This window comes from Sturnus vulgaris, chromosome 3 (genome assembly GCF_052056855.1).
Source record: "Sturnus vulgaris isolate bStuVul1 chromosome 3, bStuVul1.hap1, whole genome shotgun sequence".
Taxonomy (NCBI): Eukaryota; Metazoa; Chordata; class Aves; order Passeriformes; family Sturnidae; genus Sturnus; species Sturnus vulgaris.
Window position 1 is genome coordinate 18,055,305 of NC_142245.1, and position 283,429 is coordinate 18,338,733.

At 43.6% G+C, this 283,429-nt stretch overlaps 10 protein-coding genes and 3 long non-coding RNA genes across 28 annotated transcripts; 5 read left to right on the forward strand and 8 right to left on the reverse strand.

Moving 5' to 3' along the window:
* The first annotated feature begins 2,858 nt into the window (after window positions 1-2,858).
* On the forward strand, window positions 2,859-35,985 carry PARP1 (poly(ADP-ribose) polymerase 1). The gene is made up of 23 exons (XM_014877453.2): window positions 2,859-3,012; window positions 6,817-6,979; window positions 7,490-7,608; window positions 8,360-8,574; window positions 14,321-14,417; window positions 15,811-15,927; window positions 17,356-17,532; window positions 17,956-18,097; window positions 19,564-19,704; window positions 20,417-20,659; window positions 21,619-21,687; window positions 22,432-22,564; window positions 23,726-23,921; window positions 25,198-25,326; window positions 28,620-28,703; window positions 29,519-29,641; window positions 30,087-30,215; window positions 30,915-31,013; window positions 31,538-31,690; window positions 31,972-32,099; window positions 32,463-32,524; window positions 33,599-33,713; window positions 35,145-35,985. Exons 1-23 carry the CDS (start codon window positions 2,893-2,895, stop codon window positions 35,224-35,226), a joined length of 3,036 nt encoding a protein of 1,011 aa, XP_014732939.1. The 5' UTR covers window positions 2,859-2,892; the 3' UTR covers window positions 35,227-35,985.
* Window positions 35,986-37,335: 1,350 nt separating this feature from the next.
* On the reverse strand, window positions 37,336-41,568 carry LOC148224201 (uncharacterized). 2 transcript variants are annotated; one of them, XR_015802170.1, is made up of 3 exons: window positions 41,429-41,568; window positions 41,135-41,224; window positions 37,336-39,076 (listed from the first exon to the last, which is right to left on the reverse strand). It is a non-coding gene; the product is annotated as an uncharacterized LOC148224201 (long non-coding RNA). The 2 variants fall into 2 exon arrangements; XR_015802171.1 differs by having other exon boundaries at window positions 38,943-39,076; window positions 41,343-41,472.
* A 118-nt stretch (window positions 41,569-41,686) lies between these two features.
* LIN9 (lin-9 DREAM MuvB core complex component) lies at window positions 41,687-77,923 on the forward strand. Its single transcript, XM_014877480.2, has 15 exons — window positions 41,687-41,774; window positions 51,437-51,469; window positions 52,484-52,578; window positions 54,965-55,069; window positions 56,911-57,044; window positions 61,033-61,158; window positions 63,578-63,735; window positions 64,840-64,973; window positions 65,940-66,059; window positions 66,232-66,333; window positions 71,096-71,176; window positions 74,429-74,554; window positions 74,862-75,044; window positions 75,148-75,245; window positions 76,555-77,923. Exons 1-15 carry the CDS (start codon window positions 41,696-41,698, stop codon window positions 76,658-76,660), a joined length of 1,680 nt encoding a protein of 559 aa, XP_014732966.1. The 5' UTR covers window positions 41,687-41,695; the 3' UTR covers window positions 76,661-77,923.
* A 1,621-nt stretch (window positions 77,924-79,544) lies between these two features.
* On the forward strand, window positions 79,545-120,684 carry ACBD3 (acyl-CoA binding domain containing 3). 2 transcript variants are annotated; one of them, XM_088161109.1, is made up of 9 exons: window positions 79,545-79,986; window positions 88,448-88,712; window positions 110,351-110,492; window positions 111,540-111,680; window positions 112,397-112,555; window positions 113,941-114,115; window positions 116,606-116,798; window positions 117,473-117,757; window positions 118,612-120,684. In XM_088161109.1, exons 2-9 carry the CDS (start codon window positions 88,679-88,681, stop codon window positions 118,821-118,823), a joined length of 1,341 nt encoding a protein of 446 aa, XP_088017235.1. In that variant the 5' UTR covers window positions 79,545-79,986; window positions 88,448-88,678; the 3' UTR covers window positions 118,824-120,684. The 2 variants fall into 2 exon arrangements, with proteins under 2 accessions (XP_088017235.1, XP_014732954.1); XM_014877468.2 differs by lacking the exons at window positions 79,545-79,986; window positions 88,448-88,712 and adding an exon at window positions 103,064-103,342.
* Window positions 80,447-81,227, reverse strand: MIXL1 (Mix paired-like homeobox). Its single transcript, XM_014877395.1, has 2 exons — window positions 80,940-81,227; window positions 80,447-80,863 (listed from the first exon to the last, which is right to left on the reverse strand). Exons 1-2 carry the CDS (start codon window positions 81,225-81,227, stop codon window positions 80,447-80,449), a joined length of 705 nt encoding a protein of 234 aa, XP_014732881.1.
* LOC148224202 (uncharacterized) lies at window positions 99,151-102,966 on the reverse strand. Its single transcript, XR_015802172.1, has 3 exons — window positions 101,354-102,966; window positions 100,264-100,324; window positions 99,151-99,216 (listed from the first exon to the last, which is right to left on the reverse strand). It is a non-coding gene; the product is annotated as an uncharacterized LOC148224202 (long non-coding RNA).
* Window positions 120,685-142,797: 22,113 nt separating the features above from the next.
* H3-3A (H3.3 histone A) lies at window positions 142,798-149,662 on the reverse strand. The gene is made up of 4 exons (XM_014877469.2): window positions 149,495-149,662; window positions 147,923-148,077; window positions 146,000-146,153; window positions 142,798-143,451 (listed from the first exon to the last, which is right to left on the reverse strand). Exons 2-4 carry the CDS (start codon window positions 148,048-148,050, stop codon window positions 143,323-143,325), a joined length of 411 nt encoding a protein of 136 aa, XP_014732955.1. The 5' UTR covers window positions 148,051-148,077; window positions 149,495-149,662; the 3' UTR covers window positions 142,798-143,322.
* Window positions 149,663-151,028: 1,366 nt separating this feature from the next.
* On the reverse strand, window positions 151,029-166,255 carry LOC148224203 (uncharacterized). 2 transcript variants are annotated; one of them, XR_015802174.1, is made up of 3 exons: window positions 164,600-166,255; window positions 161,639-161,673; window positions 151,029-155,920 (listed from the first exon to the last, which is right to left on the reverse strand). It is a non-coding gene; the product is annotated as an uncharacterized LOC148224203 (long non-coding RNA). The 2 variants fall into 2 exon arrangements; XR_015802173.1 differs by having other exon boundaries at window positions 161,639-166,255.
* Window positions 166,256-166,308: 53 nt separating this feature from the next.
* Window positions 166,309-172,119, forward strand: SDE2 (spliceosome associated SDE2). The gene is made up of 7 exons (XM_014877486.2): window positions 166,309-166,461; window positions 167,282-167,399; window positions 167,937-168,048; window positions 168,563-168,732; window positions 169,404-169,515; window positions 170,084-170,480; window positions 171,834-172,119. Exons 1-7 carry the CDS (start codon window positions 166,336-166,338, stop codon window positions 172,050-172,052), a joined length of 1,254 nt encoding a protein of 417 aa, XP_014732972.2. The 5' UTR covers window positions 166,309-166,335; the 3' UTR covers window positions 172,053-172,119.
* A 6,139-nt stretch (window positions 172,120-178,258) lies between these two features.
* LOC106853892 (left-right determination factor 2) lies at window positions 178,259-182,142 on the reverse strand. The gene is made up of 4 exons (XM_088161111.1): window positions 181,818-182,142; window positions 180,745-180,991; window positions 179,747-179,986; window positions 178,259-179,428 (listed from the first exon to the last, which is right to left on the reverse strand). Exons 1-4 carry the CDS (start codon window positions 182,080-182,082, stop codon window positions 179,089-179,091), a joined length of 1,092 nt encoding a protein of 363 aa, XP_088017237.1. The 5' UTR covers window positions 182,083-182,142; the 3' UTR covers window positions 178,259-179,088.
* A 14,601-nt stretch (window positions 182,143-196,743) lies between these two features.
* Window positions 196,744-226,989, forward strand: TMEM63A (transmembrane protein 63A). Of its 3 annotated transcripts, none has more exons than XM_088161113.1 (24): window positions 196,744-196,946; window positions 197,805-198,144; window positions 198,880-199,022; window positions 200,918-200,997; window positions 202,479-202,542; window positions 203,653-203,690; window positions 204,826-204,968; window positions 207,409-207,460; window positions 208,603-208,711; window positions 209,089-209,159; window positions 209,871-209,951; window positions 210,578-210,701; window positions 211,041-211,174; window positions 213,289-213,426; window positions 214,526-214,679; window positions 215,437-215,543; window positions 217,141-217,227; window positions 217,864-217,926; window positions 218,802-218,964; window positions 219,809-219,914; window positions 220,827-220,994; window positions 224,259-224,374; window positions 225,223-225,285; window positions 225,884-226,989. In XM_088161113.1, the coding sequence occupies exons 6-24, from the start codon at window positions 203,686-203,688 to the stop codon at window positions 226,052-226,054; spliced, it is 2,055 nt and encodes a 684-aa protein (XP_088017239.1). In that variant the 5' UTR covers window positions 196,744-196,946; window positions 197,805-198,144; window positions 198,880-199,022; window positions 200,918-200,997; window positions 202,479-202,542; window positions 203,653-203,685; the 3' UTR covers window positions 226,055-226,989. The 3 variants fall into 3 exon arrangements, with proteins under 3 accessions (XP_088017239.1, XP_014732924.1, XP_014732923.1); XM_014877438.2 differs by having other exon boundaries at window positions 196,895-196,997; window positions 198,826-199,022; XM_014877437.2 differs by lacking the exon at window positions 196,744-196,946 and having other exon boundaries at window positions 197,271-198,144; window positions 198,826-199,022.
* Window positions 226,990-234,553: 7,564 nt separating this feature from the next.
* Window positions 234,554-257,708, reverse strand: EPHX1 (epoxide hydrolase 1). Of its 10 annotated transcripts, none has more exons than XM_014877440.2 (9): window positions 257,275-257,708; window positions 246,033-246,217; window positions 244,444-244,624; window positions 242,052-242,279; window positions 241,111-241,240; window positions 240,265-240,479; window positions 238,137-238,245; window positions 237,050-237,175; window positions 234,554-235,569 (listed from the first exon to the last, which is right to left on the reverse strand). In XM_014877440.2, exons 2-9 carry the CDS (start codon window positions 246,210-246,212, stop codon window positions 235,344-235,346), a joined length of 1,395 nt encoding a protein of 464 aa, XP_014732926.1. In that variant the 5' UTR covers window positions 246,213-246,217; window positions 257,275-257,708; the 3' UTR covers window positions 234,554-235,343. The 10 variants fall into 10 exon arrangements, with proteins under 10 accessions (XP_014732926.1, XP_088017241.1, XP_088017240.1 ...); XM_088161115.1 differs by having other exon boundaries at window positions 257,110-257,377; XM_088161114.1 differs by having other exon boundaries at window positions 257,172-257,349.
* Window positions 257,709-265,268: 7,560 nt separating this feature from the next.
* Window positions 265,269-272,487, reverse strand: SRP9 (signal recognition particle 9). 2 transcript variants are annotated; one of them, XM_014877481.2, is made up of 3 exons: window positions 272,297-272,487; window positions 268,815-268,883; window positions 265,269-267,573 (listed from the first exon to the last, which is right to left on the reverse strand). In XM_014877481.2, the coding sequence occupies exons 1-3, from the start codon at window positions 272,366-272,368 to the stop codon at window positions 267,454-267,456; spliced, it is 261 nt and encodes an 86-aa protein (XP_014732967.1). In that variant the 5' UTR covers window positions 272,369-272,487; the 3' UTR covers window positions 265,269-267,453. The 2 variants fall into 2 exon arrangements, with proteins under 2 accessions (XP_014732967.1, XP_088017248.1); XM_088161122.1 differs by having other exon boundaries at window positions 265,269-267,648; window positions 272,297-272,437.
* Window positions 272,488-283,429: the final 10,942 nt, after the last annotated feature.

Here is a 283,429-nt window from a genome sequence, read left to right on the forward strand (position 1 = left end):
GGAGTCCATGGGCATGTGTGTGATATGGGTTGGTTCTCCTGGGAAGCACCACATTGTAAGGACCAGCAGCCAGTTTGGCATCTCAGTGTCAGTATATGGAGATAATCAAAACACCTCTAAGGATAGCCATGAGTTCTACTCTAGTAACAGAGAGGAAAAACAAACCATTGGTCACACTTGTTGGTGCAGCACTTGTCATCCAATAGGATCCCAGAAGACATCAGTCCCATAGAGATGGGAATGTTGTTAGAAAGGGATGTGAGGGATCATAAAGATCTTTCCCTCTTTAACTACCCTTGATCCTGCTGCATGCAGGCTCTGGTAAAACCCAGCAGCCAGATATGAGTGCTCTTGAAATACTGTATTTACTTAAAGGAATGGTTACCCAGAAAAGTGGCCTTGCAGATGCCACTTCTTTCAGCTCCTGCCAAAGCATTCCCTGTTTTGTAACAAAACTTGGTATTCTCAGTACTGTTTGTGTTAGCACTGGCTTGCTGCTCCCCCAGTGCCCGAGGAGAGAGGAAGGGATGTGCTGGGATCCACATGTCACACTTGGGAAGAGAGAGAGCAAGGCAGCTCTGTTGAGATCAACAGATTTGTGGAAGGGACTAACATGATTTGGCAACTCATAACACCACAAATCAGGATGACACTTTGCCAACAGAGGAAATTATACTGCAATAAGAAGAACAATAACTATGTAATTCCTGCTATTTAGACGTTCCTGTTTCAAAGCAACACACTGCTTATAGCCAAACTCCTGTAGAATTCTCAAAGTAAGGCTGAAAAGGTAAAGTGCCCAGAACTTTGAGCCTGATCCTTTCAAGCAGAACCACCTACCCCTTTTGAAAGAAAATCCACTAAACCCCATTTGGACTAGTATTAATGTAGTATGTGTTCGTAACTGAAAAAAGAGGTTAAGCTTAGAACAGACATCTGTTACAGTCACTTTCTTTGCTTGTGTTTATGCTTGCAAGCCTGTGAATGTGTGTACAGCTCTACAGAACATCTTACAGATCCTCTGCAAGTGTCCAGGCTGCAAGCTGAGGAGCAGCATTTTGATGTTTGGACAGGTCTGCCTTTCTTAGGAGTGAAAGTGGCCCCAGCCAGAGGAAACACCAACAAGCAGTCATTTCTCTTTTGCTCAAACACAATAAATAAATAACTTATAAACAAAAATGGTTTTTCAGAGAAACTGGACAAATCCTTGGAAGAAAAATTCCCCCAGGATGATGGCATGCAGGAAATCCCTGAGCCACAGATCTTGTGAGGCTGGGAAATATTTGGAAGACCAAGCAGTGCTTGTTTAGCCTTTCTTACATCAGCCTCCAGCAGAGGCAGAGTCAGGGTTAAACAGGCCATTGACTTCACTTAGGATAACTCTCCTGAGTCAACCCTTAATTGTTTGTTATTTGCTTTCCCCTTGGATGCCCTTGGATGGACCGGGGTGGCAGCAGTTCTGTTGAACTGGGTGAATGCCACTCCACACCTCTCTGCTGGTCATCTTCAAACAGGGCAAAGCCCTTGGCAAACATGCCAGGCAGCACCATGTCATCCAGATGAACTCTCCTGGGTTTTCTCCTCATTTTTCCCCAGGGTGGGCCAAATGCACTGATCTGCCTCTGAACCACTGATGTCTGGGCCAAGAATTCCTGGAAGGAGTAATCAACAGGAGCAAAGATTCCGCTGTGTGGAGCACCTGGGTGTCTGTGTGCTCGCAGCACCATCTAGTGCTTCGTAGAGATTTATCTTCCTCCTTTCCCGAATCCTCAGTGATGTCCCCGGGACCCATCCTTTCCTCCCGGGCACGCCGCTAGTCCCCAGGCTGTTGGGAGGCTCGCTGAGAAGGCAAACCCTGCGTTCGTGCACAGCACACGTGTGACAGCCTGGAGAGGGGCAGCACAGGATAAAAGGTGTGTCAGCATCTCAGGTTCGCTGGGATGCTGGTGTGCACCTCTCAGTGACACCTGCAAGCTGCCTGAAGCCCACCCGGGGCTGCACATCCTGCCTTAGTTGAACCCTGTTTTCAGAGTCTCTGTAAAATCAATGACAAATACTTGGCAACGGTTTGGAGTAATTTCAGTGCTCTCCTCTTCCTTCCTCCAGGAAAGCTGCAGAGCCAATGCCCTCTGCTGATATTAGAGGATAATTATCTACTGCGAGTGGGAGAAAAAATTCCAGATTTTTTATCGAAGTGTTCTTCTTTGGTTTTGTCAGCAGCCCCACTGTTATTTCCATGGGCTGGAGGAAACAGAATCCCAGAACTGTCAGGGTTGGCAGGGACCTCTGGAGATCACCGGTCCAACCCCCTGCCAAAGCAGGGTCACCTGGAGCAGGTGACACAGGAACGTGTCCAGGTGGGGTCTGAATGTCTCCAGAGAGGGACTCAACGACCTCCCCGAGCGGCTGTTCCAGTGCTCTGCCACCCTCAAATAGAGAAGTTCTTTCTCATGTTGGGGTGGAACTTCTCATGCTTTAGTTTATGGCCATCGCTCCTCGTCCTGGCGCTGGGTACCACCGGAACGCCCGCCTGGAAGTGGCATCACGCGGCCAGTGTTTGCCTGCGGGAGAGCTGCTGAGCTCAGGTTCTCCCAAGACGCGGGAGCCCGCTGTGTGCGGGGTACGGGACAGGGATGTGGAGAGATGCGGGGACCGCGGGGGTGATGGCGGGACCCGAACCCGTGGCCCCGCGGCACGAGACGCTGCCGCGCCCGCCTCCCATTGAGACACAGGAGGAGCCTCCAGGGTCTCGCAATCGACAGCCGAGCTGCAGATCGGCCCGGCCGGCCAGGCGGGGCTGCGCGCTCGGCGCTCGGCTGGCGCTGCCGTGGGCGGGGTCGCGGCGGGCGCGCGGTGCGGGGCGGGGGCGCGGCGGCGGCGGGAGCGGCGGCGATGGCGGAGGAGGCGGAGAAGCTGTACCGGGCCGAGTATGCCAAGAGCGGCCGCGCCTCCTGCAAGAAATGCGGCGAGAGCATCGCCAAGGACTCGCTGCGCCTGGCGCTCATGGTGCAGGTACCGCGTGGCGGGGCCGCCGCGGGCGGGGGGCGGGCTGATCCGGCCGCTCCGCTCGGTACCGCCGGCGGCGGGGCCAGCCCGGGGCTCCGCTCCCTCCGCCCGCCGCGGTGCTCCGGAGCCGCTCGGCCTCGCCTTTCGCTGCTGCGGGAGCGAGCGCAGTCTATTTTTAACAGAGACGCCTTCGCTCGCTGCCGTGTCCGCATTAGCGCCGGTGCCCGGGGCAGCCCTGTCCGCAGCGCTCCCGGGGCGGGGGGAGCCGCTTCCCCCGCTCGCCCGGGCTGCAGGGGCGGCTGGAGCCGAAGCGGTGCAAAGGTCACCGTTCGGGGCCGGGGGGCGGCCTGGGGGCGCGCACAGCGGCGCTTTGTTGCCGTCCGGCGGGCGAGGCGAGCTCCGTGGGTCGGCTTTTCCGTACCCTGGGAAGCATCTGCCGCTCGCAGCGCTCGGTGTCGGGGACGGAAAGTCTGCACTCGGTGCATGCTTTGCATACGAGACCGAGGAAGTGCGGCCCGAAAGCTGCGAGACGTCGGGGGCAGCCCCGGGGGCCGCGGGATGGTCCCGCAGAGCCGGCTGGCACATGGCAGGCGTGGAGCAGCTGAACCGCAGTCGGCGAGCGGGCTGCGAAGGCACGGCTCGCTCTCCGCCGCCCTCATGTTATTATTTGTCCTTTGGGGAAGAGACTGCTCGGCTTCCTTTTGGAAGGAAGGAAAGAGCCCCGTTCTGTGTTGGGGGCTGGGAGCTGTGCAGGGACCCGGCATCCCTCCCTGCTGCGGGAGGATGCGGGGGGAATCGCCGCTGGCAGGGGACGGGGTACTCTGACCCCGCTGGCTGCATCCGGGCAGAGGGGAGGGGGCACCTGCAGCGTGCTGGGGGCGGGCTGAGCTTGGGGGTGTTGCTGTGAAAGGTAAGCAAAGGCGTTTGCGTGTGTCTACGGAAGGAGAGCAAGGACGTGGCGGCGCAAAGCCCTGCGGATGGATGGATGGATGGATGGATGGATGGATGGATGGATGGATGGATGGATGGATGGATGGATGGGTGCTGTGGATCCCGGCCGCCCGAGGAGCCATGTCTGGAGGACGTAACTCGCTTGTCTCCCTGGGAGAGGCACCGTTTGCACGGTGCGGGGAGGAAGGGCCCGGTCCCCCCTCGCCCGGGCTGCGGGGGCTTGCTGGCTGCCGGGCGGGGCTAGCGGGTCTGCCGGGGTTGGAGGCAAAGCTGCTGCCCCGGAGGGGAAATACCTGCCTCTGCCTTTGTTCCCCAGAGCTTCCTTCCCCTGGGAAAGATGTGGGGCCGTGCTGTGCCAAGCCGCAGCGTTTGCTCGCACGTGTTTCTGCTGCCTCTCCTTTTGTCTCCCCGCTGGCTGGAGCTGCTCCTCCTCCCCTGCTCCGACTTCCTCACGTTTGTTACCCCTTCCTGTCGTGCCCAGCACTTGAGGCTGATACAAGGCAGGTTGTCCTTCATCAGCACGCGGGCTAGGGATTATGTTCTGGTTCTCTAGGGTTTGGTTTATGGAGTGAGCTCCTGGGGACCATGACATTCCTCACAGAGTCACTGTGTTTCATAGCCAGCCATCTCCCCAAAACTGCCAGTCCTACACCAAACACTTATACTTTATTTTCCCCACAGACTCTTGTGTTTGCTTGCTCTTTCCTCCGTCCTCTGCTACCTTTTTTAGCAGAGCACCCTGCTGCTGAGCATCGAACTATAAATGCTTGAATTTCAGCAGAGCACGAGGGTCCCTTGCTTTTTCCTGGGGAAATCCCCTGCAGAGCAGCCTCTGTGTCAGCATCAGTGCATCGAGCTCTTCTGCAAATTGTGCTGAAGAAATTAAAAGGGGACACAGACCAAGGCCTTAGTTGTCTCTGTTGTAACCTCCCTTTTGTTGTGAGTTTTTCCTCAAGTGAAGAGCTCTGAATGACAGTGGGATTCTGAGTGCTTGGTACAGAGCAGGTACCCAGGCCTTGTAGGACCAGCCCAGCTTTGCCTTTTGCTTCCAGCTGGAACTGAGTGGTTTCTGTTATCTGAACGTGCACTATGAAAGTAAATCAGTCTCTTTTTTTCCTTAGTTTGTTTAGGAAACTATGGTCTAGAGATAGGTGAGCTGAGAGAAGTTGTGTAAACAAGGCCCAGCTTGCCTAGAGGTTTCATTTTCCACTCAGAGAAGAGAGTCTGAAACTCCATATTGAGGAGGTTACTCACTGCTTGTATGGTTGTCTTAAAGACTGAGCCAGCTCTGCTCTCTTTGGTACACCTCAGTGCCTTGTCCCCTCAAAGCCTTTGTGTTGGGAGCAGCCCTGAGGAGTCCTACAGAACCCTAGACACAAGCCCAGAGGTATCCAAGTTGCAGTGCCAAAATTGCATGTGGCTTACAGACACACTGAGAGCAACTGCAGGATGGCTGCTGTGGTGCTGTGAGGGTAACTGGGTATCCAATCCTGGCTTGTGGGAAGAGTCCATCTGGAAATAAAAATGTCTTCTTACAGTCTGGGTAGATGGTTGGTTGTAGTTTGGGCTCCCTGCTCTCCTGATTCCATGCTGTGGTCTTCGAAGCCTTTTCCTTCCTGCTCATGCACAAAGCTCTGCTGTTGTTTTTGGCTTGGAGATCTCCCTCCTGTTAGTGGGTGACACATGGAAGGCTTTCCCAGGTTGTAAGTTCTGTATCATCAGTAATGATAGTTGTACAGCACTATTTATTAGTACAGCAGTTGTTTGTGTGTGTTATTTGGAGCCAAAACCACTGTGAGGTTATTTTGCCTGGTGGGTAACTGGAGCAATGCCAGGGTGGTATCTACTGTGTCTGAATTTTAAACAAGTGGAGCACTTGCAAAACAAGTGCTTGGTGTGGGGCAGGGCACTGCAGCTGCACTTCAAGGGGGACTGATGTTGGTGATGTTTCTGTCCTGATCACAGGGTCATGGAATAGTTTGGTCTGAAAGGGACCCTGAAGATCATCTCATTCCAACCCCCTGCCATAGACAGGGATGCTCCCCACTAGACAGGGTTGCTCAGAGCCCCATCCAACCTGTCCTTGAACACTTCCACAGCTTCTCTGGGCAACCTTTCCTAGTGCCTCACAACCCTGTCACTAGAAGCCCTTGTGGAAACTCCCTCTCCAGCTTTCTTGTAGGCCCATTTCAGGTATTGGAAAGTGCTATAAGGTATCCCTGGAGCCTTCTTCAGGCTGAACATCCCAAACTCTCTCAGCCTGTCTTCACAGGAGAGGTTCTTCAACCCTCTGATCATCTTGGTGGCCTGCTGTTGACCTCTGATGCAGAACTTTGATTGGGCTCTGGTGTTTCCCTTGAATTTTGTCTCTGTCTCCTGCGGGCCACTCAGGAATTTCCTCAGGCTACAATCCTTGGAGCTGCCCTTCTTATCTTGTGCCTGACATGGGTTCTCCAGGATATGGACAGTTTGCTTGAGAAGTGGCTTTCAAAGGGAGTGAGGCCAGCAGCCTCTTGTGTGTCACAGACTCACAGGGGCCATATTGAGGCTGTGACCTTTTTGTTTTTTCATTAAAACAGATGGGCTGAGCAGCAGGGTGATGAACTGGTTAAGCTAGCTAAATGCTCCTTCCATGTCTATCCCCTTTGGGAACATCTTCCCAGCAGCTTGTCTGTCTTATTAGATTTTCTTCTTAGACTTTGTCCTAAATAGTATTCATCTCTTGATTTTAAGAAAGTAAAAAGAAGGAATCACATGTGTTTACCGAGATACTCCTTTTTATCTTGGGCTTTGTTTTGTTTTTCCCCTTGATTCTGCTTGAATTGTTTCATCTTGGCCTAATGTGTTTTTTTTTGCTAGTCACCCATGTTTGATGGCAAAGTCCCTCACTGGCACCACTACAGCTGCTTCTGGAAGCGGGCTCGAATTTTGTCCCACACAGACATTGATGGCTTCCCGGAGCTTCGATGGGAAGATCAGGAGAAGATCAAGAAAGCCATTGAAACTGGAGGCGCTGGAGGAGGTAGGCAGAAGCCTCATGGTGTTTGGAGGTTCAGCTGGAACTGTGCTCTCTTGTTGTGCTGCTATTATGGTGATTTGATGTCCACGTCACTTCAGCAAGTGATGTCGGAAGAATTGTTGAGGTGTCTCCACACTCCATGGCTGGGATGCTGACAGTATCGTGCAGCGTCTTAAATCAGTGAGGGGGAAAAGCTGAATCAGCTGGCAGATACATTGAGAAATGTTTCTTGTTATCTTGACTGGAGTATTTAATTTTCAATTCTTTAATGTTAACAGTTGCTGTTGTACTATGTTTTTTTAATGGTACCTTCGGTTCAGTGCATGGTTATGGTGGCGTTTTGGTGCTTTTGAGCACGGACTGCTTGTCTTGCTCTGTGTTCAAATTATGGACAAATGAGTGGCTGGAACCCAAGAGATTTATTAATACAGACTGCTAACAATCTGGGACAGAGAATAAGAAAATAAGAGAATGTGTATTAAAGCTAAACTCTGTATTTGCTTTGTTCTCCAGGAAAAGGAGGGGAGCAGGAAGGAGGTGGTAAGGCTGAGAAGAGCCTACATGACTTTGCTGCAGAATATGCCAAGTCTAACAGAAGTACTTGCAAAGGCTGTGAGCAGAAAATAGAAAAGGTAAAAAAGTTCTCCATCTCATGTTTTTTCTCACCAGTTTTAATTCAAACAGTGGCTTTTATAATTGCTTCCTGTCTGTCCTGCATATGGAAAGCACTTACAGAACTGCATTTTTGTGTCTGAGGAGCAGCTGTGTCCTGGACAGCTGACAGTAAAGGCATCCCTCAGGCATGGTAGCCTGGGCTTCAAGCCTGGTGATCCCTCCTTTCACTTGGGTCTTGGAGCAGTCTGGGAATACTGCTCACCAGCATTTCTGTGGTAAGAGAGCCACCACTAACTGCAGCTTTTCCTGCTTGTTGCTGCACTACAAACCAACTACTTGTTGGATATCTGAAAAGTAATTTGCAGTAAGACATGGTAAGATTGTGTATTAGCATTGATGTGAGTGATATTGGTTTGAGTGGTAGGGACATAAAGTTAATTTCGAGATGTGTCTTTATGAGGCTTGTTGATTTGAGTTTTACTTGGTAAGCTTTCTGGAAGCTGGAATAAAGACAACAAGATTGCATGGTTTGAATGGATTTTGTACAGAAAACTACCTTAAAAGGTGATTTTTTTTTTACCTAGCAAGAGTAGATGAAAAAGTAGAGGAACTGTAGTGGAAGGGTTTGAACAAAAGTTGCAGACTTTGATAGAGGAACTGATACTATTTTACAGGTTTTTAGGAAGTATCATGTTGGTAACTTGATAGCATCCTCCTACTTCCAGATTGACCTAACTATTGCTCTTGTGTCACTTTAATCTACCTCAGGGCCAGATCCGGATTTCCAAGAAAATGGTGCATCCTGAAAAGCCACAGCTGGGAATGATTGATAACTGGTACCACCCAGACTGCTTCGTGAGCCGCCGAGCAGAGCTCGGCTTCCTCCCGGCCTACGGGGCCACCCAGCTCCTGGGCTTCAGCATCTTGAAAGCTGAAGATAAAGAAACTCTGAAGAAGCAGCTCCCAGCTACCAAAAGCGAAGGGTAGGTGGTTAGTGTAAGAAATTGTGTTGTCTGGAGGAGCCATTGCCTTTAAATATGTCCATGGGAAATGTTGTGAGATGTTGTTTTCTCTGTTGAAATAGTATTTTTAGGAAGATTTGGTCATTCCTGTGACCTCAGGCAGATGACGACATTCCCTGTCCCTAAGAACGTGCAGTCCAGTTGCCCCCTGTGACTGCCTTGAGGAAATGCAGAGACCAGCAGCTGTGACTTGGAGGGCTGATGTAGGGCTTTCAGCCATAAGATAATGCCTGCATAATACAAATGGATACTGGGCTCAGTGTCTCCTTATGTGATATTGTTATCAGCAATGGTTTCCCTGCTCAAACCATTTGTTAGAGAATTGATTTGACATGTTTTATCTATGAGCTGCTGATCTGTGACAGGCACTGAATCTGATAATGGTGTTTATTGGCCATGTAGTGCTTATACTTGGATGGTTTTGTTTGCTGAATCTTTTGTAGTATGTCTGAAATTTCACTGCCTTGCATTGAGATTTTCAGTGGATCTTGACAGAACTTGTTCTGACAGAGATGTGTTTCCAGGTGACTTGCTAGCTTTGTGAATTTTTCTTTGTTAATGAAGGCTTTTGTTACTTGTTCTTGAAATGACTTTGCCTGGAGTCATGCTTCATAACACAAGCCAGTGTTGCATTGTCTCTGTGGAGGAAGGAACATAAGGTATTCTGGATCCTACAAATAAGAAAGATCTTGTCATTGGAAAGCACTGGGCTTCTCTGTGTACATTTTACACTGAATTCAACTTTGCTTTTGCAAAGATTCACCATTAAAATGTCCAGTAAGGATGATGTCTGTTCTGAGAAGCTGTGGCCATGTCAAATCAGAGCAGTCTTTGTCAGTATTAGTCCTTCAGGTGTGCAGCTGATATGTGTGGTGTGCAGTTGCTTGGCAAGCCACTGCTCCCGAAGCATTAGGCAGTGGTGTGGGTGCTGTGGGGAAGAGTCCTGCAGCACCCCTGGATGGGGGCTTTGGCCAAATCCCTGTCAGGTTCTGTTCTGTTCACCTCACTCAGCTGAACTGGCAGAGACCAAGAGGAGATGTGTGCATCTGTTGTTCAGCCTGCTGTCTTTCCATGCAGGGATTTAACCTGTGTGTGCATTGCTTGGTGTAAGCAGAAGTGCAGTATTTTAATGCACTTACAGCTTTTCAAGTAGTCTTTTGCTTTTTGTGCTGAGATTGTGGGTTCTTCTTTGTCCTAGAACAGTGAGTGTTATTTGTAGTTTTCTCCCATGTCCTTAGCAAAGCTCTAGAGATTTGCCTGTGTAAGTGCTTCTCTTGTCTGCCCTGACTCTGCTTTTCTGGGCCACTTCCGGGATGCTATGCAAAATATGAAGGCTTTGTAAAGAAAGGCCGTGAAGTAGTTTGCCAAGTCACTGGGTAAATAAAAGCCTAGAATTGCAGTGGAAAAAAGCTTGCACTGGTGATGTAGGGTAATGCAAACCAGGATCTCACGCCAGAAAAGCAGCAGGATGTCTCATCTTTCCTGCTTTCCAAGTACTTCTTGAACAAGCCCCTCAGCAGTGAAGTTGCTGACTGGCTCTTATGCTCCACTACCTTTTGCTCTTTGGGCTGTGCTTGAGCCAAGAGTGGTAAGGGTCACTTGGAAAAATCGTTGCCTGTCAAACAAACTGAATGGGTGAGAGTGTAAATAAACAGCATCAGTGGAGGAGCGTGGTGTGCTGACTATCTGGTGGTTTTGCTGCCAAGAAAGCACAGGAGTTATGGAGAAGCCAAAGGAAGAGCACTGCAGAAACCTGAATGAGATGCAGTTACCTTGGATAATTCACTTTCTGCATTCAATCAGATTACCAAAATTAACAACAGAAATTACAGCCTCTTGCAGAAATTATGTTGAAGTGTCTTGCAACTGAGATTCTCAAAATGATCTTTAAAGATATTCCTAATTATGCTGTGTTCAAATTATATCTTAACTCAGAAGTCTGTGCAATTCAGATATGACACATCCAAATTCAGGTGCTGCTACTGCATGTCCAGTCCATACTTCAAGGAGAATCTCAGAGTTTAGGACTGCCCTGTTAGCCCATTGTGTAAGAGTGGCATTGAGACATGCCTTTTCCAGATGGGAGAGGTGAGGTGTGGAGCAGGGTTACCAAGAATAAGTTGGAAAATCCTTTCCTTGTGAAAGCCAAATATAGGAGGATTTACTTCAAGGATCCTGGCTCGTTTCCTCAGCCAGTTCTAGTTGAAACATGCCACCCTCCCTTTGGCTATGGGCTGTCCTGCCTAAGCACCAGCACTTTACAGACCTGGGAAGGGAGGATCTTGTCCTTGTCTGCAGCTTCTCTGTGGAAAGAATGCCTGTATGCTGGTGTAGGAAATGCAGTCGCAGCTTGTGAGCTCCTTTTGACAATATTTCTTTGGTAGTGTGTGTTTTTTCCTCCTGCTCTGAGCTGTAATACTTCCTGTATTTTCTGCCTCGCTTGTTTAAATGGAATTGCTGCCCAGGACAGGAGCAAAGTGTCACTCCAGAGATGTCATGCAGCACTGGATTAGCTGCAGAGGTGACCTGAGGCAAATGTTAAGTGCTCAGGTCACCAACAGTCTGGCAGTGCTTTACAGGGAGGAGGTGAAAAGGGGAGTTCTTGTTCCTCTCTGCATAGGCTACTTGCTTTATGCAGGGTTGCTGTTACTATCCTTTCCACCTTTTCACTGTAGGGAGGGGAAGAGGTGAACATGAAAAATAGAGTAGGTGGTTAGTAAGGGCCAGGCCACAGTGGGACAGTTCACTTCTCTCTTCATCTCTGAAGCTGGAATAAATCTTGTGTGTCCTCCATGAAGGTGAGAAATGGTTTGCATTGCCTGGGAAATACCAGCTCTTCCAGGCAAACTATTGGGCTGTACGTGTCAGAGGTGGAAGGCTGTCCGTTCCCCAGCAGGAGAAAGGGTGTACACAGTAGCACCTCACTGCCGTGGGCAACACACGGTTTTGTGGCCCAAGGATGGAAGATCCTTGTGTGTGTCAGTGAGGGTGTAGTTTACAGCCTCACTGTAGATTGTTCTAAAATGTGCTGCTTTGGGAAGATGCAAGATGAATTCAGCTTTGCCATTCTCTTCTCCAGACTATATAAAATGATTAGTGTTTGCTTTAGCCTTGGGCATGAAAGAGAAAGTGGTGACCAGTAGCTTTATGCCTCCCTGCAGTTGGGATGATCCCTCCCACTCCGTGGTTTGTTCCAGTGGCTGGAGCAGGTACAGTAATCACTCTGATTGGGAGAGCAACTGCTGTCCCCTTGATTGTGAGAAGCTGCCAAAAGTGTGAGTCGCCTCTGGAATTTGGATGCATTCCTGGGTCACAGGGTCTCTCAGGAGAGTGATCACCCTCTAGCATCTGCTGTGCTGGATTTGCTCCCTTTAGAGACTAGGAGATAAGTTACATTGTGGGAGTGAGTGCTGCCTTACTGGAGACAGCCTGACTGTCAGCAGACTCTGCAGATACACAGGGCTGGGCACCCTCCTAAGCACTGACATCATTAAACCCCGGTTTGGGAAGCTGCAGCAGAACACTTTGCACTCAGGCTGATAAGTTTTTCACAGATTCTGTTGTGTACTCCTGACTCTGTTGAAACTTAGGGAAGTCATTGTCCTCTTGGTGGGGCTCAGTGGATGTTCTGGTCTTGCTCCCTGCAGGGGCTGCAGCCAAGGAGGGGAGAGGACTTGCTTGGCCTGGGAGCTTTTGGAGGCACTGCTCTGTGTGTGATGGAGCCAGTCCTGCCACACTGGTTGCCCCTTGCCTGATATAGAACACAGGATGAAGTTTTTCTCAAGCAGTTGCTGGCAGGACAGTGTGGCTGTTTCCTTCTACCACGAGGCAGGGAGATGTACAGCATAGTCCCTGCTCGCTGATGGCACCTGGCAGGGGCACAGCTGGAAGATGAGATCTTCTGCAAAACCAGTCCCTCAAAGTGCTCTGAACTATGGTTTGGTCAGGGGTGCTAATGGTGAGCTGTTGTGGCCACTGCAAATAAAGTGAGCACTTAGCCCGATCTTAGGGCTAGGAGAGTAACTAGAATGCGCAGGTCTCATGCAGGAGTCTTTGTGAGGAGAGTACCTCCTGACATTCTCCTGCAGCAATATATATATTTATTTATTTATATATATATTTATAGCTGTCATACAGAGTCAGTCTTAATGGGAGCAAAGTCCTAGAAAGTGAACTGTTTAAAATTGTAAGTAGGAGAGCAATTAAGAATGTTAACTTCATGACTTAACCCTCAACCACAGCTTACAAAGTTGAGAGGGGCTTTCTTAAACAGAAGCCTGACTGATGTTTCATAACAGAACAGGGGGGAAATAATGCCTTGGGTTTTAGCTTTTATATTTTTCAGATTCTCTGCTGCTTATTGTATAACTCTGAAACTTCATATTAGGTGTTAGTAAGTTCTCTTCACAGCGTAGTTGGACCAAACAATCCCTTCCCATCTAGAGAACCAAGGACACCCATTACCCAAAAAGCAGAAACACTGGCGAGGGAAAGGAGACAAGCCAGGGGTTTAAGACTTTGTAGCCTGGGACTGTGGTTGGACAATTGACCCCGGTGTGTGCATGAACCAAAACTTATAAAGGTGTAAAACTTGTGACTGGGATCCATCTTGGATTTGATTTGGATGTAGCCCCAGCCAGACTCTTGCACTGCCCAAGGTGTATCCTTTCAACAAATACTTATTTTATTCCTTTTGCTTTGTCTAGTCTCTGTTCCAGGTCAGCCTTTCCTGGCATCAGCATCTCTGTCACAATGGAGTGTGAGATCCAAGCTGTGTTTATGCTTTGCCTCGAGTTGCAGGCCCATCCTATCTCAGCTGGGATAGAACTTCCCTGGGCATCCTCACAAGGAGAACACACACTCCAGGCAGACAGAGAGGATGACATGACTCTGGAAACATAAATGATTTTCTTCTGAGGTCCCTTGTCACTCTGAAGTCTGCAAAAATCCCCGGCTTTCATTTGGCTTTCTTTTTCTAGTCTTTCTTGAGCAGTGTTTTCTGTGACTTTTCCCTTCAGCTCTAAGGCCTAACAAATAGCAATAAATTTCCACACACACAACTCCCAACAGTACGTCACAAAACCACTGTGAGCCTGGAAGCTCATTTTCCAAGCAGAAATTTGCACCTGTTTGATTTCAGAGGCCTGACTTAATTCCAGTCTGAAGAGAAACTAGATGGGAAATAACCTAGTTTTCCAGTGTTAACTCATTAAAGTTACAATGTTTGCTGTCCTTTATTTCAGTATGGACTGTCTAAGCTGATCAAGCTGTTGATTCAGCTGAAAGACACTGTAATCTTTTAACCTGCATTGCTACTTCTCCCCAGATTTGGAGAGCTGTTCAATGATCTTTAGGTATGCCTTTGGTGTATAGATTAATAGATGATATGAATATAGATGAATATAGATATAGATGAATATGTCTGAGAATGTTGCAGTCCTTCACATGCTCTTCTACCACACCATACAGTTACTCTGTGCAAAACCTCCAAGTGTACCTGACCTGATTGAGGCAGCTCACATCACAGAGCCAAGTGCAGGTCTATAATCTAGCACTGAGGAATTTGAAAAATGCCTGCCAAAACTGAGGATATACAAGCCCCTGCAGATACTGGCAGTCAGTAATCTGAGCTCTGGTAACTGCTGGACAGCCATTTCAACAACTTCCTTTCATGTGGGTGTGGTTTTGTTTTGTTTTTCTCTATTAGAAAGAGAAAAGGAGAAGAGGTAGATGGAAATGCAACAGCGAAAAAGAAGCCAAAAAAAGAAAAGGAGAAAGAATCAAAGCAGCAAAAACAGCTGAAGGTGAGTTTTAGCTGCTCACAACCTAAGAGCTGCTTTCTTGGAAGAGTGCAGTGTCAGGCACTAACTGAAGGGCTGCAGCCTCTAGAGAAGGCAGTACCTTGTACCCAGACAGAGCAGTGGCAGCACAGATGGTCCTTGTGCCCTGTCACTGAGGATTTGCTGAACGCAATTCACCCTTTCTCTCAAAAGACAGGAAGGATGTTCTCTAGGACTTGGGTTTATTGGATTTAAAGAGATCAGGTTAAATGCCTTTTTTCTGAGAGGCTGGTTCCGTGCTCCTTCTTGTATCATCTCTCTGTGGTGGCTGAAGCTTGGAGCCCAAGCACTATTGCAGAAGAGCTTGGAAAACAATAAATAACTCATTGTAAAAATTAAACAGAGATAAAGTGTGCAACTCGATTAATGAAAAATCAAATATTTTTCACCCTCTGGGAGATGTGCTCAGTTCTTGGGTACAAATTGTGATAAACCACAGCTTTTACCTGTCTCTTTTTAGAATACTGTGGGAAGAAATCCCAGTAGAGCTTCAAGAATTTTTTATTTATTAAAAGTTCCCAAGGAAAAAAATTAACAACCTGTCTTTGCTGCAACTGTAATCTTAATGGAGCTGTGGAAAACACTGGCTCTGACTTTGTACAAAAGTTTTCTCCTTTGTTGTGTGGCCGCACCATAATTTAAAAAATATATATTTTTGAGGTTTTGCTGCTGCAATGCAGATGTTTATGACAAATGGAGGCACTTTGTGGATCAGGATTAACTTTGAGTTCACTTTTTTTAAACAACATTTCGTTAAGCCTGATCATTAACACTGAAAATTACACCACTTAGCCCAGTAAACCACTTCTTCCAGGGCACACTACATTTTTGACTGTAGCCGGTGGATAACATTCAGAAACTATCTCAGATATTTTAGGATGCTTCTTTGCTTCCCAACCCTTTCAAGTTCTGTCCCAAAAGAATATGCATGCTCCTCTACGCTGCTGCAGGTGTCTCATCTGGTAGAAATTCCTCTAATATGTACTTATCTTTAAAAAAGAAGAGTGACAATCAGCATTTCTGATTTATTTTTTTTTAATGGAAAGCTCAAATGCAGCTACATCCCCACTGTTCTCAGTGTCAGCTAGGTAGCTGAAATTTGCTAACAATGTTGAGAGCTTTCTACTAAGGGCACTGATGTTTGAAAGATGTGACTTTAAGGATGTGTTTTAGGTGTTTGGTAAAATGTGTGACTCTCCCTTTTGGTAAAGTTACTGGTTCTTGGAGCTCTTAATCTCATAATCTGTGTTTAAGATAACATGTACTTGCTAAAACCTTTTGCACATAGTGCAGTTTGAGGAATGTTCTTAGCTACTTGCAATCGATTGCTTTCTAAACTGCTGGGTTTTGTCAACAGGAGCAGACAGAGCTGATCTGGGGCATCAAGGATGAGCTGAGGAAGGTCTGCTCCACCAATGACCTGAAAGAGCTGCTGATTGCCAACAAGCAGGAGGTCCCCTCAGGGGAGAATGCCGTGAGTTGGTTGTAGTTGCTCTGTGTCTATACAGGGTCTTTAAATTAGTGAATTACCCAATATTGCTGCAAGGTCCACGAGTCTGAAGAATGCTCCTAACATAACACTTAAGAAAGAAATTTGGTGCAAAGCCTAGTCCTTCTCTCCCAGGACTCTGGTATTGCTGTTACAATTGCTTGTGAAGGGTGGTGTGGTGGTGAGTGATGCTGAATTCAGCACCTTAGTCGTGGTATAGTGCCTTTATTCTGCTATGCTCAAAGTGGTATGTATGTTGTGTTTTTTTTGGTGCTGGCTCTTCATGAGCAGGTTAGTTAAGGCACTTCACATTTCCTCCCTCAACTGTTAAATTATGCAAAATGAAGCAAAAATTGTACAAATTCTTTCCCAGTTTCTTTCCTAAAAACAGTCCATTTTGGTCTGTGTAACTTGTGAAAGTGTGCTCTCTTTCAGAGCCACATACTGCTTTAAGTATTTGTATTTATCAAGACTCTTTGTAAGGAGTGTGGGCTGGAGTGTGGGAAGTGTCTAGACTCAAAATGGTCATGGAATACTCTTAGGCAGGAAAACCTGGACTTGTCTGAGCCTACATTCCCACCTACCTACTCGTGTGCTCAGATCCAGTAGCTCGTCCCTGGCTGTTCTGGCATGGCTGGTCAGGTGCTGTGTGGTGGGTGTATTCTCCTGAAACACAGGATTACAGAATGGGTTGGATTGGAAGGGACTCTAAAGATCATCTCTTTCCAACCCCTCTGCCATGGGCAGGGATGCCACACCCCTCAAAGCCCCATCCAACCCAGTCTTGAACACTTCTAAGGATGGACAATCCACAGCCCCTCTGGACAACCTGTTCCAGTGCCTTACCACCCTCTTAGGGAAGAATTTTTTCCTAATATCCAATCCAAACATACCTTCTTTCAGTTTAAAGCCATTGTCCTGTCACTACAAGGCCTTGTAAAGTGCTCTCTTGTAGACCCCATTTAGGTTCTGGAAGGTGTTATAAGGAGACCTGGAGACCTTTTGTCCAGGCTGCACAATTCCGTATCTCTCAGCTTGTCTTCACAGGAGAGATGCTCAAACCCTCTTGTCATTTTTGTGGCCCTTCTCTGGCCTCACTCCTGCAGGTCCATGTCCTTGTTCTGGTGAGTTCCCCAGATCTGAACGCAGCTCTCCGGGAGGGGCCTCATGAGAGCGGAGCAGAGGTGGAGAATCACCTCCTCCTTCCTGGAGAGGAGAGACTGAGCCAGGGGTGTGAGCAGAAGGAGCCTTGTGCCATGCCTCTGAGGCATCATCTATCCATCAGTGTGGCTGAGAGGCTTGGTTTATGTTCAGAGTGTGTGTGTGCCTGGCAGTTGTGTTCTTGTGCAGCCCAGGGCAACACAGTGTGAGTGCTTCCAGCTATGACCTGCTCAGTGTTCTTTGTTGCTTTAGATCTTGGACCGAGTAGCAGATGGGATGGCATTTGGAGCTCTGCTGCCCTGCGAGGAGTGCAAGGGGCAGTTTGTGTTCAAGAGTGACGCTTACTACTGTTCAGGGGATATCACTGCCTGGACCAAGTGCGTGGCTAAAACACAGACTCCCAACAGGAAAGATTGGGTAATCCCAAAGGTGAGTGTTTGCTGTGTATTTGATGTTCTAAAGCACATTTCTAAACTGACTGAACAAGCAGCAGGCAGTGCAGAATGCCAGAGAGCAGTGTTCTGCAGTGCTGAGCAGCTGTGACAGCGGGCAAGTCCTGTCACAGCCACATCCCTCCAGGAGCAGGCAGCTAATGCATAAATAAATCATATTTTTTCCAGTAACACTAAATGGAAAGAGACATTGTTGATTTGATTTGAAACTCATCATTTACCATCTTCCAGCTTTGTTTTCTCAGTCAGTAAAGTGAGGTTTTGTCCACCTTAGTGTGAATGTCTCAAATAATTTCCAAGATGTGTAATAAATGCCAACATCTAGCTAGCGTTCCATTTAGCCTTTAAATCTTATAATAATATTTGTTAGTTTTAAATTGCTTATGCTTCCATCCCACAGGAGTTCCGGGAAATTCCTTACCTGAAGAAATTTAAATGTAAGAAGCAGGACAGAGTGTTCCCTCCAGAGGCTGCAAGTGTGAACTCGGCACCTCCTCCCTCTGCATCTGCTCCTTTGTCAGAGACTGTGTCTACACCCAGAGGTACGTGTCTGGCTGGGCATGGATTGGTGCAATTCAGGATATGTTCGGGCTGACATTCCCAGCCAGACAAACGAGCCACCCTGAACAGTCCCACTGTTGTTCTGCTCTCGAGCAGGCAGAGCTCTCCTGATAAAAAAAGTGTCTTGTACTTCATCTTCCCAGCACTGGTAGGCCCTGATCTGCTGAGTTGTCTGGGGTCATGGGCTTGAGGTTCTGTTGTTTATTCGCAGGTCATTTTGGGTGTTTCTTGATTGTGAGGAAATGATGTGTATGCATTGAATCAGAAATGTAAAAGGCTGATGTTGCAAATTATGTATCATTAGGTTTTGAGGGCAAGATGCTTTTCCAGGGGTTTGTTTTGTTTCTAAATGTTCTACTGAGATTTGGCTTTATTGATCACTGACTCCCCTTATGCAAAATAGATGTGCTGTCTCCAACTGACAAAAGGTTGGACTTAAGAAACTCCCTGTAGGTTGCTGGAATGAGTTGCATGCTTTGGTGGTAAAGCCTGTTTGTTAAGAGCTATGCTGACTTCTTTCTTATTCAGCCTTTCTAGTTCTGGCCATAATTTTGGGTGCAGGGCGTTATTGTTACTTGGTTAAAAAAACAGGAGTAATTCTGCACAGTTAACTTTAGCCTGATGATGTTATTTTAGCAATGAAGACAAAGGTCTTGTTTTTGATTAGCAAGTTGATTCCAGCCCCAGTATCCCCTGCAAGTAAACTCAATAGGTTGACCAGATTTAAAGCCAGGTTGCTTTGTTTGCTAACAACCAAACTAATCTGAGTTGAGGGGAGAAGAGGAAGCAGAACCCTCGGATGGTCAATCAAAGTTGATAGCATTTATCTTTTAGCAGTGTAAATATGCTCTTAGACACTTGCCATGTCCTGGACCAGCCTGCATTGTATTATTAACACAGTGTCCTGGAGCCTCAGATGGTTACCAGTTTGCTCCTGATTTCTTATGGGGTTTGCATGTTAGAACCTTGTACTGTCTATAAGATCAAGACTGGAACAATGTTGCTTGAGAAATATTTCTCTCTGCAGCTGCTAAAAAAGAGATTTCCTTTTGAAAAGGCAGGAGCTTTCATGTGACAGTGAATTTCTCCCATGCTATCCAGACATCAAAAGAAAAGGGAAGCAGAGCACAGTCCCTAGCAGCACAGTGCTGAAAGACTAATTCTTTTTACTTAACAGAACAAACCAAGAAAAGGGCAAATATGCCTACATACCATTTCCCTGTCTTCCATCCCTTCTGTTTGTTGTCAGCTGCTGGGCTTTGTTGCCTTTCCTCTGGGAAGGGGAACTCGCTCCTGCTTGCTTAGCACAGGTCAGACCTGCTTGGCCTCTCATCTCCTTGCCAGCTGAGCTGATTGTACAGAGAGCAGGGGAAGCTGTCACTTTGTGCTTGCTGTTTGTCTAGGGGACTCCGTGCCTGTGGCTAACGTGTCATTTCCAAACCTTTAGACAAACCACTGACCAACATGAAGATCCTGGTTGTCGGGAAGTTGTCAAAGAACAAAGAGGAGGTGAAAAGCATTGTGGAGGACCTGGGAGGAAAGATGACCACCACAGCTAACAAGGCCACCCTGTGCATCAGCACCCAGAGTGAGCAACTGTGCTATGGTTACTGGTAGCAGTGGTAACAGAGCTGAGCAGATTACAGAGGACACTTGTCCTCAGAGCTGTCTGAGGATCAGTGTTTGGATTAGGGGGAGTGTTTTGTGTGCACACATGGCCTGAGTGTGCTTGGAAAAGTAGACAGATGTGTGCTGTTTGAGTTTTGCTTACCCAGCAAGTTAACCCAGCAGGCTGTGCCTTAAGGCTCTCGTGGGTCAGTGGCAGCTGGGGTTTGTGTGTAGACCAGAGTGGTGTGCAGGCCACCTTTGTTGGGATGAGGAGTGCTGAGGGCTGTGTGCATGCTTGCCTTGGAGAATCCCCAGAGCTGGCTGTGGGTGCCTGAGGGCACTTGCTTGCTCTGCTGGCAGCTTGGAGTCTGCTCTTGCTCTGGGTTGTGCAAACTTCTGTTGCTGAGGTGGGAGATCTGCTCCCATTCCTCAGGAAGTCCAACTCCATCTGAGGTCTGGGAAAGGGGGAACTAGACCAGCCAGGTAGAACAGGAGTGTTCCTACTCTACCCCAAGCTGCATCTTTGAACCAAGGAGGAACTTGGCTCTCCAAAGAACATGGTGAATCCAAAATGTAGTGGAATTGTGTTTTCACAGTGTTACAGAGCCCTGAGTTGTGGCCAGAGGGAGAGCCTGAGGTCTAAAACCTCACAAATGCATTTTTTTCTGCCCCTTCCTATCCTGCCTCCACAGAGGATGTGGAGAAAATGAGCAAGAAGATGGAAGAAGTGAAGGAGGCCAAAGTCCGTGTGGTCTCAGAGGCATTTCTTCAGGATGTGAAATCTTCCAGCAAGGACTTCCAGGAGCTTGTATCTCTCCATGCCCTTTCACCTTGGGGTGCAGAGGTGAAAATGGAGCATGAGGAAATGGCTGTGGATGGGAAGAGCAGCAAGCCTCCAAGTACAAAAAGCACTGGGAAGGTCAAAGAAGAACAAGGTGAGGAACAGTGGTTGTTTCTCCATAGGCCTGTTCAGTACTGTGCATGCACAAAACAAACCTGGGTATAGCCTGTCCTTACCCTTTCCTTGAATTTTCTGCATTTTTTTTTCTCATGATAAGTTTATATAATGGACCTCAGGGCAAGACTAGCTTTAAGTAAACATGAAACTGTCTCCTGAGCTGGCACTTGTTTCCCCTACTTCAGTCTGCCCAGGCTTCCTGCCATCAGTCTAGTCTCTTCCTCATAAAACATCAGCTGCTCTGCCAGTTTGGGTTAGTGTTGCAGCTTCAGGGAGGTCCTGGGACACCAAAATGACAGATGCTACTCAGGGATTGTTGGCAAGTGAGAAAATACTGAGGTCCAGAGCACAGAGTCTCTGTGCTACTTGGTTTAGAACATAATATTTTTGTAAGAGAGGAGGAAAAATATTGGTGGCATTGCTTACAAATGCCATAGAGAGCGTGCATTATTAACCCTGGATGGTGAACAAAACCATCATATTTGCTCACTTCAGAGCCTGTTCTCTGTGTCCTCCAAGTGGAGGTTTCTGTCATACAGTTAGATGTGTTATTGCCAGACTGTGTCATCACAGCAGCATTCCCAGGGAATCCGTACATTTCCCATGCCCTGTTAGGTTTTTAACTCCCACTTTGACATTTGTGGTTGTGTTTATCTGCAGTGCAGGTGAAAAAATGACATGGTCCACCCCTTTGGGCCAGGAGAAAAGAAATAGATAGATAGAATCTGGGGAAATGTAATTTCTCGTTTACTTGGTGGGTTGGGGGCTGTGATTTGGCTGCTAGAGCTAGGTTAAAGCCACTGAAGTCGATGTGCTCATGTACTGGGAATCTGATTCACCTTAGGGTGATAATTATGCAAATTGAGAATTTTAAGGTTGATTCAAATCAGATTGTGTTACTCACCTAAGAAAAAAATTAACTGTCTTTCACTGCAGGACCTAGCAAGTCTGAAAAGAAAATGAAGTTAACAGTGAAGGGTGGAGCAGCAGTAGACCCTGATTCTGGTGAGTGATAACAGTGCCTGTGGCTGCACCACCCACAGTCTTCAGGATGCATGATGGTTTGCTAAAGGATTTTTCTGTGAAAGGATGAGGGTTCCATAAAGGAGCATGAATTTTTAAACCTTTAACATTGCTATCAAAGGAAGCATATTGTTTGACATCTAAGGCTGCATATTCCAGGATTTTCTAGTGCAGCTTTCTTCAGAAGGGCCACTTAGAAACTAAGGCGTGCACCTTGTTCAGCTTTAGGATCTCCTGTCAGTGGAGTAAGTAAAGGCTCAGCCAGCAGAGACCACAGGTTTGGCATAAGCATCTACTGATGCTACTCTCCAGACCTGTGGTGCGTGGATGTTCTGACAATTTGTACTGCATCCAAGGCCAGGCTTTGGTTTTCAGTCCATTTGGTAATGTGACACCTGCAGAGCTGCATCTCCTGAGGATTCCTTCAGCTGCTCATGCAGTATTACATCCTAGATTTTAGATCATCATCTATCGAAGGTTACAATTTTTTTTCCTCTAGTTATGATTGATGTTCACTCCAGTTTATCTGAAGGTGTGTGTTCACAATTCATTAAAAGGAAAATATGTTCCAAGTGGTTTTGAATGAGCTGCATGGTCACTGTTTCTGCACTTGTTATTTTTGTTAAATCACACTGCTGCATGAAACATTTGGATGAGTGCAAATGCAGGAAGGAGAGCTAAAACAGTAACCTCCTCCTATGTGTTCTAATTTTTTCTTCTCTGCAGGTTTGGAGGATTCTGCTCATGTCTTTGAAAAAGGTGGGAAAATTTTCAGTGCAACCCTGGGACTAGTAGATATTGTGAAAGGAACAAATTCCTATTATAAACTGCAGCTGCTAGAGGATGACAGAGAGAACAGGTGAGTTTAGTTTTCCCTTTAAATACTTTAATTCACTTTTTTTCTAGTAAATACTGGATTTTTGACACTCCAAAAGCCAAATGTGAGTAAAATGTCTTTGGGGAGATAATGGATTGGTGTAGTTACCTGAATTAAAAAAACACTCCAACACAAATGAAAAAAGCCAAATCAAAACTAAAAGAACTCCTCCAAACCTACCAAACAAGCCACCCAAGGAGAAATCTCTGCTCTGCATGGAGACATTCCCTTGTGGGTGTTAACAAAACCTAAGGTGGGTTTTTTTCTCCATATTCTCTAACTTAGTTTTGTCTTCTAATCGCAGAGCTGTAACTTTGGGAAACAAAACCAGATTCTGGCTGTTCTACCACAGTGTTAGCCTGAATTGTGTGCTCTGAAGCATAACAAAATGCATGAAATAGTCAGGAGCTGATAGTGTGTTTAGCTCTCCAGTCTCATTGGGTGCATGGCAGAGCTGTCCAGTGGTTGCACTGCTGATTAGATGAAGAGATTGAGAAAATTCTGTAAAATAAAACTGCCCCTGCCAAACACATAAGTGACACGGAAATCCAGAATAGCAACGACAGTGGTTCAGCTCCAGATTTATTGCACTTTACCGAGTTTTCAATAAGCTTTTGTTGCTGTCTCATTTGTGTGAGGTTGTATCAAGTCTGGGATTCAGTACATGGAGGGATTTCAGTGCCCGCATTTCATACCTGACATATTGAAAAGGTTGATTGATTGTATCCCCATAAATACTACAGAAGCTCACCCAAGGTGCTGTCAAGAAGTACAAACAAATACTTGATTTACTTCTGGTTTCTCTAAAATACTGAACTCTGGGGCCTGAGGCTTAAGGATGCCTTGTCTTTGTTTTTCAAAGTATTTTCAAAATATATGACTCCAATAGTCTGAAGATTTGTGTTTACAAAACATTAAGACTGAAGAGATGGTAACCTCTCTTTTCCTGCTGTGCACCTATTTATCCTCAGGGCTGTAGTTCTGGTGTGTTAACACTGGGTATTTTTCATGCCAGTTCTTGGACACAGGGTGATTCCTCTGTGAGGATTCACTGGTGAGAGACTGTGTTCCATAAAATTCATGGTGTGCAAATAGCACCGGAGTAGCTGATGCCTGTTCTTTTCTCCCATTCCATTTCTCCAGGTACTGGGTGTTCCGATCCTGGGGCCGTGTGGGCACGGTAATCGGCAGTAACAAGCTGGAGCAGATGCCATCAAAAGAAGATGCCATTGAACACTTCCTGAATTTGTATGAAGAGAAAACTGGCAATTCTTGGCATTCAAAGAACTTCACTAAATATCCCAAAAAATTTTACCCACTGGAAATAGATTACGGACAGGTAACTCTGAAATGCCCCTGTCCCAGGTGGAGCATTGCTGAGATTCCTTGCTGTCACTGTTCTGTTTTGTGCTTGCTCTTGGATCACTTGCACTTAACAAACCAGGGGAATTAAAATGCAGCTGTTGCTTCTTCTCTCTGCTATAGATGAAAGCTGTAGATCAAGGAGTACCATCCATTAAAATAGACTTGTTGGGAAACTAAGGAGTTTTCTGTTATCAAATCTGATGTCCCTTCAATGCTTGTTCCTGTTTACTCTGTAACTTTAAGGATATTAATTTGAACTTAATCCAGCAGTCAGTTCACGTGCATCCTGTCTGATAACTCCATTTTTAAAAATTTAAAATAGATGCTTCTCATCTGTCTGCTGCCTTCAAAGTCCTCCCAAATGCTGTGGCAACTCCAGTGCAGTCGTCCACTTAGTGCACATACTGAGCAGGCTGAGAAAGAAATTATTCACTGCCAGTAGGATTTGGCTATTTAGACAGCTAAGCTAAATAATAAGTCTCTTCTTTTCAGTGGGGGTTTGTGTGTTTATTTAAGGGCATACCTGTTACCTGAGCTATTTTCAGACTAAATAGTTGCATGCTGTTAATAGCTATAAAGTTGCCAGAGCACATACTTTCAAGACATTGTGTTTTTCTGTGGCCAAATTAATGGATGTAATCTTTCAGTGCAAAGCACTTGAAGCTTGGCTTTAATTCTGGAAATTTTAATATTGCAGTGGCAAAGTGTCTGTCTCAGTGTAATGTACAGTGTTACTTAAAGCACCTGGCTGATGATTAATTCATGTAATGCTCTCTCCATGAAGGCATCAAGATGGTATTATGGCTAATTGATGATTCCTGTAAACATCTATGGCAGATTTTATTACAGAAACTTGGTAAAACTAGTTATTACATCTGTTTTGTCATAAAAGCAGCAGTCACTTTTTCATATGAAAGTCTATGCAGCAGAAAGCTTGCCGAAAAAGTAATTAATGCTTGAGGTGAGGTAAAGCAGCGATGCAAAGAGAGTTCCTCTTCCCTTAATTCTACTTTCTGCTTATTTTTTACAGTGCCATCTCTTGAAATAATATCTGTCAAATTACTGAATAGGTGGTTTTTTAAACCTATTTTGTTCCAGAATGTCAGAGCAATGTCCCACGCTCCCTGTGAACTTCAGGCTAGTCATAGTATGCACAAACTAAATTGGTTTTGAGTTGTTGCCATGGCAGCCAGCCTGTTAGTTTTATCCTTTGTGATTTTGCTAATTCTGATACTATTTTTACCTTCCAGGATGAAGAAGCTGTCAGGAAACTGACAGTAGGTGCTGGGACAAAATCAAAACTCGCTAAGCCAATCCAAGATCTTATTAAGATGATCTTTGATGTGGAGAGCATGAAGAAAGCAATGGTGGAATTTGAGGTAACTACACACATTCATGTTTCTCCCTTCTAACCTACCATCGTGCTTGCACAAACAGAAGCAAGTTCTTTGCAATCCAGAGTGCTTCATACTTCCCAAAGCTAAGTGTGAGGTTTAGATCTGTCTAAAAATAAAGGCAAGAGTCCGACTGGGATTTGCCAAGCCCTGGAAGCAGTAACTTAGTTATGATACATGCAGTTCTTAAAACACAGGCACATTTTTTGTCTATCAATGTCTTCAATTTAACAAGCCTATGAGAGAATTGTCTGCCAGTCCTGGGAGCAGTAATCATTCTGTGGTTTTGTTTGTTTGTGGTTTTTTTCCAGTCTTGGATAGTGACTGCTGAATGCTCTTAAAGTATTAACACAGAAAACCGATGTGCTGTTCCATGTGACGCTGGTGACACTCCTTTTTTCTAAGCAGGGAACCACATTTGGGGGCTTGGAAGTGCAGGAGTACCATGGATTTAGGTAGCAAATGAGATGTGCCTCAGACTAGGGAAATGCTGCCAGTTGATACACTAGTGGAAGTGTCTTGTCAAAGTCCAGATCCTCTTCTGCACAGGGTGAACTTGAGATTGTTTTGGTTGTATTTCTCATTTGTTCTAATAAAACAATTTTCATCCATTCTTTTTTTCCTCCATACTTCTTGATCCATCCTTCTTGCAAGTTTTCAGAGAGTGGTTTGGTAGTATGATGTGTCTCTCCTTGCACTGTTCTACTGGTGTGCAGATACCCTGCTGTTTGTTTTAATGCAGCCATTCGAACTAATTCTAAATAACAAATTTCGGTTTTCTTCAGCCAGTTTAGTTATCCTGCCTAAGACTTGACATTCATGCAGCTGCTTTTTGCCCTCTGTATCATTATTTGGCATGCCTACCTTTCACAGAACATTTTCTGCAGCTTACCTGAAAGCTTTCAGATGGCTTGCCCAACATTTTGTAATACCTTGGGTTCATTATGTTCTCCTATATGTCCAGTGGTACTTTACATCAAAGTCTTATAAAATATGAATGATTTTTTTGTAACTGTAACTGGCTAAAGACTCTGAACTGATCATCATCTCATGTCATTTGATTTTGTAGAACTCTTGAAACTATGTTAATTCATATCATCTGCAGATCTATAGCAGAACTGAGATTCCAGATGGGCTAGTCTTCCTATTAAATTTATCTTCCTGTACTGATGCTGCTGAACAACAGTTTTCTTTTAGAGGAAATTTTTCCTGGTTAGAAGTTTCTATGTGTCCTCCAGAAACAGCCACTTAGTTCCTTTAAGTAGCCTGATCTTGAGTATTTTGTTCCATACAGGCATCTCTTGCTTTGCCAACAGTGTAGCAAATTCCTGGTCTTTCCATTGCATGACAGTGGATTTATCTGATGCATTTATCTTCTTGCTTCTAACTTTGCTTTCAAGAATTTCATCTCACCAAGCATACAGGAGTTTATTACCATTATCCGTGTCACTGCTTTATGTGAAGTCGCTTGTTAGAGGACTGAGTCGACTCCAGTGCTGTGTGAGGACACACTTCCCTTGCCTGGGTAGAAGGCAAACATCTTCCTTGCCTCTTGTGACAGTCATGGTGCACACGTCTGTGATGTGGAGCTAATTCTTCCCATGGCACTCAGTGCACCTGGTGGTGATTTCAGTGCTGTTGTTTTAGGCCCAGTTTGTTGGCTGCTGTGCTCTTTTGGCACATCTAATGATAAAGCGTTGGATGCAGTTTAGCTTTAAACCAGAGCTTAGCTCTGCAGGGTTCTGTCTACCTGCCATGGGTTGTAGGAGACACAAATTCCAGCCCTTCAGCTGTTTCTGGGCTTTATTGGAATTGTGCTCCTAAATCACATGATTGAGGGATGTTTTATTTTATAGGTGTTAATGTTTGTGTGTTAGTGATTATATGTGTTACTTTACATGTTTGTATAACTTACAGTTAGTATAGGTGTCTGTAGCTGTTCTGCACATCCAAGTTAAGTGGCCTATTTTACTTTTACGTGTCCTGCCTGATTTTTCAGTTAATAATGACATAATTCAGATTGGCACAGGTGGTACTCAGCAAGGCAGTATTGGCTCCAGAAGTTTGGGAGCTACAAATCTATTGCAGATTGATTAGATATATAGATATATCTAATATATATATATAGATAATAGATTATTAATATTGTCTTTGTGCCTCTTGTGTCCCCAAGACAACATATATTTTGAAGCCTCTCTTCCCTCTTGCAGCCCATCTTGGCTTTTCTTGGTATCCAGCTTTATCTACATTTAGCTGTCACTAATGGTGAAAGTTCTCCTAAGCCCAGTACAGGGCATGCGATCTCCATGCAAAATCACTTCAGGGCTTCCACTCCAGTCTTTGTGACTTGGAAGAGCCTTCTGAATTCATCTTGCAGAGGAGATTTGCATACAGCTGGGTTTCCTAGCTCCATGGTGGATAAATAATGTGGGACTTAGCCAGACATTATGTGGTAGTCATGGCTTCATAGGATCTTCTGTCCATGAGCTAAATCTTAAATTCTTCAACTTCAGTTTAAATCCATCAACTAGTTTAAAAACTAGTTTGCCCTGCAGAGTGTATGATAAGTACTGCCAAGAGTCTAGAGGGTGTATATATGATTTTTCTAAAAGACTCTACTGGCCTTGATTTTTGTTGAACCTTTTTGCATTCAGGTGGTTCTTTAACAATGTAATGATTTCCAATACTCTCCCAAGATCCTTCAATACACAAAGAAAATCAACCTTAAATTAAATCAGTGGATAAATGCAGGCAACCAAGATGTTGCTTTTAACTTGGTTGAGGGGTTTTGGCTCGTTTTTCATGAATATGAAGCACCTCACAGCATCTTTGCATTTGACCCTTGATAACTGTAGGGTAAAATTGGAAGAGGGTATATGGATTGTACCTAGAGACACAGATGATCTTATAAACAAGAATTACTTCATTCAATTTGCTTCTTTGCCAGCCTTAAGTGTATGGTTACTTAACTGGCTAAGGAATGCATCTGACACCAGGTTGATATTAAACTTGATGCCAGATACTTACCCTATTTTTTTGTGTTGCCCTAGCATGTATGCTTAGCTTCCTATTGCAGTGTTCCTTTGGTTATATAGGATGTCTTCTCAATGGTGTGTCCTTCTGACATAATTCCTCAATCCACAGAGTCTAAAATGTTTCCATTCTTTGTTGGTCAGTCCTATTAGCATAGAAAAATTAGTTCTCTAGAAACCAGAGAGGGAATGCTGCAGTGGTTTAAATATAGTGAAATTTGGGTTTAATACTTATATCTCTATCAGATTGACTTGCAGAAGATGCCATTGGGAAAACTGAGCAAGCGACAGATCCAGAGTGCATACTCCATCCTGAATGAGGTTCAGCAGGTGAGTATAAAAGAGATGTTAGAGTAAAAAGGGAATTCAGAACTTGTTTTGGGCTCAGTAGGGTGAATGCTGAGCTGTGCATATAAAGATCTGTGTTTTCTCTCTCTGGAGAAGAGGATGTGGCTTCCGTGGGTAATCAGTTAGTTCTCTTTATGGTTGTAGAAGTGTGGGCAGTACTTGTGTCTTCAGCATTTTTGTAGCACAAACTTTAGGCCGTGCCAAACGTAAAAGGCAGCTGAGCAAATGAAGCTGGTGCCTTGATCTAGTAGTGAGCTGGTGTTTCCACCCCAGAGAAGTCTGACAGAGGATGAGAGTAAAGGTTAATTTGACACAGGAAAGGTTCTGGTTTGATAATGTTATTGTATTTACACATTGTGATCTGAACCATTCCAGAATCACTACATAGTATTGCCTTTACTGATTGCAAAAACATACCAGCATAACCCTTTTTTTTCCCTGTCACAGGCTCCCTGGAAAAGCATAGATAGAGGAAGTTCTTCAATTGCTAGAATAGACCAGAACCTTGACAAGGATATGCACCACTTATATATCCTGAAGACTTTATTTTACCATCCAGAAACATAATCACCATTGAATTTTTCTCATACACAACTCTATGTATTTCTGTGCAAATACTGAGACTTACTACACACAAGACAATTAAATAGAATTGTTGTTTTTAGTCCTGTGAGAGTTTCAGCATAAGCACTATTTGCATTGCTGCTCCTGTGTTACTCATTAAGTATCTTGTGTGTTTTAATTGCAGTGGAGACTTAGTCTTAATAATTTTCTTTGGTGCTTGTTGTCTCGTCTAGGCAGTTTCTGACAGTGGTTCAGAATCTCAGATTTTGGACCTCTCCAACCGCTTTTACACACTGATTCCTCATGACTTTGGGATGAAGAAGCCACCTCTCCTAAATAACTTGGAATACATTCAGGTACTGACTTGAAACTGGTTTTTGCAAATAGTGGAAAATGTTGTTTGCAGGCAACAGGTCTTGATGTCAGACATCTAACAGAGAATATGTGAGGTTTAACACTTACTTAACCTCATAAAAACAGAGGTAAAGTAAGTGTTAAAACCTCACAAGCAAAAAGATGATTTGAAGAAAAACAAGTTTAACGTCATGAAAGCATGAGGTTAAACTTGTTTTTCTTCAGAATATCTTTTTGTTTATTTATGTGCATGTATCTGTGTAAATAATTATATGCATAAGGTATTAGAAGATAAAAATGTTATGTATAGATATATGTGTGGTGTTGTTGTGTTATGAGATGGCACCATGTGGCCAGTGATTGTCACACTTTTTAAATTTGGGGTATCTCAGACTTATTCTGAACATGTCAAAGGCCTAAGTAACATAACCTGTTTCAATTCTTCAGGCTAAAGTGCAGATGTTGGACAACTTGCTTGATATCGAGGTTGCTTACAGCCTTCTCAGAGGTGGAAATGAAGATGGAGATAAAGACCCAATTGACATCAACTATGAAAAACTCAAGACGGATATTAAGGTAAAGGAAGTAATGAGTGGCTGTGAATACAAGCTGATACCCTGTTAGTTTGAAGTAAAATAAATCACCCATACTGTACCTGCATACATGCCACTGAGATGGGCTAAGGAACTGGAGCATATGTTCAAGGAGATGCAGAAAGAGCTGAGCTGTTTTGACCTGGAGAAAGGAAAGCTCAAGGGATATTGTATCAATATCTAGGAACACCTGATGAGAGAAAGAAGGAAAGAAGACAGAGGCAGACTTTCCTCAGTGGTTTCCAGTGACAAGAGGCAATGGGCATAAACTGACATACAGGAATTTGTGTTTAAACAAAAGAAAAAGCTTTTGTTGTTGATGTTATTTGCTTTGGGTTTTCTAATTTGTTTACTCTGACAGTGGTCAAACGCTGGAAAAGGTTGCCCAGAGAGGCCATGGAGGCTCTGTTCTTGGAGGTGTTGAAAGCTGGACTGGACTCAGTCCTTGGCTGACCCTTCTTTGAGCAGTGGAATTGAAAATCATCTCAATTTCCAGCATTGTCTCGGACATTTCTGTGGCTGTCTGTATATCCATGCCTCTTCTCTAGCTAGGAATGTTTTTCCCCTTACACGGTTGAGGAGGTTTAAAGGGGACAGTTGCAGACATAGGGGGAATGTTGCCATGTTATAAGATGGCTGCTAATTTGTGTGCTGAGGAAATTTCTCATTTGCCTCTTTGCAGGTTGTTGACAAAGATTCAGAAGAAGCCAAGATTATCAAACAATATGTGAAGAACACTCACGCTGCTACGCACAACGCATATGACCTCAAAGTCGTGGATGTAAGCTGAGCAATACTGGGGCTTATCTTTGGGAAGATAAACTCTCCTAATATTTTTGAGTAGCCTACCCAGTTTTCTCTGTTGAAGGGATGATTTGATAGAACATTTTCTTTTAATTAGAATAGCAAAAGTCTAGGCAGAGATAAATCTAATGCGGTGTTTTTGCTTTGGTGTTTTTATTTTAATTTAATTTGCCTCAAAGGGAAGGTGGAGGAATAATCATCTGAAATTGAGCCTTAGTTCATTGAATGATTTTTTTCAGAAAAATAGAGCCTCATGAAAATGCAGAAGAAAAGGTGGAGAAGTAATCAATAATAAGTACTGCATGATTGCTGCTTCCTCTTTTTTGCTAGCATGGCACAGCCAATTACAAACACTAAAACCCATCCCAATCAATTTCCCTAGCAGATCAATGTGCATTTCAGATTGGATGATTTTTTTTTTCTCCCCTCTGATGAGTTGCATGAAGGTAATGGTTTATTTGCTTGGTTATTCTTCTCGTCCTGTCCTCTTCTAAACTGAAGATCTTTAGGATTGAGCGTGAAGGGGAGAGCCAGCGTTTCAAGCCCTTCAAGCAGCTCCACAACCGCCAGCTGCTGTGGCACGGCTCCCGCACCACCAACTTCGCCGGGATCCTCTCGCAGGGTCTGCGGATAGCTCCGCCTGAAGCTCCTGTGGTAGGTGAAATAGCTTCTCTGCCTGCCTGCATTCCTGTGCCCAGAGCTGGCCACAGTCGGGGACAATCTAAAGAAGGGAATTCTGTATGGGGAGGGCCCTGTGTTATCTGCCACCATTTAGACAATGTCGTGTCCCCTGAGTGGGTTGCTCATTGGTGTCTACAAGAGCTTGAGTTGCAGCTTTGCTCTCCTGGGAGCTCGGACAGGTGGATTTAATGCTGCCTTTGTGTTATTTTATTGCCCCAATTTTATTTATTTATTTATTTATTTCCTTCTTGCAGACCGGCTACATGTTCGGGAAGGGCATCTATTTTGCAGACATGGTATCCAAGAGTGCAAACTACTGTCACACATCTCAAGCTGATCCCATAGGTTTAGTACTACTGGGAGAAGTTGCCCTTGGAAATATGTACGTAACTTATGAAGAGTATCTGCCAAATGTGCTTAATACATCCTCATAGAAGGTGATACTAAGATTGCAGGCCTTCTCTTCAGTGTGAAGAAAAGGCATGTGTTTTTTTTCTTCAGAAACAAGATCTGTTTTTTCTTAAAATAAGAGCTTTTGCAGGTTTAGCTGAATCTTGTACGAAAAGCTATCATTAAATTAGTAGCCAAGACAAAGAAGGGCTGTGGAGTTCCAGAAGACTAGAATTTAGATTAATTTTACATTAACTCATCATAAACTAAAACCTGAAAAATTCGTGATTTTTTTTTCACTAAGATAGTTTAAGATGAATGTAAGGTGCTATTGTGTGCTCTTTGTGCTGTCCAGGTATGAACTAAAGAATGCTTCCCACATCACAAAATTGCCCAAGGGAAAACACAGTGTCAAAGGTAAGCATTAGTAGTTGTCATTGGTAATCTGTAATTGATGGCAGACTTAGTCGTGGTGCTCTGCTTAGCAAAGAGAGCTATAGTCACTTCTTAGCTGTACTTCTTTAAGAAGTTGCATGATGTTGCCTTTTAGTTGCATCAGGATGTGTATGTGGTGTTTTAAGATGCAAGTTAATACACTTGGAGTGTTAAGACTGAAGGTGCTGAAGTTCAGGAGGAAACTTCTATTTGATGTTACACTGGAGAAAATATAAAGTACATTCTCCAACTTCTTAGTTGCTTTCATTGTAACGATACTGTTTATTTTAGAAGAGAGATCAATAGATCAGAAGAGAAATTGTTTAGCTTTCAAAGTGGCTTAGAAGCTTGGACAGAAGGGAAAAGCTAGGAATAAAAGTTCAGATGGAACAGCTGCTCTCATTACACTTCTATCTGCAAAATGTGTCATATATTGAAAAATAAAGATGAGAGAAAAGACTTAGCTGTCTAATTCAAGCAAAAGAAATGGTAATCACAACTATTTTCTGTTCCAAGATGGGAGAGTGAAGAACAGTATCTTCAGTAATGAGTGGCTTATCTGAAACTCTTCATTTTGAGAGGCTTAAAAAATAGGTTGCTTAAAATAGAATAAAAAGTGATTTTGCACCTTTTTCTATACATACTACTCATGTTCTTATGGATATCAAATCAGATTTATATTGAACATTCTAACGAGAATAAGAATTGGTTTGTTATACTTGTCTGAAAATGCTGCGATGTGCATGTTTTCACTAATGGAGCTATGATATGAGAGCTACAAATCTGTTCTGGTTTAGCTTTGATCATACAGATTAGACAATTAACAGTTGAAAGTCTAAAATTCTCATTTTGAATGTAGCAGAGTACAACTGCCGTAAATACGGTGATGCTGAATTGAATAAACAGACTGTATTCTTCGTGTTCTGTTGAAGATACTTAGACACTTGATTTGAAAGTATATGTGAAGTAGTATTTGGCTGGCTGGATCATTTTCTTTTTGTTCAAAGTCTGTGTTTGCCTCCTAGATTTGTAACTAATGTTGTTTTCCCTTTCTAGGCTTGGGCAAAACGGCGCCTGATCCCACAGCCACTACCACCCTTGGTGATGTAGAGGTTCCCTTAGGGAATGGGATCTCCACAGGAATTAATGATACCTGTCTTCTGTATAATGAGTATCCTTTGCTGTTACATTGGCTGCACACGGTGTTTGAGTGTCGCTGCATTTGCAGGACCTCACTAAGGCCAGTTAGGAGCTTTGCTTCACTGTGTTTTGTTTGGTTTAGATCTGCTTTGGGGAGTATTTGCAGACAATCTCTTCTGCAAGGGGGATGATTTTACAGTTGTTGCACTTAAATGGTCATTCTGCAAAAAAAGGAAGCAATACACGTACCAATAGGTATTCCCCAACAGGAACCATACCAAAAGTTACTGGAGTGGTCACGCAAAGCTGCCCTGTAGTGTCTTGCCCAGAATGTGCCAGGACAAGGGGAGGGGAATGCAGCCTGTGGTTTCTCATCAATCCAGTCTGGTTTCTCCACCATGGTGCTATATAGGCCAGCTGGCAAGGAGGAGGTGGGGAAGGCAGCTCTGTGCTCTTGAGCTCTCTCAGCACATCTTTTGTGTTCCCCAGATCTCTGCAAGTGTTGAGGTAAGCCCCAAATGCCCATCAGAGATGTAGCCATTAAGTCTCTTTCTAGGCAGGAGTGCCTGCAAATCAATTAGTGCTTTAAATCCACAAGAGGTCATGAGAATACAAATAAGTGATGTCTAAGGTCCAGCTCACTCTCTTCACTGCCAGTGAAGCAGGTAACCCGGTAATGCAATCTTTGGGTTTGTAGAAACAGCCTTTGGCCTTGGAAAGCTATTTTCCTCCTACTAGGAGTCCAGGCAACACAACTCATGGCAATACTGGTTTTATCTTGAGTTTTCTTAAATACACCATCTCTCAGATGATGAGCTACAATACAGTTGATATTAGCTAGTTGAGGTAATATGATGTGTATTTATTTTTTTTCACACTTTGGGATTAGAGATAAGTTTGAGGCCTAAAGCACTGTGAAACAAATAGATGAGCTGGGACTGTCTCTGGAAAAATAAGAATGTGCAAACACTTACCATCACTGTAGAGCTCTTCTCTGTGATTCCAGTTTGGGTTTTTTTGTGGGAAATTAAGAGAGCATTAATGACTTTGTGCTGGAAGGTAGTAATAGAACTGCAATTATAATTGTAAATGCTGAAACTGTAGCTCTCAGTTTAAGCTACATGACTCCTCTGCTTAGATAACAAGAGAGATCTGTGTTACTCTGACAGAAAATAATTTTCAGGAGCCACAGCCCCATATCTAAGTCAGTTCACCTGCCTTTCACTCAAGATTCCAGCTGCACTATTCTCCACATGACTTAATTGCTTGTTCCTAACTATTGTATAAAACATTTTCAGGTTCATGGGAAAGTCAGATTTAAAGCTTTGTGCTTTGAGCTCTTAGAACTTGTTAATCACACAGGCATCTGTATGGTAACTTAAGTTCAAAGGTGAAGTTCACTGTGTTTTGAGGTTTTTCTGTGTCGTTTTTCTGTGTTATTATTCCTTAACATTCTTCCCAGATATATTGTGTATGACGTTGCTCAGGTAAATTTGAAGTACCTGTTGAAACTGAAATTCAACTACAAGACATCACTCTGGTGAACTGAGTATTTAGAAGCCCTGTTAGAGTTATACTGTAGTTACACTATAGCGTTGACTTCTGACATGCTTATGCATTGACTTCTCTTACCAAGATATCAAGAGCTAAACTGCAGAAAAAATTACTAAATCCTATTTAGTACAACACTTAGTGAAAGTTTTATATAAAAGTGTGGCAATACATGGACCTGAATTCTGATGAGAACGAGTACCTGATTTTGTTTTATACCACTTCTAATTCTGGTGCTTTTAAGTGTTTCTTTTCATTGACCAAACTGACAAGAAAGAAAAAACGAAATTAATCTGTGTTTTTAGACAAACAGAGCTGGACAAGAGCAGGAGAAGGAGCTTGAGCACGTTTGTGATACTTGCTCTGTTAAGGTTCCCCCTTGTTTAAGGTACTCTTTTTCAGTTTTCACTTGACTAGATTATAAATGTGCATTTATTTTGAGGTAAAAAAAATAAAAGCTAATTTCATACCAACAGCTTTATGTTTCAAAACTTCCAAATTGTTTTGGGTTTGAGTCATAATTTAAATGTATTTGGTAGAATGTTCTTAAACATGGTACCTCTCTCAAGGATCAAATGCCAAATATTGAAATCTGTAGTCATGTTTCAGGAAGTTATGGTGAAATTAAAATTTGGACTTTACACTGAGACTTCATCTGTCAACAGTTGGTGTGGTAAACATGGAAAATGAGCTTGTGGCTGTTTGAATTTAGTATTAGCCCAAATAAACCTCCTTTACATACCTACCTTCAACATGATGTAAGTTGGTTGTTGTAGACTCACATCCTAACAAAACTGTAAGTTGAGTTTGGGCTCAAGATTGGTTCATGAAGACCTGGAGTGAGGTCTCTTGCTACACCGTCGGTGGTCTTGAAATCCCTATCTCAGAACAGCAATACAAACTGATAATTTCAGTGTTTCATGATGTGTGTTACTTTCACTTTGTTAGTCACTGAGCAATATGGGAGCACTTAACCACAGAGCAACATTGGATAGTTCTCTTCAAAAATTACTGATTTCCCTGAGGCATTAGGGAAAGTGATGGCTAATTCCCAAGAAGGAGACAGTTCAAGCTCATTTTGACGGTTGTGGCTTCAGTCTTCAGTAACCTGTGTGGAAACTGCAGATCTATTTCCTAAAATGTTGTGTCCCAGGGCCTTTTGTAAAAGGAGATAAAGCCAAAGTGGTTGCTAATGGTGCAGGTCTTTCCAGGACCCCTCAAGGAGAGAAGGATAAAGAGTGATGGATGAAAAACAAAGCTACTGTCAGGGAGAGAATGAAATGTAAAAGGACTGCATAAGTTGTTTGGCTTGAGAACAGTTGAACAGGAAAAACTCATTGAGGTTGGTGATAATGGATTTTGAGAGAAAGTGAAGAGACTGTCTTCTCCCTCTTAAGTAGCTTAACCAGTGGCTAATCATTGTTTTGCTTCCAAAAAACCCTTTTGGTCAGTCCCTTAAGTATCATCTTGTCAGTCTCTGAAAGAGAACATGAGAACTTTTTCAATTCCAGCAGTTGAAGGCAGCTGCTTTTGGTGTTCCCTCTGTCACCTGTACTAGAGGTGGCTGAAAGTTCCCTGTTGCTCCAACCCAGCAGCACAAGGAGTGCCTTTGTGCTGTGTTTGTAGTGCTCAGTTATAATTGCAGCACAAGCAAGTACATCCCAAGCTGTCCCTAACCTCGCAAATACAGCAGAAAAAGATACAGGACTTTTAGAAGAGCAGCAGGTGCCCCTTGGGGCCTGTAGGAGAGCCCTGTGATTGTGACCTGCAGTGAAATTTGATGTCAATCCAGGCGCTGCTTTCATCCAAGCGCGGAGCAGATCCGCTCTCCTGGAAGCAGCGCTGGTGCTGCCAGAGCCAGCGGATGGACAGCCTCTCCCCGGGGCCAGGCTGGGAAGAGCAGCATGGTGACAATCACCGAAGGCACTGCTTCGGGAGTATGAGCACAGAGCAGAGCGGATGAATAGGTAGTCCCATTTCTGTCAAAAGTACTTGAACGAGTTTTCAAGACATGAGGTCCCATGACATCCTGTGCTTTTTTTCAGGGAAGGCATGTTGAGGAATGGTTTCTGATCTAAATGTTAAACTACCAAAAGCAGCAATTTATAAATATTTAACCATTTTATCTTTATTTGGCATGGCTGCAGGCTCTATTGTACAACGGCTCACAGACATTAAGATAGTCCGTGCAGTTAATTGAAGGAAGCCAGCCTAGGCTTAATGATTGGCAGGCAGTGTAAATGCTTTGTGACTTAGGCCTGAGTTCATGTGGGGAAAAAAAAGTCTGAGAAGAAAAATTAGAGCACAAGTTGCCCATCGTGGTACTTTAGCCATAAAACAATGACATTCTGCCCCTTCCCCCCTTCAGTTTCTAATCAGAGGAAAGCTGGGGGAAGACCTCCAAACAAATAATTTCTGTATGAAAAATACCTCTGGACACATGAAACTTTATCAATGCCATAAATATCTATATTCCTGTTCTTAAATAAGGCCTGCAGTGTTTGTAACTACTAGGTCTCTGCTTCAGCTTGCTTTCTGGGAGACTGTTAACAGGCCTCACTCTGTGAATTCTGGGGACATAATAACATAATTGTCTGCTGAAGTGTTATTGCAGCCAGTTTATATCCCACTCATGTTTTGCCTGAATTACTTTTATGTATGTGTTGAGGCCCCTAACTTAGTCCATTATACTCACGCTTCTGTTATGCCCATAAAAATAGTTTCCACTGTTGTGGAAAATACTCCACTGTTGTGGAGTACATGCATCTGAACAAGACCTTGTGTGTGCTTTCACTTTCAAATTAATGCCAGACTGCTTCTCCAGAAATGGTCATTTTGGAGATGAAGTGGCACCTGTGAGAAGAAATGCAGATGTAGGTCCCAGCCGAGATGAGTTGCTGCGATGATTTTCATTTTTTCTGGTGTGAAGGTAGCATGTGAGCCTGTCGTGGGCATTGCAGATCACTTCCACAGAAGTGAGATACACTGGGACAGGCAAGGTGAGAAGGAATGACTTCCCAACAACTCAAAGGGGAAAACTACTGCTTCCCTCACCCCCTTGTTAAAGAGTCTAATTTCATGTGATTAATGCAGCAGGACTCAGACTTCACAAGAAGGTGCTTCAGTAACTAAAGAGCACTCTCTTCTGCCAGCTGTCTATGCTTTTCTTCCTCCGGCCAGGGCCTGCCTAAGAGAAGATGAGAAAATGACAGCATGGCTGTCTCCTGTCTCCTGGACGCAGCACTACCTGCTCTGTGCTGACAGGAGCCTGAATGCACTGGTCAGTAGGTGGTGTAACCCATGTCTTAATGTCATCTGCAGCAGCTGAGCAGTGGGAGCGTGGCAGTGCTCTCTGCAGCATTTCAGCACACACCATTAGGAGCAGTTGCCTAACGTGACCCTGGGAGAGCGAATGGCAGCAGTGCAGCCAGTTTAGAGACCTCCCTCCAGCTGTGCCAAGCAGGTGAGTCAGCAGTACCTAAGGCAGGTTGTTGGCATGGAGTGCGGATGTTTTCAGTCACCCTGCCCGTCTGTCAGAAAAGTTGTGTCATTTCCACATTGCCCGAGTGCAAACTGCAAATTTGCCAGAATGGTAAAAGGATGCACTGAAAACGTCGTGTGTTTGTGTGCTCACTGACAAATAGCCCTGGCTGGGGCTTTGTCAAATGGGGTCGTGTTTATGTGACTTGGAAACAGTGAGCACAGGACAAAGGGAGATACTGCAGCATTCATTACATGCCAAGATGTAAAAGGTCCTTTATCCAGGAATCATAACAGTGTTGATTGTTGTCCTTTCAACATAGTGAATCGTAATGGCTTCTGTTAAATATTTTCCAAATGCAGCTGTTGGAATGAAATGAAGGAATGATCATCATTGTGCTGTTGGGAGCTGAATTCTACCTTCACACCTTTAATTTGTGAGATGATTGGCAGGAGATGTTTGGGGGAAAATCTCACCTTTTTCATCTAGTTTTTTTGCAGTCTACAAAGACTCCCTGAAAGACACTGAGGTTTTTTTATTCCTTTTTCCTCTTTCCCTTGTAGAAATTCACACTCTTGAGGACTGTTGCAAAATGATTGTGTTGTAAAACACTTTTCATCCCTCCCTTGCAAAGCCCTGACTCAGGGAATGCTGTAGCATCGGGGTGGCTCTGGGCAATGCCGCTTTCAGCGCAGCCAGGCCTGATGACAATGTTTACAAAGCACAGCAGTAAAAACCTCACTGGTGATCAGTGTCTCCTGTCAACTCTGGAAGTCTCAGTGTCACCAGTCTTAGCTGAGTGTTATCATACAGCCCTTGGAACAAGGAGGGCACAGCTGAAATACAGAGAAATATTGATGTCATTAACACGTTGTTTAACTGAGCCTGGAAGGTCTGGTCCATGTCAGGCATTTTGGGTGGTGGAAGTGTTTTATTAAAAGGGAAAAATTGTGCAGGGTTTAATGTTTTGGATGGGGTTGGTGCTTGAAATAGCACAGATTACTATTCAGTTGTGTTTTGTTACTAGTTTCTTTAGTTTTACGCTCTACAGTGCATTGCAACTGTCTGCTGTAGCAGCTTTCTGTGGAGCTGTGCAGTACGGAAAGCTCTGACTGAAGTGTCTTAGGCCCTTTGGGGGCTAAGGGGAGGGAAGGCTGTTTAAACAACCTTTCAAAATAACCTGAAAAGGGGGCTGGAAATGCAAGCTAGGCTTTGTATTTTCTTTTTTCTCTTTTTTTTTTTTTTTTTCTCTTTTTTTAGCTTTGCTACAATGTACCTAGAAAGCCCTGGGGGGGATTTCTAAAGCATTTCACTGAGTTTGTTTCTCTGCTTAAACGCTGGCTTTTTTCCTCTTGAGCACAAGGGCAGCATTGATTTTATTTATGTATTAAAATTGTTTAATAACATGACGTATATCCTGCCCCTCTCAACCTGCTAGAGTGCCTAGTCATCTGAGTTCATTAGAAAATTAAGAATACAAATTGAACTATTCCATGTCCCAGGATACACAGTTTCTGTATTTTGTAGTATCTTTGGTTTCACCTAGGTGCTTTCAAAGAGCTGCATACAACTAGGCATAGCATCCATTTTGCATTACACCACTGTGCTCTTGGCAATAATGACACAGGCTTAGCCTTGACTAAGATATACTGTGTATTTTGAGGCTCAATTCGCGTTTTCATATTTATTTTTATATATTAAAAAAAGGAATTGTGGTTGGTATAATAGCAGTAGATACTGTTATCAAAGCTAAACCTATGTAGAGTCTGGTCCATGAGCAATTAAGGTGCTTGTGGTTCATGATGGTATCTCCATGCTTATCTTTCTTGATGCAGAAGCTTTAAAATTCACTGTGGTGCAGAGATCTAAGAAAACTACTCAAAAAAACCCTGCTGCTGCTGCTTGAAGAAAGCTTTCAGGGGTGAGATGGTAGAGGGCAGACCAAGATAAGGTGCTTGTCAAGCAACAAGCACCCACTGTCTGGGGTTTGCTGGCTTTCCCTGGCACTGGATGAGAACAAGTGAGACCTTGAGACTCCCAAGAGGCAGAGTGCCACAGTGAGACCGCGACAGCAGGGCCAGGGCTGGCCGTGCTGGGATTGTTGTGATCCCTTATCCCTCCTGGAGCCTCACCTCTGCAGTCTTTTATGAAAAACAACAAGGAAAATAGGCACAGTTTAGCAAAAAGTTACTACTCAGTGACGGAGGATGGATATAATATAAAGGGATTGTTTCAAAGACTCAAAGCGAGCACAGTTACTTTTGGGTGACCCTTTGTGACAGCAAACACCTCCACCCCCTTCCCCCCATCCTGAACTGCCAATCACCCATTCCCCCTCATCCCGCACCGTAAGGACAGGGAACTGTTGGAGCAAGACCAGAGGAGGACCATGGCAGTGATGAGAGGACTGGAGCACCTACCCCATGACAGCAGGCTGAGAAAGCTGGGGCTCTTCAGGCCTGGAGAATGTGTGAAGACCTCATGGTAACCTTCCAGTATCTGAAGGGGAGCTGTAAGGAATCAGAAGAGGGACGCTGTCAGGAACTGTAGTAGTGATAGGACAAGGAATAATGGGTACAAACTGGAAGAAGGGAAAATTAGGTTAGCTATTAGGAACAAAGTCTTTACTGGGAGGGTGGTGAGACACTGGGACAGGTTGCCCAGAGAAGCTCTGGAGGTTGTTCAAAGTCAGTTTGCATGGGTCTCTGAGCAACCTGGTCTAGTGGAAGGTGGCCCAGCCAGCGGCAGGGAATTGGAGCTAGACTGGAAGTCATATAACGTCCACTCCGACTCCTGAACTATGGTAGTGTTGTCCCGCCAGGCTCCGGGACGGCGCTGTTCCCTTTCCTCCCTCCCGAGCCCGGCTCCTGTTCCCGGGAGCGGCGCGCGGGCCCCGCCGCCCGTCCCCTCACGGCTCGCGGGCGGAGGCCCCGCCCCGCGCGCGCGCCCGCCGCGCGCCCGGCCCCGTCTCCTCCCCCAGAATGCCCCGCGCCAGGCAGCCTTTGAAAAAGCGGCGCGGCTCGTTCAAGATGGCGGAGCTGGATCAGCTGCCTGACGAGAGTGAGTAGGGACCGGTGCCCCCGCTCCCGCCGCCCCCTCGTCCCGGCGGGACACCCGCGCCGCGCCCCGCCGCCCGCCCGCCTCCCTTCTTCGCTTCCTCCCTTCCGCCGTGGGTGCTGTGCGGGGCCGGCGCCCGAGCCTCCTCCCTGGCAACCGGGCCGGCCCGGCCCCCCCCACCCCCCCGCTGCCGCCGCCGCCGCCGCCCCTCTCGGGCGAGGCCCCGGCCCGAGCGGCGGGCGAGGAGCTCCGTCCCGAGGGTGCGACCCCCTCTGCCCTCGGGGGTGCCGGGGCTGGGCCCCCCGCCGCGCCCGGGCGGCACCTGCCGGGCGGGCGGGGCGGGAAGCGGGAGCCGGGCGGGGCGCAGTGACAGCCCGCCCTGCCCGCGGGGGTCGGGGCAGTGCGGGGGAAGGAGCGTCCTGTCCCCGGGAGGGGGTGAGCTGCCCGGCGCTCCCGACCTGGCTGTCGCCCAGGAGGGCAAGGAAGGCTCGTGAATTCATAGCCCGAGCCGTGCAAGGTGCGAGTAGGTCGGCAGGGCTGGGGGTCAGGGCGTGCACATGCTGTGTCTAGGGGGCACTGATGAATGCGCAGGGAAGGGCTCCGAGACCCCGTGTTGTGTGTCAGCAGCAGAAACCTGGCTGTACAGGAAGACAGCATGTAAACATGTTTTCATGCATGCGGTTCTGTATATCTGCACCTCGAGTGCTGTGTCTAGTTCTGGGCCCCTCACTGCTAGAAGGACATTAAGGTGCTGAAAAGAGTCTAGAGAAAGGCAGTGGAGCTGGGGAAGGGGCTGGAGCCTGAGTCTTTTGAAAAGCAGCTGAGGAGGCTGCTGGTGTTTAGCCTAGAGAAGAGGAGGCTCAGGAGTGGCCTTATCACACTCTACAACTCCTGAAAGGAGCGTGTAGCCAGGTGGGGATTGGCCTCTTCTCCCAGGCAACAAATGAGAGGGCATAATCTCGGACTTCAGCAGGGTAAGTTTAGATGGAGCATTAGGAGGCATTTCTTCACTGGAAGGGTGATTGGACATTGGAATGGACTCTCCAGGGAGGTGGTGGAGTCACTGTCCCTGGAGGTGTTGCAGGAAAGACTGGATATGGCAATTAGTGCCCTGGTCTAGTTGACATGATGGTGTTTGTTTAAAAGACTCGATGGTCTCAGAGGTCTTTTTTTAACCTCATTGATTCTGTGATCTCCATGGGATTTTTGTGGATGTTGTTTTCAAAGAGCACAAGGATTTGATAAATTCTTAGCATAGCTAAAATCCAGATGTGTTGCTGTGTATGTGGATTCACACACAAAGTATTTGAGTGTTACAGAAGAGGAAATTATTAAATGTAAAACAGTCTAGATGCCATTTTGATATGTCCTCTTAGAAATTGTGAACTCCTGCCAAGCTAAAACTAGGGCATTTACTAGTTTCAGTAGAAGTGCACAGAACGGGGCAGACATCTTTTGGTGACACTGTTTTGTTCAGCACCATGCAAGTTCTTCAAGATACCAACTCTTTCCATATCCAAAGATGTTCAGAAAGAGGTGACTTGGAGTGGAAATCTTGCTTCTGGCTGCTCAATGTGGGTCTTTGTTACAGCTCCAACAACTGTCAGGAGAAAAATTGGTTAATGTGACCACATGGCCGGTGTCATTGTGTTAACTGAACAGATTTATGGAGGATCATCATAAATTATGGATAGAGCTGACACTCTCAGCTTGGTGCAGCTCAGTCATGGATGCTGTGCTACATTTAGAAACTGATTAATACAAGTCATGGACCAATTGACATGACTGTAATTAATAATTAGCAGCAGTTTATTGCTTATTAAATGAACTTTCTCTATTCACTAGAATGGGCAATGTTTAAGTTACTGTTCCTCCATTTGCCTCACCCATTTTTCCAGAGAAAGCACTGTGTGTTTCAAGAAATTATTGTGAAGTATGAAAAATAACTTCTTCTCCTCTGTCACTTCTACATTGCCTGCAGTGACATCAGGAAGGTTTGACAGGTGTGTCACTTCACCTGTAGCAGATACCATAGTAGAGTGTGTGACTCAGTTTCCCTTAGGATTGGGCTATGCTGGTGACCCTCGTCAGCAGTGTCTCTGCTTGGCAGGTGAGGCAGACACCATGTGGTTGTTCGTGAAGGCAGTAAGCTTCTGCTGTGCTGACCTTGACCTTAAGGTTTGTATTTACCTAAGTTTGGTGCAAGGCGGAGGTGTTTTCCATCAGACAGGGAACTTCATGTTTTCTGTGGCATTGCTGAATTGCTAGAACTGTGTAAGGAGTGGCTGCCTTGTGCTTCCATTCCTATTCTATCCAGTTTTGGTGATCTGGATGTTTTCGAATTACACTAATTACTGCCACGTTTAGTTCTTTCATTTCCAGTCTTATACTTAACATGAAAATGTAAACTTAGTCCTTACTATTTTAACACTGACTTCATACAGCTCTCAGTCTGCAGCTTAATATATAAAGGATAATAACAGTAAGCATTGCAAAATTTGTTTTGGAATATTCTTATGGTATAAAAATAAGTTCCAAAAAAAGTTGGAATAGTTCATGACTAAGAGACTTTGAAATTTATGCATCACCCCTGTGAATTTTCTCCAACACAGTTTATAGTAAAGTAGCAGACCATACCTGAGTTTTCACATGAAAAAAATTGTAGGTAAACACAGCACATTTGGTGACAAGAAAGTGGACATTTTGCTGTGTGATAAGAACCACACAGTTTTACTTTCAGACTGGATGTCTGATGAAGTGGAATTTGTCCCAGAGTATTCTAATAGCACCTACTTGCCCTCTGGCAGGTTCTGTAATGCAGCTGGGCAGTGACTGTTCCTTAACCCAGGAGTGAGATGAATGTAATGTGCACAGTTGTCTCTCAGGATACGTGCTTGTTTTATCTACTAAAGTTATCTGTTAAAGTTTATCTCTAAAGCTGTTATTCTGTCCATATAAAACAGTAAGAGGGTTCACTCTGACAACCTGAAATGGTGCATAAGTTCATGTGCATTTCTAGTGTTTTGAGGCCTTTCCTGTGCTGCCAGGGGAGAGCCATATAGTAATTTGGGATGTGGGTGAAGAAAAAGCAGATCTGTGGCAAACCCTCTAGCTGAAAAAGTCCAGAATATTAAAGGTCCCAATTGCAGAAATACTTCAAATACTAATAATTTGGTTTATATTTTGAAGACAAGAATTTGTTTCTGCAGGCTGTTGGGTTGGTGCCCAATGAGTGACTAATTTTAGTCAATGCCTTTTTTTCCTTCTTATCTCCTGGTAACTTTGCAGTGGAGGTAAATGGTGGGAAGTCTTGGTGCTGCAGACCAGATGGCTTTTTCTCTGTGTCTCAGAAGAGGGAAACAGTGGATTGTATTGGAGCATACATAATGCTGCCCTGTCTCCTGCTACTGGTAATAGCAATCTGATTTGTGGGCTGCATGGTTCTAAAGCTTGTGCAGTGAAGCTGAGGGGAGGCTCTGATGTGAAATGAACTTTCTGCTGAGGTGAGGCTCTGCTAAAACAGGCAGCACGTGCAGATGTGACTAAAGATTGTCCTGGTCTCACTGGAGGCAGAGCTTTACTGAGAACAGCACAGGCAAAGCCACATCTTGGTGCATCCTTTGGCACAAGCAGGTCTGAGAGAGAAGGATGCCGGGACCGGCTCAGTACAAGGAGAGCGAGATGCCATTTCTCGAGGAGGAGGGTGATAACTCGGGGATCAGGGCCACCACTGCCAGCAGTGAAGCGCCCGAGTGCGCTGTTCCTGCGCTGCGTGTGGGCAAACTCCTACAAGCGGCAGGTGAATTGGAGAGAGAAGGCAGACTCCAGGGCAGTGGGTGTCAGGCTTCAACTTCTACTGTACAAATTCTGAAGTCTTGGTGTTTTGCCAAATATCATGTATTGGTAGACATGGTTCGTACTGTTCATAGGGGTTTGTGTTTTAGGACAGGCAGAAGGGAAGCGGGATAAGGATCTTTCTGCATGGGTTTTTATCACATGGGGAGAGGGTGCAGCATAAGGGCAGCAATTCAAGCAGAAGTTGTTGTCTTCAACTCTTTTGCTGTGGTTCATGGGTCCTCTGCTCTGCTGCTTTCCTAGACAGCTGCAGGAGGTTGTGGCACACCTCTGTCACTTCCGTTTCCCAGCCCCAAGGGGCGGTGAGCCCAGCACTGCTGTGGCCTGGATGTTTGAGACAAAAAATCAGCAGAACTGTATGAGATTGCAGTATTTGGAAGAAGGCTCAAGATTAGCTTTGTGGCTACTACACAGTACTCACAACTAACAATTTTTGGGATTATTTATTCTGCCTACCTTTAAAATTGTATGTTACCATGGTATCAGCATATTGTCCATTATGAGAACACAGTTTCAAAAAGAGGGCTTTGCTTTTGTGGTTATTGTCTACAAAAGTCCTGTAGAAGGGTTCACATGACTGGAAAACCTACTTCGTCATCCAGTAGTTAAAATAGGATTTGGAAATATGCATAAGTCAATTTATTAGTGGGCTCATAACATGAGGAGAATACTGACTCATACTTGAAGTGGAAAGTTAGTGTTTATTTATTTATTTATTTATTTATTTGCCTCTTCAATGAGCCCAAAGTTTGGGGGAAACTTTAAAAACTCCCCAAAGCCTCTGATGTGTTTTTTTTACTTTCAGAATTCTCCTGAATAAGCTTTCCTTGCAGTGGCCAATTGTTTGAGATGCTTCTTCTGCTGAAACAACTTGTGCCGTGCTTGTGTAGATGAATGATCTCTTGGAGGATTAATGACTCAGTCTATAATAAAGGCTCATGGTTTTTTTCCCTTCTCCACGAGTTTCTTCTGTCACACCATTTTTAGCGCCAGCAATGCAGATTAATTACACAGGTTTTTGAGGTAGTCATGCAACCAATGTTAAAATAACTGCTCACCTGTGCAAATTTAGACAAAATAGTGTAATGATCTGGAGAGGAAGGGCTTTACATCATGTAATTGCTGATCTGGATCCTAGAATTTTCTATATTGATTTTTGTCCCCACACATTAGTGAAATCAGTAGCTATAGAACATCCCTGTGGTTGCTTGGAACATTTATTTTCAAAATTATCAGCTGTTACAGATTCATTATTAAACTGAAAACACTTTCACAAACATAATATGCATATGTGTGTTCCTGTTTAGATTTTCAAATCAGCCGTTGAGAAGCCACATTTAAACTGCTTTACTTCATCTTAGTACTGACAATGTTCATCAGGGCATTCACATCTGCCCATATCGAATTGTGCTCAAACTTCTCCTCTTTTGTTCAGTTACAGTGTTTTCAAATGAGGAGAGGCAGTAGGTGCTTGGTTTTAAGATTAAACCTGCCTTTTATTTTTGAAAAGAGTAAAACCTTTTGCACTTTTCTCCCACACCTCAAAGCCTATCTCCACATCAGAAATACTCTTCTGAGAGTTCATATAGCCTCTAGAGGAGGTTTTTTTAAGTTCTCTTTCTTGCAATGCTCTGTGTGTCCTCCCCTGAGCTGGGGGCAGGAGGTTGGAGCTTGAGGAAGGATTCCTGGGGACTGTGTGCTCAGAGGGAGCAGCAGTTCAGGACTGGAGGAGCTGTCCATGCACAGGGACCCACACTGGCTACTGCTGCAGCCTGTGGGTTTCTAAGCCAGCCAGACATGAAAACATCAGGGCCTTTGTCATGCCAGGCTTGGCAGACCTGGGGTGATTTTAACTTTGGTGTCTTTTAATCAATTTGGTTTTATCTGACTTCCTGAAAATCATCCATTACAAGTGTTACAAAACACATAAATACACTTATTCCTGACTCTTACTTACGAGCTTCCTGTTATGACACTATTTAATACCTCATAATCTAGAACACAGTTATTTTTATTGCACATCTGTGGTGCACATATTTTACAGAATCATTGGGGTTTTTTTTTAGAACCAGGAAAGGCCATTATAATCATCCTAGGTACTTCATTAAATATGCTGGTATACTTGTATTTGGAATTTCTGTGCATCAGTTTCAAGCTTCCTTTTTAGTTTCAGTTTGCTCTTTAAAAATTGAACTTGGTTTAAGATTTTGAGTTACAGGGAGCTCAACATGCTCCAAAGTTATCCAATGTAATCTTTCACAAAATAGGTCTAGGTATGCCTTTCCTAAAAAAAAAAAAAAAAAACAAAAAAACCCCTGCAGAGCTATTTACCCATCTGAATTACCTTCCTTTGTAGATATTTGTGATCAGTGCAGATCTTGACCTTCTTTGGGAAGAACAAGGTTTTAAGGTTGGAGTGTCTTAACTTTCTCACAAAAAGACATGTATTTAGATCTCGAAATTTATCTCCTAGATCTCTGCTGAGTCTTTTCCTAGTTTTACAGACTTAGTCAAGTGTGAGCACTGTGTTCAGGTAATTAATTTATTAACAACATATACGGAGCACTACTCTGTAGGATAATAGGACGAAGCTAAAGTAATTTACAGTTTGCACTGGAGCAGTGTGCCAGTGTAGCCTCCTGAAAGCAGGCCTTTGAATTCCTGAGCCACTGCTGTGCTGAGCTTCCTCCCTAGGTTAAGGGCTTTTTTACTCTCAGTATTAAGAAAGTCACCTTTGAGATCTTCTGAACCTCGAGGAGCTGGAAGTAGATTTTAGTTGTAATAACCTTTATGATTCACAGGGCTTATTTCTTGCTTTCCACCCATTTGTTTTTTAAGTGTTTCTGGAAATAAAGTCTGTGTCATTGTCATAATAGATATTTACATTCAAGTGTGTATGTGTGTGTATTCTACTTTAATCTCTGGTTATAATTAAAATGCAGGTTAGAAAGACTGCCAGTGATTATATGTTTGTTATTCAAAACAGGAGTATACAAGATTACTGGCATTTAGTGTGAGGCTAGTATACTGTAAATCTAATCATTATTGTAAGTAAAGTTTTGTATTGCTTTAATAAACTTAATCTATCCTGCATCACTTTGCAGTTTTTATAGTTCTTGAAATGCTTCTATCTGTATTAAATGTTGGTTGATTTTTATTGTAACACAGCATTGCCTAGATCATCATCCTAGCTTCTGGTTTTGTGGCTCTGGTAGTATTGACAGTACTGCCCAACTGAATGGAAAAAGTGGGGAGATGTACCATATTCCTTGGAGTTTGGTGTTGTTGCAAGTAGCCCCTAAAATCAATATAGAAGAACTTGACAAAAAAAGCCATGTTGTGTCGTATTGTTTACCTTTGAGGTAAAATGAACCTTATGGACATCTCCACTGTCATTTTGGTATCCTTCATGTAGCTTTAAGCTACAGAAGTGTTGATGTTAAGTTTCTGCATTTTTTTACAGTAGAATAGTTTAATTTAACTTTTGAAAGTTAAATAGACTTAGATCAGGAATATTTTATTTGGACACTTATATTCCTAAATAAAGGTGCCCTGGATACATTAATTACAGGTCAAGTGAATACAAATGAGCAGCCCTATTCTAGCATGCATTTATTGAAGATTAACTATCCCATGTGGAATACTCCTAGGCAACTAATGGTGTTTTGGAGTGCTAATCTTGTAAAGCTAGGAAATAGCACAGTAACCTTCTGCTGGCCCATCATCACTCTCACAGGTGAAGCATCCCATAGTTAGCAGAGCATCTCAGGAATTCTGCTGTGAGATTGACACCGCCCCAGATAAAGCTTTGCTGCCTCTTGCTGAGTGTTTCTTTTCCATTGTTAACAGTGCTCATACTCACCCTGGACTGGATTGATTGAACTTGATTCATATCAACAAGATAGTGAGAAAAAGAGGAAAATGCTTGTATGTTCAGACAAGTGCCTGAGATCTCTCAGAATAGTGATCTGTTCTGCAAAGGCTGCATCTCCTCTATTTGACAATCCTGATGGCCCTGCTCCTGGGTCTCCATCCCCAATGACATGTTCTTAAACTGCGTGTACTTGCCCCTGCACACATTTCCCACCATCCCTTATGTAAATTTGGAACACAGTAGTTCTTCACTGTTCTTAATGTTACCTTTCAGAACTCCTCATTCTTGGTTGATAGCAGACTACCCGTGTATTTACGCCATCACAGTGCATGGTGTTGGATTTTTAGAATAAAATGTAAAAAAAGTAGTGATACCTTGAACATACAGCTTAGTTTAAAGAGCTGAATTCCCCATGACTCAGATTACCACAGAACTGTGTTTCTGTACCAGTCACTGATAGGTCTCCAACCCAACAAATGTGACACATAAGAAATATGCAAGAGGTGTGACAGTATAGCCCAGGTGTGGCACGGTGGCTTTGACATGTAATCCCAGATGTGGTTGCTGTTGTAGATTTGAGCAGCTTGGGAGATACTGGGGTGGAAGCTCTCTAAACCCACAGCGAGTCAAAGCTAGTTCTATTTTGTATCTTAAACTCTTTTTTAAGCTTTTGGGGAAAGGGAAGTAGAAACTTTGTTTCATTTTCCTTTCTTTTTTTTTTTTTTTTTTTAAACAGAGGGCGTAATAAGATGGTAGCAAACAAAAGACTATGATGAAAACCTAAGGGATTAGGATTTTTTTTTTGCTGCTGCAGCACCTGTATTCTCTTCAGGGCCGAGCCTAGTCCTAAATGCTCAGATCCCTGGAAAGGCATAATAATTCTTTTGGCTCTGTGATACTCCCTGGGATGTATTTTCTTAGAGGCAAGTATCTCTGGCACTGTGAGGTTAGTTTGGTAAGGAGCTAGATAAATGGCAGCTGCAAGAAATTTCTGGAGCTTTGGTGTCAGAAAGCTCTTGGAGCAGCAGTTTCAAAGAGAAGACGAAGGAGAGAGCAGAGAAAGAGAGAGGGAGAAGTAGTTATCACACAGGAACATAACTGGGAAGATAAAACTGATTTGAGAGAAAAGCCTGAATCTGGGGAGGCATTGTCATGCAGAAATATCTTGCCCTATGCTAATGCAGTTGCTTCAAATAGCTCGTTCTTAGAGACACATTTGAGCAATTCCTGAGCATGAAGGCCCACTGTAGTTAGGCTCACTTTTGTTTTTCCTGGCCCAGGAGCTTTGCAGAGGTTCTACAGATGCAGTGGAAGGGGAGCAGTGAAATTTTTATGTGTTTATTGCACTGTTTGAACAGTTTGAGCAAAGTAACGATCATGCCTGCATTTGAGATCTGAATCTACTGCCTTTCTGAATAAAGAGGTACCACCAGGGGGCAACTAGCTATCCATCTTCTTCTTTCTGAGCATGAACTACTCCTTTCCTGAAAATCTTGGGCACTGAAGAGTTTTGAACTGGTAGGAAAATAAAAAAAAAAAAAAAAAAAAAAAAAAAAAGAAGAAGTGTTTATTCGTTTTCTTGTCAGTTGTAAAATACATTTGCAACTGCATCAAACAAGCAGCCACATGGGAGAATGTAGTTTGGACTGTTGAGAATTTGCTGTGTTAAACCCAAGTGTTTAACATCTGAAGCCGTTTTGTAGGCATGAAACTAAGGGAAATATCCAAAATGTGAATATCCTTTCATTGGTAGTAAATGTCTAATTCTATGCTTAGTGCCATGGAGGGTGTGCTGGATTTGCTCATTCAGCTGTGAAACATTTTAATATTAAATTCCACATTCTGTCTGAGAATTAATTAAGAATGAGTAGACTCTGCATGAGGTGTATGGTTTGAAATAGTTTCTGATTTATGTGGACTTTTTCCTATATTGCAGGTTCTTCAGCAAAAGCACTTGTGAGCTTAAAAGGTAAGAAATTAATATGTTATTTACTTGTACCCAATCTGACTTTCAGGTTTAGTTTCTGGCTTCAGAAAGTTCAGGAAAATCACAGGCTTTTGTCGAAATATGATTGGGTTTATTGTAGGCATTTGTAGGTCTATAGAATAATAATCCTTGGCAGTTGAAACTACACATATTGTGGTGTATTTAGACACTCTTCTTCTGGGTGAAATTCCTGAAATGTGTTTTTTCTTCAAAAGTACTGCTTAGGCATCAAGTTTGATGAGAAGATTGGGGTAATCTTTCATCTCTTGAGGATGAGATACAGGAAGGATTCTTAGTGAGACCTGTACATGTGACAAAATTTACATTAGGAAGGCATGTCACAATTTTATGGTGTTCTCTGTCAGCAAGTTGTGGGCTAAATCAAAAACCTGCTGCTTATATTTTTTTTTTAATTGTCTTCATGAACATTCATACAAATTTTGAATACTTCTAATTTGCCTAATAATTATAGCTTCTTTATGTATTACAAGGCTTTTGTTACACAAAGAAGAAGGCATGGTCTGTTAAATGTGTTGTAACTAATGCAGATTTGTTGCAATAAAATTTTATTTACTTGTTGATGTACACCCACTTAATAATTTTCCAGAACTAGAAGGTGTTTATGTCTTGTAGAGCTTTGCTTTGTCCAGGTTTCAATTACAGCCACAGTTAACTATTGATTTGTGTCAACCTGACTGTGGAAGTAACTGATTACAGCAACAGAGGTTTCAAGAAACCTAAACATTGTCATAACTAAAAAATACTTGTTTATGTTTCTCCTTGTAGTGAAAATCTCAGTTGGTTTTTTTTTTTAATTAGTGTTAAGAACTATTTAATAAAAATACTGAAATCTAAAATTTGTTTGTTACTGAATTCAAAGATATTGCAAGTAAATATTTTAGTAGTTGATGATGCTATACTTGGTTTTGGACAGCAGTTATGTTAAAACATGCACATACATATATGTGTATTAATGATGTACTTTCTTCTCAACAGAGGGAAGTTTATCCAGTTCGTGGAATGAAAAATATAATTCTCTGCAGAAACCACACATTTGGAAAAGCAAGAATGCTGGTTCTGCAGTGGAAATGGTAAGAAGCAATAAAAAGCTTTGAGATTAGTAAAATACCATACAGTGAATCATTTGTAAGGATCACAAAAAAAGGCTGAGATTTATAGTTTTGTAATGTCCAAATGTGAAGCTATATCCTTCACAAGCACCTTGCACAGTTTGCATAGGAGACGAAAATACATTTTATAAATGAATAATCAAACACGTTAAATTGCTGACCTCATTCACGATAGGTCAAAATAATTTCCTCTCTGAAAGCAAGTGCTGTGTGAAGTATTTGTACTGTATCTACCACCTTGAGCTTAGGAATCACCAATTCTGATCAACTATTTTTGTATCTCATGAAATATCTCACTTCTAATTATGGCTGAGAACTGAAGCATAAAGGAATGGAAGGGAAAATGTCATCCTGGACTTCCATCATTGTCCTTCTGAGGGGCAGATTTTAATAAAAGTAAAGCACGGTCAGTGAAATTTGTGTATTCTGAGAACTTTCATAGGAGGCCTTACATTAGAGAACAACCTTGGGCTGGGAATATAAAGTGAACCTGCAGCTTCCAATGGGATGTCTGGTGTTTGGGTTGAGAACATAAGGGCTGCAAAATGCAGTTCCAGACAGAAACCAGAACTTTGTGAAGACCCTTAGTTCCTGCAGTTCATGTCACAGTTTTCAGCTGCTTCCCAGGAATGCCCATCATCCCACAGAACAAGCCTTACTGCTAACTTAGAAGATCACTTGTGCTAAAGTCCCAAAGTGACTGGCTGTAACATCTGTATAAAAACTTTGTCAGTCTTTAGGTACGGTGGCTGTAAAAAAAAATAAAAGCACGGAGTCAAACTTTGAATGTAGCCCAGTGTTCTGTAGAAAGCTGGGGGAAAGATCAGAGCATAGTCTGACATGCTGGCAGTGACCCACGTTGCTAAGATGTAATGGAGTAGTTTGAGTTTACTGAATGCTGGAAGTTTTGAAGGCATGTTTTACTGTTGGTTGAAAAATCTTTCCAAAAATGCCTGACCTGTTTAGCCACTGTGGGTGATACCTCTTTGCAACACTTGTTATTTTGCTCTGGTGTGAGGTACAGACAGTCCAGAGTGATGAAACACTCTTCTCATTTTGGATAGTTCTTTGGAGCAGAGTTTGGCAGTTTCTGTTGAGGGTTGTAAAACAGTTTGCTTGGTCTGGATCATGATGATTTGGTTGCCTTGTCAATATATAGTTCCTCTGTCCATTGTGTGTCTTTCCTAGTTTGTAATATCTACCAGGAATTAATGTTTTCTTCTGTGTGCTGCATGTGTTTAGTTGTCTGTCACATACAGAGCGCTTCTGTTACTTAAATACCCTTGTGTAGTTCTTTTTATAAAATATATATAATTTAGAGTAAGAGAGGCACATTTCCTGGGAAAGCCCCATGTTCAGATGGCATGGAACAAACAGATTTTTAGCTACCACTGATTAATTTAATAGAAAATATCTATTTTCAAGCATTTAACCAGTCACGTATTAAATGTGTTTCTAAAGTGCAAATGCTTGTTAATGAAGTTTTATTTAATTCTGTTGATTTGTTTTGTCTCTGGCTCTTGTGCTGGGCCACAGAACCTTCATGGAAGGAAAAGGAAAAGCTGATGCCCTTCAGTGCTAACAGCCAGTCACAGGTTGTTGTTTTGTCCTCAGTGAAAGCAGGAGTCTTTTGTCATAGGGTCAGATGTTGAAGAATAACTAAATTTATTTGTTCCATGGCACAATTGCAATATCATTTCTTGTTTTCAGTCAGCTTTCTAATTCTTTCTGAGCTATAGCAGTACACAAGTAACTTTCACTTAGCATAAGTTTTAAATTCTTTTTTCTGAGATTGTCACATAACTTATTCAAGATTTAGTTTCTTCAGACTCAATCTTCTTAGCATTTTGCTATGTAGATACTTTCAATGAGTTAAGAAACCAATAAACATGCATCACTTTATTATAAAATTCTTGCTAAAGTTCTATGTAGCTGAGAACTACAGAACGAATACAGTGTTTGAATAAACAAACCTTTTTTGATCCAAAATTCAAAACCAATTGTTTAACAGATACACTACTAATAACCAAGGCAAGCTAAGATACACAAGTATTTAGACACCTAACTCTTAAGGGAAACAAGTGGGAGTTAAGCTCTAAATACTTCTGTGAAACTGGGCCAGCAGTGTAGTAATGGTTATAGTTAGCACTGGAAAAGCCTGGAATCTTGAACTCCTTCTCTCAGTCCTCAGATCTGAGTGCTAGGAGGCATTATTTATTGTGTACCATGTGCCTGAAAACCAACAGGTGACAAGAGAAGAGACATTTCATTTCTCTCACTGTGAATTCTGTGCGAGAACAGAGAAATGAGATTTCTTGCTTGTAATTCTTAATTTTGTTCCATACAGCCCTTCAGAAATTCAAAACGGAGTCGACTCTTCAGTGAAGAAGATGACAGACAAATAAACACAAGGTCACCCAAAAGAAATCAGAAGGTTGCGATGGTTCCACAGGTACCTACATACATGTATGGAAATAGTTTTACCAAAGAGGGGAACAATCCTATCTGTTTCAGTTGAAAATTAGAATATATTTGTTTTTCAAGTTGCATTTTTGGTTGATTAATCTTCTTGTGAGGAATATTTGTTGCTAGAAGTAAGCCGCAATTCAAAACAAATTAGTATTTTTCTTTCTTACAACTGGTTTCCTCAGTTTGTTTATGTGGGAGTACCTGTTGTTTGTGATCTTGGACATGAACACACAGAGCTAAAAAGGATTCCAGACTGACTGCCCATCATGCTCTTGCAAACATCTCCTGTAGTCAGCATAAATTTATTCAGCTTCCGTTTAAAACTGCCTAAGTTTATTGCACTGATTACATAATTGAGAAGGCTGCTATATAATATAATGTATCCCAGCAAGTTAGGGACTTGCTCTAGATTTGTAACCTAACTGTTTTCATGGCTAGCTTTGCCTTCTTCATCCTAAATGCTAATTCTCAATAATGCTAAAATTCTCAGTTCAAAGAGCTTGTTTTTCCATTCTCCACTTGACTGTCCACTCCTTGATATGGCACGAAAAAGCAGCTGAAATTTGTCAGCCTTTATTTGCTATGATAGAAATGGTAACATCTCTTTGTCTCAGTGAATTGGCTCTGTAGTACCTTTGTCATCCACATCACTTCTCTGTGCCATCACCTTACAAGGCTGAATTTACCTGACTGAAAAAGTACTATTTGGATACTGCTCTGATTTGCCTTCTGAGCTGTGCTGTGCAGTGTCTGATGTGAAAAGCTTGCACTCACCATTTAGCTGTGTCTGTTCTGCCAGAGGTGAGAACCATGACATGGTTCTCTTCATTACCATGATTTCTTAAGAGTAGAAAGACTTGGTAATGTTCTAAACCCAGTTGTTTTGTGCTTAAACGTCTGATTCTGGAGGTCCAGTGATTGCCAGATAAATATTTGCAAGGGACTGCAGCTGTTGTAGTTCACAATCTTGCTGTCCCGCATGGCATTGTTTCCTAGAGTTCCACTGGGAGAAAGGGGATTGTATCTAGTGCAGCAGCAGCCAACAAGGTGCCTACCTTATGTTTTATCCTATTATTGCTGCTACTAAAGTCCAAAATACTTTAAATGTTTGGGGAAGGATAACAACTGATAATGGCATGGGGACCCAGTTACAGTCTCAAAAAGCTATTATTTTTTACAGAAAAGTTTATCTTTCTGTCAGCTAAGACAGCCATCCTTGGAATAGAATTACAGAATTATTTTTTATGGTCTTGTTTGAACACGGGTCTATCTATTATGCAAGACAAATGTCTTTTCTGTGATTTATCAGATAGCTTTCAAATGTAGTTAAAATTTGATTGCTCGTTTCTTTTGCAGTTTTCTAAGCAGACACTCCTCAAAGCTTTGTCTGTGTTACATTCCTCAGCTTAAGAAGAGTGAGCAAGAGTAGAAGCTGTAGTGCAAATCAGGCAGGTGCTGTTGCTGTCATCTGACCTGCAACACCAGTTGTGCTCACCTGAGTCAGTCGGTGGGGCCTCAGAGATTTGAAGTCTGTATGTATTTTAGTACCATGTTGTTACCAATAATGTAGTTTTCAGTGCTTGAAAATGTTTCTGTTAAAAGAGCCTTGTATGGAGATAATGGTATTGATCCTGTTAAAATTTGCTGTCTGTTCTGTTTGATTGCATTGCTGATACAATGATGTAAAGGTTATTATAGATCTGCAAGAAAACCATAACCATGAAACAGTATGTGCAGACTTTCATCAGGAAAATCTGGTTTATTTGAATACTGGAAAAATACTAGATTCTGTTTAACTGTTTCTTTTTTTTTTTTACTACACAGAAGTTCAGTACAACAATGTCCACACCAGAAAAGAAAGTATCACAGAAGATTGGTTTACGGCTTCGTAACCTGCTCAAACTGCCCAAAGCTCACAAGTGGTGCATATACGAATGGTTCTATTCCAATATAGATAAGTATGTTTGGTTTGTATCATTATCTCTTATTAGTGTAGAAACAAGTAATTTCCTGAAATTGAGCTGCATAGTTCCATATATTGGTTAGATACTCCAATTTTTTCTTAAATGACTAGTTATTGAAAACTATTTTGTTTGGTGGTGGTGGGTGTTTTTCTTTTTTCTAGTGAGCAGCATTATGTGCTCTTTGTTCTTTGCATCTGCCAACTTTAGAAAGTCTTCTATGGAAAGTCTTCCTTCATGAATATAATTTTCTTTTTATCACCTCTGCCTCTACCAGATTTTATTCATAATGCTTTTAGCATCTGAAACATGAAGATAACAGAACACATAGACTTTTCTGAACCCTTGCATCAGTGTTAAAGGAGATAGGAAGGACACTGCTTCTTTATAAAGTACTGCTTTCCTAAAAGGTGGAAATGTTGGTATTAAATATTTTTCCCCATCATCCTGTTTTTATTGTGATCATTAACAGATCACTTCAGGCTGTGTTCAGCTCTTGTCCAGATATCAGCATCTTTCTTGGATCTCCTAATGTATTTCCTGGACTGTTTCTGCAGTTTGTGCCTCAGAGTTTTTGGCGCTTTTCCTCTTAATGCCAGTAGCACAGTGGTGTGAATTGTTTAAGAGAAACAGTTTAATTTCTGAAATTTAAAAAACATTATTGATGAATGAAATCTTAAAATCTACACTGATCGACTAACAGATGTAACACAAGTACTTAATATTCTAAAGAGTGGCTTCAGAGTTAACAAGCATTATTTTCCAGAATGTACAAACAGAATAATTACTGTTTTTCCTTCCTATTTTAATCACAATTGCTTTTTTTCCTTAGCTGAGAAAGCAGTCATAGCAACAGAAAAACATTTTGGCATATAATCATCAGAAGTGGAAAAATTTCATGTCCGTTTTAGTTAGTATTAAATTAATCATCTCTAGAATTTAATTCCTTTGAAAGAAGTGGTATTTTCATGCTTTTCCCCCCCTTACTTGAAAAAAAAAGAACAAAACAAAAAACCCCAACCCTACTTATTTCTAGGAGTCATTTTAATATGTGACATTTTAAATAATGATTTTTACAACACACCAAGAACCACTAGCTTATTCTTAAAGAATTGTCTGAAACTTTAGATCTATCAGTAGACTAGAATTTTGAGTTTAGCAGGTAATTCTGAAATCCTGTTGGGTAATTATCCATATATGCAGATGTGGTGGGTTCTCCTTGACTAGACCAGGTGCTCAGCTGGACACAGGAAAAAAAATGTAATAAGAGAGTCGGAGGCTGAGATAAGCACAGGGAGAGACCACACCACTTACTGTCATGGGCAAAACAGACTTGACTTTGGGAAATTAGTTTAATTTATTACCAATCAAATCAAAGTAGGATAATAAGAAATTAAACCAAATCTTTAAAAACACCTCCCTTCTTCTTGAGTTTTATTCCCAGTTCTCTCTTCTCTGTGTCCAGCCCCCCCATAAGCACTGGGGGACAGGGAATGAGAGTTGTGGTCAGTTCATCACCTGTTGTCTGTCTCTGCTGCTCCTTCCTCTAGGGAGGAATCCTCCCTCTCCCATGGGAGCCAGTCCTTTACAAAGTTCTCCAACATGAGTCCTTCTCATGGGCTGCAGTTCTTCGCAAACTGCTCCAGTGTGGGCCCCTTCCATGAAATGGCACTCTTTCAGGAATAGACTGCTCCAGTGTGGGTCTCCCATGGGGTCACAAGTCCTGGCAGAAAACCTGTTCCAGTATGGGCTCTTCTCCATGGCTCTGCAGTTCTGCCAGGAGCTTGCCCCAGCAGGGGCTTCCCATGGGTTCACAGCCTCCTTTGGGCATCCACCCAACATGAGTCCTTCCATGGGCTGCAGGGACACAGCTGCTTCACTGTGGTCTGCAGAGGAATCTCTGCTCTGGTCTCTGGAGCACCTCCTTCCCTGACCTTGGCTTGGTGTCTGCAGAGTTGTTTCTTTCAGATGCTCTTACATCTCTGTCCTGCAATTGCACAGGGCTCTTTTCCCTTCCCTCTCTTGTTTCAGAGGCACAACCACCATCAGCCTTGGCCAAGGGTTGGTTCAGCCTTGGCCAAGGGTGGGTCCACCTTGGAACCAGCTGGCATTGGTTCTGTGGGATATGGGAGAAGCTTCCAGCAGCTTCTCGGAGAAGCCACCCCTGCAGCCCCTCTGCCAAAACCTTGCCTTGTAAATCAAGCACAGCTTGTAATGCTCATAAGATAGGACCATGTTAAGGTATTATAATATAATTTACTAAGAGACTGCATATCTTTGAAGGAAAACTTAGATATCTCTTGTTTGGAGTGATATGATCCAGACTTAATGAGAGGCTTAAAAAAGTTTAAATTGTAGCACTATCAACTGACAAAATATGGCTCACTGTACGAGTCTCTGAATATTTTAATCAAATTATTGCATCCAAAATTGAAATAATTAACTAAAATGCCATGTCTGCTATAAGTTGTAGAAATAAAAATATTTCTACAAGTATCATCCGTGGTTATTAGATTATTGAAGTTGTTTCAGTTGGATTCTCTATATACTACTGCAGTGGACTGTTTTCTGTAAAGTCTCATTGATTTTGGACATGCAGAGACTTCTGAAGTGCTACTTACCACTGCAGTGATCACAGGCCCTTGGAAGCAGATGCACCTGTAACTTGCTTACACCATTTCCCAGAGCTTCCAGTCTTGTGGATGCTGTGGGTTTAGGGTTTGCCTGCCTGAGGACAAGAGTTCGTAAGAACAATCAAATATAGATTATCTTTCTCCAAAAAAATAAAACCAAAAAGACCCCACAACCAAAAAAACCCCAAAAACCAAACAAGATAAATAGTTCTTCTTTATATAGATACCTTATGTTAGCAATAGTAAATATGGATAAAATTATACTATTGTATACTCTTCTGTGTCTGTTTCTCATTGCTCATTCCTTTTGTTTTCCTTTTCACTTCATGCCACAGCTGCAGATCCTCCTACTGCAAAACTATTCTCTTCCATTCTTGCCTGAGTCTCCTTATATCTGTGCACTTTTCCTCTTTCCTGCCACCCCAGATACTCAGTTGAAAGCAGTGTTGCTTCCAAGGTCCTCTTTGTTCTGTGCTAGGGTATATTCCTCTCCAAACCCCAGTGACCTGCAAAGAGTGGAGAAAAGCAGCTTTATCTGGGATGCAGTTATCCTTTTGTTCTCGCCAGGAGGGATCTATTTCAGTTGCACATAGTCCTTTATTATTAACCTTCTATTAGATGGGCATATCTGTTGCTGCTCCCTTGTCTCCCCAGCCTAAGAAGGATGTGGTACTACAAAGAAAAAGACAGTCATAAAACAGAGATAGAGACGGGTCATAGCATGAGAGAGAAATTCCTGAGTTGTGCAGGTCTGTTCTCTGAACTGTCACTTCTCTCCTACTGATCCTGTGCTTCACTATGGAGTCATGGGACAATACAATAGAAGTCTCACCTGTGCAGCTGTAGAGAATGATGAGTTGGTTCAATTTCCTGTATTTTGGAAACTTCAGTTGAGAATCTGAGTTACAGTTGAATGAGTTGATGAGAAAATGTACTGTGTGTCTGTTTCTCAGTGCCACATTGTCCTTCCTTTTATTCTCAATATTTCACTCTCTGGTTTCCTTCAGTGTGTTGCAGTATACTCGTGACACTGAGCTGACTCTGCTGAAGTTTCATTTGATGCCTTTATATACATTACAGACCAGGATGAATTACGTGTATTTTTCTGTAGTTAGTAGAGGAAGGAACATTTTTAAATGTCAGTGATAGTAAGAGTCAAAGAACAATAGTCCTGGAAACTTCCTGATTTTGTTTTTGGCTGAATCAAAATTTTTCTTTGAACAGGAGTGTCTTGTTCATGTGACTAATTTATATTGATTTTTTAATGTGTTTCTGATGCTGGATGTTTTTTGGAATCCTATGACAAAAGTTTACTTAATGTGGTTAACATAGGACTAATTATGTTTCAACAGACCATTATTTGAAGGAGATAATGATTTCTGTATATGCCTGAAAGAATCTTTTCCAACTTTGAAAACCAGAAAATTGACAAGAGTAGAATGGGGGAAAATCAGGCGATTAATGGGAAAACCACGGAGGTAATTTTTTCTTTCTTTCTTTCCTTTCAGCCATTACTTACATCTAGTTTTGATGTTGCTAGAATTGTTCCTTTTAAAAAATTTTGCATTCGAATAGTAGAACAAAACAATACCTTAAAAGTAGTAAAACTCATTTTATTGAGGTATTCTCTGAGCACCTCTCTCCCACACACACCCTATTCCTTAAATGCATGTGTCCATGTAGTTTTCATGAGCCTATACTTGAAATGTTCCCACTCCAGATAACTGAGTGTCCAAGCTAGGATGTGTTAAAGTTGTTAGTGTATCTTCTATACTGCAGTGTTTCCTAGCCTGGAAGAACTGGCCAATTTTTCACTAAGGTTTTTTTTTTTTCTGGCTATATCTAGCTCTTCATGGGGAGAACAAGTGTACATTTTCACTTCATTTATTTTATTATTGTTTTTAAACCGTTTTATAGATCCTCAGCTTTTCTTAGATAGGCTATCAAGGCAGATAAAAGATAAAGTCACCCATAAAATATTGTCCATTGTAGAGAAGAAGCCAGAATTTAATGAAGGACATAGGGTTTTTTTTTAATTTAGGTTTTTTAATTCTTAACCTCTCTGATTCAGCTCAGCCTTTTCACAAAACCTGCACAATTTAGCCTAGAGAAGGCTATGGGAGGATCCCATTTTTTGTGTATAAATACTTGAAGAGAAGGCATAGAGAAGATAGGGCCAGGTTTTTTTCCAGCATTATCTGGAGACAGGAAAAGAGGGAATGGGCACAAGTGAGGTGGTAGAATCTCCATCCTTAGATGTACTCAGAGGTTCTCTGGACATGGTCCTGGGAAGCCTCCTGGAGTGACTCTGTGGGAGGGGTTGGAGGAGATAACCTTGAGAGGTCTTTCCAAACTTGACCACCTTGTCATTGTATAAGTAGTGTTTCATAAATTAATCAGCCTTTTATTTATGTAAATGCAAACACTGCATTCTGTAAATGGAAACACTGTAAATGCAAAATACTGAATCCATTTCTTCTTAGATCGCTGAGCCAGATTATATTTTGCATGATGGAGACCGTTCATCTTCTGTACCTGCAAACCACATAAGTAAAAATTGTCAGTCAAGGGAAAGCAGCAGAGCCAGATTGGAAATAGCTCATCTTGGAAAGATCTTCATACAAATGGAGCTTAACTTAGATACCTTTTTTTCCCTTTGTTGTCATGTTTCCTACTGGGAGAGAAATGGTGTATTTGGAGGTGAAGTCATCAGTTTCTCATTTGACTTTTGTCAAAAGTGGTTACCTCTCCAAAAGATCAGCTTGCCACATTCAGCAGTCTGGTGGACCATTGGTAAAACTTCAGAGTCTTAGAATGGTTTGGGTTGGAAGGGACCTTAAAGATTGGTAACAACAGGGATTGGGGTCAGGGGATGCCCTGGGCAGGGAACCTTGTCTACATCAGAATGCAAAACCCCATCTAACCTGGTGGGTTGCAAACTTCCTTTTGTTTTTTCATGGGTTCTTTGGTTTGTTTTTTTGCTTTTGTTTTTTTAAGCCGTGGGGAGAGTGATTTTGAGTTTGATTTGGGGATTTTTTTGTTCAGCTGTCACAGAGTTATTTTTTTAAAAGGAGAGACTCATGCCAAAGGAACCAAGGGTCTAAATGGGCAGGTAATTGTTTTATCTGAATTCTGAAGTAGAAGTATTTGACTGCATAACAAACCTCGTTGTTTGTTAATGCAAACTTTGAGTTACTACTTTATAGCAACATAAAATAAGCATTCCTGTTTTCTTTTTATTTCTTTACTAATACTTTTTTAAATTACTGCTAGTCTCCTTCAAAATGTCATGAGTGGTCTTTGGCCTTAGTTTTAAAAGACTTTGAATTATTCTAAATTATTTAAATGCTTTTTCCACACAATTTTCATCTACCTCTAGAGCAAAGATTTTTTTATTTTACCATTCTTTAAAGAATTTCTTCCATCTGTCCTCATCATATGGAGATAAGCTGTATACCATGTCAACATTGATATCTCCCCATGAGGGATTAAAAACAAATAATTAAGACATTTTGCACTCAGAGTGTTGATGGCAGAGGATAGTAGTGTCTCTGTGATAGTTATGCACATGGTTGTCATCTTTTTTTTTTAAATATATGGTAGTATTTTCTTATATCTGCTGCTACCTTAAATGTCCTATCACACATCAACAATGTGTTTGATTGGCACAGCAGTATTCTTCATGAGAGCCTGCAAAGCTTGTAAGATTCCTGTAGACTCTGGGGAAAGATATGCTCCAAAAAAAGGAAGAGGTAATAGTTTTGTGTACTCTGTGTAAACTTAATTTTCATTTTCTCTCACTGATTTTTTAAACTGTGCCTATTTTTTTGATGTGCCTTCACATATGTATGTTTCCAGTGATGAATTTAAGTATAATTCTATCTATTGATGTTACAGGTGTTCATCTGCATTCTTTGAGGAAGAGAGGTCAGCGTTAAAACAGAAACGGCAGAAAATCAGACTCTTGCAGCAGCGGAAAGTTGCAGATCTTTCACAGTTCAAAGATCTTCCAGAAGAAATTCCATTACCACTTGTGATAGGAACAAAAGTTACAGGTAATTTCTTAAAAACAAACAAAATAAGCAGCCAAGTGTATTTTGCAAAGATTTTAGTAAGTCATAATACATTTAGTGCACATGATTGTAATAAATGTAAGACATCAAAAATTGTATTGGTTTTTTGTTAGTTCATTGAGAAGGTGCCTGTGAAGATTAGGTGATATTTTTAAAACAGTTGATACGGTTTTGAAGTGCAAACTTAGTATGGCTTATTATTTCTGCTATTCCAATTGTAGGGTTATTTTCAAGTCTAGTATATCTAATAAATTTTGGAGAAAGGGAGATGCTAAATTTCAAAATATTGAGTATTGTCTGAGTTTAAAAACTGACCTGATATAAAACTTGAACTTGATTTTTCCATAAATATAAAACTACCTGTTTATCTGTTTTGAAACAGATAAACAATTGATACTGCAACGTAGTTGGACATGTTAAACATGACATTGCTTTACTAATAAACCTTACACATGACTGAGGAAGGACTATTGTTGAAAACCTTCCACAGGTTTTGTATAGTTTTATGAGTATTTGAATTCTTTCCTCCTGTCCGATGTTGGTCCAGGTGCTTTTCACTTCAGCATCTCATATTCAAGCCACTACTGTTCATTGCATTTTTTGTGTTGAACACCACTGCCCGTAGCTCTTACTGAAGAGCAAGCATGCATCACACTGCCTCTCCTCACCCTCCTAAACCTGTAGCCTTGAGCTGCCTTCCATACTGTTTTTTGCTAAATATGCAGTCATTGGAGGACGTATTCAGAGAGAAATCATGTGCAAAATTATCTGGAAATTGACTTTTGCCTGCAAAATCTGTCTGTCAGAAAGTATTGGATATGAAATAGTGGGAGTTTCTTAGACGTAAGTATAGTGCTGAGGATAAAATTTGGGAAATATTTGACCTTCAAACTTAAATTTAGTAAAAAATTTGGTCATATTTCTATTCAATACATTTTCTGGGTTTGCTTTTTCCCTCCGTTTAATCTATGCCTTTAAGTATACACATAAAGAATTACTTGCAAAAGATGTAATAAATCTGTTTTTGTTATTTGTATCATAGCATTGTAATGTTTGGTTTCTTGGTTCTCCTGTTGTTTTTTTCAGCCCGTTTGCGAGGTGTCCATGATGGTCTCTTCACTGGACAAATAGATGCTGTAGACACTCTTAATGCTACTTACAGAGTGACTTTTGACAGGGCAGGTCTTGGAACACACACAGTCCCAGATTATGAAGTTCTTGTAAGTATTAGTGGCACATTCTAAAAGTAGCAGTAATAAGAAAATGAAATTTTTAAAATCCACAATTATATGCTTTAATCAAAAATAATAAAAAATATTACACTCAGGTGGTATTGTCATAAAGTAGAAACAAGCATAACAGATGCATGGGAAATTCCAGGATAATGAACATTTACTATTTATGGTTTTACAGAACAGGATAACCCTCTGTGATTAATGCATAATGGCTCAGGGTGGAATAATTTACTAGACCAACTATTGTAGGCTGTTACAATAGCCTGAGTTCAAGATGAAGAAATACAATGAGTAGTATAAGAGAAAGAGAATTCCCAAAGAGAATTCTGCAGTGGGAACCTGCCAGGATTTGCAGAAAATGTTCAAGAAAACCTAGCCCTTTGTGATTTGCTAAAGTCAGGAAAGGCCTGTGGAAGTTGCAAAGTATTACGAGTTGACTGAACTTGATTTTGAAATTCCTTGTGCTAATGAAACTCCCTGGGAGGATGTTGTTTTGGTCAAACAAGTGGAGATTATCTCCCAGCTCCTAGGCTTTTTCCTGCCACAGTCCAGCCTAGACTGCCAAGATTTCTGGAGGACCTCTCTTTCTTTTGTATCTTGTGTAGTGTTGGATCTACATAATTCTTCTGGTCTCTGTCATGGTCTGAGTTTGGAGCCTCCTGTTGTGATTTGTCTGCCAATAGCATTTTTGGAAATGTTCATATAGGTTTTATTTGATGGGATGCTGTAACACTTTGAAAACTCCAACAACACATTAGGATTTTGAAGCTCCTGCCTGGACCAAAAGCAAAATGTTAATCTTTCCATGCTCGGTTGGGGGTTTTCATGTTGGATTGGGGTGTGGATAGGCACAGCTAGTCCAGATCCCAGAAATAGATTATGTGTTCCAAAAGGGTAAAAATTAATCAGACACTGAAGTATATCCTGCCTTTCCCTTTCCCTGTGTGGCAGAGTAACGAGCCTCATGAAACCATGCCAATCGCTGCCTTTGGACAGAAGCAGCGGCCTTCACGCTTCTTCATGACTCCTCCCCGATTGCCATACACACCTTCACTCCAGTCTCCAATCACAGTAAGTCACTGTTTTCAAGTGCTGTTAATCACTGAAGTGTTTTTGTTACATGTTGAAGCTGTTACCTTAAAAAGTTTTTGAGGTTAATTTTCTCACGTTATTTAGCAAGATCAAAATTTTAGCAAAACCCTCTAAAAAGAAGCTGTTCATTTTCATGTTTTACCCTTTATAGGACAGTGATCCTTTATTAGGACAATCTTCATGGAAAAACAAAATTTCAGGCACAGATAGTGAAACACTAGGAGGCTTTCCAGTAGAATTCCTCATTCAAGTGGTAAGTATTAACTGCAGCTCTTAATTTTGTTGTTTATTGTCCTTTTGTGTTTATTCTGCCAAATCTTCTGCAGTTCAATGACCTTCTGTTAATTTATGACAGATATGATAATAACCAAATTAACTTTTGAAGAAGTGTTCATATTTGTTTTTATTCTCCTTCTTAATTTTTCCACTTGTTTATAACCTTTGAAATATGCTGCTTTTTAGACCACAGAGGTCTTCAAAAGTGTCTTATTTTTCCAAGCTTTACCATTTTATCTTAAAAAAAAGTATTCTTTCTGCGTGCAGACTTGAAAACTTCTTCATTTATTTAAAATGTACTTGCATTACGCAAAGAACGTTTGCCTATATGCATTATCATACACATTTTATGTTATACAGTGTTCTACCCTCTTGGATAAGAAAAGCAGCACTCATTTCCATGCAAGCAACCATTCATTTTACAGATAACATTACACAGAAAATACCTTTTTCACCTTTACAAACTAGTTCCTCAGTGGTTTTTGTGCACCAGTTAAGAAGAGCACAGACAAGTAATGTTAGGAAGCTGAGTTTCACTGAATATTAAAACACATTGAAGCATGTTCCAGGATGATGGAAGAATGTGATTGCTCATGTTGGCTTAGCTTAAGATCAATGACTGAAGTCTTTAACAAGGAAAGCAGTTTTGAACATGCCAAAGGAGATTGGAATGATTCATGTTTAAAATATTAAGAACTGAGAAATAAAATGCCTCTCAGATTTTAAAGTCTGTGTAGTTGGTCAAAAGAATAAATTTGTGTCCATAGCTCACATGACACACTAACATTTGGGCCATTCAACATAATGAATTTTATTTGACAGAATCATCTATTCAGCTTTCTTTAGAGGAACCTTGTATGAAGCTGATTTTGAAAAAGGTGGTATGGCATCTAGCTTAGCTAAAAAAATTTAAAATAGATGTAGTTGCATATATATATATATGGTAAAATTGAAATACATAAAAGATAGTCTTTATGCAGCTAAACTGTATCTGCAGCTGTGTGCCTGTTTGAGTCACAGAGTATGATCAGTGAGACTAGGTAACTAAGGTGAACTGAGCATTACAATTACTTAGTACATAAATTTGATCTGTTCATGATATTGTTTCTGCATTTTAAATATGAAAATTTGTGATTTGTCAGTCACGTTTGGTTGTGTATTACTACTCAGTATAAGGAAATCTGAGTTTTACAAGCACAGGCCTATTGCTTGTATTGCAAATGGTGGTATTTTACAAAGATATCACATTAATATGTATTTTTGCTCGAAGATTTTCAAAATGCTTTCAACAAAATCAATCCACAGAATTTTGGCGTTTGTCTGTTTGAGCAATGACAAAGAATCACAGGGTTTAAATATTTATGGAAGGACTTGAAGCATTATTTTTAAGAATCAATTTTTTAATTAGAAGTTTGAGGAGGTACTGAAATTTATTATTTATTTACTGAATTTTATTTCACATACATGAGACTGGTGAATGGTGATCGTTGATTGTGCTGTATTCACCAGTCTGGATGTATTTTTATGTTCGGGGTTGCTGCTCAGTATGTTTTAGCCTTTCTGATAGACTGGTACTTAAAAAAAGTCAAATCTCTTTCTCTGATTTAATGTTGATTTAGGAAGTAAATGGTCAAAAACCGTTTGATTCCAAGAAAACTTTGTGGAAAACTATTCACAGGCAGTTTACTTATAAGACCAAAAGAAACTATTTTATGGGAAGAATTTTGGACAAAACAGAAAATACAGAGCACACCTCGAATAAGATATCAACCCAGCCCCTTATTTACCTTATCTGAAATTAATTTGGAAGAAGAGGAAGTGAATCCAAAATCTCATGCATACAATGAAGAATAAATGTTAGGAATATTCTCTTTACCTGTAACTTCAAGTTATAAGCAAACACTTGTAACAACTATTTTAATAATTGTTCTACACTGTCTAAGTTTTTCTAAATCTTTTTATTTATTATCTGAGACTATGGACTAATGTATTAGAAGACTGGCTCAAAAAATAATATGATATTAAGAATAAATTCATCAATAAAGGAGTAATATATTTTTTTTAAGTCTTGCATGCTTAATTCATTATGTAATATATCCTTAAATATTTCATATGCTATATGGCAGGTCAGTCAAAATCGATAGATTGCATTTGCACATTCTTGCCAGTATTTAAATTTGGAGGATGTTTTTCCAAGTATTCAACTGCGGGGTTGCGTTTTTTTTTCCTTCCTCCTTGCTTCCTTTTTTTTTGTTTTGGGGTAAAAAATGGGATTGGAAGGCAGCGCTGTGGGACAAAGCAGATGTTGGCAGGGTCGCTGCATGCCCAGTAGAGGGAGTGTGGTGATGCAGCACGGGCGCAGCAGTGACCTAGTGTCTGCGTGTGGGGAAAGGAGGGATCTTCCCAACTTAAATGCAGGAGGAGCAATCTGACAATGGCTACTCGATTTTTGGCTGTTTTCTTCTTATGAAAATTTTGGAAATATTGTATAGTAAGTTATCACACACTGTAATTTTAAATGCTCTTGTTTTATGACAAACAAATGAAATCAGACGTGAAAATCTAAAATTCTGGTTGGTTGTTCCTTCATTTCTTTTAATGTGGAAAAACATTTTACTAAAAACTTGTTTCCAGTTTATTGAGAACTATAAATTGCAACTGTAACCAGGATGAGTTGTGGTGAAAATAGAGCTTTTAGGCGAGAATTTCTCAAGACAAATAGGGGCTGTTCAAATAGACTGAATTATAGCATTTACTGACAAATGAAAATGGAGCTCTATGTAATAAAATGTACCCCTGAGAAAACGTTGGTGGACATGACAGATACAGTGAAAATCTTTAGAATCAGATTATTCTGATCACTGGAATATATCTTGGAATAGGATGAATGTAATAGAAAACCCAAGCTCATCAAGTGGAGAACTAGCGCTGTGCATCCTCACATATATCTGCACATCAAAGTAGAAGTTTAGAATCAAATGCCTTGCAAATTCGGAGAATAAATTATGTATTCTGCATTTATTTGGGTACTCATCAACTTCATGAAGGAGAAGAATATGTTAGGCTGCTGCTGGATGATGATGACAGCAGAGCTTGACAGGTAACTTTTTGGCAGCAGTGACAGATGGTGTACAGTGCTTTTCTTCCTCCCAGGTGTTTTATTGGCAACACGAACACTTGTGTGGTGTGTTAGAAACTAGATCAGAGAGAGACAATCCAGCTCACAAGTAACATTTGTACTTTTCTTTCTTGCCCCTTCTGAGCTTATTTTTTTGACATTATCTCTTCTGTGATTGGGTCCTTCATGCAAAATGCAAAGAGCAAAAATGAAGTGCTGACTCAGCATAGGCACTGCGGGACAGCAGAAGGACAGAAAGGAGCAGCTGAAAGTGGGAGGCTGATAACCCATGCAGTGTTGCCTCTGTGCCTCTGACCATGGCTCACCATCCATTTGTAAGATGTATCTGGCAAAATATTTAGATTAGGAAAAAAAGAAATATTGATGCCACTTTACAGCTTAGTTTCCAGGTGTGTCATTCAGAATACTGTTACATGCTTCCTGTGCTCACACACAGAAAGATGACAGTGAATGGAAAAAGATACTAAAATGCCACAAAAGTTTAGGAGATGAAGAGCCTTTTAAGGAGTCTGAAAAGGCTTGGGTTGTGATTAGTCTGGTGGAAGAACAGTGGAGAAGAGATGTTTTTATTGTCTCTGAATAAACAGGAATACAAGGAGGGAACACTATATTTAGCTGAAAACCGTCTTTGGCTGTTTGGCAATTTCAAACAAATTGCTATGAAGTGAAAAAGAATGCATTTAGCATGGAAATTCCCAGAATATTCCTCATTAGCTGAAAGAGATCCTGGCACAATTTTCTAATTAAAATTTGTGAGGACAAGCAACCTGGCTGCATTAAGACTGAACTTAAAAATCACAAAAGGGATTATATATAAATCAGATGTGTGTTGAACTCGGAGTTCCTTTTTCTCCTAGTCACGTGTTTCACTGCTAGGATGCAGTTAACCCCTCTGGAATTTATAAAACCTAACATTTTTGCTCTGCTTACTCCAGTAATAAAAGTGTTGCTGGTTGTAATGAAGCTAGGATTTCTCTCAGGGCCCTAGAGTACGAATACTTTTAGGAATGATGAGTGTGTTGGAAGTGCTCCCAGTGATTTCCACTTCAGCCTGCTAGGTCCCCAGGGCAGGAGACACAGGGTATTCCCATTACAAAAGAGGGCAATGGAAAGCCCAGAGTTGTTCTGTATAAAATAGATCCAATCTCTATACCAGGGTTTATTGCAGGAGTTTACACAAAGGGCTGGTACTTGGTGGAGAGCACAGCTGAGAATTCTGGAAAAAAAGGTGTAGTAAGGTGAGTGATACTAATTGTAATACCATGACCATAACACCCTTCACACTCCTTCAGCCTATAAAAGAAAAAGGTTCTTCAGCCTCTGGCTGGCCATAAATCATATTCGTTTTCCTATAGGAAATTTCAGATGATGGATTTTAACACTCATCAATTTAGGGCACTTGGAATCGCTTTAAAAATCTCTGGAAAATCCATCATTTAATTGTAATTAATTTTTATTTCTGCTTCTTAACTTGATCAACAACTGAGAAATACGTTTTACATTATGAAAGAAACAGGTATGGTTTTTTATCTTGAATTTCTATGGCATTTCAAAACTGCTTAAGGACCTATTCTTTCTAAAAATAGTTCCTTTGTTTTAGACCAGGTTATCGAAAATCCTTATGATCAAGAAGGAACACATCAAACAATTGAGAGAGATGAATACGGAAGCAGAAAAGCTGGTGAGAATGTTCTCTTTTCGGTTATTAACAGGATATGCTTTCACAGCTAATGCAAATAAATTTAGTTAGGAATATAGTCTAAATAAAACCTGCATTTTATTGCTTTCTCTGATATGAAATGTCTTTATTAGTTTTAAAGACAAGTCAGAGAGGTCAGTTGTTTTAAATATGATTGTCCTTTGAAAGCACTGTGCTTTGGAAACTGATTGATGTTAACGCCAGGATAGCACATGTGACTTAACACATAAAGTAAGGAAGTACTATGTACCTTGAGAATTGGTGTACAAGTTTATATGGTAAGATATTTATGCTAAAACTGTTTTTGCAGATGGTAGATACTTATTATCTCAGCTTTCTGGTTAAAACAATTACTCATTTCATAGATTTTTGTGTAAAGCTCTGAGTGCCCTTGACTGGCATTTAAAGTTACAGTATACCACAGCAACTACAGCATAATTAGTAGCAGCAGCATAATTTTTCTTGCTAACTTTATCTAATTAGCAATCAGTAAATCAAAATTATAAGGGTGACTCTTCTACCACACATGGCTATAAATTAACTTGAGAAAGCTCTCAGTCTCAGCCTTCTGCCAGCATCCATCCAGGGTGTTGTCTCTGCAGTGCACAGAAGGCTAAAGGCTCATGGAGAAGAAGGGTCCCTTTTATTTATTGAAACAAAGCAGTTGATTTTTTTCCCATGTAAAATATTTGAATGTTGAAATATGTGATTTATTGCAGTGAGATTTCTCTTTGTGCCTTCAATGATCATGTGCATGTGTGCATTCTCTGCTTCCTACTGCCCCAGCCCTGTGTCTCTGTAATTTTCTTCTTCTATGCCATGTGGTGTTCTTCAAAACCTTATCATTTCAGTTACTGTATTATTTTTCCTGTACATCAAATGTTTTATCTTTTCATTTTGTGTGTTAGTAACTCAACTAGATGCAAAGAGAAGTACGATTAAAACATGTCATTGCAACCTGCAATTCTGATAATGAAAAATTACCAACTCTTCTTAATTTTTTTTCCTGAGACATTCATACTTTTGCATAGATAAGGAGATCCATAGGAATGACACTATCCTTCCTCTAGCAAGAATCCGAATGTTAGCTCAGCTATTAAGTCATAAATTACCTGTATTGTTACTTTTCTTGGTCTCCTTTTTCCATGAAACTGAAGGAGGAAAAAAACAACTGGGAAGGTAACCAAGAAATAGGTTCTGACTTTGATACATTTTAGCTCAATTGTAACCTGGCTAAGAACTTTGAGATACTTTGAAATTCTTCGCTGCCCTATTTCCTTTGAAAACCAGCAATCATAAAGCAACGCCCATTAGTACTACTCAAGGCTTACCTGATAAAAATAGAGGATGTGATACCTTCCTATTGGCCATATTCTTAGCTCATCTTCTAATCCTCTTTGTCCCTTGGCAACCCCATCTATGTTTGTGCCACTGAGTATGTGTTGCTTCTCCTTTAAAATATATTTTCTGTGAGCAAAAAGCTTTTCCCAATCTCAATTCACTGCAACATCAATAACATACCTGAACATGAATAAAATTGAATCCTTTGAGTTCATTCAGGTGTACTTTAATTGTCAGACTTTGGTAATAATTCATACATTTGTCATTTGGTAATTGTTAGAGTACCACTGCTCTTTGGTTTAAAGTAATCCTTTTATGAAGACTTCTGTTTAATGACTGATTCAATATAGAAATATTGGAACTGATCAAAATCAGAAATGGTACTGAATGTAGGCCATTATTATCTGGCAATAATAATAAATTTACACAAGTCAGGGGATGCCTTCAGAGGAGCTTGTAATGTATATAACTGTGTCTCATTTTTCTTGACATGACTGTACTAGTCTGGGTTGCAGCCTAAAAACAAATTTCTATGTACATAAAACAATAAACATTTGGATAAACAAATATCAATTGAAAGGACCTGCAATAAAAACAAGGTAAAGAGAATGCTGGTTGTCTCAGAGAAGCATCTAGATTCTTGGTAACAGAGGTCTTACCTGCTTCCACCTGCTGAATGCCATCCATCTTTTGTCAGTTTAGCTGTTCATCAGTGTTTCCAGGTCTTGGGTTGTGCCCAGGTCAGAAATAGTACTGGTGCTGAGAAATATATCTTTTGCCTTTAGCCTTTCCTCTCCAACAGGGAATTCATAATTGTCTGCAGCTTTCACAGCTAAGCTGGAGCAGTTCAATTTGCTCTAAGGGTCACTGGAGAAGGTCTGAAAGATTTGATTCTTTTATGTTCCAGAGCTGCAGAAAGTGCCAAATTTATGCTACTTTCCAGTGAATTCTGAAATGATGGTGTTAGTTTAAAGCCCTGTTAAGTTGGTACTCAAATTTGTAAATCCCTGCAGATCATCTCAGTGATTATATTTAATGGGGAACTTTGAAGTGAACTCATAACTGAAACCTCTTGCATTTTTGACCAGGATTGTCCTGATGGAGGCTCTTGACTTTGCAATTTGCTTTATCTTGTGTGTGAAATCTATAGCTACAAGTTTTGATTGTTGGAGATACATAGATCTCAGTCCTATGGGTGGGACTACCTCTAGATTCTCTTGCAAGAGGCTATTTGGAGATGAAATTTTTAAATTTATAGTATGTTTTGTTTCAATTTCATAAATATCACCCAAACAATGTCAAGCTGTATTCTGAAAAGAGTACAAGAAAAAAGGTACTGTATTTTGGTATTTATTCTTTTTGTGGAAAATCATGCTTACAAAATACTGTTGCCAAATATAAGCTCTAATAACTTTCTTTTTTGGCAGAACTGTTAGCTGTAACAGAAGGTGACTTGAGGAGTCATCCTCAAGTGACCAATAACTTACTAGCCAAATGTGCCTCCCATCCTGCAGCAAAGGTGGTCGAGGCCATATTGTCCTGTACTGCTCCTCTGCTGGCAGGATGGTTTTCTGCTCAGCCAGTAGGGAGAAGCCATGCCCAGCTGCTGGAGGAATAAGCAGGTCAGACCCAGACAGTCATCTTCTGTAGCATTTACACCATAGATTATTGTAGCACTTCAGGAAGGGAATAAAAGCATGGCTGTTACCTACATAGATTCACTTGGAGTTATATAAATAGTGATACTGCAGTTTAATGTTAACGTTTTTCTATTTGACACCGGGATTTCAAATATCTCAGTATTTTCTTCAAGTAAAAACTCCTTTTGATGAGTTCAAAATCTGTAGCTGTACAGTATCACATTAACTTTAATGTACTTTATGTTTTCCACAGAAATCCTATTCCATGCCAATCAGCATTGAGTTTCAGAGGAGATATGCAACTATTGTTCTAGATCTAGAACAACTAAACAAAGACTTAAATAAAGTTTTGCATAAAGTTCAACAATATTGCTATGAGGTAAGATTTTGCTGGAATCTCTGTGAACTTGGTGGTTTTGCTCAACCTGAGTAGAAAACAAGAGTTTCCTGGATATAGGGGGTGGGTGGGGGTCACCCTGAAATAAAACTATTGGTAGCTGTGTTGGATTCCTTCTCTGGAATTTGAGCTGCCTTTGAGCAACACTTTTCCTGATACCAGTGGACATATAGAAAAAACACTGTGTACTATACACACACAAACTGTCTTCGAAATCATCTCATTTCACACATCCACCAAATGCAAAGGATGTCTTTATTCTTAATTTCCCCCCTTCATATCCCTGCAGCTTGCTCCTGACCAGGGACTCCAGCCTGCTGACCAACCCACGGATCTGAGGCGCAGGTGTGAAGAGGAAGCTCAGGAGGTCGTCAGACAAGCAAATACCTTGTCAACGGGACAACTCTGTGTGGAGAGTGAAAATTTAACTGATCTTATCTCTAGACTTACAGCAATATTACTGCAAATTAAGGTAAAAAGTTTGCACAAAATAGCTTCTCCCTTACAATACATTGTGTTAAAGCTCTGCCAGTTTTTGTGCTGAACTGTGAGAACATTTTTGTTTTCTTCTACAGTGTCTAGCAGAAGGAGGTGATCTGAATTCCTTTGAATTTAAATCACTAACAGATTCATTAAATGACATCAAGAATTCATTAGACTCCTCAAATATCAGGTAATACTTTTTGAATATTTAATTCTTAATTATACACTTTGTGATAGTTCTTACTGTATTTTAGAGGTGAACACTGATTATAATTAAGGGGTTTAATCTGCTAACTTGTACTTACAGGAAGAGTCCCATATAAAAGGTGGACTTCTTAAAGGGAATGTGAAATGAGCAGTTTTCTGTTTGAACCTATCAGTGAAGTACCATGTTAAAAAAACGTTTAAAAGTGCTAAATTGATGCAGCAACAACTAGTCTTTCTTGTTCTTTAGTAATTTATGACAATGAAAAACTTACTTTAGAACATTGTCAGATTTTGAAATCCCACTAGTAATACAAGTTTTTTAAACCAGAGAACAATACAATTTCAGTATTCTTTTAGCATATTCAACCTCTTGTCTGTAAATATCAAATATCAAAAGGTGGCTTGTGAGTCAATTAGAGGTTCTGAGCAGCTTCCATTGGCAAGATTCTAAGCCAAGAAACAGAAGAGCAGCCATATTGTGCCAAATCAAAGGCCAGTCTAGTCTAGATGCGCCATTTTTTTCAACAGCTGTCACAAGCAGCTGCCTAAAGAGGTATCATAAAAATAGCAAGAATGTGGTAGCAAGAGCATGGTGATACTTGTCTGGAGTACCCTGCAGCCTCCAGCAATTTGACCAGCATTTTACACTGCTAAATTTTGTAATTTATAAAATAAACCTAAATGCTAAGTACTTTTTTATATCCCTGCTACCTGTATATATATACCTACATAATAATGGGAGTCTGCACACATGAATTTTTGAATTTTTAAAATTTTTAATTTTTTTTCTGAAAATAGTAGGATGGCCTTTTCATTTCAATACAGTTACCGAGAAATGCTGTTTTATAGCATTTTTCATTAAGAAAAACAAAACCAAACTTCAGACATTTGTGAAACTTCTTTATAATCAACCCTGCAAATTGCATATTGGAATTGATTCAAGTAAAGGCTGATGTACCCAGCAAAGAATGTGATGGTGATTCCATTTCACAGTACTTATTTTGGCCATTTTAGCACCTCTTCATAATATTTTAATTTCACTGATTCTGGTCATGTTAAAACCTCACTTTAAGTGCCTAAGTCAGTGGCTTTTGATTTCTTGCAGCTGTTTGTGCAAGTTGTGTTTTCCTATATTTCTGTGTCAAGTTGCTTTTGTAAGTACTGCTCTTCGATGCATCTGAATTTTTGTATGGGCTAGGTTCACTTCTTGATTTTTTGCCTGTAGAGATATTCAGACATAACTCTTACATATGGGGTTCAACTCTTCTTTCGTTCTTTTTTTCTTCCCGTAGTTGTTTTCAGAATAACGTTGAGATCCATGTTGCACATATTCAGAGTGGTCTGAGCCAGATGGGAAACTTACATGCTTTTGCAGCTAATAACACCAACAGAGACTGAAAACTTCAAGTGTACAGCAAGTAGTTCTGGAAAATCTTCTTCCTTTCTATAGGCTTCACCAAATACCCTACTGCCAGAAGATAAGGAGAGAGAAAACCTCTCAGAAAGGACCCTTTTAAATATATTATATCTGCTTCTTAAGGAAACCAGCATTACTGGCCAGCGTTACGTTAGATTTCTCCATTTGTTATTCACATGCAGTAGTTTTGCTAACTGGTAATCTCTTAGTAATTGCATTGATTATAGTAAACTTGAAAGCATACTTTCATATAATTTGAACTTAGTTTTTAGAAGTTCAGATGAATTCTGCACACCTCTTGCTGTTGAATCTCCTGGTATGTTAGAAGTGCCGAAGAGGAAATGGCTTCAGTTAGTAACCACATGGCAGGTCTTTGTTGTGTAAAGCTACACCTCTGTGTAGCTCTTCAGAGCTGCCAGGTCAGCCCTTGGGAAGCCCAAGTGTTCCTGATCTAAGGAAGCAACAGCAGGATACAGCCAGCAAACATAAGCTGTAAACTGGAGGATGATGGGCAGGTCTATTGGTCAGTCAATGTCTTGTTGGAACTCTTAATTTATCATAACTTATAGAAGGAGTCTAATGAAGGAATATAAAAATGTAACTGTTAACTTTCCAGAAAGAGATTGATTATGGCTTTTTCCCTTCACAAAGGGCAAAAGAAGTGCTTTAGGTGGTATTTTATATAAGTGACTGGTTAAACGTTTTTCTGAATTCTTGTTTGTTTTGCACAAGTTTTAAATTAGATGACTGGTTATTCAACTATACCCACCACGTATAAATATGAAGATTTTTATAATTAAAGATAACCAGTGATGTAAACTGCAAAAATAAGAGGTGATAACCTGCCTATACCTTTTGGAATGTTAATCTTGTAAAAAGTGTGTATTGGTTTGTTTAAATAGTCTTGTAAAGCTTCTGTGTAATGAATTGTTTCCAGATATGGGTTTTCAGAGATAGCTGTAGAGATGTTTTTGATTCTTTTAGATGCCTCATTAAATAAGGTCTTTTATATGTTAATGTATAAAGAATATGTAAACAGGATTATTTTCAATTTTAAAATTTTGTATAGTTTAAAGATGCTTCTGTATTCTGTGTTGGTATTGTGCCACTGCAAAACTTTAGTGCAGAGTTTATATTTAGCTAAATTTGTTCTGTTAATTAAGATAAATGCATAAATCTTTTATTCTCAATCAAATTTGTAACTGAATAAATTGACCTATGAGAGTTGATATATTTCACAAAAATGCAAAATTTTTTGCAGATGGTCTCAGGTCATTTTTTTAAGAGAAGCTAATTGCTGAAAATGAAATGTTATGAGGATGAGGTGAGTAGCTGTTTTAAAAGGTATTTAAAAATTTTGCAAGGAATATTATAAAATAATGATAAACAGTAATTTAGCTGAGTTACCCAGGAAAACTTAACTCTCCTAGTGTAATAGAACATCGTAGTGGTGCCTTCAATTGCTTTTGTAATTATGTCACTCGTTATTTTGTGGTGCTACCATCTGTTTGATAAAGAAGATAGAAAGGAGTCCTCTCCCTCCGGCCTATTCATGTAAACAGAGAAAGGTGCCAAAGCCTAATTTAAGGTACATAAGTTTAGTCAGACAGGAAGTAATCTGCTCTACAGCTAACTCAGGAAAAAGGAGCCATCCCCAGGCACCCCTATACTCACATGCCTGCTGCTCCCTCTGCACACCTCTGCTCTGATCCCATCCTGCTCTGTTGGGACTCAAGCTCATCATGTGCACTGAATGCTTTTCAGGAACAGGACTTCCCAGTACAAAACATCAGGAGGATAATCTGGCCCTATTCATAGCAAACATCCCAAACTGAGAGGGAGACAAGGTATCGACACTAGTACATACCAGAGGATTTGGCAACCTGCTTTTCATGACAGCCTTTTATCCTACTGGACACAGAATACATTACAATAACCACACTCTAATCTCAACTCTGATTCCTTAGGTATGATAATTTTTACATGTGGATACTTAAATGTGCTCTCCAGCATGCTTTCTGTTGATGTAGGTTTTTTTCATTTTTGCAGGGTAATATAGAAAGATCTGTTGTTTGTGAGAAGCCATGTATTTCCACGTGTCATTTGTCCCACTCATGTAGGCAATGTGAATATACACATCATTGCGTTTCTTTGAAAGGCTACATTTCTCCTTGGGTACTGATGTGTTGGGTCAGAGCTAATGTTTAATTTTGGTGACAGTAACAAATACAGCTGCTTTTGCTGAGTGTGCCCCAAGCATAGCAGGAGTCTCAACAGCTCACTGCAACTACCGTGCCTGAAGTCTGCAGGAGCAGAACATGTTACTTTTTTTTTTTTTTTTTTATAATCAGTAAATTTGAATTTACCCTGAGCCCCCAAGAAACCATGATTTCATTTTCTGTCTCTTCCTGCAAGTGCTTCTCTTCTGGGGTTTTCCTTATCCCTAGCATAGCACCCAGGTCCACTTGGGACAGATGATGTCTGAGGTAGGTTGCTTGGTTTTTGTTTTGTGTTTTTTTCAAGGATAGCTCTGGAGTTTTTTTGATGGATGACTAATCAGCAGCCCTGCCATGCCACTTCTCCTTGCAAGCTTGTAGTCCAACCAGTGTTCAGCTGTCCCAGATCTCTCAAGTACATAACATATGGGGTGGCACTGAGGGATTTTGTGCATTGGTAACTTTATTCTGGGGGGCATGATTCCTGATACAGGGTATTTCTGCCACCAGTACATGGGTCATTTTTCCTGTGCTTCGGGCTTTCGGGTGCTTTTCTATAACTTAAACTTGCTCTGCTAGCCTCTGAAGTACTATTTTGTAAGCAGGAAGAATTGGTCTTATCCTCAAAATATGTACAGAGTTATGTATCCTTCCTCTATAATTTGAATTAGAGGAGAGACTTCTGTTATTACTGATTTTGCTGTTCTCAGTGCAGAGCCATTCAGCCTATGATCATGTGAACAGCTTCTGTGTAGTCCCTGCCTACAGCTAAAGCACCCTTACAGTGTCCACAAAATACTCCCATTTCTCTTAGTTTAGCATTAACCTTGTCTTAAGTGGCAGACTGGCGGCTTTTGTCTGAGCACTTGAGATTTGGGGGTTTATATTACTTAGGCCAGACATTTTCATTTAGGGATGGGGTTGTTTGTTTAGGGCAAATTTAAGACAAATGCTGACATTTTCTGTAACCTGTTCTTCAGGCCCCTTAGGTTTCTCAACAACATCTAAACTGCAGCCACAGCTCTTCAGGACCTGGGAAGAGAATCTGCATCTGGGATGTATACCACTTCTCTACCCCACCATCAGCCAAGGTAAGAAACCTTGGCCCCTGCACCAGGTACACACACAAGAAGGTCGAAAATGTAAACCTTTATTTTATTTGCCTTGGTCAAAAATCCCCGACAGACCACACTCTTTTCTAAGACCAGCCCCCACCCCCAAAACACAGTGGATTTGGATTAGCTTTTTGGCTAAGGAAGGTTAAATAGCTATATTAAACACGATAAAAGAAAGCCTTAAATACAGTGTTAAAAAGATGCCCTCAGCTGATGGAGCCGACCCGTATTTTTCTTAAATAAATAGTTAAAATCAGTTACTACCAGATAAAGTGCAACAGTGGCAGAGCAGCAGTGGTGAGGTAGCGCGGTGTGTGACTGCTCGCCGCCCGAGCAGCGCCCCGCGGGCCGGGGTCCGGCGGGAAGGCTTCGCGGCGCGGCCGGGGCCGCTCCTTTCACCTGTCCCAGCCCGGCCCGCGTCCCGCCGCGGCGGCGCTCAGAGGGCACGGAAGGCGCCCAGCGCGTTCTCCTCCCACTCCGAGCCCGACTCCGAGTAGCCGCTGGTGTCCTCGGCGTCCGACACGGGCGAGTACTGCCCGCAGAAGGCGCGGGCCGGCGGGAAGGGGCCGGCGGCGCTCCCCGCGAACGGGGCGGGCTCGGCCCCGCCGGGCTGCCCGGGCGGGAAGCCCTCGAAGCCGGAGCCGGGGGGGAAACCGGCGGTCGGCGGCCACGCGTAGGGGGCCGAGCCGTCCTCCGTGCGGACCACCCCGGAGAGGGCGCAGCGGGGCCGCTCCGGGACGCGCAGGCCGGCGAAGCGGGGCGGCCGCGGGCAGCCCGGCGGCGGTGCGGCGGGGCCGGGGCGGGGCGGGCCCCGCTGGCGGCGGGACTTGGCGCGGCGGTTCTGGAACCAGACCTGGGGAGAGAGGGCGGCGGTGAGCGCGGAGGGGCGGCCCCGGTGCGGCAGGCACGGCACGGCCCGCGCCCCTCACCTGGATGCGGGACTCGGGGATCTGCGTGGCGTCGGCCAGTTTCTCCCGCAGGTAGATGTCGGGGTACATGGTGTCCTGGAAAACCAACTCCAGCGTCTCCAGCTGCGCCGCCGTGAAGCTGGTCCGCTTCCGACGCTGCGAGGCCGCCGGCGCCCCCTCCGACGGCTCGGCCGGGGGAAGCGCCCTGAGGGCGGGCGAGGCCGGGCCGGGCCCGCCGCCCCCCGCCCACCTGCCCGCGGGGAAGGCGGGCGGCTCCGCCGGGGGCTCCCCGAAGCGCAGCGCGGCCATGGCAGCGGCGAGGAGGGGGCTCGGGCGGCCCGCCGCGCTTTATAGCCGGGGAGGGGGCTCGGCAGGGGCGGGGGTGCGAAGGGGCGGCCCGGCCCCGCGGGGAAGGTGAGCTCCGGGCACCCCGCCGGGCCCCGCGCCCCAGGCCGCCGGTGGGGTGCCCGACTGGGGCGGCCCCTGCCCTGCTCAGCACAGAGGACTCAGTGATGCCCTAGGCGTGCCTGACGGGGGTGGGTGATGGCTGGCAGCCCTCGACTTCCCGCCCGAAACATGGGCAGCAGGAGGGAGAGGGGGGCTTTGCATCCACACGCAAAACAACTAGGTGTTGGGAGTTTGGCACCCTGGAGAGAACCCAGAGCAGCGGCTGGGTTATTTCTGATACAACATCTGGGCTGGTAGGGTTACGGAGTTCGTTCCCTCTAGCTATTGACGTGGAGGTGGATGGTCTCAAGCAGCTGACTGCTTTGGCAAGTAATGGATCGTGCATGGTGTGAGACCTAAAGCAAACAGAAGTTTTACGTCTTCCCCTGGCCGCAACTTGCTCCACTTGCAGTGCTTCGCTGCCAGTTGTGCGGGTAGTGTACAGCTTCCCGCTGTGCCTGCTGCTGCCAAAACATCTCTTTCTTTTTAAGATGCAAGTTCAATGCACCTGGAGAGCCACAGCAGCTCAGGCAGGGCAGAGGCAGACATGGGTGTCATCACCTTTTTCACCACTTGCTAATGCCTTTGCACATAACACTCGCACATCATCCCATGAGCTTCTGCCATAGCTGATTCCCAGACAGAGAGGTCTCGTGCTGAAATGCTGCCTGCACACCCCAAGGCACTTAAAATGGTTTGTCCTCATTTTACTTTTTACAACTGTCTCCCAAGAAAAGTTACTTTGTACAGAAAATAATGTTAAAATTGTTAAAAGCTGATTTTGGAAGCTTTGTTCCTAAAACATTTGTACTTTTGTGCTTTTACATATACAGCAGTCCAGATACTTTCATGACTGAAGTTTCTAGGTTGTTCCCAAAATCGTGGGCTGTAGCCTGCAGACAGCAGTCAGAGAAATTAGTCTTGTACAATGTTCTCAATTAGCAGTGTAATGAGAGGGCATGGTGATGAGAAAGGGCACAGGTGAGTGGTGATCCAGAAAGCACAAGACAACATTATTTAAGGTTTTTAGTATAAAACTCATGGCGGGTTGAATCACTGTGCAGATTCTGTGCAGATATAATAGATGCCACAGGTGGCAGCAAAAGAGAATTAGTCCAGATTATATTTACATGATGAATGCTTTATTGTATTTTACATCAAATAATATTCCTGAAAAACATAGCAGAGGTTTCTTTTCTGAAGGATTTTATACTGCTTGGAATTATGCCGTTGTAAGAATATAGTTTCTAGGATTGGGTTAAGGTTAATTAAGTCTGCCAGACAGAGAGCAGGTTTTTGAGGAAATGTGTTTTTTCACACACATACATGTGATTTTCTTTCAGCAGCAGCCCAGGCTTAAGGAGCTGCTGGCACCACAGGCCCCCCACTGTTCACCCCTGTCCTGATGCCTTCCCTTAAGCTGAGCATGTCATCCACACTGTGTGATCAGAGAATTAACCCAAGTTAAATTAACTGTACAGTAACAACAGTTGGGGGTTTGTTGGCTGGGTTTTTTCCATCCAGATCTGGGATTCCCACCTGTAGGTTACCAATATCCCCAGGATGGCTGTACAAGCGAGAGGACACTGCCAGATGGAGCAGGAGGGAAATGAGGGGATCCCATCTGGGGTTGGCTTCTAGGACTGCCCCACCTGGATCTGATTCTGAGCTAGCAGAGAACAAAACTGAGACAGGCTGCCCAGAGCCTGGCGGGTTTTCAGTGTCAGACTTCCCAGTAAGACAACTATCAATGTATATTGAACAGATACTCAGGAAAGAGTGAGTACTGGGAGCTAATAGACCTGTTCCCAACTCATAAATCTGGAAATGGGCTGACTCTTTGATCTCTGACTGCTGTGACATCCTTCAGGCCAAAAGCCTCCTCGGTTTCCTTGCCCTTTATGGTTTCAGAGGTCTTTCAATAGCTCTCTCATGACAGCAGCTAACACGCTTCCCTTGGTGAGGAGAAGAACAATGAGGCTTCCCAGGCCTGAAAATTTTCATTGGAATGCACAGATGTAACAATTATAGACTTTTTAAAAGTCTATATTATTACAATGGAAATAAAATTACTTCTGCACTCTACTTTTTGTGGCATTCCATGCTGTCCATGGATGCAGTGTGAGCAGTGGCTCTGCCATGTGGAATAGGAAATGCTGTGTGACTGAATTGTGGGCAAAACAGTTGGTGCAGCCCAGCATTACACACACAGGCCCCAGGGTATGGGGCTCACACTCAGTCTCTTCATTACCTGGCTGCAGACAATTGTATTTTCTAGCAGACATACTTGTGAGTGGATGAGAGTGCTGTGAGCAGGTCAGGCTGTGCTGCCTGTCTGCGGGTGCTGATTTCTGCTTACTTCTAGTCTGCCTCAGTTTCCCTGTCTGGGCTGGCTGGCTATTACCAGCATGTTCATATATCTTGGTGATGAGTTCTTTTCTGCTTACCAGTGGTATGTGTTTTTGCAAAAGCAAAGCAATTCTGGAGCAAGACCAGAGTCCAGGAATCATATTTTCCCTTTCCTATTGCTCAGACCATCACACACTAATTTTGTCCATGGGATCCTCATGGCCACTCTTCTCTATTGGCTTGGTTTGAAACAGATCTAAGGTCGAATAAAAGCAAGGGGGACAGTATTGATTGTAAAGGAGTGTGCTGTTAGGTGGACATCAGAATAGGAGGCTTCTGCCCTCCTCCCAGGCAAGCAGGATGGCATGAAAGACACCTCCTTGCTTCCTTCTGGCAGTTCTCTCCCAACCCAATGCTGGCACACATCTCCACAGCTCCCACAGAGTATCATCCCACTGGTGTCCTAAAAGCTGCACCTGTGGGGTAGTGCAGTATGCCTCCTGCAGCAAGGAAAAAGTGCTGTGTCTGGATTCAGTGGAACTTCCTTTCCCTGACAAGTAGTTTTCCATCCTGCTGTGCCCCTTGTAGTCTGACAAGGAAGTTTCTGATGCCTTGTAGCTGCCAGCATCTGCATGGAGTCATACCCAGGTAAGGGCTGGAAGCATTTAGAAGACATTAAATCATGTCCCTTCCTGTTTTGTAGACTTGCTTTTATTTGGGTTCCACTGAGGCACAAAGGGGGATTTTATGTCTTTCCTTGAGAAGCAGAAGCTGTGACAGAAGTCCAGAAGTGGCTTGCTTTTTTAAATTAGGATGGCTAAAACTGTGAGAGCTATCTCTAAGGGAAAAGCAGACAGCCTTGTGTTGCTATCAAAAGTTACAGGCCACTTCAGAAGCTGTTGGCATTGATCTTCACTCTATTTGTCAGGAGAGAAACTTTTTGTGCTTTTGTCTGTGCTGGGAGTGCCTCAGCACTGAGGAATCTGTGCCAAGAGGACTCACAATACAAAATGTACCTGTACCTGCAATAAAATGGTTTTAAGCTTCAGCTGGAGAGCACACTCTCACATCACTGCTGCCAGCTCTGAGCATCCAGCAAGGGTAAGACAGGCTGTGAAACACCAAGACTGTGGAGAAGCAGGGGGACATAAGGCCCTGTGGTGACTTTTCCGCCTAGCTGGCTCTTCAGCCTTTTGCATGTAAAGCTGGGGAGGTTCTCTCAGGTTTTTGGGGCTACAAAGTCATCTTTTGAATGTGCAGTCTAAGATCCTGCTTTATGTGACTTGAGGAACTGGAGCTTGGGAAGCATCCCAGAATGCATGGCAAGAGTAGGCAGTAGTGTGACACTCAGTCGTCGCTTTGCTGACAAGACAAACACACCCCTTTAAGTAAGTAACATGTTAGTTATTTAGTTAGCATTAGCTCTGCTGCTCACTCCTGCAGGGAATGGGACACCAGGGGTTTTGCCATGCAGTGATTTGTAACCAGCTGTGCAGTCTGGGCTGTGTTCAAACTCCTTTGGCTTGTCAGATGTCACATCACCCTGTTCCTTGGGACTCTGTAGGGACACAGTTTGTGCATTCTTTTGTCATTCCAGCAAGGTTTATTATTTCTTTTATTTTTGGTTGCTTTCTTCAACATTAATTCTCTGGTCACTAAACCCTCGACTGAGGTTTTTAGTAGTGGAGATTTAGCAGCCTCTTGTCAACCTGACTAAATTTGCAAAGATTTGGTATCTTGGAGATCTCAATTTCTACATCAGTTTTAATTGAAATTGGCCAAAAAGTTCAAATCTTATGACAGAATCATAGAAAGATTTGGATTGGGAAGGACCTTAAAGATCAACCCCATAGCCATGAGCAGTGACACCTTCCACCAGACCAGATTGCTCAGAGCCTCATCCATCCTGGCCTTGAACCCAATATGGGGCATCCACAGCTTCTATGGGCAACCTGTGCCAGGGCCTCACCACTCTCACAGTAAAGAATTTCTTCCTAATATCCAATCTAAACCTACCCACAGTTTGAAGCCATTTACCCTTGTCCTGTCATGACATGCCCTTGTAAAAAGTCCCTCTCCATGTATTAGGAGATTGACCAGAAAAATGGACAGTAGTCACACAAACCTGATTTCATTAATTTAGAGAAAGTTTAAGAAAAACTAAAACCATATTTTTGCTGTTAAGTTTAAGCTGTCCCTGAATAGCTTGTCCCTGAAGAAGCAATCCCAGGATAATTATCTCACAAATTAAATTAATTGTAGTCCAGACACATTTTTATGGTTGCATATATAACTACATTTGCTCCAGACTTTCTGCTGTCAGGAAAATACTATATAATTTCCAGCTTCTCTAGCAAGGCCCTGATAGCAAAAATTGGTAATGCATGCTAGGCTTAGGTTTTGAGGTTTTTTCATTCTGCCTAAGAGGAAATCTTTATAGGAATACTTAATTTCCCTTGATTGCTTCTAGTCATTGTGACAAAGCTATTTACAATCTCCAAATGCTTTTAGAGGTTTACCAGGTCTTCCCAATGTACAGACACAAAATCTATATATTGAGGCCCATCCAGGCTTTTAGGTAGAGTTTTGAGATCTTACAATGATGTCATGTTTTTAATTTAGAGTTGTCATTTTTCTAGTCCTCACAGCTTTAACAAGGAAGAACCTGAGTGGGGTGGGCTGTGTATAGTCCTCACTCTGGCATGGTTTGCAGATGCCTTGAAATATATTCCTGTCCATTGTGGATATTCAGCTGAGTTCCTGAGAGTCCCTCCTTGGCACAGTCCTCTGAGGGAAGAGGGGGCTTGCCTTGCTGGTCAGCCCAGGGAATGTGTTCCCCTCTAGCTGGGACACAATGAGGTGGATACAGCCAGTCAGAAATGGGCCTTGGCCATGCTCCAGGCTGTCCCAGTGGGCAGTGGCTGCCTGGGCACTGGGGAGTGAAAGGGAGATGGTGCTGTCACAGTGTCCTGAGTGTGACCTGTGACCACGGGGCTGGGCTGAACCCCTTTCAGTGCTTTTGTACTGATAGGGGTACAAAAGGTACTTGGGGCACATCTCCAGTGGGATGGAGCCCATGGCATTGGAGAACCAGAACGATGTCAGAGCCTGATGACATCAATCCCCTGCACAGGTTATTTCAGAACAACAGGCTTGCCCAGCAGCTCTGTGCACAAATAGAGGGTTAAAATAAATGCAATGTGACAAGAGGTTATGTTCTCTCTGAAAGATGCCTGCCTTGCTTGGCTCAGGCCTGATTACCTCTATATATGTATGATTTATGTTCCTTTGAAAATTCAGCTGCCGTGTCTCCTTGGTTTTGGCCATGAGGAACTAATAGTATCTTGTGACTTTAGCCCTGTGCTTAGGAGGGGGATGTGACTTGGTGGGGTGAGCCATTTCCTGAGAGGTGTGAGACGTGACTTCAAGACCTGGTGGTGCCATTCGTGTATTCTGCTCCGAGGAGTTGATAAGAGCTTCAGACACAGAGAGCCTTGAAGGAATCGGTGGGGGAGGCGTAAAAACCCAGCAAATGCATATGAAAAGATCAAGGGGCTGTATTTGCTAATTCCCAACAGGAACAGATTTGGGGCAAGATGCCCAAGTTCAGAGAGGACCCAGACACAGCAACAGGGCAAGAGCAGAGTATGTCTGATGGCTGGCAGCTGGCTCTCCACCATCGGAGGGAGAGGAAGATTCAGGATTTGGGAGTGGGGGGAGATAAGAGGAAATGGTGGGAAGAGGGAAAGGGCAGTAGGGAGGAAGCTACCTGGAGATAGGAGAGGCTGGTTGAAAGAGCAGGGGATATTTCGTGTTGAATTTAAATAAACTTAAACCTCAGCTTACCTTTGGGTTTTGAGATACCCTGAGAATGGCAGGGTGCATGTACCTGACTCTCACTGGTGCTTCTGCAGTGAGAGGGCAGTCCCACCAAGTTTGCTGTGGCAGCAAACCCTGGGCTTAAACAAATCCTTGTTGCAATTTCTCTCTGTGCTCTCTTTGATTTTATATTTATATTGTGAGAGAGCCTAAATCTTCTGCTTAATAGAATTTACAGTATTGTTTTGCTTACTCACATGCTCTGAACAGGGTCATACCCAACTCTTAGAGATATTTTCCTTGATGAAGGTGGACTGAGAACTGTTGATGCAGGTGGTTGTGCGTACAAAATAACTGTTATCCAAACTCTCAATAATGTTTAATTAATTGACTGTGAAAGCAAAGAATGTATCTGCAGATGAACAAAAAAAGAAAGAAGGAAAAAGATAAGGACACAAGAGCTAAGGAAAAAGATGGGACCGCGTTTTCCTCCTTTTCATTCAGCACCTACTTAAGAGAGGCAGCCTGCTAGGGTGCCACCAGAATATACACACAGAGTAGGGCAGGCAGGGGAAGGCAGGGTCATGGATAGTAGAGAGGTCACATCTTCCTCTAACAGTACTGGATAACAGCAAGAAAAACTCCAAACAGTCCCCTCTCTTCTCTTTTCAGGCTCCTTAGCCTTAGCAAGCAGTGTTAGGGCATTGTTTTCTACCTTTTCTTGGCAGGCTCTTAAAACCTTATCATCGTCCTCTGCATGTGGTAAGCTCTTCCTTCTACTCCAACTTAAAAAATGAGTCACAAGTTTCTTTGTTTCTGTGTTGAACTTCGCAGTGTTTGGTATCTGAGAGCATGAGTTGTTGAAATGAATGGATTTTTATGTAAATGTTACTTTTTTTGTTTGTTTGTTACAGCTTGTGTCTTATGGTTATTGAGCAAAGGATCCAAATGTGAAGTAAGTTTTGCTCCGATGATTCAAAACCAGAAGACAACACATAGAACCAGAACCGTCCTGCTATGGTTGGATGCCTGTTACAATATGAACACAAAGCCATGGTCTTTCTCTGCCCTTGGCTGCCCTGGTGCTATTAAAATCCACCAAGTCTTTCCTCTCTGAGAGGGAGAATCCTTCATCTGGCTTCCCTATGCTTCCCTGCTTCTTCTCAGGCATGTGCCAAGGTCAGTGCTCTGGTTTCAGTCTAATCATTCATTCTAAATGTTTCCCACCCTCTTTTCTGATCAGTTTTGGAGATGAGGGACTTTTAGTCTCATATAACATTTACAACAAAACTGTTTTGGTTTTGTTCTTGCATTTTTTTCTGGGCTCTTTAATTTCAAAGGTTTTCAAGCCTCTGTAAAGTTTGGAAGATTCTCAGGTTTAACATGTGGATGGAACGTGGGAAGTTTCACCTGAGCTGAGGTTTTGCAGTTGATCATTAAATCAGCAGTACCACAGGATCATAGCTAGGGAGTGCAGTGCTTACTATGCCACTAGATGAAGTCTCTTCTGTGCATGAATTGACTCGTATTCCTTTGCTATTTAAAATCAAATTAAAGAGAAGTGCCATGTAACACACTTGGTAGGCATTATTTCTGTGGGTTATCCTGACTTTTGTAAGCCCACAGCACAATTTTCTGGTGCCTGACTCACACAGAAGCTCCCCACATTTGCACAGAACAGTATCTCCATCCTCCTCCCCCACTATCCCGTCCCCCTGCCTCAGCCATCCCAGGTAAGTTGTCCAATAGCGTCCTGTGTGTTGGCTCACTCCTCTGGCAAAGGTGCTCTCTGAGGCATGTCCCTGCCTCCAGCCTGCACCACTTCCCCCCTGGGCTGCCCTGCTCATTCTCTTACTCCCATTTTACATGACAGCTGTTTTTCTTCCCCTTTATTCAAGCTCAACTCCTCTGCTTTTATTTCTGGCAGGGTAATTTTTCTATTTGACTTTGGCTCTGTTTGCCAAGGCCGCAGCCTTGTCACCTTCTTATTCCGATCCTCTCCTTTCTTGAGTAAAGGTCGTCCTCTCCTTCCTTTTATTGGTACTTTAATCTCTTTCTCCATTATCTTTTAGTCCCCTCGATTCTTACCCCTCTTTTGCATATGACCAAGCTCATTTTACACATTACTTGGGGGATTTAAGACTTTTTTCCTTGACAGCTTTTCTTCCCTGCTCCTGGAAGGCTCTATGTACTGCTGGACACGTGGCAAGGAGCAAATACATTTATTCCTCCAGATGAGACAACAGCAGTCCAAGATGAAGAGTGACTCCGGCCTGGGGTGATCCCTGCAGCCATCTTAGTCATCCCCCACGTCTTTACAAGACCATGATTTTCCTCTTTTGCAGTCACATCTCTGCAGCTGGGGTACCTCTTTTTGGGTATTTGAGGTAAGAGAAGGTCTAAAGGAATGCTGAGAGTTTGCTGCAGGTCTGAGTGATCAAACCAGGGTGCAGCAGTGTCATAGTGTAGGTTTCTATTTGCAGTTCCATTGCTGCTGGCCTCTTTTGCCACTCACTGACAATGCCTGAAATACATCTGGAGACAAAATATTTATAACAGTGACTGGAAATTGCAAAGCTGGGCAGGATATCAATCACAGCATCACCTGGATGTTTTAGATCATGTGTGTCTTGGTCAGTGCCAGCATAACTGTTTCTGGCATTTCAAAAACATTGTATTTCTTTTCAATTTTGCCAGGATAAGGGCAGAAGTGAGAATATTTTCCCATCAATTTAAAATTTATATTTAAAGGAGTTTTCTTTGATTAATCGCTCTTGGTTGATCTCTCCTTCCTCTGTGTTTTTTATCAACTAAGGCAGCAAGAGTCCTGGCATGTACAAAGCAGTCCAGGATAAACAGGGAACCTGCTGCCACTAAAAAACCTAGCAGACCAAGGATTGATCCTACCTTCCCACAGAGCTTGCTTTTGCATCTCTTCAGCTAAAAGGTGATCTTTCTTCTGGCTGCATGGAGCAGACTCCTGCTTTAGAGACCAGGATAATTCCTAAGAGCCATGCAAGTGCCCAGCCAAGTCAACCCCCCACATGTTGCACTCTTTCCTCATCTACTCCACCTGACCTCCTTTATTCCAAATTTGCCCTTCAGATTTCCACAGCAGCAAGTTGCCATTAATAGTGTATAACCAAGTCTGAGCTGTCTCAGACACCTATCAAATGCCATTGTAACTTGCATGTGACACCATTGCTGAAGAGAAGGTGCATGGCACACTAGCAGAGAAACACAGGGTTGTTCCTAGAAGATGCCTGTTCCAGAAATGGATTGGTGCCTGCTTCCTTCTCTCCTAATCTTGAAGCAGTGCAGCTTTACCAGATACCTTTGTCTAACCAAAGTGCAAAAGCTGTTTTCAGGTGGGAATTTTACTTAGGACTATGTAAAATGTGTAGGCACAAAGAGACCAGGTCATTCATTCCAGGTCTGAGTGAATTGTTTGCCTGTCCATAGTTCCCAGGGTCACTTCTCAAACACTGGGCCATGTATTCAGCAGCTGGAGCTGACCACATCACACAAAACTAAAGACTTACTCACTTTTTTTTCACAGCTAAAGGAGAGCTGCTCCTGTGAAATCTTCTCAAGATCTATGGGTCCAGGTTGCTGGTTTTCTCCATGTAGGCATGTAAAAATCATGAATTGTGAAAAAACAAGTGATGAAGTGCTCTTTGGAGCCCTTGCAAAATAGCGATAATTTAGATCATTGCAATTTTTTTTTCTCTGGGTGGAGTTTCAGCCATTTGGGAGTTAATCATTGAACATTGATATGAATAGGAAGGTGAGCATAATATAAAGAGGACAGCAACAACCCTGAGGCTGGGAGACTTGTGTGGTTACTGGTGTCATATGGTGAAGCAGCAATTCGTTTGACATTTTGGAAGGGGAAGGCAGTGCTGGTCAGTCCTGGCTGCTACGCTGTGTACGTGCTGATTCATTTGGCCACAAGGATAATGCATTTTGCAGCAGAGAGGAGGCTTGTGTCTGTGCAGTTTGCAGGAGGAATTGTGCCATCACACCCTACAAACAGTAAACAGTGTCAGATTGTGAAAGGGCTTGTGCCAGTAAGTCTCACCTGTGACGTTTTTGGCCAGCCATCTAACCAACAGGAAAGCTCACAGACTGGTGATGCACTGTCTCCTCTCATTTTGCAGTCTTTCCTGGTAAAGGCAGGTTAGATATCCCTGTCTTGGCCCCCTAGAGGGACTTCTTGCCAGGACAGTGGGTCTCTGTAAGATGAAACAGAAGTCAGGCAAAGAGTAAGATGTTGATATTTCTCCATGAGGTCATTTAGGATCCCAGAAGAAACCATATCTGAAAACCCAAGAGTCCTCAGTCACAGACTCAGAGAGGAGGTGCAGTGCAGTTTTTCACAGTAAAGCTGTGAAAGTACCCCAGAAAACCCAGGCCATTCACATGGAGTATGCCCAGCTGTAGAGATACAGGTAAAGATACTCAGACACTCTCAAGGACAGTGTAGATTTAGACATTTTAGGGGCTAGACTTGAGTCCTGGATAAGCTTCAGCTTTGTTTCAACTAACTCAGCTTTGTTATTTTCTTAATAGTGAGCACAGTGCAGAGCTCTCTCCCAAAAGCTCTGGAAGCTGCTGGTCCAGTCCAGAAAGGGAGCTGTGCATGTGATGCTCCTCTCCAATGATTTTTACTGCACAGTAGCTTTTTCCCAGCTTCCAGCAGCATCCTGGTGGCACCAGTGATAACAGTGTAAAAGAATTTGGCCTCTTTTGGTTTGGACAGTCTTCCATGAGGCACTAAGTGAGGTACTACAGCTGTTGGTCACTGCTGACCTGAGCCAGATTTGATTGCTGATCCTGAGATGACAGGTTTCACTCTGTCCTTCTTCTCCAGAGGTTTCTGTTCTTCCTGGAAAAAAATATTCAAGGGCATTTCTAATGGATGCAGGAAAAAAAAGCAAACACATCCCTAGGCTTTTACTTCTGTGTTGATATTGCATTGCTTCCTGTGACCCTCTCTCCTCCCAGCAATGCACAGATTTCAGGTTGCATAGGCTGGGTGGAATATATTTTAGAGCAAGACTCTATTTAGCCATGATGTCAACTGCAGCCAACTATAAAAAGCTCAGTAATGCTCTTTGAAAGTGTAACAGCTGCTGCTCTACACAGTCTCTGGTGTATTACAAGTCCGCCCTACTTCATCTTCATGCAACCAAAATAAAATACAATAGCAATCATTATGTAGTTCAAGGAATTTGGGACATAATCTCCCCAGAAACCAGGAGGAATTCAAGGTTAGACAAACAGTAATTTTGCACAGTTTGTTAACAGAAAGGTAATTTTACCTGGATTTGCAAAATTGACTGACTTTTTACCTCACATTGACTATGTGCAATCACTGATCCCTACACAGTGACAACAGAGCAGCAAACCTTCCTTTGGGCAGTTCTGCTGGGTGTTGTTCACACACACACTTACAAACTGACCTCTTGCATGGGCTAAGTCCATCAATATGTTACCCAACATATAAAACCCATTTCCATCCTTAACTAGATTTGGCCATATATGTTAAAAAAAACACTGACCAGGGCAAAATTTCCCATAAAAGCAGGGATTTAATAATCTAGAGTGAACAGATAGAAGTGGATGACTGTGGAGTTGTGCTAGCACTGCACACTCTCACAGTACTTGAATTCCTGCTGGGCTGAGCCGTGGCTTGGCATGGCCTTAGTGGGGACCAGCCATGCCAAGGGGCAGCACCCTCCTGCCTCGCAGAGCTTCCAGCTCCTTTCTACATCCTGACAGGACTAAATAGTGCAAAGTGGCTGCAATGTTGTAGGCAGGGTGGTTTGGTTTGTAGTGCAGATAGGCCCTTGTAGTGTGGGTGGGGAGCAGCCCGATCCAAGGGATGTGCAAACTCCTGTGACACGGCTTTGGAGCAGCCGTGAGCTCAGCAGTCTGTGAGGAAATGGTCGGTGCCAAACACGGCTGTTAGCAGAGGTGACAGGATAGTCAGGCAACGTGAGGAATGAGTTGGTATCAGCCAAAGCCGTTGGGATGGAAACATGCACACCATGGGATGGGCTTGGCATGTCTCTGAGCGCTGGCTGCACCCAGCTCCCAGGCAGGAATGTTTGATCCATGAGGAAATCAGAGGCACCCAGAAATGAAAGCAAGCAGTCTCCAGGCAGACAGAAAGCTTGGGAGGGAGCCAGGGAGCAGCCCTGGTGCCTATCCTTCCCTGACTCCCTGACGGCTCTCTGGAAACCCCCCTCGGGCTCCCCCACCTTGCCAGGGCTCCTGGCTGTTCACTGTAGGCTCACAGCGTGAGCAGGAAAAGGACCTGGCTGGGGAGGTGGTTTCTTCTACAGATACACATGCAAACACACTGTATGCTTGTTTAAATAAAGTGACGCTGAAGAAAGGTGACTTGTGTCAACACAGAGACTAATTTACATGCTACAGTGTGTAGCAATATGGTGTCAGGTAAGAGCTGGCACATTTCTCATGTCCAACCATGTACACATAATGGTATCACATTTATAGGGGAGATGAGTTGCTGTGGAATTAAAGGCTGTGTGGGTTTTTTAATGGCACCTAGGAAACAGGATACTGGGAATCCTTGAACAATAAATAACTTCCCAGCCAGTGCCTCTAACAGTCTGCAGATTATTTAAGATTTTACTATATCTCTTGACAACTAAGAACTCAGTTCTTTAGATATTGAGCAGCCTCCATTCTAAATAGGGACAGCTGAAACTTTTTGCAAAGCTTTTCTTTACCTTTGTCTGAGGATTTATGAATTCCACACTTCTAGAAATGAGACTGGTAAATTGTTGACCATGAGCCCATTTGATTAAAGAAGAGAAAAAACAGTCCTGCAGTCCTAGATGGGTGACAAGATGAAGCTGTCTGTCTCGTACAATAGCCATGGAAACCTCTGGCTCCCGGTATTCTGACTGCCTGGCTATGATTTTCCACGGTGACCAAGTGATTTATTTAATCCTTTCACTACTTCTTTGTAGTCTTTGATCTTTGAGGTTTCAGGAGGAATCATCAGCTCCTGCAACACATTAGAAGGGAACACCTTGTGCTGTGTCACTGGGGGAAAAACATTACTTCCTTTCAAAACACGTGTATTTCCCTCTAATATAATTTACAAGTTGAGGAAAACAAGCTCTTTCAAAAAATAAAATTAACTGAAAATTTGGACCCCTTTGCAATGAATGTGACCCTAAAGTTAACATCTTGTTTCTTTCACATGTGGTTATAACAGTTTTTTTTCTTTGGATCTCCATGACTTTCTAGCCCTTCTGAAGGATTTTTCTCCTGTCTCTTAGATGACAGTTAGAAAGATGAAAATTGTTAGATATTTTGTTGTGCATTAGATTACTTGCCTCTAAGTAAGTGTTATTCTCATCAAACCAGATCATACTGAATACTCTTACTTATTTCTGTGGGATTTGGGAGTCCTAATCAGGACCAGTCCCTTCCTGACATGACCACTTAAGCCAGGAGACTGGACTATTCTCTTAAAGTAATCAACAGTGAGATAATTACATTTTTGCACCCAAAATGTAGCGAGGGGGGTTGGAACAAGTAGCCACTGACCTGCAAGTGGCATTTCACACCAGAGTGATAAGGTTCAACCCTCAAAGATTGCTACTGCCCTCTTTTTGGATAGAGAGGATTAGCAAGAACCAGCTGTCTGTCATGGCTAACAGGTTATGGGCACACAACCAATGATGCCTGCGACTCCATCCAGCAAGGAATTTCCCTCCCCAGCTTTTGATCTAGAAAGAAATGTCAATTGATGCTCCAAATATTAGAGCCTGTTCTGTACCATTGTTTTGTTGTTGTTTAAAGGCTACTCAAGAATTAGTGATGGGCACTCTGTGGAGGCCTATAATAAAATCAACACCATGAGATATTCATGTACTTTTGATCCTAAGGGCTTCTCTATACTAGAGATACGGTTTTTTGCTGTATCTCAGTGAGGTTGAAGACACATTCCTCCTGCCTATGTGTGTTTAGCTACACCTAGATGAGGGCTTTTATCAGCAAAAGACCTAGGTCTTAACTCACATAACTGCACTGCTAAGGCTCCTTGAGTGCAGCCCAGCTTATATAGATTCTGCAGGCAGAACTCCAGAGAATTGCTCCTTTCATCAGGTAGTGTTTTATCTCAGGGGCCAGTGCTGACATTCTGAGTGTTAACCTCTGCTGCTTTAGGACTGTGTGTAAGAGCACATCACCACTGACCCAGGCATTCAGATACTTCTCTCCTGGGAATATTATTCAGGAATCTAGCTGGTAAAATGTACTGACCTTGGTTAAGCTTTTCCTTTGAGAACTATTGCCCTGTTTTTCCCACACATGCCAGCCATCCCAGACCCCACTTAACAAGGTACATGATGATGTCCCAAGTGGATGACTTCATGATTACTTTGAATTATATGTTAATATGTTGTTCCCCTCTTCATTCAAAGGTTTCATTATCTTGCAGCAAAGCATGTGAAAGGAAAACAATTCATGTATCTCTGTATTTAAGAGAAAAACGTATGATGTCTTCAGCAGCAATTCCTCTCAGTCATCAGCAAGATAGGGACCAGAAGGTGTGTAAAAAAACCACAGACAACTTTAGCTGAAGGGGCTGGGCCAGACTGGAGGTACTAAACATGACAGTGTTGAAGTCTGGGTTGGTGAAAAGTAAGGGTTTGGCAGCTTAAGCAGATCCCGCCTGCCATTTCTTTTGCCATCTCCCTCATTCCCACTCCTCTCCTTGCAGCCTTTCACCCTGACAATTGTACTGACTCAGTTTACAGGGCTGGGCTGTGAATCAGATCTGGGAATAAAGCCAGGAGAGAGAGAGGGGGAGAGGGAGAAGAGGTATAAAAGGAAGGAGGCCGCATTTCACTGCAAGCCAGTATTGCCACTGAAACCCCCTTGAACCAAAATACAGCCTTCAGCAATGATGGAGAGAGGAGCCACAGCTTTTCCAAAAGGAGCATCTCTAAGCCAAGAGAAGGCACAGTTAGCTAATGCAGCCCCTACACAAATGTAGCTTTGTGACTCTAGCTTGCAACACAGGATCTTCCACTACTAAGAAAGGATGTTACTGCTTATCTCCCAAAAAGACAGCTTACTCACAGACAGAGAGAATGGGAAGTCCTGGCTCAGTAGTTTGTTCTGTGCTGTCCATTAGGAAACTGAACTGAAAAGGTTTTAGCTCAAAGTTTCAATTTTTGTTCACTAGCCTCACTCTCCATAATCTGCTCTGATTTTATTATCCTTCATAAGAAATAAAAAGAAATGAGAGGAGAAAAAGCACTATTGCCGCTCCGATGAGTCCTGTGTGATTCTCAGCAGTTCTGCTGTGCAGTACATTTCAGTCTATAGTTGTTACCTCTGTGAGTAACTTCCAAGGTCCACAAAAGTCACAAAGGAACGGAAGTCAATAGATTTGGTCCTGCCAGCCTCTCCACTAGCAGTCCACAAATCAGAGGAGGTTGAAATTGCCTGCTGGAGTGCAGTTCTACTCACATCGAACAAGGGAGATGAAAATAGACTTCCTGTACTGAAAAGATGTTCATTAGAGCAGAAGAGCACAGGTAGGGAAGCAAACTATCGAGTGATCTGACTCTGGCAGGAGCAGCAGGATGGCTGGATAGGTATGGCTGCTCTTTAGGCTGCAGTTTGGTATTGCAGCTGGGCTATGTACAAGCTATTTTCTATCTCTGTTTCCCATTTGCACTGCTTTCCTTATTTTGCATTTAGTGGTTGTGCAGCCACAGGAAGAATCTGTTCATCTTGTTGACAACAGGGGCAAACCAACCATGCCATAAAATGAGGACTTTGCAGCCATATCAGCCAGCTCGATCAATTCACCCTGAAGCCACTCCATTGCTAGATCCAGTGCAAAGGAAAGGACAGGAAACACAGCTGGGAGCAGCAGTGGAGTGCAACCACTCTTATTTGGCACTAGCCCATGGATGTAACTGCGGTGCTCACACGGACAACCTGCTCCCATCCTCACTTCTCTGCTCCTAGCAGTATGCTCTTGCTGCTGTCAGTGGTTTCCTAACCCCTTAGTGAACCAGGCCTGCCCTCCAACTCAACTGCTTGAAAAGGTGAAGAGGATTGATGAGAGGCCCAACCAGCTTAAGAGCTGGCAATCAGGGTGTTAATGGGAGTGTGTGGTGTATGGTTGGGAGCAGGCCAGAGCTGCAGACATCACTTGAAACTTCATTCTCAATTTAACTCAAAGCAGGAGAAATAACCCCAAACAACAACATAAAAAAGTGAGCTACAGCTGAGCAGCTGAGAACCAGCAGCATGCTCTCCATTAAAGAGTGCATCTGATAATCAGAGGGACAGGCTTACTGCATGCTTTTGAAAGGTGTGTTATCCTTCTGTTTGCTGAATAGAAAGAGTGACGTGGATAGCGCCACTGTTGCACACATAGCCTTGCTCTTACCAAGAGAGAGGCAGGAGGGGCAGCAGTTTTGCAGAGAAATCTCTCTGCCTATCATTTCCCATGCCACTGGATAGCTTAGAGTCTCAAAGGTAGATACAGTTCATTTGAAAATAAAGTCAAAAAAGAAAAGGACACAGGAGGGAAGAAGCTGATATGTAGCACAGCACAGAAGAGGACGTGTCTGGAGCATCAGAGCTCAGGGTCAGCCATGTGCCACCTCTGTCCTCTTTGGGGACATGTGCTAGTTGAGGTCAGACCCTGCCACAGAGGTACAACTCACTTTCTGGAGGTGTTTGAAAAGAGCATCCATAAGTGCTCTGAATTTACATGGATAGAAATCATTCTGCTGTTGGTTCACAGTTTTTTCTGGGCACAGAGCCAAAAGCGCAGTTGCTAATTGCATCAATTTCCCTGTTCTCTCTTCTGAAAAATCACTTTATTAGAGGAGTTGGTTAAATTCAGGAAGTGCTCCAATTCCTGGTTGTATCTCATTTGGCAAAGACTTGTTGTAGATAAAAGTGCTGTGCTGCTTCTCCCAGGTCCTGTGCCCGTGAAGGGCGTGCCTGTTTACACAGCTACACCGCAGCAGATGCAATCATATCAGTGTGAGATAATTGAACTGGTATCGCTTCATTTATGAGGCTGAACTGCTCTTTCATGCTCACCTGTAGCTGGGATAACTGCGTCCATGCTATGGGATGATTGTTGTCTCTCAGAATGGGAATATTTAGTGAAGATGGACTTTAGCACATGTATGTTTCCTCTGGAGTTACTCGAGCACCCTGCCAATAAACCTGATTTCAGCAGGATTTGCTGACATGGCTAAAAAGGTATTGCCAAGATCCTACATCGATTAACTTATTCTGCACCTCATACAGTAAGTTAGAGAAATTGGTGTGAATGTCACTGTAAATTACTACAGAAATGCAAGGCATTGAAGTGTGACCCTTGAGCTTAACACATCCTGAACATCTAGAGTTACCGAGAACATCTGCTGTCTGACCACGTACATTAGGGTCACTGTGAGCTCCTAAACTTTATAAAAAGCAACAAGCAGACAAAAAAAAAGAGGAGTTTTGTGGTAAATGAAGTTGAGTGGTCACCAAAATGGGCAACAATGGCAGATGATAATGATGATAATGATTCTATGATTCATTCAAAGTCCTGGAAAAAGGTGTTTTCCAACATCCAAAGTCAATTTCTACGAAATGACTGTGATCAAGAGAACTGTAAGGGAAAAACAAAAATATAATCTTAGTCTGGATTGTATCAGACATAAGCACAAATAAAATTTGTTTTTCTTCACATTTCTATCAGAGTTAGGAGTCCGTTATACTGTAACAGTGCCTCCCTGGGTGTTTTTACAGTGTCAGATCAGCTCCCAGCCAAACAGCTTATCTCTGTCCTGTAAGAAAAGGCAGACAAAGAGAAAACTTTTAATTAAACCAAAAGAGCTTGAATGCTTTCTTCCTTCTGGTGCTGGTTCTATTCAGCCAGTACAACTCTCATGAATAGAAAATGAAGACGGTAAGAAGAGGAATAGGTCTGTCATGTTACAGGAAAAGGTCAATCCTGTTAATAGTCACAAAAGCAATTCAATTTCCAAACTTTGAGGAATTTAATTCATCTATTAACCTGTTCACCCTCTCAGAGATACATGTAGCCTATCCTACCAGGCACTCCACTCCTTCCCAGCAATGGGAGCTCTGGGCTGCTACCATAGCACTAAGGCTGGGAGTGATGGTCACACCCAGTCTATTGAATGTAGGCATTCCTGAGAAACTGATAAAAATATTTCCTGAATGAGAGATTTGCATTTCTGAGCCCACAGCACAGTGCCAGACCCAGCGGCTCAGAGATGTGCATTTGAGATAATCAAATATTTAGCAGCCATTGCTGCAGCAAACACCACCTTAGGCCACATCTCTCAAAGTGGGGCTCTTCCTCTGTTAGACACCACCACACGAGTGGGACTCCTCCTAAGGACAGCCAAAGGCACAGGAAGCACACGGGCTTCATCCAGGGCTGCAGACAGCCTCCCAGAGGAGGAAGGACTGGTGCTCTGGTACCTGCAAGAGGCAGGCTCCTCACTCTCCCACCAGGAAGAGCTGTTTGTTTACATGAGGCCAGTGTCCTATGAATGTTTTGATTCTTTACTGTATAATTTCAGTGAATAGGTTGTTACTTTTAACTGTCAAACATTCAGCAGCTTGAATTAAATAATTGATTTATTCTCTATAAATTTTCTAGGTCTACATTTCTTACTGTACTTACAGGACCAGACTCCCTCTCTGGGACTTGTGTTTCTTCTTTTTTTTTTCCCACGCAGAAGCTGCTGTTTCAAGAAATGAATGAACAATTTACTGGCTGACTTAGCATTTTCATCTTATCTGTGAATTAAGCTAAGGGTTTTCTCCAACACATAAATTATTGGGAACTCTTTGTCATAATCGTGTGGGAAATATGTCTCCACTTATAGGATTGATGAGCAATTCACTGAAGGTGTTGCAAGTCAGACTGCACACTAGGAAACAGTAAGCTGAAATAACCATCCCTGCAAATCCAAATTTTTCTTCTAGAAAAATTTTCATCATTCATTATTATGTGATCCCAGACCAAGACTTCCTGACTCCTCCTAGGATTGAAAGTTTCATTTTTTCCTAAAAAAAGAAAAAAAAGAAAAAAAAAAAAAGGCTATTCCCCTTCCTACACCTGAAGGAACTTCAGTCAGCCTCTCCAGCTGGGATCTCTCCAAGAGTTTATGGTGCCCTGCGTGGAGGAAGCTGCTCCACTGGTGCCAGCTCACGTGCCTCTTGCATGGCAGAGCAAAGCTGGCACGAGGAGAGAGGAATGGCCTCACATTCGCTGAGCACACTCCAAGCATTCACTACAGGACACAGCCTGTCAGGAGAGAAATCAATTTTCTGTAATTATTCCAAAATCAGCTCATCAGCATCTTGGATTTAGCTTGGTCTCCAAACACACAGACAAACTAAGGGCTGCCTGGTTTCAGGCCAGTCTCCCTCCATGAAGGAGAAACACCTCTGGTTTTAACAGTATAGAAAGCAAGCATTTTCTTCCATTTGGGTGAAACAGAAAATCAACAGGGATCAGTCAGAACTTCAGCTTCTCTTACTCTAAGGATGCATTTTAAGGATAAAGAATTCGGTTTCTTAAAGCAGGAACTATGGATTAAAGTGTAGAATTGATGCCAGAAGAAAATATTTATTAAGTGCATACTCCTCAAGCCAAGTAGGAAATGTGTCAGACCAAAACTCTAAAAACTGAAATTTCCATAGAAGTGATTTATAAATTAACTATTAAATGTTAAAGTGGAACTGGATATGATGCTGAAGTGACAGACCTGTAAGGCAGGGTGCAGGCTTGTATGAGGAGATGAAATAATTTGTTCTGCTGTTAGACTAGTCTGTGAGGTAGCACCATATAGTCAGTACAGAGAACTGTGTGCTCTGGAGAGCTCCAACCAACAAAAGGGGATGGCACAGCCTCATTTTGCAGTCTTTGGCAGGAAAAAACAAACCACACAGTGTTACATTCAATCCTCAATAAACAAAAATGCTAGTGAAGGGGTACAAAGGATTTCCAGTTAGTTGCAAAATTTATTTTGAAGTTTAGTTGACTCATCATCCAAACCAAATTCTGCCCCACGTGTAGTATACTGTGCCTTGAGTGGCATTGTCTCCCAAGAAATACTAAATGGAAATGAAGTAAGTTAATTTATAGCTTTATATTTCTTGTCCCTTTCACCCAAAGGCTTCTAAGCACTCTGTAAGTGTGACAATAAAATTTCTTCAACATTCCTGAGAGATCAACAGATGGATCCAAAGCCACTTTGAAGGGCAGATAAACTAGGCAGTGTGACAAACTTCAGGGCATAACCCTAGAAGGGGGCACAGGCTTTGAGGGGACAGGTGAGACTCCCACACCCCTGAGTTTCAGGAGCCTGCAGATGCATGCAGTTGTCTTCCTTAGCATTGGCTTCATGAACCACCCACCAGGCATGGATGTGCCACTTCCCAGGTGTGCAGCCTGAATCTTGGTTTGGCTGAGAAATGTGACCAAAAGCACTCCATGCTAATGCAGTCTCTCTCGAAATCCTGCAAGCAAGATTGTGTGAGCTGGCAATAAACCTCTGCAGCCATGCATGGCAGCAACTCTCTCCCCTTCCATAGCACATGATAATAGTATTATTGTAAGCAGTGTTTCACAGTCACAAGGGAATGAGCTAATTGCAGATACAGCTCTTTAAGAAGTAATTGCCTTGTGCTCTTTTCTTCCTTTCCCTGCCTCATTTCTTTCCTCTCCTGTGTGAGGCCTGAAGCATGATTTCTGAGCGAGGAGGACGAGAGGCCAGTGGCAGACCCTACACCACCTTCCACCTGGACCCAAAGGCTTTTACAGAATCATAGAACTGTTAGGGTTAGAAGGGACCTCTGGAGATCACCAGTCCAACCTCCTGCCAAGGCAGGGTCACCTGGAGCAGGTGACACAGGAACCCATCCATCTGGGGTTTGAATGTCTCCAGAGAGGGAGACTCCACGACCTCCTGGGCAGCCTTTCCAGGGCTCTGCCAGGCTCAATGTAAAAGGTTGAGGTGTTGAGGTGGAACTTCTTGTGTTACAGTTTACGGCCAGTGCTCCACATCCTGCCACGGGAACCACGGAAAAGTCTCGGTACTTTCAGATATTTTTATGTATTAATGGGATTCCCTCTCAGTCTTGTCTCCTCCAGACTTGACAGGCCCAGCTCCCGCAGTCTCTCCTGTTGAAAAACCATGATTAACCAAGAAGCGCGAACAGGGGTGCGCAGCGGCAGCTCCCGCAGACACTCAGGTTCCGGCATTCCCGGGGTGCTGCAGCCCAGGCCCAGGAGGAGCGGCCCGTGTCCCTGAGAGGAGGGGACGAGCCGTCCGCCAGCCCCAGCCCCCGGTGCATCCGCGGCCCGGCAGCCGCGGGGCGGGGCGGGGCGGGGTCGTGGGCGGGCCCGGAAGATCCGGGTCGGAGGGGACGGGAAGTCGGGACGTGGCCGCCGCAGCGGAGCAGGAGGCAGAGGGCGGGCGGGAGGCGGCGGAGGATGGCGGCGGTGCTGAACTCGGACCGGCTCGAGGTCTCGGTGGACGGGCTGACGCTGAGCCCCAACGCCGAGGTGCCGCCCTGCGAAGCGCGGCCGGCGCAGGGCGAGCCAGCGGCGGGGCGGGGCCGAGCGGGCCCCGGCTCCCCGGGCGCGGCGGAGGCCGGCGGCGAGGCGGCGGAGGAGGTGGCGCTGAGCCTGGAGCGACGCTGGGGCTTCGCGCTGGAGGAGCTCTACGGACTGGCGCTGCGCTTCTTCAAAGGTGAGCCCGGCCCGCACCGCACCGCCTTCCCCCGGAACCGGGGCAGCCACCGACACCGGGGAGCCCCGGGCGGCATCGCCCGCCGAGCCCGGCTGAGGGGCTCAGGCGGAGCCCCGGCTTCCCGGAGAGCCGCGGGAGGAGGCCCCAGGAGGGCTCGGTGTGCCGGCGGCCCGCGCTTTTCCTGGTGCCGGCCGTGAGCCGGGGCGAGGGGCGGGAGCAGAGGCTGCCCCGGGCCTCGGTGCGGCACTGCCCGGCGTGTGCGGCACTGCCCGGCGTGTGCGGCACTGCCCGGCGTGTGCGGCACTGCCCGGCGTGTGCGGCACTGCCCGGCGTGTGCGGCACCCCGCCTAAACTCAGAGCGACGGAGCTCCGTGCCGGTGGCGCGGGAAGGGAGAGCTCGCAGGCGTGGGTGAGGAGCGCTGGCCGTGAGCGCTGCCGCGCCCGCTGACAGCCCGGCTCCTGGCGAGAGTGCCGTGCCCTCTACTCAGTATACAGCTCCAGGGCTGGCTTCGCTGCTTCAGGGTGAGGGGACAGTCTTGAGCTGTGCCAGGGGAAGAATTTCTACACAAAAAAGGTGGCTGGACATTGGAATGGGCTGCTCAGGGAGGTGGTGGAATCTCCATCTATGGATGTGTTTAAGGAAAGACTGGATGTGGCACTCAGTGCCATGGTCTGGTCGACACCACGGTCATAAGTTGGACTCGATGGTCTCAGAGGTCTTTCCCAACTTAATTGATCCTGTGATTCTGTGTGCCACCATGACCCCAGCAGGCAGTGGTGAAATACCTAGAGTGTAGACCTGGAGTGTTTTTGCTGGGATCCCCTGTAGCCAGGTGTGCTTCTGTGACTTATCTTGCCACACTTGGTTTCCTCCGGAGGGGGAGGTGGGCTGTGGGATTTTGAGGGAAGAGCTGTGCTCACTGCGTTGGGGGCGTTTCAGCAGTGTGTCGCTCCTGTGGCTTTCAGGCAGACATTGCTTCAGGTGGAGCAGGGAGTCCAGCCTCATGCCTGCACTAGGGAAGACAAGCTGTGCACTTGGTAAGGTCAGTCTGGTGGCAATCAGTTGTTAGATGACCTCCCAGGGAGCCTGCCTCTTCTAAGGGCGAGCACTGCTGGAAGGACAGGGTCGTCTTTCTTCACATTGGCTGACCTGTACCTGGTAGTTGTCAGGATCATGTAAGGCTCTAGGCAGTTTTCTTTAGCCGTGGTTCTTTGACTCTGATACCCTTCCACTAAGTAGTTATTTTGTTAGCATGCTAATATACAGAGGTGGGGTTTTTTTAAGCTGTAAAAAAAACCAAGGAAACATAAAATCTTTTTTTTTTCCCTCCTGTATCAGAGGTTATCAGGTTGTGGAAGCATTGTACTTAATGTCTCTTACTTCTTTCTTTAAAAGAAGTTGCTTAAAAGAGTACTGATTGTGTTTAATGATGCAGAAAGAAATGTCTCTGCACTAGCACATTCCTTGTCTCGGTCAGTCATGGTCTTTTTCTGTCTTGATTAGAATATTCTATTCTGTTAGAATATTAGGACCTGTTTTTACCTGTTCACACCTGTAAAGTGTGTTTGCAGTGCAAGAGTTACATGCTGTGAATTACTTTATCTATATGATTGCTGTGTAGCAATAACCTATATCTATTATATCATGTTTTAACAGAATTAATGCTCTGGCTTTATCTCCTCTCTAATGATTAAGTCTCTGGGGTGTTACTTGTGTGTAGGTTCCAGTTCCTTGCCTTGTGCTGTCTTAGCAATGTTTTTTTTTGTGCTGTTCTTTTTAATCAAAACTTAATATCAACATGTTTCAGTTACTCCTGCTCATTTTTAAAGCCTTCTGCAGTATATTATAATTCATGGTTGTGCTCATAAGATGATAGTTTTCCCCATTCAGTTTTTCCAGTGGAAACCTTGTTTCTCTATCCCTGTGGCTGGAATAACTCACACAAAGTCATTGCCCATCATTTCATCTGTAGATTTTTTCCTAAAAGTGACGTAACACAAAGATTTTTATTTATAAATCTGATGGGGAGCTACAGGAGCTTGTAATACTTGGGTTACTGATTCTGCCAGTTTGTTCTATATCTGCACAGCTCCAAAAATAAGTGGTCTCGTTTCCAAATTATTTTCATGCTGTCAGAACAACTGTGGGAGTGGGCACGCTTGGTTAGCAGCCCTGTGCATGCCAAGGACAAATAGGGATTCCTTCTGTACTTCAAGAGGCAGCGGATCTGTCTGAAAGGTGGCCCATGTTAAGAGGTCAGTGCTGAAACCTCGTTTCTGACCATTCTTCTAAAACTATGCTGATAGTTAAGCAGCTTTTTTCTGCTTCAATGTACAGCCCAAGTTGTCTGTAACTCCTGGTGTACTTTTGTCCAAAAGAAATTTAATCTGATAAAAATAGTTCGAGCTTATTACAATGACTGCTAACACTTGTCAGTGGTGGCATATTGCAGGCAACAGAGTTGTTCAGAGACAAGACAGGGTGAGAGTGTGTGTGTACAAGCCGTGGGCAAAACACAACAGAAACTAGGCTAGGATATTAAAGAGATTCAAAAGCTACTTTATTCTCTCTCTGATAAAGACAAATCTAAAGCAGATCTAAAATGCTTGACCCTGGGTCACTTCAACTGTCAGGCCTTAGGCTGTGCAGGAGATGTGCGCTATCTTTTTTTTTTTTTTTTTTTTCGTTTCTTAGCATTCATAATGGCTTGTGAAGAGAGCTTTTCAGAATAACAGAGGCGTAGAAAATAGATGGTAACAGTGTTCCAGTCCGTTTTTCTGTGGGAAGCAGGAGCCTTCTTTCCCTTATGCACTCTTTCCCTTCCTGCTCTGTTCAGCCTAGTGCAGGTCAAGCAGCATTTTGGCTGCCATTAAGAAGCTGCTCCACTGTGCTGGATCCAGTGTGCAGTGGAGAGCAGTCGTGTTACAGTCACAGTATATTTCTTTGTCTCTAGGACTGCCTGTAATTGTGAACCCTGGGGCATGTGGCACAGTAGAAGTGTCTCTCTCTGATGGGTTATTCTGCTTGCTTAGCTGAGTTATACCAGTGCTCTGTTCTGAAGCAGGAGAGGGTGGCTTGCATAGCTCGGCCAGCAAATCTCTCCCAGGATCAGCCTGGCTTGGTTGTTTTCCACATCCTGTCATTGAAATACCATTGCACCCAACCTTCAATATATGACGGTCCCTGAAGTGTTCATGCACTGTCTAAAGTGATTTGCAGTGCAGCACATCTGAGCAGACAGTACACGAACCATATCATTTTGGTATCTAAAAGCTCTCTTGGAATGTTAAGTACTCTAATTTTCTTTGACTGCTCTAAGTTATTTCCTCTTATCCTAACAAGAATGCATCTTCAACCTCAGCAGAACATCATTCTCAATTAATAGTTTGACCTCTTTTTTGAGCACTAATTTGATGGAATGATTGTAATTCGTAAGTTAAGTAGGCTCTTGTTGTCAAGAATATGAAAACCTCTATAATGTATCTACATTTGTGAAGTTGAGCTTTGATCATATTTAATTGGAAGGGCCAGTCGGTAATTCTGTTGATGCAGAACACACTTTCAGGAGAGGAGGATTAGGAGTGTAAGAGTGAACTGGGCTCTGCAGGCAGCAGTTCAATCCTCACACTTCTCAGTTTTGGTCTCGCTCATTAAAACATTGCAAATGAATAGAATTAACAAACATGACTTCTGCTTTTAAAAGCTATGAGGTGAAAAATCATTCTTCACAAATTGTTTTCTAGCTACTTCTAGATGATTCACTGAATGCTATCCCGATGGAATTAGGCATTTAGAGTGGGTGCAGTAGGTGAAGTTGGAATGGAAGGTGCAGCATGGTGTGCTGTGTTTCTAAACGGGGAAAAAAATCTGAAGTTACAGAGGAGTAACAGTATCTTGCAATCTCTTAAGCATATTTTTTAAACTCCTCTGAGTCTAAATTTGCAGGCTTTTATCGATTCATGTCAATAATACAGTGCCATACAGTGACGTGAGCCCCTCATGTTACTAGTAACAGCTTCATCTTTCTGTTGTGGTTGAAAACTGAGCATCTTCCTGGCCGTGTTGTGTCAGGGATACCAGTGGTATAGGGAAGGTTGTACAGTTGCTGCATTACTGCTGTGCAATCCTTTGGATTTCTCAGTGTGTTCCCTGGAGCTCTTTGATGTTCTCCCACTTCCCGACAGCTGTATGAGGTGTGTGGGTAATGCCTGCTTAAATGGAGCGTTCACGGATGCTTGGATACATTTGGCACTTCTGCTTGTCTAGACACACTAATGCTCTTTCTGGCATATTTGACTCTGCAGATGAATTCAGGTCCTCTAGTTCAGTTAAACACCAACAATTCCTGGTCTTTGGGTTATTATACGGTGTGGTTTATGCTGTAGAGTTCAACTGCAAAATAGTTAGTATGAAACAACTACACTGTCTAATTGGCTGCAAGTGTTTTCCTGATAATTTGCTTCTAAGCTACATTATCTACAAGTCATTGGAAGCTTGTCTTGTATTTTTCTCCTCTGTCTTTTTCCCTCTCTGGCTTGTTTGTTGTTCTTCCCTTGGGTCACTATTCTTTGTAAATGCAGATTTTGGCTTCTCAGTAATTAGGACTTGAGGTCTGACTTCTCTGTTCTGTGAAAACACAGATGTGCTGTGCATTGCATGGGAAATGAAAGTTTTTTTTCACTTTAGCTCTCTTCAGGAGTGATTTCAAATACTATCTGGCTTAGGTAGCAGTTTAGTACAGCAAATAGCTGTGTGTTTTGCCAGACAGATGTAGGTACACAGGTTGTGAAAAGTAAACTGTGCTATAGGGACCCCCTTGAGAATCATACTTTTCTCAGAAGCCTGGCAAAATTTCAGTGCAGTACCTTTGTCAGTTGACTTGCTTTGTAGCACACTGCCTCAGGATATTAAGTATTATTTCAAAGTAGATGCTGTTTATTGAGGCTAATGGAAGTGCTTGTTACCTAATAAGTAAATTCTGAGTTGAGTGTAAAGTGTGAAGAGTTGAGGAAAAGCCAAAGGGGCTCTTTGGAAGGCCTGAGAGCAGGAGTTGAAAGCTTACCAGAATGTGGTGATTGTGATCCTTAAGGGATGCCAGACTTGGGGTGGGAAGGCACTGCTGGGGATTGTCAGGTTTAGCCCTCCTTTTCAGTTCAGGCTTCATGGCACTGTCTCTGTTTGGGTTTTGAACATCTTCAGTCATGGAGACTTAAAAACTTGTCAGGGCAACCTGTTCCAGAGCTCGATCATTCTCAGTTAAAAAAACAAAAACAACAGCATAAAATAGCCCCAAACAACTTCAAGCAAACAAACAAACCAAAAATGCTTAAGTGGTATTTCCTATACTTCAGTTTGTGTCAGCTGCCTCTTGTCCTTTCGTTGTATACACGGAATAAACTCTGGTTCAATTTTTACATTCCCCCCTTTTCTACCCCACCAGATATTTTTGGAAGTAGATATTTTTGTGGAGAAGGGCTTCTGGTTTTGAAGCTGGCAGTTGTATTTGCTGCAAGGTTTTATGACACTGGGACAAGAGCAAATACTTGAAATTCTGCAAGAGTGATGTGGACTTCTAGGAATGGATAATAAGTAATTAAATATTTGCCTTCCTAATCGTTTGATTGTGGCTCAAAGCAAATGGCATGCGTGTAGTAGTTCCTTGTGATATTTCAGCTCAGTAAGTCCAGCAGTGTACTGAATTTTCTCTGTTAAAAATAGCGTCTTGCTGTGACCTGCAAGCACTTTCCCACTGGGATTGTTTCTGATTTCCAGAAGTATTTGCTCTGAGTTTCTCAATAAGCTGTAGTAGGGGTATTTTCCTTCCTCTCTCGTTGTAAGATTTGCTTATTTCCCTATTAATAACTGTTCCCAAGTGTCAGCCAAGCAATTTTGCAGTATGTGTCAGCCTGAAATTTAGGTGTGGACTGTTCAGTTTGAGGCTGTAAACAACTTGCTCCAAAGGAGAACGGGGAATGAGTGGCAGTTTTGTCTCCAGCTCCCAGTTACATGGAGAGCATTGCAGTCATGGGAGGTGACTGTCTTCTACCTCTGGTAGTAGGTAGTAGTCGTTTCTCCTTCCAAAGGGAGATGGTGCTTATTTATTTGTTTTCCTGTTCAAGAAAAATGTCTTATTTATGAGCAGTGTAGTGACCTGCAGCAAGCAATGCCTGTTTCTTTGATTTGTTTTGACAATTTAAATGTGTTGAGGTACGTCCTAGCTGACTAATTCATACATCATTTTAAATCAATGCAAGTATCTTCTTACCAGTAAAAGCATAGTGAGATCTAACTGGGAATGCTTCAGAAGATGCTCCTGTGGAGCCACTGGAACATGTTCAGGCTAATGGTGCCTTTTTATTGTCAGAGTTCACTGTCTGTGTTCCTGCTGATGGAGAGTCAGCTGCAAGGCTTTTCATTGTGAGGGGCTATTCCAGCTGCCTTGGCCAAGGGCAGCAATTGTATTCCCACAAGGAGAACTCTCTTTGACTCTTAATCTTTCCTCTCTGCAATTCTCCTTGCCTTCAACCTTGGTTGTTCTGCTTTCATCAATGTGAAGAGCATGAAAGGAGAGCAGTTTGTAAAGTTAACATCACGTCTTTCTTTGTGGAAAATCCTTCCTGTGCACAACAGAGTAGACTTGGCAGACACTTTTGAATTCAGTTAAGGTTTTTAAATATTTCGGAGGTATAGATCCATATGGTGTGATGTTCAACAAATTAATGTAAATATTTATGTGATAACTGACTTGCTAAGACTGACTGTTGATAGTGGGATGCAAAGCATTCTACACCGAAGTTTTCTTTAGCTGAAGTAGATATGTTTTATCTGGACAGATTTCTATTTTATTTAAATAGAACTGACTTAATTTGTCTAACCTTTTGTGACTTGATTTTTTTTCTCTTTTTATATGGTGGAAATAATGGTAATGGTTATGCAACATCCTCATTCATATTCTGTGCCTAATTAATCACAACAGTGAACATTTCTTTATTTTTTTCTCCCTACAGAAAAAGATGGCAAAGCCTTTCATCCAACATACGAAGAAAAGCTCAAACTTGTGGCACTGCACAAGCAGGTTCTGCTGGGACCTTACAACCCTGACACTTGCCCTGAAGTTGGATTCTTTGATGTGCTGGGGAATGATAGAAGGTAAAAGGGCTAGTGCTTTTGTTGGTCTTAACTCTGCTTTTCCTGTGAGAAGATAACATCATCCAATTTCTACAAGCATGTGAGTTATCTCAAGTGTCTGTGCTAGTGGAAAGTCAAAGTGGCCTCTTCAAATACATCTTAGAAGTGTGAGTCACAGTTCAGTACAGGAACTAACAGAAGATTATTGGTTTGTTTTTTTTTTTTCAACCCCACTAGAGGCTGCTCTACTGACAGTCCAGTTTCTTGTAGCAGTTTAAGATGCATTAATGTGCAGGCCTATGTTTCATCTGAACTCTATGCCATGGTTACAGCAGGCCAAGTTTTTTTGCCAGTGGTAGAAGCATTCACCACAGCTTTTTCTAGCACCAAAGATAATTTCTGAAGTCAGAAAATTAAAACCTCATGCATTCAAACTCTGAGTAAATTTTTTATGAGACCTGGGAAGTCTCAGGTATGTCTCTCATGTTGCTTGCAGCTCAGGCTGCACTTCTCATGTTCATTGTTGCTCTTTTTAGTGTTCTAGAGTGAAGGCAACATGCAACACAGCAGTGGCTTCTCTGAGGTGGACCCAGGGCACTGCTTTTGCACAAAAGGATGCAGCTTTTCTTAGGAAGAACAAGGCTGTTTCTTTCAAATACCTGAAGTGCTGTAATCATTAGTTGTTACCATGGTTGTTCATTCAGGAAAATGTATACCTTTTTTTTCCACAAACTAGGATGGAGGAAGGTTAAAATATACTTCAGGTTCACTTGTAGCTGGGAAGTTTTTAGACATAGTTCAGAATTCAAAGTAGGGTTGATGGGATGTATAAAATTTCATGTATGAGCTGAGTTATGTCTATTTGAAAGACAGAAGAAAAGAGAACATTGTGCAAGCAGAAGAGAACGTTGTACTGTCTTTGGGAAGAAGTTGTTGGTTCTCTGAAACTGCAAATGATAATGTTTGGTTCCTGGTCTTCCAACTTTTTTATCTTTGCTGGATTATCAGAGCTCACTACTGGCTTGAAAGGAGTTGAGTCTGTTATTTCAGCTGAATTCTCTCTCTCAGGAAGGAATGGGCTGCCCTTGGAAACATGTCAAAGCAAAAAGCTATGACAGAATTTGTGAAGCTCCTACATAGGTGCTGCCACTTGTTCTCAACGTATGTCACTTCCCACAAGATAGAGAAAGAAGAGCAAGAAAAGAAAAGGTAACATTTGGGTGCTTTGGTGTTGGCATCTATGGAGTGTGTAACTCTTGGCATGTGGACAGTATCACAGCTAGCTTAGATTGGGGTTGTCTTGGGAAGGCAAATGCTTGAAGTGTAAGTGGCTGTGGTACCATTTGATCTCTTTAAGCCTTTTTGCTTTGCCAGTAATGGGTGGTTGTTTAGGAGTTTTAAAGATTTTGCTGATACTGTCATCTGCTTAAGAAGAAATGCTTCACAAAATGTCCTGATGTCTGTGGACTAAATATACAGAGAATATTGAATTGTCAGTTTTAAACTTCTCTTCTAGTATGGGTTAGCAGCTCGACAAAGGCTGTCTTATTATTGCTTCCAGGTGTGATTATTAAACCATAGTATCCACATCATTTTTGAACATGTGTGAAAACTTGGAAGATGTATTTAAAGCTTCCAGGCAATTTTTTCTGCTGTACAGGTAGCATAGTACCAGGTTAGCATGAATATCAAATTGTAACACAGAATTTAGCCTTGTCATGCTGCTCAGTGCAGTAGGACTCTGCCATGTGGTGTCTTCGTGTGTCCAGTAAGACACTTCTCCAGGCCAATTTAAGTGTGAGGAGATACACTGGACCAGACAAAAAGCCTCGCTGGACAGGCAAAAGGCAGGTTACAGCATGTTGAAAATAACTCATCCTAGGATTGTAGGAATGCTGAAATGGCTTATTGAGTGGATGTTGCAGAAGAGAAGAGGAAGAGCGAAGGCGGCGTGAAGAGGAGGAGCGGGAGCGGTTACAAAAGGAAGAAGAAAAACGTAGGCAAGAAGAAGAGGAAAGACTGAGGAGGGAGGAAGAGGAGAGGAGGAGAATAGAGGAGGAACGACTTCGGATGGAACAACAGAAGTGAGTGGTGGAAACAAACATTTAAAAGAAAATAACTGCCTTGCATTTGAGACAATTGTATGCTCGGAATATACAGTTCTAATATATTTCATTGTTCCCATCACATCCAGATGCTGAAAGCACAGATCTGGCTTTGCACATGTAATATTTAGGAGAATAATAAAGCTGGTCCACATCAGTCAGCAACTATTTTTCACCATAGAAATGTCTTTGCAGGGGGTGTCTCTGAAGTAGATCCTGTGCTTGCTATTTAGTGGTTTTGAGAAGGGAGCAGATAATTAAACCACAAGTTTTGCTGCTTGTTTAACGTGGTGAGAGCCAGAGGAGTGTTAGGGACGGGCATAAATTTATATATACCATGAAAAGTGTTTCACAGTGCTAAGTAACAAGAAGTGTGGTATGCCTTGAAGTTGATGGGGTTTTTCACATGAATAGGACTTGTGTATTAAGTGGTCATAGCAGGTTACAGAGATAAAGAGTTTAGACAGAAAAGGAATGTGGATACCAAGTGTATCTAAACTGGTCATAGTTTGCTGAAAAGCAGTAAATCCTGCTTTTTGGGATACTAGACCAGTCTAATACTTATGCTTTAGAACTTGGTTTTTGGGGATGGAAGAAGACTGAGAAGGAAAGAATTTTTCTTGCAATTGTGATACTTCTTCCTTCCTCTGAAACATTGATAGCTGGTCACTGATGGACGTAACATGAGACAGGCCCTGGATCTATCTTGTCATTTAGCCATAGAATTTCTGTTAATTCTTTAGAGAGAGGAGGAAAACAGCTTGTGCATATGTAACCCATGTGTTCCTCCTGCAGTTTTAGCAGTTGAGTTTACTGGAGTTGCAGATGCCCCATCTGGCAGCTTTTTCTTTTGTTTGTTTCTGAGTTAGGCCACTGTCAGTCATGTTTTTCATATTTGTTTGCATACTGACCAGGAAAACTAAGATAGTGAATCGGTGTGTTTTTCTTAGATTCACCAAAAAGCATTGGTGTGCTGTGCCCCAGCAGGTTTGTTCCTACCAATACTTGTAGAAGGTCTGCTGGAAGGACAGTTTCTGGAGAAAGCATATGTGGGTTTTTATCTTTGCTTGTTTGAGAAATTTAGTCATGTGGGTTTTGTGTAGCACACCTCTTTATCAGACTACAGATTGGGAATTATGCAAGAGCTCTTGTTCTTTTAACATCTGATGTTTCCAAGCACTGGGTAGAAAATGTTACTCCCTTCTCTGAGCGTTAGCTCTGGGTTCTGGTCCATTACGTAGACTTATTTTAGTTGGGTTTTGCAGAATGGAATTAAGTGATTTAAGTGGCCTCAAAGCCAGTTAAGTGCAGGGCTCCCCCGTGCCCTGAGGTGTTGGTGAGGCTGTGCTGTGCTCCCCTGGCAGGCAGCAGATCATGGCAGCGCTGAACTCGCAGACGGCCGTGCAGTTCCAGCAGTACGCGGCACAGCAGTATCCCGGCAACTACGAGCAGCAGCAGATCCTCATCCGGCAGCTCCAGGAGCAGCACTACCAGCAGTACATGCAGCAGCTCTACCAGGTCCAGCTAGCACAGCAGCAGGTATGGCTGGGAAACCTGGCATTTGTGTCCCAGGCTGTCACTGGGGAGCGTGGGCTGTGTGACCCAGGCTGTCACTGAGACGCATTAACTTGTCTGTTGTTATCTCCTTGAAAAGATAATTGCCACAGGGAGAGAGAGCTACCATGCTAGTGACTAATGCTGCTTCAGATTCAAATGCCAAAGCCCCTTTATTTGTTTCATCTTCTGGAGTAGTTTTCTGAAGCAGCTGTTAATGAAGAAAACTCTCAGCAGTCTTTATTAATGACTTGGTTCAATATTATTATTAGAGATGAAATGTGAACCGCTCTGCTGCAGCATTGGTGATGTGTGTGTGTAATTTAATGACATACTAGTGCATCTGAACACGAACAGACCTCTTCAGGTGACTCTCCTGAAGATCTGTGCAGAGCAGCAGGCTGTGGTCAACCCTGTGTTTCTAGCTGAGCATGCCCATACAGCACTGTAGCATCACTGCTGGATTGGAGGTTGCTTCTCCCTGCCAGCCTGAGCACTGCTGACTTCCCTCTCCTTTTGCACCTATTGTCTGACTTCATCAAGTACTAATTCCTGATGAAGTTGCTTGCCTGCAAAAAACTGCTCATGATTTGGGTGGGAGGACAGACTATAGCTGCCAGCCTGAGGTCTGTTCTTGAGCTAGAGACCTAAAGTTCAGTAACTAATTTCCTGTTAAGTCATTTGTATTTTGTGTAGGCTGATGCCCTCAGTAAAGAAATGTCCAAGGAAGGGAGCCATGTGAACCTCATGAAATTCAACAAGGCCCCTGCAGAAAGTCAAGTCAGGGCACTCCCCAGTATCAGTACAGTCTTGGGGGTGAATGGGTTGAGAGCTGTTCTGCAGAGCTGGACTGGTGAGTGAAACTGGGTATGAGCTGGCAATGGACTTCTGCAGCTCAGAAGTCCATCCTGGGATGCAGGAAAACAAGCGTGGCCAGAAAGTTGAGGGAGAGAGGTGATTGTCCCCCTCTGCTCTGCTCTCATGACACCCCACCTGCAGTGCTGCATCCAGCTCTGGGGTCCCAACATAAGAAGGATGTGGACCGGTTGGAGCGAGTCCAGAGGAGGCCACGAAGATGCTCAGAGAGCTGGAGCACCTGTGCTGTGAAGGCAGACTGAGAGAGCTGGGGCTGTGCAGCCTGGAGGAGAGAAGGCTCTGGGGAAACCTCACTGCAGCCTTTCAGTACCTAAAGGGGATTTATAACAAACATGAAGAAAGACCTTTTTACCAGGGCCTGTAGTGACAGGACAAGGGACAAAGGTTTTCATCTGTGACAGTGTAGGTCTAGATTGAACATAAGGAAGACTTTTTTTTTTTTTTGCAGTGAGGGTGATCAGACACTGGCACAGATTGCCCAGAGAAGCTGTGGAAGGCCCATCCCAGAAAGTGTTCATGGACAGATTTGATGGAGTTTGAAGCAGCCTGGTCTAGTGGAAGGTGTCCATTCCCATGGCAGGGGTGTTGAACTAGATCATCTCTACAGCACCCTTCTAAGCCAAGCTATGATGGAACTGAAGTGGTGTAGGAAAGGCAGAGGCTTTCTGCCCTGTTATAATTACTTTTTTGACTTCCCTAATGTAGTTTCCATAACACTTCTGAGGAGTACTTTATTTGGATGCCTGTGAGTCAGCTGCATGGGATCTGTTAGTGCAGTTAGAAAGTGCTGTTCTGCTTACAGATCAGCTTCTGATGCAATTAATCTTGGAAAGGCTAGTGCAATAGTTTTGTAGAAGAGTTCACACCCCTTTCTCTGAGTGCACAAAACTGCTGTAGTAGATAGTGAAGTCTGGACAGCATCTGTGTAATTGCTTAAATTTGAAATCTTAACTGCTATTTTTCTGTATTGTGTTCATATTCCCTGCAGGGTACCTATATTCCATTTGCTCGTCAAAATCTAGTGATTATTAGGTTATCCTTTAAAGTGGCACTGTCACTTATCTTTTCCATGTCCCTACAAAAAAGCCTGTGTTGTCTTTCAGGACTGATAATAAGGGACAGGGAGATTGCTCGAGAGAGTTCTCTGTGTAGCTCATAAATTGACAAGTCGCTAATAGGCCTTCAATAGTCAGCTCCTTTTAGACCTGGATGAGCTTAGGCTGGATGGAACCCTTCCAGCCAGCAAAAGAAACCCCCAGCAAACAAGTCACACTTCCAGCTTTGATAGAAATGTTACAGGAATGAAAATCTTCCATAGTTAAGTGCAAGAGTTTGTGTGTACCGTAATTAATTTGAAAGTTGAATTTTTTTGTTCAAGTTGTATCTACCAGCCTGAAACCAAGTGATCTCATATCCCTTGGGACTGAGCAGATGTAACTGGTTAATGTGTGCTGGTTCTGGTCTTTTGGGTCAAACCCCCTTGCAGGGTGAAGGGAGAGGTTTTTTCTTTAAATTGTCTTTATACCTTCTGCTGGAAGGTGTAAAACTGACACCTTGTGAGGGTTTGGTTGTACTTGACTTAAATTCCTGTTGTTTTAGGCAGCCTTACAGAAGCAGCAGGATGCAGTGGTGGCAGCAACAGGGACACCACTGACTACTGCATCGAAGGTGACCACCCCTGCCCCAGGGGACACCCCATCTGTCAATGGGCAGGCCAGTGCACATGCAGACAGCCCTGAAAAAGAGTTGGATCCTGAGGTTTTGGAAGAAGCACTGGAGAATGGACCAAAAGGTGGGACTAGCTGAATTTCTTTATTAAAAATAAATAGCAAAAACCTTTCTTAGGATTCAAGTGTCTTAAGTAGGGTTACTGTGGTTCTTTGTTTGGCTTCATTTGGTTTTGGAAAAGCTAAGTTTGATTCCTGAGGCTGCTGTCTCTCATGGGAGAGTAATATTGCATAGGCAAAGCTCAGCTTTGGGAGGGGAGGGAAAGAGGGAACAGCAAAAGCATTTCAGCAAAGCTGATGAGATCCAGAACCTTCTGTCACTGCAGACTTGAAAGAAAGGAGCATAAAAGTTCTAGCATAAAGCTGTTCTGGGCAGAAATATGCTCAGTTTTATTTGAGCTGGGTCAGAGCTGTTTAAAGATCCTTCCAGTGAAGGGTTCTGTGCAATATAAACTTGTCACCTGTAGCAGTACATTTGCCTTCTGAGGCTTTTCTGCATAAGCACTCTTGGTTCAAATGTGGTGAATGGGTGAACTGGTAGCATTTAGTGGTGTTATAACTAAATTTGCAGTGTTTCATGCATCTTTTCAGAGCTGAAACTGGCTTCTTCTGTTAAAAAAAATTGCCTGGAAGCAACTGTAACGCTTGGGGCCCTCAAGTGCTCCTAGGGCACACTTATGAATGCAGCATAAATAACTGAAACAAAGTCTTACTGGAGTATTTCCTCCCCTCTCTCCAGATTCTGTCCCAGTGATAGCTGCCCCATCCATGTGGACACGACCCCAGATAAAAGACTTCAAGGAAAAAATCCGTCAGGATGCAGACTCTGTGATCACAGTGGGCCGAGGAGAAGTGGTTACAGTCAGAGTACCAACTCATGAAGAGGGGTCTTACCTCTTTTGGGAGTTTGCTACAGACAATTATGACATTGGTTTTGGGGTGTATTTTGAATGGACAGATTCCCCTAATACTGCAGTCAGTGTGCATGTCAGCGAGTCCAGTGATGATGAGGAGGAAGAGGAAGGTAAGCATGCTAATGTGTGTAAAATGTGTCAGAGGTTGCTGTGAGGGAAACCCACACTGATGGTCTTGTGTTATCTCCTGCTTTCCCTGGCTTCCATCTGGCTGGAGTCATGTTTTCAGTTTTGAATGGGAACTGCAGTTCTGCAAGTAACTTCAGTCTCCTCCTTGGATCACAGACAGGTTAAAGCAGCTGAGGCTGGGGAAATCCTTTTCCTAAGTCAGCTGTTCAGTACACTAAACTGAAACCCGTGCTATAACAGAGGACAGTGGATCTGCACTCTGAAACCTTAGGAAAAATCCTATCCTGCTGGTCAAGAGATGTTTTTAGGGAGGAAGATTCCTTGAGGCTGCAGCAAAACAGCTTCAGAGAGCAAGTCCTGATGGTGGCTGAGACACAGGTCACAGCCTTTGCCTGTGGAGGAGTCTAGCATACTATCACAGAAATGTTTTGAAATGAGCATGTGATTTGCTTGCTTCCCTGACCTAGGAAGCAGTGGCATTCTGGGAATCACTACCAAGTAATCTGTGCCAGTCAGTGTGTCACATCAGTGGCTGTCAGTGGTGGGTGATTGTCTTACTGAAAACTAGAGTTTGGCATCTCCACAAGCTGACCTGGCTGTGCTGGGGAGATGGGTGTGGTGAGTTTTAATATCAAACTGTTAAAATCATGATGAAGTGAGCTTGCTTGCTCTTCCTGCTGCTTCTGAGTGCTTCAGCCCCAGCCTTGGTATGAATCTCTGTGACTTCTCTCATTCCTAAACTAACAAAGAGGGCTTTGTCCCACAGAGATTAGTCTGACTTTCTCTCATAAAGCATCCACCCATGTTCACTGACACTTCTTTTTTTCCCTTGCAGAAAATACTAGCAGCGAAGAAAAAGCCAAAAAGAATGCCAACAAGCCTCAGCTAGATGAAATAGTGCCTGTGTACAGACGAGACTGTCACGAAGAAGTGTATGCTGGCAGCCACCAGTACCCAGGGAGAGGAGTTTATCTTCTTAAATTTGACAACTCCTACTCTCTATGGAGGTCAAAAACAGTTTACTACAGAGTTTATTATACTAGATAAAGGTGTGGCTGTGTCCGAGGCTGGGCTGTGCAGAAGATGTCATTTTATTTGGAATTTTCTTCAAGCATAATGGATCCTTTTGAGTCTGTGTTTCATCCTGTCTGTATCTATATGGTTTGTGTGAACTTTTAACAAGTAGACACTGGGATCTTCCTGCTCCATGACACTAATGCATATTGCATTGGGCTTAACACAGGATCTCCCTAACCTTTTTGGGGATTGGAGTCGTTGGCTCCAGTGCTGAGGTCACATCAGTTGCACTTGTTAAAGCCTCATGAAAAAGGGGGAGGGAGTTGCTGGCTCACTGGCTGGGTGATCTGTTGTTTCCAGGTCTGGATGCCTTGAATAACTCGTTGATGGTTAATTTAAAGGTCCCATCATTAACTGGTAGATTTGGATGCAGTTTGCTGTGTAGCAAGTTTCTCTTAACTGTAATTGAATGTCAGTTTTTTTACACCATTAAAACTTGAAACTTTAAGTTTATGCAGTTTAGAAACAAGTTGTCTCACTTCTGTCCTCATCAAAGAAGAAACATTCAGTTCCTTAAACCAGTGTAGTGTGTAAGACAAGGATGAACAACGTCCTGAAAGTACAGCAAATAACCTCTTCTGAAGGTGTAAGCTGAATGATGTTTAAAAATACATGTAATAAGTAAAACCTTAATCTCTGCCCCACTGCTAACCCTAGAATAAAAGTCATATTTTGATGCAGTTGACTTCAAACAGGCCACAGACTACTCCTGAGTTTAATGGGGTTTCTAATGGGGTAGACTGAAAAAAAAAAAGGCTACAAACTTGAAACCAGTTTTGTAAGACGTGAATACGTGTGTTGTGCATCTGGAGAGCAGTCAGTCACTTTGATAGAGTATAGGAGTTAATGTTGCACTAATGGTGGAAATCCCTGCCACTCCATTTTAGTCTGAACTGGTGATAGTGGGGTGCAAACTTTCTGCTTTAATTCATAGCTGTGGGCAGAAAGGCCAGGTGCACATACAGATACTTAACACGTAGCTTTAATCTCAATTTCATATGGTTTGGTTGGGGCATTTTGTATTTCGAGTAGTGAAAGAACAGTGCAGGTGTGTCCTTGGCTTGAGGCTGCCCTGAGAACCTGTTCCCCCCAGAGCCCAGGGGTGAAGTGTTGCAATAATGACTTGTGCAAGTGCTCTCTGCATGGGTGATGCACCTTGTTACTGAGAGGAAATGGTTGCTTTGGGTCTCAGCCCAGCTCTTGCAGTCAGGCTTCCATTGATCAGCTGCAGCATGTGCAGTTCCATGGCAAATGATGTTGAGTTGGCAGAGTTTGTTTGAATGGTCAGTTTGTACATACATGATACTTTACTTTTCTCATACCAACCATGGAGATACTTCTCCTAGAGTGCTTAACTTGTCATCTTGCTTTTTTGGGTCAGCAACACCGTACCAGCTTATAGCTAGTTAGTGCTGCTTTATCCAAAAACACTGTACAATGTTCTGCTCTTGTGTACATACAGTATATAAACCATGAATTTAGAAAGTACCTTGCTTTTAAAGAAAACTGTATTTAATGTAAAAAAAAAAGAAAAACAACAAAAAAAACCTTTTAAAAAGGCAGGCACTAATATATTTCTTCTGGTCTTCAAATTACCTTTTTTTTTTTTTGGGTCCATACAAAAATGTTACAACTTTTTCCTCTAAGAATATCTGTTCTTGGGAGCGGTGTTTGTCGCTTTAAATGGCAGCACTTACTGTCATGTGTTGGATGCTAGAACTTATACGTTTTCAGACTTTTTTTTATTGCCTCTGGCTGTTGATAGTACAAGTGCGATTTCAAGATACCTTGAGATAGTATTTAATCCTAATTAAAATACATTTATCTGTAATGCTGTTGGCTTTTTATTAATTTGCAAACCTTGGCATTGCTGTGTATGGCTCTTGAGCTAAGATGTGCTTGTCATCTTCTCTCTCACATTCAGAGGTTCAGCACCATGCTTACACTGTGCCCAGGAATGTCACTGCCTCGCTGGATGGGGCCATCTGTCATCTGGAAGAGCACAGCTTGAACTGCATCAGCTCTTTGGGTTTAGAGTGGGTAACAGAAGGGGTTGGATGTGGGCAGCTAAAACTTCCAAGAGAGTCCTGAAATCCCTCACTTGGAGGGCAAGAGAGAGGACCATGCATGGTTTGGACTGAACAAGAAGAAAAGCAAGGACAAAGAGGCAAAAAGGCAAGTTAGGCTGAGGTTTGTGACAGCCAGAATTTCCTTTCACTACTTACCTGCTGCTGGTAAGTAGCATATCCTGGAGCTGAGGCCAGCATGGGCACTAGCTTGGTCCCAGAGTTCACCTGGGGAGCAGAATTCTCTTCAGAGAGAACAAAGCAAGTGCTGTGCTACGAGAAGCAAGATGCTGAAAAGTTCAATGTGCCATAGTCTGGGTATGCTGCAACCTGATTTCACATGAAATGTGTAAATGCATTGAAAACCAAAGTAATTACAGCAGCAAGCCTTGCCCCAGTTGAGCCTATTTTACCTGCCTCATGCATGTATAAATTCCTCTTTCCCCAGTTAAAAGGGAAAAAAAAAAGAGCTGTGCTCCTCACAGCTCACTTTAGGCAGCTCTCTTCCACAAGAGTCTATTATAAACACTTCGTGGAGTGAATGGAGTGACTGGCAGTAAATCCAGGTGACACATCAACAGTTTGATAACGCTCAGCTCTGAATACACTGGTCCTTTGAGAAAAGCTAAATAATCCCAGGGAACGACCATTGTTAGAACAGGTTCTTCAAGACACTTTCGTGGGACACAGCAAGGCATGGTTTTCCTTGGCTCTGCTATCCCAGAAGGAAAAGCAGTGCAGTCGAAACTCCTTGCTAATTAAGCCACTTGTCTGCTCTCTGAAATTATCCTTGCCTCTGCTGTCCTTCCCACCTTTTGGCTTTTGGCACTTTGTGCCTTGTACTTTGCTTTGTCAGTCACAGGTGAGAGGCTGTGATTTAGAGCAGCTGGGTGCAGCCTTTGAGGTAACTGTAGTGGGCAGGGCCATCACACTCGGGCCTCTGCTGTCACAGGGGCAAATTTTAGGGCTGGGTCACTGCTTTATTGGCCATAGACATGTACAAGTCCCTGTGCTAACAGCGTTGGTTCTGTGCTCTGGGGCAGCACTGTACCTGCCTTGGGCTCTGGTGTGCTCAGCTTGCACCCACAGCTGGGTTCAGAGGACAGGTTAAAAATGTCAGCTACCTGCTTTTGGATCCTTTGCTTTAAAAAATAAAACTTCTAAACACACCACAGTTACACCTACCACCATGTACTGGGAGATTAAGCAAAGCATGAAATGATAGCCCAAATCTTTCCCTTAATACTGCTCATCTGAGGCCTGCCCCTCAGACATAAAAAGTTTTACTGAAACATCAGACTGGCTTAAAGAAATATATTAAATTAGTATAGATAGAGATATTGCATCTGCAAAGTTATTATTGGTATCCTAAAAATTTGAAAGTTGCAAGGAATGATGAAAAACAAGGCAACACTGGTTCTCTATGATGAATTCTCTCAGCCCTTGTTATTTTCATCTCCATCATGATGCTGGTGAGAAACCTGCTCCTTTTAATCAGGGAGTCAACACTGGCATGGCTCTCTGGTTGTCAGATTTAGAAGAGTAATTCCTTATTTCAGCCTCTACTCCTCTGGAGTTCCGTGTTTTCCTCAGTGCTGGATTCAGCTTTCATGAATGTTTGTTTTGCTGTGTGATGGTCGCTGCTCTCACCTGGCCTGGCAGCTGCTCTGTTTGGTGTTTTATCTCTCACAGTGCATTGAGCAAAAATTCCCCTTGGCTGTGCTGCCGGTGGAGGAAGGAGCAGGTCTGAGTGGAAAAAGCCGATTCCCTTGGCCTGGGCAGTTCACCACTCCCTTTCCCAGGGATGTTTGAGCTGCTGTGCCACCCCTCCAGGCCTGCCTGCAGCTCCTTTCCTGCTGTGACTGCATCCCTTGGCATGGCAGGGATGTCCTGGGGAAGCACATCCAGGGCTGCTGGCCCCTTGTGTGTCTGGGAATGCTCAAGCACAGGCTCTGCCCTGCACTCTGGGTGACCTGTGGGCAGGAGAACTCACCCAGCAGAACAAATGCTTGGCCCTCTGCCACCACCATTAGTGAAATACCTGCACAGCCATCAAACCATGGCACAGGATGCCTGGGACAGCCTTTAGGGCACGTGGGAACAGGCTCCGCTGTAGGGACTGAGGGGCAGCTCTGCCCACAGAGCCTGGGGGAGCCCAGCACGACCCTCTGCTGCCCCAGGGCTGGGACTGCTCATGGAACTGGGGTGGCCACGGCTTTTAGAGCCTTCCTGTGCCACATGAGCAGTCCCTAGCTGTGACCTAGCTGTGACCTAGCTGTCCTTCTAGACCTGGCCTGGATGGACATTATGAAGGAGTCTCCTTCCCGATATAACCCATCCACTCCAGGTCTTTCTGCCCATTGCAGCAGTTTGCATTGGAGGATTGCAATTCTCAAATCCCATCTCTCAGGCTGTATAAATCATTGGGAAGTTACTTGCAGCCTGCAAATACCTGGACAGTCAAACCAAATCACAGAGTGAGTTCAGAGCACCTAGGAAAGTTTTGCTTGATGCTTGTTGAGTTTGGCTTTGGCTTGAAGAGAACAGAGGTTTTTAATTTCTAAAAGAAAAGAAAGTGACACTAAAGCTTGTATTGCTTCATGCCCAGGGGGAAGTGACTTCGTGCAGGCCTGGTGCTGGGAAGAACAAGGCAAGAAGCAAAGTCAGCTGCCCCCCAGGCAGTGCCCTAGGGCTGGGCTTTGCCCTGGCACAGCAGAGCTCCAGGAGCCTCCCAGCACAGCCCTGGCACAGAAACCACCCCTGCCCCAGCCAGCTGCACCCCACAAATGTCCCCTTTGGTCTCATATGTCCCTCAGTGGGGTGTGGGGACCCACAAGCCAACCCAAGGTGGACCAAACTGGGGCAGCACTGAGGAGAAGCACCATCCTTCTGCAGGCACCCCTCTGCAGCAGGAGATAAAGCTGTGCTGTGTCTGTGCAGGCTGCTCAGCCTGGCCAGGTGATTTTCCCCTGGATGAGCAATCCTGTTTTCCTAGAGCCCATCAACAATATTTTTCCTTGGCAGATGCTCTCCCTGGGGTTCTTGTGCCAAAATTAATCTTTACAGGTAGACTTTGGTAACCAGCCAGTGGGTGTTGGGTAAACAGGGGCTTGGGGGGAGTTCCTGCTCACAGCAAAAGGGACCCCACAAAGAGCCCCTTTCTGCTCCCCTGGAGCCATCCCAGTGGGAGATGGGCCAGGTTTCCCTTCCAGCCTCACTGGTGGAACTTGCAGTGGCCACAAATCAAATGAAAACCAGGGAGGAGCAGGGAGCCCTTGGAATGGCCAGCCTGGCCAGTCACAGCAGTGCCACAGCTCCCTGGAGGATCCACTTCCCCTGTGCTAAGGGAAGGGCAAACACTAAAAACAGTGGAAAAAAAGAAATATCTTAAGGCTCCAGCTGTTGGTTTCCTGAATTTCTGTACTTTTGTGGGATAGTGTGTAATTTGTTACTGTGGAGAGCTGGGGCTTGGTCCCACCATGGTGCATGTCCGGAGCCAAGAGGACAATTCCTGATGATGCCACCTTGTTCTCAATGCCCCCATGCCCCCCAGGACTCTCAAAAAGCCCCAAAATCACCATCCCCACTCAGACTCAACCAACACGAGGGTCTCAGGGGCCAGGTCACAGGGGAGATCAGGGCACAGTCTCATGAACGGAGAAAGTGGGAGGTGAAGGGAAATACCCACAGCACTGGAAGTGGTGTAGAAAACCAGAGCCACCAAAGTGGTGTTGCACAGAGGAGCTTCTTTGCCCTGGCATGAGAGCATTTCTCTCAGCCAGACTTGGAAAAATCCTGATCCTGGCTTCAACCCCACAGTTGTTTTTAAGGCAAGGAGCTGAAGCCAGGTCCCTGCTGGACCAACATCCTCTTAATTTCTCTACTGTATGCTGCTGCCTGCAGCACAAAGTCCCAAACAAGCTCACCCAGGCAGCCAGGGCTGTGGATGCACACGTGGTGCCAGTGCACACCTTGGCACATCCCTTGGCACAGCAACACAGAGGGCTGGCCCACCTCACTGCACCCTGGGTGGACACAGCCCAGCATCCAGGCTCTCCACACTGCTGTTAGATCATCTCAACACCACAGCTTGGCTCCACAAGACAAGATCAGCCACATCTGGCACTGGCAGTTGGGTTTGAGTCAACACCAATATTTGAAGATGTGTGTAAACTCAGTTAAAAAAGAAACCCGAAATCAAACCAACCTAAACCAGCTACTGACCTGGCTGGCACGGAACTGTCTCCCAAAGGCAGCAGCAACATTCTCCTCAGGCTCAGGACAGCCCCACACCCAGCACCAGTGCAGCAGAGAGGGATGCTGCAGCCAGCCATGCACCAAGCAGAGGCAGGACCCCTCCTCCAGGCAGCAGCTGGGCTGAGCCGTCCTGGCAGGACAAGACCCACTGGCCTAATTTCTCCTGGCTTTTCCTACCTCAGCCACAGACAGCATTTAAATGCAGTTTGTCACCATCAGCTGAGCTCTCTGTGGCCACTGGGACATCAGTGCAGAGCTCCACAGGGGCTCAGCCAGGAGCAGGTGGCTCAGGCGAGAGGGTGGCTATCCCAGTTCCACACCCCATGGGTTTGCTGGAAATTTTCCCCATTTTCCTTGCTGGAAGGGACCCAGCTGAGTGTGGGTTTCCATCGGTGGCCCAGCCCCTGCAGCAGCCAGGAGGTGTGTCCAGCCCATGGGCTGCTGTCCTGTGTGTCCCACCCTGCTCCTGCACCACTGCAGGGCTCTCCAGACAAGGAATGCTGTCCAGCCTAGCACTTGGCTTCCAGGAGCCAGATCCCAGCACAGCCCATCAAAGCAGCTGCTTTTTTACACAGTGAAAAGCAAGGGAAACCGAGGAGCAGCTCGGGGCACAGCCAGAGCCTTGGGGGTGTCCCCAGGGAGGTGACAGCTGTGTCCCCGGTCACGGGCTCTTGGCAGGGGAAGTGTTGCTGGCATGCCCTGCCAGGGACGATCCCCCAGCTCCTGAGCAGGATTTGCATCCACCCAAACACCAGCACTGCACAGGGAGCTGCTGGGATCGTGCCATTAGATGGGGCTATAGCTAAAGAATTAGGATTTGTATTTCAGACTCCAAGTAGGACTTGCCCGGGGTCAGCAGGTAAATCCTGGTCATCCCTGCCTTGGTGTGATGCTCTGAGACAGGGGTGGGTGCTGCTGGGGTGCAGAGGATAGCAGGAGGGACAGGAGTCCCACAGAGTCTGTGGGAAGCTGTAGGTGGGAGAAGTTAACAAATTTTCACTCCTGGTGCTGCAGAGTTTATCCACCCCAATTCCCCTGCAACATCCCTTGTTTTTCTGCTGTAATAGATCATAGAATTGGGAAAGACCCCTGGCAAAGGCAGGTGCCTGGTGCTAATCTGCCCACGGGCTCCTTTTGGCTGACAGAAAGGGTCCCACCAGTTCCTGGCCTAAATCAGAGAACTGTCGAGGCTGCACGAGCTGGATAAATGTTTATGGGGGAAAAAAAATCTAGCTGAAGACTTTGAAGCTCCAGAATAATACCAAACTGAGCAATCCCTGGGGGAACCAGTACGTCCGTGGCACTGCCAGGGGGGATGAAACAGGGAGCAGAACTTGCCCAGGGTTTTTTCCAAGCCACAGTGAGACCCCTTTGCCACGGGGCCATCCCATCCATCCCTTCTGTCATGCAAGCTCAGGTGCTTCTGTGGTGCTGCAAGAGACTGGAGGCAGAGGAGCCGGGCTGGCCCTGGTCCCAGCAGCATCAGCATCTCTCCAGTGGGAACTACTGGATTGAAAACCACAAAACCAAACAGCAGGCACGACTATTGACCCTGGTCAGACGCATTCTGTGCAGCAGAAATTCATTTTCCAGCATGCAAATTACTGTCGCTTTGAGGACACGAGCACCCAGGAATAGCTGCTGCCAACGCTGTCAGAAAACACCAGGATTTTTGGCAGCTCCCACATCCTGTTATTTGTGGGAATAAAGGCATTTATCCGGGATGAGAAGAAGAAGAGATGCCCTCAGCCTGCACCCAAACCCACTCTGCTCTCCCAACACCTGAATGGGAGGACACCCAGCAGAGCAAGGGCCAGCCCAGGGCTGGGAAGGAGGAAGGATGGAGCAGCCTGAAGGATGTCACTGTGCTTCCCAGGACAGCCACACCGGTGCCGGGCCGTGCCAAGTGCACGCGGCAAAACCAACACTGGTGATGGCAAACCAGCCCTTCCCATCTTTTAGGAAGCAAAAAGCACCTTACATGGCCCAGAGCAGGGAAGCCCAAGGCTGCTCGAGCAGGCAGCACACGTGCCTGCCCGAGGGGGGTGAGCAGGAAAAGAAAATAGGAAGTGGAGACAAAGAATTTCCGCAACATCCCTCAAAACCGCTTCCTGCACGTTGGGAGGCAGGAAACACTCACGGGAGAGATGCCCAGCCCAGGCTGAGCAGGGCCCCAAACAGCCCCTGGGGAAATGGGCTCAACACTGGGAATTAGATGGGAACTCGCAGCCCACACCCACGGCAAAAATCCCATTTGATAAATCATGAATCCCGGATTTGGGAACGGCAATTAGACGTGCACTTCAGCTCAGAAAACAGACGGACCAAACTCTCCAGGATCCACATCTACATCCCACCTTAGCACAAAACACCCCCCCAACAGCCCAGTGAGGGGTGAGCCACCAACAATGTCACTGATCCTCTGGGAGCCCCCAGGGACATCCTTATTTCAAAGCTCCCCCTTTGCTCCAGGAAGAAAACAGAGAGACAGGTTGGTTGCTTGTGGATTGAGAAATGTCATGGTTGGATAAATCACTCAACCCTTACCCAAGAGGCAGAAAGGCTGGAGCCCCTGGAGATGCTTCTAACTCCTTGAAGTAATCTGGGAGGAGCTGGTGGCAGCCTGGTGCAGTTCCCTGCATCCCACAAGTGACATTTCACAACCCCCAAAAGCATTACTGACCCATACACAGCTTTTCAGCCAATTGCAGACAGTGTTTTTCCTGCTTCCATGGAAAGTTTTGAACTTAGCTGCATTAGGAAGCAAAGCTGCATTTGTATCCTGGCACTGCAGCCCCTGTTTGGTACAGGCAAATCCAGCTCGAGAGACAGGACCTGGCCTTGCAAATGTGTGACTTCTAGGTATTGGAAAGGTGTGTTGTCAGAACATCTGTATGATAATCTGTGTTCTATACATGCAGATATGAAAAATTCTGGATTTTTTTTTCTTTTATTAAATTTCTCCTCGTTTTGTAGGCTATTTGTTTTGGATTCCTGCTGGGGTTTGTAGCTGGCAGCCCCCTGCTCAAGGCTCCTAAATGAGAAGATTTCGTGTGGGTTAGCTAAATAAACCTCTGCCTATGAGAAGGGAGCATCTCTCACACGTAGGGTGGGACCAGCCTCTGTCACCAAAGGCAGGGTGACACACTAGGGAACTTTGACATGGGATTATGCCCTCTCTTTTCCCCCTGCTCTGTTTGGCAGTAGATGGTTAATGCCTGTAGTCAGAAGCACTTCATTAGACAGCTCATTAGTTAATCATGCTTGTACGTGTGATTTCTCCTGTCCCCATGCATGTGACAAGAGAAGCTGAGGAATCCATGGGAATTATTTAAATCACCCACGTCCCAAACCTAAGACTTAAATGCCCTGACAGGCAAAGGAGAATTAATTCACACAACCTCCCAGCATTCTCCCAGTGTCACTACTGTACTCCAAAATATTAATAAGCCCCAAAGCAATAATGGTTAACACTTTAGCCAGTTAGAAAGAGCTGGGGAGGAGGGGAGTAAGCATTAATTTGTCAGGAAGATCACAAGATTATTTACATGGCCAGAAAAGCAGCTCATTAAAGCTGCCCTCATGCAAATACTTGCCCATGCTTTGTTGGAAGAGCATAAAGCAAGGGGGCTGCTCCTGACAGCAACTTGCTGCAGGAGAGTCACAGCTCAGATGAGAGGGAATGAACAGCAAGGGGAACGGGATCTTCTTTTAAAAAACTTTTTAAGGCACAAGTGAGAGAGAAGACATTGCAGCTGCTTGGTTTTACCCAACCCGTTGGGCAGGATGTGCCAGATGTGAGCTGACAAGGTTTTATGGCTTTGAGATGTTCCCATTCTCCTTCACACAGGGAGCACCAGAGAGGATCAGTGCGTTTCAATCCCATTTCTGTGTCTAAAGATGCAGCTGGCCCCAGCTGTGGGAATCCCCCGTGGCACACAGCCCTGCCCTGTCACCCCCAAGGCACCCAGCCGTGCACACAAGGGACACGAGAAGAGCTGAGCCACATCCTAGAGCTCCCCCCAAGGCTTTACCCAGTGACTGAGGGACACATGCGAGCTTCAATTGTCAGAGAAACCTCTAAGGGTTTATTTTACTGTCTTAATACATAATTCCCTGATGCTGGGCTTGTGCAGAGTTTCAGCAGCCACACTGCACTCTGCTTGCACACCGAGCACCCAAGGAATGTATTTATTTTTGAAAGAGACCACATCACCTCTCCAGTGTTCAGCGAAAGGGCTCTGACGTCCTCAGGGAAAAGAAACTTGAGAACACAAACTTCCAGACACAAATTATTCTGCTACATTCCCCAAGGAAGAGGAGCAGCCCCAAGAAGCCACTGCCAGCCACAGCTTGGATGCCTGTCATGCAGAGGGGACCGAACTTTGCTCCAGGTCCCAGTGGCACTGGGAAGGGGGGAGCTGGGTGCAGATGAGCACTTCCCCACTTGGACACTTGGGTGTCCGTAGGGTCTCTGGTGCTCCCTGTGGATCCCAGCGCTGTGCCCAGGGTGTGCCGGGGCGGGCAGGAGATGGGAAGGCTGCTGGGAACTCTCCCTGCTCCAGTTCACCCCCACATTTGTGTTGTTTGGCAGTGGGCAGCACAAGGCATCGGGAAGGGAGGTTGGACGAGAGTAGCAGAGATCCCCTCACACAACCAGGAATGCTGAGTCCCTGAGGAGGAGCCCACAGCCTCCACTGCCGCTGCTGTCTCAGGGCTGGGCTTCCCCCAGGGCACTGTGATCGCCAGAGGGATCGTCCCAGGAGGGTGACTCTGGAAAAACAATGGATTTACCCTTGTGAGTGCAGAGCTGCTGGGGCCTCGCTCTGTGCACCCACTCAGCTCCCAAATCCCCCTGTGCCCCCATTGCCACCGCACTTCCCTCTGTTCCCAGTGTCCCACCTCCTCCCAGAGCATCCCCACCAGACCCCTCTGGGATGCTGAACTGCCTGGATTTGCTGGGAGCTGTTCAGTACCCAGGAGGAAAAAAGAGAGGGAGACTGGAGTCCCGGTGAAAAATATGATGGCAGCAAAGTGCTGTTAGAGCCACGGCACAGAGTTATTAAGGAGAGGCAGGGAGGAGTAACATCTTTTATAGGACCAATTTATGGTGTTGGGAAACAGGCTTATGGGCACAGGCACCCTCTCACAGGAGGATGTATGAGCTTCCTCTCGGGCAGCATCCATTAAAGGGATGTATTTGGACAGAGCGGTGAGGAGCAGCAGCACAAAAATCCTAAAATAGACATGACAATGTTTCTTTCTGTCTGGCTCAGCTTGCACAGGAGTTTCTGCTGCTCCTCCAGCACCATACCCACCTCCATCCCAAAGCTGACCCAGCGTGGTGGGCTCAGGCTGCAGAGCCATTCCTGCCATCCACTTCAGTGATCTGTCATTTCTGGAAGCTTTATACAAACACTATACCCCTCACATGGCTTCCACGCTTCTCATCTCCCTTTATCAGCCTTTGTATTGCATGTGTATATTCAAGTGATGCCCCTAGAACGAAAGTTTGCATCCCAAGGAGTAGGGTAATGCCCAGGGAAAACCCAAATCATAAGGCAGGAAAATCGGGGGGTGGGAAGGGGAGGTGATAAGTGCTAAATTCTGACCTAGGAAGTCAGACAGCCAAGTGAGTGAGCAAACACAGGAGGATGGAAAGGAAAGAATGAAAAAAAAAACCTTTTTGTCTGGTCTCTGAAATATTTTTCTTTTCTATAGCAAACCTCAGCTGCAGAAGGGAGATGGGGCAGGGAAGGGACAGGGACAGGGAAGGGACAGGGAAGGCAGAACATCAGCAGTGCAGTGCAGCTGGAGGTCCCTAAAGCAGACTGCAGTCCCCGGGGGTGACATCCAGATTTTTGTTCCCAACTCTGTCCCACTGAGCTGTACAATAAATTGTAGAGATTTAATTTAAATTCTGGTCCAATATCTGTGACTTTAGGCCCATTCCTTGCTGTTGCCATCAGTCCCTGCCCATCAGGATATGCCACTCCAGCACAGAGCACAGCAACACCTTGACCCTTGTGCTCCCACATGAAATATTTGGCATGTTCCCTGCCACGCTCAGGCAAGCCAAATATTCCTTCCTTTGATTTGTTTCAGACACACCAGCCATAAACCTCATTCTCTGGCCTCCTGTTTCCATGTGATGAGTCCAGCTCAGAGGACTGCAGGGATCCATCTTTCTCTGTGCTGGGCAGCCTCAGTACATCTGCTGAGCAAACACCCTCAGTTTCTCCCCCTTGCTGCCCAAAATCACCTCCCAGCCTCATCACCTCCTCCTTTTCTGCCCCAGCTGCCATTTTCTGCAGGTGAACTCTCAGTGCTGGGTGCTCTGGTGGAGCTGCAGTGACCTTGGTGTCACTCAGTGCCAGGCAGGTGCTGGGATGGCCACTGCCCTCAGAAGCCCTGCCAAGGGCAGAAGCTCCTGTGAAAACCTCCCTTGGACTCCAGGTATTCCACACTGTTGGGAATGGAGCCCTGTGCTCCATTAAATCACTTTTTCCCTGCACACAGGCACATCTCTGAATTGACTCTGAGCCATTTTGCCCTCATTTCTTTTGCCTTATTGCTAGAAGAAAACTGCCCAAGCTGCCCCCATGCACACCAAATAACCCCTCATGAAATTCTTCAGAATCACTGCTCCCTGAATAGGTGCATAACTGCAGGAGCCATTTTCAATTACTTTAGAAAAGTAATCAGTTACAGAACCGTCACAGAAAAGTTTGGGTTGGAAGGGACCCTAAAGATTCTCCATTTCCAACATCCCTGCCATGGGCAGGGACACCTTCCACTAGAGCAGATTGCTCAGAGCCCCATCCAATGTAGCTTTGAACACTTCCAGGGATGGGGCATCCAGAACTTCTCTGGGCAATCTGTGCCAGTGTCTCACCACCCTCACAGTAAAGAATTTCTTCCCAATATCTAACCTAAAACTACCCTCTGTCAGTCTAAACCATTACCCTTTGTCCTTTCACTACAGGCCCTTACAAAAATCCCTTCTCCAGCTTTTTTTTTTAGGTTATCTTTAAGTATTGGGAGGTGCTGCAAGGTCTCCCCAGAGCCTTTTCTTCTCCAAGCTGGACAGCCAGCTCTCCTCACTCCCCAAATCCGTGTCCTTCTCACTCTGGTGTTTGCAGAGCTGCAGGCGGGGTCTCACCAGGGCAGGATCCCCTCCCCGACCTGCTGGCCACCACACTTGTCCCTCTGCAGCCCAGGAGGAGGCTGGGTGGAAGGCACAGCAAAGTGAGCTGGCTGGGGAGCAGGACTCGGCCAGGCTCCCATGGGAATGCTCCCCACATCCTTGCCCTGCTGTGAGTGCAGTAGCTGCTCTATTGGCTGGCAGCACATTTCTTCTCCCTGCAGCTGTGCCTCCAGAGAGGCTCCAGTGGTGCTCTCCGGGTGGATGTAGGACTAAGGAGAAGCCTCAGGATAGGGGACACCTGTTGTTGTGATGGGAAGTTGAAGCATTTCGGGAAACAGCCTCAATGTCACCACAATGGATGCTCCTCGGGCTTTTTGAGCAGCCAAGCAGGGGAATCCAGCCTGGTGCCTGTCACTCCTGCAGCACCCTGTGAAAGGCAGATGCTGCCCTGAGATGGTTTTGGCTGGAGCATCCCGTTGTGGTGACCATTGGGCTGCTGCTGGAAGGAAAACCTTCCTTAGGAAGTACGTGGATTGAAGTGGCTCCTCTCAGTGCTGGAGTTATTCTGGAACAGCTCTAATAGGCCACCACTGCTCTTCATTTTTCTTCCAAGAAATACTCAGAATTCTCCAGCCTGCTGCACAGATGCTCTGCTCTCCAAGTAGCCATTGCCTATGATTTTGACCACTACACAGAAGTCATTTGTGCAGTTAAAACAACTTAAATGGGAACACAAGGAGTCATTTTAACAACTGTTTGCATAGATGAAGGTGGGAGAGCATGGCTAACCTGGAAATGGGAAAGCTGACCTCTCATCTGGAGCACAAGGCTGAGAACTTCTTGCCGTGCTCCTCATGTGTCAGATAGAAAGGAACAAACCACCTCAACTATGTCCAGCCCAGGTAGAGAGGTGTTTATAGTCTCCCCAATTAACTAGAGCACATCTACACATTAATTAGCTCTTTGTGCCCAGTTATTCCATTTATAACCCTGATACATCCCTCTGTCAATGGGACATCTCCCCATCACTGCTGTCTGGGTGTGAGGGCAAAGGTGTCTGAATGGATGTGAAAATGGAGCCAAGGTGGCTCAGCTGCTTCCAAGGGCTGCATTTCTGCCACAGAGAAACCTTCTGTGTAACCTTGGAGAATAACAACAACAACAGAAAATAATAAGCCTTTCACACAGGGCAGTTATGAAAAATTGAGCTGCTTCTGAAAGAAATAAATAGAGGGTAGCTTGAAGGAGAGCTAGAGCGGTCAGCTCAGCTGTGACACAGCCCCACAACCCCCAAGCTTCCAGCATATTCTCTCAGCATTTCTTCAGTGCCTCTAAAGCATCCTTTGTGCCCATTGCCTCTCTGCAGCTGGAGCCAGCCTCACACACACTCAGACATCCTGGGAGGGAGCATCCCTGCAATCCAGCCAGCAGCTCCAGCACAGCTGCCCACGCCTGGCATTGCAAACGCAGGAAGATTTGCGAGGCCATCGTTGGCTCTTGGGGAGGAGAGAAAATTATCTTCTCCTTTCCCATTTCTGATTGCCTGAAATGAGGTCTGGAGACTGAACATCTGCTTAACGTGCCAGTCAGGCAGGGACACGCTCCCCTTGTTTATTGTCAGTTGCAAAAAGAGAGTTTCCATGTGTAGCCCGGAGACACACACATGGCCCTGGCTTCCCAGCTGGAGCTGCAGCAGGGCAGGAGAAGGAAAGCAGCAGAAGGAAAAATGGGGATGGAGACTGGAGCAGAGCACCCACAGAATGGTCCTCCAGTGGCACCTGGTTGCTGCCTGTACCAGATTGGGGTCAAGCCTCTGCTTTCTGAAATCCAAGCCTGGCATCACCAAGGTATGGGGGGATTCATGGATGACAGTGGAAATACAGGAGCAGACAGCACAGCCAAGTCCTTTCAGCAGAGCTGAGTGATAAATAGAGAGCAAACAGCCCATTGCATGCTAATTTCCCATGAGGATCAATTAACTGTAGTTAAAAAATATATTTTTAATGTCATAGTCTTCAACTGTCACTGGCTGATTGCAGTCACAAAGTGGAGCCAAAATCCTCAGTCAAAAATGTTGGTTCCTCATTAAAAAACAAAAAAATAAAAAATTGGCAGCCAATATCAGCACCAGGCAGCCCTGTACCCAGCAGAGACACAGGAACCAGCACAGGGGACACCAAGAACAGACCTAATGCCAAAAGAATGTTATGACATTTTATTAAATAAAATATGCTTATTTAGCCACCTCTAAATAAGGTGGGTGTATTTCCCACTGTTTGAATCTGTTCAGCTATGGAACAACATCATTATTAACATCTAGGCGAGCATTTAAAGCAGCAGGGAGCTCAGCAACGTTGCTGAAAGCTGATTTCCATCAGCAGAAATGAACTCCTCTCCGAGCTTCCCAGGAGAGACCTCTATGGTCCCACCTGGATTCCTGCTCTGCCAACAGTGGAACATTGATTCCAGCTTTCAGAGGACCTGTAGTGGGAGGAGGGTGCATTTCAGGAGCTAAACCCCTCCTCTCCTGGGTAAATCTTACCTAGTGGCTGCTGGCTCTTTGGAGCCAGCAATTGCCCCAGCCACACTGCAGAGGCATAAAAGCAGCAACCTCATTCTTAGGAAAGAAAACAAAAATTCAGAAGTGATGTAACTTGCCAAAAAGAGTTGAGAAAGTCACTCTTGGGGCAAGGCTGGGAAGGGAAATCCTGCTCTGGGCTCACAGGGAGAGTTGGGTGTCGATTCCCAGTGCTGACTGCATCCCCAGTCCTCATTTCTTGCTTGAGTCTCCATCACACTTTTGCTCCACCCTGTGGTTTGTTGTACTTGGTCCTGAGTTTATTTGATATGGAAATACTTTCAGTGTGTGCTCTTCCTCAGGCTGTGAAGCCCTGGTCACAACCGTGGCATTGTATAAATACCAGTGGGTAAAGGCTTGGTTAATTTTATTGTCACTGCCTTCAGCCTGAAGATACAGCTCAGCACCTTTCTGGGTTTCACCCAGGAGCTGAGATTTGGCACCTTGGTCCAGCAGCTCCCTGCACTCACGGGACACAGCAATATGTACTCTGTGAATCCCACATTACTGGGACAAAAGCAGCTGCAACTCAGGACCGTGGTATCAAAATTAGGGCAGCTGAAGAAGTGATTAGTGCCACGCTACATCCTGAGGACAGCAGTAGCACCATGGTGCTAAATAAAAGCAGTTCCATGTGGTGCCAGTCAGCTTACAATGGACCTTACCTGCTATCTGTTAGCTTCACTGAAAAGTGAGCTGCAGACTGTGGAGCCATCTTCATCCACCTGGCAGCAAAACCCACAACCCCACAGCTTTGCTGTCTTGAGGGGAAACCACAGCTTTGTGCAGCCCCAAATCCAGCCAGGAACCTGCTGGAACTGGGCACTTGCTCTGCCACTGGCTGTACTGCACCCCACTGCTCCCCTTCCTGCCACACCATCCCTGCAGGCTGGAGGCTGAGGCAAACACCTTGAGCCTGAGCTGCTCTGCAGAGCACCTGCTGGAATCCCAGTAGGATGGAAGACTCTTGGAGAAACGAAATTAATTTTCTACCATTTAGTGGAAGAAAGCCAAGAAAGAAGTCATCGTTGGAACTCAGAGGAGGCGAGCAGAGCACAGGACAGAGCAGGAACACGCAGGGGAGGGAGAGAAGTCGCTGCTCTCCCCCTTGCAGCCCTTCACAGCCTCTACAGAAAGTGCCTGGGCTGGCCCCTGGTGGCTGTGGCCTGGGTGATAAACATGAGCTCCACAGTTTGGTTGGTGCCATTTCAACAATGTACAGCCCTAAAAATGTTTCTTCTTTCTGAAGAATCCAGGTAACTTTTGCCACTTAAAGGCAATATTAACAAGTAAACCTAGGGCAACCTGTCATTAACAGCCCTATAGAAAAAAATATATATTAATATATATAAAGCAAGTAGCAACCTTCCATCCATTAATACTCCATTAATACTCTGGAGTAATGCTCCATTCCTCTCCCGTTGTGACGTTGGTATGAGATTGAGGAAATGTTTTTAATATGTCTAAATATATAATTATCACAAATATATTATAATTTAAACATTAAAAAAGCATCTGCCTAACCTCACATGCTTAAATAATAACATATTATTATGATATATTTTAGTATGCACATATATAATTACATAGAATTCACAATAATATATTTACAACAAATATATGTATATATAACACTACTTTTATTGTGGGTGGGTGCAGTGGCAGGAGAGGGAGCCTGTGCATGGGGAAGACCCTCTGCTCTTTTCAGGCAGGGAATGTTGTGGTACTCTTGTTTTACAGGGAGCAGGGCTATGGATGTGCAGAGAGGGGCAGGGCAGTGCAGCAGGGAAGAGAAGATTTATGGCAAGAAGGGAATCATGCCTCTCTGCCATGCAGGGAGAGCACACAAGTCACTGTGACACAGAGTTTGAGTGACCCAGGCCTCCCAGGCTCGCTGTGTTCCTTCCATGCTGGGAGCACATTCCCTGCCTGCACAGGGAATCCGGGGCAGCAGGAAGGCCAGGGCAGCCTCAGGAATAGTGTGCCAAGGCTGACAGCACCCTGGTGTCAGCACTGCTGTATTTTACAGCATCTCCTGAGGCTCAGGTAAGGCACACCAGGGGGACAATTCCATGCCAGCAGCAGCAGCAGTGGAGCCAGAGCAGCTCCTCCTCACCAGGGCAGGAGCAGATGTGTTTCTGTGGAGCTGTCGTGCCCCAGCTCCACCATGCTCCTGGGTGCTCTGCAACCCCTGTCTGCACCCACAGCCAGGGTTTTCACATTACAGAGAGTGGCTGCTGCACTGTTTGCTCTTCTAGCACTATCCAGGATGGCTTAAAAATGGGCTGTGTGCTGTCGTGAACTTGAATGCTACCCTATTAGTGTTTATTAATTCATTGAATAAACACCAGCAAGGGTAGATGCTGTCTGTGGCTTTGGCTTCTCCTTTCCACAGCATTCAAAGCAATTACTTTCATGAAAGCAAATGGTCCATTTAGCTGGAGAACCTATAAGGCAGAAATGAGATCAGATTCCTGAACAGATGTGCCCTCCTCTAGAGGGATTCTGTGTCTGCGAGGCTTCAAGATGACACCAGGCAGAAAACATCTCTTAACTTCACTGTGTCTGAGCTGCACAGCAGAGCTGCAGGTTTTATCAAAGAGCCAGTCCCACCCTTCAAAACAAGGACAAATACCATTTGCATGTCCCAGGGAAGGGGAGGAAGGAAAGATTTCTTTCTCTTGGGGATGGCATCACCATAAAAGCCCCTAACCCAAATCCACTAAATGAGTTCTTCTTCCTCAAAAACGCAAAGAAAAACACTTTCACTCATTTTTTGCACACACAGACCCAAAGAGCGGTTGGAGGGAGCCAGCAGCTACTGCACGTCAGCACATTGTGTAATGCTTTCCCCCGGCTGGTGCTGTGCTGCCTCAGGAAACACCTGAGCTCCCCACCCAGCTCGGTTCCAGTCCAGTCAGGAGCAAGTCACGACTGCCTTGTGTCACTTCAGCGACTGCTCCGAGAGCCAGCACCGCAAACCACGGCTCAGGCCATGCCCTGGGAACACGGCAAAACCCTCCTGGAACAACGGACCTCAGCCATGCCAGGAGGACAGCGCATCCATCCTCAGCAGGACGTCTCAAACCAACACCTGGGACTGCTCCTGTCGCTCACATCCGCTTGGTGAAGTCCCAGCTCACCCTGTCTTCCAGCGGGAGCAGTGCTGGCATCAGCCGGGCTCCCCGCGCTCCAGATGCTGATCTGCTGAAGGATCTCTCCTCCCGTGAGCATCCTCCCCGGCCCACGCCCTGGGCCCCGGGGGTGCAGACGGCAGGAGGCACAAAGGGAAATTCATCCTCGCCAGCCCCTCTGGGCAAAGCATACGGAACCCGCGCCGCTCCTGCCAGCTCCCTCCTCTGCTGCACGGCCAAGCCAAAGCCCGAGGTCCCCGGGCTCCGCACGCCTGAGCCTGGCAGCTCTCCCGTGCCCGAATTAGCCGGCACTGAGGCTGTTTGAAGCGGCTCCAGCCCTCGGCTGTAGGGACACGCAGCCCCGCAGCGGTAGCCGCTCCCGGGGCCGCATCCAGCTGGGATGCCCATCCTGCCATCCCGGCTCTGCTCGCGCTCCTCGCGGCCGCCATCCGTGCCCATGTGTTCACCTGGCAGCCTTCCCAGCCCCGGGCTGCCTGACAGGGCCTCAGCTGCCAGGTAGTGATGCACTGAGAGACGGAGGCCTGAGCAGGGCTGGCAATGCTGCTCCTTCAGGCTTCCTGCTCCTCCAGCCCATGGAAAAGAAAGGAAATCTCTCACCTGATGATGACTGCGTTGCTGTCTCAGCCTCTTCTCAAAGCAGGCACAAGATGAAGGCAGAGGAGAGAATACACCCCTCACCAACTCGACAGATGCTGAGGAAAACTAAAGGAGCTGAATTCACAAAACTTCTTGCAAATCTAGGTTGGCAGGAGCAGAGAGCAACTGCCCAGGAGCAAAGAGTGATATAGGGGCAAACCCAAGGGTCAACATTTATCACTGACACACGTGGGATGAGCTCTCACACTTTGGGATGTATAGGAACAGACATCTTCCAGTTGGATTTTGCCTGGGATGCTTCCATGAAAGAGGAAGGTGAGGGCAGCTCCTCTCAAGGGAGCAGGGCAAGAACCCTCAGTCCTGACACCATCAGGAGACACAAGTGGTTTCCAGAGATGTGGGAATTTTTTTTTTCTTTTTCAGGATTTTTTTTTTTTTTACTTCTTAAATCTTTCTGACATCACAGGAGCTTTCAGTAACATAAAGCACCCCTGCTGCTAGAGACCCTGCTGTGTGTAATAGCCTGCCTGCAGAACGAGATGAGGGGGATGCTGCTGGCAAGGGACAAACAGCAGAGAGTGTGAGCGCACATCTCAAACCACAAGCTACATACAAGCCCACAAATGTGTTCTCGAGAGAGATGGACAGAAAATCCAGGCTTATTTCCCACTGAAGAGCAACTATGATGTTGACCTGGAGAGCACACACACCGTGCCTTTGACCCCAACCTCGATTTTTGTGGGATTTTACCCCAGTGTCCTGATCTTTGGTGTTACTGCTGCAGAGGGACAGAAAGCTTCAGCCTAGGTGTGATTCAGCTGAGAACATTCTTGAGCCTCAGCATTTTGCAGACACTTCCCAGAATTAGGCAAGTCTCCTCATTTAAAATTAGTAATTTCTTGTACATGTATTTCGTTGTGATCATGTAACAGGTAATATTCCCAGGAAGGCAATCAAAAAGGTAGCTTACATTAAGGTCCTAGAAGCCTATGCAGTCCTAACAATCCCTATTTAACACTACTATTGACAGATGTAAAGCTTTTTACATACTCAGCTATTTTTTTGACATTGTATTACCAAGGTCAAAAGATCAAAGCCTCCTCACAGATTAAAAAAAAAAAAGAAATACATAAACAGTGTTTTTCTGTTCAACAAAATATCTAGAGGCCAACCTGCCACAAACAGGTCAGCAACATCCACTTAGTGCAGAAACATCTCATCACTGAGGATGATTCATTATACATGTGAATAAGACACAAGTAAAAGCTGAGCAAAGAGCTCCCCAAAACCCTCCTGATCTGGACAAGGGGGAAAAAGAACCCAAGAACTATCCTGACACTAGAATTCCTCTGCTTAATTCCAGCCTTTGAAACCAAGTTATATGAAAAGTGTTATTAAGTTCTGACTCCTATGAAGGCCAAGAAAACTAATGTGGTTTTTTGCCAGAGCAAGAAATAAAATTGCAGTGAACAAAATATTTTACCAGAACATTGCCTGTATTTTATTAAACCTTGAATCTTAAAATTAAGCTCCAGATCTTCAGAGCAAGCGGATATGCAGAGTCCAGTTCTGGCTAATTGACCAAAAATGGTGGCACAGGGAATATGGATTTTAGACACACTTTCAGTCTCATCAAAAAGTGGAATCTGGTGCCTGGATTAGGATCACCTAACAGCTACTGCCAGGTGGGATAAAGGGCTGGAGGAACAAGGCCCAGAGATGCAACACTAAAACGCAGTTACACTAATATTAGTTACTTTATATTCAGCAAGTTGCTTTCCTAAATAAAATCTGAAATGCTGGGTTTAAACTCCATGTTAGTAAAGCTCTCAAGAACTTTGATTTTGATAAAGCCACACAAGAGGGGCTGATCTTGTGGCTGAAATTATTTACCACTACATTAATTTTTGGCTCTGGTAAGCAAGTTGGCTTTTTGTGTTGCTGATACAAAGTAACAAACTTCAGGTTTGATACTTATTCTGGAGGAAATTCTAAGTAAATACAGCTGTTAAAATACAAATATAGAATGGAGACCTAAAAACCAACTTATCACATACACTTTATAAAGGACTTCACCAAAATAATTCAGAAGTTGGGCTGTGGGCATACATCAAATAATGTCCTAGAGATGCTCAACTTCTGAATATGAGTGTTACAAACAAGGAGCCACTTCACATCCATCCCTTCACCCAATACAGTTAAACTGCTCCACAGAAGCACATCCACAGGACCAGAACTTGTTCCTGGAATTCAAAATCTTAGCTGTAGCTGAATTGCCCAGGAAACAGCAAAATTGGTATGGGGAGGAAGGAGGGGAAAAGAGGTAAATTATTTTAGAAACTGAAATTTCTTGGCATTGATACAGGCACAGACAGCTAACCACTAACAGAATTCACCTGGCACCTCTAGGACCACAACTTTCAAAAAGGCCAAATTTATCCCTAAGCTGGAGGTAAAGCACTGCACACTAAAATGTTGTCATCTGCTCAGATTCCTGATGCCCTTGTCTTCCATTAGGATTTCCTCTGCCTTGAACAATTTAACTGCACTTTCAGTTAAACTGGGATATCCCTCACCCCAATTCTCTCAAAGAGAAAGAACTCAGCATTTCATTTGAGTACCAAAATCTCAAGATTTGGTTTCCTAATATTCCTAAGAAAGGGGGGAAAAAAGTTCCTTATCAATACTTCAATTCCAGATTATTTAATAAAAAACTCCCAGCCAAATTATCTGTTGGTGTAGGTGCTTGCAGCACTGCTGACTGATGAGTGAAACAGAATTCTGAAGGACAGGACAAAACATGTAGTTAATTATAGTGAACTGCATTGATAGCAAGTTAAATAGGCTTGTGATCAAGTAGACTGAAGTGACATCTCAAGTCAGTTAAATCTCAGTTGCTCACCTTCTACATTTCTGTTGTTCTGGGTGCTCCAAGACAAGTCTTCCTTAATTTTCAGTTGACAGCTATGAACTGCTTGCCATCAAAAGGATGTGATCACGTTTTGTCTAGCATTAGTCTTGCCTGTGATAAGCTACTCCATTTAAATAGACTTTACTTTGCACAACTCTGGCAGACAGCATTCATTACCAAATCCGAGCAAGTTATGAATAATGTGATTTATTCTGTAATTTTTGGCTCTCTGTTCAAGATAGCAAAGCAGATAATATATCTTTATTAATCCTCTTTGGAAATCTTCAGACAAATTCACTTGTGTTTAGAGCTCACTCAAAACCTCTCAAAATAAGTTAGCAGCAAATAAGCTCTGCAGGAGCCTTAGAATGGGGGTGAAATCTGTTCACTGCCTACGTTTTTTCTGTGGAGCTCATTTCATTATCTGCAAGAGCTATCAAGAACTACAGCACTTAACTCGTTTCCAGACTGGTCTGCCAGAACCCTTAAACAAATTTCAGGGAGAAAAATTAAAACTAAGTTATCACAGGACTAAATTTCAGCAGTAAATTTCTTCATGTGAATATAAAAACACAGTAAGTTTCTAATGTGTGATCCTGTCCGAGTACTGCTTGTGTGAAGAATTGTAACAAAGATGGTACAAAAGTGTCTTTTAGATTGGAGTGTGCAAGTCGAAACTAATCACATGAGGACTAAGCTCTCAAAAATGCTAGAGGGTGTGACTGAAACAGAAAGGTAGTCAACCAAAAAGGGAACATTTACAAACCAAGAAACTAACGGAGTGAAAAAGGATTAAAAAAAAGGCAACAAAAAAACACCCAAGAAAAATAAAACCGCCAAACAGAAAAACCCAAACCACTACATTCCACCACTTATACCATACTAAAAAAACCAAGAAAATTAGAAATGCTTCCAAATTCAAGTAAGAGTGGGATCTAAATGATAGCAGATTACTGCTTCTTAGCATTGTAGCTTAGAGAACTCAGTTCAGCTCCAGACTCCGCCTGGTACTATACTCACCAAGTCTGCTTTTATGTGGAGCAGACAAATTTTACACTCTTAAAAAGAACCTTTCATATGCACTACTTCAGCCAAGGCAGTACCCCCAGTATTTCCTAGATCTGCTCCAAGGAATTAGGCCATGCATTGAAGAGCAAAAGGGGAGGGAAGACTGATCATTTTTAATCAATATAACCCATGTGTATTATTTAAAAATCAAGACTAAAAACAGGCATCATTTAATGTATTTTAATAGCAAACTTACAGGAACAGCACAGAAGACAGACAACATTAAAAACATGTACTTGCATGTAGGACAACTCAGTTAGAAAAGTATAGTGAATGGATGGAATCTACTGTATGATAAAAATGCTACAAACACCATTTAGTTGCCATTGATAAGAAATTTACTTGTTTAAAAAAATCCAAATGCTGGCATTGTCCAGAAAAATTTGACAGGTTTATTTATAATTTTTTTTTATAAAGTTGTTTTGGTGAACAAGTTTCAACAATTAATGTTTTTATTTTTTTTGACCACATTGTTTGTTTTTATGTCCCCTTGTTTATATTAAAAATCCACACACAAATGAAAATGGAAAGAAAACTTGCCAATACCCAATTCTGTCCCCTATTTTTCCACTTGCAACCATATACTTAAGGTACCTTTTAACCCCATGGAAAAAATATCTAACGTTCATTACTACCAATAACAGGAAGAAGATTTTGCTTCGAGAATGACAAACCCATCGTGGTGAGGTTTTAGGCACGCTCTCCACGTATGCGGCGTGCTAGCTGGATATCTTTTGGCATGATTGTGACACGTTTGGCATGGATAGCACACAGGTTGGTGTCTTCAAACAGGCCAACCAAGTAGGCTTCACTTGCCTCCTAGTGTGGAAGAAAAGAGGTAAGATTATTTTCACTGAGCACCAGGAAAGAAAAGAATCATAGTTCAGAATTAAAAGCACAGTGTATGTAACATGGCATTAAGTTGAGGTTTTGATCTTTATTACTCACAAATAGCAAAAGTTTTAGACTTCCAGAAACAAAAAGCCATCCCTTTTTTGTAATATTTTATGTCTAAAGTTGTATACTTTTTGGTAAGGACATCCTCCAGAACACAACAGAATTAATACTCCCATTGGACTCCCACAAGATAGGAAGGGATTAAATTATTAACAAGTTAGTTAGTTTAGGAAATTCTCTTTTCAAAGGCTGGGTTACACTTTTTGAGGGACTTGTTTGCTGCCTCTTTCAGAGTAAAAGTCACTGACCAGCAGGTGAAATTAGCAGGTGCCAAGGAAAAGAACATGTATTCCTTCCCAACACATAGTTCAGGCACCAAGCTCCTTCCACAGATATTGAAGAGGAGGCTTAACTCAAAAATTACCAGAAAAAAAAATATACCAAGAACTATTAGAAAAAAGAGAACTCCTTTAGTTCAGGAACTCCTTGAACCATGAAAACCAAGACATCAGTCAGGAAATCACCATCACACATTTGTCCCGTTCCTGTTCTTTTTTCCTGCCTACCTGGGGACACAGCACTGGCCCCCACTTCTGTTCCCTGTGAGAACAGAAGGTTCTCACCTCACACCTGAGAGAGCCAGGGGCAGTACAAGAACAATGCTGACCACAGTGGCTTTCCCAGTTACTGAACAGCTGCAGACAGGACTCTGAGTTAGACAGATGCTCAGCTGGACCTAAATATTCTCCTGACTCACGTTAAGTTAGCTGTTGCTAAACCCAGCACAGTAATGGTAATTGTTTAAACACTTTTGGCTTGACATGGAATTCTAACACCTATCAATCTCCTAGGAAGCATCTCAGTGTGCCAGTATTGGACACAGCGACACCTGGGCTGAGAAGGTGGGAATGATGGGGCTCAGTTATAGAAAGGAGAGTGAGGTCACCCTTTCTACAATACACACAAGAGAAGAACTTGTGTGAACCACTTCATTGCCAGGAACTCCAAGAACCAACTTATTAGGTTCAAAGATTCTGTTTAAAAACCTAAGATTATCCAATATAAAGAAAGAACAATATTTACTACAGCAGATAAGGACTGTGGTATTACGAAGTCATTTCATTTGCAGTAGGATGTGAGAATCCCTAATGAAGCTTTGTCAAATCACTATGTGAAAAGTTAAGACACTTCATCAAATATCCATGCTGGCACAAACAACATGGTACCAAAGGGATTAATTTTTTATTTTTCATTTTTTAATTTAATTTTTAATTTTTTTTAAATTTTAAATTTAATTTTAAATTTTTTATTTTATTTTACTTTTTTTTATTTTTTTTTCAAATATGCAAGCAGAAAACACTAGGAATTGCATGTGACCAAGTTCTATACCAACAACTCCTTGATGCAAAACCAGAAACATTCAAACCAGGAGCCTTCTAAAAGTGTTATTAACTACTAAATTTTAATAGGCAGTTCTAGATAAAGAGACACACAAATAAACCTCAGGATTTAAGAACTACCACACAGAACAACTAAAAGCAAAAGCAGCAACTCTGCAAACACTCAGAGGCATCTTTTGAAGCTAAGCATATGCCCAAGTTTATGGGCTCTCATGGCAAATGTCTTGGCCCCTTATCAAGAGGAAGTCATTAACTAGAGAGACCATTTTGTCTGCATGTCAGACAGAATGATACATTCTGGAACAAGCTTCAACAGCTAAAAGAACAGTAAAGACCTATCTTTAATCGGGAGTGTCTTTTATCGCGAGCGGGAGATGTCCCCACAATAAGAACCAAGTCTTGTGGGGGAGTCCTAACTTAGATTCAGGAATTTGCGCCAGAAAGAGCAATTAATATTTTTCACTCTGCATAATCTAAATAAGTTACATAACTAATATATTTAAAAAAATGTGTTTAGCATCAACTACATCCTAGGAGAGCAGCTATTTCCTTAACTGTGTTTAGATGTCACTTATTGGGCCGTTTGTCTTTAGAGGGCATTTGAGGACACCAGGACCTCCGCATGAGGACACCCCAGAACCTGCTTTACACAATGTTCCCTCTCCAAGTGCAGAGCTCAAAGACGGAGGAAATGCGTTCTTCTTGAGCATCTTAAGCACTGTTCTAACAAATTGGGGGTCTATTTTAAAAAAACCCAAAACCAAAGCACCCCCCACAGAAACACACTTCCAGGCTCTGTAAGGAGCTGCTGAGCTGTCCCTGCGCTGCTTTATCCTACGGCACCCACGGGCATTCCCAGGTGGGCAAGGCAAGGCAAGGCTGAGGTGTGCATCCCTCCCCAGCGGTGCGGGCCACGCCCACCGCGGTAATCCCACCAATCAGAGGGAGCCCAAACTACCCCTGGAAACAGGCTGGCCAATGGGGGAGCGGGGCGGAGCTCCGGGGGCTCCAGGGAATGCCGGCTGGGGGCACTCCCGGCCAGCCCGGCCCGGGACCCTGGCCAGGCTCACCTGCAAAGCACCGATGGCAGCGCTCTGGAAGCGCAGATCTGTCTTGAAGTCCTGAGCAATTTCACGCACCAGACGCTGGAAGGGAAGTTTGCGGATCAAAAGTTCGGTGGACTTTTGATAGCGCCTGATTTCACGCAGAGCCACAGTACCCGGCCTATTCAAATTAAATACAATGAAAAAAAGGATTAGCATTGAAAACGTATTTTTCACCACCTTAAAAATAGGGGTCCATCCTCCAGACTAAACCAATCACCATACACTTCTGTTTTCCCTAGGAGAGTCTCAGCATTTACAATATAAAATCAGTTCTGCTGGCAAAGGGTCACTGTCCTCTCACCACCAATCTATGCCAACTCCCAGTGGATTCAGCAGGGATCCCTCAGGCAGACTCCCGAGGCCTGACCTCACCAAGGGAAGAGTTGGCCAACATGCACAGTCCTCCTGACACCAACACAGCTCAGTGCCGATGTGGCAAATCACAAAGCTGCCCCCAGTTCAGTCGTACCAAAGGTACCCTCCCAGCGGGAGCATCCTGATTTTAAGGGAAAACTGGTTCTTCTTCTCTAGTGTCAACATTCACAGAACCAACAAAATTTATATTTTCTCTTATATTGTCAGTCAAAAGTATCCAGCGCATTTCCCCACGTTAGTTTTGGTGTCAGAATGACAAATTCAGATTAGCAACATATGTTTGCAAACATGATATCCATCTGTGAAATTAATACCACATTTATTTCCGTGGAAGCTTTGTCTTTTCCTGCTCCAGCTTTATTACTTTTCTCCCAGTTAATGAATTCTGCCTCACACCTAGAGCAAGAATCACAAAGCAGGTCAGGTTAGAAGGGAACACAGTGGGTCACCTGGCCCAACCTCCCTGTTCAAACATGGCCATCCCAGAGATGGTATCTCAGGATTGTGTCCAGATGGCTTTTGGATATCTCCAAGGAAGAAGACTCCACAACCACTCTGGGCAATCTGTTGCAATGCTCAGTCACCTTCACAGTAAAGTTCTTCCTCATTATTCAGGTGAAATTTCCGGTGAATCGGTTTGTGGCACCACTGAGAAAAGCCTCTTCAGACTCCTCGATATATTAATTAATCCCCTCTTGGACTTTTAGATTAAGTCCCCTATTCGAAAACCCACTTCTTCCCGTTTCACGTTTTCCCCAAGGAATACCTACACCTAGCCCAAAACCATCCTCCAAGCTGAAGCACGACCGCTGCAACTCCGCACCGAGCCACGACTGGAAAAGGCCAGGACTCGGGGGCTGTGTGACAGCTCTGCCCGGACTCCAGCCCGGCCCGGGGCTCCCAAGGCCGGGATTCGGGACAGGCGCGCGGGGCGGTTCGGGAGCGCCGGCGCATCCGCGGGTGCGCGGCTCCCTCTGGCGGCGGCTCCGCGCCCTGCAGGGCCCCGCGCCCGCCCAGCGCCGCCGCCGCCGCCGGGTCCAGCCCCGCGAGCGGAGCGCGCAACGCGCCGCTAACAATAAACTTGGCGGCGGCGCAGCCCTGCTGCGGCCTCCAGATAACCGCGAGTACAAAATTATAAAAATTTAAAAGAACCGCCGAGTCGCGTCCACTGCGGGGGGGAGGGGTGTCGATTTTGTAGTCACCAGCACCGGAACGACCGGAAAGGGGCTGATGACAAACGCCGCGGGTCGGTGCCGCCCTGGGAATTTCTGGTTATTTTTCCGGCTGGCGGGGACCCGAGCTTGTGGGGATTTTTTTTTTTTTATTTAAATTTTTTTTTGTTGGTTATTCTGCCGGCGGCCTCGGGGAGCGGAGCGCGGAGGAGGCGGGGAGAAGCGCCCCCCGCCCTTTCGGTCCCGTGGGGTGGGGGGGAGAAGGAGGGATTTTTTTTGGGGGGGGGGGGGAGGTTGCCCGGTAGCGCCCCGCGGCCGCCTCTGCGCGGCGCTGCGTTACCTGTAGCGGTGCGGCTTCTTCACCCCGCCAGTGGAGGGCGCGCTCTTGCGGGCGGCTTTGGTGGCGAGCTGCTTGCGGGGCGCCTTGCCACCGGTGGACTTGCGGGCGGTCTGCTTGGTACGGGCCATGCTCCTGCCGACGTCGCTGCCTTACACCTGCCGGGGGGAATGTGGACAGGCGGGGCAAGGGGGAGGTGGTCGCCCCGCTCGGCGTGGGCCCCCCGCGGCACTTGCCCCCGGGGCGAGCGGCAAGGCGGCCCCTGTCCCGCGCGACGCGTCCCTGCCCCACCAGCCCCGAGCGCCGAGCCCGAGGCGGCCGAACGCCTCCGACGGCCAGCAAAAAAAAAACCCAAAAAATAACCCACACCAAAAAAGGAAAAAATTAAATTAGAAATTAAACGCCTGCCGATCGCGGAATACTAAAATACAGCTTTTTTTGCCCACGAATTCAATATCAAAGCGGCGGCGGCTGAAGCCGAGCGAGCCGCACGGCAGCAGGCACGGAGAGGCGGCTGTCGTCTCCCCCCCGCCGGCCACCCGTCACCTGCCAAGTGTTTGCAAATAGGGCCCGGCAAACATCGGGGGGCTGGCACCGACCCGCCGCTCCCACCCGCCGGAAAACCTGCTCCGAAACTGCGGAGCGGGGGCCAGCGGAGCGACAGCCCCGCCGGCCCTGCCCGGGCTGCCCGGCGCTCGCCGCCGCCCGCCCGCGCTCCCCGACCCGCCGGCAACCGCGGGCAACCCGGCATTTATGGTGCGAAAAGGAAAGGGGCCGCATAAAGTGCGAGAAAGCAACAAACTTTGTTTTCGGGGGGTTGTTTTTTGGGTGCCGTCTTTCTCTTTCTGTGTAACTGCTTCCCCAAGAGCTGCCTCGCTCCCAAGCGCCTCTCACAGGCAAACTCAGCTCCCAGAGCCAGAACAAAATGGAAACAATCACGAAACGCAGCCCTAGTCCTTTTGCAAAGGAGGAAAAAATAAACTGCAAAAAATAACGCCAAAAATATTGCCAGGAACTCCAAACCATGCGGGTGCAGATGCAGGGGGAGGCAGAGGAAAAGTTTGCGCTCGAAAACGAAAAAATTGCGTTGCGTTTGGGTCGTTCCTTCGGCGAATTTCTTTCCCTTTTTATTGTTTTTTATGCAATAGGAAAAAAAATATGGTCGGTGACCAGAGAAAAGAGACAAGATGGTGAAGCTGAGCAACAACTGTGGGGAGCAGGGGAAGGAAGGCAGGAGAGTTACCCTGGGCTGGCGCGCGGCTCCTCTTTGCGCCCCCTTCCCAGCCCCGATCCGGGGGATGTCGGGCTGAGGAGGCAGCTAAGGGGCTGGGGAGGCCGCTGGTGGGGGTCTGGAGCGGGGGCGAGGGGAGCAGAGGGGGGCAACGACCGCGCGAAGCGGGGCCGGGGGTGCCGGCGGAGGGAGCCGCTCCGGCTGCGCCGCGAAAGGCGGCGCGGCCGAGGGGAACCCGAGCCGCCGCCGCCTCCCGAGCCCCCCAAAAGTTTGTGGGGAGGGTCGGGGGGCAGCGGCGGGGGGTGTCGGGGCGCAGGGGGCGGCGGGCGCGGCGCCAGACTTACCCCGTCCGCTGGGCGAGCGCGGCTGCCGTGCGGGAGGGAGGGAGGGAGGGATGGAGGGCGGGCGAGCGGGCGGGCGCAGGAGGAGCCGGAGCTGCTGCGGCTGGAGCTGGCGGCGGCTCGGAGCACAATTGAAAGATGGCTGACTGGCGAGGGCCGGCCCCGCGCGCCGCCCCGCCCCCCGCGCGCCGGCCCCGCCCCGGCCCGCGCGCCCGCCAATGGCGCACAATGGAGGGAAGGCGCGGCCCCGCCCGCGGCCCCGCCCCCGCCCCGTGTGTACAAACACAAAAGGCACGCCGCGCGCGCGAGGGGATTCCCTGGCCCCGCGGCCCCCCCGGCTCCCACCCCCGCCCCGCCAGGGGACACGGCCTTGTCCGCCGCAGTCGGTCCTGCCCGGCTTTGGGGGCGTCACCGTGTGGCCAGCAGGACTAGGGCGGTGATTTCCCCCCCGCACTCGGCGTGATGAGGCCGCACATGGAGTGATGCGTCCGGTTCTGGGCCCCTCACCACAGGAAGGATATGGAGGTGCGGGAGCGTGTCCAGAGAAGGGCAGTGGAGCTGGGTAAAGGGTCTGGAACATTCGTCCTACGATGAGCTGCTGAGGGAGCTGGGGGTGTTTATCCTGGAGAAAAGGAGGCTCAGGAGTGACCTTACTGCTCTCTACAACTCCCTGGAAAGAGCTTGTAGCCAGGTGGGGATTGGCCTCTTCTCCCAGGCAATCAGTGACAGGACAAAAGGAGGAAATGGCTTCAAATTGCACCAGGGGAGGTTTTGCTTGGACATGAGGAGGAATTTCTTCACAGAAAGACTGACTGGACATTGGATCAGGCTGCCCAGGGAGGTGGTGGAGTTACTGTCCCCTGGACGTGTTTAAGGAAAGACTGGACATGGAACTTAGTGCCATGGTCTAGTTGACAAGTGGTGTTCGGACAAAAGCTGGACTCGATGATCTTAGAGGTCTTTTCCAACCTAATTGATTTTGTAATTCTGTGATTCTTTTTTTTTTTTCTCTTTACATAGAAGCAAAACAAAAAAAAATCTCTCTGTAAGCTGGCCCATCAGAGCCTACCCAGCAAGGATGTGCTGTGGAAGAGCCATACTTGGTCTGAGAGCTGAGTGTCAGGAGGGGGCTGCTGGGGATACTTCTGTTTCAGAAACACACTGCAGGCACGATGGGTCACAAGGAAAATCTACTGTTGGGCAAGGAAAAGGAGACTCGTTTCCCACATCAGTGCTGTCCCACTGTTTGGAGTTTGAAATGCAGCTATTGGAAACGCATCTGTAAGTTTAGCACTGTCATCGCCAGCAGATCCCAACCGGTTGTATCAGCTGCCATGATGTTTAATGAGAAAACTTGCTCTTTATTTTCTATTAATGTCAGGATCAAAATGCCCTGGGGGAAAGTAACCTGCACTCGAATACAACTGAACAGTCACTGGCAATTGTCTTAAGCGCATCTCAGCTAGAGTCAGATCCTCTGCTCACACAAACTGGTGCCACCATCTTGTCTGTCATTTAGGCATTAGAAGGAGCCATATTTGATTTGTGAAATCTTTATTACGGATGATGATGTAATGCAGCTCTGTGTGTAGACACATCCAAACTACCTCTAGCAGCAGAAGTGGTTTAGCCCTGTGAGCATTCACTTGGGGCTAATCAAACCTGACAAGAAAGAGAGTGTTATCATGGGCAGAACACTCTGCTAAAACAGATATAGTCTGCATTAGTGCTTAGATAAAAACAACAGGCTGCACTACACGGACATGACCAGGCATGCCACACACACACACACACATACACACCTTTGACCCTACAGTGAGTTTATGAGAGGTGACTATCAGGAAAGAGAAACCACAAGGGGTTTTATTTATACTTACAGAATTATCAGTGGATTGATTTATCTATTGATAGTATTTTTTGTGAGAACAGCATCTTACTAGACAGCCAGAAGTGAACTCTGAGCTGTTCGGTATTATACAATAAGAATATTTGCCAATGCTCTGTAAACTCTAAACGCCGGGCACCGAAATTGGCATAAATTCCCCACACAACACACGCATCCCATGACGAGCAGCTGGAAAAGTTAAAAGAGGGCAGGACTAGAAGCTGCTCGGAGGTGAACATTCCATAGGTCGTCCCTGTCAGCTTTGGCTCTGCCCGCTGCCGGAGGTGCGGAGGAAGAGGCCGCGCTTGCAGCGCTCTCCGTCCGGCTGTTCCCGCTCCCTTTCTCCGCAGGAGCAGCCGCTCCGCCGCGCCCCCGGGCTGCGGCTCTCCCTGGCGGCCGGGCGTGACCGAGCCCCGAGGTCAGCGGCGGGGCCGGACCCCCCCCCGCGCCGGGGCTGCCGCGGGTGCCGCCGGACGTGCCCCCGCCGCCATTGGCGGGAGCGCCCTGGAATTCCATGACGCCAGGCGGGGCGGGGCGCGCGGCTGTCCCGGCCCCGGCGCTGCCCCCTCCCACGGCGAGCCCGTGCTTTCCTCCGCGAACTCGGCTCCCGAGAGAGCTTTCGTGTTCTCCGGGAGGGCTGCAGCGCTGCTCCCGCCCTGCCGCTGGCAGCTCTGGCTGGATTCAACCGCGTGAGGAACACCGCAGGCAGGACTACAGGGTATTGTCTGCGCACTGCCCACAGCGGAACACAGCGAAAGCTCAGAGAAGGAAAAACTATTCCAGTATTTCCAGGTTTTGCACCTTCGTTTCATCCTCGCTGACTAATACTATTAAACCCGTGCTTTTCCAGGACTGTAGGAACAGGTACGGCCCTTTGAGCTTTACCGCAAATGCTATTTGAGTGCCTACAGGACAGCACAGAAAGAGCTGGCCCAACTCTTTTTAAAAAGACTCCAGACGTTCATCTTTCACTGGCAGCACCGATAAGCCTTTGCTCCTCCTTTCGGAAGGCCTTTATCTCTGCAGACCACAGGCATCTTCCACCCTAAGGCATCCATAAGCGGCCATGAAGAAATCTAACCTAATGAGATTCCACTGGTTTAGCCGGCAATAACATGCCAAGGACAACTGCAGTACTTCATCCTCACCCAGCGTAACCACCGCTGCTGCAAACGTGGCCAGATTGCTACGGGAAAGAAGATTAGGGTGGAAAACAGCTGGTGCAGATTGGAGCCAAAGAAGACTCAAATGATAATGAGTAGAAAAGAGGAACATTCAAATCAGAAGTTGTTTTCAGCACCTTTTACAGAAAGTAGACAGCCCTCATTCAACAAAAAAGAGGCAGATTTCCTCTTGTACCTTGTTACTGTTTGTACTCCTTTGGGCAGTCCAAGCGCAGACATTTTTCAAAATTATCTCTTTCACCTTTCCCTTGCTGGGAAACTCTCATCTTGCTTGGGAGACTCTGGGCAGATGAAGGCAGGCACTTTTCCCATCAGGATGCATTAATTACAACTATTGTATCAAGCTAAAAAGACTGTTTTGAAATGTTACTAGGAAAAAACAAACAAACCACAAAACAAGCAAAACTAACACGTTGTTGCTTTGGACCTTTCCAAATAGTCCTAGTCAGCTTCCAATGCCAGTGTAATCCACTGGCCCAGTTGGAGGAAGAGCTACGAGATCAATCCCAGTAACATGACAGACTGCAGGAACATCTACAAACAACTGCAGCAGCTGCTTCCCCTCACAACAGCAGAGATTACAAGCCAATCAAAACACAGCAGAGCAGATGAAGTTCGCCTTTTTTGAGGTTAACTGGACCAAAACAGAAAAAAAAGAGTCCAGAGTATGATCAGAGTATGGTTGTTTTTAAGCAACACTGCAGGTAATCTTTCAGAATCATTTGAGAAAGGCTTCCCATTACAAAAGACATTCACAGTTTGTCACCAAACTCCAAAGAGTCTCTGATCAAAGAAGAAATATTTCTTTCCTATCCCCGCGAAAGCACAAACTAAACACCGAAATGACTTAGTCCAGTTCCCACTCAAAAGATAAAGGTCCTCCCCTATCACCCAGGGAAAACTGGGGTTGTTATTAGTTTTATCTAAAAAGCTACTCAGACATTTTGGTGTATAAAAGACTACCTTTATTTATCTACAGCCTTTACCTGACTCCTACTCTCATTCATCTCCTTCCAGACCCAATTCTCCCTTCCTGTTCTCAGACAGATCCATCTCCCTTCTTTAACTCATTGAACCTCCAATCAACCTTTGCACTCCAGTTCTGCAAGTTCTCACCTATTCCCTGCCCCAACTCACAGCCTGGTGGCCATTTCCTTATTTCATATTTCCTACACACCTTTTTGATTCAATGTATTTGCTCAGACAATTGCGTTTTTCTCTTCTTTCTGTTTTTTTTTTTTTTTTATTCCCCTATCCCTATCTTTCATCCTCTTGATTCTGATGCCAAACAGTTCCCACCTTCCCCAAGTTTTTCAGCCAGCCTCAGTCCCATACCTGCTGTGTTCCCTTCTGCAGCTCCCAGGCTGGACAGCCTTTCCTAGCCAATTTCAATCCCATCCTTAAAAAAACACTGTACTGTTTTGCTTCATCCTTGTTCCAGTCCTGGCAGGCCTGCCACCCCGTTTGTGGTTATAGCTGCTATGCACTTCCAATTTCTCCTGGAAATTAAAGTTAAATGTTAGTACAAAATGCTCACAAGCTTTAAAACTATCTTCCTCTTAAAATGCATTTTGACAGAATGAAAATATTTGTAGCCTTAACTTAGTATTAACAGTACATTTGGTGCAGATATAAGTGTATTCCTAAATAATCATCTACATAAAAGACAAAAATACACATTTGCTGTTTTTTTCCTAGGAAGTTACTAGAGGTGGCAATCATTGGTACTTGTTAAGGAAAGTACAAGTCACCTAAAAACCTCAAAACGAGTTACAATAATTTTGCCCCTGTGTAAATAGCTTTCTATTAGTATTTCTTTTGAAGGTTTCTATGTCATGGGTTTGTAGAGCACAGAAGTTACAGCACTGTAAGAGCAGCCATTGTACTGCACAGCTGTTTGATATGCTGGATTGCCCATTGCACAGGACACGTTTCTATCCTTTGGAATATTTATATTCTCTGTCAATACAGACACCAAAAATACACTGGCCAGAACTAGCAGCTGTGTAGTACACCTATCTTTAGATTGGCACCTACTGGAAACACAGATAAGAAAAAGTTGTGTAGTAGCAGTAGTAGTAGACACAGCTTTTTCCTCACTTTTATCATGTCTTTTAATACTGTCCTTTGGCTTTCTCAGTTCTCTGAAATGCTTCATATATATCAGACATTATGTCTCCACTGTTCAAATAATTCTTTTCCACACGTTTACTTTTAAGCAACTCTCAAGCCCCACAGGTTCCTGTGGAGGATTCATAGTTTTTAATTTATACCTGTGCTAAAGTGTGTCCCTGAAAACTGAGCCCAAAGGAAAGTCTCCCTGTTTAAACAACAATGAAAGTGTAAAAGTGCCCCACACACACAAAAATAAAATTGGAATTTCTGGATTCTTCAGGAAAGCTTAAAAGAGACAGCTGCTTTAAAATGCAAAATCATCAGTCCTGACATCCAAAATCCAAAGGTACTTCTTTTCACACTTTGAGCATCACATATGGCCAGGGGATTCAGGACAACCTACTCTGGAGACAAAGTGCATTTTTCTAATGTCTCCTAACCCAAAAGCAGTAAATCTGGGGTTTTTTTCCAAACTTTTTTTGGTAATTAACCCTGTTTAATGAAAAGTTTTTCCCAAAAGGTATTTCAAGGACACAGTTCTAAAAGAGTGAAAGTAAGCCTGTGGTAGCTCAGAGAATAAGATTCAGGACTTCTGGATTTTGCTTCTCTTTTTTGGATTACCACTAATTTTTAGGAGGTTTGATGAGTCTGACTCACCTTTGTGGATCCTCTCCTACAAAGACTTCCCAAGCTCTTAGTTTCACTGAGTATATGCCTGCTTTTTTTATAGGGACTCCTGGCTCTAATTCCTTATGTATCATCCAGGATTCTCTAATTATAATCTCATTTGTATGGCCTATTATTAACACACATGCACTGCTAGAACTCATCCCTCATTCTTCTAATGAGGTCCCACAGAACATGAAAGAGTAAATAACATTCCATAAAATAGGGCCAATTCTTTCTTTTCTGTAGTCTAGTGAGTTTCTTCTGGTGGAAAGAATCATAAAAATCCTGTATGACCACCCTATAATGACATCCTGAAACTCCATTCCTATTCCTCTCTTGTTTGCTTATTTGTTTGTTCATAATAGCCTTTTAGATATGCTTAATATTTTAGTATACTTTCTAATAGAAAGTAAAAAATTGTCCATTACCTTTTGAAGACTGGAAGTTAAAAATATCTTTAATTGTCTGATCCAGAGCTAAGAACAATTCCAGGTACATACAATGCATTGTAGCTGTAACCACAGTCTTCATTTCTTCTTATCAGCTTTGAAGGACTGGCGTGCAACAGTTCAGTATCTTAAGGTGGAAACAGGACTTGAAATATCACACCAAAAAAAAGCTGTATTCTTTTACACTTGCACTATAAAAAACCCTAAATAGAAACCCCTCCTCAGGAGAACTTCAGCTTCTTATTGACTTCTCTAAGCTTACACCCTTTCTTCTTCCATTTCTCAGGATAGTATTATGCTTTTTTCTTAGATACTGCCAGTTTGGAGTGCACTAAAGGGTTAACTGAAACAGAAACCAAGTCCTAGCACCCGATAGGGAATAGGGCACAACAGATAATTGTCAGGTTATTGTAGAGCCCTGCCAAAGCCCGGAAACTGTATGGTATGACAAGGAGTATCTGTGATTTTTTAGATGAAGTATGATCAAATGTGATAACATACTTCAGAGAGATGTGAAATTTAATTATAGAAATATGTTAAAGACGTTGGGTGAAAGGACTGGTGGACAAGTAAAAAGAAAAGGGAGTCTTTCCTCTGTAATGATAATGCAAGAATCTGAAATTTACTGTATCTGCTTGAGTTAGTTTGCATTGACAGACACATTTCAAGTGGGTTTTTGCAGAATTTTCCACAGAATAGCAAAGAACAATTGTTCTGGGGAATATTTCTTCCCAACGTTACAGCACAATAAAATTATTTAACTCATTTTAGCTCTCCTGGCTCTTCACACATGACTAAGTTATGATAACAACCCTTGCTGTCTTTTGAAGCATTGTATTATACTGTGGAAGGAACTGGATAGCCCATGGTTTTCTAACTGCAAAATCTTTTATTTCCAGTACTTCTGTGTTATAGGTTCATTAAAGCTGCCAAGGAGAAACCAACACAAACTCTAATTGCTTCCCAAATAAGATCCCTACTACCACTACACTGATTTCCTAGGAGCTCCTGTTGTAGAAGAATTCCAGCAGGCTGATTTGCCCCAAGGATCACACCTGCTGGAAAATAAACCTCTGCAGGCTTGCACTGGGGGGGAAGAGAAGAAGGCTCACTCTTTTCCACCACTCCTTACGCTCACATTGGCTTCATTCTGCAGCACTGTTCTTGTAAAGGACGCCTTTCTATGCACTGATGCAGGATCCAGCCCCTGCTGACACTGCCTCGAAAGGCTCTGAGAGCTACTGTACTTGACAGAACTAAAAGATAATATTATTTATTTCATTTCTTTGCTCAGTGGGGTAATCTCATGAGATATGAATCTCTTCTTCATGAGGGCCCTGGGGATAGCAGGCAGAATGAAATTCAGCTACTCTTTAGTACAATGCAAACAGCACAGACCAAAGAAGTCAGGCTCTAACAGCAAACAGCAGACCAAAATACCAGCTATGACACCCTACATCTTAATTTATTTGGAACAATATTCTGTAGGCTGGTTGCTTTCAAAATAGATTTGCTTGTTCCTCGTAAAAATATAAGACTGCCTTGAAATGGCATTGATGCTTCATAAGCCTCATTTGTGATGCTTCCTCAAGCCTCAGCTGAGGAAGGGTCTCAAAAACGAAAATACTGTTCTGAGGTCTGGCTCTGAGACAGTTGAGAAGTGTTCTGACATGTCCTATCTTTCTTAGCAAGTATTCCCAAACTCTCAAAACCCACTTCTGGAGAAAGTGGTCTCTTGAGAGCAGAAGAGGGAGAGGGAAGATGAAGTAGCAGACATTATATCTTAAAGCATCAGCAAAGAACATGAAGTTATTTTCAGTCTTATGAGACTACAGAGCTTTGGGAGGTTTTAAAGAAATGAAAGCTTCCTATTTTCCCAACATTCTTTCTAAGTTACACACTCTGTAGACTCTACTTTTCTGTACCATATTTTTAGATTATTTTTCTTCATTTCTCCTCCTCTTCTTCTCAAATTCACATCTCACAAGGCATCACAGTATGAAAACTGCAGTTGCTATTGAGAATAGCACTTTATAGTAGCATTTCTCATTAGTTTCCTAACGCTCAGAAACTTCTGCAACACAGTTCATGTTCAAGCCTAATGAAGAACAATTTGCCCTGACTACTCAATGTTCAGTATCCACAATTCCAGCTGAGAATAAAAGGATTCATAGATACTCACTTTTGAAAATGAGGCCTAGTGTGCCTCTGACTACATACCCAGGTGTGGGAATCCTAATTAGAGGCTATTTTTTAAAAACTTCTTTAAAATGCCCGTAGAGCTGATTTCACAACACAAGGAAGAAAGGGCCAGAGCCAGAATTAGAAGTTTCTGTCTCCCAAACATGCTCTGACCACACATCTCTTGTGTCAGAGAGGGGGCCGGAAGCGAGGGTGCACAGGAACAAGGTGGTTCCTTCTGATGAAACAGTGCCTGTCAAGCCTCACTTGCTTTGTGAGTGCCACAAAGCTGCTTGCATGGGGCCCAGCTGCCTTAAAGGAGTCCAGCAATCATTCATTGGTGGTGAGAAGGATTTGTCAGGCAGCACCAGTTCATCATATATGACTTGTATGTCTTAGTTGCTGACAAAATTCCCTTTTAAGTTTTACAGTGAGACTGCGGAGTTTTACCCAAAGTCCTACATCCCTGCAGACAGCTGATAATATCAAAACTTCATCTTTTGTTTTTGAATTCTAGAGAAAGTGTCAGACAGTTGTATTTGTAGGCACAAGCTTGATCCCCTAACAACTCCAAACTCATCAAAACAAACAACAACAGAAGGTAAATGAGAATGCACAAATTCAGCATGTGCTAACATTGCATGATTCTGGCAAACCTTACATTCTGTGGGGACTCACTACAACTTTTGCATGCTAAGCCTTGGCACTACAACTTACAGTGTACAAGTGATGTTAAAATACTAGCCCCAAGCCTGGGCAACTAAAGTGGAGAACATCAGTTGAATTAAACATGGACTGCAGGGCACAGATCTCAGGACAGAGGAAGAGAAGCAGCACCACTTGAAACCTCAGCAGCAGAGAACCAGAGGAGAGGCTGCCAGCCTGTTTCCCCTGGGCTACACAAGGCTTCCAGGCACAGTTCCCATGTCGGCACTCTGTCCCACATTCAGCAGAGGGGCTGTGCTTATGCAGGATGAGCCCCCACTGTGAGAGAGAGTAATTTATCAGATGCTACTGAAGTTGACATTACACATCTTGAAGTTATGCCCTTTGGCCTAGCCCTGACCCCCAAGAGGCAGTGAGCATTCCTGGGAGTCACTGTCACTTCCCCCTGCTATAAGCACACAGCACCCTTCTCCCGTGGTGCACTGAAGGACAAACTGGCTGTCTGGCAGTCCTGAATTTTGGGCTGTGGCTCAGAGAGCCAGGAACATTGCTCCTGCCACATCTGCTATATTTAAAGTTCTTGGTTCTGAGAAGCACAAGGTCACCTGTAGAACCTTTACAGGCAAAGGGCCACCTGCACAAACCAGGAGTGAACACATGCTGGAGCCATGCTCAAGTCTGCAGATATGGGGGTACGACTGGCATGAAGGCTTCTCCTAACAAAATATTCCTGTAACTTCCTGGTACAAAAGAACATGAGGGACAAAAAAAAAAACAAGCAACAAAACAACCATCATCATTAGGATTTTCCAACTGTGACTTTCACACACTGGCAAGAACTTCTTCCTAGCTCTGCTTTGAGAAAAAACCAGTCTGGCTTATTCTGACACCGACATCACTTCTAGGCCAGAGCCCAAGTCAGACAGGAACACGAAGGAACAAAGGCACAGCTGTATCATCATCGTGTTCCTAATATTGAAATATAACCATGTGAGGACATGATTTTTCCAGGCCTCACATACATATGACTTAAGAGAGATCCTCAAGGGGCATAGTGAGCTGTATTACAAATTCCTCATAGATGACACGTAATTACTTCTGTTTTGGAAAGGATTAGAAGAAACACTGGAGGGGAATCCAACCAGTGGTATTCCCTAAACATCACACTAACAATTTAATTTCAATTGCATGGGTGCAAAAAGATATCGTGTGAAGAAAATGGCAAATTATTCCAATATCAAATCAACAAGAAGCTACACGTGATCCTATAATGTCAGTATTCTCCAACTCAAACTTATAGTATGAAACAACAACAACAAAAAACCCACACACATTTCCCTAAATAAGTATTTGTATGGTTTTTTCTAAGAGAAATAAATACAAATCTGAATGTGCTATTATTAATTTGTAAGTCCTCAGCAAGCTGGCAGAACATTCCCTACACAAGAAGATAAATATTACTACGACAAAAATGTTGTCTGAGTCTATACTCAGGGGTTTGTATCAAAAGGCAAACCATCAGTCAAAAGACAACCATGTCAAACTCAGCACCCAAAGAATGAGGCCTCTCTCCACTACATACTGCATCCTCAGACTACAGACTGCATCCTCAGCTTGGGGCATCCTTCCCCCAAGCCAGTGGTCGTTTGAGAATTTACACGAGCTGAGGATCGGACTCATAACACTTGATCAAAGATCAAATGATCAGTGTCACGGTCTGCTTTAAACAGGATTTATGAACACCACCATGCCACAGACTGCTGAGCACATGATATCTCTGCTGAACATAACCCAAAATGAGGGCTTATCCACTTGAGTGAGACACTCTGCTTGAAATGTATTTCTTTTTATACCTCTGCTGTGTGGTCTCCCTTTTGTTGCTGTCCTCTTATCCTCTTTCTGTTCTTTTGTAGTCTCCTCAGGTAAACTGAAAGCAGGCAGACGTGGGTGGGGTAATATAACTTGGGAGCTCCTCCCAACTACTGGAAATGCAACTTCAGTTCTAGCAAGGAACATTTCCAAATCAATTTTCATCTCAGTTGAAAAACAAATGAGGATACCTGACCTTCTTTTTTTTTTTCCCTTCAGCTGATCATTTCAAGAAGAGTGTAACTTTGGTCTAATTATTGCAGACAGTGTCATGATGGGATGGAAAGTCCCCATTGCAAAGCCATACAATGTTCACTCTCTCTCTCTCTCCTATTTCTTAAAAACTTCAAGGCATTGGGGTCTGACAGACAGTAGAGATCTACCTTGTATATAATATACACATTTCATACCTTATGTTCACTCTTAGCTTTGGATTTTTATGAAGTTGTCAAACACACAGGTGCCAATTAGGAAACTAGAATCCAGTCCCTACATAGAGATTTAGTAATTAAGCAGTGTCTCTGCAGTGTCTCTGCAAGCTGTAATTAAAAACTTCATTAGAGGGAGAGAAAAAGTAAAGAGGCAGAGACCTGGTTTTGGTATTGTTTCCCTATAAAATACACTGTTCACTACAAGTGACCCATTCAGCACTCTCCAGCTGCATTTGGCTAAAATTAACCAGAACAGAGCAAATCTAGGCATTCAGACTAGCAAAGCAGAGAAAACACAAGGTTAAGGAATTCTTAGAACCTGAAGTGTTACCTTCTGCAATGTTACCTGGGTGTCTAATTAACCAATTAATTTCAAACTCTTGCTGCCAAATTTCAAATTGTTATTAAGAACACTAACAGGGCCGATTGTGCTGATGATATTTATGGCCAAAGAGGGACCTTGTTTTCTCAGGTTCTTCTGCACATATATATGTGCAGAGTAGTGCATGTTCCTCCCCTGAAAGAACTCACAGTTTAAATATCCCTGCATAGAATGGAGACAAAGGTGCTAAGCACAACAAAGGGACCAATGTGAGGGTAAAACTTCTTTTATAGTTACCTTAAAATCTCGACTATCTCTAAGTATCTGCACTAGTAATAACTATGGGCTATAAGAATAAAAAAATCCAGCTACTCACCCCAGACTTGTTCAGAGGTTGAAATCCAGGCATTCCTTGTGAGAGAATAAGAATATTAAACAGTAACTATTGCATTCATACAATGTATAAGTAACATTTCTATTTCTCCCCCACCTGCTCTCATGCCAGTATCAGGTATCTTAACTCCCTGTCTCTCCCCATTGCGCCTGACCACACAGAAACTGAAGCAACTGACTACTGACATTTGGCAGGGAACTGCACTTGCAAACATCAGCTTAGATTCATTACAGTTAATTACATTTTTGTCAAACAGTATGATATGTCAAAATAGTATCATATTGTCTGAAATAAAAAATGTTCCCTCACGTCATACAGCCTCTTAGTTATTGTCCTAGGAACACGCACACACAGGTTTCTTTTCATCCTGTCCTTATCCTCCATATAAAAATAATATGAAAGCATGCAACGCATTTAATTGCAGATACATTATGTGGAATTTGCCCTTTGGGGTACCATTAAAATGTAAAAGAAAATATATCCAGATGATCCAGTTCCATATATTTATGATAGTACATGACTGACTGCTTAGCAGACCAAACCCTTCACTCTTTAAGGACGAGTTTCCAAATTTTGAAAGCGACTTCAGTGGACAAAATTCACCTTTGTTAATATCTCTGCACACTTAGACTATTCTAAAAGGAACATATGCATCTGTTTCACACTCTTATTGAAGTCTTTCATCCTTTCTCTTACCTGTATCCAGGAGCATTTTTAGAAGTCAGAAACACTGAATTCTTATCAGAACAACTCTTGACCCATCCTTGCTAATCTGGGACCCTCCTGAACAACTGGTTTGGTGTTCTTCACTCTCACAAGTGTCTTTCAGGTGCAAATTAGAAGACAAGGGCCAGGAAAGAGGACCTTACTCTTTCCTCATTACAGTCTTGCATAATGTGATCCTGGTCTTGACAGACTGTTAAAGAACCCTGGAGAGCATTGATACCACCATTACAGTGGAACACACTGGAGGAAACAATGAGGGTGAATGATGAACAAGTGAATGAATAGCAGTGCTATGAAGTAACACGTCTGATGGTTCCAGATAGACTGAAAAATCTGTGTTCCATGTCAAATCAAGCCATAGATTTGAAGTAGATCACAGCCTGGGCTCCCACACTGCATCCTGCAGGCCACAGGACCCCACCTGCTATCTCAGGCATCACACACATGGATATCAGGATGAAATAAAAAAGGATGGGTGGTCTCATCTCCTAAATTATGTCAAGATAGCAAGAAGTTTTAAATTCTAGACTTGATCCTTTGACTGATTTGATAAGGTAGAATAACCAGCTTGCATGAGTGTCACCATTGAACTAGCCAGAGTACTTATTTATCCCACAAGGATAGTCTCAGGTTTAATTAACTATGTCTGTGAAATCCTCTCTAAATGAAAAGTGGCAAGCATGATTTATTAACTAAGGCTAAAGCACCACTGCAGAATCAGAGAGTGTTCATTGTTTTACCAAGAGAATAACACTTCTCATAAAATACATTTCAAATGGGAAATTATAATAACAGCCCTTTTGACTTATTTAGACTTTTCTGTGAGGAGCAAGGCAATAGACTTTTGATGAGTTCTAGGAATAGAAGCATAATCAAGAACAAGAGACACAGGAACACTCGCCCACTGACATGAACCAGCTAAATGGCGTTGCATAAATCCTGAGAGCAGGGTCTGCTGCAGGGCTGAGCTGAGAGAAAATCACTCCTCTGCTTGTTAAATGCTGCTTGCTTGTAGTCTGACTGTGTGCAAGGATCTGGGCAAGTCTCACAGATACAATCACCCAACCACAGACCCCAGCACTGGACAGAGAATGGCATTAGTAACCCAAAAACCACCTGTAAGGTGGTGATGTGCCAGATCCCACTGCTGTCAGCTCTCCTGCTCACAGGGTATAACAGCTCCAACTTGCAGGCAGAATCCAGGTGTCAGAGTTAGGAATGACAGGTTGCTGTCATGGATGGACTTCTCTCAGGATGCAGTGGGGCCTTTTTTAGATCCACATGTCACTGAGATTATACAAAACCCCAGAAATAAAAGAGTAAATTGAAACATTACTCAAACAACCTGTGGATTACACTGATTCAGAACATCTACAGGGCAGTTCTGTGGCCCAAGTCTTTCCAGGACAACTCCACCTATTTGGCCTGTACTGGCAAGCTCCACACCCTCCATGCCAAGAACAGGACTTTCAGAGGAGGAAATGATTCATGCCCTCAGAATGCAAGTGAAATCCCACAGATCGAAGAAAATGCTTATTCATCTGCATATGTATACATGAATACATCACAGTTCACCAATTACATTTCAATCAGATAATGCAAATGAATAAAAATACCCCAAATCTGGTGGTAGTTAACATCAGTGGCACGCCACCCGTATGGCACGTGATTTTAAGTGAAACAAGCAGTACCATGTGACTTAAAATACAATGTCAACTGAATTTGGACCTGATCCAGCAAAAAATAACCACAGCTTTTGCAGGCTACAGAGACATAGGGTTTGAATGGCTCCACTGTATCAACATGACACATAATTCAGAAATATCAACTTGTTGTACCAAAAAAAGACAGTAAGAGATTGTCTGGACTAGGTCAGAATCCTTTACAAAAATATTTTAGCTAAAATTATAGTGTAAGAAATGGTGGGTTTGATTTGTGAGTTGGCCAAGACAAACCCATCAGGAGATACCCTTAATTAAGTTATTACTCATTTGTTTACATTTTGAAGTCTCCACTTCAAGTCATCTCTCTGCCTCTTTGTTTCCCAGCTTCCTCCTTCTTTATCACATCAGCTTAAGACAGCCAGGCGTGAGAGCCACTTATCCATGCTGGCACAGGCCTGGCCAGGCAGCACGGCTCTTCAGCAGACTGAAAGGGTGGGACAGCCACATCACCAAACTCTGGGGAACAGCCAAGCAGCTCAGACACAGCCCCTACCTTTCTAAAACAGCTTAAACCATGCTTAATTCAGCTGCAGACTGCAGCACAGGAGCCTATCTCGCTTGCCAGCAGGGATTTTCAGGGTTTCAGGTGCCACCTCTGGTGGGGATACACCTGAAGAGAGCAGATGACACTGTGAGCAATAGTCCTTGCCCATGCTGCTATAAAACAAAAAGGCACTGCAGGTAACATTGTTATTTGGAGATCAAGTGACAGGTGTATCACACTGCAGCTCTCGGGGCAGTCCAACCACATCTTTGCCAGTGTTTGAAACAATTCCCACCAGAGACATCTGGGAGCAACCTGCCTTCAAACATCCTCTATCTGGATGGTTATATAGATTTGAAACCACCAAATAATGCAGTGGTTACACTGCCTGGATGACCATCATGCCTCTGTACAGGTACAGGACCTGTACAGGTAGAAGTGTGATTTTTTTTTTTTTCCCCCAACCAGTTCTTCAGTCTCCTGCTTACAGGTAGTTGCCACATGTCATGAAAAGCTGATTGTGGATTCCTGCTCCAGATTGACTTCCACTCTGATTTAAATATATTTTAAGTGACTGTGTAATTGAATCACAGAAAGGTTGAGTTGGAAGGGATCTTAAAGATCATCCTGTTCCAACCCCATAGCCAGGGATGCCACCCACTAGACCAGGTTGCTTAGAGCCCCATCCAACATATCCTTGAACAGTTCCAGGGATGGGGCATCCACAGCTTCTCTGGGAAACCTGTGCCAGTGCCTCACCACCCTTAGTGTAAAGAACTCCTTCCTAACAACTAATTGAAATCTCGGCTCTGTTAGTTTAAAACAATTCCTCCTTGTCCTATCACTCTCTGCCTCTTTTCAGTACTGACGAAGCCTCCCCAGAGCCTGCTCTTCTCCAGGCTGAACTACCCCAGCTGTCTCAGCCTGTCCTCATAGCTGAGGTGTTCCAGCTCCACTGAGCCTCTTCCTGGCCCTCCTCTGGATCTGCTCCAACAGGCTGCCTTTCTTGTGCTGAGGATGAGCCGGCACAGCCCTCCAGGTGGGGTGTCATGAGGGGAAAGGGGCAAAAGGCCTCCCTCGACCTGCCAGCTGTCCTTCTGATGCAGCCCAGGATGTGTTCGGGTTTCTGGGCTGGAAGTACACACTGCTGCCTCGTGTCCAGCCTTCCACCCACCAGAAACCCCAAACCTTCTCCACAGAGCAGCTCACAATGAATTTATCTTCCAGTATGTTCTCGTATCTGCGATGGCCCTCAGATATCAGAGTTCTGGGCCTGTTCCCATCCCTATGCAAAACCGCATGCACGAGTAAACAAGGCGAAGAATCCACAGAGAAGGATTCTATCGCCCTGCAAATCCCCGCGTGAAATTCGCACCGCGTTTGGCCGGACAATGCGGCGCTGCCCATCTCCCCTGCATTTCCGACGCTTGCGGCGATGCCAGAGCGGGCTCTTCCTTCCCTGAGGGGGCACGAGCGCTCCCCTTCCCGCCGCCAGCGGGAGCCACGGCGCGCTCCCCGCTGCTCCGCCCGTGACGGGCTCCGGGAGAGCTGCACACCCTGGCGGGCTGCACGAGTTCTGCGAGCTGGAACGGGGCAGGGCTCCTCGGATTCGCCTTTAACCACGCACACAAGGAAGGCCGAGCGCTAAAACGAGATAAAAGCAGGCCGAGCGGCGCCGGGCAGGGCTGAGCGGGCGGGGCGAGCGGGCCACGCCCCCTTCCGCGTCACGTGACGGGCCCGGAGCGATGGCGGCGCTGGGGCCGGAGCCGCTGTGGGTGCGGGACCCGCTGGGGCCGCGGGTGCGGCCGCTGCCGCTGCCCCCCGGGGGTGGCTCCGTGCTCTGCCTCCGCCGCGACCGCGCCCGGGAGCTGGTGAGTGCCGGGCGAGCGGGGGGCCGGAGGTGGGTGCGGGGCCCTCCGGCCTCGGGAGGCGCTGCGCTGCCCGGGCCCGGCCGCTGTGAGGCCGCTCCGGCACCCGCGGGCGGGCAGGCGCCGTGCCCGCCTGTGCGCGCTGTGCTGTCCTTGCTGTCGCTTAGCTGAGCAGGAGGGCTTGCTCTAAGAGAGCTCTAAAGCTTATTATCTACACGATGAATACGTGTGTGTTTGTATAGATACGTACGCGTTGTGGTGGGTTGACCCTGGCGCACCCCAAAGCCGCTCTAGCCCTCCTCTCCTCAGCTGGGCAGGGGAGAGAAAATGTAACAAAAGGGGTCAAAGATCGAGATAAGGACGAGGGGGATTTCTTAGCAGTCGCTATCACAGGCAAAACAGACTCGACTTGGGGAAATGAGATTAATTTATTACCAGTCAAAATCAGGATAAGATTGTGAGAGGTAAAAGAAATCCTAAAAACACCTTCCCTCTTCCCTGGGTTCTATCTCCTTCCTGCCAGCGTCACTGGAGAACAGGGAACAAAGGTTATGGTCAGGTCATCACAGGTTTTTTCTGAGTTTTTTCCCGTAGTACAACTTTTTGCTGTTCGTGTTTACAAGCTGATTTAGACTGTGTTCAATCATTTGGTAACCAGGAATTAAAACAAGCGCCATTAGGGAATGTTCATGCTTTTCAGATTGTCTGATTTTTTTGCTTCCTTTCTGGAAGGAAGGAAACACAACTGCTTAATGATTTTCTTTGTCAGAATGTTTCATTTTCTCTGGCTCAATGATCTGACTCAATTTTGCTGTGTTTTTAGAACATCCCAGAAGAAAGCTTATATGTGAAGTGTAATGGGCGACTGGCCAGCGATGAAGATGAGTTGCAGAGTGGAGTCGTTTATAGCCTGGAGCCGAGACTTTGTGGTGGAAAAGGAGGTTTGTTGTTTATTCTGCTTGTTAGCGATTAGTTTCTTAAGTAAAAAAAACTTCTGCTGTGCTGTAGGCTATACTGATAGCAGGAGTCCTCAGATATTGGCAGGTCTCTTGTTGTGTGTATGACTGATATAAAGTCTCTGAGCTAAAACCAAAGTGTTTGTGCAAAGCTGAGGATTGGCCAGGGAAGCTTAAGTCCAGATCTTCCTCACATCCCCTTTCAGCTTATCTTTATTAGTAGAAGGCTGTAACATGCACCAAAGTGACTTCAGAGTTGAAATTGTGTTGAAAAGGACCTGTCATCTTAGGCTGTTAAGTTTCATTCAGTGGTCCCTTAGGACAAATATTTCAGGTACAAATAGTCTGTGATTTGAGTGTGTTATGACCTAATTGACTTTGTCTTCTACTTAAAAAAAATAAAAATAAAAATGCGAAGATATCAGTAGCCAAAGAACTAAAGAATTCAACCTAAGCCTGACTCCTTACATTGATGAGATGTTTCTGTTTAGCTAATTCCTGATTACTGTTTTCCTTTGGAAGGGTTTGGGTCGATGCTGCGAGCCCTTGGTGCTCAGATTGAGAAGACAACAAACAGAGAGGCTTGTCGAGATCTCAGTGGAAGGAGACTGCGGGATGTCAATCACGAGAAAGCGTAAGGCCTTTTCTCAGAAGCTGAAATTATGAAATAACCTGATCCTGTAGCTCACTGTTAACAAAAGGGGTCAAGTGTCAGCTTGTTGTAGCATGAAATGGTATTTTGGATACTAAAAAGAGCAAAAGTGAAATCTTAAGTGCAGATGGACTGGAAGCCAACAGGGCTTTCCTGACTGTAACATATTTTTGCGGAATTGGATGTGATTTTACTGCAGCCTGAGCCTGAGAGACTGTTCTGCACTTCTTGGATTCCTCATGTGGAATTCTCACAGTTCTCTCTGAAGCTGCAAGACCTCAGTCTTGGGGATGTGTGAACTGAATTGCTGTTTCTGGTCTTCAAAATAAACCCTGCTCTGTTCTCTGTAGTAGAATCTGTCTGTTTCCTCAGTAATTCTGCTGGGTGCTGTTGTCTTTTCCCATTGTCTCCCATCCTAGCAGGTGGTGGAAGGACTGTGGTGGAAGCAGGCTGCTGTTGCACCGAGTGCTGATTTTGGTGGTTGTGTCGTGTGCAGGATGGCTGAGTGGGTGAAGAAGCAGGCGGAGCGGGAGGCGGAGAAGGAGCAGCGGCGCCTGGAGAGGCTGCAGCGGAAGCTGGCGGAGCCGCGGCACACATTCACCGACCCCGAGTACGAGCGGCAGTACCGCGAGATGGCCGAGCGCCAGGAGGAGTCCCTGCGCATCGGTACTGCCCCCTGCCCTTCTCTGTCCTCACAGCACACCGAAAGCCTCTCCAGCCTCGCTCCAGCAGCAAAGCTTAAAAATATAACCGGTTTCTTTCAATAGAACGAAATGTTACATTTCAGTTAAATTTGCTTGATTTATTTTTCCTCTTTGTCCGCGGTGGCTGTTGAATTGCGTTGATCAGCGTGGCATGATACAAGTGATGCTTCACCTTGCTTTGCTAGGTCACCTTGTAATAAGAGCCAGATTCCGTGAAGGTGGTGTTGCTAGCTGAGCTGTAAGAATTACACTGTGAAACTATAAAGGGGTTGTACATAAAAACTAGACATTGCATCCAACTGCAGAATACCTTATTTCACTTCCTGGTTTTTGTAGTTACTTTATTTATCCCTATATTATTCTCTTGCTGTCAGCTAGATAGTGAAACTCGAGGCTGAATGAGATGAAGAACCTGATAGTTCAGTTCAGGAATCCAATTTTAATTGACTCTGTGCCTTAGTAAATCCATGTATGAAAGCTTTTGCTGCTACTCTGTTTATGTTCAAGCTTTGAGCCTGTATCACCAATAGTGATTCTTCCCATTAGTGTTTTAAATTGCATCTGAAGTGAAAAGATAAGTAGTATACATGAATCGTGTTCCTGATGAAATTCACTTTCAAATTCGTTTTGAAGGCTTGCAGGTTATTGCCAGCAAAGCAGCGTCGTCAGAAAGTAGCAAGAGTCGGAAGCGTCTGGGTGAGCCCGGAAAGAGCGAAACAAAATCTGAAAAAAGAAAATGTCCTTGGTAAGAGTTATACCTTGTTTTTATACTCCAGTCTTAAGCCCTTAAAAAGGATGAAAGGTCAAATACATACAAGTAAGCAGAGTCTAGTCTGAGATGTAGACTGAAATAGAAATAAGAAAACTGAACTGATTAAATCAAAGAACTAAAAGTAAACATTTCTGCATTCCTATAATTCTGTCCCAGATGGAGCAGAAAAACTTCATTTGCAGAAGTAGACACTTTATTCCCCCCCCTTCTAAATGATTATATTCTATTACTTCCTATTGTCCTTTTCTTCATAAATGAATTATATTTACAATGAACTTTAAAAGGTTCTTTTTCTCCCCTGGCATCTTTCAACTAATTTAACATGAAAGAGAAGTCAAAGATTCCAGTCATTTCTGCATTGGGAATGCTGTAATACCTGTTTTGGGCGTTTGTAGGTGCTTTTCAGTATTGACAGCTCTTCCATTTACTAAACAAACCTAAATAACTGTTAGAGTAGCTCCTTATATCTCTCTGAAGTGGATTTTGGAAAGAGAAATGTGGCAATTAAAAAAAATTACTTAAAATATATTCCCTGTGCCAGGCCAGGATTGGATGAGGCCACAGGCTCAGGCTGTGAGGATGACAATAAGGATGACTCCCCTTGTACATCTGACAGAAGTTGTCCAACAGGCAGCAGTGCTAATGAAAGTATTGGAAATTCAGATGAATGTTCAAGCAGCTCTGTGGCTTCAGCAGAGGACAGTCCATCTACCAGTGCAAGTGAGAAACCACTGGAGCAGCCAGACGGTCATGGAAGAGATCTGCAAGAAGAGGTGTGCACAGGTGGGCAGGCTGAAATTCTGTCTGAAGAAAACAGCAAAATGACAGAGCCCTCAAAGGAAGAGGCCCAAGGAAAGAATGAAGTGACTCGAGCTCAGAAAGAAGAGCAAGAACATGTTCCTGCTAAGGCACAGGAAACAAACCAGTCACAGAGCACAGTAAGTATGAAGCAGTACAAAATGTTGTCTGTCTTCAGCTGCTTTTAGAGCTGAAGAAGCAAACAAGCTCCAGCAATATAGCTTTTCCCACTGGATTCATGAAAGCCCAACTGATCTTGGTAGCAAAAGATGCCAACGCTTCTGCTTTATGGGTCGTTGCATAATATTACTGTTAAAGATTTGTGGGGGTAATGAATCTGGGCTTAGTCTAGCAATAAAACAAAGTGTAGCTCTTTTTTTCAGGCTAGGGAGTTACTGGGATTTTCTGCCTTTTTTCACCTTGGGTGGAAAGTCTGCCACTGGCAACAACTGAACTCTGATGTGTGAAAGTTTATTACAGTTCAATGGGAAAAGACCAAGGATGTAGTCTGATCAATTAGAACTTTGTCATCTACTGTACTATTAGAGCTGGCAAGTTTTAAACAGGATGTTTACCATTCTTCACTGTTTACTTTTTGCTCAGTATTTGTGAGACTTTCTATTCCTAGAACAGGAAACTCCACCAATGCTGTGGTAGATTGTTATTGCAGGTGGAAATATTTTTATAGTAGTCCTTGATGAATTATTTTTAGAAGTAGGGTGAGAATAATGAGGCAACCAGTTGGGTTTTTGTATGCTTAGCAGGACAAAGGTTCTGATTCTGCTGGCAATAATTGTTTTTGCTGAGTGCATGAGGGGAGTGCTCTCATTCTCACTGCTGTTATTACTTAGATTTTGATGTCCTTTATAGTGTGTTAGTAAATTCCAGTATTTGAATTATCCCGTCCATTCCATGTTTTTTGTAGACAAAGCCCTGGGATTGGACTAGACTATCTGTAGGGGTCCTTTTTACCCTCAGTCAATTTGCAAATATACCAATTTCCTTTGAAGACAAAATTTTAATCCATATTTTCTTTTAGTGGCAGGATGAGACGTGAACTTTAGAACTTGTTTCTTGGGATTAATCTTACTAAAAAGAGATGCATTTTAATCTATTTCTTTAATTTCAGCATCACTGCATTAGAAATAGCTTTTCATCCTCCTTCCTGCTCCTGCTGCTGGAGGTATATTGGTTGTATTCTGCATCAGGCTAAAAAGGGGCTGTCTGTTTTGCTGTGTCTCTGGAAGCTGAGGTTAAGCTACTGAACTGCTGGGCAAGATGGTGAACTGTTGTTTTTTAATCAGTTTTCTTGGGAGTATTGAGCTTTCCTGGGGACAATCATAGAATCTTCTGAGGTCTAAGGCACCCACAAGAGTCAAAGTCCAGCTGCTGGCCCTGCAGAGGACAGCCCCAAGAATCATACCTTGTGCCTGAGAGCGTGGTCCAAATGCTTCTTGAGCTCCTGTTTTTCTCAGATGTTTTTCTCTTTTCAGGAGGTAGAACCAATAGACCTACTGGCATTCAACTCTGCTGCTGAACTGGAAGCCCTGGGTTTGGAGAAGCTGAAGATGGGATTGATGTCTTTGGGACTGAAATGTGGAGGCACTTTGAAGGAAAGAGCAGCCAGGCTTTTTTCAGTGAGAGGTCTGTCTAGAGACCAGATCAAGCCATCCCTGTTTGCAAAGCCCCCTAAAGGGAAAACTTCTGGTTAGATTTGGGAATATTTACCTTTTTTGCATGTGTATTTGATGTCATTAAATAAAAGCTCTTGGTATCTTTTCTGAGTATCTCCAGCTTCTGAACTTATCCACAAGCTTCATTAGCATCCCAAGGAGTTATGGAAAGGATGGACAGGTAGGAAGGGTATCATCATAGACACTGCTTGGGGACCTGTTCCACAGTGTGTTGGGGGGAGAGGAGAAACATTGAGGCTCTGCAAGTCACCTCTCATGGAGGTTGTGACAGGACAAGTGGACTCTGTGTGGAAAGGAAATGGGTGTGTTTACTGAATGTTTCATTAGGAAACTGGGATAGAAGGTGCTTGGGAGGTCAGGTTAGCCTGTTGAAGTTTTGCTGGTGTAAATCCATTGGGTGGGGATGTTAGATGCTGGCAGTCCCTGCCTGGGCGGCAAACCTTTCATGTCACCAGCTCTCTAAAAGGCAGGGACAGTGTGTGGGACAAGAGAGCCTTCAGCTCTTTGAGCACACTCAAGCTCCTCTCTGATATGGGAAGGGGAGTGTGGGACAAAAGTGAATTGACCATGTTAATGGTGTGTTTTGGCAGCAATTCCTACCCAAGTTATTTTCCCTCACTGCAGTTGCTCTCTTGCTTCAGTTTTACTGATGCAGCCACTTCCAAGCCTACCCTTTGTGTCATGTACTTTCCTTTAGTGTTGTGAGTTCCTTGTTAAACCAAGTCAGTTCCCTCATGTGGCTCTAACAAATTTGTGCCAGCGCAACAGAAGCAGGATTACATAAAAACACTGGTTGTGAAGAAGTAGAGTATTTTAAACCACCACTAACACTGAACACTGTTGACAAACTGTGTCTTCAACAGTGCCAGAATTAAAAGAAATGCCCTACATCTAATTTAGCGGACAACAAGCTTTGCAAGTTAACAGTTGAAAATAAATAAATAAAAACTGAAACTGTTCCAGTGTTATATGGGCTATTTCTGTAGGAGAGAATGGCCTCAGGATAGAAGTGATCTTTCTAGTCCAGGGCCAGAGGATGATGCACTTTGCAGCCTATGTCTGTCTTTTCCTGAGTATTTATGTAGCTTTAGATTTCAGAGATGTTTCTGGTTGTATATGCACCAAAACTGTGAATATCTTCCCAGAGAAAAGGTTCATTCTCCCACAGAATCACTTCCTCAAAAAGCAAGTGGTGCAACTGAGAGAAGTCACACTTCTGAAGTGCCATTTAAAATGCATTTATTTCAAACACCTAAGCACTGCCTCGTGTTCACTGGCATTTCAGAGTTACTGACTGGAAAAAAGTAATGAGTGAAAACACTGGCACAAGCCTGAGGGAGGGCTTTTCCTCACTTCATACGGATCCATCTCTTCCCTGGAAAGAAAGGTGAGTACATCTAATACACAATACAGTAGGGAAGGAACTGGTGGAGGTTTAGAAATATCACAACAGCTGCCGGCTCCATTCCATTGTCCTCACCTGCAAGGTCCTAATAAACAAGTTCCTCAAAAGTCACTCATGGAAACACCCCTTCTGCTGGAGCTGGCTGGAATTGCTTCCCCTGGTCTGCCGAGTGCCTCAGATTCTGCTGTAGGTGGCACTGGACTGACACGGAGGATGTGTGCGCTTCCAGCAGCGATGACAAAGCCTTGCCCATCAGCACAGGGCACCTGACCCGAGTCCCGCGGGTGTGCTGAGGAGCAGGGACATCGGATCACCTGTACACCATTCTGACTGTTCCTGAAACAGTCAACCAATCCCTCTGATCCCCCCGCAACTCATTCTTATCCAACGTTTTGCTTTCTGGAAAATGGCCTTTGAAAGGTTTGTTTGTAGTGATGCCTGTTCTCAGGAAGGTGCTGGTTTTAAATCCTACAGCTTTCTCCAAGACATTTAAGTGGAAATGGTAATACCCACACCCCTGTTAGCATGTCACATCATCTGACTTGGCTTTGGTTATAGCTGAGCAATTAGGGTGGCTTTGCAGATTAACATGCCTAATGACACCTGAAGGGAGGGAAGTGACGACTCTGACCTCACCTAGCTGTAGAGGAGGGGCTGGACAGGCACCACTGCTTTCCAGCTCTGCTACAGACTGGGCTAATCCAGAGTAGTTAGTCTGGGTTTAGAGCCAGCAGCTGTGTATGCTTGGAAAGTGTCCCAGTGGCCTGAATGCACGAGCTGCCTGTCCTGCTTCTCCCTGCTGCCTCCGCTGGGTGCCTCTAACCAGGCACAAGGAATCAGGAATTTGCACAAACCTTGCAGGGCAGAAAGGAGCAAGGAGCTCTTGAAAGACCTGTCTGGGCTGTACGGAAAGGAATGTTTATAAGGAGGCAGCCAGCTTGTGAAACATCTGCTGGGAATAGCACACACCTCAGTGGAAACATGAACATGAACGGGCTGCCAAGGGAGGTGATTGAATCACCATCCCTGGAGGTACCTGTGGGCCATGGTTTAGTGGTGGGCTTGGCAGTGCTGGGTTAATGGTTGGACTCGATGATCCTGGAGGTTTTTTCCAACCTAAACAATTCTCTGAGGTCTGGTAGTAATAGATGGCACCTTATGGCCAGTGAGATGCCGTACCCCACATCCAGTAACTACCTGGCACCTCCCAAGGGTGACAGGGCTACTGACCACTGGGCAGAAAGCTGGAAGTCACCTGGGAAGTAATGATTATGAACTGATTGCATTCATTTTCAGAAAACAGACTTTCAGAGGGGATACAGGCACCCCAGGCTTTCAAAGAGGCAGATTTGCCGTAACTCAGAAAAGCAGAAATAAAAATGTAAACAGAAAAACCATAAGAAAACTTTAGGAGAAACTTTAAAACAAAATTAATAAATAGCTTGGGAAAAAAAAACCCCAAACAAACAAAAACCCACCCTGATTTAACAGTTATATTTAAAAAAAAGGAATACAGAGAGCTATGGATTGTTGATATGACTTTCCAGTACCCAGTATCTCCAGAGAATTTATTATCTCTTGCCATGGTTAAAAACTCTTGGCCATTCTGCACCTGCTGGTTTTACCACAGGAAACCAAGGCACCCCAGCAGCTCTGGATTGCCCAAGCATCTCCAGAGCATAGGCCAGAGGCAGCAGTCGTGATGAGCATTTTATTCTATTTTAATCTGAAGTATGCTGATGTTGTTCACCTTGTTCTGCTATACCTGCTCCAGGAGTGGACAGAGGAGCCCAAGACCTCTAAAGACATCAAAGTACTGCAGGATCTCTGTCATACTCCCTGCCACTCCCATCATCTCCCCACTCCCGTTTGACCTGGGTTCCCTTTTCCCAGACTCCAGCTGTTGCCAGCCAAAGCCAGAGGAGCTCCCTGATTATCACCTTTGCTGGAATGTGGATTGGGCATCTGACTTTCCATTTACACAGGCAATTAGAAGGTTGCCCTGAAAGGCAAAGTGTCAGACACCCTTGGTAGGAGTCTGTGAAGTGCAAAAGGCAAAAAACAAGAGAGGGAGAGGAAATAAGGTCTCACCAGATGGGAAAAGCGGCAACTTCTCACAGATTTTGAAAGAAAATGGGAAAGCAGCCTTGGTTTAAATGAAACCATGGAAAGATCACATAGGGCAATGTAGTCCAGCTAGCAGTGGCATTCAATGTGGCTTGAAACTTTTGTTCTCTCTCCTAGAATAGAGATAACAGGCACAAATAATGGAGAGAGAAAGTGCTGCTGGCACACTCAGGCCTCTCTCTTAAGAAAAGCTTTCCTGAGGCTGATATGACCAGCTCCAGACCCCATGTCCAGCTCCATTAACTACCACAGGCCCTTAAAGGTCACCCTGTGAGCAGTGCCATGAGGGCCAGCCAGAGCTCACACTCATGATAAGCTCATGCCTCTGATAAGATTTAGCTCAGGCGCTGCCACGCTCACTGGAACCTAGCCCGGAGTGTGGGACTAACAGGGCTGTTGAAGTCCTCCATGTGAAGAGCAGACACACCTCCTGCTCCTTGAGCACCTGGCTGCTCTGTGCTTCAGCAGTGCAGGAGGATGCCTGATGCTTTAACACTGCTTTTGGTTTAAAACGCCTTTCCATTTTTAAAAATAGTTTCTGGCTATATGTGGTTCATTACACCCCTGCACTGCTCTTCTTTTTTATTTTATTACAGCACAGCATCAATGACAGTGTTGAACCACGCTGCTGCCAGGTATGTGAGGTGTTCTGCCTTTCCTCAGAGACTGTGGTGCTGCTCAGACGGAAAGGAGAACATGACAGCTTGGCAGCCTTTGTGTGCATTGCAAGTTGTACCCATGCAAGTAGCACGCAGAAGGTGTCACAGCAAATGCAGCCTGGATTGAAGATGACAGGCTGGGAGATAATTACCTGTAGCATGGGCTGATGTATGAAAAAGCCCCGGGTGTGGCAGTATTTAATCCACAGCCTTCTGCACAGGAGTTTGCAGTTTAGAAGTCTCTGGAGCCCTCGCCATATCAATGTTGCCTCCAAGTCTGCAACATTTTCATTGCAATGCCAGCTGGAATTTAGAAGAGTAGTGTCCTGTCTCCCCAAAAGTGGGGAGCTTCAATCCAAATGTAAACTCAAAACCAGCCCCAGCAGAGATGCTGTGACATCTGTACAGCTGTCCTAGCAATAAATGCAAGTGTCCATGCAGGCAGCAGGGCAGGCAGGGCTTTATAGCTCACAGATTTGCATCCTGCAATACTTACAGTTCTCCCCAAAGTAACACCAGGTCTCCTTGACCACCGCCTCCCCCTGCCCGCCCTCCAGGTGTCACACACATGCACACAGACCCAGCGCTCGCTTCTGTGTGCCTCCTGTCCACGGGACACCCGAGCAAAGGCAGCCAGAAGGAAAGCAAGGGGCGCCGGGCACAGCACGGGATCCTGGTGGAGGGGAGCAGCCTCGTCCACCCCGCTGCTCCTGTGATGCTCTGCTCCCCATTTCCCACAACAACCTGCCCCAAATTGCACTGCATGGAATTTCTCCTGGGATGGAGGACGAATGATGTCTGAAGTCCAAGCGCTGCAGGCTGGAGGGAAGCCAGGGTTAATGCTCTTCATTCTCAGGCAGCAACCAGCTGCTCAAACACTTTCTTCCCCAGGCTCAGTGTGTGGCTAGATCATCAGCTTGTTCTTCGAGGTGATAGCTGAGCTCCTGACCTTCAGGCTATGCCCTGCCCCGGGCTGTGTGGAGAGGACCTGGGGCTGAATGCCAATGTCATTAAGATCGATATACATAGTCATGAGAAGGGAACGGCCAGAGATCATTCCAGCTCATCCAATTCTGACTCCAGCCATCCATGGTGCTGTAGCCCAGCGCTGGTGAATGGTGAGTCTGTGCTTTTGCCTTTTTTTTCTCCCCTTGAAACTCTTTTGCCACAGGTGTTTCCACAAGTGAGAGGTGCCAGCCTGCCTATGAGGTGATGGCAGAGATGCCTGGGTGACCTCTGACCTGGGGTCCTGCAGAGCAGCAGGAACACTCACATCTTCCTGATGGACGACACATATCCACTGCAGAGTCAAACAGGCCCCTGTTTTCCCAGAGACCGTGGTCACCCTGTCTAGTCAAACAAACAATTTCAGAGTCCTTGCACCAGCAGCAGGTTCAACCAGAGCCTCAGGGACCACATCCCACCACCCAACAGAGATGGTCAGCATCAAATGCTTCATCCCTAGAGCCACTGCCATCTCAGTGGGTTATGAACCCAGGACAGGAGTCTGACACAAAGGTGGAAATCATCAGCATGGTGATACCCTGGCCAGCAGTTCAGAACAGCTCACAGAGGGATTAAACTACATTATCATAGCGATTCTGCAGGGTATGTGTTGGTCAGATGTCCAACAGGAAGGGTCAGGTTCCCTGGGCAGGAAGGGGATGGGGGCAGCTCACCCCTCCCTGCACTACAGCTCCAGCTGACCCCTGCAGGTTCTGTCGCCGCTGCGGCTCACGAGGAGAGCATCACCTCCTGCTGGCAGATAAAATTCTAGGTTTTCTCTTTAAGAAAACGTTGGCTTAAACTCCGCAGCAGTTCAGGATGAAGCGCTGGCAGTGTAGGCTCTGCTTTGTCTGCTGATTCAGCCCAGCCCCTGGGGGAGCAGATAAGCTTCACCCAAAGAAAGTGGAGCTGAGAGCTGTTACTGTGTGTATGTTTATAGGAGCTGGGCACTGGATGCTCACAGAAGTATGACAGATCTTTTCCCCTCCACTTTTAGATCTAAGAACAAATATAAACGAACACATAGCGACTTTAATACATATATTTTATTTTTTTCCTTGATTTTGAAAGCACACATAACTTGAAAAATATCCCTAAATTGAAATAACTGTAATACAGACTCAGAAAAACAAACTGTTATCCATGCAAGCAAACCTAAGTTCTAATGTTCCTGTTGATTCCATGACTAAATTCTGACTAAAACTGGGTTAAGCCCGTGGTGCAGGGGCCAAAAATATAATCCTTTGAGTTTCAGATAATATTTTATGTACATGTAGATATGTATATGTACATGCAATACATATGAACATAAATATGTTCCTTCGAGTTCTAGGCAATATTTTATGTACATATACATATATGTATGTAATCTATATGTAGATATCCTGTATATAGACAATACACACATTTATTCATACACTCTGTACATATGCGAATGTGTGTGTGTGTACAGATTATATACATGTAAGTGCTTCTGCTCTCCAGCTCACCAAAAACACAGCTTGCACAGACAAGAACCAAACTCAGCCTCAGAATGAAAAGCTGAGCCCACGCGTTTGTTCTTCACCTGGTAATGGACACTTCTTTTGCCAGAGCTGTTTGCAATACTCCAGGGTGGGGCTGAAATAAATTCAGTGACATTTAGCTGGCATCAAGGGGGTCCCGAGAAGCGCTAAGCTCCTTAGGTACCTCTCACGTCTGTGAAATGCATGCTCCTCTGAGCCCATTTACAGTGCCTCTAAGAGCAGTCTGTCTGCAGGGCAGCAGGGCCCCCTCAGGACCTTCGTCACTGATGGTGATGCCGGGGCGGCTCTCGGCAGGGCTGTGGGACATGGAAGACACCCCAGGCCACCACTCATCACACCAGCGCCTCGCCGTCCGTGAGGCAGCTGCACCTCTCCACGATCATGTTGGGGAACTCGGCCGCCTCAATCTCGGTGTGGTTGCCCCTCCTGACGAGGTAGATGATGGGCAGCGCCGAGCTCCCGGCCACGGCGCAGGAGCGCTGCCCGGAGCCCAGGCGGCGGTGGGAGCGGGGATGCTGCAGGCAGCTCCCGGAGCAGCGATACGCCTGGAACCCCGCCGGCTCCAGGATCCAGTGCTGCGCCCAGGGCAGCTCGCGGAAGCTGATGTAGTGCTTCTGCCGGCAGCAGGTGGATTTCCCCATCACCGCCTCCTCACTGCACTCCCCAGGGCTCCTGGACACCAAGGGAGAAACAAGAATGGGCGCTGTGATTGGAAACTGGGAAGTGGGAGAAATCCTCCCCGCCGCTGATAGCACAGGTGGACTCTGAGATACGAAACCTGGACTGTGCTCAGGTCTGTTTGAGTATTTAGACAACAAATATGGGAAGAGGTGAGATTTAGCAGTAGCTTTCTGACTCCATTCACAGCTGCTAAACACTTGTGAGAGTAAGAGCTGCCTACCCTGGGTTTGCCCCCCCCCCCATAATAGTTAAATTAGTTAATAGTTAAAATTACACCCGAGACAGGACAGATTTAGGTTTCATACATACCCATAGTCATCCAAGTTGAGGGTGTAAAGCACCAGCTCAGGCTTGCCCAGGGCTTTATCCTTGGGGTCCTGCGAGGTGAAGCGCACGGCTCTGGCCATTTCCGAGGCGTAGCTGCCCAGCCTTTCCCCTTCGATCCACACCTCCAGGAACATCGGCTCCCGCCTCTTGTTTCGCAGCCAGTAATGCACGGCCTGGGTCACATCAAAGCTCTTCCAGCCCGACTCACGAATAGGAACCAGCCTGTACGACAAGGGCTTGGCATTAGAAAATCCCATCAGATAAATCCTCACAGATCTGTTATTGCAGCAGAATGATTTACTGCCTGTAGATTGTCACATGCCTTGATTAGATGATCATTTTTGCTGTGGGCGAGCACCCACAGCAGTTAACTGCCACCTCAAAAAGAAGCATGCAGATCAAAAAGACACTAAAGGGCCAGAAAAAACCACTCTCTACATGCTCATACAAAAAATTAGGTGATGCAGGATCATGTGCAGCCTCAGTATTTGTGAAGACAGTCTGGTAAGCACCAGGCTCCCACCTGCTCCTGTCTGAGCTGCATTAGGGCCATAAGTTTCTAGTCTAGTCTAGTTCTGCCTTCAAGGGTTGCAAAACTTCCACAGAGCTCACCATTACAGAATCAGATTTCTGCAGCTTTCTGCGTAACTTACTTGTTTATACAAGGTAATGAAATGACCAGTGGAAAGAATACCAGCAGCCAGTAACCCACTTGAGTTAGTGACAGAAAACTGAACCAGGTGGGGGATTTTAGAGGGGAAGACGTAGCAGTACATGGCATAATTTCATAGATTATTTCAAAGAATCATCATATATTGCCATCTTAACATAATATCTGCTCTTACAAGCTCATTCTGGATTTAGAGGCCATATAACCTGGTTGTACAGATGTAAACCCCATCAGACTGAGCTGAGGCACAGCCACATGATACCCAAATCACCCCAGAGTACTCAAAGTCTAATCCCTGCCCCTTTCTTACCTGGAATCTATCAGGGAGGTCCTGTTGGTACCATCGTGCTGCTGCTGCACCCAGTACACACTGACTCTGGCATTGGAGACGGGCCTGTGAGACTGCTTGGCAGGCAGGTTTGCTCTGTCCAGAGGCTTTTTGAAGAGTTTCAGTTCAGCCATTGTGACTTCACTGTTTTTAGGTATTCTGCCCTCCATGTCAAACATCAGCTTCTGGCGTGTGGTTGTGTCGGAGTAGAGGACTTCTCCTGTCATACCTGTGCAGTTGGGGACAAAAAAGATGGCCTGTCACTGCCATCCTGCTGCGCACTCCTTCCATGCTCCCAGTCGAGCCCTTGTGGCAGAGACAGCCACTAAACACAGCTTTTCTAATGCATACTTGAATCAATGTCTTGCAAATGCCCTAATTATTCTCCTATGTCTGAGTCTCTGCATTGTCTGGAAGAACTAAATCTCTGACATAGTATGACCTCAGATTGAGCAGACCTCAAAAGGTGTGCACCTCTGTGCCAGTGCTGGGCATGAAAGCAGGAAACTGCACCACTTGGAAAGAAAAAGTATTTTCATTTGCTGCCCAGGGTGCTGTGTATGTCCTTTGAAAGCACAATAAGCTCTGAGTGTCTTTGTACAACCGCTATTGTATCTATTTTCCTCCTTGATAATTATTCCTGTAAAAAACAAACCTATACAAAAGACATGAGAGAGAGTGAAACATCCTCCAAGAGATGTGATTCCTATTAAAAGACTTGCTGTAGATTTCACTCCAAACCCACATAGCCTGTACTTTTTTTTCCCCCACCTGCCCAGACCGTTCCCGGGGTACCAAGGCTGCTATCAAGCTCCAGCAGTACCCTGTCCCTTGGAAGGACTGCGGGACCCCCAGTCCAGGTGCAAAGAGCGCTTGTTAATCTTTACCATGTTGTTGCATGCACCTCCTCTGCCCAGCTGAGCTTTGGAGCCAAACCCCATCCTCATTCCCCTTCCCCTCAGGGGTTTGCCTCTGCCCATCCTGCGGCAGAGCCCTGGCAGATTCCGCTGGCAGCAGCAGGGTGCTTGGGATGCTCCCAGCAGCAGAAACGTTACCTGTGTGTCCCGGGATCCCCCTGAGGATGCCAGCCAGGCTCGGCAGAGCTCGGCGCTTCACCCTCTGGCGCTTCAGCAGGGACATGTACTTGTTCTTGACGTGGTCTGGGATAACCAGATTTTCCAAGTCTCTCTTGTGAAGTTTAGGGACCTCGGACAACCCCAGCTGCTTCAGTACCACCTCCTTGAGCCCTTCCTGGGTAAACGCTTGGACCGTGAGGACGAGGCAGAGCACGCAGAGCATCCAGGCACTCCTCAGGTCCATCCTCTGTCAGCCAAGCAATTCCCTGCCCGGCAGAGACGAAGGGGGGATCTCCCTGGGGCTGCTCTCGGCAGAGATGTGCTGGTAGGCTGCCCGAGCTGGATGGAGGTCCCCGGTACTGGGGTTTTATAGCCAGCCTCGTCCCACTGGCACAACAAATTTCACAAGTGGGGATGAAGCAAAGGACTTAAAAGGATCACTCCCTTGTTGGTAGACACATGCCAGTTTAACACCTTCATCCGCTGCAAAGTTAATACAAGAAGGTTTAGGGGGGGGTCCCAGATTCCTTCACGTTTTTAAAAATTCAGGTTTTTTTTAATTCCCTGTAAATATTTGCCCAGAAGCCCCCTGAGCAATCAGTGTCCCCTCTTCAGCCTTGCTAGGGAGGAAGCACAACTGCAGAATACATTGCTTTATGTACTATGCCACATGATTCTTCATCAATCTTTACTGCAGAGAACTTGCTACCTAAAACAGTCTATATCAATCAGGAGAAGATTTAGCTTTAGCTGGAAGTCCATTTTTATGGTAAGCATTGAAAAATCATTTAAATCTTTGGGGTGGGAGGGGGATTAGGTTCCACTTTGATCTCTGAATATTTGTATGAAGTGTATGAATCAGGGCAGTGAATCACAGCAGTTGAAAGATTTATGGCCTTTTATGCTGCTTCTGAATCACAGAAGGTGGAAGATGTACGGATGTGGCATTTTAGAATAACGTCCCATCACTCTTTATGGATTCCTGTGGGTTTCATAATACTCATGCTTAGAAGAAGAAGGCTTTATGTAAAGGCAGATCACTTCTCAGTGAACATGAGAAACCACTGTACCATTCCATATTCAGCATGGATGGGGAATATCAGTATCTTGAATGCTATTAACAGCCACAATAGAGCAGTGGCTCTGGAGAGGGAAGGTGATCTGAAGGCTGGGGTAAGGAGGCTGGTTTACCTTGTAACATTTGAACTGGAAACTTACACCCTTTTCTTCCCTGGCCTTTGCTGGCATAAAATGTGGAAATCTATTTTTGCCACCAATCTCAGGAGAATTGAATTGAAGAAATAAAATGTGATTGATAAAAGCATGAAGAAGCATGGCACTTGGGGCAGATTCTCATCCTCTCCAGCAGCCACATACCTGAGCCTACATACAAATGTCTTCAGCATCAAAGGCCTTTTGGATTTTATATGCCTCTGTAAATGATTTAATATTGGTCCAGTTTCACCCAATGCCTAGACTGAATGGTGTGCCCTGAGGACAGTCTGGCTGGAGGATGCCATGTAATGAACTTGTACAAAATCACCCCGTTGGGGCTCATCCCTCATTAAAACAAGTGTCAGCCGAGGGAGGCAGCCTGTTTTGTACTCAGGGGAAGGCAATAAAGCCGTCTGAAAGAGCCCACTCAACACTTCTGTTACTGCTCACTTTGTCTTTACAACCTTTTAAGAAACTTGTCTTCTTAAGCATGATAAAGCCCTTGTTAGATGTTAAAAGGGCACCTTATTTAGCTAAATTGAGTTTTAAGACAAAAATGGAACAGACTACAAAGTAACAGCCTGCACATGGCCCAAGGCAGTGCATTCTTTAATCCTGCACTTTGTGTAGCATCTTTCTCTGGAGATGAATTTTAGACATGCATTTGTACATTAATTCAAAATACATCCATTCCCAAGACACAAACAGGAGTGAAAAATATCCACTTCACTTGTCAGCTTCAAGTTCAGCTCATGTCACATACTCCTGTGCTTGCAGATAAGAGAGAAGGTTTCTTTCTGAAATCTTTGTGACCTCTCAGCCCTTTAGGAAAGCTCCATACACCCAGTTCTTCCCTCAGGACAGTCTCTCCAGCCAAATGGCACATTACTGATTCCCAGAGGCCAGGGCAAAATAACTGGTCACACAACGAGCTGTGTCAGAGGCTTGGAAAGCACCTGAGCAATGCTCAGATGGCTGACAAAGTTTTCTTCAGATAGGCTCTCTAAGTGTTGGCCAGCTCAGTTCCAGCAGGGACTTTTTTAGGTTTATATGGTCACCCGGATAAAACTGCAATCCATAGATTTGTAATGGTCTCTCTCTTATCTCAGAAGATATGATCCCATAATTATTTACCCATCCAGTTAGTCTTTGCTCCAGAGAGCAGTCCTACTCTGCAGTGAGTGCTCTTCAAAAGACCACAACAACGTGAAATGAAAATGTCTGATTGCTCCAGCAGCACCCAGCTTTCCTGTATCCGGATGTGATTTCTCCTGTGGCTGATGCCAAATCCACCAGGACTCTCCACTGTCCAATGTGTATTGCAAGGTGATTTATGGGCTTCACACCCAAAATAAAATTATTGACCAAACACACTTGAAGCTCAGCTAAGAAGAAAACAGAGGATGTGTATTGCAGGCTTTTCACAGGAGAGTGATTATCTGGTCCAACTGGAGGATTTGCCATTCCCCTTTTGTCGTGCAAACAAGAAAAACTCAGGAATTTTATAATAGCTCTTTCTGTGTAATGTGTATTAGAACCTGCACGGCACTTTTGAAATGTCAAACAGAGGATTCAAAGATGCTGCAAGAGGTGAAGTATGAGCAACTCCCAGTTTTAATAAAAGCCAGTACTTAGTGGAGAGAGAATCTCTGTATTTAAGCTTTTAATTTTGTTACAAGCACTTCTGTAAGATATTTGCTGGGCACAACCGTGCAATGATTTTTGGTAAATAAATCCAGTGAGATCAAAGAGAAAGTGTGAAAGGCTTACCCTAATTAGGTAGCTATTGTCCTGGGACACAAGAATGTTTGAAATGTATTTGCAGTATTGATGATCTGAATATTAAATTTTTGCAGATTTCAATTGCCATGGGCATAACCCTTTTGTATTACAGCTGGGCCCATACTAAAACAACCCTTGCTTGAGAGATGTGAAAGGCAGCAATTTCTGTGTGCTCCAAGAAGTGCCCATGCTTGTGCAACACATTTGTCATATGGAGATGGAAGCACAATTTTTGGTTTGTTTTTCCCTAAAGTCAGAGCCTTCTGAATCTAGGAGTGTGGAAGTAAAAATAGGAGTGGTTAAGATGCAGGCATAAATACACCAAGTTAAAAAAGAATTCAACTACAAGTTCTGTTTCACATTCTTTCTCATCCTCAAGCACACCAAGTTTTACACAGCTAACAAAACACTGCAGAAGAGGCTGGTCATGTTTAGATGCTTCAAAATTGAAAGTAAACTGCAGGCTATGCATGAGGGCATGCCCCTCTCACAGTGCCTCACCAATGCACCCACCAGTCACCCAATAGTGCTCCAAACTGAATATTCCACCAACAATCCCAGGCTGCACACCTTAAAGTGAGATTTCATAGGAATCTTTAGCTTCTTTCTTGGCTGTCATGGCCTGCAGGGACTGGCCCTGAGTCAGACAGGTCTAGACAGAAAGTGTGGAACTCACCAAACCCTGCTCAAAGCCGTGTTCAACCTGGTCAACCCTTCCCTAGGCTGAAGGGTCCCATTTCTCTCAGCCTTCATAGGAGAGCATGAATAGCTTGCTCAGTGTATGAAGACAGAATAGAAGCACCCAGGACTTCTGTGGGCCAGTACAGCTCCCTGGAGTTTGCTCCCCGTGGCCTCAGCTTGCTCTGCAAATATCTGGCATGGAAAAGTTTCCAGAAGGTAAGGCCTGATAACACAAGACATCTGGATGTCTCCCAGGGCTAGACTGAAAACAGCAGAGCCACTCAATGCAGGTTGTGTTGATCTTTCTGCTGGTTGTGATTTGTTGCAAAAATTTGGCTTTGTTAATTTTTGTGCCAAAAGGCTTTGAGCTCAACCAGGTATCACCCGACTTACCTTCCTCCCATGCATTCCTTTCTCCCTTCCAGTGGGTATAAAGTTATAAAAGGAACATTAGATCTGTGTAGTGAGCTCTGGCTAACTTGGCTCTGGAAAACAGAACTTCATGTCCCATGTCTCAGACAAATAGTGGCTGCTCTGAGTGCACAGATCTCATTCCAGAGATGCAGCAACCTCAGCCTCAGTCCTTAGTGTTTACTCTCCTGCTGAGGAGCCAGTTTCAATAGCAACTTTTGTGCTCCAAACAATCACCCGCTTGAGCTATATAGAAATTGTCCAGCTCATTTAATCTAGGCAAGGACATGAGACTATTTTTCCTCATCATCAGTACAGGCCAGACTGAACTGGCCGTCTCCAATGGAAATACCTGAAAGATCACATCCTATTGGGTTCTTCTCTTCTGGTACTGTGTATCTCAGATTGCACTGACAGAACCACATCTTCCATAGGCAGCTTCTGCCTTTACTCATGAGCTTGTTTTGGTCAGATGGCCAGGACAAAAGGCTGTCTGTCTGAGGAGGAATGGATAAAATGTCCAAAGTTCCCTCATGTCCTTGGTCAGCTGATGTCAGCTGGCTCGCTCGAAGGGGTTTGTGTTGGCAGTGTTTGCAAAGTGCCAGTGTTCTGGCAGAATGGAGATCTTCAAGATATATATATCTTTTTTTTTTTTTTTTTTAAACAGAAAAGCAAACAGAACTGTTTAAATACAGCATTTTCTATGCTCTCAGCAGTCTCCTCCCCACCGCCCCACTCTGTTCCTTGTTTGTAGCTGGAGAAGCAGGACTTGTCACTGCTCTGATGGCTGCAGCATAGGCTGCTGGCAAAAACACTGACATTTAGCTAATGCAGTTGAATCAGATAAATAAGCATACAGCCCTGAATTGCTTGCTTTATACCACAGTCCACTTCATTAAGGAATGTCCTAATTAGTGAGAAATGGCTGAATTCTGTGGGAGCACCACTTAATTTCTAATCAGAGCCCATTTATTGGCCTAGATAAAATGCTGCTTTTTCCTTGCAACTGTATTTATGCTGTAGAAGTTTATCAGCTTTTTTTTAAAGTAAGTTTCTTCTGCCTTAATGTGGAGATTCAATGTCCCATAGTCCTTACTGATTCTGTGCAAAGTTTGTGTGGCAATTGGCATTCCAAAAACTGAGTGATGTACCCATTTTCCTCTCATGCTAATACAGTTGGAATACTATTCAGACTGCATCTGTGGCACTGAGTAACCTGGCTTAATTATGGATTGTATTTCCTCCAGTTAATTTTAGCTCTAATAAGTTCCCCTTCACTGAACAGACTGTCCTCTTTTGCTAAGAAAGAGAGAAATTTAATCACTTTTCCCAAATTCAGATAGAAAAAGAATAATACTATATTCTATATTCTAGCAGCTGTAATTTAATTGTATTACCAGGAGAATCTGTAAAGGCAGAAAGATCATGAAGAATGTGTTAATGCAAGTTGAATAATCTGTATTACTAACTTTGCTGGAAAATATTTTTTTGCAGGACAAAAATTAAGATGAAAGGCCAAGATGAGTGAGACCTAAAAAGCAACATCTCCTGCTAAAAATGATAAGCTGTTGTGCAAAACAGTAATTTGTTAGTGAAGTGCAAAAAAAACTCTATAAAAGAGCTGTTACTTACACAGAAAATAACAAAACCCAATGCAAGATTGTAAAAGGGAAAATTAGGTGATAACGCACGCACAGATGACAAGACAGAATTGATAGTTTAAACTTCTCTAATCTGGTACATCAGATAGAGAGAAGAGCAGATGCCCAAAGGCTTCTGCTAGTCCTCACTGAGATATTCAAAATTAGCTTGGGCAGTGCCTTAGCAAATCTACTGATTGGCAAAAAGATGCTCGCAACAACAGGGCAATGAGCTAAACTGCTCACATGCTTGTTTTCCATCTGTAACATCTGCTGCTGAAGTGGCTCTGGGGCTATTGCATGTCGGTGGGTTTTATACTGTGGAACTTAGATGTATTCAGTTTCAAAAATAATTACTTGCACATGGCTTTTGTCCTTGATGTTAACAGCACATTAATGCTGCGATCAAAAGGATGGTGAGGTAGAATTCTGAATGGGTCCAGCAACAGCGCCAGGCCTGTGTGTCTGAGCTCTGGGTGAGCTGGGCTCATACAGGGAGAACATGTTTGAGAGGCTTCCAGGAAGCTGAGAGTTTCAAAAGGTACAAAACCATCTTGGAAATTATGATCTGGATCAGACTATACTCCTTCATCCTGGTGATTGAGGTTCATTCTCTTTAAGCAGAAAGAGGCTGGAAGCATTGCACTGAACTTTTGCAGGAAGCTTCTCTTTGTCTTCAGAGTGCTGACATCTCTTCAGAGAATGGTCTTACAGGCTTGTAGATTATTTGAAATTTTATTTCCTTTTAAGAGATTTTAGAACTGTTAATAAAATTTCAAATCAACTCATTTTTGAAATCTAGTGAGCTGGTTACTATTAGTGGTGATTTATTATTTATCCTCTTCATTTCATTCCCCTTCTGTCTTGATCGGGTAGTTTGTTACACCTTTGCGAAATGCACAACAACAAATATCAAAATAACCCCTTTGAAACTTTTGTTTTCAAATAAGGTGCAATGTTCAGAAAGGAGGGTGTAGTGGATAGACTGCTCCTACTCAAGCAGTTACAACAAAGCTGTTTTCACTGAAATATTTATATTATCATGGTATTGATTTCAAACATTTTTGAATGTTATTACTATTTAATTATAAAGAATTCAGAAGAAAAGAACTGTAAAAAACCACCAGTTTTTGTGTATTTGACTCCAAAACAGAAAAGAAAAATGTATTTTACTTCATGGCACAGGAAATTATGTAATTTCCTGCCATGCACTCATATCTATGTAAAGAAGGAGTATAACGTCTCTGATATAACATGACCCTTAAAAGAGCAAAAAATAAAGCTCTGTGACCTGACCAGTTTTAATCCTTTTAGCATTCATGCTGCAGCACCATGGGAGATGCATCATGGTCATTTGATTTTAAAAGGGAATTTTGCCACACTTGGTCAGGTCATTTGAAGCATGAAACACAAACTTCAGATGTTTGTTTTGGTTTTTTTTTTTCTTTTCTTACCTTACCATTTGCTTATTCAAAACCATTAATCCAGGAATGGCTAACATTTCCACATAGCAACCAAATGCATTTCTGAACCTTAATTTTGGCTTTGACATGTGATTCTGCAGGAAATGTCATGCATTTGAAGCTGACATCTGTCAGCTTTCCAGGCTGAATAACTAAAGACATGGGGACTAAAATTTATTTTATCTATGCAGCATGGCTCTTAGCTTCAGCAGTTGCCAGTGCAGAATTCAGCATCTTTTGACAAAGCACAGACATGGAGAAGATTTTTCAAAGGCACAAGAAGGAATTTAGAATCTATTTTTCATTGAGCAAAACTTGGGTGCTTAGTCCCTTTTCTATGCTTTGATTCTAAAATTGAGCAAGGAATATTTTACCCTGTGACATCAAAACTAGAAATAATTACTGCAATTTGAGCAGAGACATAGATGACCTGAGAATTAATGTGAAATACTTGATCATTTTGACCAGATCTGTTGGAACGCCTCCGAGGTGTTCAGGAAGAAAATGTTTTCAAGGAAGTTCAGTTTTGCAAATCCAATGTGAGGAATCTGAAAATGTGAAGAAGACTTGGAAAATTGGCTCTTAAAACTCTTTGAAGGCTTCACTGGTTGATTTGTTTTCAGTCCCTTGTGGTAGGAAAGCTTACCTCTGGTCTTCACCGTGTTCCCAGGCTGGTAAACTGTTAACACTTGAGAAAATGCTGTGATTCATAATAGGACATGAAAATATACTGTTGCTTGGGTTGCCTTGAAACTGATGTAGAAACCACAGCAATAACAGAACACGGTTGTCTTGTTTCCTAAGTGGATGGGAATTGGTTCCTTAACACAATTTCATGTCCTCTAAGGAATGCTCTCACTATGATAATTTGATTAGTAAGTTCAAGGTCTTACACTGATGTATGAAACTCTTCCAGTCTTCACAGGAACTATGGTGCAAAGGAATTAGAATCACCCTGGCTCACTGTTGGCCAGAGCAGTTGGCAATTTGGGGCCTTAAACCTCAGGTTTGGGGCCTTAAACCTCAGGTCTGCTCATGGCAGGGCTCTGCATGCAGCACCTGCTCTCTTTGCTGTGCCTGTACAGCCCCAGGAACTGACCCAGACAGGGTGTAAAAGAAAAGGTACACCATGCTGTGAAGGCAGGAATAGTTTGCCTTGTTGTTCCCATGTAACACTGATGCTTTCTTCCATCCTGGAGTTCATTTATTCCAGAAACCATGCCAATTTACAGGACCTGCTCTTAACTTCTCCCAGATTAATTCTGACCACTCACTCTATCATTATCTGATACCTAACCTGAATATATAAACATATACTTCAGTGAATCTAAATGTAAACATCTGCTTTACTGAAACTGTACATAATATCAGTAGGAAAGGAGAGTTGAAAACATCTGGGCTCTCTTCCCAGTTCTGTCCCTGAGTCAGGACTATGACCTTGAGCATATTGCCTTGGCCAAAATTTTCAAGTCCATATTTAGACACCAAAATAAATAAGCTTATTTTCAAAGGCACCAGCCAAGCACAGTTTCTATCAACAAAACTCTAATCACCAATAGACTCAGACGATTACTGTACTTAAAGTATCTTAGTAAAACAAACCATGTCCCTCTTGCCATCTGTTACAGATCACCTGTGTGTCTAAGCTGCTCAGCTTGCAATGACTACATTACTTTCCCTTTTCATGCAGATTAGGCCACACTCCCACTCATGAGGCAATGTCAAACATGCCAAGTCCAGCTGGAAGAGATGTGAGGAAATACCTTTATATCATTTGCATACATTTGAAAGGAGAAAAATGAAGCAGAAAGAAAAGTGATTTAGAGAGAGTAAAAGAATCACAGGAAAGGAAATAGGAGAAAAGATGAATGGGGGGAGGAAATAAAATACTACAGAAAAAGGAAGGAAAGAGTGGACAGGGAGGGACAAGAATGGGAAAACCAGAAAGTATGGTGCTAATATGTCCAACAGGTAATCACACACTAGGGAATAGACAAATTTAGGCAACTCTGCTTCCCTAAAGTGGAGGTGCCAGAAGGCACACAGTGAGGACCCACGTGCCCGTGGTGTGCCTCAAGCAGCAGACATGCACTTGGAAATAGTTGGATGTTGCTGTTCCCCACCATTTCCAGACATGCTCTACTACCATGCTCCCCCAGGTTCAGGAGCTTCCTTGCTGGAAAAGGCCTCACTGCCCTTGGTTGTGGCTGTTTGTCATGGCCAAAGCTCTTCACGTCTTCCTGCTTAAGCCACTTTGCATCCTGACACCAAGTCACCCCAGCCACTTGCCACTCGCATCCCTGGCACCTGACCCCCTGCTTGGGCTCACCAGGATCATCCTGCTGTCATTAGTGACCCCCTGTGCTCGCCTGCTCTGTCTGCAAAGGAGCCAAGTCGCTGCTGCTGTGGAAATCATAACTCAGATCTTGCCAGCTCTTTGAAATATTCACAGTTTGGACACTGAATTATTTTCATTTGAAAATCCAGAAGTAGGAAGGGGGAATTCTTTCCCAGCAGGAAAAAAAAGACTGCTCGTTATAAAAGTCCTTAAAAACCTATTTAATCTATAAATTAATAGCATGTTTGATGCTGACATTTTAAGGGAAATCACGCCAGTAAAGTAGGAAGTGTTGTTGCCAAGGCCTTGGAACAGGGTTCTTATGTCTAAGAGCTGGTAATCTCACTGGACTCTCTGCAGATAGAGTGTGGATATAGCAGATTCAACCATGACTAGTTTCTTCAAAGCTGTCAAACTGAGTAGTGTTTGGAAAGAAAAAAAATAAAAAGGGAAAAACTAGTTTTCCTCTTCTGACCTGTTTGGATTAAAACCAGGATCTCAGTGCTTGTTTCACAAAAATTTACTCTGAATCCAAGGCTGTAGCAAACCCAGATTAATTGACCCATCAATGGCTTAGACTGCAAGATCTCCTGGAGAGTTTTGTGGCTCCTGCACAACCACTCACCTTTGTGCTCCAGGGAAAGCAGAATCTGAGGCAAGGATGCCAAATTCAGTACTGTTGCAACAGGAGTCACTGTGTACAGTGAGGACACCTGTGGAGCACAGAGGCTCTCGAGGACACTGGAGTTGTTCAGTAAAACTAATGTGTGTTGTACCTGGGAATGGGAAAACTTGGCAAGCTTTGAGGGGTTTGATATTTCATACTGGTAACAAGGGCATCTGGTGCCTGATAAATCCAAGGGCTCATGTGGCCAGGTGCTCTCCTCTTCAGTGGGACAAGCCAGATTGTGCCAGATGGTTTCTTCATCTCCCTCTCTCTCTCTGGGAGCTGCCTTAATTATAGTTACTGCTGTGCCACCTATGCATTAAGTTCCTTCAGCTTCTATACACATGGGGTTAATGCACAGATAAGCATTAAGATAATGTGTACATTCAGGAAACAATGAAATCACCCACGTTGCAGGCCACCTTGTCCTAGTTTTGTACCAAATTGTGTCACACCAACAGCGGTTGCATTGTGACAAGCTAACAATAAACCTAACAATCCTGTATATCAGCAAGGGATTCTCCACACCTGCAACTACTCCAAAAAAACCCCAAGGTTTAGAACCTCACCCTGCCCAGAGGTGAGTAATGAGGAAACTCATGGATTCACCACATCATAAATCAAGTTTATGCAAATCAAGTTTATGTTGCAATAAGCCTACTTTTTCCTCCCATACTTTTCAGCATTGTTATTTTAGATTGCAGTTTCCTGTGAGTTTTAATAAAATTCCGGTTTTGAAGAAGATGATAAGAAAAATGAATCATGCTCAAGCATCAATACTAATGCTACATTCACCATTTCCTATCTGACATAAAATGTAAAAGAAAAGAAAATTTCTATCATATATGGCTAGATATATTTGGTTAAATACGTTGTATAATAATCTGATGTATTGATTAATAAAAATACATTCCAACTTTAATGCAAGGCTATTTCTACCTTGAAAGTCAACATATTACCTATGAATGAGAAGCAGCATGACATAAGCAATTAAAAAGAATAGAGAGAAAAGAAGAGTGAATTGTCAATTTGAATTAAGACTTGCTGCTTGCTGATTTGTACTATGTACTATGACATTTAAATCTGTCTAAATTTTTTCTGTTTGTTAGTTTATATTATAAACATTTTAATGCTCAGACCTTTCAAAGGAAAATCCCATAATGCCCACACTGCGTCCTGTGGTGTATTGAGGCTCGTAAACAGATTGCCAGATGAAGGCAAAGATTAAAAGATAGCAAAGGGTTGCCAGACTGGAAGCCTGAATTAAATCCATTAAGGTGTATTTGAATAGGCAGATAAGTAAGGAACAGCAAGCTGGGCTGATGAGTTTCTTCAGAGAGAAGAAACCACGACGAGAGTTGCCATGCATGGCAAAGCTCAGGCCACCTGCTACTCACCTCCAGAGACTATTGAAGTCCTGTCGGGAGTTCACCCATCAAGGGACGTCCTGCTGTGATAAATCAAACTAAAGTGACAAGGGAGTTCTTCAGCCATAAGGTCAGTTAATAAAGTAAGGGAAGAGTCACACATGGAAGTGCAAATACCCTACACACGTGTGCAAGCTGGTGCTAAAGAGCTGTTGAAGTAGATATGGAGGATGCAAAATGAAAGAAAGATGGAAGGATTTCAGAGTCTATTGACCTGCTCCCTAGGTCCTGAGGGTGGTTTTCCATCTGCTCTAGCAACATAATTAAACGTTTGTGAACTAATGACAGTATGTGGCTTTTGTCACCGCAAGAACAGACAGTGGTAAACAAACCCCTATTTACAAGAGGTAGGGAGGAGGGAAATGTGACTCTGTTGTTGAAATTAGAGATAAACAAAATCACACCACTTAGCTAAAGAGCCTGTCTAGACAGAGGAAGAACAAAAACAAATGACAAAAGCTTGATGTTATCCTTGTGAGAGAGAGGGAAAAATTATTTTGTAGCTAGGCAAAAGCTACATCTTCATCACATTGAAGAATGTCAAGACTACAATGTTGAGATCACTGAATATTACCTATTTTACACTACAGAGTAAGATAATCTCACCAGAGCAAGGCCTTCTTAATTTTGAAAAACCTAGCAACAATTAAAGAGTATGAACAGCTTAGGAAATCAGTGAGAAAGAGATTTTGGTCCTAGAAGTGCAAGAGCTGCAAGTACACACTGAGGCTTCACCTACATGATAGATCTACTCTGCTGCACCTACATCAATAAAACTTAATTTTTTAAAAAGTGATTATAATTATTCCACTGTGAAATCCTGTTTTGAAATAAGCTGTCCACAGGAAGAGTTGTTCCAGAAAAGACAGGATGGAACAACAACTCTAGGACACTTATGCCAAACAGCTTTCCCACCAACACAGCCCTAGAGAGGAGAGAGTGTGTTTAAAGGTAAAACAACTAACATCCTTCAACAGCAGTGGGATTTCTTTATTCCAGCAGTGAATCTGAACCACTCTGAGCTGAGAGCTTTTATGTAGTTTTCTAACTAGCACAGTTGTTACAGCCAATTTAAAATCACAGATTATCTACAATGCATCTGCTAGGTAAATGATGAAATTCTGTCTTGAAATGTCTCTCAGTGACTGTGGATAACCTGGACTTTTCCCTTTTTGTGGGATGGAGTGGGAGAAGGGAGGTAGTACACATACAGCCAGATTCTGCTTTCCACTGAGCAGGCACTCCTGAAAAGGGAAACAAGAATTTGGAAGAGCAAAACAATTGTGGATGAATAAAACAGCAGGGAGCAGGACAGCAGCTATGCTTGCAGGGCCCTAAATAATCCACAGAGTCTGAATACACGGGAATACAAGGAGTTAAAGATGGAGAGGCAGGATCAGGATTGTCAAATGGAGCAGATAGTGGCTTCTTGGCAGCTGGACATTAATTCCTTCTAAACAAAAAATCAGCAGATAACCGAGGTTTTGATCAATGTAACATCAGACTGAATCTTGCAATGCCCTAATTATTTTTGGTTGGTTTTAGAGTGGGTTGCTGTTCTAAGACATCACTGCTGCTTCATCCATGAAACTGCAGGTAGGGGTGCAAACCTTTGAAGGCAAGTGGTCCCTGGTTCCCTCTGAACAGTTACATTTTCATCATTACCATAATCTTCTTTTTCCTCATATGCCTATTGCTCATTGAGGCCAGTCCTTCCAGTCAGGGGCAAAGGATGAAGGCACAGGAGGATGAGGATGGTTGGTAATGCTGGATATCAAATGGCTGTGGAGGGAATACTAAGATAAAGGGTAGAGGTGGACAGCAGGGACATGCTGTACGTGTTTCTGGCCTGTTGTCTGGAAGCAATGAACCCCTTAAAGGCTAGGATGTCCTTACGGATATCTGGGAATTGGTCTTATCACCAGCTCTGTCATAGACTCATTAACTTGAACTCCCTAGGTCTTGGGGTTTTTTCCAATTCACAGCATATGAGTAGGTGTGTGGAGACAAGGGGCTACGCATATTTCATGGAGCATTCATGCTACTACCATTAATTTATTAATTTATTAATTTATTACAGAGCTACCCGTCAAAACAGGCTTGGCTAGCAGGTCAATGAAGGTGATTCTCCCCCTCTACTCTGCCCTCATGAGACCCCACCTGGAGTGCTGAGTGTGGCTCTGGGGCCCTCAGCACAAAAAAAGATGTAGACCTGTTGCAGTAAGTCCAGACAAGATCATGAAAATGCTCAAAGGGCTGGAACACCTCTCTGACAAAGACAAGCTGAGAGAGCTGGGATTGTTCAGCCTGGAGAAGAGAAAAGCTTCTGGGAGACCTTAGAGCACCATCCAGTACCTGAAGGAGGCTACAGGAGAGCTGGAGAGGGACTTTTACAAGGGCATGTAGTGATAGGACAAGGGGGAATGGATTCAAACTGAAAAAGGGTAGGTTTAGATTAGATAATAGAAAAAAATTCTTCACTCTGAGGGTGGTGAGGCACTGGCAGATGTTGCCCAGAGAACGTGTGGATGTCCCATCCCTGGAAGTGTTCAAGAGCAGGTTGGATGGAGCTCTGAGCAACCTGGTCTCTTGGAAGGTGTCCCTGCCTACGGTGGGGGACATGGTGGAAGGTTGGAAATGGATGATATTTCAGGTCCCTTCCAAACCACTCTATTCCATGATTCTATGATCTCACTGGATGGCTTGCTCCACTCCCACCTGCGTGCTTGCCCACTTCACTAGACGTGAAATTGCGAATTCTCTCTGGAAATCATCTCACATTTCCTGGGGATCGTTTTTTGGGTTTTTTTTTTTTGGTTTTTGGGGGTTTTTTTTGTTTATTTTTGTTTTTGCTTGTTTGTTTGTTTGTTTTTTCTGTCCTGTGCTACAAAATGTTCTGTTCGGTTCTGGTTTTAGATACCGTTGGCGCTATAAGGTCTCCCCGGAGCCTTCTCTTCTCCAGGCTGGACAGTAGCAGCAGCTTTCCCTCGGTTATCTGAGGGTCCGTTCCCTGAGGGAGGTGCGGCATTATCCCGGCCGGAGCGGCCCTGTCCCGCCCTGAGCTGCACTATCCCGGCGGGGGCGGTATTATTCCGGCCGGAGTGGCACTGTCCTGGCGAGGGCAGCCCTGTCCCGCCGAGGGCGGCAATTTTCCCGGCGGGGGCGGCCCTATCTCGACCGGAGTGGCACTACCGCGGCGAGGGTGGCCCTGTCCCCGACCAGAGTGGCCCTGTCCCGGCGGGGGTGGCCCTGTCCCGGCGGGGGTGGCCCTGTCCCCGACCAGAGTGGCCCTGTCCCGGCGGGGGTGGCCCTGTCCCGGCGGGGGTGGCCCTGTCCCGGCGGCAGCCGCCTGAGGGGCCGCGCCGCGGAGGCGAGAGGGGCGCGCGCGCTCCGGGGCGGGCGAGCGCTGACCGCGGGCCGCGCGCGCATGCGCAGAACCCCGGGACTTGTTGCCGGCGCTCCTAACACCGGGACCGCCCGTGAGGTGACGGGACGGGAGGGAAGGGAAGGGGTAGGAGAGGCCGTCCCGGAGCAGGTAAGGGAGGGCGGGAGTGGCGCCGTGAGGGGAAGAGGGCGAGCCGAGCCGAGCGCGGCCCCTCCTCAGCGGGACCCCCGCAGCGGGGTCGGGGCGGGCGGCGCCGGGAGCTGCGTCCCCTCCCCGCGGGAGCCGAGCCAGCCCACCCCGCTCGGGAGCGGAGAGACCCGCTCTCTGTGCCAGGGGCGAGCCTGGAGCTTTCCCGTGTGCTCCTGGGGAAGCCGGCCCCACCCGCCGCGGCTCCACGTCCCTGCCGGAGCCGGGAGCGCGGCCGGGATCCCTGCGGAACACGGAGCTGGAGTTACTCCCCTTTAACTTATTCCACTTTCTAGAGCCCCTGCCGGTGCTCCCTGGGTTCCTGCGGGGGAGGAACCCAGCAGGAGCCCGTGGGACGTCTTCCCCTGCCCTTTATCTTCCTGGCAGCTGGCTTGTTTGAAAAGAACGGCTTTCGAGAATTAGGAGCAGTGTCTGATAAACTCCAGTGTGTTACTTAGAGTTTAGCGTGCAGGCTTGTGCTGGAAGGCTCCTCAAAAATGCTTTCTTTTCCGCCAGCACTAGATTTCAGGCCGTAGAAAGCAAGGATAGAGTCACGGCACAACTTTCTTGGGCGTTGTTGGGTTTTTTTTTCTTTCCTTTTTTTTTTTTCCCCTGTGATGAAACACGTCAGCTGAGATAAAATGTCTTCATCACCATGTCACACTGTCCAACACTTAGCAAATGCTGTTTTGGGAGGAGTATTCTCCATGCTGTTTTCCCGCTGTTTAAAAGGAGAATATTGAGTTATTTGTAAATTTTTTTCTTTTTCAGCATCCAGAATAGTGCTGTCGTCAGAGACATGTGCATTCCTCTTAGAGGCACGACATCCCAAAATTAGTGTCCCTGGACCTGGATGATGAGGACCTACAATATTTGCTTTTGAAGGATTGAGCTTTTTTTGGGGAGTGGTTTCTTTGTGAATTTATCAGTCAGAAGTGTGTTCTGCATGAAGCAGTACTTGGGAATCAGCAAGTTAATAATATCCAAGAAAGGAAATGTTTGAAGTGGAATGCCCCAAAATAAACGAGCAATTGCCTGCACTGATAAAAAGGACTTTGTATCAATAGCCAAATCTCGTGCATTCTTGTATGGTACTACGTTATCTGATCAGGTCAGTTGACTAAAATGTAGTAGATGGCTATTCTCTGAGAAATACTTTTGTTCTTTCTTCTTTGTGAAATACTGTAATTACTGTGCTGTCCTTTCAGCTGAATTATTTTCAAAAAAGGAAAATCACCCAATATTCCAAGAACAGAAAAGAGCATGGGTATTTGTGTAGTAGTTCTCTTCTGTAGAATTAGTGGTGAATTTGTTAATGATCTCAAGGTTTTGACATTTAAATACAAAGTTCACAAGCTGGTGTGTTCGCACATGCTCATCAACTAGGAACAAAATCTTCAAACTGCTGTTGTTGGAATATGTAATGCCCTATGTGATTCCTAGAATCAGGCTGGAATATGTAGTTTGTTGTTATAGATTAAATTGTAGGGAAATTTTTTTTTTGGGAGGGGTCTTCTGCAGTCATCCTCAGATCTCCGTAGAGGATGTGGTTCACTACATGTCTAGAATTCTTGTCTGGGCACTGCTGGTAGCTTAACCTGCCAGTTATTGCAAAATATTTCACGTGTGAAGGGAAGAGATTGTCAAAGGCACCTTCTTTTCCAAAGTAGTTTTCTGGTTGCATCTTCCTGCACTTTTTATACTTGTAATATTAGTATATCTCACAAATACCAACCAGGCTTTTCACAAGTTGGTTTCACCATTTCTTCTTCTTTTTTTTTATCTTTTAAAGGGATAGAAAAAATGAACCCTTTCTATTTTCTGGGTTTTGGACATTCTCATCTAGGCTTCTTCGGGAACAGGAGTGGACCTTTCAATGCCACAAATGAGACTTACTGCTACAGCACTGCCCAGGGCAGCACAGTGCTCCAAGGGGTAACTTTTGGTGGAATCCCAACTGTCCTGCTGCTTGATGTAACCTTCTTTTTTGTAAGCCCAGTTTTCTATTTCTTGTATTGAAAGTAGTTCTGGCCTTCTCAAAAGTTAGATTGTTCAGAATTCTCTTATTTATTGGGTTGGAATTTGGTTTCTGAGAATGTTCAGAATAAGAAATGAGTTGAGGCCATCCTGGGAACATCAAAGTGCTTTTCAATGTTGATAAATATTTGCATACGCATGGGATGGTGGTGTCACTGTATGTTGGATGTGTAGATGTAGGGAGAGTGCAGTTTTACAGGATCTGTGTGTGGAGTCAGTGAATTTTATGATTGTAGCTCAAACTTTCATCTTTTATATTAACTGCAAGAACATTTGGGTTTAAGTACTGGGTACATTTTCAGGAAGGGGACACCATTACTTAGCTTGGTTGTGAAATGACAGATTTTCCGTATTGTATTGCCTTTTGTAAAACCAGTGTTTTAAAAATTAGATTTCCTGAAGCTATAGATGAAGATGAAATAATGTACTGACCAGCTCAGTCCTGACAAAAGGTGGAATATGATTAGTTGCTATGTGGGGGCTCCAGGACAAGCATGAAACTGCACTAAAACTTGTGGTTATTTTTGTAAGCTTGGTCTAGGTGGTCTTCAGTCACAAGAAACAGGGCTGCAGACCTGCAAATTGACCTGAGAAGAGGGTCTGTGGTAGTAAAATCGACTAAAGGGATAAAAGTTTCTGAGTTCTAGAAATCTGTTGTAAAGAAACTTAAAGTACCTGTGGTCTGAGCTGGTCATTCTGTAGGAATGTAGAGGATATTCCTCAAAGTTATATAGTGGCATTCTCTGCTGTTGATTTGGTGTAGGCTAACATAAATCCATTTTCTAAGGATGTACATATTTACAGCTCTGTGTGACCAATGGCACAGCATTTAATAAGAATTAGTTGAAGTGTTTGCCTTTTTTTTTAAAGCTGGGGCTCAGTTTTAAGGCACTGAATCTGCTTTTGAGTTCCTTGCTGTTAAACTCTGCACTCAAGCAGGGATAGGTAGAGAGCTGGGTGCAGTGCAGAAGACTCCTCTCTTCTTCAAGCACCAAGTACTGAAAATTATTTATCAACTCCTGTATTCTTATTTTCATTACATTTTTACTGCATATCCTTTTAGTAACTGTCAGTTGATGGGTTTCTGATATGTTATTTCTAGGCTGGTTTCCAAAGGAAGTGAGTTTTATATATTTCATTGTATTCCCATTTTTATCTGGCAGTCCTGCCTAATAACTGTAGAATACTATAGCTAATTTCAACCACAATTATGAAGACTCTAGAGAATTTTCCTGCTTGCACCAGGTTTAATGACCAGATGAAGGAGGAAGATCTAAATTAATCCTCCCTGTTAGTAGGAAGGGTTTCATAAGAAGGTTATATTCATTGTGAAATGTGGAAATTAGCTGTATAATCTTGACACAGAGATAATCTGGACATGTATCCTGGCTGGCCAGTCAGTATTTGATCCCAGTAAGTGACATCACTAACACCACTTCCCAGCCAAACAGGTATGTGGGGAGGAGGAACCAGAAAGTGAGGGTGTATGCTACATATGCATAGAAAACAGGCCTTGTAACTTCATTGCTTTCTGTAGAGCAACTTGTTTCTGAAAAAAAAAAAATTCTATGAAATACTCAGTGGTGGAGCTTTCTTCTTCTTTCCTTCATCCCTTTCCAAAAGGGGAAATACAAGGGGCAGGTTAAAAATACATTGTGGAGATCAGAGATAGGTAGTTTTGGTTGCAGACAAGATGGTCTGTAGCACGGCCACCACTGAGTTGGTTGGCATATGATAATTGATTTAGGAGTTAGGACAGCATTTTTTGTCAGTTCTTACACATCTAAGAATGATTATTATGAAATAGGAAAAAGAAATATTTTAATATCTTCTTTTTTATTTTCTAGATTTTAATATTACTGTTTTCCATTATAAGAAAAAGATTCTGGGACTATGGTCGTGTTGCTCTGGTGTCAGAAGTTGAGAGGTAAAAAAGATTTGCAATCAGACTGACTTGTTGAAACCATGTGGGGAGTGGGAAGGAAAGTACAGTAAATGTGGCTTATATTAGATGCATTTGTATCAATTAGATATGTTTGTAATCACATGCATTTGTTTGTTAAAAATGCCCTCACGCTGCTTTGTGTGAAATACATCCCCCTCAGAGAGTTACTGTCCCTGGTTCCAGCCGTAACTCTTATGTTTCCATTGCCATGAATTTCATCCTACAGTTGTGAGTTAAGGAAGTGGAGGTGAGGAAATAGGCTGCTTGTCTGCTGACATGCTGCACATTGATGTTTGCAGTGTGCTTCTCTACAGAGGGATATTAACCATTTTGTTTATCTTGGCTCAAGCCCAGCATATTCTCAGAGATCCCTGCACAACCTGTGCCACAAAATCTCCCAAGGGTTCAAAAATAAAAACTTACTGTTGCAGGTTTCTGAAATTCTTCCTTGATTTTTAGTAATATTTCAAATGAACTTTTGAGATTTTTTTCTGTAGGATGATATGTTGTGATATTTACAATCTAAACTGTCTGTGTGTGAAGTGGGAAAACTTTAACAGTGAGCCTCTTTCTGGTGCAATCAAGTTGTGGTAAATTCATAACTGAGCAACAGGAAAACTCAAAGCCTGTTTTTAGGTGTAATCTATGGACAGCTGTGAAAGATAGATGATGTAAAATAAAATGGGCAATAACTAAGAAAGCTTTAATCCAGCTGTCTGAGGCAGCAATCACGAAGGTGCTCTGTACTGGGCTGTGGAGGCATGGGACCAACAGGCTGGAGCAGTCAGACACCCAGGAGCCTGTGTTTTTGTCCTGCTGGACTATGAACTGAGCCTGCTGCCCAAAATTACAGAGGCATGTAGGAACACAGTCCATTCTCACAGGTGTCCTCCTGTAATTACCATTGCAACATTTCCTTTTAGCAACAAACTGAAAACAGGCACTCTGCTACTTTTGAGGGCTACAGAGTTTCTAAATGTTTCTAGCCTTGCTACAGGACTGTTTGTGTGAGGAGGTGGCTTTGCAGAGATTTAGTTGTGGGGAGAAACTGTAAGCAGTGGCTGTATGATAAAGGAAGAAGGGTGAAGGGAAAAGAAGTGATGTCTTGTAGTAAGGATTATCCAAACAGGAAAGCAGCTTGCAAATCTGATGCCAGCTAGGCTCCCAAATCTGTGTTGCATTCTGTTACATCACTGTGGTCTGACTATCCTGATAAAATGTTATTTTCTTTCAAGTTGAGTTATGTGCTCTCATGTTGGGAGCTTGGGTGTCCTCCCTGTTCAACACAAGACATACACAAATAATAATATATAGAATAATATATAATATAATCAAGCATGTGCTACAAGGTGAAAACCACAGCTTTCATAAATGCAAAAGTGTGTTTGTACTACATCCCTTAGTCAGAATTGTTAAAGTTGAAATAATTCTGTAGAACTGAAGCATCATTTAATGTATTTTAGTGAATCAAGATATAACCGGTTGTCAACATCATCATCAGTACCTGAAGATCTTGAATATGACAAGGTAAGTATTCTAGATAATACTTTCTGAATGGAATCTGCTGTAATTTGCTATTCTGTATAGTCCAATGAACCATCCTTTAACTGGAAGTTCATCTCTATGTAAAAATTAATAATGCATTGTTAACTGTGTTTTTATAGAACCATGTATAATTTCGGTTTCCTGAAAAACTATTGCCACGTCATAAAACCAGTATCTTGAGTCTAGTTTGTTGGGTTTTTTAAAAATTTAGAGAGGGACTAAATGTTTCAAAGGGGGAGGGGAGAGTGAAAAAAAGGCTAATAAATAACTTGTACTGGCATAGCAGTTCAAAAAGTTACATTGTACATTGTGTTCACATTGCAAATAATACCTAGTTGCTCTTTGCAGTACTTTGTTTTCCTCACAGTGTTGAGAAAACTGGATGCAAATGTGAGGCTAATAATACTGTTATGCACTCTTAATAATCAAATTGGTTTGGAGTGGGGGGTAATATTTTGCCAGATTTTAATTGGCTCCCTCCATGGTCTTTCTGAAATCGTTGAATTGGTACACCTCTATAATTTTGTGTCGTAACTTCAGAATGAACCAAGCAAGGGCTGTCCAGTGGTGGGATCCTAAGTTCTCAACATTTTATACATACATGCATCAACTTAATATTTAGCCTTGCAATTAATTATTTGTGTGAGCATCAAAAGCATACTAGTGTCTGATCAGGATTGCTCTGCTGTTTGTGTAATTTACTTCATCTTTTTAAAACCCTAAAGCAACTTTAGCTGTTGAGTAACAAGTGTCTATTTAGTTGGAAAATGTTCACTTGAAAGAAGAGCCTTTTTGAGAGAGGTTTTTTTGAGCCACAGTGAGATGCTCAGTGAGATGTGAATTCTGCTATTTAGTTTCATTGGGGGATTTGTAAACCTATATAAGAAACCTTTCTGTTAATGTAATCACAGCAGTGTTTTTAACAAGCATTTAACTAATTAACTTGTATTAGACCCTTGTATTTCAGAGCAAAAAAACTACCAGCTTTTTAGCTAAGAAGTTGTCTTAATATAAAGACTTGTCTTAATTGGATGGATTAGACTCTATTTTTCTGTATGTCAGCTCCTAAAAACTTTTTTTTTTAATTTAAAGGGGTTTTGTTCTTGGATTACAGCTGCTTTTCGGATGCAGTAAGTATATGAAACAGAAATAGTGGTTTGCTTTGACCTTTTTTAATTTACAAAGGTGGTTTTCATTCAAAAATTTTGGGGGTTGTTTTCCCCTTTAAGTAGACAGAACTTTAATGCCAAGCACTGATACAGGTGCCTCTGGCTGGTTGAATAAAGGAAGTGAAAAGAAAGTCAACTTATGGGAGCACATTTTCAGGATACAGTTGTCCTGCTAGCAGCCCAGGGACTTCCCAGTCTTGGGACAGTGTGTGAATCTGAGTGAATCTATAGTATTTATATGGATTCAGAGCTAATAATTACACTCTGGGATTTTTCAAAGAGTACCTTATGCATGTTCCCTCGTTTGAAGCCAGTAGGGCCCCAGGCAGGCAGTGGGATTTCCCTGGAAGGGTTTCTGTGGGAAACTGGTGGTTTAGTTGGGGCTGGAATTTACTAACTAGGGAAAATCCATTCCAAAGTTTCCCAGAAACTGAATGTTAGACGTGTGATGTGTGTTCTTTATGTCTCTTGGGGCTTAGTAGATCATGACTTTAAAAATCAGTTTCTAGTTTGGATACACTGAAATATGAGTGGGGTGGGGTTAAGCCTGTCTTTCTTAATTTTTGCTAGTTCAGTTCTTTCCTTTTCCAAGTTCTCCTGTTCTAATGATCTAATCTGCTGACAGTGGAGAGATGGTGAGAGTTCATTCCAAAGCCTCTTATATCTCCTGTTACCGGGGTGTCATGAGAGTGAGGTGGTTCTGTTGTAATTTGCCTCACAGGGAGCCTTTGTGGAGATGAGTGAATACTGTCACTGATCTTAAATTTGGAGAGCTAGGCTTGTGACTGGCATAAAGCAGGACGTCACAGCAAAAGACTTTGTCCTCTTATAGTCCAAAAGAATTTAGATTCATATTTGCTTTTCAGATTATTGTTTCAATCTTAAATTCCCTAGTGTTTTGTGTGGTGGAATTGCACAAGAAAAATACTCTCTTGGAGCCTGAATTTACAGGTGAAAGAACACAGCCATTTTGAAAGCCAATAGGGATTGATGAGGATGGGGATGTCACTGAGTAGACTGAGGGTTTAATGTGTGTTCATAAACCACTCCCAAGAAGACTAAGTAAGCTGACCATGTGCTTTTCTGTCTGATGCAGTGATGATGAGATTCACGAGAGGTGTGGTGAAGATGCCATCCATTACCTCGCCTTCCAGCGTCACATCATCTGCTTGCTGATTGCTATCAGCATTTTGTCCGTGTGTGTGATATTGCCTGTCAATCTGTCAGGTGATCTGCTTGGTAAGAATTTATCTTCTTGTTTTCTTAGAAAAATGCTTGATTTTATATAATAGTAAAAACTCTTTCAGATTTTTTTTTGTGAATTTTATAAGGTAGTGTTTTAACCACTAGAGTGGGTTGACTCTGGCTGGATGCCATCTTCACAAACTGCTGCACCAGAGGTCACTCTTCTACAGGGTGCATTTCTTCACTCACAGCATGGGTCCCCCGCAGGGTCACAAGTCCCACCAGGAAACCTGCTCCAGCATGGGCTCCTCTCTCCATGAGTCCACAGGTCTCTGCCAGGGCCCTCCTCCAGCACAGCCTTCCACAGGATTACAGCATCCTCTCAGGCATCCACCTTCTCCAGTGTGGGTCTTCTTCACAGGTTGCAGGTGGATCTCTGCATCCCCATGGTTCTTCACCATGGGCTGCAGGGGAACCTCAGCTCGGATGCCTGAAGCACCTCCTGCCCCTCCTCCTGCCCTCACCTCGGTGTCTGCAGAGTTGTTCCTCTCACATATTCTAACTCTGTCTGCAGTTAGATCTGCACAATAACTTTTTTCTCCTTCTGAACTGTGTTATCACAGAAATGTTACTATCATTCCTAATTGTCTTTACCTTGGCCAGCAGTGGGTCTGTGCTGGAGTTGGCTGGAATTGGCTCTCTTGGACATGGGTGAAGCTTCTGGCAGCTTCTCTCAGAATCCACCCCTGTACTCCCCTGTTACCCAAACCTGGCCACACAAACCCAACACACCCCCTCAGTCTGGTGTGAAATTTGTGTGATTGTAGAGGGCTCTTTAAACAGAAACAAGGTTGCAGAGCTCCTGCAGACAGATGACAAGATTTAAAAGGCTCAAGGCAGGATTAACTTCACCCATGCCCTCTTAACTGGTGTTGATCATTATGAATTTATTGGTGGTGATTGTCAATGGGAAACATCTTCACAGCTGAGAAATCATTTTCTAGTATCCGGTCTGAACCTCTTTTGCTTCAATTAATTTAAAATCAATTTTTTGATCTGTCACTGGAGATATAGATTATTCTTTCCCTCTTTACAAAATCCGTGTAAGTGCTTGAGAATTATAAACATTTTTTATCTGTTTTTCCCCTTTCTCATAAACAAACCAATTAATTTGGTCTTGAATCAGAAATGTTTTCCATTTGGCTGATCGTAAAATAGTCAGCCATGCATTTAATTTTTTGTTTTAATCTAGCTACACTGTCTCCCATTGTTATTTTATGTCTTGGTTTATGTCTCAAAATTGGACAAATCTTGCAGAGACTTTGTCAATGCTGACTGGAAAAGTTCATTTCATGTTTGTTGCAGTCTAGTCCTGATTATGTCTTCCAGTATGGCACCTACAAATACAATAATCATGTCCTCTAGTCTGCCATTCAGTTTGCTGGTAGGAAACCTGAGTTCTCTGAACGAGATCTCTGTTAAACCCTGTTTATACATTCTTTCATTTTTGATTTATGAACCTTTACAATCCCATTTCATAACTGGCTTTGTATCAGTCTCATCAAGATCATGTTTAAAGTGCTATTCATGGTTTTTAAGAACCTTGTGACCTAGCTCTTGTCTGTAATAGGATATGGTGTACCTTTTCCTTTTTGTATTGTTTCCCTGTGTAACTTCCATCTCTGACCTCCCTTTATGAGCTCTTTCTTGGCAATTCTCTGTTTATTTTAATAGCAGCTTTGTATTAAAGCAAGGCAATATAACTTCTGTTTTTCTGCCTTAACCTTTGTGAGTCTAGGAAATATAGCAGAAACCAAAGTTTTAGTATTCTCTCCCCTTCTTCCTCTTCTTCCACTGTAAGCTGATTTTGTGCATTTGCAATTCTTTCAGTTGTGATGACTTAACTTGCAATGTGGTTTAACAGTCTGGGCTAGAAGGATTGCTTAGCTTTCTAGTTACAATTAACTCCTTTTCCTTTCTGATCATTTACTCAATTTTCCCTCACTTGCATTATCATTTTTAAAAATGCTTGACAGAGAAATAATGTCACATAAACTCATTTTTGGCCTTGGTTGTCAGCACTGTTTTGTTGATACTGAATTAATGTAGCTTAAAAGCCTGAGATAAGAAATCAGTTAAGATGAAAGAAAAATCTGGAAATATGTTCAATCCCTAAGCAATGTTGTTAATGGACATGAAGGGAGATTGGAGGGAGAAAGCGAGCTGCTTTGAAGATACAGTGTTTAGATTTTCAAAACACTCTACTGTTTTTCTTGATTCCTTGAATGTGGTATAATCCAGGGATGTTTTTTCCAACTTTAAAACACAGGACAGAGTAAACCAGCATCGATTATGATTCTAAATCTTTTTATCAATGAACTTGCTCAGCGTTAAAAAGAAATGTATCAACTTTGTTAAAAAATAGAATAAAGCTGACTTTCTGACAGTAAGTGTTGCACCAGTTAATTTTCATACTTGTTCTTGTTTTTCCTAGATAAAGATCCCTATAGCTTTGGAAGAACAACTATAGTAAACTTACAGACTAGGTAAGTAAGTCTTGCAGAGTCCCTCTATGCTGATGTCTGTTTCCTGCCATGGTCTCTAAACACAAGAACTGATATTTGCAGCATGGCTCATGGGGTTGGAATAACTTAGTCCCTGTCCATCAATTGAAACTGGGATATGTCCTGCTTCAGGCTGTGCACTTACAGTGCTGATAAGAAATCTTGAGACTGGGTTTCTGGTCTCTCAGCTCTTACTTCCTATACCACGTTTCTCTTGGCTAATGACTGCACACCCAGTGATAATATTTTCAGAATTTCCCCCTTAAAGGAAACAGTGCTTCGAAAGGAAGGTAAAGCTGATAGCTTTACTGAAATGTGTAGCTGGGATGATTTAAATTACCTGCATTAGATTTATGTGTGTGCATATCTCTCCCATCTGAGATTACAATTAAAATGACTTCTATGTGTTTTAAAAAGTCTGTAAAATAGTTGAAGTACAAAGCTGCACAAATCTTCTGATTTATTTTTTATTAATCTACATCAATCCCTGGCACTGTATTCAGTAAAATTTCTATTTTGTTTAACCATGTTATGAAACCAAGTAACTAATGGAGATTTTTTTACTTAGGTTGGGTTTTTTCATCTATAAAATAGGTTCCTGTATTTTAGTTTAATTGCAATTATTAATGCTTTTCACAAAACTGCAGAGCTTCTATAAGAACTTCTATAAGCTTTGAAGAAGGAGCTATCATAAAAGTAGAATTTATTCCCTATATGAGGCTGTTTTTAATTTGAGTAAGGATTGTGTTCAAGGAAAGTTCAATTATGCAGTCAGTACAGTAAATAATAACGCAAATAACAAAAATTTTGGCAAATAGCATCATGTGTCCATATGTCATCTGAATGAGAAAATAAAAACCAAACACTGCCTAAATATGTCCATGTCATAGAGTATCTGTTTTCTTTTTAGCTCCATGACCCATAGAATTTTATGAGAAGCAAATAATCCTGTTGGCTGTCCAAGGCATCTGCATAGGTGTGACTGACTACCAGTAACTGCCTTTTTTTTTCTTGTTTTGTGTTCAGTGAGAGATTTTTATCTGATTATCATTTTGATAGCTGCTTGTATCAGTTAGACAATTGGTTCTTCCTGTTTCTCATATTCCTAATGTTTTGTCCAACAGCAATAATCTTCTTTGGCTGCACACAGTTTTTGCTGTTGTTTACCTGATTCTGACTGTTGTCTTCATGAGGCATCACATGAAGTATGTCACATATAGAGAAGAAAACATAGTAAGTGTCTTTATTGGGATGAAAAAAGTGTATTTGCCAATGGATAATGCTAAAAAAGCAAATTGTTAAGGCACCTCCTGCATGCTAGAATGTGGCTTAAATGTGAAGGAATTGACTGAAAGCAGTGCTCTGAGTGAATTGTGAAAATGGATGTTGAAAAGGGGGTTGGGGTGGAATTTGTGAACTTTTGCTGTAACCTATTACCAATGTAGAAGGTGCTGTCTCAAATAGATGAGCTCCCACTAAAATCAGAATTACCTACTGTTTTTCCTGCTCTACTACACAGCTAATTGTGCTGTATCTTGGCCTTCTTTATATTCTTGTTTTCTCTTTTGTAATGTGGTTTATCCAAATGTAACTTGCATTTTCTCTCTCAGGTTAAGTGCACCTTGTTCATAACTGGTCTTCCAAAAAATGCAAGTGAAGAGACAGTACACAACCATTTCACGTAAGTTCCATATTTGAGTGATAACATTAGAGTCATAGAATGGTTTGGGTTGGAAGGCCCCTTAAAGATCATCCAGTTCCAATTCCCTGCCATGGACAGGGACACCTCCCACTAGACCAGGTTGCTCAGAGCCCCATCCAACCTGACCATGAACACTTCCAGGTATGGAGAATCCACAGCTTCTCTGGGCAACCTTGCCAGGGCCTCACCACCCTCATAGTAAAGAAGTTCCTCTTAATATCTAATCTGAACCTATTCTGTTTCAGTTTGAAGTCATTCTCCCTTATCCTGTCACTACATGCCCTTGTAAAAAGTTTCTTTCCATCTTAGTTTAGGAATAGGAGATGTAAAATTGTTCTGGTAGTTTTCCCTGCCCAAGCAGATAAGTTTTTTGAATTTTACAGTGTTTAAAATTCAGAAAAAACTATATTTCAATGAAGTTAGTTAGCTGATCTTAAAATCAGAATTTCAGAAACTGTCTGTGTATCCACACTTTCCATTCATGCCCCCACACAACTTTTACTTGGAATAAAGCTGTGCATCTCGTGTTGAGTAACTTCCAACAACTGTCCATGGAAATCTCTGCTCTCTGATACCTCATTCAAAAATTAAATGAGTGTTGAGATGTCAGGTAGATACCAGTGCTGCTTTTTGAAAGTTTCTTCATTGTACTTTCTATTCTTATTGTTCTCATGTGCTGCTTCCTTTCAGGGATGCCTACCCGACTTGCACTGTGCTGGAGGTCCAGCTGTGTTACAACGTAGCCAAGCTCATTAACCTTTTCAAAAAAAGGTATTTGTTTTTGTAACCTACACCAGTTTAGTATAATTTTACGAATGTTTTACTTAATCAACGAGTACCAACAGGACTAACCTGGTGCATCCTAAAGATGGATTCTGCTCTTCAGATTCTGATCTGGACTTCAGTTAGATTCAGCTGTGTTTTAAAGGCGTTTGTGGGGTTCAGCCCATCTCTTGTCGGTGTGATATGTTGTGTGTTGCCTAAGTTATGTTTTGACTAGGTGATTATTTATGTATGTGTGTACTTAGTTATTTATAGACAGGCAGTGCAAAGTGAAAAACTGAACTATTGAATTAATAACTCTGTTAACTCTGCTTCTTTGGCCAGGAGTGCTGGTCACAGGAGAGACAAGTGTTACCTTCTGGGCTCTCAAGAATAGCATTGCGTTGTTATTTTCCCTGGAACCTCACTACAAGTGTAGGCTGTATAATGATATTACAGACTTGAAAATAAACGATATAAGTAACCAAAATAAACTGCATGTAAATACCTTTGGTGACTGATAATTTGCTATCAGTCCTTGGCATACTTTTTTCCTCTCAGGGATTATAATCTTTTTAAGATTGATGTTGCTACTGTTTTCTTGCAAAGGGTTATAGATGTATTTTTCTCTGCAGAAAACAGGCAGAAAAAAGCCTGATTTACTATGAACACCTCCATCAGAAGTATGGCAAGAGGGTCCAAATCAACCCTAAGCCATGTGGTCAGTTCTGCTGCTGCGAAATGAGAGGATGTGAAAGGGTAAGAGATTGTGTTCTTTTTTAGTTATGGCTAATTAGAGAAGTAGAAAATAGTTATTGTGTTGTTTCATTGACTTTCAGAAAATTCTTTATTCATTCATTGCCATAGCTCATCTGCCTTATTCTTGTACTGCATAGAAAAGGAATTCCCTGAAACTTTTGAAATGTAATCTTAGTGCACAAACGGAAGTACAAGAAAATCTTCCTGTTTGTCTTTGCCTTGTGACATGATTTGTAATTTGTAGGAGTGGCATGAGGTGAGGTGACTATGGTTTGTGTAAGCTGTGTGTGATATTGGCCATCTGGTACTTGCATGTAACAGCCATCAATTTCCCCACAGGAGGATGCTGTAGATTATTATACCAAAGTTAGAAATGAACTTGAGGAAGAATATTCAAAAGAGGAACAAGCTGTTCATAATAACCCACTGGGAATGGCTTTTGTAACATTTCAAGAGAAATCCATGGCAACCTAGTAAGTTTTGTCTGTGGTCTTGTTGTTCTCTTTTTACTAAAATAGTACAATTGATCTCTTGTTTGTGTTCCTTGTTTGCTTATGTTGGTTCTTCCTTTCTTCTTTTTCACCATTCTGTGGATTTACTCTGCTTTGCTTTCTGGTAAGTTTTCCATAAATGTGTTTTAGCCTCTATGCTTTGAATGAAGAAATTATCTAAGGGCCTAAAAAGATTGGGACATTTAATGGGATAAAGAGCCTTTCTCTTCTGTGTGGGATCCAGTCCATCAGTGTAGGTTAATAGGAGGCCAGACTAATTGGTTCTTGAATATGAGTTACTGACATCACCATTTCCTACTGTGCAAATGGTCCAATTACCAAACTATCAGAGTGGGTACAAATTACACTGCCAATTAAGTCATCTCAGCAGTGTAGGGTCAGTGAGGGACCTGGCCACAGGGCATATTCTGTTTATCTCTTACCTAATGTTATATCTATATGTGTAGACCTAATAGCAGAAGTGGGTCAAGGGAAGCAGAGTAATATTTGTGTTACAACATAAAACATGGTGCTTTTTTCTGTTCTTAGCCTCTTTGGTTTAAATTGTCTGCATTCTTTTGGTCTTCAAGGTGTGGTAGAGAGACAGTTTTTCAGGCTGTTTTTCAGGGAGGTCCAGGATGTAGAATTTCTTGCAAGAATTTGGTATATTGGAGAAAGTTTTAGTTGCTACTCTTTCACTGAGTAGTGATTGTGTGATGAAATCTGCCTCCTCTCTTAATTTCATAATGAAATAGCATTTTGAGATGTGAAAATGAAAGAAGAAATAAGCACTGAAGTTCCTTCTCTAGCTACTGGTGTACTGGGTACAATTTTGATGGGATTGCCCTTCCTTGAGCAAACGTTCTGAGTTGTGCTGCAGGCATCTCTGAGTTGAGTCATCAAGACCTGAAAATATTTTAGTCTGTTTAGCTTGGAATTAATGTGGTGGACTCCATTCCCTGGGAACTCAGATTCAATTATGTGTGATGCTGAGGCTCCCATCAAGTCAGAAAGTTACTTGGTGCTCTTAAGATGCTCTGCTCTGTAGAGCCCTGAAATAGGATGAGAGATACAGGATGCCAGAAGTGAGGTTCTGGGGGCTCAGGTGGTTGTAGAAGCTTTTAAATGATGGCTAAAATTTGCTCTGTATGTATTTTAAAAAATAAACTATCAAAAAATAATCAACTGTCTTAAATACTTGCTGCTGCAAGATGCTGGCAATCTGACATCACTGCTTGAATTCTGGTAAGGAAAAGATCTGGGGGCTTGAGGGTTATGTTTGTTAGTTTGGTGTTCGTGTGTGTGGTTCTCTGTCTTCTTTATGTTAAGACTACAACTGAGAAACAAGCATGTTCACAGATTTTAGAATGTCTCCATTTAAATATAATATGATATGATATATTGTTTCTATTAAAATAGTGTCTGGATGTGTGCCTCACCCTGCTACTGCTGTCCTTTGAGAGATCTTTGAAAGCATTTATTCTGGGCATGCTTAAATTTTCTTTAATTATTTTGAGTGTCAGTCAACTCATAATATTGGAAGGTAAAATTAAGCACTGTGATTATTTTAGGAGTGGGTGAAAAAGGCTAATATTTTGAATTGTGAGAATACCAGCATGCTAAAAATTCTTCTGAGAATTGATACTCAAGGCAAAATTGGCTGGTTTTGATACTAGTGTAAAGGATTAGTCTGCAGTCTCATTTCATTAGTCTACTTTGATTTGAAAACAGCAGTATTATGTAAAGATGTGTTTAGGAAACTGTCTTATTTTTTTCCAATGCTCTCAGGCTTTGATTTTTAATTTTTGTTTTAATATGATTCATTGCTGTTGTTCATGTTGGTAGAAGCAGTAAACAGTTTAGACCAAGACTGCTTTTTATTTCCAACAAAATAGATCTCAGGACCGTGGCAGCAACTGTTTATATAATGTTCATTATTGCATAATATGTTCCATTGTTTAAGCTCTATCTTGATCACAGGTTATTAAAATTCAAAAAAACCCCGAACTTTTATCACTGTTCCCAGACTTTCTCATTACATATTTAGCATTTTCATGTGTAAAAAATTGGAAAAATCTTCCTCTTCTTCCTTACAGCATCCTTAAGGACTTCAATGCCTGCAAATGTCAGAGCATTAAGTGTAAAGGAGAACCCCAGCCATCACCCTACAGCAGGGAGCTGTGTGTATCCAACTGGAAGGTTACATATGCTCCTTATCCTGAGAATATTTGTTGGTAAGATTCCTGTCTTACATCCATTTGTTGGTGATAATGTAGATTTAGAATGGGCACAGGACAAACAGGGATGAGAGTGTTTTTCTTTAGCCCTAAACTAAAACTTTATGTAGTGTTGGAATGTGGCTAATTTGCCCCTTGATTTTCAGTACTCATGTTCTTCATTGATCTTGGGGTCTGTGGACATAACTTGGGGTAATGGACTAGAATTTTTCCATCACAAAATTAAAAAAAACAACCCTAATCCTGTTTATGTCTGCCCCTCACTGTTTCCATTTTTTGAGGCTAGTGCATATCTACTGCTGAGGAAAGCAACTTGGTGTTAGTGCTGAGTATCCTCAAAATATGTATACATTTTTCTGAGTTGCTACGTGATGAGCATAACTTGATCCACTCTGTAAACTCTGGTCTGTCTTCTTCCTATTCTTTTCTCACCCCACCTTGAAGAATAGGAGCCACAGGGATATGCCAAGTTCACAAAAAGGCTTATCATAATTAGGGATGTTATTGAGCCTCTTTATCCCTGTTTTGTTTGTTCTGAATATTTGGCTTTGTCTGGCATTCAAATAATTCCAGCCGTTTTGGCAACCATCTCAAATAACATTTAAGAACTTTACTTGTTTAAAGTCTATGGATGCTTTAATATGGCAGGAAGGGATGCAGTGTTTGTAAATCCAAAATTTTCTTTCAAAGCACATTTTTTTGGTAGATTCTGCCTCTGATAGGTGTTCTCCTTGCAGAAATTCTGTGTCTTCTATCTCTGTCTCTTGTTGTTCCATTTCTGTTTAGCACTTCTGTATTACTGAACAATGGAAGTGTTTCATCCCAAACCTTAACTAGACATTGTGTTTGTGTAATGAAAGATTAAAGATGTTCTTCTAAATATGTTCTTCTGCAAACACTCGAGAGGTTGCACTGTTCTCTTTATTTCTAATAGCAACTGGAACTTGTGTAGTTCTAAACTGAGCTTTCAAAGTTATATAACAAAGAAAAAGCAGTGCCACCTGTTACTTGACAGATAGTGTATATATCTTTTTTTAACAGCAAATGCTTGCTGCTTATTTTAATGTCTTTTTTTTTTTTTTACTTCTTTCTCCAGGAAAAATCTTTCAGTGTGTGGATTGAAATGGTGGTTTAGATGGGCTTGCATTAATTTGCTTCTTTTTATTGTGCTGTTTTTTCTTACCACTCCTTCCATAATCATCTCAACCATGGACAAGTTCAATGTCACTAAACCTATTCACTACCTTAATGTGAGTATTGTCATATGTTTGGATATAGCTGTGGGTCAGATCAAAATTTTGGTAAATGGATAGGGTTTCATTGTCTTACCTTAAGTTGAAATTCCTACCTTACACCTTCAGTTGGAGTTCTCAGGACTGTTTTACAGCTGCTGATTAAAACTGTAAGTCCAGAATTAGGCCTGTAGCCCTCTTTTGTTCCTGGATAATAGTCTGAAGTTATTTTTATCTGAGGCTTTATGTTATAATAACATATTTATGTATTTTTGTTAAAAATTTGCAATCCAAGCTTAAATAATTCTAAATTTTGTAATCAAAAAATCTTTGCAAAAATGGAATTTCAAGTCCAACTTATATTTTGATTTTTATTATAAGAAGGGGGGGAAATGCAGATTTTTAACTCTCAGGTAAAATGCTGTTTTTATTTTACTTATAAGGTTCAAAGCAACATAGCATATATATCTGATCCTAGTTTGACTGCAGCTAAAGCAACTTGCAAGCTCTCCTTTTTAAATATTTCCCCAAGCTAGTGTAAACTACATAAAAACTACTTGTGAGACTGCACTCTTATGGAATTTAATTCCCAATCTCACTTTGGTTTTTTGTCTTGCATGCCAGTGCTAAGCACTCAGTGCTCAATTTAAGACTATCTGAATATAATTTCTCCAGTTCATCCTGCTATAATTTACAAAAACCAAAATATTAGCATCTCTGTTCCACCACAACTGCATTAAAGTGTTTTTAATACTTTTTCTTTTTTTCCTGGTAGAATCCTGTTGTCAGTCAGTTTTTCCCAACGCTCTTGCTGTGGTCCTTCTCAGCTTTGCTACCAACAATTGTCTATTACTCAACTTTGCTGGAGTCCCACTGGACAAAGTAAGCAACCTCTTCCTCTGTTTTTACCATATCAGCTGAATTACTAAAATAAATGAAAGTTCTTATCTTTCACAGAGCTCTCAAATCCGCAGACCTCTCATAGCAGGGAATTTCCCGTTCTTGTCTCTTTCTATTGTTATAACCACACTTCAGGGTTTGGGTATTTTGTAACCCACACAGCAAGTGTAATCTGACCACATGATTTGCTTATGCTTTCCCCTGCCCCCCACCTCTTTCCTCTATGTGTTTAATCAGAAAAAAATTGTATGAGCAGGCTCAGGAGTTGTATCTTCAACAGGAGCATGGGAAATGCCTCTAATCCCATAATTAACTTGCTCTCTGGGAAGATAGGCCATGTGTTTGGATCCCCTCCAGGCTGACAACTTATATAAAGGGCATCCATCTTTTTGTTGTTTGGCACGACACAATGGTCTGGATGTAACTCCTGGTACACAGTTCAGATCTGTTGGATATCAGTGGTGATCTGAGAAGACTTATGGGTCCAAAGGCCCAGCAGATGTGTTGATGCAAGGTTTTCACATTGGACTGGTGCACCCCAGAGATGTCAAGCCCACTAATGTGCTGCTGACTTGGAGAACTCAGCACAGCTTGGTTTGGAGTTCCAGATTTGATGCCCTGTTTACCTACACACAGATAAAAGCATGGTACTTCACACTCAATCCTATCTTCACTCAACTTCACTCAGTCTTTGTCCATAAAGCTTGTAGTCATTGTTTGTTTTTATATTTTTATATAAGGTAAATTTGGTGTTTTTTCTTTTGAATTTTTATACAATTCCTTTCTAAGACACCATGTCCAGAGTCTACTGTTTATTTGTCACAATTGTATGCTTTTCATCAACTCTGTTTTGGTAGCTGTGCTACACACATGAACTTTGAGGCCTTCTCAATTGGTTAAAGTAATTTTGAGAAGTCCCTAGAGATCCAAGGTCTGATTTCAAGCCTCGGTGTAGTTACACTGATAGGTCTCACAGTCCCCAAGTGTTCCTGTAATAAAACCCCTATGATTTTAAAGCCCTATCAGATACCACCTCGAAGAGTCTGAAGTGTTCATAGTGCTGCACTTTTCTGGCAACAGGGTGTCACTGGATCCGTGTTCCTGCTACTGCAGTAGGGGTATAGCATTAGTAGTATCATGTTGCTCCCCAAGACTTAACACTTAACAGGGGAGGTTAAGTGTCTACTTTCTTGGCAGTGGTGCCCTTTTCTGAACTGCTTAATCCCTCCTGGTATGACACTTGAAGAGCTGTTTGTTTACAAGCCATTGCAGGATTGAGTGTCTTTGGGTGAGAGACCAGCTGTGCTTGTCGCACATCCCCGTGTGTGGTGCTGCAGTGCTGCTCATCCAGAGGCTGGATTAACATTCAGCAATGTTTTTGTTGCCCAAGAAGACACTGAGAGTCTGCTTGGTCCATATTGGTGAATATCTCAAAGATGCTTGGTTTTTATCTGATAGCAATGTGATATGGTAGGGGAAACTGGAAGTCTGACAGGTGCTGGCATTGTCCAGGAAAGAACCTTCATAGGTGGCAGCTTTTTGTATGAGTTTCTCACTCAGTGCCTTTTTATGTTGATAGATCTGCAGAGAACAGAATAATGATGCATAAAGTCTACATATTTTTGATCTTCATGGTATTGATTCTGCCTTCCCTTGGTCTGACCAGGTAAAGAATCATAGTTTAATGAGATGGTGGCTGAGTACTTTTATAATGAGACACCTTGCTTGTGTTTTCTAGTTGTGAGGTATTTTCATTGTACCTCCCACTCCCTCCAGTGTGTATGGTTATGTTATCGTTACACATTAGATTTCAATGTTCATCTGACGTTTGGGATCCTCAGAGTCCTTACAAGTTTCCAAAGCCTGGCTTTTCTTTTAACAAAGAAATTTAAGACCTCATAAGATCAATGGCTAATTAAAAGTTACCCATACTCACCATTACAGCTGAGAACCAAATTTCCTGACTACCTTATACTTCAATTGGAGTTGTCCTTTTTTTTTCTACCTTTACAATTTTTGACTGTTTCCCTAGGTGATGTGTATTTGTCCTATCTGTATAATAATTGCTAAAAATGAATCATTAAAACTTTAATATGAAGTAGATGTTTTTGTTCTGTTTGATTTTTGTAGCTTTTTTCTTATTTCTATCTATCAGTAACTATGATAAAGCTGAAGTAGTGTTCAGATTATTTGATTAAATTCTCTCTATCCACTGTCTTGATTTAAGCTACTTAAAAAGAGAAGCAATTTTAGACAGTACTAAGGTGTGGAGACTGAATTACACTCACCATCTTTCTTTCAGCCTTGACTTCTTTTTCCGCTGGCTGTTTGACAGAGAATCGTCTGATTCTGCAGTTAGGCTGGAGTAAGTATTAGCTAAATAATGTTCTGTCTTTGTTAGTCCTTTGTAAAGGGATATTTGGGAGTTAAAATCTTTTTTTGCTGTTTACTGTCCTTGGTTAGTGCTTATTAAAATTTGCTCAGGGTTGCTACTCTGGGAGGATGTTGAGCTTCTGAATAAGACAATAAGGTTGGACATTAGAAAGAATTTCTTCACAGAAAGGATAAGATATTGGAATTGGATGGGGATTGTTGTGTATCATGGAGAGGAGATATTCGCAAGGATTACAGTGCAAAGTTCCAAGGATTACAGTGAGACCAAATAGCTGCAGTAGTTCTCTTTCTGTAATCCAGTGAATCTTGATTTTAAGAAAAATGTATGTTTTTACACACATTACATTGCAAACTTGCAGATATTGGTTATTTTGAGCTCCTGTGCCTATGCCTGGAGGGAAAGAATAGAATGCAATTATTAGGACATAGATTTCCAAATGCTGTTTCAAAATCAGTAACAGGAGGACAATTAGGAGTTACTAAGTTAGGAGAGATGATTATTCTAGTGCAGTCCTTTCTCATCTTGTGTAAGGTTGCTGTTGCAAATGTCAGATGATGCTCTTGACTGCTGTCAGCCACCCATCAGGCTGGTTCACCTTTTTGTAAACAGTTTATTCCTCATCTGAACTGCAACTCAGCCAGGTTTTTACATACTACCCTGACTACATTTATAGCTGTGCAATATTCTTTTACAACAAGGTTATCAGAAATTCTTCTGGCTGCTTCCTAATGTATATAGTGCTTATTCTTAGGGTAAGAGATTGCCCAAGGCAATAGGGATACATTGCATACCTCCAGTGTTTGCTTGCCTTCCTCCCAATCAGTGTCTGGTGTCTTTCCTGGCAGATGTGTCTTCCTGCCTGACCAGGGAGCCTTCTTTGTCAACTATGTGATTGCCTCTGCTTTTGTGGGCAATGGGATGGAGCTGCTGCGCCTGCCGGGCCTCATCCTTTACACCATACGCATGATCATGGCCAAGTCCACAGCAGAGAGGAAAAACATCAAACAGGTACTGGAGCCCCTCCTTAGCAGGAGGCATCTCAATGACTGATCCTTGTCAGAAACAGTGGGAGAGCCCATCCTTCATACCATTATCTACCATCCCCTGACGGTTTCCTTTTTTTTTTTTTTAGCCTTAGTTTTGCTTGTCTATGGCAGGTTCATATTCCCTTCATTCACAGCACAGATAACAGGGAGGGATTTATTCCAGTCAGAGATGGTCAAAAATCAAAACCCAAGCTCTGAGCTTCAGGTATCAACCTCTTCATAGCTCTAAGTCAGAGTTTTATGATTTGGATTTTATAGAGTAGTTCTGATTTTATCTTATAGTCTGAGCTTCAGGGGATTCTTTTATTCAAATCTATCTAGAGTTAGTTTCTTTTGTCAGCCATCAGATGCGTGCAACTTGCTTTAAACTTTAAAAAATATATTTTTGCCTATATTCCATTTTAAGAGGTGGACTTCCAGGTGAAGTGTCATCCTGTATCTTAAAATTCCAGGTGTTACAATGGAAACTTAAGCCTATATACAGCTGCCACTGTGAGTTGAAGGTTCTGAGTCTGGCAAAATCATTTTCTGTCTTATGATTTTAAGGAGATGCTTCTTGTAGATGCAGATTCCCTGAGAAATTACTTTAAGGCTAGGAAAGAAACAGCATCTTTTCAGTTTGTCCAGGTAATAAAAACACAAGATGCTTCATCTAATTACATAATTTCTGCCTCCTAAGGAAATAACTGATCTCTCAGGGGGAGCAAATAAGAGAAGGTGAATTGTTGCTTTAGTGAATCTATTCTTAACTCCTGACACATTGATGGATGACTTGAGAGTTTTGGGTGTTTTGTTTTTGTACCTAGCAACAGGCATTTGAATATGAATTTGGAGCTATGTATGCCTGGATGCTGTGTGTGTTCACTGTCATCATGGCCTATAGCATCACGTGTCCCATCATTGTCCCTTTTGGTAAGTTTTCCAGTGAGCACTGTGGGAGTGACATGGGGCATGTGGGAAGTTTGGAATACCCAGCTCTACGTTCTGATTCCCATTCAAATGCTGATAATCCTTAGGACTTGGATCCAAGTTTCCTTCCCTTCTTGTGGAAGAACAGTGAAAAAGATGATTAATTACTTAGCTCTTGTACTGTCTTTAGAGGTTCAAAGTACATTTAATATTTATTAGATGCTTATTTTATTTCTTGAATTTGAATGTACTGGCTTTGGTGGTGAGCAGTTTAGATCAGACATAAGTAGCACTAAATAATTTTATATAGTTGGTATTTTCATTTTCTAATCCAAAACTTTACAGAGCTAGATACAAGATCATTATCTAAATTAGATGTTGTTCAGAACTGGTTTAATCAACAACCTTATTATTGGGAGAACGTGGCCAATTTTTATGTAACAATGTAATTGATATTTACTTACATTCCATTTTGTATGCAGTTGTAAATATCTGAATGTGCTGCATCCCAGAGCTGTTGCAATTCATAGCTGCCACAGCAGTTGCTGGCTGTTTGTTTGGATAAGGAATAGCTGACTTGAAATCCAGTCATGAGCCTGGTGAAGGCTGACAGGGAGATGTTAAGCCACTGTCAGGCCTTCCTTACCAGCACAGTGGAAGGGGAGCTGGGAAGTGTCCCCTACTGGCTTGGCCTCATGTGCCAGCACATGGAGCTATGGGCTCTCCCTAGGAACACAAGAGGCACTGCAGAGAAGTGTGTGGAGAGGGGAGGGATAGAGATGCAAGAAGCTGAGGAGCAGGTGCTGTCTTGCACCTGTATCCACTCACTTGATTAGTGTAGATCTCCTCACAGAGTTGCTGCTTTTTATCAAACCTCTGACAGCCTCTGCTTGGCTCACCCATTTTCCCTGACAGGTTTGATCTACATCCTCCTGAAGCACATGGTGGACCGTCACAACCTCTACTATGCCTATCTCCCTGCCAAACTGGAGAAGAAGATGCACTTTGCAGCTGTCAATCAGGCCCTGGCAGCTCCCATCCTCTGCCTTTTCTGGCTCTATTTTTATTCATTTGTGAGGCTGGGTAAGTATTACCTGTTTCCACCTGGAAGCTGCTGCTAGCTTCCCTGAATTAGATGTGAAGTTTCATAGGCTTTGTGGACTTTTTCCTTCCATAAAGGGGGAGTCATGGTGGTTGCCTGTGGCACTGATTTGCACAAGAGCCTTTGATGGACTTGGCTGATATGTTAAACTTTTAGCATGAGGCTTCATGTTCCTTCATTTCATGAGAGATCATATATTCCTTAAATCAGTATACATGGAATTGGCCAGTTGGGCTGTGAAGTGACAGACAGGAAAAATCATTACATAAAATCAAAATCTCTTCAGAATTAGCTTTTTATAATAAGATGGTCACTGGCTTCACTACGTATATTTGTGCAGCCTGGGCCTAAGTTTAATTTGCCTGTGTGAATTGGCTGCTGCCTTGGTTGTACTGCCATCACTTAGGAAAAAATGCTAAAATGTTGGCTTATGCTAGTCCTCATGTGTTCTACATCATCCATCAAATTTTACATGGAAGACTGCAGTGAGATGGTGACTCTCTTCCCCACATTGTAGTTTGAAGCCTCGTGGTTTGTGTGTAATTTATTTTTAAAATAGGGTCATTCTGTGTTTTGCAAATACTTGTCATTGATAGTATTGGCTGTGCTGTACCAACAACTTAGATGTCAGAAAAGATAGGCAACAGCTTATGGGGTTTTATCCATGATACAGGAGGAAGCATTTGGCATGGAATGGGGATGTCAGTGATGCTGGAAGAGTTGGGTTCCCTTTCTTTGGAAGGAAGCTAACTGTGTTGTGCCCTCATGACAATGATCAGTTTGCATTGTGTTTTTCAGCATACCAGCAGTCAGATATTGTTGGCAGGCTGTCATCTCACTCTAGGGATAGATAAAGCTATAAGGAAAGCTCCCTGTGGATACAAGAGGCACTTGGAGCTATTGCTTCAGGCTGTCCTTGGATTTGAATAGATGTTCCTGCATTACTTGTATGCTTGAGAGCTTGTTTTTTCCCTTGTTTTGAGAGCTGATTTTGCAACCAGGAAGACCAACAGATCTGGGTCCTCTAAAATAAGAAGAGAATTTCTAGAACATGCTTTAGAAAAATCAACTCCAAGCGGTCAGCGTCTGATGCATCTCTTTAATTGTTAGGAAGGAAATCCTGGTGAAGTAAAAATTAAATCTATTGTAATGTTTTCTAGTTCTGCATGGTAAAACCATTACTTGTCAGGGACTTTAATAATGGAAAACACAGGCTGGATTACCAGGCATGTTTGGCTTGGTCAGTGTCGAGGATCCTGTTTACAGGGCGTTGTTCAGTGGTTTCTCAGTGCACAGGGCAGTCTGAGAGGTAGGAATTTGATACTTTGATTTCATTGCCATTGATTTAATTGTTGCTTCTTGTGCCAAATAGAAGGAAGGAAGAGTAAGAGAGCTCTACTTCCTTATCTGCAAAATAAATCAGTTTATGATATAAAGCTTGATTGCTTGGTCGTTGACTTGTGTAGCTGGCTTGATATGGGTGTTTCAGTCTGGTTGCAGAGTCTAGTGACAATACTCTGGCTTCTCGCTCCTCATATATTAATGTAAGACTGGAAAGACCTCTCCCCCAATTCTCAATCAGGATCAAAAATTACCTGACTGCATACAGAAGGTGAGAGGCTGTACTCATCTTTCTTCTTCTCAGTGCCTATATTCTTTCTCAAGTCTTATACCTGCCATCCATCCATCCACTCACCCATCCTACACCTGCAGCACCACTGGGCTTCTCACCACAGAGGAGTTGAGGTCTTATCTGCAGTTCAACCCCCATCTCCTGGGACAGTGACTTGAATCCCATGTTCTCCAGAACAGTTGGCAGACAGGAGTTCTGAAGACACAGTGCAGGGGAAACTGATGTAGGAGACATTTTCTTCCCTGATCTCTGCTGTTTGTCTTGTGGTTTGCACCATACATTGGCTTTGGTATAGACACACCTCTCCATCTGGTAAATACTCATGCAACCTGTGCTTATAAAAACAACCTCCTCTGAAGGACATTCCAGAATATCCCTAGGAAAGTTTTTTCACTTCCTTTTTTGGTTTGAATAGTGATGTGTTTGTAGGGCTTTTTCGATTTTGTTTTTTTGCATGTGTGTGGCCTTTTTCCCCTTGTGAACAGACCTGTGCAGTGCTTCTATAACCATTAAAGTATAAAACTTGTCTATTCTGTGCCACTGTGTATGCTGTGATTACCACAAAAATGTCTGAGGATTGGTGTTGCCTCTTGTCTGAAGAAGCTTGGAAGCAGCTAAGGATGGCAGTGATGTTTACTTTTCCCTGATATCCTATTCAAGCCATCTTTACTACAAAATGAGATTAATTGCTTTAGTATATTTCCCTAGTGGATCTGGAAAATAAGAAGTCAGTGTAATCTTTAATACTTTTTCCATATTAGGCAACTATGTCCTTTCCTATAGTTTATTGCACTCTCTCTGAAGTAAAACTTTTATGTCAGCCTAGTTCATATTTACTGTTTCTTCTCTTGATCTTTTTCCTTGGATTCTTCCCAATTCTGTCCATATTTGATTGTAGACAAGGCTATCCAGCTGAAGGCTTAGTAGCACTGAATTATTTTGTATAGGTGCCAGAGACTTGTCTTTATTTCTTTTCATTTTCCTTTCTTCCCATGTTCTTTGACACCATCCCACTACTGACTCCTTTCCAGCAGTTGTATGCTGCAGTGCCATTGTTATCCCTCATATCCATATTTTATTTTTCCTTCCAAATTGTACTTATTTGCTGTCTTCTACATACATTTTTATCTTGTTGGGTTTTTTTGTTTTGATCCTTTAAAGCAGGTGGGGTAGTTTTATCTCCCAAGAACATTTTGATTCTCTCCCCCCACCTCCATCCCTTTGAGCTGATGGCAAACCATCCAATTTAGTGCCATCATCATAATTAATCAATGTAATTAATATTATATTTCACAGATCATTAATGAAAGTATTTAAGAAGTGGGTCCAGAATAGATGGATGAGGGAGAAGAAGAATCACTCTGAGTATTGTCCATCATTTAAGTATTACAGCAACATTTCTTGGCCTCTAGAAAAAGTGGGAGAACTTTTCCTAGTGGGAGTGTGTAATGACATTCCCCTGTTTGTGGCTGGAAGTGGGCTGCCCATTCCTCTAAGGAAAAAAAATCCATGAGGCTTCTGAAAATGAGGAGGATAAATAAAGGCTTCTTTTGGTTTTGTTGGGTTTTTCTGCTATGCATTTTTATATTGTATTCTCTGGATATTTTTCTAGGTTTTAAAGCACCTACCACGATGTTTACCCTGCTGGTTGTCAACATCACTATTGTTATTTGCTTGGCTTACACTTGTTTTGGCTGTTTCAAGTACCTGAGTCCACTGAATTATAGGGTAAGTGATGGATACCTGACCTTTCAGCACGTACCTGTGTGCTTGATGGAGCACCAGCTATTCCTGCTGGGTTGTCCCTGCCTTCCTGCTGGCAGTGTCTGTTCACAAAGGTTCATGGTAAGATGGCTGAAGAGGGCCTGTAGTACAGAGTGGCAGAGTGGAAAGTCTCCGTTTCTGCAGGAACTGAGTTTGAGAGAAAAGAGCAGTATGGAAAAAGTATCCTGGGCTGCATTCCCAGCAGTGTTGCCAGCAGGTTGAGGGAGGGGATTTTGCCCCTCTGCTCTGCTCTGCTCTGGAGAGACCCTACCTGCAGTGCTGCATCCAGCTCTGGGGTCCCCAGCACAGGAAGGACATGGTGCTGTTGGAGCAAGTCCAGAGAAGACAGCAAAGATGATCAGAGAGATGGAGCAGCTCTGCTGTGAGGCCAGGCTGAGAGAACGGGGGGAGTTCAGCCTGGAAAAGAGAAGGCTTTGGGGTGACCTAATTGCAGCCTTCCAGTACCTTAAGGGAGCCTACCAAAAAAGGTGGAGAGAGACTTTTTACAAGAATGTGGAGTGAGGGGACAATGGGGGATGGCTTCAAACTGACAGTAGGTTTAGATTAGGTAATAGTAAGAAATTCTTTGCAGTGAGGTTGCTGAGGCATTAGCATAGGTTGCTCAGTGATGTTGTGGATGCCCCATCCCTGAAACTGTTTAAAGCCAGGGTGGATGGAGCTTGGAGCAACCTGGTCTAGTGAAAGGTGTCCCTGCCCATGGTGGGGGGTTTTGGGTGCTCATGATCTGTTTGTATTGTTTTCACTCACCAGTTTGATGTTGTCTCTCTTTCCCCACTTATTACTGGTTACAGATTGAAGACACACAAGGTGAAAGAGGAAAAGACACAGATGTACCAACAGTCCCAACATCTTCTGTAAGAAGCTAAGAGTTACTAATATTCCCTTACGTTTCCTAGAAAAACTTAATTTCTCACCCTGCTTACCAAAGAGCTTGTGTAGGACATGTTAGTCTGAATGGACTGTGGGATTTCCCATGTGCATGTGGGACCAGAGAGTTGTGCAGCTGAGCTCCTTGACTGCTCTCAGATGGTGTTCCAGAAGTACCTTTGGCTACCGTGTTAGGAGTAGCTGACACACACTGCTTCCCAAAGCTCTGTGTGCTGTGTTCTGTGCCCTGCCCCAGTCAGAACACCACATCTGGACAGCTGCCAGACACAGTCAGTTGCCACTGCTTTGATTCTGAAAGTTGTGATGTGTAGTGGGTCTTGCTTGCCATGTCACTGAGAAGGATGTAGGACTGAGGTAGAAGGAAAGGCCTTCATGCCACAGTCAAGAGGTGCAGGTGAATGTTGCACCAGGAAGCCTCCAACAGGGTGCAAAAGGCCTGAGGTGTTAAGGTGAAGAATGGGAAAAGGATGAAAAGAAGAGTAACGTGGGGAAAAATTCTCCTGGGGGAGTTATCCCAGCTCTGTGCTTTGAGAGACCACTAAAACCCTTCACTTGTGATTTCAGATGTACGTCCCCCAGGTTTTGCGTCCTCATCCTACCGAAAGGACGGTGCTGGCCCCCACGGAGCAGCAGTCCTATGGCACCATGGACAACGCTTGTTCCCAGGCTGAAGGAATCAGAAGCTATGCCCCTGGACGTGCAGTTGTGGAGCAGGCGTCGGGAGCTTCGCTATGAGTTGTGTTGTGAGGATGAACACAAGGTGGAGCACTTGGCCCGGGTTTAGCAAAGCTAATTCCCTGCCACCTCCTACTAAGTATTCGGTGTTATTTACGTATTCCTGCCTGCAGAAAAGGTACAGAAATAATTCACTGTGTGGTCTGCAGCTGTGCTGGGAGATTAAAAAGCAGATGCCTTGGGACAGATTGTTTTCCAGGCTGTCTACACACGTTGTGAAACAAACAAGTTGAATATGGAGATGTTGATCCTCAGGGACTTCACTTCTGCTAGCTCATCACTTGCCTTATGAAGATAACTTATGCTGCATGTAGATAACTGGTCACCACCAAAGCCAGTGTACTATTAGATCTTTCATTTATTTATTCAAAATAATTCTTCCCTTTTTAAAAAACCCCAACGTTTAATATTTATAAACCTCTTGGGATGTGTTAAATCCTGAGACAATGCCCCTTTTGATGAAAATACTGTTTGTGTGGGTGCTGAGAATGGTGTGTGGGAGTCTTTCCTCTTTTCACCCAAAGTAGTCAGTGTAGTTTGGATCATGTTGCTTCTTTTTTCCTTGAAAGAGATGAGGGAATTATTGTGCACTTGGGTACTAAAAGTACCAAAGCAAAAAGGCTGGTGTAAAGAAGGGAGTGATTTATCTGATACTGTTTTTATATATCTTTGAAGGGCATTTAGGTTGTTAGTTTCTCTTCACTATTTTTAAGGGCCTTCCACAATGAAAATTCACCTGCCAACAATAAAGGATGTAAACATTTTATCTCTTTTAGTCTTGGGTTAAAATGACAGATCTCTGGGTTTTCAGTTATATGAGTTGTAAGATACTAAGTTTTTTAATTATGTAGTAGGTGCTAATCTATTCCAAAGTGCAATGTGTAAAGTGTAACTAATAATCACGGAGCAATAAAACAGAGTTTAGAAAAATTTCAGGCTGTCTTGATTTATTTATTCTTTTCTTTGTGTGTTGAAACTGTCCTTTTGCTGGCTGCCTCACAGCATGGTCATGAGCTCTTCATAAGAGCACTGCCACGAGCCTTAGAATGACAGTGTGTCCCATGAGGAATTTGAATACTTTTAGATTTCTCTAGGGAATGAATCTTGGTGACCTATGGGTAGGAGAAGCTTTTGGCCCTCTATTTCCTTGCTTGTTAAACTGCTATTTCCTGAATTTGACCTTTTCTAGCATATCTGTAAAGCAGCAACATCTTGAGACTGAAGGAGACCTTGTGCCATAAATGTGTGCAGATGTTCAGTGTCTTGCAGGGCTGCCTCCAGCTTCCCAAGAACGGCACTTGGACAAGTGCTGAGCATGAGACCTGCCTGCTGCAGGATGGACCTTGTGGAGCTCCGAGCCCTCTGATTACAAACTCATCCTGTTAGCTGAAGATGCACCTCTGGACTCTTAAAAGGCAGGTGAGGAGCCTTGTCTAGTGAGGGGGGCATGAATTTATCAGACTATTTTATACTCTCACTTCAGTGGTGCAGTTTAGTCAGGGGTTTGTACGTGTGTGTGTGTGCATTTTGATTTTTAGCAGCCATGGCATTACGGGATGATGTGTACCTTGTGCACACACTGCCATTCCAGGTTGGTGTTCAAATCAAGAAGGAAAAAATCCCAACAGACTCCACATTTTTTACTCATCTGTGAGTCTCTCATACAGACGTGAGGTCACAAGGAGGAGGCAGCTTGTTGTGTTAATTGGCCCAGAAGCCTGTGATTGCTCTGACTCTTTCTAGCTGCACTACCCCATCTCATCCAGGTGTCTGCAGCAGCAGTGGATGCCTATGTGTGTGCTTTTTGAAGAATCAAATAAATCATTCAGCTACCACACTTGACCTGTTTACTGCACTGGTGCTGTGGGGGTTTTATGCTCTGTGATATAAGTCACTTTTTTGAACAGATGACTTTTGGTACTCACTCTGAGGTTCTATGTGTTGTATTGAGGACAAAAACTCCTTTAGCGATTTGATTTCCTTTTTGTGCCTGGGAGGTTGCTGAACCTTGGTGGTAACACTCCTTGTAACTGGCATAAATTCAGCACAGGCAAGTCCACCTCTCCCGTGAACTTGAATAAACCCACCTCCAGTCATGCTAAGGTGCTTCGGATACAGAATATGGAAAACCTCCGAGGTAATGGAAAGTTACATCTTGCTGAAAAGTCATTGTTGGCATTTAAGGAACCAGTTAATGTGTCTGATGAATCACCTGCATATTTCACTTGTTGTATAGTAGCCATTCCTGTTTGTCACTGTGCTCTGTTGCAGTTAAACTCATAGAAATGTCTTTGGTATCAGGACAGGCATCAGTTAGAGAAAAGGCCGGGGTCACCTATTAGTAAATTATCACAAAATCTGTGTACAGCAACACACAAATTATAGGCTGGTTTAGCATTTTTGCTGTGTTGTACTTGCTTCACTATTATCTTTTGGGTCCCTCTCTGAGAGCTGGAAGTAATTAAGAAACTGCCCTGGCTCTACTTCATTCCTTCATGCTGGTGGATATCTGTGAGAGGATAAAATTAGATCAGCAGGAGAAACTCCTTACATTCCTGACTGAGCCTTAGAGAAAAGCTGAGGGATGGAAGCCTCAACAAATGTGGATATTGGCTGCACTGTATTTGCAATTCATATTTAAAGCCATGGCACATTCTTTACTGTTCTTTTTATAAACCTTTTGGCAGGCAGCCTAAGCAAATGGCCCAGCTGGAGTTGCTGCCTGTGGCTCCCAGAACCCATATTTGTTGGGATCCAGCGCCTGCTGCTTGCCTCGCATTGCTCAGTTGGAGCAGCGCCTCCCCCACCCTGCTCCTTGCTAAGTCCTTCTCGACGTTCCAGCAGCCACCTCCAGCAGAGCTCCCGGGTGCAGGAATCCCGGACAGTCTGGCACTCTCCCTCCGCAGGAGGAAGCCCCAGAGCCTGGTCCCGATGGGATTCTCTGTGACACAGCCGGGGGGGGCAGCCTCCAACACTTTGAAGAATGGAGCTCATTTGATGCTGTACAACAGGGTTCACTTCTGCAAAGACTTCAGGGAAGACGAATTTCTTCCAGAGTGAGGAAAATGCTATATGGTTTGCTGAGGCTCAGAAACCTTGGCTTGCTTGAATACACGGAGTTTTGTGCCAGGATTCTGTGTGCCAGGCTCATCTGGCTCACCTCCAGCCCTCTTACAACACATCCTCAACATTCAAATTATTGCAATTTCTCATTTGCATGAGGTGCACACGTTCATGCTTTGTTTTCCTCTGGGCTTTTCCCATGTCCTGAGCCAAAAGCAGATCTTTGTGCTGGCTAAGTTTCCAAGTGCTCCAGTGTAGCAGTAGGCCATGTTCTTTCTGTCTTTTTACAGAGGTCCAGTTCCCAGCTCTGCTTGCCCACACATGCTGGCAGCACAACTGAAGCTTTCTTGTGTCTGTGTTACAGATAATCTGGTTATGGGTGTTTGGAAGCCTTCTCTTCAAGGAGGTAGGCTTGTCCCAGAAGCAACAGACCAAAGAGTTTTCACCTGGCTTTTAGCAAAAGTGAGGTGATAGGCAGAAGATTTGGGGAGAAGGGAGTTTTATCCCAACTCTATTGACTACAAAGAAAAAACACCCTTTATTGTCTCAAAACTGCAACAATATAAGGAAATGCACACTAAATTCCAAATAATGGCCAGGGCCAGGTGTTTTAGCTGAAAGTGGTCTTGCAAATTCCTTCTTTGTCTTATCTAGACAAGACTTCTTGAAGGATTCTGCTTGTCACCTGTCTGTAACAGCTGCAAGTGTCTGTTTCAGATATTTCAGAAATACATAAGTTGTTTTTTTTCTTTCTGAGAACAGCTGTCTGAAGGATAAAAACAGAAAGGAAACAACTAAAAGTGCAGAGACTGAAGATTGGATCATTATAATGGAACATTCTTCCCTATAATTTTTTGTTTCTTGGGTGAAGTCCTGGCATTTGCTCTGTATCCCACATCCTGTTGGTTAGAACGGAGCATCTCAGCTGCAGCCAATACAACTTCAAATGGAAATGGGTGGGACTGTAAATAGCCAGGAAGGAGAGAGGGAAATTTTTGTATCTGCTCCCAGACTCAGTGGTTACCTAAGTGCTGGTTAATAATTAATGAAAGCACTCTTCTCAAAAATGATGTAGAAGATAGAGTTCTAGAAGCCCAATGTATGTCATAAGATGCTTCTAAATAAAGCAGGAGCCAAATTGTGTTGCTGTCTCATCATTACTGCTGTGTGGTTCTGAACCTGCCATTTTTATGCAGTGGCACAAAAGGGTGAAAGTTTGTGCTAGAAGTTAGGTTTTGAAAGGCACCTATCTGTTGAGCTTCTTAGATGTTCATTGAAATTTAAAAAAAAAAAAAAGAAGTTGCAGCACAGGAGGAAGACTGAGAGCTGAGGATATGTAATAGATGTATTTTTGTACACAGCTGGTCTCCCTTCTGTATGCAAGTCTTTCATGCATTTGGTGCTGGTTTATGCTTGAATTTTCAGACTGATTGGCTTTTTTATAGCCTGCTCTCCTGAAATGTAAAGCACGGAGTTGCTTCTCTCAAATGAAGATGTTCCATGTCAAAACTTATTTGGAATTCTACATAGATTTTTTTTCCCCCTAAGGCAAATTATCAGTATTTTTCTCCTCCATCTACAGACACACAGAAATAAAACCAGCAGCTATCTCCACAGATGAAAATGGAAAAAACAAATGATTTAAAGAATTGCTAAGTACCATAATTTGATTGCAGGCATTGAAATACTTTATGATAGGATTCTAGATTTAGAGAATGAAGTAGGGTTTTCTTGTTCTTTTATATTTTGAATCTGTAACTACAAAAATGTTCCTAAAATGGGAAGAATTAATTCCCTCTTGAGATGAGGAATCAGAATCTGCTGGGAAGAAAAGGGCAAAAATTGAGAAATAAATCACTTGAGCACCTTTAAGAGGAATCGTTTAAGTTATATATCTTCAGAAAGAAAAAGAGTGGAGAAATTAGGAGAATTACATCATCTGTGTTCTGCATTGTGTTCTTCTGCTCAGTTTGTCTGAGCCTCTGGTTTCTCTGAAATACTAAGAATTGCTTTCTGATCACTGCAAAAAGCTTTATTAACCACAAAAGACTTGGGGTGATTAAAAATCTTCCACTGATACAAAAATTCAGGGGTGGACCTTAGCTCCCTGAAACCTGTACAAGAATTCCTGGAATTCACGAGGTACAAATGTGTTTGCACACAAAACCACCCCAACAATGCAGGCTTGGCTGAAAAAGAGCTTAAGAGCTGCTGGTTCTTTGACTAGGTGCTTGACTGGGGTTTGTCCCTTTGTGTTTCTGCTCACCTCTTCCCTGTGCTGCATTCCCTCTGGTCACCTGCAGTGGTTTGAACTACTGCTGCAAAGGATTATATTTCGTTTAAGAAGGTGATGAAAATCATCATTTAAATATCTTTTATTGTTCATTGTATCCTCAAAACCGCAGATATCCAATTATTAAGCACGGGGAGGGCATGAGCATCCTCAGCATCTTTAAATCCAGCCAGGAAAGTATTTGGAAGCCTGAGGTTTGGACTACACCTAGCCAGGGGAAGGAGCTGTCACTCAGCACAGACCTGTTTGTAAATATCTGCTCTCCAGAAGACAGCTGACAATTGTAATGGGGCTAATTCTTCTAGCAGCACTGGCATAACACCATCGGGGCTGTCTGGCACTGCACAGGGTATTTCTTCCATGAAAAAAAACTAATCCTGAGCAAGACAGTTTTAGTGTGACTTATGTTCCTTGAAGTGCTATTACAGCAAGTAAAACAAGCAGCATCATTTCTCAGTGTTTTAAAATAAGCTACACTGAAATCAATATGGATTTATTCCTTGTCTCTTTCCACAGCACCCAGGAGGAGCTTTCCACTCCTCTTTCAGACAAAAATGTATCTTCATTTAGTGCATATTATGTATTGCACCTGCTGTAGAACAGAGCTGTGCATTTGATTGACTGCCTTGAAGCTCAGTCCTGCCCCTGAGCAATTGCAGCTGACTCTGTGGTGATGACTGGTGCCCTTCACAGATCTAGAATGAACTCTGATGTTGGGCTTAACACATCCTAATTTCCATTAAATGATGGTTTCACTTCCTTTTTATTATGAAACTGTGATTTCTATTCATATTTTTTTTTCATTCATGATCTGAGTAATGCCTGACATTTTTATTTAATGTATGTGAAGTCCTGTCTTGTTGTGTAAGATGTCCAATGGCTGCATATGGTGACTTGGATTTTTCAGGACATTATGGCTTGCAGTTTAAAAATCAGAAGTCAAATTTGGTTGTACTGGGAGTTTGTTTAGCTGGAACTGTATGAGAAGATTATGACCTTGCTTGTATTTTTCCATACCAGAACCAGACACTTTCCAAAGCATTTCAGCTGGGGAGGAAGAGTGCAAGTTGTTTATTTTCAGTAGCATCTGCATGGTTCCAAACCCCTTATCAAGACTCTTAATGGCCTATAACTGGATAATTAAAAAGCAGGGTTTAGGTCAGCTAATTCTGGTTTTAGCGTGGGATAAATGCATGTTTTGGAGCAACTTAATGTGGCAGGGCTTTTAGAACAGCAGTTTCTTTGAGAAGAGACTTTGGGGCAACTTTGGGCCAGAAATTGAAGCTTCACTAAGAAATGCACCAAAACATAATATTTTGAGCATCAAAGTGTCACCAGATTCTGTGTTATCCTGAAGGCTATTTTTTCAGAGCTTTATTCTCAAGAAACAGCTCAGCCAGCCCAAGAGCATCACATTTGGCTTTTTTAGAGAAAATTCCCAGGCTGAATGGCAGGTCCTCAGCTGGCTGACATAAATAAGAACAATTGCAACAGAGCAGGAACTCCTTTTGTACTGCTTTTTATTATTGCAATAATCGAATATGTACTTACTTGCTAATAGAAATGTTAAAACTATTTCTGGTTATCTGTACCAAATAATTGCCTGTAGCCAGTACCAGAGATTATCAGAAGTGAATCTGGATTCACCCAAGGTGTTTGTCAAATCCAGATCTCAGGCTCCTGGGAGAGCTGCTCACTACAGGCTGAGCTGCAGATGGTAACACTGGCTCACAGACACTTCATTAGTGCTAAACCTTGCACTAGAGGTGGTGGGATTTGCTCTGCTTTGCTAAAACCAGAGGGTTATTTTAAAAAAGGAAGAGGAACTGAGGGCAGGTTTTACAGCTGCTATATAGCTAATTTCATACTTTTTCACTTTGTCATAGTATTTCACTGCATTTTTATCTAACTGTAGGTAAGTAGGTGATGAGCAATAGCTGCTGATAGCTGTGGGCTTAAGGTTTGAAAAGTGTGACATCAAAATTCAGAATAAACTCTGCTATATATCAGGTGTTTAATTATCATTTCTAAGCTCCTAAAATCTGTATCTTTTAGGAACAGATTTGTCTCTCTTTCAGACAGCAGCTTATGAAACCCTAAAGAGCACTTACCTGGTGTGCAGAGCAGGGCAGGACAGACTTGTGCAGGAGGGTGTGTGGTGATGTCTGTAGCAGCTGTTCTTGTCAGAGGTGAGCCAATTCCTCCTGAATAAGGAACCCTCTTTCACTGTGCTGCTCCTGAAACAAGTTTGGGGAGGGTCTTCTCCATGGAGAGTCTATTTCAAAGGGAATGATTCTGTGTTTTCCTTTTGAGCATTCAAAACAGACTGGCCTGCATCACACAACATTTTGCAAATGTGAACACAAACTTTGACTGAATGAAAACATTTACAAGTGAGCATGGAATTAGTGCTCACTACTATTCTGGAAGCAAGTAGCTGTCTTAAAGAACTCAAGAACAGCTTGAGGATCAAATCTAGTAGGGAGACCTGGGAGCTCCTCTGCCTTACTCTACTGGCACCCAGGTGCAGCAGGCAGAGGAAAGGGAGCAAGAGGTCTCATCTCTGCTCAGAAAACTGATCCAGGCTGGTTCACAGCCTCACAGCCCTTCTGCCTGATTTTCTGTCAGGGCTGGTGGTGGCTTTCAGCACTGAGATTTAAGTGTGCCCAGCAGGAGAATCCACTTGCCATCTGTGAAACAAACTACGTGGCATGCTTGAGTCAAAAGCCTTGGCATGGAGCATGGATCTGCTGAGCTTCTGATCTTAGCTTCCATTTCAATTAAAATTGTAAAATAATCCATGCAAATGTTATTGATAGATTGTATTTCCCTGTGCTTTCAGAAGTAGAGAAGGACACCAGAAGTGACTGGAGAACAAAACCACACTGAAATCAGTCATCTGGATATGGTCTAAGACCTGTTTGAAGTTCAGCTGCACACTAGGGGCAGGAGGTGTAAAGCCATATAGCCCTTCAATTTTCTTTGAGCAGTTTGCCTTCAATCTGACCTTTGTGGCAGATGCAGTACAGAATTGATAGGTTCTGAGCTGATGCTCCTTTTAGCTGGTACCAAGCAAAATCTCAGTTGTTAAAAGAATTAAAAGAATCACAGAGGAGTTATTAAAAAAACTAGTGCACTTTTAATTTTGAATTAATCATATTTTTATTCTTTAGTAAGAGGTATTTACAATACCCTGCCAAAGCAGTGCAAAGCCACAGTATGTTGAGCCTACCTAGGGCTATGATTTAAGTTAAGAGTACAAATTCAGTGCAGAGGTAGCTGGGGCTGCAGTTACTCCTACACAGCCCCTCCTCTTGGTCTGAGCTACAGGCACCTGTGTGTTTCAGCTTTTCCTCACATATCCCAGGAGCCTGGCACAGGGCAGTCCAGCTTCTTCACAGCCAGGAATCTGCTTTTCAGCTCAGGCTGGAAGAGAAAGGCAGCCAGCAGAAGACAGTTTGACTGATGCTGATTGATTGATTGACTGATGCACTCATGCAAGTCAGGTCCTGCCAGGCTGCTCCCCACTCTTTATGTGAGCAACTTTGTACTCACAGCAACTCAAATTTTACTGCTGCCATGAGAAAGAAAAGCCTTTCACAACAATTAAACTGTTGCTAGGAATGCAGTAGTAGTTGTGAGGTCTATTTTTCAATCTCGAAGCAAGAGTCAAGTATACTACAGAACATTGTTTCAGAAGATACCCAAGTACTCTTCATGCTACTTCCTTAGCCTAGCTGAACAAAAAAAAAGCCCAACCCAAAATCCGTTGGTCCGGTGGCATTATTTCATGGGAGATACACTGCATTTTTCTTTCTGTCCTTGCTCACATCTGGTCAACAATAAGATCTAATTACATGGATTAGAGTAGACTTAGTAAGCCCTGTACATGTACTAAGCTAAAAGTAATTACCCTGCTGTTTCTTAGGGAAGTTATTCCCCTTTCTTTTTCCAGAGTTGCTCTTTCTCTACTTTATCAACAAATTGCAGAATATCTTTAGCAAGAAGCTCAGGTTCCTCAAAAGCTGCGAAATGGCCGCCTCGAGGCATGAAGTGGAAGGAGGCAATGTTGGGATATTTCTTCTTGGCCCAAGCCTGGGGTATGTGCAGGATTTCATTAGGGAAGGAGGCAATGCCAGTGGGTACCTGCACTGTGAGCCTGAGAGAGGAGAAAGAATCATTGTAATCTTCCAAACACTTACATCTGCAACAAATCAAAAGTTTTAAAGAAATGTCCCAAAACAGTTGAGCACACTCTTGTTAGGCATTAAAATTTTGACTTCCAGATCTTAAAACTGAAGACAACAATCTAATTACTAAAGAAAAAAACACTTTTTTATTTTTGCATACAGTGACACTAAGGCAATTTTGCATGGAATCCAAGGCATGAGGCTCAGAAGCATGGAAAGGGAGAGGAGAGCCCTAGGAGATGGTGGGCAGCAAATTTCCTCTAGCTGCACACAGGGCTTAGATTGAGGAACAAGCACACAATTTGATAAGAGCTGGAGAGAGATTTACAGAGAAGATAACCACTCAAATATGCTAAGCCTGGCAGGACAACAGGAGGGTAGGCAAGAGAAGAGTTACTTCATATGGGGAGAGAATAGAGGAATATTAATAATCTAGACTAGCTCAGAAGCAACATTTCTATATGTGGGACTATGCCTTGTAAAATAGCTCTTGCTTTTAACAGGCACAAATGCACACTACAAAAAATTCTAAAACTTTCCAAAAAAAGGAAATGTAAGGAAGCAACTGGATTTGAAGGATGTGAATGATCTGTGCTTGTTATAAGAGCCACATTTTCTAAGTTTAAATATCCCAGCTTATCTTTAAATAAGCTACACTGTCAGAAGTGACAGACTTTAAAATGTAGACACAAAAAGTTTTGGGCACTTCCAGTAGCTACTGGAAGCCTGAGGTCAGAACTTTATACAAGACTTTGAGGCTCTGTCCTCTAGGCACATAGAAGCTCACACAGCTCATCTCATGCAGGCAGAACCAGAGCAGGATACTACCCACAGCATAGCCACAATGGCTTCAGGAACTGAGTCAGCTTCCTGGGAGCATCATTTCACAGTTAAATAAATACCATGGCACTAAGCTGTGGTTGCAAAGACCTCGGGGCAGGTTTAAGCCTTCACTCATACTCAAGCTGACACAAGTACATGCAACCAAGCCGCTGTCTGGAGAGTCTGAGCAGCAGCAGGCACATCAGTCTCGCTGACTCCTGCATGATGCAGTTTGTCAGCAGGTTGAAGTTGCTTCCAAAGGAAGAACCTAAACCTTTTGCAGAAACAGGCAAAGTGTGCCTAGAAAAGTACTAAAACTACAACCAACTAAACTAAACAAAACTGACTGTGTGACTCAGTAACTGAAATAAAATCGGAAAGCACATGGATACACCATGAATGGGAGGCCCTCAAGCAGTGCCTCCAGTCAGAAATCCTCACTGATGGCTCAGAATTCCTACCTAAGCACCGTGTTTTCCCAACACAGCACCTCAACTACCTGCTCTGTCTTGCAGATGAATACTGTGATAGAGCAGTGTTATTCCTTGGCATTCAGAAATCTGTAAGGCATGCATCTATAAAATTAAGATCAGGGCAAAATATCTTAAGAGAAGAAGCCACACTTACTTTTCATGTTTCTGTGTGCCTATCCCCTTCTGCAAGTTTTCTTTGTAGAAACGCATGGAGGAGACAATGCAGCCTGACACCCAGTAGATCATGATATTGGTGAGCAGATCATCCAGGCTGAACTTCCTGAAGAGGCAAGCCCAAGAGATTGCTTAATTAGAATTGAAAATTTATTTGCATCACTGTAGCAAGGACTTGACTTGGGTTTGGTTGTAAGGGAAAAAAAAAAGTTATAGGAAAAAATAGTGGTTAAGAGTGGAGAGGTGAAGTTATTACTCCCCCTCTGTCTGCCAGTGACCAATTAAGGATGCTAAAGGCTTTCAGACACAACCTGGGAAGTCACATTTTAACTCCTACACGGAAGGCAGATTCCAACAAGCACCTTTTGCTCCAGCATGGCTGTCTCTCTGTCCACAGACTGGGAGGGTGGGGGCAGAACAGCACATGCAACAGCTTGTGCCATTTATTAATGACAATCTGAAATGCTACCATGAGCCTTCAACAGAGCCCTCACACACCAACATGTGCTGTAAACAGTGCATGTTTCATACAAAATTATCAGCTGTGTGCAGTGCAAACATTCCATGCAAATCTGCTGCCACTGGGCCTTTCCATGGCATGGCCCCTCTCACCATTCCTGCCAGGTACTTCTCAATGGGGATTTCAGCTCTGATTTCTGCTGCACACTAAACATAATCCTTTATTAGCAAATGGTAGTAGATGAAGCAGTAACAATCAATCCAAAGCCAATTCATAGAGAGTTGATTGTTAGTATTACAATGAATCATGAGTTGCCAGCATCTTAACGTGGGTTAAACTTCTGGATTTCATGTCCTAATGAGATTCTTCCCCCAAGTCAGTTTTTAATATCCAGGAGGTGTATTTATTTTTTAGGAAATCGAAGTGGGAAGGGAATCCATCACCCTGCATGGCCTGGTTGCCTCTCTGTGTGCTGGAGTGCAGTCCTGCACCAGCTGTGGTCACTACAAGCTCCCTGAGCATGAGGTGACCACTTCAGACAGACCTCTTCAGCTGTGACTCTGGACTTAGTCACCTCATCCAAAATGTCAGGAGACAAAGGGCTTACCTCTCTAGTCCTCCATCCTCTAGACTCTGGAATTCCATATCAGTCCATGAAGAAAACTTCTCCAAGATGTATGCAGCCAGTCCCACAGGAGAGTCATTCAAACTACAGCCTGTAAAGGAGGAAGAAAATTTAATTGTAACTGATATCCAACAGAGTGTTAGAGAAGCTGCCTGTTATATTACAGGGGATGTAACTAGCTTTACAAAGCTGTTCCATCAGCTGCTTTCTTAAATAAAATAGTACAATGAGTTGGAGCCATTTAATGCCAAATCATAAACCGAAAGTATCTGCAAACGAGCAGGCTCCACATTAGCTCACACCGAACGTTTTTTGAACTGATGTAACAGTATTGGATTTCTGCTGGCTTTTCTTTTTTTCTGGTAAGCTAATAAGATTAAGCTCTATGTGCCAAGGAGGGTTTGCTTCCATTAATCTGGAAGTTGTCATGAATTAAACAGCATTACAGAGCCAAACTCCACATGCCTACACATGACCAGGAGGATTTGCAGCATTATCTAACAGCAAAAACATTTTAAGGATTATTAGAAAGTCATTAAGGAACAGCAAGGCTCTACTAAATGGTCTATCTTCTGAATTAGCAATAGCAAACTGCCTTCATGTAGAACAAGCCTTCATACAGATTTTATAGTTTGCTTCTCTTGGACAGAAAGAACACACCTGCACTTGGAACTCTGATCACACATCCTAGTGCTGTGAATTACAGGGAAACCTGTCCCAGCTTCTCAGTAAAGCATGAGAAAAAGCTGTTCCCAAGGAACAGCAATGTATTTGAAGTTCCACCCATACAACCCGGCCTTCCAGGAAGGTGCCTAACACTGCAACTGGCACAATTGCATCAGCAATTGCTATTTAAACATGACAGGGGAGTTTCAATTATTAAGCAACTACTAGTGATACCTGAAAGAGCAAGTATTTGCAAAAGTTCTGTTGAGCACTTTCCAGATGTGCTGGACATGCCAAGCAATAGCCTGTTCATCTACTCACTGTGAGTAGAGTGCATCTGTTTACATAGAGAAAAACTGACATTGGTTCTCACAGCACTTGGAATGCAGACATTTCTGCCAGAAATTGCTTCAGAGTATTTTTCTCCTTTCAGGAACCTGCCACTACCCTGCTCCTCTCCTCTTGGTCCTTTGGTGAACTGCAGGAATGCTCCAGCTCCCAAAGCATGAACTGGCTTCTAGTTCCCAGCCTGCACAGTCTGCTCTGACAGACCACATGTCAAGAATCAGCCAGAATTCTTTTTGAGAAGAAGCATGGCTTAGGCATCTTTCAGATATCAGCTTCCCTCTCTTTCCTAAAGCACAAAAGACTGCCATTATTTAGAAACCAAAACTCAGTGGAAGAAAAATTACTTTAAATCCATACAATTATCCTTTTGCCTCCACATTTTAAGAACATAGCTGCCTCTGTAGGTAAGCTTATGGAAAACCATTAAGAAATATTTCCCTTAGCTATGTTTTTAATAAAATCCATCAGTGAATTGCTGCTGCACCAAACTAAAATGTAGTCAGTACTCCTGACTCAGTTGTCCAATTTAGTCACAAAAGATGTTTTTAAAATAGAAACACTTAATACTCAGATACTTAAAGCAGTTAAACCATTTGAGTGACTAGCTCATGTAGAAAGAACATTCATAGCTACAATTTTTTTCCTTGAAAGCCTGCAAGTGATTCACAACAATGAGTGGAAGTGAAATTTGATTTGAGTTCTCAGGTATTACTTATCGCTATAATAAATAAGCTACATTGTGTGCTGAGACAGCTAAAAGCTTCTTGTAGTTTACATTACTTGAATGTGATCCATTCTCTGAAAAGAAATTATCTTCTGCTCTCAGCAGAGCTGCATTTGAAATGGAATTACAGTCCCCACTGATAGCAGAAGTAGAAAAATATTAAACAATCTATTTCATTTATGAAAACTGGAAAATGAGGTCAGTGGCACTTGGAGCATGCTCAGTTTGGATGTGCAGATACACTGCAAAAAATTTATTTTCTGCGTATTTTGAGCAGTACAGTTTGTTTCTGTGAAAGTACAGCTAAAGTGAAGAGACTTAAGTATTCTCAACTCAAAAAAGGTTGCGGTTTTTTTTGTTTGTTTGTTTTACCAACAGTGTCCGGCTTTGTAGCCTGTATGTGAGCATAGCCAGACTCAGACAAGATCCTGGAGAGCCCTTTCTTCCAGAAGGGGAACATCCTCCTGACATCTTCATCCTGCAATCCGAAGAGCCCTGGGAAGTAGCGGCCCAGCAGGACGGAGAGCAGGTGAGTGAGCCCCAGCTTCGATACTGAGACCATATTCAAATGGAGACCTTTCACGTGGCTAAAGACAAAAACAGAAAAAAACCACAAGTTAACAAACAGTTAACAGAAGTTCAAAGTTGTGTTTAGAATCATAGAATATTCTGAGCTGGAAGGGACCCACAAAGATCACTAAAGTCCAATTCCTGGCCTTTCACAGGACAGCCCCAAAAATCACACCATGTGCCTGAGAGCATTGTCTAAACACTTCTTGAACTCTGCCAGGCTTGGTGCTGTGACCTGTAACATTTAAAATATATTAACAAAAATGGACATACTTGAATTCCAGCCTGTTCATTACATCATGACCTCTGCTACCCTTTGTAGTGTGGCTTTTCACAAAAAATGACAAGTCAGAGGGACAACTGTCAGTAACCAGCACACACTCCAGGGCACTAAGCCACACACCCTCCTTTCTTTTCATTGCAAGAACTTGTCCCACTCCAGACCTCAGCGAGGACACTACAAAACTACTGCACAACTGTTTGAAAGAAAAAGCATTTAATATAACCTAAAGTATGTAATTTTGGATCTTTGCTTAACACTGAGCACCAAAGAGAGAAACCACACAGTGAGGACTTGGGCAGGAACTCCCAAGTGCACAGGAAATAACTATTCACACAGTAAAACAGCTGCACCAAGGGGGTACTCACTTGGGAGCTATCTGGGCCAGGTTGGTGCAGATGAGCGAGCCCCAGTCACCACCCTGGGTGTAGAACTCATTGAATCCAAGTCTGAGCATCAATTCATAAAACACAGAAGCGGCACTCACGGAATTGAAGTCTGCATTAAACAAAAAGAACGCTTTTGTTGCATTAACTCCACCCACACTTCCGACCCTGCAGCACTGATTCTCCACATCAAGGAGAATCCAGTTCCTCAAAAGCTTCAAGCCCATTTCTCCTTGCCTGACTGTAAGGAAGCCCTTGCTCAGCAGCCAAGCATAGAGAGCAAGCAGAAACCATGGGGAGGACAAACCCCAGCCTTTGCTGCAGACCTCTCCACTGCTCTGAGCACTGACCACGAAAATCGTAGCCAGGGAAGCAGAGAAAAGCAAACCCAACCTTCCCCCCACATCACTCACCTGCACATGCAATTAAATATTAAACTCAGTGTCACTTTAAACACTACCTTGCTTCAATTTGCTGCAGCTTGTGTTTGTATAATTCTGAGCACAAGCGAAGCAAGCAGGTATTTGGCTGCAATCTGCCATGTGGATACACTCAACTCTTCCTTCTCACCTACCTCTACAATGCTGTCCAATATGGATGCAAAACACCCAAAAGGAGCAGTAATAAATTAAATTCACCCTGCCTGCTCACTCACAGACAATTCATGGGTGCAATTAGCACTGTTGTCACTTCATGGCTTTTTATGGTTCTCTTTAAATTAGCTACACATTGCTCCAGAAACTAGCCAGTGATGTCACCCAAAGCCACCCCCTTATCTCCCTCGTCCCACACTACACACAGGATCTCCGTTTCCTCTCTGGGAAAACAAGAAGTGTGTAACAGGAGCTGCTGTTCTGCTGGCAGAGGCTGCCTGGCTGTGAGACTGGGCTTGTGGGGGGTCACTTTCTTCTTCTGTGCTGTACCTTTTTTGTGGGGTGCTTCTGAGAAACCATAACCAGGGATAGATGGGCAAATGACTTCAAAAATGTGCTCATCACCAAGGCCGTGGCTTGCAGGATCCGTTAGGAGAGGGATGATTTTGTAAAACTCGTAAAATGAGCCAGGCCATCCATGAACCATTAACAGTGGCTTGGCAGCCCGGCCTTCAGGCAAACGAGGAGGTTTGACGTGAACAAAATGGATATCAAGGCCTGTAAAAATATAATCATTAATTAGCATGCCCAAATTTACCATGACACTGAAACTTATCACAGAACAGATCACAAATAAAGTTTTTCTCCAGTCTTTTCTTTTTGGTGAGCGTACAAAGACACTGCACCTCTCTGGATACATTTCCCAAGGACCCTAAAGTACTTTATAATGGGCAATTAAGCGGCACAGCAGCCAAATGAGGTTGGCTGTTTCTGTTTTAAAATAAATTGGCAAATTAAGACATAGAAGTGAAGCAATCTACCAAAGGTAACACAGTGACTCACACAGCTTACAGGCAGAGAAGACAATTACATCATTTAGCGCAAGTGTCCTTAAATTTTACCCAAATGTCCCTGCATGGCACAGGATAGACTTCAGTCGGCCACAGATTTTTCTTCCTGAAAGGCCTACAATTGCAGCTTGAAGGCACCAAGATATAGGGAATCCATCACAACTTGCAGCTGTTTATTCGGGGGCATGAATCACTTTCCTCATTTTGTGCATGCCTTACTTTCCATTTGAACTGTCTGGCTTCTGTCCCCAGGCACTGACCCTAAACTACAGCAAAAGGAATTTTAAAAGCCTTCGCTAAGTATTCTGTCTGTGGAAGCCTTCTGTAATCAGGTCACACATCTTAACTGCTGATAAACCAATCATGCCTTGCTAAAAGAGATTTAAAGTATTCGTTTTTGTAGCTCTTTCCTACCCTTTGTCCAAAGCTTTTAGCATCTCTTTAAGTGAGTAAACCAAAACAGGAACCTACGTTCTAATACCAATCTCTTACAGTTCAGTAAAAGGTAAAATCCGCAGTGTTGTTTCCATTGTGACTCTTCCCAGCAGGAAAACTGGACACAGAATTGCACTATCTGCTTCAGGTGAGCTGCTCTTCCTCAAACTAACTCAGGGCTTTGTTTTCCAGGAAACAGGAATTTGTTCCCAGCAAAGCCTGAATGCCTCGTTTCTTTATGTTTCTTTATTTAAGCATATTTTACTCACATCAACTCCAGTTCACCAGCAATCCCACCCTCTTTCACTCACTTGAGATTTCCTCATCCTTGACACTTCTGTGAATCTCTGTATTCTCTGAAAAGCTTTCAAGTGATGACAGAAGGTAGGAATCTGATACACAGCATGTTTGACCTTGTCTTTTCATATCTCCTCTCTGTAATCTTTCTCAACACGGAAATTTCCCTTTCCATTGCTATACATAGTGCATTGTCCATAGCTGCTTCTCCCTTTCTAGTCCCAAATGGTGCTTTTTTCTTCTTCCTTCTTATTTTTTTCTGGTTTTATCTTTTTCAGCACTAGCTATCATTTAAAGAAACGCTTTAAGCTCTAACCACTATGTAACACCGTTCATTGTCCCAAATCCATTTAAAATATTATGGCAAGCTGCACCTTTTGAAATAACACACAATTATAGGTGCAAATAAAAACAGAACAAAATACTCTGTTAAGGTCAAATTTTGTCATCATCTGTCATCCTGCTGTGCTCTAGATCTACAATTGGACCCAAACACCACCCTAAATCAGACATTTTAAAAGCCCTGTCTGACCAAGCTCCAGTGCCAGCAGACCTTGGCTTGAATTAACTCTTTGGAAAGGTGCAGTGTGCTCTGAATGAAAAGAAACCATTCCCTCACACCTGGCAGCACACCAGCCCCAGGGAAAAGGCATTGTGCACTCCAAGGCCTGGGAATGTTTGAGGAGGTGCAGCAGAGCACATCTGCCCTGCCAGGCAGGGACAGCCTGCCCAGCTGAGGAGGGCTGCCAGGCTGATGCTTCACTGTGACAGAGGCAGCTGGGAAGCTCCATGGAGCATGAGGAGACATCTGTGGGAATTCCTGCATGACTGCATGCGAGGCAGGGAACATGTGTACATCTTAAGATCTACTTCTGCTTCCAAACACCCGTGCTTGGCTCCTGCTAACACCAGCTGACAGCCCGCTCATGCACAGGGAATTCCATTTGTCATTCCTTGTCCTAAAGGCTTCAGTTACAAGGCAGGAGCTCCCTGCTCCTTCAGCAGTGATGCCAATGATCCAGACTATGGCAGCCAGGAGACACAACTCTGTGACACAATCAGAGCCTTCTTCCCAAAAAGTTCCCTTGCAGACAAAATTATCTATTACTGTTTATATTTTACGGGGAAAAGCTACACACCTTGAATCTTTGTTTTGAATTGTGGGTACTTGTTGAGGACATCAACCTGTTTCTTCCAATTGAACTGGTTTTTCCAGTAGGACACAATCTTCCTGAGATGCACCGAGTTAATTCCATAATGGAAGCAACTGTTCTCCAGTGGCTCAGTGACTCGAGCCTGGTCAAGTCTCCTAAATAAATCCTACAGGAAAAAAGAGAGAAGGGGCCTTAAAAGCATTTGTGTCTGCTGTCCTGGGCTGTGTATGGTTTCCAGTTATTCCCACGTGAAACGAGAACAATGGAAATAACATCTCTAATTAGACACCTGTGCCTTTTGCTGATGCTCCTTCAGCTGTTCCAGTTCTTTTCCTCCTCCAGATGGCCTCCTTCCCCTTCCATTCACAGCTGTCCTCAGCCTTTGTTCTGCAGAGCTGCCCAACCTGTCTGCCAGGCTGAGAACCACAAAGGGCAGGATGCTCTGCTGGCACTGCTGTGCCTTCAAAGGGTGAGTCCTGCTGCCTTTCCAGGGTACTTCCCTCACAGTCAGTGCCTGAATCCGGCCCAAACCTTTTGCTTTCCTTCCCAAACCCAGGGGTGGGAGGTCTGCACCAGGAAACAGCCAGAAGGATTTTGCATAGACAGAAAGTTGGTGAAACTAGACTGAAATTCAAGTTTGCCAGTCTTGAATAACAGTGACAGTCACCTTCCCGCTGCACTTCAGGGGTGCAGGGGATACTGGTGATACTGCAAGATCATTCCAAAATCACTCAGCAGGGAAGGACAGCCGAGAGCCCCCTCCTACTGCCAACAGAACCACAGAGTAGCTGAAAGGCAGATCTGGAAATCTAACCCCGCTCAATCATTTTTAAGTTAGAAATTATCCATCTTAGTGTCTGCAGTGTAAAGGGAAAACATCATGGAGACCAATGTCCCTTGATATTACTAAGAAGGGAAAGGAAAGTGTTAAAAAACCCAGGCCTTGCCGAGAAATTAGGAATCTATTATAAATTAATAATATGAGCAATCCCATGAGTATTGTTTGAACCATGACTCCACAAAGATCTATGAAATCGTTCAATCCCTGGCTTAAACACACACAATCAAAATCTTTCTATCCAACAAATTCTGCAACGTATGTGTTTACTGTAATTACCACAGTAATTTAGTGTTGACCAAAGTAGACTATTAATTACAGAAGAGTCAGCATCCAACACAGCTGCAAACATAAAGCAGTCAAGAAAATGAGGTATTTGTAATTGCTTTGGAAAGAAAGGGGGGAAAAAAAAGACATTGTTCTTATTCTGGTCTACACAAACTGAGGAAAATGCACAAACAGAAAAACAGAGTTGAGTAATCTGTAATATGGTTTTTATGTTTATTAGGCTTTGCAGAGTAGGTTTATTTACCAGCAATCATGCAAGAGCCAGCTGAGAACAAAATTATACAGCGAGATCTGCCTATTCATACCTATCTTCCGAAGTACTGACAAATCCCTTCCCCTGGACATCACTGGCATTCTGTTGGTTCAATTTAAAAATTACTTCCAAACACGTTCTGCATCTATTTGACCATTTCTTCCTTCCCTCCCCCCAGCACAGAGATTTGCTTACACTCAGCTCTTCCTCTGTAGTCTCCACCTTAAATGGCCGAATACTTGAGTCTTCTTTAGTCACAGGCTTTTGTCCCCTGCCCCACCACCCATCTTTGAAGGGCAGTGTCTCTTCTTTCTTCTTGGAAAATAAGAAGTAGATGAGGAGTGTCCCCAGGACCAGGAGCACCTCGAGCAGCATAATGCCTGCAAGAGAAGAGCAGAACTCTGGTGAGCCCAATCAGCTCAGAGAGACACACTCACTTTGTGAAGACTTTTCCCTTTTTAGACAGGATTCCAGCTACAGGATGTTCTGGCACTCACATGATATCGATACTTCTGTGAAATTTCTGAAACAGAATGTTTTAACCTACCCAGATGAGGAAGAATTGTTTTACATGAAAGACACATAATAAAAACTCAAAGCAAGTAAAGAGATAATGTGGCAATTAAATAGTCATTATAATGTAAATATAACATAACTTAATAATTACAATTATATCATTCACATTTAATGCTTTCTCTTCCTCTGAAGCTCTAGATTCCCCACAAATCCCAAGGCAGAGCTTCTCTTCAGCAAGGCTTACACATCTACTGCTGTAGATTTGGAGGGAAAGAAAAGCAAGACATATATAGAATAAAAAGTGAACAGCGTGAGGGCAGCCACCTTGTACCTCCCAGTCAGCCAGGAAATGGAGCAGGGATTTATTTGTACGACCCTTGAACCACAGTTCAAAGGGCAGTTGGACCTTCCCTTCCCTTCTCCCTGTGAACTGTTTTAAAGAGAGAACAAAAGCCCATGCTCTAAAATGTGATCACATTCCCAAGTGACAAAATTCTGTCAAGGTGCAGAACAACCTGATTTCACAGCACATCTGCATAACCCAGCTGCAAGGCCGTGCTTCAGTCAAACAGAACACCCCCCCCCCCCCCCAAAAAAAAAAAAGTTGAATATATTTGGACTGTTTCATGCTGCAAGTAGAAAAAACACTTAGACTTGTCTTTAATAATTAATGTTTTCAAGCATGTCTTTGACTGTATGGAATGTTTGCAAGGTGGTTTGGGGAACAGTAGTGTCATCATTTTAATGCATAATTTTAAAGAATGTCATGCTTCAAACACTGATTTGCTGGGGAATTGCTAAGATGCCAAGTATTTCAAAACTTCTGTAGGGCAAAGATTGTTTATGACCCAGAACGTCTTCATTCCCTCTAGAGCCAGAAGGTTTTGTTGGTTTTGCTGCTGCAGAGTAATTTGATGCTCTGGAATGGCTCAAAGAGTCATCAGAATGCACCAAATTTACTCCTGGATCAAAACAGGAATTTTAACACAAGTTAATGGGAATTCACAGGATTAGAGCAGGAATTAAACTGAATGGAATCGTTTAAGTGCCTTTATGTGACAGGAAAGGTTTTAGTCAACTTCTTGAGTTCAATTTTCTAATGGCTGACAATAAATAAATAAATGAATAAAGTCAAGATAAGCACCTATAAAACATTTGTACAGAAGCCAGGCATTGTGCTGATTGAACAAGCTACCAAAAAAAAAAAAAAATCTCTTTTACACACATACAAGTGCTACAGCCTTGAAAGTTCCTGAATCCTCAGAGGCTGGAGCTATTGGGAATGATAGGCACTGAAAAAACTTGATTTGTTTATTTGTTTCACTGATACTTCCATAATTTCTGCTGCTTGTTTTTCTTTGCTATGTTATCTGGAGCACAAGACAAGATTCTCTTCCCACCTTTGCAACACCCATAACTCACCCCAGAATTAAAATGTTTATCCAATTTTACCTTGCCTCAGCACACAAACCTATGCAGTTTAGGAGCATCCTGAGCACAATTAAATTTTACTGCAAAGCAGAACTAGAGGGGCTTCTAGAAACCTCAGAGCACTTTACACAGAAATGATACCTACCACAGCATTTTATAACATTTCTACTCTTAAGCCTTGAGGGAGGAAAACAGCAACTTCCCTGAAATCTCAACTTGGGCCATGTCTAGACCTGAAGGGCTCACCACCATAACTGTGTGAACACCACACAGAAAAACCCAGACTCCTGGCCAGGATTATTCCAATGTGTTTACAGAGCCCCCCAACAAACAGAAGCTCTGCTGTCAGCACCAGCTCCGTTGTTCAGGCTGGGTTATCTCCAAAAGCAGAGCCCTCCAAAAGCAGAGCCCTCCAAAAGCAGAGCTCTCTTTCTCTTGGCTGCTGCTGCATCAGCACCAGAGCCCCTGCCAGCACAGTGGCACAGTCACAGCACCCAGCACAGAACTGGGTGCCCAGGAACAGAACCTCAGCCAGAAGCCCTCATGTCCCAACGCCCTGGAGTGCCCAGAGCTACAGAACCATTTCTGCTCCCTACACCTGCTCTCAAGAACACTTGAGAATTTTTGCAGCAGAAGACCTGGGGAGGGTTTGTGTGCAAATGTGTGGATTTTGCATTTGCCTTGGACCGCATGTGGAAAGAACCCACTGTGTGAACAGACACTCATTTTTGCAGTGAATTCCGAACAGACTTGAGGATGAAGCTTGTTTACAATCCAGTAGTAAGTGCCAAAATCAGCTTCAGGTCTCAGAAGAATCCTGTCTTCTATTGCAGATAGCTGGGGCTGGTGACAAATTGATTTGCATGAGATGGCATCCTGACTTGGAAGAAGCCATCTCTGATGTTGGATTATTTTTTGCTAACAGAGAGACTCTCTGTATTCAATCTCTCCCAGTTCCCTTGAAAGTGCCTGTAAAATTCCTGATTATAATGAACAGAGGACCCATAGCTCCAACTGTGTCCCACTTTTCTGTGAGTGCCCAGGAAGGGAGGGACCAAGTGCATCAGCAGGATTTTAACTTGCACCAGTTGGCTCCAGGGGATTGTTTTGTGAGGGGTGAGCTGCTGGGATGCAGCATGCTCCTACCAACAGCTCCAGCCTGGGCCCAGAGGAGGCCACTCATCACTCAGAGCAGTAATTTCTCAAGTTCACTCTTCAAGCTGCTTCTCTGGAACTCTTGTGTGTTGTTTGAGCAGCACAAAGCAGCCTCGGTCGTGATGCACCCGCACCAGAATTTCGTCTGCTAATCATTGCTGAGATCTGTGGTAAAATCGAAGTTATCAGCTCCTCAGCACTTGTTCCACCATGCAGCAATACAGCACCATGAACATGGAAGGACAAACAGGTACAATAACACTTTTCTACCCTCCGTTTTCAGAGAAGTCAACAAAGTGCTGGTGGTTTTATTGTCTGAAGTCTCTTGATGCAACCACACTGGCACACTGCCTTTATGAACGAGTGCTTCAAAGGGAGCTCATGTTTTGGTTTGGCTTTTTCCTCTTTATTGTGACCAAGGGCAAGACCTTATAAGGAAATATTTCCATTTATTCCATGGTCCTTAGGCTCTGAGACTTTGCTGTACCCCAGGGTGGATATTGTTTACAGACAGCACTTAAATACCTTAGACAGTACTTTTATCCTAAAGAGTTCAAGGAGGAATGTTTTTCGTTTGCTGCTTTAAAAACGTGTTTTGAAAGAAAAATGTTGAAATGCAATGGGCTCAGTGAATAGCCCAAAAACAAGCTCCTCTTGAAGAAGGCCAAGCACACCTCGTGAAATATGTCTGCAAGAACATCCTAAAACTTCCTTACAGTGTCTTACTGCTCCCTATTGGAAACACTCCTGGTTTTCATCACCTTTTTGTATTTTGATTTGTCCCCTCTCTGTGCATTAACATGAGAGCTAAGGGGTCCACAGGAACAGAGCAATTATGATTTACAACAAAGCTATGTCCTGTCTTTTGCTTTGTCTTCATCAACACACAGAAAGAGATGCCCCAGAGAACAGTGCTCTTTATTTTCATGAGGACATCTATGAAACAGCTTAATGGCAAAATCCCCCTCTCCTTCTACGAGTAACTATCTATCTTAGCCTTGCAGCATTAGAATCCATCTAAAACATGTTTTTGGAGAAACAAACAACTGTGCAGACCTTCAGCTAAATGCTGGAAATGCATTCTGACCCAAACATAACCCAGCTGCAGTGAATGATGTGCAGCACCCACAGCTTTGAGGGTGCTACCAAACCCTGCCAATGCAAAACTGCTGCTGCATGGTTGGAGCCAGAGCTGTGAGACTCTGCTGCTTTCAGAGTTAATCATGCCTTAGGTTAATAACTTTTTCTCTCTGAGACTGGTTTACCAGCACACTGCGAGGGAGCTCAGAGCACTTGGCTCACTCTGGGAGATACAAGGTTTATTGATTAATAATTACTCTGCAGGAGGAACAACAGCTCAATTTAGAAGTGATTTTTCTGTTTATTTTTGTTTTCTTACATAAAGTCCCACATCAGGCTTTACCAAGAAGGCACCTCTCTGCTGCAGCATCTTTGTTTACACATTGGTTTGCCCCAAGAGCAGCAATTGCAGGTTACTCTTCCCAAGAGACTTGAAGGAAAAACAACCCCACTGAAGTACTTCAAAAACTCATGGCACCTGTAACAGGGTCCCTGAGCACTGCCACAGCCTACAAGGGACTAAGACAAGGCAGAGCCCTCACAGCTTCACCCTCTATGTCCTACCATCTCCAGGCATCACATTTTTGCCATCATGTAGCACCAGAAACACAGAAAACCATCAAGTCCCTCGTAGGAGAAAATCTTCCTATTTCTGTACTTTATGGAGCATTATGACAAGCTTGAAAATAGCTTAGCAACGCAGAAATTGCTTTGCCTACAAGTGGTAACATCTCCCAGGTGAGCATAAAATGATGCATTAACATTGTAGGGGAGGAGGAGAGGCAGGCATGGGATGAAATAAAGCGTCCTACGCAGGAAAGCAAATCAAAGACAGGAAATACAAATCCAACAGAGTTTCTGGCTTGTCTCGATAAGAAATTTAGCATTTACATTTTTTATTGCCACAGGGAGGTGGCACACAATGCTATCTCCAAAACAGCAGGAAGAGATGATATCATCCTATTTTACAAATTTTTTTTTTCTAGACTGTTCACAATCAGAAATTAGCCAGTACAGAAGGAACTTAATTAGAAGGCTACAAACAAGGAGTGAGGTCACGTCCCCAAAGCAGTGAAACCTCACTCTGTCAGCCCTCCTCCAGGAGTGGGGCGTGCTGCTCCCAAAACAGGGTTGGGAGTACCCTGCTGAGGAACACCCCACACCCCACACCCCACACCTGCTGCTCCCCTGCAACTCCTCACCTGCTTTGTCCCTTGGACAACAGGAACAAGCAACAGGGCCAGTTTAGGCTCTGGGGGTGCCCCTGTGCACCACCCAGAACTTGTACTTACAGCACTTGTCCTTCTAGGCACATAATTCCAGGGGAGTAGTCGAGCACCTTACACAACACATTCCCACCTCATTTTTCCTACAACTACAATCCATTGTTAACTCTCCCGTACTGCACTGAAAGCCCACAGGCACTGAGACCCAAGTCTAGCTAAGCATAAAAGAAAAGTAGTACGGGATTAAGTTCACTGTTATCCACTTTGCCTCGCTCAGGGGCAGCAATTATCTTTATGTAACTACTGGCCAGTCAAAGTTCATAACCCAATCATTATTTTAAATATCGCACACCACTTCCTTAAGAGGGAGAAAGTCAATTTACAAGAACACATACTTAAGCAACATTACTTGCTCTTTCAAAGCCATGCCCAACACATTCTTCCATGTTGCTTAAAAACATTATTTGTTTATCTCATTTTTCCTTGTTTTGCTTCTATTATGCTTGAACAAACCCACTCCCTTTCAAGAGTCTAAAAAAAGCCTTTGGGCTACATAAACTCAAACTGACAGAATCCAGCTTGGGATCTGTGTGATGCCCATTATTATGATCTAATGACTGTGTGCATGATTCAGGAGAAAGGAGATGCACTCTCCATCTGCAATAATTTCTGTTTAAGACTCTGCAGACAGAAAAGCCACAAAAGGATTCTTAAATCAGCACTGCTCAGTCATGATAATTAAGGGCGAAAGAACTGTCCAAACTACCATAATAATGCATTAAGGTTAGATCATGCAAAGATTTTATCCTATTTATCCTACCCAGCCTTTACTCTAAATAACCCTCAAATCCCAGCCAGAATAGGTTTTTTGCACAGGTGCAGAGAAGTGACAATAGCCTGGCATACAATGGAGGGTGAAAGCTCTCTCAAATCCCATCTTCCAGTTACAAGAGGGAAGGATACCATGCCAGTAACAAGTTTTTTTAAATAGTTCCTAGCCACTATCCAGCCAGCTAAATGACACAGTCCAACAGAGTCCAAACAACATCTTGAGCTTTACTTTAACATTTCATTCCTAGTGTCTGAAAAGAAATTATAAACAGCACACGGTTCTGTTTTGCCTTCCACTAGAGTTTCAAGCAATAATGAGGTTCACCTCCTCATCCTATGCCAGCATCTGCATTTTACAGAGGAGGTGGAAATGAACCAAAAGAGAGAGATGTTGCAGATAAGGAAATGAGATTGAGGTAATTGTTCCTCAGGCCTTAAGGCAAATTTGGGCTCTATTTTTAGCTTCACCAAATCCTCCAGTAGTGAAAAGGTTACCCTTTTCCCCTGCCATGGTGTTTTTGCCAATGTTTTGCCTGCCCTGATCTCCAGATAAGACTTGTTTTCATCCCAAACTGCTTGGTGGTACAGCACAGCATGTCCCCTTCTATTTACTGCAGGATCTTCCATTAGTCTCAGTCTCTTAAGATTCTTCCATGGAATCAGGGAGGGAAAGATCTTTTCAGCTAGCAGATTTACAAGCTTTTTGTATTAGCACTGTTAGAAAACTGTGTTACTGAAACCTTTAATTATTAAAACATGCAGAATTGACGTATATGTAGTGCTTTAGAGGGGGAAAAAAAGAGCACAAGCAGTCTGAGGTACGTAAGAACAAAGTACATGACAAGCCTTCAGTTAAAAGAAGGTGTGGAGATAGAAATGATGAATATAAAGACTGCCAGAGGAATTTTCTGGCAAACTGCAAAACAGATGAGGTGCACGTTGTGAATTTAAATTAGGATCATGACTCCAAGAAGTAAGGGCAGCATGAATGAAAAATGTGCTGCTTCCCCCATGATGTGGGACTTCCTCTAACCTTTGTGATGCCAAACTCCCTCCTTCCTCTGTGATGCAAGATGACCTCCATCTTCTGTGATGCCAACTTCCTCTTACCTCTGTGACACCAGTCTCCCTCTTGCCTTTAGGATGAGACTCCACCCTCCATTAGTGAAGATTTCCTGCTTTTTTCTGTGATGTCAGACTATTCCTTTCCTCTGTGATGTCAGGCTCTCTCTCATCTCTATGATGATTTCTTCCATTCTCAGTGATGCCAGACTCTCTCCTTACTCTTTGATACCAGACTCCCTCCTTCCTACATTCCCTCTTATCTGTGATGTCAGACCCCTCTCTTCCCTCCTCAGTGATGTCACTCTCTTCTTCCTTCCTGACGCCAGACTCGCTCTTACCTCTGTGCAACACTCTCTCCTTCCTCTGTGAGGCAGATTCCCTCTCACCTCTGTGATGCCAGATTCCTTCCTTCCTATTTCCATGTGTGAGGCCACACTCCCTCTTACCTCTGAGATGTCCAAATCCATTGTACCTCTGTGATGCCAGACTCCTTCCCTCCTCCTTGATGCCACACTCGCTCTTCCCTCTGTGTGACTCCTTCCTCAGTGGAGATGACCTCAGTCCTCTGTGATGTCCAACTTTTCCGTGTTTCCTCCTTTTCCTATGATGCCACCATTCCTCCTTCCTTGATGATGTCTGACTCTCTCTTTCCACTATGATGAGACTCCTTACTTCATCTATTGTTTCAGATTTCCTTCTTCTTCTAGGACACCAGACTCCCTGACCACAAAACCTGAATACTCCGAGTATATAATGCAAAAAATGTGCAAAATCTTATATAAGATAATCAATTCGTTTTGCCTAGAGCTTTAAGTGTAAAAGGAAAAATAATATTAAACGTGACTATGGAAACAGGAAGAGATCAAAACTTGTTATCTCTCTATGAGGACTTCATTCCCAATGAGGAAAAGAACTTTGAATGATGCCAGAGGAGGGGAACAGATGGTAGTCATCATTTTCTGTCAAATAACTGCAACACCAAAAGAATGTGCCAGAGTAAACATGTAACAAGAACAATTCTTGTGACTTTATCTCTCTTAATAACAGTACTTAAATTCTGTTTGCATTCATAGCCTTCATCTAGAAAAGGGCACTACCTGTACCCACCAGATTAGAGCAATTAACACTCTCAGTGAAGCACCCAGGAGGGTCAGGTCCTCCAACAGAGCTTGGGTTTTGATTCATCACAGATGGCGTTTTACCTGAGAGCAGGACTTGTCTTCTATCAGACAGCAAAGCCCACCCAGGCTGCAGACACAGAACAGGGAGAGCCAGAGCTGTGTGACTTCACTGCAGAGTGCACAAGATGAACAAAATTTGACTGCTGGGTGCAATAAATGTGAGGAGTGTTGCTTGAGACAAAGAAAGAACTCCAAAACCCAAAAGTTTGCTGAGCCCTTTCTTGTCCCATGGATTACACCTAATAATCTCCCACAGAAATGTTTTTAAAAAACAAAACAAAACAAAAAAACACCTGGAGGAATGTTAGATAACAGCTCACTTTTCAGAGAAGAAATCTAGCAAACAGCTCCTGCTCTTTAATCCAGCAGGATCTCTCCATAAATATGATCACAGGTAATTTCTTCATTCTGGCAAATGTGCTGTGGAAAAGAACATCTAAGAAAGCATGGCTACCACAATTCCCACAAAAATATTCCCAGCCCTGCCAGTCAGAAAGCATGTAATCAATAACAACATGCTTAAATATATATAAAACTGATAATGTTGCTTAAAAAAACCAACCATAAACCCCAGGGTATATTCAAATCACTGTCAGCCATCCTGCTATGTCTAGCATGACCAAGATATTAAAGCAAATGCCACTTTATAAGAAGATGTTTTGTGCTTTACTATTTATGTAAATACCCATTTACACACACAATGATGCTTTTAATTAAAAATGATGTGTTCAGAGGAAGAATCCAGGACTTTTTCAGCAGTAGTATTCAGAAGGGAAAAAAGTATTTTCAACATTAATTACAAGCAGACCAAAGCTCTTCAGAGAGAAGCAAGATGCTCCACTTTCCAAGTGACTTTTCTTCAGGGACTTACACAGTAATTAGAGATCTATTTGCCACATTTGGAACTTGCACTTTAAAGAAGACTGCCCTGGTTCTGGGATTGTGCATGGCATGAAGAAAATAGTGAAACTGTGCACACTCTACCACAAAGGTAAGGCTTTACCTCTGCTCATGTGGCCACAGAATTAGAATGCTCCAACTGTAATGCAAGAAATGTGCATAGGAACATGTAAGATAATCAATTTACTTTTTCTAGAGCTAGAAGTTGTACTTCACCTACCACCCTCAGCCCTGCTTTGCTACTTCTCCAGTGACAAATTACTTGACAAACTGTTACTGAAGCAACAGGAATTTCTGGGAGTATTACCATTCCAGAATTATTACCCCAAACAGTTTAATTTACCTTTTGTAATTACTCAGAACAAATTGGTCCTTCCACTAAGGAGCCTGAGCTTGTTTCACAGCGCTTACAAGATTAAAACGTTGCCATTTCATGCCTAAAAATACTGGGTAGGCCTGAAAGCTTTGTTGAAACCCTGGATAATCAAACAGGCTGAAAAGAATGGTATTGCCCTACAGAATGACCAAATACTTAAAGTGCAGCAAATCAACAGGGGGCAAAAAAGCCATTTAAAACACCAAGTAATCCAAAACCTATTTTGGGCAATTCATACAGGCAAATTACAAGTGGATTCTGGTTGCACTGGTTATTACCAACAGTGCTTCATTTCAAATTATTTAGTTCAACGCTATGATCACACAAAATAAAAAAACAAACTCTGGGAAAAATAACAAGCCAGCAGAGTTTAAGCAAATCACACACAAGTTTTTTATATGAATTCAGACTGGAAAAGACGTGGAACAAAGAGCCATGAACTTGATGCTGTGCCAGGACCTTCCCCACAAAGACTTCAGCCCTGACAAAGATCTAATCCCTGTCCTTGGACAACTTCAACTGTGGATTGATTTTCAAAGCTGCTTAATTGCTTTTGGGGCCTATCTTCCATCGATTTTCAGTAAGCATTAGCAATCTGTGCACTCAAGCCTCAGCTTTAGCTGACTTCAAACAGGAGCAATATCTGCTTCAGGGGAGAAGCACGGCATCTCCAAAGAGTAGTGCCAAGCAAAATATGAACCCTGCTTTTGTGCCTCTCTGAGTAACTTTCAGACATTGGCTTCTAAGACTGATCCTATCCTAAAATTACTAGGCATTTTCTCTTATTTTAGATAAAGCCAGGCTAGAAAAAGAAGAGAAAGCACCCTAATTCAGTAGAGTTGGAAAACTAAGCAATGCATTTGGTAATGGTATGTTTTAACTCCTGGGCAATCAAAATCCCAACTGAATTTTGACGAACTAAACCCAGCTTGAGCAGAGTACATAATTGCTTAGACTTTGCAGATTGCTAAGTTATGCAACAAAACACGGGCATTAAACTTACAAGGTTTTCTTCTTATGCCTAAACCCCTTGTTCAGCAAAGGGAATTATGCATAAAGTACTCAATCAAACCATTTTCAGGTCTGGCAAAATTATCCATAAATAAATAAAACTTCAATTTCATAACCCCATTTAGAAATGAGCAAGTAAACAAAACTGAAACCATTTACATGCCAATAGTTAAAGCCACTTACTCTAACTAAACAAGGAAATCTGGCCACAATCCCGAGGAACGCTAAATAAAATTGTTGTTTCCATAAGCACTGGTAGGTCCCGCTTATCAGGAACCTTACCCTGGAAAAGCACCCCTGGCTCCACCAAGCAGTTGGGAATGCCACATACGCTCGCCTACCAGGAATGCAGACTGGGGCCTTCCTGTTCCCGAAATCAACAAAAAGTCCCCAGCCGACCCACTGCGTTATTCACGCCCGAACAATTCCCGTTGTCAGGAATCCGTGGAGCAGCAGCTGCGGAGCCCAGCGCACTCTTTACATCTCTGGCATTTACGGACCTTCGGCGCAGCGCCCGCCGGCTGGGACACACGGAATCCCTCGGGAAAGCGCTTTCCCCTACCGCAGAGAAAGCTGAATTTCCTCTGCCCGCCGGGGCACCCTCGCATCCCGCCGGGGAACTTCCCGAGGAGAGCCCGTCCCGGGACGCGCCCCGCCGCTCTCACCTGCCGAGAGCCGGGCAGGGCTGGAGCGGAGCGGGCACCGCGATCCCGGAGCCTCCGGAGCCTCTGGAGCCTCTGGAGCCTGCCGAGCCTCCGGGCCGCCCCTGCTCCGCAGCCCGCCGGGAGATGTAGTTCTGCCCGGGGCACGGAGCTCCGCTGCTTTGTCCCCGCAGATTTGTCCCCGCTGCTTTGTCCCCTCTGCTTTGTCCCCTCTGCTTTGTCCCCGCAGCCCCGTCCCCGCTGTTTTGTCCCCGGCTGCCCTGGCTCTCTCTGGGCACGGCCGGGCAGCCGCTGTGTGCCGGTACCACCTGTGAGCCGCCCAGGTGCCTTCCAGCCGGGCTCAGCGGCGCTCGCTGCGCCGTAGCAGGGCTCAGGAGAAACACGGGCTGTGCCAAACGCCGAAAATGCGCCTACAGGGCGGCATGTTCTCTAAACTTGGGCAGAGAGAGCTAAACAAGCCCCAGAAGGTCCAGCTGTAGCAACTCATCCTACCAGGAAAAAACATAACAAACTGAACTCTTCATCATCTCTGAGGTTTTTCCATTCAGTCTCAGTTTTCACTTATTATTTCACTCCTAAGATCAAATCTTCTTTTTTCATCACCTCTGCACCATCTCAGCTCCTTTTTGGATGGTTGGGGTTTCGACAGACAGATTTGTGATCACGGATAATGATTCCTTCCACATCTTTCAACCTCTTCAGCCCAATCATCAGTCTGTTCACGCAGTCCTTTACCCAGACCCTTTGGTGCAGCTCTCACACTCTTTTGTTATGAGCAGCAATAGTACCTAAATTAAAAACTAGTCTTTAAAGCAACATGTCCCTAGACTGTTCTGTAAGTTCTGTCCTTTTTTCTTGTTTTCTTCTTCCACACCAAATGTGCTGGCCGAGTTCTACCCCTTTTGGGGCATCTATGTTCACAAACTGCTCTGTACCATTTTTCTTGGGACACCAAAAGCATTAGTAGCAGCCCATCTTTCTTCTGCAGGACTACAGGGATTCCACTTACATACAAATAAGACTGTGTTGAATTTCATAGTAAACATAACTTCTTTAGGATGAAAGTTAAAAATGCAACTGTGTTGTGTGCCAGGGTCATAACCCTTGATTACAGCTACCACACAGATACAGCTGGCAGCCAAGTACCACATAGTCACTCACTCACTCCTCCACCAGCAGGATCAGGGTGAGAATCAGAGGAGTAGAAGTCAGAAAATGCATGGATAGAAATAAAGACACTTTAAGAAGTAAAGCAAAATATGCACATGCAAGAAAAGTGAAACAAGGAATTAGTTCCCTGTTCCCCATGGGCAGGCAGGCATTCAGCCATCTCCTGGGAAGAGAGGCTCCATCACACATAGCAGTTACTGGGGAAATCAGTAACTCCAAACATCCCCCCCTTCCTCCTTCTTCCCCCAGCTTTATGTGCTGGACACGATGCCCGTGGTGTGGAATGTCCCTTTGGGCAGTGGGGTCAGCTGTCCTGGCTCTGTCCCCTCCCAGCTCCTTGTGCACCCCCAGCCCACTCACTGCTGGGTGGGGTGGGGAGCAGAAAAGGCCTTGGGGCTGTGCAAGCACTGCTAAACAATAACAAAAAAGCTCTCTTTTATCAGAGCTGGTTTCAGCACAAATCCAAAACAGTTCCATACCAGCTACGGCAAAGAAAATTACTCCAGCCAAAGCCAGCACAATATTCTATTTGACTATTTTAACTAATGAAAATCACCATTTCTTCTGTCCTCTATTTGTTATAAGGATGCCAATTCCAACCTCTAGTTAGCAACTCTAGCCTCTGTAACTTGCTGAAGAGGTAGTGTCATACTTTACCCAGACTGTCCCATGTTCTGAAAACAGGTGTGCTCAGTCAGCCAGGAAAGCACCCTCTTACCACTGAGAGCCTCCCAGTTATTCCTTCTTTGAAGTGGACAGGGTAGTTCAAAGTCCCTGCTGTGGAGATGTCCCTCTCGCACAGATGTTTCCCCTGCAGGTGTCCACCTTCTTAAATTGACAATTCACTTAATAGTAGTTTTTCTCTGTGCTTTAGCAGCACTGAACACTTAGGAGACACAGCTTAGTGGTGGGGTTGGCAGTGCTGGGTCAATGGTTGGACTTGATGATCTTAGAGGCTCTTTTCCAATCTAAGCAGTTCTATGATTCCTTATAGCAGTAGCAGCAGTAAAGAGCAATGAGCAAAGTAGGCACCTCAAACAGATGTGGAACAGAGGAGGATTGCACTAGGTTTAGTGCTTTACATGAATCCCTGCTAACTGGAGCTGGTTTGGCTGTTTATTGTGAAAATCATACAACTCTCACAGCTTAGCAGAGGACAGCACAGAGATGCAAAGACCACTAAAGGCAAAAGGCCAACCACACCCTGAGGTGCATCAGGCACAGCATCACGAGGGAGATGATTGCCCTGTTCTGCTCCATGCAGGTGCAGCCTCACCTCAAGTCCTGTTTGCAGTTTTGGGCCCCACAATATAAGAAGGACAATGAATTGTTCAGAGGAGGGTGACCAGCCTGGTGAAAGACTCAGTAGGAGCAGCTGAGGTCACTTGGTTTTTTCAGTCTGAGCGGTGATCTCATCACAGCCCAGCAGCTTCCTCACAGAGGAGCTTCTGATCTCTCTCTGCTGATCAGCAGCAGGACACAAGAAAATGGAATGAAGCTGCATCAGAGGAAATTCAGATTAGACATTAGGAAAAGATGATCAGTCACTGTACCAGGCTACAGGGAAGTGCTCATGGCATCCATCCTATCAGATTTCAAGGAGCATCTGCACAATGCTTTTATTAATCATATGGTTTAGCTTTAGGTAGTCCTTTGAGGAGCAGGGAGTTGGAATTGATGATCCTTGAAGACTTCTTCCAGCTTGAGGTATTCTGGGATTCTAAAGAAGACATGGAAAACATTAGCAAGTTCATGGTCTGGCATTCCTCAAAGTAATTTTTGCTTTAGCATGGGGCTGAGGTAGAGGAACAATACACAGCATAGAGGAACAATACACACAATATCCATCTTCAAAGCAGCTGGAGTTTGTTACAGAAATTAAGGGGAGGATGTGGCCACGATAGAAACTTACGGGACTTCTAGTGGGAAGGGGAACTGCAGAGAGTTCAAACAAAGATTCATATAAGCACAGAGAAACTGAGAACAACAGATAAAACAATGGTTCTTATCTTTGAAAATCACTCTTTATATTGTGAGACAGGTATTGATAAATATTACTATGGAGAACTGTCGATGTCTCATCTTTTATGAGTTGTAGACTGGCAGATAGTCATCAGCCAAATAAAATAATGCCAAGAAGATTGCAATTTGCACTACAGGAAAGCAAATTAATTGCTACAATCTATGTAAATACTCCAACACAGAGTATGAGCTGAAGGATCTTTTTATTTGCTCAAGTCCAAATGTAATTTGTTTATGTTCAGTAAAACCATTTTCTTATACTATTATTGGCTGAGAAAGGTGGCCATGAAGTTTAATATTGGTGCTTCAGAGCATACGTGCTCTACCCAAGTGTGACAATGCAGAATGTCCCTCTATTGAAGCTCAACTTTGAGAACACAATCCTTCATCAACACCCACAGGTAGAAGGTAAAGCTAGAAGTGTGTAACAATCCTCTTCCCCTAAGCTAATTGTAACATCACCGTGATCAACTGCATAGAGGAAAATAAGAGGAGCATGAAAGCTCTAAAGAGAAAAAGTTTAAAACAAATGAAAAAGAAGGGATTGAAGAGTCAGAAAAGTAGGAAGCTTAATGCAGGAGTCAAAAGCATGAGGAGAGGAAACTCTTTTCTGCTAAATGTAAAAAGTCCATTCTCAGCAGCAGTGAAATCGCATCCAGGAGGTGTTTGAGTACTTGTGTTTGGAGGGTTGGCCACCTGGATGCATTCTGGAGGCATTTTGAGAATACCCTGTTTTGGGGCAGCTACAGCTCACAGAACCATTACTGCTGGAGTAAGCCCTTAGCACGCTGATCCCTGCTTAAATCCCTGACCCAACACTGACACTTCAAGAATGTTAGGAATTATAAGACAGTTTTATAAATCCATGGTATAATTTAGAACTTGTACCATGTGTTCAGGTCTGGCTACTCTGTTTGAGAGACTACCAGAGTGTTACAGGCTTCTAGGAAGAATATCATCCTACAGGGCTTGGTTCCACCCTTTCTGTATCATCCATACAAACTAGAACAATGCAGAAACAAATTCTGACATATCCAGTTTTTGGGTAAATATTGTATAGCATGCACATTACAGGGTATATAATGCGACAGACAGGAGGTTTTTACAAGCAAGTCAGGGAAATTCCAAGATAACAGCTTTTTAGGCTGTGGTTCCATGGCAACCCAAGCCAATCTAACTGGTTCTTTCACTCCCATCGTTCTCCTCACCCCTCTCGGGAGCTCGAAACCTTTCCATTTCACTGCCTGCAGCACTCGGCTGACCTTTTGTGAAGCCATCTCGGCACAGTAACCAGGCGGAATACCACGCTGCCTGCTCTCCAGAACATCAAGGGGTCTTCTGATGCACTGCTGAATGGGAACAGCTCCGTTGAGGCTCAGAGACCCTGGAATCGGAGCTAGAGGCAAGAGGGATCAGCAGCAGCTGCTCTATGGACCGAGGCTGCTGCGGAATCCCAGTCTGCACATTCATGGGACGAAGCACATCTGTGCAGGGTAAGGAGCTATTTGCAAAGCAGCTGTTCGCTCCGCTCAAACCACGGCTGCTTATTTGCACGGTTTTACTCCCGAGTCACCCTGCTCTGCTGTGTGACCAAGCACAGAAGGTTCGCCTCTGGGCACAAACCAACCATCCCTGATGCAATTTGTTTATTCCTTTGGTTCCTGACCTCAGCTATATGGGAGCACTGCCGCAGAAAATGTGGTTAAGAAAATAACACCCCCGAACTGTCGATCACTGAAAGGTCAGATTCCCTCCTGCCCCCAAATTTAAAAGTTATTTCTAAAGGCAATTTCAAGCAAGACACCGAATTTCACACGGACGTGTCTGAGGCATTAGTTCATCCCCTCGCCTTGCTGACTCCTTACCCGAGCAGATACCTTTGGAAAGTAACATTCTGAGCCGCACACAGCCTGCCAGAGCTCATTTGTCAGCGCCCCGAGGCGAGCCTTTCATCTCCCAGCCACACACTGATAGCAGAGCTGCAATCGAGGTGGCTGTATTTACATGCATGAGCAACCCAGTTTAAATCCATATTTCAGCTACCCGAACTCTCATTTGCTCACGACCAGCCAGCACAGCCATTCAGGAGGTGTCCAGAAAACTCAACCCCCTCTGCAAGGAACCAGTCTTTGGAATCTGTCTGTAAAAACACGCCTGTAACTCAGGAAGGTTCTCAGCAAAAGCAGGACAATGCAGACCAGTCCTTTCATGAACACACACCACTTCTTCTAGGAAAAAAATAGACCTAACATACACACACATCTTCACAGGAAAAAAAAAATCAATCTATCCCAGACCTCTTGGTATGACTGTTTTAAGCTCTAAAAAAAATCACTAAGGATTGTCACCAAAAAGGCGACAAAAGAATGTGAACACAATACCAAAACTTGTTAAACAAAACAAAATATCCTTAGAGCTGGTCTTAATTTAAATGGAAAGCACTTTAATAAATACCAGCATTACAGTTTAAGAGAAACTCTATACTCTTGGTTTTGTAATCCAAATATTCACAACACTTAGTAACTGTCTGAGGAGTCATAATGGGTCAAATACACTGGCTCCTGCTAGAAGACCAGGCTCTTCCACACAAGAGCACTCAGAGATGGCACTCAGGGCTTAAGATGCTTTTAAAATGGCAGAAAGTAATTGCATTCCCATCACAGGACTCCAGGAACACACCCCTACAACTACCTTGGCACAGAGTAAGAACATAAAGAACCTGTAACTTCACCAGAAACAAAGATTATGTTCAACAACATGGGCCTGGACTTGCAGGAAGGCAGTTAGCTCTGCTATCATGCCATGACCATATTTTTATTTGCTCAGTTCCCAGAGACTCCAGTTTTACATGGTCCAGTTTAAGGCCACATTCTCCCAGGAGCATTTATTCTGGTGGAGCCAATACTGGGCACACACACCAGCTTGCATAATAAGCAGGGGTTTACAAACTACCATGCTTTGCATTCTGCTGAGTAACTAATCTGCTGCTAAAATACTGTGGCATCATTCTCATCTCAAAAATAACATTTCTACAGACTAAAAAGCCCACATCTGTCTCCAGACTGTAGTGACTCAAACACTTCAGCCCAACATCAGGGTGGGGAGGTTTATCTGAAAGCCAGCCTGAAGAGTCTACTTAGACTAAAGATCTGCTTATGTGAAAGTAATAAGAGATGAAAGGCGTGTTTTTATGTCATCCCCAGCAACAAAGACAATTCAACTGTTGCTTGTATTTAAATACCAATCCTTGAACTCTCAAAGCTCTTTTAACAGATAATATCTTTATAAACAAAAGTTGTGTTGAGTCACACAGCATCTACCTTTAAAGTCGTATCTGCATTTTGGAATAGACACCCCCATGCCCTGAAAAGCAAATCACTATTAACATAAGCAAGGAATTAGATGTAGCTCTTCATAGACTAGTTTCCTCTATAAAAAAAGTGAAGATACTTTAAGATAATTATCTAACAAAAGGACTCCTTAGATTTGTTTGATAAAAACAGCTTTGCTTCAGTCAATTGGAACATCCCTCAGCACTGTACAAAGAATACCAGTTTTCAGCTGAGCTCCTGCTCCCTAAGGACACCCACTAAAGCTCGCAGAATGTTGAAGGATCTGGACTCGTGCATAATCTGCAGCCTAGGTAAGTTTACAGAAAAAAAACCCCACTTATTTTTTATGTACTTCCACTTCAGATCCAAACTTCATTTAAAAGGTGGTTACAGTGCAATTCCTGTGAGAGGTTTGTCCTCCCCGAAGCCAGAAGTGAGAAAGCACAGGTGGGTAATAAGGTAACTGTTCCCATCCTTCTCCCAGGTGACAAAAGTGAGGGGATTCATCCTACCTGTAACAGGATGAACACCTAAGAACATCTGAAATTACTTAATCCTTTAAGATCAGCCTACAGTCACAAGTGATCATCCCAGTCCTACTGACAGAAAACCAGTTTCTCCACATTTGTAACAGCAAAATGCTGAGTATTTCTCACTTTTATACTGCAGGAAGAAACTTACCGAGATGAAACATAATTCTTTTGACAAGTTAAAACATTTTTAAAAGCACCTACTTGGCTTCAGTTCCATTTCCCATTTTGACAGACTCCAGCACCAAAGCATGCAGTTTTCCAGAATAAACCTGTCACTCTTAGAAGTTAGGTCAGGACTTTAATAGGAAGGCCTCTTTCACAAGGCTCTCTAACATAAAGACCTGTGACCAAACTTCTCACTTCTCACTTCTACAGATAATTTTGGAGTCTTCCTGCACTCCAGAATACACTTCCACAATGGATTACATATGGAGCAACTCAGGGTTCAAACCCCTAAAACTGGAAACAGAAGTGGTGAGGTTGCACATAAGACAGCTCAGACAAAGTCAGCCTAAGTGCCTTGCACAAAGGAAGAACTGAGATCAACACTCGGGGAACCCAGGAGGTGAGAACATCATAAGAACACAATAAATTCCATGGATAAATGAACCCAAGTTCTTGGAACAAAAAAAAGGCCCCTATCTTTACATTAATCTACTCTCACAGATAACTAACAGGCAGCAACAAAATTAGCTGTAGCAGGGAAAAGCATCCCATTTTTTTCAATCATTCCACTTCTGCAAAGGTCACCTGTCTGTCACTGCCCAGGCTGCCCATGTGCTCCTGCCCTGTTTGCAGCCTGTAACTGGCACCAGCTGGAGCAGGACTCTCTGGCAACCTGGGCTGCCCAGTGCAGAGATTCAGGTACTGTGAGCACCCCTTTGCTGCAGCAGCCACAATAAATTGATTCTTTAATCACAAACCAGAGGACACATTCAAGTAGCTGGCAGCATGATGGACCAACGCAGTGAATGTTTATTAGGGAAGTGATCAGTGTACATAAGCACACACACTCTCAGCAAGAGTTTAGGCATTAAAGAAACAGAGCTTGGAATTCAGAGCTTCTCTACTGCCCCATGAACACAGTATGGAGATGGCTGAAAATCCCGGGACAAAGTTATGAAGCACCTATGTTTTCCTAAAGAAGTTTCCATACCATTTAATTTTTTAAAGCAGCAGCTTTGTAGTATTTTCTTTCACAGAACCACTATAGTTTTCTTCTGAGAATATGGAGAACAAGCTTAACAACACATACCCTAAAAAAAGTAGTGATAGTATTTCCCCAGGGTTTTAGGGAAATAATTTCTGAATTCAGAAAAGCAGAAATGTATTCCCTTGCCTGTTTTGCTCAAAAGCTGCTGCTCTAATATACAGTACTTTAACTGCTCCTCCTCTAAAACCTACTGGAGTATAAAGATGAAGCTTTTCAGCCACTTGGTACACCCAGTCTCTCTACTACTATATTGCAAGTACTAGGAAAATTATTTGGTGCACCAAAGAAAAATTTCAGTATTACAGTATCTCATGAAAGTTTAACAATGAACTGAGTCCAGCCTTCTCTCTGGCTTTATTTATATTTCAAAAGCCAATACAAAAATGTTACATACATACCAGTCACTGTTGCAGACTAGAATTTTGAGCAGTTACCAGGAATTTAGCACTGCAGTATTTTCCAACAACGTGCAACATTAACATTCTATGTTCAGCTGAAAGGGTACTCTGATGCAATATTCCAGCCTGGTGGGTTTTTACCAAGCTTTTGGCAAATGTGTAAAGTCCACTGCTTCCCAGTAGCTCCATTACTTTTATGTAAGTGACAGCAGGTAGCTACTTAAGTAGATTGTTTCGCTATATATAAATGCCATTACAAGTATGGTCCTGCTTTGCTTTTGTGGTGTGGTTTAACCCAAAAAATCAGTTCTGAAAGCACCTAGTTTTACCAATAGCCTAATTACATGAAAATGTTCATCTGTTTTCAAGTATGCAAGACCTAGTCAAAGCAAGCTACTTTTAGCTAGTGAGTTTTCAAACAAAATTTACAAGAGACAATTAAGGCTTCCATGAGCCTACCAGAGGTTACTGTGAGAAACATGCCTAAGCTACAGGAGCATTGGTCTCTTTCTGACAGTGGTATTTAAGTATTTATTAAGCTGTTTTCATCCATTTATTCATTTGGCTGACATCCATCTGCCACATGTAACATTTGAAAAGGCAGTTAACAAGCTGCTAGAATAAGGAATCTGGATAGTGTTTGGTTGGACATTTTCTATTAACATAACAGGCAAGAGCTTCTAGAATTTGTCTTGCTGATATACTTCAACTCTGCCTGAAGCAAGGATGGGAAAAGGAATCCCTTCTAGTACAAAATTGTTCAAGTATGTAAAAAAGCCACTGACTGTTTTTTAATACCAGTATTGGCACATGCAGAAAAAATCCCTCCCAGTTTCTCACAGATCTCTAGCGATGTTCAAGTGAAGTTCTATTTTAATTTTTAATATACAGAAGTTTAATCACTTAGCCAATATAAGAGTTCTACAAACTGCATCACGGATAATGTTGCACATCTTATGACTAAGAGCAATACCAAAAGCTAGAGTGCTGCCAGTGACAGTGGTAATACAAATTGGCAATTCCAATATTTCAGTTCAGAAAATATCTGTTATTCTAAACTCAACAGATTTATATAATGTATGTAAATATTTATTAGACCCAGACACCATGCTACAGTATTAGGTTAATAAACTCTCTCATTTTGAGAATGAACCAGCATAAGGTATGAACACAATGAAATCTATATGAAATTTTACAGCAACTTTCCAGAAGTATGCCTGTGGCCTATCAAATTTGGACTAACATACTGCAGATTTCAAATATTTACTTGTCTTCTTAGCATACCTAATGTGTAAGAATAGTTGCTTAATACCCAAAAATAAATATAAGCTTTCAATTGAAAGCACTTATTTTCCTAGATTTCCAAAGTGGAGTCTGAGGAGTGAAAATGCTTCAGACTTGTCATCAGTCCACTTCAGTACATAAAAGCATCTCCTGCCCCAGTTTTTCGCTCAAATCCAAGAGATTTGCTTCCAGTGAAATATGACCGGAGCGCTGATTTTATTCGCAGCACTTCAGTCTGTTTCCATGGCAGCACTGCGGGATTCCTTCGCCACCATGAGTCGCATGAGCTGACTGTGGAATTTCTCAATCTTCTTCACGTCTTGTGCCTGGTCTGTTCTGTACAGCAAACACTGCAAGACAAAGTTCCTGGGATCAGATTCCACTTCAACTGGTTTTATCTTGTTTGTAGCTGCTATGCATTTGTGCTTGGAACACACGAAACAAAGAGAGCATTGAAATGTTCATTAGTTACCAGGAGGTAGCACCAGCACATCTACCCTGTTTCAAAGCACAAACATATCTGTGTTTATTTTTAAGCTTCTCCTTAATGATCATGCCTCTCATACTGAAAACAGGGAAACTCATAATTTATCCTACTTTCTTCTAGCTCCAAAAAGCTGTTAAAACTTCTAAAGCTGTCCTTTTTTGTGTTGTCTAAACATAGAACCAGATTTTAAAACTGAAGTTACTTTCCAATTCTTTATATTCTGAAAGCAAGTTTATTTTGCCTTTCACATTCCTTAATGTTAAACTGCCAGGAACAATAAAATTCAGTATTTCCCATTGAAGGGGATCCCCTATCTCAAGCAAAACCTGTTTTTCTAAGGCAGCCCAAAATAGGGAACACAGCATCTGATTAAAACAAAAAGTGCCCAGACAAACAAAACCAAAAAACCCAGATGCTAAAACAACCCAACCAAACTCAGCCCCTATTTTCCCCCACCTGATGTAACATCTTTTTGTGACTGAAAGCAGGTAAGGCAGCCTATACCCCAGAAGAGTTCACATTTGTGAATCACCTGACTCCAACCTATGGGAGGACAAAATTACCCTTAAACTCCCCGTTATCAGTGCCCCACACTCAATATCTCACCCATGCTAAGCCCTACTGCCCTATCAAGAAGTGCCTTTACTGGAGTTTCACATCCCTTCCAGGCACTTGAAATTCCAACGCCAGACTACTTTTCCTGGAAAGAAGAAATTTGACTCTTTTCCAAGTCTGAAGGCAAGAGTAGGGCACAATACTGTGGCTCGCCCTGGACTGCAGAAAAACAACTCCTTAGCTGTAACATTACTGTCATTCAGTCTCATAATCACAAAGAAGAAACTTAACTTATGGTTGGAAGTTTTCACCACTCTGAGCAAACAAAAAGGACCATGCTCACACAAGTAAACACCCGTTTGAAAACGCTCCTGAACTGGTCAGTGTCAATCACAGACATGGCAGTGAGGGAAGGCTGAGCACAAATTTTCAGAAAACTGTCAGGCACTCTCAAGGCAGTGTCCAAGAACTCCCAAGATGACTGACAGCAAAAGACAAGTCTGTGGGTGGTACAAGAAGCTCTGGAAGGGGAATGTGTTCTGTACTTACAGCCACATCATCTGTTACTTTGATACAGAGGTTCCCATCACAATGTCGGTATTTGAGAACAACACGCACCTGAAATGACAAAAGTTGTAAGAATTAGCACTTACAGCTAACAATTCTCAGAACATATTGAAGGGAATCTGCCCATATTCAGACTACCCTCAATCATGATTATGTACTGCCCCATGTTTTCAGCACCTCTTTGGCAGTCCTCAGCTCTGCTAGTGTGGGAGCTGTAATCCCATAGCCAAGGTGGTGTGGAAGTTGACCCACCACATCTTCCTGCTTTCCAAGTTGGAAAGACAGGTGTCTGCTACGGAAGGCAGAGTCTTCTCTTGGAATGGAGACTGTAAACCTCCACTCTCTGAATTAGTATAATGTTGAAATTAAGGGGCTCTCAGGCAAAGATATGGGAGTGGGAATAACAGTTCTTTCCCAGTATGTATAACAAGGCAAACAAGCACCACCACCAATGGAATTAATAACAAACAGAGCAGTAACCCAGCTCAGCCCTGTCGGCCGCGGGCCCTTTCCCCTCGGTGCAGTTCCCGTCACATCCAGCAGGGGCGCTGGTGGCTGACGTTTGGAAGGGCAGGTGCGATGATTCCTCCACGCCTGCAGGGGGGGCTGTGGTGATGGAGGCTGTGTCCCAATGGGAAGGGATGGAAAAGTGAGGATTTGCTTCACCAACCCTGGGGCGGGATCGCTCCCGGTGCTCCAGCAGGCTGCACGGAAACAGCAAGCTGGAATGGCAGGGCGTCCTGGCAGGGCTGGGCTGCGAGGTCCAGCAGCAGAAGAAGAAGGCGGCTCCTGGCTGGATGGCGGTGGTAGCAGTGACCCTCCTCCTCCAAAGCCAAGAGTGAGTGAGAGAGAGTAGCTGACCCTGCTCCCCTTTTATCTGCTTCTAATCTTGCCGTGTCTCTGTCCCTCCGAGAGAAACTCCCAAAAACCAGAGAGGTTCCCCCTCCCCTGTCTCAAAGACCTAGCCATCAGCGCTTCTTAGCGTGTCAATGGGAAAAATTCGACAGGCAAAGAGGAAAATAAAAAAACAACAACCCTCAACACGGGCCTAACACTGTAAACTGGTTTTCTAGCAACATCAGCAAGGTTAACACTGGGCATGTTCAAAAACCCTGCAAATACAGCAACAAGAGCTGCAAAGACCTTGGAGAGAGGCAGGATAAACCATGAGAGTCATGCCGAGAAGAGACCCCCCTCACTGTGTATCACACCCCAGAAAAAACAACTGGAAGCCTCTGCTTGTAGGCTTGAAACGCTTCAAAAAAGAGTAGCTCTACATGAAGACTTGAAAGGCATCAGCTGAGTGGGGTAGGCTCAACATCACCACTTTTTCTTCCACAGCACCTGAATTGTTATCACAATTACTTCTGCAGTCATCTGCCCTGAGCTCTAACCCATCCAGTCCCTCTGGACCCTCAAATCATCAAAGTTCTCAAAGCCAAACCGATAAAAATCCACATCCTCGGTGACTGAGCACAGAACCAGCCACAGAGGCTCTGTTTGCAGCCTCAGCTAACATCAGTAACTACAAACAAAGCGAGGTGGCCTTTGAGAACATTCTGAACTCACAGTGCAAACAGTTTTTATTGTACAGTGATTTGTGCTCATGGTCAACAACCTCCTTCGCTACAAACACATTTTGAAATTCCTGTTCCAGACTGGATCTCATCACAGACTGACCCTTTTTGTTTAACAAACTGCCACATTCTGACCACAGAGCAGTGTAACAGCACATCTCCCTGCTGAGCAGCCCCAGAAGCACAAGAGAGGTGCCACAGGCAGCAGGTACACACTCAATGTCTCAATAACCCGCTCCTGCAAAAGGCAAGGCCACTCAGGACCTGGCTGGAGAACACACACCCGTCTCCCTCAGCTCTTGTTCTTCCTTTAGCTTCCCAGAAAACCCAATTACAAAACTGCTGAAGCTAAATCTCTGCCAAATTAATGGGAGGGTACTCGTGTTACCACAGCGGGGCCTATATAAACCCCTCTGTAACAAGACAAGTTTACTGCCATGCATGGGAAGAGATTGCCTTTGGAGGCCCTTCAAGAAAAGGGGAAGGGCAATTCCTTACTGCAGTGACATCCCTTCTCTTTCATTTAACTGAATGTCACAGACCCTAGGAAGGTAAAACTGGGCAATTTTATTATCAGCAGTAATCACATATGGTGTCTCTGTGCTAATTAAAAGGCAGATGCTAATCTGCTTCAGATAATCAGCTATTAATTTAATCTTCTGAAGGTTTCACCAGTTCCCCTACATTTGGTGAAGAACACTAGACAAATTTTGCTGAAGTGTCCTCAGGTGTGAGTTCCATGTCACATTTTTGTGCTGCTATTTAGGTGAACTGTAATGGTTTTTCTGAACACTGAGGTTAATTTTAACATTTGCGTAAAACACATTCCCAAAAAAGTCGTCAGAAACAAGAAACAGCCATAAACCAAGAAGCTAAGTTCTTGAAGAATTATTCTTTAAGATGCAAACCCCTTCCAGTCTGAAATGTCACTGCAGGCAACAATGCAACATAAGAGCTAATGAAAGGACAAATTCAAATGATACAGGCCTTAAATGCCATAAACTCATAAAATAAATCAATTCATGATATTTCAGCAAAACTCTTAACCTCGGTTTCTAACACACAGGTGAATGAGCTCAATGTCTTTGAAGTTCACTTCCTGAGATTCACCCCAGCTGCCAATAAGTCCACCTGAGACACAGTTCCCTAGGGATATTGTTGGGGTTATAAAAGAGAGCTTCCTCCCGTTTCATAGAAAAGGATGGTCAGGTGCAACACCAACGAGTAATCCCCTTCCTTGCAGATTCCTTTCCCCTGTACTCGCCATTGGTGAGGCTACACTTTTAATGCTGTTTCCAGTTCTGGTCCCTCACTTCAAGAAGGACATGGAGGTGCTGGAGAGAGTGCAGAAAAGGACAGCGGGGCTGGGGGTGCTCAGCCTGGACAAGAGGTGGCCCAGGAGTGACCTCATCCCGCTCTGCCACTGCCTGACAGGAGGGTGCAGCCGGGTGGGGGTCAGCCTCTTCTCCCTGCAACCTCCACACAGGCTTAAGCTGTGGCAGAGAGGTTTAGGTTAAACATTAGAAATAATTTTTTCACAGAAAGGGTGATTAGACACTGGAAAGGGCTGCCCAGAGAGGTGCTGGTGTCACCATCCCTGTAAGCGCTCAAAAAATAACTAGACGTGGCACTCTGTGCTATCTGTGGTCTACTTGACATGGCTGTGTTCGGTCACAGGTTGGACTCGATGATCTCGGAAGTGTTTTCCAACGTAATCGATTCTGCAATTCTGTGATTCTTAAGTCCCGGGTCCAGTCATCAGCGACCCCCCCCCAGCCCGACACCGCCCGCCGCCCCCGCCGAGCTGCGCGCAGCTGGAGCCTCCTCCAGAGCGCCGCTCCCGCGGCTGGGCCCCGCATCCTCCCTTCCCGGCCAGGGCTGTCGCACCTTCATGGGGTCGGCGAGGTAGAGCTTCTCGGCGGCGCGGGTGAACTCCTCCCAGGCCTGGAAGTGCGGCATGGCCGGGCCCGCTCAGCTCCCCGCGGCCGCGGCAAGATGGCGCCGGAGGCGTGCGGGCGGACGCTCGGCTGAGACACCGCCTGCCATTGGCCCGCCGCGCGGCACCGCCCAATCGTGGGGCGCGTAACTCCGGGCTCCCGGCCCGCCGGCCGCGCGCTCCTGCCACAGCGACCCCTGGAGGCGCGGCGGGATGATGGCGGTTGTTCCCTGCCCGCCGCGCGGGGAGAGGCACGCGGTGGCGGCCCGGGCTGGGAGCCCGTGGGTCGCGGGTTCGAGCCCCGCCGCCGGCGGAGCGCCCGCCCGGGGCTGGCATCTGCGGGCTCTACCAGGCCAGGTACGGGCTGTCTCTGCCATAACCTCACGGCCTGAGGGCAGGGGGCATGCTGGGGACACGGGTGGGCTAGCGGGGAGCCTGGGGGTCCGGCGGGAGGTGAGGGCAAGGCCCAGGCCGTGCACCTTTGGTGTTCTGTTTGCTCGGCCGGCCCTCCCAGCTGAAGCAATTCCCAGGTTTTTCCCAGGCTGGAAGGGCCTGCGTTAAGAGGGAGGTTGGCTTCGTGTGGAACAAAAAGGATGTGTGGGAGCCCCTCGCTGCCTTTCCTGGTCTGGCTTGCTGAGGGGGGCTGAGGCATTGCTAAACTAAAGCTGCTCTTTGGGGAGGAGGCTGAATGGCATACAATAAAATTATGAAATATGTTGGGGAGCTAACTCTGCTTTTCACTCCTGTGTGTGTAAAGCTTTTACGTAAAGCTGACTGTGTTCTCTGACACAGGAGTGGCTTAGGAGCTTGCCAATGGCCAGTCATTAGCTCTGCAGTTGAGCTAACGCAATAGAGAGAGATCAGAAAACAAACCCATTGTGGTAATTTTTTTCCCCATAACCTAGATTATTTCCATGATCCTTTTTTAGGATGCAGCTTCTAAAACTGTTCTATAGGCACAATTTTGGAGGTGATGATCTGCAGCAGCCAGGGGAAAGAACAGAGGGAGGGATTTCGTAAGTGGCCTTGCCTCTGAGGGAAAGGGATGTGCCACAATGACAGTTCCATACAGCCTGACATGCAGCTCTGCAGAACGTGTTCCTGGTTCCAGATCTTAAAAATTTTGTCATACCTGCCACTGACACAGCTGTTGAAAATGTACCTTTTTTGGTGGCAAGACAGAATATGGGAATTCCTACTGGTTTTGCTGGCTTGCTACCAAAAATGAGGGGCTATATATGAAACCACCTCTGCCCCCAGTTCCCCTGAAAGCAGGACCAGTTGCTGGACTCTCCACAATTAAGAAGAGAAGTTATTTCTCTTCTTGGAGAGAGCCCCAGGGAATGTCTGATACTTGTAGTTAGTGCACTGCTGCACTCTGTTGTTCTCCTTTTGCCTGGAGAACAGAACATTTTCTTGACATGTCTGGAAAGTAAGTCAGACCACTGCAGCTATTCAGCTGTAAGTTATATTTGATGTATGTCCAAAACTGTATTTTTCAAGTGAGTTCCAGTGAGTACAGTAATAGTAGAAATCCTTCAATGGGCTTTTTGTTTAGTGAGCTAAAATGAACAGTTGTTTATCACTGTGTGGAGTGTTTGGTATGCAGCCAATAATAATTTAGTAGTTAGTAAGAATTCTGCTAAAACATACATACTTATCTTGCTTTCTTTTCTTGAGTTCCTGCTTTTTGCCATGCAAGAAATCATTCCAACGGTCTTAACGGCCCATTCCATTACTTGCAAGTGAAATCTGGAATGCTGTAAAACCTCATTTACCCTTTCCTCAGTCTGTCTGTATATATCCTTGCTGTATTCCCTAGACCACCTTAGATAACGTCTTTTTCTGCTTGGATTTAAGGCTGTAAAAAGCTATGAAGCAATAATGTAAGTACTTGTGTGATGAAGACTTTTCATGTGGTTTTTCCTCGGGCCTTTTCCCCTCATCCAACCTGTGTGCACATGATTAATGGTCTCTCTTTGATCAAGCTCCTACATGCATTGCCACTGCAAGTTCTGCTTCGTAAAGTTGTGTTCAGGCATCTGGATTGCACGTGGTGATTTCTTCAGGTGTTTTATCTAGTGTTTTCTTTTGCATTAATGACAAACTGAAAAAAAATAGTAGAGAAAACGTGACATTAGATCTTAAAATATCATCCACGGACATCTTACAACTCTTGCAAAGTTCATGGAAGTTGCAGCTGCTTAACATCACTCAAGGTCAGACATTTGGTTTCCTGTTCTTCACGTTAATGCTTTTATTCTATCTAAAGCAGGTGCCATTTTTTTCCCCCCCAAAACTATTTTTCTCCTTTGGATAAGGAATTCAGATAAGAGTATTAAATTCATTAAAATAGTTATCGGTCACTGTGACATACTACGGGTGGATAAAACAAACTGGTCTTCCCAGCTAAAAGAAGCTTTGTATAGAAAGAACACTGTGTTTTATCATGCTAAATTGTGGATTAGATGGGAAACAATGGGACAAACTGATCTCAGTTATGCTGCTCTAAATCCAGAGTCATTCCATTTATTTCATTGGATTTTTTTTTTTTTTTTTTAAATCTGTAACAGTGTAATTAAGAGCAGACTTTGGTGCTGGGATGATAATCCTGTTCTTGGACCGGGAGCAACATAAAGTCAGCACAGTAATTCAGGTCTGAGAGAGTGCTAATGAGGAGTTAGTTACGAGGCAATTATTACTGCCAGGAATGTTTATGCTTAAAGGAGATATAGTTGCTTCTTTCAAAGTAGCTTCAACCCAGCCCTTAGCAAAGTTAAGGAGAATCCCAGGCATTGTGATTATACATTCCATTCTCGTGTGTGTATGGTCTAAACCAGCCTGGGATTTGTACTGATGCAGACTTTAATCACATGGGGCTATTTTTTCCTTTTAAAGGGCATTTATGTGCATAAGGATGCAGATAAATCTTGAATACACTGAGATCCGAGGTCTTGACATCTCACTGGCTTCTGAGCTCCGTGCCCATGAGAACTGAGCCTGCAGTGAGAAGCAGTTTGTGCTCTTGGATGGGTTATAACACGCCAGACTGAGCCACAGGTTTCACTCCACATCTCCTGAAGGAGCACAAAGCATGCGGCTCCTTTCTAAGGATTTTATGTTTTACACAGCTTGGCTGAAGGTTTTGCCAGGTTGAGCCATACGCAGTTAATTACATCAGTGCCAGTTTTCTATTCTTTTGGACACAAGCATCTTACAAAGTGATTCAGGCTTATATTGTCCTAACAGGATAATTAAATATTGCTGACACTTCGTTGTCATGGCAGTTAAGGCTGTATGTGGGCAGCAGGATTCTAGGGCCCTGTCCTGGTGCCTGTCACAGCTGAGTCACAGCTTCAGGGCAGAGTGAAACCCAGATGCCTGCTACTATCCTCATTCATATTCCCCAGTGCCCCTGCTCCTGTGAAAGCACACTCCAAACAGGTCCCTGATCGGGGCACACCGTGATCTACACTTGCCAGACATTTGAGCAATGACCTTGCCCAAGGCAGCATTGTTTCCTAGTTTGCTTTAACCATCAGGAAAGACAACGTCGTTTAATATGGTCTAATCTTGCTTTGTTAGGAAGTGTTTGTATGTGGATGGCAATAGCCATTACTCTGGCAAGAGAGTCATCCATGCCTATGGCCGTATTCTATCCTTAACAGAAACTGCCCTTTCATTTTTGGATGCTGTTCTGACAGAGTTCTTGTCAAGCTGCTCAGTTCTGATAGCTGGAAAGATTCATCCCTTCCTGTTAAGTGGCCACTTCAGTTCCTTCGGCATAGCAAGGTATTCAAATGAATGTGCTGTCATGCAGGAGACATATGTTAGAGAGCAGCCTCTCTGCTGTCACCACGCTGGCAGTTGAGATTTGAGAATGAAATAGCAGTCCTTGTGATGGCCTTCAGGGAAAAGAGGAGCACATCTGGTAGCCAGCTCATGAACCGGCATTTGAAGCACTCTGGAAGCAGACAGACACTCAGAACATTAACTGCTCATAGATTTTGTATCACCATTACATGAAGTTTCTGAGCCTGCTTAAGATGGGCTTAGATCATCTGCTGGCACACGCTGCAAGCACATTGATTTCTTACATTAATCTTTAAGCAGCAAAGCTTTTTATTTGATAGGCATGACTTAAGGCTGGTTTACCTGTGCTGTTCATGCTGCCATGGCTGACGTAATCGAGGAGTACAAAAAAGCACCAGAAGAGGCAAGAGAGATTAGATGCTTACAGTGATACCTTCCCAAGTCCTCTGGAGCTGTGTAACTGCAGCTGGGGTGGAAGGGCTTTCCGAATTTTTAACTTGACTTCTAATACTGAGCTGCATGTCTGAGCCTGGATCAAATGGAAATTGCCTCCTCCTCAGTTCAGCCTATAGAAAGGGAGACAGGGCAGTTGTAATGCTAAGGCCTGAATTTTCCTGGCAGGTGAACCCTGCTGACTTCTCAGGTGAGAGGAACAGGCTTCACTTTCCCCCTGTGCTGTTGTGAGAGCAGCAACCTGCAGCTGGTGGGAAATAGTAGCTTTCACTGTTTGCAAAGAGAATTCATACCTGCCTCTGAATCTGCTCCGCCTCATTTGAGTGTACTCTTGATTTAGCTGTTGCAGTACAAGAGCTGGTAGTCCCTGCTACTTGTCCATGGCCTTTTCCTGGGAATTAATGCCCTCTCAGGATGTGTTTGCAGAAATGCATGTGTAAGTAGCCCTCAACCCACTTCAATCAAACTGGGCTAGCAAAAACCTCCTACTTAATCCATTTAAGTCTGGCCCAGGTTGACCGAAGTAGCTGAGGGGGTGTCCACACGAGCCTACTCTGCAAGCAGATCTCAAGAGCTGGTAATTTCCACAAGAAGTAGGACGGGCTGAGCAGGGGGAGTGGATCTGAATTAGCAGCTTCTCCCATCCCCTGGGCTGCAGGCAGAGGAGGACTCCTCCAGCACACAGGCTCGTTGGGCAGCCTGGCTGGCACAGCTCGGGAAGCTGCAATGGAGCAGCTCTTTCCCCATATACCCCTTCCCAGAGTTAGAGCAGGAGAAGAACTTTGTGCTGAGCAGCTGTGGCCAAGAATGCACAGCAGAATAAAGAGCCTGCAAGCTCCTCAAGCTCCCCTGTTTAAGTCTTTGTCCTTGGTCAAGCCCTGGTGAGGGTAGAGGTCCAAATTATGATCAAATTAGCATCAAAATGGATGCTTGACATTTGTGTTGCCAATTCCTGGAACAACTGCAAACATTCCTTGAATGTCTGCAGTATGGCACTTCCTCTAAGAGGTGTCTGATCCAGAGCTCGTGTAGTACTGGGCTCACAGACCCACATAAAGCATACACAAGAGCTGGGATCAGTGCTGGGAAGGGCTTCCTTACTTCCAACACATGCTGCTGTTAAGACTCTTGTCATGGAGGTTGCAAGGATTTACCTGGCCCTTTAGCTGGTTTGGGTCTGCAGAGGAATTTTTACCTCAAATGTCTAAAGTTAGTGTTTTCATAGGATTTGGATTAGATTAAAAATATGAAAGGAGATCTAGGTGGTGTTTAGGAGTGGGGGCAGGGAGAATATCTGCATAAATTCCACACCATGGCTGTAATCTCATGTTGAAGGGGTAGCTCCTAACAAGATTTACAATATGCCCTAACCGTTGCATTCATGCTGAGGTGTTTCTCTCTCCATTAGCAACTTTCACTGATCTCATTTTTTTTAATGAGTAGTAAGTAAGTCAAAGGTTGAAGTGATCTTCCTCCTTCAGGAATTACTGACAAAGATCCCCTTTCTTTTAGATGAGGCAGAAGTTTATAGGTCACACAGATACCAGAAACACTGATGCAAGGGATGTGAATGAGGAGGAAATGCTCACTGCTCTCACTGTTTTAGGGCCTGGAGAAAGATGACAAGCCTTCAGGCAATTCCCAGCCTTGCTACTAATCCTCTTGCTTTGTCTCCCTGCCTCTTACCCACTCCTGGCTGGGAGGGACAGGAACTGGGAATGGTAGCTGCATGCTTTCTGATGAATCTCTGGCCAGATCTCTGTATAAAAGATTCAGCCAATCTGTGTCCCCTTTATGCAGCACAAAGAGATGAGGCAGGGCAGTGCAGTTGCTCATACATATTTCAAATATTTTCTTTTTTTTTACCCTTAGGGTTGTTTTCACTTTTAGTTTAAAACAGGGTAAAAAACTGGCTGCCCTAAAGCTAGCTCCTCTTCTATATAGTTTATTCTTGTTGATTTAAAAACAAGAATCATGAGAAAGATTTGCCAGTGTAGCATTTGCTATGCAACATTTACATGCAGCTGCTTTGAACTAAATTCCCAGCAGAAGTGAAACGATTTTGAGGCTTCCAGATCTTAGCAGACTACTAGTTTTTTGCAGGCAGAAATCTGTATCATATGTACTTCTCCAGAGATCCCTCCCAGCCAGCTAGGGCTGTACTATCCTTCTCCTACCCCACTGAGACATATTACCAGGTTTTGGGAGAGGATCCTTCTGGACCTAGAAAGTTAATTAGTTTTGCTTGCATATGTCTGCCACTGAAGTGACTGATTACTTTTTGGAGGGAAGGAAAACTCTTGTCTCTAGAGTTGAAAACAGCAAAGGCCTGCAAATTTGTATCCATTTTGGTGCTTATTTCTCTTCTGTGGGGCTACGCTCTTCTCCATATGTGGGGAAAATTTTTTAACTGTTCTATGTCAGTTCTGGAATTGTAGGTTGACTGATAAACCCAATCTTACATAACAATAATACGATCAGGAGTATTTGAAGGCCATTTGCAAATCAAATGCTGGTAATTTCAGGTAAGATAGTCTTGCCCTACTTTCCTCCAGCCTGGCCAGTTTCACAGAAGCTGAGAATCCGTTGACCCTGATAGTTTTTTTTTTTAGGCAGTGAAACCATGATCTATTCCAGGGCCAGAGCAGTAAACAAGTGGTTTGCTGTTTGGAAACTAACTGAATTAAGGGAATGCAGGTTGCCTGAAGGTGAGGTGAAGATGTCTCTGTGTCCACTCAGGAACCTCCTCGCTCCTTGGTGGCGATGACAACTTCAGCGAGCGGATGCTTTTCTCCTTAGGAGCAGGATCAGTTTGATGTCCCATAAATCTTATTAGGTATTCTGTTCATTCTTCAGAGAAGTATCATGAGGGTTAATTATTTCTCTGCTCTGACTCAGACAGTGATTTTGTGCCAGAGGATTCTGGCAGTAAGTATAATCCTAGTGATACCCTCAGTGAGGAAACCATTGTTAGTGATGTTGATGAGGAAGTGCAAATGGAAGCTGAACCAGAGCCTGATATAGAAACTGAGGGACCTAAGGCAAACAAAGGAAAGAGTTTGGAAACCTGGCTGTTTTCAGCCTTCCACGGCAGATCTGACAAAAAATAACTCTTTGTCTTCTTCCCCCTTGCACCTCCCCATCCAAACTCAGGCTGCAGAATGGCTCTCCTGGGACTGAGCTGTGCTAGAGGGAGGGAGGAGCTGTGCTGCTGAAGTCCTGGTGCCGACTGGCATTTCCTAGGGAAGATGTGCAGCAAGGAGCAGGTTTCAAAGAGAGTGTCTCCTCTGTAAAACGGGGTTGCCAGATGGGGGCTGAGGGCCTCGCTCTGCCCAGGCTCCAGCAAGGCATTGCTCCAGAGCCAGTTGGCACTGTGAATTATAAATACATTGGCCATGTTACTCTATTTAGGACCAGTGCTCTGGAGTTAGACGAATGCATGAATAAAACATATTTTCTGCACTGCTTTTCTCTCCCAGTATTTTATAAACTCATTATAAAGACTGGGGATATCTATCTGCTTGTAACTGTGCTGAGGAGGGCAGAAGGGCTCCCTGCTCCAGCACACAGACCTATGAACAACTTAGTCCTTTAAGATTTTCTCTTGTCCCGAAGAGATTATTTTCCTCTCCTGGTCTCGTGTGGTTTCCAAGGCCCAGTTTAAACACACAATGACATAGGACAGATAGCTATTTTCCATACATGGCCTTGTATAGCTGTTCAGCAGGAAACATTCATTGCTCTAAGACAGTACTGTTAGGGGTTCTGTTCTGCTCTCCAAAAGAGAAGCAGGCAGGATTATCTTGGGTCACATCTTTCTTCTGTTAGTAAAAGGGTGAAACCAGACATCTGAGTTGTTTCAGTCTGCGGCCTTACCCTGTGCTTCCTGACCATCTCACAGCTTTCAGCTGTCCCTTGTTTATATGCAGGATTCTTCAGTCCCCCTGGCAATCTGCATTCTTTCTCGAGTTTTTTGTGATATCTTGGGCCCTTGGGAGATCATACCCTTGCCTTGGTTTGCTTAGTTAGCCACCCCAATAAATTCATTGCCTTAGTCTGGATCCCTCTGCTGAACAGGCTTAAAGATGTTCATGGTCTTCTCTGATGTTTCTTGATGCTATTTAACCTATACAGTGTTCTTTCAGCCTGGATGCCTCCAGAAGCAGATCCAACATTTCCTGACACTGTGGCCCCTTATAGCAACCAGCAGCTTACACATTTGTCATTCAGCTCACAATCTGCTTCACTGTTTCTGGCACCTTACGGTTGCTCTCTCATTCCCTAAAATGCTATAGCCTTCTTCAGGCTCAGCAGCTGCTCCAAGAAGGTCCCTAAGGCTGGGGTGAGCTTTTTTTTCTGAAAGCATTTTCCAGATTCTCCCTTATGCTCTCTAGAAATTAATTTTTTTCTTCTATTTTGTGATATGATTTGTTTTTCCTTTGTATATTTCTAATTGTTCTTCATTTAACTTTATTAGTCCCTGATGTCCAGCATCATGTGTTATTCACCATAAAATAGAGACACTCTGTTATTTCAGGTATCCTTGTAGTTCTACCTGGCAGCTGAAGATCTTCTAGATGTGATTGCATTCAGTAACATTCCCTCATGTTAGCTGACTGGTTTTTGTGTCCCCAGCTATTCTCAGCCTTTTCTGGTTTTCCTCATCATCCTGAGGCTTGCATCTCACACCACTGTGAGGCCTTCTCAGGCAACTCTGCCATGATGATGTGTCCTCTGGTTTTCTGTATCACTCTGGGATGTTTCTTGACATACATATCTTATTCAGCTTCCCTTATGTCCCACAGCACTACACAGGCTTTTCCTACATCCTCAGCAACTTTCATGGTACTCTGATGTCCCCTGGCTGTTATCTGTCTCTCTTTGATCTTTCCCAGCTGAATCGCAGCACTCTCTTAATATCCCTCAATATATCCTGTATGATCTTCACAGACACCTCTGGCTTTCTAATGGTTATTTATTTCCACATTCTTTTTAAAGTTTGACTCAAAACAGTTTCACTCATCTACAAATGTTTGCAATCATGCAGCTAAAAAGGAATTTCTGGTAAAGCAGTAGTTCAAGCATTCGTTTTGTTTCTCTGACAGCATTTTCTTTAGGAAAATACATAACTGTCCTAATGAATTTTGGGAACAGGAGATTGTCACTGCATTTGCAGAAATGCATAGGAGCAGTCTTAGGAGCTCTTTTACTAGAGGACTAAAATAAGGTGAGGATTAACCATGGTGAGCTTGCCCTGTGTATAAAGACCCTGCAGTGAATAAGATGGGCAGCAATCTTGAAAATTTGATCCATAGCTTCCATGAAGAGAAGCAGTGCCTTTGCTTCTCTTTGATAAAATCCATATCACTGTTCAATGCAAATTCACCTGGTAATATTAGCAGTGTACTTGAAATATTTTGGTTCTGTGGAAGATTAAACTGTTTCTTTTCTTACATTAGACATCTTTACTCCTAATGACTAATAAGAAAATCTTGAATTGGACATAAGGAAACAATTTTTACTTGCCTGCTTGCAGGTCTCAAAACCTGCTTGATGTTTAAAGTTTTCAAACAGAAAAAAGAAACAGATGCTGAAGTTTATGAAGCTGTAGAATTTGCTTTATTCTTGTATCACCTCTTGAAAATAAACAAGCATGAAATAATGCAGATTACATTGCTCATTAGCTATTTTTGTTGCACCACTGTCAATCATCTGGTATAATGTAGGCTAATAGTATCCGTTCTACATGGATACCATTGTAGAGTGAATATTTCTCCTTCATAAAACTCCAATGCTCAAGTATGTTTGTATACTTTCCCTCTTTCCTTGTCCCCAGTGCCTTGATTGCAGTAAGAATCTTAAAAAATGTTTGTTGCTGTTGTCTTGTGCAAACGTGTCCTGCACCCAGTCCTGGTTTCCACTTACAAAAATGACAGAAAAACCCATGTGATATAAATCATACAGTAGTGCCTTACAGTTTTATTTAGTTCCTTAGTCAACCATGTTTTTAGTTATCTCCAGCACTAGATGCCATGTTTAACAGTGCAAGGGCTACATGCTTATGTGCTTACTTTATTTCCTTCACTGCCCAAGTTCTAAAGCAGTCAACAGCACTTTAAATATGGATTTATGACTGCTCACGTACCCCTGAACTGCAGGGGAGGGAAGATAAAAATGTTACTGAGTACAGTGGGGTCAATTTCTTTTTGCATGAAAGGGCTGTTTAGCAGAGGGGGAGGAAGGTGAACCTGGTGCCAGCTATTTTTGCACTGGCCAAGTCCTGTCATCAGAACTGCACAGGGGCTGTGCTAACTTAACTCTGCAGCAGCGTTAAGTTTAACTTCCAGATGTACACTTCTACAGACCCCTGCTCCTTCCCTTCCCCTCTATTCACTTCTGGGACAAGTGCAGAAACCATCTCAGCTGGCTGGACATTGTCACATGAAGGCTGTGGTGGTTCTGACTACTCTGGAGAACCTAATTCAACAAGTGATCCAAGTTCAGTCATGGCCTCACTGGGTATAAATGGTATTTTTTAACATGAAAGCTGAGCTGGACCTAGCAACTTTTAAAACTTGCACGTTTGGGGGGGAAAAAAACCCCAAAATATGTTGAATATAGTCTCTATTACTTTTGCATCTGATGGATGTTTCTTTTATTGTTTTTCCTTGGTAGGAATTTCCGTGGTGTGAAGGATTTCCCTGTGGGTGCAGAGCAGGCATGAAGGTTCCTCTGGAGATAACTTGGTCCAATCTCCATTCCAAGTGAGGCCACGCAGATGAGGCTGCTCTGTAATGATCCTTCCCTGAGAGATGGCC

Bases quoted from the DNA above. Each gene is read 5' to 3' on its own strand.
- PARP1 (XM_014877453.2), top strand. From the start codon at position 2,893: ATGGCGGAGGAGGCGGAGAAGCTGTACCGGGCCGAGTATGCCAAGAGC. The intron at 20,660-21,618 runs GTGAGGAACAGT...CTTTCACTGCAG, and splicing joins GAAGGTCAAAGAAGAACAAG to GACCTAGCAAGTCTGAAAAG. The intron at 33,714-35,144 runs GTATCCTTTGCT...CATTCTTCCCAG, and splicing joins ACCTGTCTTCTGTATAATGA to ATATATTGTGTATGACGTTG.
- LIN9 (XM_014877480.2), top strand. From the start codon at position 41,696: ATGCCCCGCGCCAGGCAGCCTTTGAAAAAGCGGCGCGGCTCGTTCAAG. The intron at 51,470-52,483 runs GTAAGAAATTAA...TCTTCTCAACAG, and splicing joins AGCACTTGTGAGCTTAAAAG to AGGGAAGTTTATCCAGTTCG. The intron at 66,060-66,231 runs GTAAGTCACTGT...TACCCTTTATAG, and splicing joins CACTCCAGTCTCCAATCACA to GACAGTGATCCTTTATTAGG.
- MIXL1 (XM_014877395.1), bottom strand. From the start codon at position 81,227: ATGGCCGCGCTGCGCTTCGGGGAGCCCCCGGCGGAGCCGCCCGCCTTC. The intron at 80,864-80,939 runs GTGAGGGGCGCG...CTCTCTCCCCAG, and splicing joins TCCCCGAGTCCCGCATCCAG to GTCTGGTTCCAGAACCGCCG.
- ACBD3 (XM_014877468.2), top strand. From the start codon at position 103,084: ATGGCGGCGGTGCTGAACTCGGACCGGCTCGAGGTCTCGGTGGACGGG. The intron at 103,343-110,350 runs GTGAGCCCGGCC...TTCTCCCTACAG, and splicing joins GGCGCTGCGCTTCTTCAAAG to AAAAAGATGGCAAAGCCTTT. The intron at 111,681-112,396 runs GTAACATTTGGG...TGGATGTTGCAG, and splicing joins GAAGAGCAAGAAAAGAAAAG to AAGAGAAGAGGAAGAGCGAA.
- H3-3A (XM_014877469.2), bottom strand. From the start codon at position 148,050: ATGGCCCGTACCAAGCAGACCGCCCGCAAGTCCACCGGTGGCAAGGCG. The intron at 146,154-147,922 runs GTAACGCAGCGC...TAATTTGAATAG, and splicing joins AAGAAGCCGCACCGCTACAG to GCCGGGTACTGTGGCTCTGC. The intron at 143,452-145,999 runs GTGAGCCTGGCC...CTTCCACACTAG, and splicing joins CTGCCATCGGTGCTTTGCAG to GAGGCAAGTGAAGCCTACTT.
- SDE2 (XM_014877486.2), top strand. From the start codon at position 166,336: ATGGCGGCGCTGGGGCCGGAGCCGCTGTGGGTGCGGGACCCGCTGGGG. The intron at 166,462-167,281 runs GTGAGTGCCGGG...CTGTGTTTTTAG, and splicing joins GCGACCGCGCCCGGGAGCTG to AACATCCCAGAAGAAAGCTT. The intron at 167,400-167,936 runs GTTTGTTGTTTA...TTCCTTTGGAAG, and splicing joins ACTTTGTGGTGGAAAAGGAG to GGTTTGGGTCGATGCTGCGA.
- LOC106853892 (XM_088161111.1), bottom strand. From the start codon at position 182,082: ATGGACCTGAGGAGTGCCTGGATGCTCTGCGTGCTCTGCCTCGTCCTC. The intron at 180,992-181,817 runs GTAACGTTTCTG...CCAACTGCACAG, and splicing joins GGGGATCCCGGGACACACAG to GTATGACAGGAGAAGTCCTC. The intron at 179,987-180,744 runs GTAAGAAAGGGG...CTTGTCGTACAG, and splicing joins ACCTCCCTGATAGATTCCAG to GCTGGTTCCTATTCGTGAGT.
- TMEM63A (XM_014877438.2), top strand. From the start codon at position 198,837: ATGAACCCTTTCTATTTTCTGGGTTTTGGACATTCTCATCTAGGCTTC. The intron at 211,175-213,288 runs GTAAGTTTTGTC...TCTTCCTTACAG, and splicing joins GAGAAATCCATGGCAACCTA to CATCCTTAAGGACTTCAATG. The intron at 224,375-225,222 runs GTAAGTGATGGA...TACTGGTTACAG, and splicing joins TGAGTCCACTGAATTATAGG to ATTGAAGACACACAAGGTGA.
- EPHX1 (XM_088161114.1), bottom strand. From the start codon at position 257,217: ATGCGAGGGTGCCCCGGCGGGCAGAGGAAATTCAGCTTTCTCTGCG. The intron at 244,625-246,032 runs GTAAGCAAATCT...TTTTTCCTGTAG, and splicing joins CTACAGAGGAAGAGCTGAGT to GATTTATTTAGGAGACTTGA. The intron at 237,176-238,136 runs GTAAGCCCTTTG...TTGCCTCTTCAG, and splicing joins GAGGATGGAGGACTAGAGAG to GAAGTTCAGCCTGGATGATC.
- SRP9 (XM_088161122.1), bottom strand. From the start codon at position 272,368: ATGCCGCACTTCCAGGCCTGGGAGGAGTTCACCCGCGCCGCCGAGAAG. The intron at 268,884-272,296 runs GTGCGACAGCCC...TTGTCATTTCAG, and splicing joins ACCTCGCCGACCCCATGAAG to GTGCGTGTTGTTCTCAAATA. The intron at 267,649-268,814 runs GTAAGTACAGAA...GTGTGTTCCAAG, and splicing joins AAGTAACAGATGATGTGGCT to CACAAATGCATAGCAGCTAC.